At 42.9% G+C, this 257,017-nt stretch overlaps 2 protein-coding genes and 1 long non-coding RNA gene across 3 annotated transcripts; 2 read left to right on the top strand and 1 right to left on the bottom strand.

The window, feature by feature from the left end:
• Nucleotides 1-16,312: 16,312 nt before the first annotated feature.
• SELENOF (selenoprotein F) lies at nucleotides 16,313-61,797 on the bottom strand. The gene is made up of 5 exons (XM_084852027.1): nucleotides 61,719-61,797; nucleotides 59,933-60,100; nucleotides 35,083-35,146; nucleotides 21,164-21,213; nucleotides 16,313-20,356 (listed from the first exon to the last, which is right to left on the bottom strand). Exons 1-5 carry the CDS (start codon nucleotides 61,785-61,787, stop codon nucleotides 20,225-20,227), a joined length of 483 nt encoding a protein of 160 aa, XP_084708153.1. The 5' UTR covers nucleotides 61,788-61,797; the 3' UTR covers nucleotides 16,313-20,224.
• A 618-nt stretch (nucleotides 61,798-62,415) lies between these two features.
• On the top strand, nucleotides 62,416-191,934 carry HS2ST1 (heparan sulfate 2-O-sulfotransferase 1). The gene is made up of 7 exons (XM_084852025.1): nucleotides 62,416-62,848; nucleotides 161,581-161,819; nucleotides 169,440-169,525; nucleotides 179,487-179,625; nucleotides 181,853-181,950; nucleotides 183,293-183,450; nucleotides 185,628-191,934. Exons 1-7 carry the CDS (start codon nucleotides 62,725-62,727, stop codon nucleotides 185,852-185,854), a joined length of 1,071 nt encoding a protein of 356 aa, XP_084708151.1. The 5' UTR covers nucleotides 62,416-62,724; the 3' UTR covers nucleotides 185,855-191,934.
• Nucleotides 63,009-114,445, top strand: LOC146347966 (uncharacterized). The gene is made up of 3 exons (XR_014790486.1): nucleotides 63,009-63,115; nucleotides 111,558-111,690; nucleotides 113,836-114,445. It is a non-coding gene; the product is annotated as an uncharacterized LOC146347966 (long non-coding RNA).
• Nucleotides 191,935-257,017: the final 65,083 nt, after the last annotated feature.

Below are 257,017 nucleotides of genomic sequence, written 5' to 3'. Positions count from 1 at the left end.
GGCAACCATGTACGGTAGTGAAATTCGAGGACTGCCCCTCATGCTCCCTATGTGTTGACTCCAGTCCCTTGTGCTATGCCCTGCATGCCTGGCTCCACATGCAAACTGAAAATCCACTCAGAATCCTCTGCAGTATTGTATGCCGTTCTAGGCCACAAGTCATATGGGATGTCCTTGGCCTATGCTGCCTAAGGCATCCAAAAACATTGGCCTGACTCCCTATTTTATACTGTCTACATTGATTTTATCTGTATGCTGCCCTGAGATCCTAACGATATAGGGTGGGATAAAAATATTTTAAATACAATAAATTAATAAATTAATATCCTGCAAATTGGTACCATAGAGAAGAAATATGCTAGATTCAGAACACCTTCCAGCAAGAATATATTCCTTCTTTAGGAGTGTCGCATGGTGCTCTTTAAAAATAAAATCATACATTAAGGCTGCAATCCGATACCTGGGAGTAACTTGCACTGAATTCAATCAGACTTATTTCTGAGTAGACATGTATAGGATTACAGTGCAAATTTCTTATTTTGTGGTAAAAGATACCAGAAAACAGTTTTAGAATTGAGTCCAAGCCATCTTGACACCTGACCACTGGTCGTTCTCTAGCTGTATTGTTGTGCAGCATCCATCACATGCATGTTGTGACTGACATAGAACTGTGAGGGCCATAACAGAGTTTCAAGTGAAATGGTGGCTTAAAATTCCAAAATAAATGGAAATGTTGACTGTGGGTCCAATGGCAGGACCAATCGTTTGCCCAAGAGGGGCCAAGAAATACACACACCAACTGGAGAACAGCTTTGCTTCTTGGCACCAGCTTGCCTGTTCAAATGCCGCTAACAGCTGCTGTTCTTCTCTTCAGGAAATCCTACCACTTTGTGCTGAAGGAAGGATTAAGAGGCAAAAGTCCTGCCTTGATTTACAGTTTCTTTGAGCTTTTAACACACCGTGTCTAAAGCGATTGTTTTATGTTGGCAGCCTGGACTCAGTACCAAAAACCTTTACAAATTTACCTCAGAACACGAGAGTCGAGCTGAAAACAAGAAGGTCCATTAGCAACCCTTTCCTGTCACCTCCAGTAAAAGAGGCCTGCAACTGGCTACAGTCAGCATTCTAATATGATTTCTGAGGGGTATCATCTTAAACCTTGAGAGATTTTAAAGGCTTTGCTCTCTGTAAGAACAAAGGTGGCTCCCTAGCATTTACAGTATTTTCTAATACTGCAGCTGTGCAGCTGAGATCCGCACACACCATTAAGGTAATTCCTCTGTGTAAAAACGTAAAGCATTAACAGCATGTGGAATATTAGGGGGCTACACCAACCTGTGCGCACACACTGAGGCCATAGGTTTTGGGAATGAAGAGTCATAAAACCAGATGCTCTGTGACTAATGCAGTTCATGTAATGAGAGCATTAGTGAGATTGTGTGTGTTAGTTAGAAACATTTAGTCACTCAGGAAGACAGCACAAGTGAGTGTGCAGATACTTTAGTGTGGGGCCTAGACATCTGGTTAATAATGGTGGGCATAAATTTCTCTTTTGTTGTTTCATGTTTTCAAGGATTTTTAACATTATTGGCAAATTCAACTTCAGCATAACCACAACCACAAATGTGACCTCTCTTTACTAGGAACAGAGAATGAAACAGCAAATATTTTAAGCCTCATCACTAGAAAAGTTAAGCAAGTTTCCTGAATTTAAAAAAAAAAATTATCACCCAAGCCACCTCATAATAATAAATAGTGTCATGAGCCTAGGTAGCTCTTTGAATCATGACATATCTTAGAAACAAGTCCCAAGCAACAAAGATTTTTGTGGCATCTTATAGACTAATAAACAGATTTATTGTTGCATTGATTTATGACACATTAAGGCAGCAGTCTGAAAAACACTTACCTGGGAGTAAGTCTCATTGAACTTACTGGGGCTTACTTCTGAGTAGACATGCATAGGATTGTATTGTAAACCTATTCATTTTTAAGCTGCCACAAGATCAGCTCATTGTTTTGTTGTGACAACCTAATATAGCATAACCCACTAGAAATGGTCAAAAGATTGTTTCCAAAGAAGAACAGTGTCATCCATTTTGAATTCTAAGTATTTTCTTTGCAGTGTCATCTATGCCCTCTTGAGGTATTCAGAATTGCCTGTCACGAATTTATAACTGTCTTCAGGAATCTCATGTGTAATTCTTCCTGTACTGAATGTTCAATGTGAATACGACTAAGAGGATGAGCAGCCATTCCCTCTCTTCCACAGGATTGTTTCCCACATGCAAGCCAGAAATTATTTTACGAGATGAAACAATTTGTTTGTGTGTGTGTATATTATACTAACATATAATATACTTATGCCCTCCCCCCACATATATATGCCCTCCCCCCTAATCCTGATGTACAATGAGTTAAATCCAAATTGGCCATTCCATGAATGGAACGGCTACTTTCAGTCATGGAAAACACCGGGATCTGGAGGAGGGGAGCAGGAAGGCGGTCTTCATGGATTTCCCCTCTCTCCCTGCAGCCCTTTCCATCACTTCTTATACTGCTCTGGAAGGTCCCCCAGGATTTAGAGGGCCCTTGGGCAAAACACCCTCAATGGGCCCCAGTCCTTCATTCCTTGATACAAGGGTAGTCTTGATACAAAAGAGTATGCTTTTATGTAATTTACACAACTATGGATATACTGTAACTCTGGGAACAGGGCCTTATATTTATTGTATCAATGGTAAAACGCTTAGTTCTCATTGGTGCTCAACCAAAGAAGCTACAAGAATGATCTGTGATGATTTCCAGATTTGCACAATGGGTGGAGGGTGGGAGAGGGAGAGTCCATGGCAGTGGAACACCCAAATCCCAAGCCCTGTACTGGCAGGGCAAAAGATAGGTGGGAGGGAGGGAGGAATGGAGGAAATATATCAGCTCCAAGACTGTACTTCCCCATCCTGTCCCAGAGCCATGTTGGGCAAACAGGAGGGTGTTGGATCTGTCCCTGGCATGCTCCCAGAACACCCACTTTTTCCTGGTGGCAAGGGCAATGGAGGTTTCTGCACCATCAAGCAGGAGACTTGCCAGGGTAGACCTCTCTCAGAGTGCAGAGAGGGTGATGTGCTTTTGTCAGGAGCTCCCTAGTGGCCTCTTTCAGTACACTCCAATAGCCAACTCAAGACACAGACGAAAGGATTCTTTTTAAGGCTTTAATCCTTTTACAACTTAATGACTCTTTCAGATGCTATCACCAGTGACTAAGCAATGAACAGCAGAGTGGCCTATGCTCCGGGTTGGTCCCCGTTTGAAGGAGAATCACTTGAAGACCCTGAACTTATGGGCTAGGGAGAGATCCTCCCTCTTTCCCTTGGGTCCACGGGACATGGCCGTTGCTTGCGCGCCAAACAGGCGCTACGCCTCCTTTCCGTGCCCTCCATCGCTTGTCGCTCCCTGCGTCTGCGTCGAGTGTCTAGCAAGCCCCCCTCTTGCACTCTCTCACTGCCCGGGTCAATATCTATCTCAGGAATGCTGGCAGGAGGAATCTCTGCAAGCTGCTGTGCCTGTGAGGGATGAGCTGGCTCCTCTGCCACAGACTGCTGATCCTCCTCAGAATCAGAACTGCTCTGGGGTTCTATCGGCTCAGTTTCCACCCTGACAGCTCTGTCCTTTGAGTTCAGTGGGGCTTACTCCCAGGTCAGTTATAGTATGAACCAATACAAATATATCTGTATCCTTTTTATCAGGGCTGTGGCAGAAAGGAAAGTTTAGCACTCTTCTCCCATGCTGCAGTCCACACAAAAATTGCCCCCTCTCCCCACAAAACCACTTTTAGTCTCAGAAAGGAAGCTCCCATTCATGCCAATGGGAGCTTTCTGTCTGCGGCGACAAGTAGTGTAGTAGCAAATTCAGAAGTGCAGGGTCCCTTCATGATAGTCACAGCCACACCCCCTCACAGCCACGCCCTGTTCTAAAATTATACAACCTTGTAAGATCATATAATACAAATGAGCTTTGTTTGGAGTATCTAGTCACCCTAATTCAGAATTATTAAAAGGTCCATTTGAAAAGAAAACACACAGACATACAAAGTCATGTCCAGCAACTTGCTAGAAAATATTATTTGGTTAATCATAGAAGCATAGAATAGCAGGGTTGGAAGGGGCCTTTAAGACCTTCGAGTCCAACCCCCTGCTCAATGCAGGAATCCAAGTCAGAGCATTGTTGACAGATGGCTGCCCAGCTTCATCTTGAATGCCTCCAGTGTGAACTAAAAAGGTTAGTCCTTTTTAATTCAAGAAACATCATCATCATAGTACATGATTTATTATTATTATTATGAAGAACCATTGCAAGCAGGTGTAAAGCGATGCCTCATTAAAATAAATGGAACTTAGTCTGTGGTGACTCACAGCTCCTTTAAGGCTGCAATACTATACACACTTATTTGGGAGTAAATTCCATTGAACATAATGGTACTTACTTCTTAATAGACAAGTAGGATAGCCCTACAAGGCTACAAGCATAAGTACACTCACTAGGTGAGTAAACTGAAGTCCGAATCAGCCCCCCATCAGTAGCCACGGATGTAGACAAAACACACTCGAGTGGTGGGTTAGGAACAGACTTTTACTGGAGATATAACAAACTTACATCTCAAGGTAAGCTGGCTAAGGTCAGCATCGCTTGCAGGAGGGAGAAGGAAGAAGATAGGAAAGTAGAGGGAGGAGACAAGGAAAAGGCAGAAAAGGGCCTTCATTCCCTCCCACCTTACTCATATCAAGTTCAGGTTAAGTGACTCACGGCCCTAGTCCCCCCAACACAAACTCCACTGAACATATTGGGACTTACTTCTGAGTAAACAAACCTAGGATCCTACTGTCAACCAGTGGGGTTGGATGCAACCCCAGGCCACCTCCTGTGCCTTGAAGGACAAACTTGATGTGCAAACAAACAGCGGGTGAAAACGTTTCACTGCACGGTGCTAAAACATGATCCCCAGCTAACCTCTCCACATCAAGCCCACTAGAATCCCTCTCCCACTCACAGCAAACCCCACGCATAAGCATGAGCAACAGACAATGGCGGTGGCAGTGCCCCCCCCCCACCTGCTCCTGCCGTGGCCAGCAGCAGCAGCCCTGAATAGGTGGCCGGTGCTGCAGGATGATGAGGGCAGTGCTGGGCACGCAGGCACAGAGCAGGGATGGGCAGCTGGGTGGAAACAAGGGCAGGAAGTTGAGGGGCTAGCTGGGGATGGTCGAGTTGCATGGCGGCTGCTCAGGGAGTGGAAGGCAGAGAAGCTGAGAGCTGAGGAGGAGAAAAGGGGGTGCCAAGAGGAGGCTGCAGAGCTCCCGCAGGCTTCCTCTCTCGCCCCCTTCGTCTGGCCAGCTCTGCAAGGTAAGCAGCCAGTGGCTCGCACTCCCTTCCTCTGCCCCCTCCTAGGCGAGAGGCAGCCGCCAGTCGCTTGCACTCCCTTCCTCTGCTCCCTCCTCCTCCCGCTGCATCTGCCCCACAGCAGCAGCAGCAGCAGGCTGCGACCCGGCTGGGAGCTGGCTCCAATAAAAGTGCAGGAGCGAAGTGCTGGTGCGACCCCAGAGCACTACACCCCTGGCCAGGCTACTAACAGCTGGGCGGGGTGGGGGATTTTGTCAGGATTGTGGCAAGGGAGAAAAGGATTAAAATTCCTCTCTCCATGCATTACATTATGGACATTCCCCTCCCTGTGTCCACTGTTATTTTTTAAAAAACAAACAACCCCTGACGTGGTTATAGGAACATATAGGAACATAGGAAGCCGCCTTATCCTGAGTCAGACCCTGGGTCCACTAGCCCAGTACTGTTGACGCTGACTGGCAGCCGCTCTCCGGGGTTTCAGGTGGGCGTCTTTCCTAGCCCTTCCTGGAGAAGCCGGGGCCTGGGCCTGGGACGTTCTGTCTGCAAAGCAGGTGCCCTGCCACTGAGCGGCAGGTGTAGTATCATGTGTGCTTTGGCCCTCACTCTGCCTAATGGTAGGACCAGACCTGATTGGCAACAAGTTACCTTCATTCTCTCAGCATATTGCCCTTTGTGGATGTTCTTTGGTGTGTTTTTGTTTTCACACACCCCAGCATATCCTTCCTACACCCTGCCAAAGAAGCACTTCAGTTTCCAGGGACAGAAACTCTGACTGCCTGTGAGGTGGCCAAATTTATATTTCAAAGCTTCTCGCAGCTTTCTGAGGCCGGGGTGGGGTGGGGGTGCTGAGCCTGTTGAGTTCCAGCGAGAGCAGAAAAGCAAGGATTTTGTTTGGCCTTTAAGATACAACAGTGCTCACATTGGGTTGGGGTGAAGGAAGTGCAAAAAGAACCGGACAGGAGAGCAGATCCTAACCCTGCTGCACTTAAGAAGGCAGCTCGCTCTGCCATGGTCCACCCTTGCCTATTTTGGCGCAATATGGCCTACGGGGGGTGGCCATAGTGTACATGTGCACACATATGTACAAAGCAGCATGAGAAAAGGTAAGCTAGGGCTGAACTGGGCATCCTTACACACATGTCTGGATTACGCAGTTCACAGATACGCACTAACTGAAAATGCTGCTGTGGCTGTTTACACAAAAATTGCCCACAGGACAAAAACCTGGTTAGGCAACGGGGGTGGCTATCCCACCTCCAGAAAGAGCTATATTTAAGCAGCAGCAGCTGTTAAGAGTGAGAAGCTGCCAAGCTGGAACTCAACAAATTTGGTAATCCATCTCAAAGTTTAAACTATTGCAGGTGGTTCTCTTAGTTCAACACTGTTATAGAGGTTGTACATTTATACACCTGCCAATTATTATTAGGTTTCCATTACACATTTCATTCATATTTCACACTGCATCTGTCAGGATGCATTCTGTGCATTTCCAAGATCTTTAGGTCTCACAACCATGTTACCATGGAGTCACCTCTGATGAAGTAGGCATTGGACTTATTTAAATACAGCCATACTGCAATAACTATGTCTGTGACACCACAGACTGTGCTCAGCCAATGGCTAAAAGGGGATTGCTCATATAGGTTACTGCAGGCTTCAGAGGACAGCACAGAGCAACAGAAGGAGGCAACTCACCGTGGAGAGGGTATCTACCTGCAGAGAAAATATGAGCAGTAGGAAGATCATAGAATCATAGAATAGTAGGGTTGGAAGGGGCCTACAAGGCCATTGAGTCCAACCCCCTGCTCAATGCAGGAATCCAAGTCAGAGCATCCCTGACAGGTGGCTGTCCAGCCTTGTCTTGAATGCCTCCAGTGTGGGAGAGCCCACCATCTCCCTAGGTAATTGGTTCCATTGTCATATTGCTCTAACAGTCGGGAAGTTTTTCCTGATGTTCAGTCTGAATCTGGCTTCCTGTAACTTGAGCCCATTATTCCATGTCCTGCACTCTGGGATGATCGAGAAGAGATCCTGTGAAAGATGAAGTTGAAGAACAGAATGTGCAAAGAGAAAAGATGCTCAGGTGAAGCATAACCCCTAGGCAAGGCATTGAAGAATAGCAACTCCTGGCCACCATGCTTCAATCCAAGAAAAAGCCCTTGCCTGCCACAAGGCCAGCAGGCAAGCTACCTGGCCTTCTTTTGTGGGGTAGAGTGGCCAAGAGCAGTGACCAAGCAGCCAGCAGCCAGGTGTGTAGGAGAAAATGGTGGCCAGACAAGGGATGTTGATCTGCTGTTGCTCCACATCTGCTGCCTCAGACAAGAGCTTCACATTGCCTCATGGAACGGCTGGACCTGCAAGGAAGGAAGATAAGCATGGGAACTGTGAAGGCTCAGGGGCTATCCTAGGAATACCAGGCTGAGATTGTATCAAAATGTGCTATGGGAATCTCTGGAACACTGGGTATGAAACCAGAAAGTGTTCTAGAGCATGACAGGACTTAAGCAAAGTGGGAAAAAGTTCCCTGTTTCCTTCCCCTTCCTGTGCCTGCGTTGCTGTTCCACAACAGAACAGAACAGAACTTTGCATGGAACAGCTGGGACATCCAATATCACTGTTTGGCTTCTGAGAAGTCATGGGTTTCTAAGTACCTGTTTGTTCCAACAAGGGGACTGAGATGGAACTGCCCCTGAGTTCTGTAACAAGGCCACCTTCAGCCATATGGAAGTACACATTCAGCAGAAAGATCCCAGCTATGGATGTAAGAACTCACCCTAGTTCGGTTCTCCATGCACTCACTGAAGCAGTGTCCCTGCTCACCCCCACCCCCCCGGGCCTGTGCTCGAGCCACCCACGAGTTCGGTGAATTCCCCAGCACTCACCACGAACCTGTTCGGTGAGTGCCGCCATTTTCACACCTTTGTTTTCTAGGAAAAACAGGAAGTTAAAAAAAATGTGCATACTCAAATATGCGCAGTTTGGAGCTGGGAAAGCTAAATAAGCGCAATATTAGAGGGATTATACCTCTAATATTGCGCTTATTTAGCTTTCCCAGCTCCAAACTGTGCATATTTGAATATGCACATTTTTAATCTTCCTGTTTTTCCTAGAAAGCAAAGGCGTGAAAATGGTGGCACTTGGAGCGCGAGCAGGTACAAGCGGGGGGCGAACAAGGACAGCGTCTCAGCGGGCGCAGTTTGGGGGTTGCTCGACAAATTCCCGAACTGCACTCATGACATCCCTAATCCCAGCACACTTAGAGATACTAAGTAATCAGTAATCTACACGCAAGCTCTTCAGAAGATGCCCATTATTCTCTTTCATTTACATCATTAAAGATTATTTTCAATGTCGCCTCATTAGAGGACAGATGTGTGGCGATTCCACATGCACAATAAGTAAATAGTAAAGGTTTGTATATATGTATGGTGGCTGGTATGTGTCTGGAATGATTGACAGGTGAGTGTGAGGCGGGGTATGGCACAGCGTGGGCAAGAATGACAGTTTGGCAAGTGGAGGAAAGGGGGAGTGGCTGAGTGAGAATGGAATGCAGTGTGATTGGATGAGAGCTTGTGCAGAAAAAGGGTGGGCTGATTGTTCTGGGGAGTCAGATCAGTCTGGGAGGAAGGCAGACTGGGTACAGCTAGAGAAGTTGGAGCTGAGACTGGGAGATAAGCCAGTGAGAACATCCAGTGAGATAGACTGTGGGATACAGAGTGTGTCCAGTAGTGTGAGAGAGAGTGTGAGAGGTTTTTGAACATAGAGCTAAAAGCAAGAGTTATATTGTGTAGTTTATAGTGTTGACTTATTTTATCATCCCTGGTATCCTTTCCTCATCCCAACCCAGTTCCTATTTCTAATCCTGTTGTACCAAATAAACCTTCTTTGTTTTCAATTTTAAAAGACAGTTTCCTTTTTTGTGATTAGGAAGGGTTTCGTGGAATAGCCCCCATGTGCTGGCTGCTTGGTCTGTGCTACCAAAAAGAAAGAAAGCTCTAAAAGGGTTATTGGTGGCAGTAATTGTGAGAGTGGTGAAGCATCACAGTACACAAACAGAGGGTTGTGGGTGGGAGCCTAAAAGTGGCAGTGTGAGGGGAGACACTGACCAAAGCACCTGACCTGGTGACTCGGAGTGGGATCGTGAGGTGGTCAAAAAGGCCTCAGGTCCTCACAGGATGCTATCTGGCAACAAGGGACAGAGCTTTCTCTGTGGTGCCCCCCCCCCCTTTTGTGGGATAATCTCATATCAGCAGGCCAAACCTTTCTTTTATTTGCCCAAGCATTTTAACTGTGGTTATATGCTGACTAGCCTGCTGCATTACAACTGTTTATTACAAAGTTCTTATTTATGGGTTTATTGTATTCTTTTGAAATCTTGGTGTGATTAGGTTTAGTCATGTCTATTGTCCACTGCCCTGGTATCTGTGAGGATGAAAGACAGCCCCCCCCCCCCAATATTTAATGGATAAGAATAAATGAATCCATATACAGCCCTGCAAATGACATGGCCTAAACTCAATATAGGCACACAGATCAGGAGGACCTAGCAAGCCCCATTTCTCCTCTTTTCCCCACTCTGTTCTAGGCTGTTGGAGCTGTGGAGCTTTTTTCGCCACAAGCGGAAAGCAAAGGTGAACCTGGGAGAAGAAGGAAGCAGCAACCAAGGTGAGCTGCTGTGGCTGTTTCAAGGGCTAGTTGCACTTGGTGCTTCAGGCCGTGCTGTAAGGAGATAGAAGGGTTCATCACACCGAGCTTTTATCTTGCTATTGTGGTGGCTCTGTCATGGAAATCTGTGGGCTCTTTAGATGATGCCGTTATCCCCCAGGGTGTCTCCCACCATTTGCCCCAGCCTATCCCATGTTTTCCCAAATGCAAAAAATGTAGTATTTTCCCCAGCCCATGAAAAAGGAGTGCCATGACCTCCCCATTAATTTCTCCCATAGTGGAAGAAACTGGAAGAAACCGCTCTGTCTGCCTGCTGTGAGCATTTGTTTTCAGTTGCTGGGGGCACGGTCAGGATGGGAAGGAGACCAGAGCAGATTTGACAGGTGTGAGGACAAGAATCACCTGCTGATTGCGTCTTCTGCTTCTGCATTTCTCAGTCAGAGGGGGAAGAGGGTAAAATGCCTCCCCGCAATGAAAGGAGATACATCTGATCCCCCACCCCACCAAGCTCAGAGGCAACATCATCTGTTATTTCAGAGCACCCTATTAAGTTCAGTGGGGCTTACTCCGAAGTACGTGTGCTGAGGGTTGCAGACTTACAGGGTGATCTTATGTCTACTCAGAAGTAAGTCCCATTGAGCGCAATGCAGCTTATTTTATTTGTTTATTTATTGCATTTATACCCCGCCTTTTTTCCTCTTGCAAGGAACCCAAGGCGGCCTACATTATCCTCCTCCTCTCCATTTTATCCTCACAACAACAACCCTGTGAGGTGGGCTGAGCTGAGAGTGTGTGACTGGCCCAAAGTCACCCAGTGAGCTTCCATGGCCAAGTGGGGACTAGAACCCGGATCTCCCAGCTCCTAGTCCAACACTCTTGCCACTACACCACACTGGCTCATCCAGCTTACTCCCAAGTAAGCGTGCCCAGGATTGCAGAGTTATACTGTGGTATTATCTCTACTCAGAAGTAAGTCAGAGGTTTCCTGGGGGCTGTGAGAAAACAGTACAGCGGAAGTTAAGCTACAAAAACAAGACTCCCCCCTCCCTTCTTTGCACACATGCCAGGGAGGGAGGGAGGCACTCCCTCAGTTCAAACCACTTGGCTGCTGTGCGAAGAAGCCCTTCCTAATTCTGCAAAGAAACGGAAAGCAAGAAGCTCCGGAAAGCATGTGGGCTTTTGTGGGTTTTTTGCTTAACACAGAAACACCCCAAGATATGGGTCATGCCTGATGAGGAGTGACAGGATGCACCAGCACTGCTTCCCAAGGGGAAATGGTTTTCCCTCTGTAGAAGGGAAAATGCCATCATGGTGGATACAGGGCCAAAAGTGAAACCCCTCTTGGAGCCCTCAAACATGGGCCATTCCAGGTGAGGAGATGCCCAGGAGGGGAATGATAGGGGAGGGAGAACGGTCGAAACTCAGTCTAGGCACACAAATCAGGAGGATCCAGCAGGCCCCATCTCTCATCTTCTCGCTTTGTTCTTGTCTGTCAAAGCTGTGGAGCTTTTTTCAGGGCAATAGGAGGAACAGGGTGAACCCAGCGGCAGAAGGAAGCAGCAACCAAGGCGGAGCTGCTCTGGCTGCTTCAAAGGCTGGTTGCAGGTGTTGGTGCTTCATGCCGTGGTGGAAGGAGACCAAGCCTAACGAGGAAGGGCAGGATGCACCATCCTCACCTCCCAAAAGGAAATGGTTTTCCCTCTGTAGAAGGGAAAATGCCATCGTGGTGGATACAGGGCCAAAAGTGAAACACCTCTTGGAGCCCCCAAACATGGGCCATTCCAGGTGAGGAGATGCCCAGGAGGGGATTGATAGGGGAGGGAAAATCATCATCATGTGATTGTAGTCTTTGTGGGGAGAGTGCCATTGCCTATATAGCCAAAATGGCATTACACACGCCCCTGAGGGAGGTATCAACAGGCTTTGGGGTACCTGAATGGTTACAGAGGTAAAAATGCATTTAGGGAAAGCAGGAGCAAGGGTGAAATGGAAAAGTAGGGAGAGGTAGTAAAGAGTTTTTTAACCTGTTACTAGAGTTTCAACTTCATTGGCTTCCAATTCGTTTTACGCCCAATCCAAAGTACTGGTCTTGAACTATAGAGCGCTGCATGGCCTGGGATCTTGGTATTGAAAGGAACGCCTTTTTCCATATGTCCTTACCCATGCCCTAAGGTTATCAATGGACACCTATCTCTGCGGGATATTATTGTGGTACTTTGTATCCCATTTACAACCTGTTGAGAATCTCATGTATAGTTTGCTAGCCAAAGTGAGTGAACTTATGTATGGAAGTGGGCGGTGAGTTCACAACCTGAAATTGGTATATATTGATGGCTGGAAGTTGACTAATGTTTACCAATATAGATGGCAAAAGTAGGCAGATGGTAGTGAATAGAAGCTGGCAGATAGCGGGCGGTGGAACCAGAGATAATAAGGAAGAGCCAGGGTAATCAATAAATAACTTCACCAAAACTTCCTGCTTACAGGAGAGATGGAGTCTGAGCATCACAACAAACCTACTCCTCTGAGCACTCTTGTGCTCCAACAAAAACCCATTTCAAAAACGGAGGTCGTCATTCATAGACACACCCTCACACATACACACAGCCTTACTCTCCACTCTCCCACACAGAAACACACGCGCACACACACACCTGCTTTGGTGGCAACTTTCTCCATCTCTATGTCTCCCTCTGTGTTTTCTTCATCCCCACTTCTCTTTCTCTCTGCTTTCCCCCCTCCTGTCCCTGCTTTCCCCTCTCCCTCTCCCTCTCTGCTTCCTCCACCATCCCTCTACATTCTCCCCCTCCCTCTTTCTGCTTTCTCCCATATCCCTCTTCTCTCTCCCTGCCCTCTGCTCTCCCTTATTTCTCACCTCTTGTCTCCCCCTGCCTTTCCTTTCTCTCTCTTCTCACTCTCTCTTCTAACCACCTCTCTTCTCTCACCCCTTCTTCTCTGGTCTCCCCTCTCTCTTCTCCCCCTTCTCTCCCCTCTGTTCTTTTCCCCCACCTCTTCTGTCATCTCCTCTTTTGCCTCTCTCTTCTCACTCTTCTGTCTCCCCCCCACCTTACCTATTCACATCTTCACGTCTCTCTCTCTCTCACATATTTCTCTCATATCTCTCTGACCTTCTCTCCCCATCTATTTTCTACTCCCTTATCTCTCCCCATCCATTCTCTCTCTCTCCCTTATCTCCTCTCCTTCCACTCTTCTCTCTCCATTCCCTCCTCCTCTCTTCCCCTCCTTTCTCCTCTTCCCCTCCCCATCTTCTCTTCTCTCTCTTCCTGTCCTCTCTCTCCCCCTCCCAATCTTCTCCCCTATCTCCTTCCCCTCTTCTTCACCACTTTCTTTCTCCCCCTTATCTGTTCTCTCCCCATTTCTCTTTTCTACCTATCTCATCTGCTCACCCCATTTTCTCTTTTCCACCCTTCTTTCTTCCTTTCCTTTCTTCTCCCTCCCTCCCTCCCTCCCTCCCTCCTTTCCCCTCTCCTCTCCTCTCCCCTCCCCCTCTCCTCTTTGACCTCCCCAAACCTCTCCCTCTCTCCTGTTTCTCTTCCCCTCTTTCCTACCCCTCCTTTCCCCTCCTATCTCCTTTCTCTTCCTTTCCCTCCTGCTCTTCCTTCCCTTTTATCTGCCTTCCTGTTCCTTCCCCTCTCTTCCTTCTCTCCTCTTCACCACTTGTCTCCCCTCCCCTCCCCTCCCTCCCTCCCTCCCTCCTTTCCCAACCCTTCCCTCCTCCTTCCTCTCCTCTTTCTCCCATTTTCTTCCCCTGCTTTCCTTGGTTTCTCCCTCTCACCTTTATCTTCCCTCTCTCCCCCTCCTTTCCCCCCTCCCATCCTCTCCCCTCTACTTCCATTCTCCTCCTCTCAGCTCTCCCTTCTCTGTCCTCTCTCATCACTCTGTTCCTTCTGTTCCCCTTCCTCTCCCTTTCTTTCTTACCTACTTCTTTATCCCTTTCCCCTCTCTGCTTTTTCTCATATTTACAGAACCACATACACAAGCACCAACTCTCCCCTTTCAAACTCAGAAAAAGGAAAAAACCTATCTTCCCTCCAGTTTCTCTTGAGGGCTTAGCAGGCACAGAAAGCCCCCCCCCCCCACACACACACACATTGCAAGGGTGCTACTTGGTTATGGGCAGCCTGAAGGGCAATTTTAAAACGGCCAAATGTGCTCAGTGGCCCAACCCCAGGGCCTGATTGACTCTGGGGAGTGGATCATGCCTACATTTGGAAATGTGGCAGAACATCCAAGAGGACTGCTCTGCTTCTCTGCTGCCTCTTCATTCATTAGTAATTGTGAATGCCTTAGAAAGAAGGAAGGAGGTTGGGGATGCTTGCCTTAAGATGACACAGGATCCTGGGTATAGAATCATAGAATAGTAGGGTTGGAAGGGGCCTACAAGGCCATCGAGTCCAACGCTGGGTAGTATCCAGACTTAACCATACTTTGAGTAGACTGATTGAAATCAGTGGGTTATGACCAACTTAAGTCCCATTGATTTCAAGTACTCTATATCTGGATCCAACCCACTGCCATTTTTGCTACTGTCACAAGAGTTTCCAAGGGAAAGCCTATTTGGTTTTTAACCAAGAAATGGCGTTCACTGCCATTGTTGTTGTTTATCTGTAAGGTACAAAGAATCCCCACCTCCACAGAGAGAGAAACTTCTAAATGTAACAATAAGGATGGGTGAAGGCTGTCTCTAATGGGACAGAATTTCTAGATGTGTGTCAGACCATAACTCAGACACTGCATAGGAATTAAGTCTGCTAGAAATGTCCTTACCATCTTGCTGGAATAGGATTTGAATGATCAGCACCTGGTCTGGAGAGTGCTGAAAGATAAGGCTGTGCACCGCCTTGTCACAAAGCCCAAATAATGAGGTGAAGTGGGCTTATTCAGATCAAAATCCTCGTAATACAAAGCGGGTCAGAGCACTACCAAGGCGCCCTGGGGCAAATTGCCCCCCCCGCCCTGAAGCGCCTCTTCCACCTCTTATATTTGGGGCTCTACTTAATGCCTGAGCAGTCCAGACAGGCTGTCTCCAAAATGTATCAACTTCTGAAAGCTCACACGGAGGGGTAGAAGGAGGAGGGAGGGGGAAGGCAAGAGGATGCAGGAAGGCGGGGGGAGGCAAGCAGGTGAGCGCAGGAGGAGGAGGGAGTGTGCTTTGGTGAATAGGCTGAACTGATGCCAGCAGTCTCCAATCAGAGAGAGTGGTGGAGGAAAGGGGGTATATATACTTTGGTGAAAGGCTGCATTCGGTTATTGCTCTAGCTGTGTCTTTGGGAGAGGGCTAGTGTATGGGTATATGATGGCGTGTGTGTGTGTGCATTCCTTGGAGTTGTTTCTTCTATTTCTTTTTTTATTGCCATTAGGCTTTCCTCAGTATTTAAATTAGAAGGGAACAGCTTGGTTGTAGTGGGATCGCTCCCTTGCTTCTTGCTCGACCGTCCTCTTTGGGGTGGTGTCTTTGCAGCACCCCTTCCAGCTGCCTTCTCCTATTTCTTTCTACCTCCAACTTGTTTGTTATTTGTATTAGATTCATCTCTCCTTTCCATATTTTTTCAAACTAACATAGCTTTTCCTCGCTCATTGCTGCTACACTCCCCCCTCCCCTGCCATTCCTGTGTTCGTTTGTTTATGTCACTTCGGGACTCCAGAAAAGGCTGTGTTTGTTATTTGAGGTTGACCCTCACTTCTGCTTTCTCCATTCTATTTCTTTTGTCATTTTTGTCTGTCAACTGTCTCTTTCAGATTTTTAAAAACACGTCTTTTTTCAATTTTTAAAAGCAAACATTGAATTCTGGGCATGTTCCCCCCCCCACCTCTTTAATGTCATATTCAAGCATTTAGTTTTTTCTTGCTTTCTAAATTCTTGAAGGCATATTATAGCAGCCTAAGTGTGTAGTGTTTGGTTCCCCCCCCCACTGCCATGAACTGTCTGCGTCTTCTCTGTGTTGATCCTCCCCAAACAGAAATTAGTTTTTTTTTTTTTTTAATTATTGTTTGCTTGCTCTTGGCTCTTATTGCCTGTGCTGTCGTCTGTATTTCTTGAAGTTAACCTGCCTTCCATAAAAGAACATGAAATATAAAACAATAAAGACACGCATTATTTGCTTAGGTAGTTCTGCTTTTCTTTAGCTCTTGTGTGTCTGTGTCCATGTGTGTGTGGGTGCTAGGTGGTTGTTCTACCAACACTATATGTCCAAATTTCAAGACAATGTTGAAAAAGCACAAGACACACAGTATTAATATTAATTACCTTTTTATTCCAATAACACTCCACAGTGTGGCAAAGCAATCCAGCACAATATGAGACATCTTTGGGGTGTTGGCAGGGGCAGAGGTGGGCGAGGTGCTGCGGTCATTAGCAGCACCGCTAGGCAAGTTGTCTGTCTCCTAGTCCAGATAGTGCATCCTGGTGGAGTAGGGCAGCAGAGTGCAGAGGCCAGTTGCAGTGCTCAGAGGTCACTGTTTGAGGAGGCTGGCATGGGCAGGTGCAGTTATTGCACTGTTGCCTAAGGCGGAGCAGCAACTCCTTCTGTAGTGGAAGAGGGGAGCTGATGGTCAGAGGTGTCTGACGTCCTCAGCATGGTGGTGGGTGAAGAGGAGAGCCTCCAGGGTATGTTGGAGGAGGAGGAACAGCAGGCAGAGACTCCAGCACCTGACCCCTCTTCCATGGTTCCCCCCACTCATGTGTGCGCCCCCAGACTGAAGGCAGGCAGTCTGCGTCTCCTCCTCCCCGAAACATCAGGGCAGCATTGTGTGGAACCACTTTGAGTTGGGAGCGGATCCCAGGACTGCCGTGTGCCGCTGCTGCAAGGCGTCTCTGAGCAGGGGGAAACAGCCAGGGCACTACACCACCAGCAGCCTGCTCCTGCACTTAAGGAGGCAGCACCAATCGGCCTTGCTCAGGGAAAGAGGCTCCCACATCACAGCAGCAGGGGCAAGCATAAGGCTGGTAGTGCTGCTGGAACTCCTGCAAGCTCTCCATCTCTCACCCCCAAGAGGCTTAGGCAGGCTACCAGGGAGGAGGTGGGTTGGGGGAAGTATGGGTCCACAAGGTGGAGGTTTCCAGTGTTCAAAAATCAGTGGTCCTTCTGGGCTAGGCACTGACCGGGCTCGTGCAAGATACATTAAACATACTCATTTAGTGTGTGCTAGAAATAAACAAAAGCAGATTAAAAAAAAACCTCTTCCAGCCTGCCTGCCAGGTAATGTGTGTATTCAGCCATGGAGAGGTTGAGCCGGTGATTCTTCTGAATAAGGGTTGTTTTGCACTTCAAAGAACATCAGACTTCAACTCCGCCTAGCACAAAAACCACTGGGCCAAACTGTCTGGGATTTTGCAGGTGGCCTCTTCTCCAGGGGAGTGGAGAGGTCCTCAAATTTCATGCATGTACCATAAAAGCTAAAAAAAGTTACGACCATTTGTGTTTTCCCATGCAAGTCAATGGGAAAACGCCCCAAACAGGCGATCTGGATATCCAAATGTCGCTTTGGATCAGAGTTGAAACGGAGGGGGTCCAAACCGATCCGAGCCAGATAGAGGTAACATCAGAGGATCCGAAGTGGCATTCAAAGTGGATGGGGTGTGTGTCTGTGCACAGCCCTACTGAAAGACACTTATTTTTTTTCTGATTCAGTTGGGCCTGGTAGACAAAGTTATACTTTTGTTCCTTCTGCTTGCTTAAAAACAGCAATGCTGTCTGAAATTCATGTTAGAAACCCACCCTTTATGCTTCTCATGGAGCCCTGAGAGAAAGAAACCTTCAGGATATTTAGTTCCATACCTTGTGTGCCTTTGAGCTGCGCAATACTTTCAGAGGTTTAATTATTTACTGCACAGACACTTGAACCTTATTGTCACAGCCATCTGTATTGTGTATTTTGCTCCTCTTATGTTATATCCAGCCCCCTTTTAAAATAGAAACACGTTTTCACTTTTAAAGGTAGATTTTCAACCTTTGTATTGCTTATACTTTGAAAATGTATTTAATTGTTTTGAAACCTTAAAATATATAAAAATTAAGAACTTTGAATTCCACCGAGTTCAATAAAAGAATTAAGCATGGGTTTAAATATTGCCTATTGCAATCAACCTGACTTCAATGCACTAACTATGGCTGTATTAGGCTATTCCTTGTATTTTGGAAACAACTGAATCCTTTCTCTTTAGTTTATTACTGTTCTGCTCATTTCACTTCTGTTCTCCCTGTCCCTTGTGTATATTGCGGCCAAGTGAAATGCAAGCATAACCCTTCCCCCACCAGCCTTCCTTCCTTCTCTTGCATCTATGCACAGCCCCCAAATATCATTGCTAGCCCACAGAATCCCTCAACTGTGCTAGGTTTGGCTTTACACCCTGACACAGGATGCCCCCTCCTTTACTGAATGACTTCAGGATTGCCACTCTCAACAGGGATTCACTCTACTTATCTCTCCTATACCCATTTTGGCACACAGCACATCTTAATAGGATACTTACTTTACTAATAAGAGAAGTGCACAAATATCAAGATACTGCATTTGGAAGTGAAAAAACACAGGTTCTCTAGCAGCCAGACAGAATAGAACAAATGTTTCTATACATATCTCCTCTATTGGGAATACAATTACCTAGGATAGAGTTAGGGTTGTTTTACACTTTTCGTAGCAACAAGCCCAGATCTGTCACCGCATGTTGGCACACGACAGAACAACCTTGACATATGAAGTACAGTTCAATTTGTTTCTTGCATTCACACTTTTAAGCATTACATAAAAAACACAGCCACCTTATCACATCAGCTATCATGTGTGAAACAGCTTACAGTTTGAGTGAAAACACTGAAAAGTGATGTTTTAGAAGCAGTAGAATCTTTTTGGACTACTGTGGAGTCTGGATTTGTTTACTGTTCATTAGTTCATATGCAATCCCCACCCCTGGAGGACTCCCTGTTGTTATCTCTGATCTGTGATGGGGATTCTCATGTGTGAATGCCACACAGGGGAATCACCAGTTATCTCTGATCACATTTCAGAGATAATAGTGGGGAATGCGGGTAGGGGAACTTGCCTGCAGTGCCTTCCCCAATAGCTTGGGGAAGGCCTGCTTACAGTGAAGCTACTTCCCGGCAGATACATTCGGAGGGTCATCCTGCTGATGTACTCCCAGGAGCCAAATACTGACAGGGGTGTGGGCATGGCCCCTGATGTTATCCTGCCCAAGGGCTGGATTGGGGGGGGCATTAATTTGTCCCCCCCACAATTTGGGTTCCCTTCCCCTATGCTATATAACCTGATTGGATTAACTGGTATATATATATCTTCTGAGCAAGCTTTGTCCAAGGCTAATTTGCAAAACATTTTGCTGTGATGTACCGAACAAACAAGACATTTGATACACATTTTGCGAAGCAGTTTATTGCCCTTTCCATCTTTTTTCCCTCCAATGAACTCATGTCTGAAGCATGAAAGCTAAAACTTTTAATGAAAGTACACCTGACATCAGACCTACATATGCCTTTTGTTAAAGGCTTTCTATGTAATCATCATTAAAGTGCATTTTCCTAAAGTTCTCTAGCCACTCCAGATCATGAGTACGTCCATCAGAACAAAACTACAAATGTTTTTTTCTTTGAGAGCAAGCATTAATTATGAATATTGTAAATAACAGTTCTATAAAAAGGACAGCTGGAAAATACAAAATGCAGAGGATATTAGCAGAGATCTCTTTGGGAGGCAGAGTATGTCTTATTTGGTTTCAACTTCCCATCACTGTACAAAGAGTGGCAGTATATAAAAAAAGCACAGCAATCATCTCAATTATTGGGAATTGGCAAAGAGGCTTGCTGGCAAAAAGATGGCCAAATTATAACAAATTTCAGTATTTGCATCACATTTGTCTCAAAGCATTTCATTAATGATCTCCATACACTAATATGAGCTGAAATATACCAGGACAGGCCATTTGTTCAGCTGCCAATTTGTCAAATGTGCTGTGCTTGAAGCTTCTGCTTCTAATTAAAAGATGCTGAAGTACCACACAATACCAGATAGTTTAAAAATTAATGCAGAAGCTGGAATGATTTCCGGGGTTTATCACACTTTGAGACGATTATCATGATGAAAAATGATGCAAGAAATAAAGACTTTATAAAAAAAAAAAGATTTTTTTTTTTTAGAGGCGCTCTAGTTTTTCACTTAAGAATTCTTCTACGCTGTCGGTATTCCATTTGAGGATGCTCAGCTCTTCAGCAATGTTCCCACTGTCATCCAAGAGCTTCAGTATAGGGTCAGACCCACGTACATACTACACAGAAAAAGAAAACCAAGATTACGGTTTGCCTGAATTCAAAACAGCCAACATATCTGGCATCCTCAACCTGCTTCTTATTGCATATCACAGTAGTTCAATTATCAGTTCCAAGCTGAATTAATTGCTGGGGCCTGGTATGAAAATATACCTCTATACTTTCAGAATGAAAAAACCAAAGCCTGGTAGTATTGCTTTAACTGAGTGTGGCTAAAGTTTGATTAGCTACTCTATAAAACTGAAGTCTATGTCTGTCTGCAGAAAACACAATAACCAAAAGTGAAAATTCAGAGTTATTTGGAAGGTTGCTATTAAATAACAAGAATCTGTTCTTTCAAAATGTTTTAATTGTTTTAATTATGGAGTTTTATTCTTTTATCTTGTTATCTTGTTATTTATTATTTGATGTGGAGTGGTATATAAATATTGTAAATAAATAAAATCAGGGTTGCACCTTGAGTAGGAGAGACCAATAGCCATGTTAATGAAAACCTGCTAGATTTAAAGGAAGGGGACAATATTCCACTTCCTGCGATCCACTTTTTGCTTCCAATAGTTGAATTATAGTACTATGCTATAGTTCTAACAGTTAATTCAAGACTTCTATACATTGCTACCAGCAAAGCCATTATTTTAATAGGCAAAATGCATTCAAAACTCAACATTGCTACCCTCCCTATAATAAGCTAAATCAATTATAGATGACCCAGGCTACCCTCCACTAATCCCCACCCCTGAATCTGTCAGATACACTATTTCCATGTTTACCCCATACGAAGACAACTAAACAAAACCAGTACATACCTTAATCTGCAGTCCCCTAAATAGTTTGGGCTTGTCACTCCTGACAAAAGCTAGAGTTCAGAGAAAAGAGAAAATTATTATAAACATATATAAGGCTCCCAGAGTGAATACTACTTTTCATGCATTAGGGCAGAAGTGGTTTTATACAGAGGTTTAAAAGGCAAGCTGGGAGGAAAAATATGATCAGTATTTTAAAATACACCTCGAAAGCCAGTTTTGGTGCTTATGTCCTCTACTCTTGGTCGATAAGAACTCATGGCAATGCATACCGTGAGAAGAGGGAGACTGTTGCATAGACAGCTTTTGCAAGAAGAGGAATGGCGTTGTGTGTAACAGCATTCCCCAACTTGGTGCCCTCCAGATGTGTTGCACTACAACACCCATCACCCTGAGCCAGCCCACCTGCTGGACGACTCTCCTGTTGGGTTAATTTTGTGGCAGCCTAGATATGCTGTTTGACTTTGACACACACACTCTAGCCAAGCTAAACTGTAATGAGTGACCTAAGTCTATTTTATCAAAGAGCAAATGTTGTCAGATGTCATATAGACATTTTATCCCCCCCACCGTATATTTTCTTCAGAGATGCTTTACTTAGATGAAGATCCCTCATATCAAAGACAACTAAATAGAAATAATCACTACTTCATTCATTCATTATATTTCTATATCTATATCACCCAATAGCCAAAGTTTTCTGAGAGGCGATACAAATATTAAAATCCTAAAAATGCTATACAATAACATAATACAAAACCATTAACATATGAACATATAAAACAATTTTAAACAATAAATAATAAAACCCCAGGACCCATTAAAAATGCCTTATCATATGCTGTCAAATGTCTGGGAGTAGAGGAAAGTCTTAACCTGGCACCGAAAAGATAAAAATGTCTGCAGCATGCCGACCTCACTGGGGAGAGACAGTCGGGGGGCTACCTCTGAGAAGGCCCTCGTCGGAGGTGGCACTTGGAGGAGGGCCTCAGACGATGATCATAGTGTATGGGTACATCAAGAAAACAGGAGACCACTAGATTATGATTAGGACCAATGGCTAAAGGTTTTATATGAAAAAATGGGTGGGGAAAAACCCAGTAAAACTGGGTCCCACATTAACCAATAGGTTTTAAACGGGTGGCTGCCTATCCCTGTTCAATTTTCCTGCTCCTATCTGTCACTAAAAGTGTGTTAATACTCTTCATCTTTCTCCTTTATGACAGCAGGTCACACACAGCAGCCACAGTGTTCTGCTTTGTTGCCCTGACCAGGGAATGCAGCACTATGGTGGGTGCCAGCCTTGGGACAGGAGTAGGGATGTACGAAAGTCACTTACCTTTTTGCAGATTCTGTTCGTGGGGGGGGGGAGGCGCTCCGGTCCTCCCCCCCGGAATCCTCAATGGCCAGCTCCACTCCACAGCCAGGCCATGGAGCAGCCGGCCAGGGCCGTCCGCAGCCGGATTTCTGGCTGCGGAAGGGCTGCTGCGGACGCAAATGGCGGCTGCCATAGTGGCCGCCATTTGCATCCAGCCAGGCAGCCGTGATTGGCTACATAAGAATTTACATAGCCTATCACAGCTAACCCCTCCCCCCAAACCCCAGCGTACGCAAATGGCGGCGGCTACGGCAGCTGCCATTTGCGTTCCCTATTTTTCGCTGATTTATCTTATGTAAATATTTACGTAAGATAAAACGGCAAAAAAAAGGGGAACACAAATAGCGTAGTGGGCGCTATTTGCGTTCCTTTATTTTTCACCGTTCCAGCCTATGTAAATATTTACATAGGATAGAATGGCGAAAAATAAAGGAACGCAAATAGCACCCACTACGCTATTTGCGTTCCCCCTTTTTTCACCGTTTTATCTTACGTAAATATGTATGTAAGATAAATCGGTGAAAAGTAGGGAACGCAAATGGCGGCCACCGTAGCTGCCGCCATTTGTGTACGCTGGTTTTTTTTTGGGGGGGGGTTAGCTGTGATAAGCTACACAAATTCTTATTTAGCCTATCATGGCTGCAAGGATGGCAATGGCGGAGGCGGCAGCCTGGCTGTGGCCAGCCAGGAGACCAGCCGCCGGAGCCACCGCCACATCTGCCCCAGGTAAGTGCCGTCCCAGAGGGATTCTGTGGGGGGGTGGAGGGCAGGAGGCCGTTCCACCACAGATTCCAGGGGGCCGGATTCTAAAGAATCCGGCCTCACTGGAATCCGTGGCGGAACTCTCTGCCATCCCTAGACAGGAGTGGTAAAAGCAAACAGGGAACAAGAGGAAACCTGGGCTGGCAAAAGTATGTATCACTCAGTTGCCTGCCTGGGGACCATTGTTAAGTTGTCCAGGTGAGTAACAAATTGCTTGGTTGACTGACAGGATAAAAGCCTGTCGTGTTTATAAGAGTTGTGCTGAGGATTTGCTCAACTGAAAGACACTCCTTTATAGGCACATTTCTGTCTTGCAGCTGCAATGACATTAGACAGAACTATGCTAAGAACAAAATGAAGCTGGAGGGTAGAAAGCAGCCTTACATCAGTTCTGCTACGTGAGATGTCAGCTTAAACTATAAGACATATTGTACTACTGGCAGCTTTCTAAATCTAGTGGAAATGAATTGAGACATCTTCTGGATTTCCACACCCCCCCCCCCCCCCCGGTAGGCAACCTGCTACAATTTCATTTTCTGTCAAGACACTCAATATGTGAAGTTATTTGAGGATGAGTGAGCTTCAAAAGATTTTAACTTAAACGATGCAAGATGAAAACACCATATCCGCTACAGTGAGGTAAAGTATTATTTTTTTAGGCCTTGAGAGAATGAGAGGGAGCACACACATGTCAAAAATGAGCAAGGAGCCCATGACATAACAGCATATATTTAAAATGAAAAAACAAAACAAGATTTCTTACAGAAATAATATTTCTACTGAGCTACTGTATAAGTTAAAGCTCCAGGCAACTTGTCTATGGATTCATATGGGAGGTTAGAGCAAGCTGCAGCTGCCAGTTCTCAGGCAAACCACAAACATGTACCAAAGCATACGAAGGTGTAGGGATTGTCACAACACCCATGGAAGGAGGGTTCAGTGAAATGGAGAATATCTTGAACTGCCCTGAGAAATGTACAGGCAGCCAGTGCAAGTGGGCCAGAATCAGGGTTATATGCTCAGCAAAAAAATTCTGCAGAATCCCTTCGATTATAGACAGACTCTCCGGGCACACGTCACACAAACCGCAGGATGAAGAAAAGGAAAGGTCCTGGCACAAGAGTGAAAGAGAGGAAAGCTCAGAAGGAGCACTTGAACAGTTTATGGAGTCCTACGTAGGTTCTTCTGGAGTCATTGTTGTCACTTGAGGCTTAAATGGCCTCTGTGGCCTTCTACCAGCTTCTGCTGGAGGCCAGTTATGTTCCTACCTGGACAGGGATAAAGAGGCTTCAGACATCTATGCTCTGCTAATCTCCTGGTTGGATTATTGCAATGCACTCTGCCTTTGGGATTGCTTTTGAAGACAGCTTGCAAAATGCAGCAGCCAGACTGATAGTGGGTACCAGAAGGTCTGAGCATATAAGACTGATTCTGACCCATTTGCACTGCCTGCCTGTATGTTTCTGAGCACAATTCAAGATGCAGGTTCTGACCTATAAATCCAGGATGTGGGAAAACACGACTGAGGGTGTGTACAAGCACACTAGAAAATATAAAAGACGACTTAGTTTACAGTGACATCTGTATTCACCCATGTTCCCCACTGCTTTTATTACTGGGTTCTAATTTATTCAATCCCCTTCATGGATCACTGCCTTGTTGTGGCGAAGGGGCTTGCGTAACTCAGTGAAACTATAAGCTATGCTGTGTAGGGCCAACCAAGACGGACAGGTCATGGCAGAGAGTTCTGACAAAATGTGGTCCACTGGAGAAGGAAATGGCAACCCACTCCAGTATTCTTGCCAAGAAAACCCATTGGAACGTATCACAAGGCTAAAAGAGATGACGCCGGGAAAATGAGCCCCTCAGGTCGGAAGGTGTCCAATATACTACTGGGGAAGAGCAGAGGGTATTTCCAAGTAGCGCCAGAAAGAGGGAAGCGGCTGGGCCAAAGCCGAAAGGACACTCAGCTGTGGATGTGTCTGGTGGTGAAAAGAAAGTCCGATGCTGTAAAGAACAATATTGTTTAGGAACCTGGAATGTAAGATCAATGAATCAAGGTAAGCTGGAGGTGGTCAAACATGAGATGGCAAGATTGAACATCGACATCTTGGGAATCAGCGAACTCAAATGGACAAGCGTGGGCGAATTTAATTCAGGTGACCATTATATCTACTACTGTGGGCAAGAATCCCTTAGAAGAAATGGAGTAGCACTCATAGTCAATAAAAGGGTGGGAAAAGCAGTACTGGCATACAATCTCAAAATGATAGAATGATCTCAGTACGAATCCAAGGCAAACCATTTAACATCTCAGTAATTCAAGTCTATGCCCCAACCACTGATGCTGACGAAGCTGAGGTTGATCGGTTCTATGAAGACCTATAACACCTTCTAGAACTGACACCAAAAAAAGATGTCCTCTTCATCATAGGGGATTGGAATGTCAAAGTAGGAAGTCAAGAAATCCCCGGGATAACAGGCAAGCATGGCCTTGGTGTACAAAATGAAGCAGGACAAAGGCTAATAGAGTTTGGCCAAGAGAACACGCTGATCATAGCAAACACTCTTTTCCAACAGCACAACAGGCGACTCTACACACGGACATCACCAGATGGTCAATATCGAAATAAGATTAATTATGTCCTTTGCAGCCAAAGATGGGGAAGCTCTATACAGTCAGTAGAAACAAGACCTGGACCTGACTGTGGCTCAGATCATGAGCTTCTTGTTGCAAAATTTCGGCTTAAATTGAAGAACGTATGGAAAACCACTAAACCATTCAGGTATGACCTAAATCATATCCCTTATGAATATAGAGTGGAGGTGTGGAATAGATTTAAGCGATTAGACCTGATAGACAGAGTGCCTGAGGAACTATGGACGGAGGTCCGTAACACTGTTCAGGAGGCAGCACCTCAATCCATCCCAAAGAAAAAGAAATGCAAGAAAGCCAAGTGGCTGTCTGATGAGGCTTTACAAGTAGCTGAGGAAAGAAGGGAAGCGAAAGGCAAGGGAGAAAGGGGAAGATATATCCAACTGAATGCAGAGTTCCAGAGAATAGCAAGGAGAGACAAGAAGGCCTTCTTAAATGAACAATGCAAAGAAATCGAGGAAAACAACAGAATGGGAAAGACTAGAGATCTTTTCAAGAAAATCAGAGATATCAAGGGAACATTTAGTGCAAAGACGGGCATGATAAAGGACAAAGAAGGCAGGGACCTAACAGAAGCAGATGAGATTAAGAAGAGGTGGAAAGAATACACAGAAGAACTATACAGGAAAGACTTTAACATCCCTGATAGCCATGATAGTGCGGTCACTGCCGGACATCCTAGACAGTGAAGTCAAGTGGGCCTTAGGAAGCATGACTAACAACAAAGCTAGCGGAGATGACAGTCTTCCAGCTGAGCTATTTAAAACCCTAAAAGATGATGCTGTTAAAGTGCTGCACTCAATATGCCAACAAATTTGGAACACTCAACAGTGGCCACAAGACTGGAAAAGGTCAGTTTACATTCCAGTTCCAAAGAAGGGCAATGCCAAAGAGTGTTCAAACTACCGTACAATTGCACTCATTTCACATGCCATCAAGATTATGCTCAAAATCCTACAAGCTAGGCTTCAGCAGTATGTGAACCGAGAACTACCGGAAGTACAAGCGGGGTTTCGAAGAGGCAGAGGAACTAGAGATCAAATCGCCAACATTCGCTGGATCATGGAGAAAGCAAGAGAATTCCAGAAAAACGTCTATTTCTGCTTCATTGACTATGATAAAGCCTTTGATTGTGTGGATCACAACAAACTGTGGCAAATTCTTCAAGAGATGGGAGTACCAGACCACCTTACCCGTCTCATGAGAAACCTGTACGAGGGTCAAGAAGCAACAGTAAGAACCAGACATGGAACAACCGAGTGGTTCAAAATTGGGAAAGGAGTACGACAAGGCTGCATATTGTTGCCCTGCTTATTTAACTTATATGCAGAGTACATCATGAGAAACGCTGGGTTGGATGAATCACAGGTCGGAATTGAGATTGCCGGGAGAATTATCAACAACCTCAGATACGCAGACGATACCACCCTAATGGCAGAAAGCGAAGAGGATCTAAAGAGCCTCTTGTTGAGGGTGAAAGTGGAGAATGCAAAAGCTGGTTTGAAACTCCACATAAAAAAAATGAAGATCATGGCATCTGGCCCCATCACTTCCTGGCATATAGAAGGGGAAGAAATGGAAGCAGTGACAGATTTTATTTTCTTGGGCTCCAAGATCACCACAGATGGTGACTGTAGCCATGGAATTAAAAGACGCTTGCTCCTGGGGAGGAAAGCTATGGCAAACCTAGACAGCGTAGTCAGAAGCAGAGACATCACCTTGCCGACAAAGGTCCATATAATCAAAGCTATGGTTTTCCCAGTAGCAACGTATGGCTGTGAGAGCTGGACTATAAGGAAGGCTGAGCGCTGAAGAATTGATGCTTTCGAACTGAGGTGCTGGAGAAGACTCTTACGAGTCCCCTGGACTGCAAGGAGGTCAAATCAGTCCATCCTAAAGGAAATCAACCCTGAGTGCTCATTGGAAGGACAGATCCTGAAGCTGAAGCTCAAATATTTTGGCCACCTAATGCGAAGAGAAAACTCCCTGGAAAAGACCCTGATGCTGGGAAAGATTGAAGGCAAAAGGAGAAGGGGACGGTAGAGGATGAGATGGCTAGATAGCATTACCGATGCAATGAATATGAACTTGAGCACACTCCGGGAGAGAGCGGAGGACAGGAAGGCCTGGCGTGCTATGGTCCATGGGGTCACGAAGAGTCGGACACGACTTAATGACTGAACAACAATTTATTCCAGAGCAGAACTGACTTTGTGGCCAGTGCATGTACTGCAAATTTACTGGCAAGATGACTACTTTTGTCAATACTGTTGCTTGAAATTAATACAGGTAAGAGCACCAGCAGCATCTATGTGATTAATGCCATTACATGCTCGTGACAGAAAGTATGTTTTTAAACCTCAGTCACTCTGTCAGTTTGTTTTTATAAAACATGGAATATAGCTGCACTCAAGATAGGTGCACTACACGTGTCTCAACAGTGCAGATCAAAATGAACTGAGCAATGTTTACGTCCTCTTAAGTAAAAAGGCAAATCCTTTCATGACCCTAGAGAGCTTTGTCAAACTCTAAATAACTAACAAAAAGCCTAGCCTGGACCCAGAGTATCTTAACAATTATAGGCCAGTGGCCAACATCCCCTTCCTAGGCAAGGTGCTTGAGTGGGTGGTTGCAGGACAGCTCCAGGCAGTATTGAATGAAATGGATTATCTAGATCCATTTCAATCAGGCTTCAGGCCTGGTTTTGGAACGGAAACTGCCTTGGTCGCCCTGTGGGATGACCTCTGTCGGGAGAGGGACAGGGGGAGTGCGACCCTGCTGATTCTCCTGGACCTCTCAGCGGCTTTCAATACCTTCTGGATAGGTTGTCTGGGTTGGGAGTTGGAGGCAGTGGTTCCGCCCCTACTTGGATGGCTGGCTCCAGAAGGTGGTGCTGGGGGATGACTGCTCTGCGCCATGGCAATTATGCCATGGGGTTCCACAGGGCTCTATTTTATCCCCCATGCTGTTTAACATCTACATGAAACCGTTGGGGGAGGTTATCCGGAGGTGTGGGCTGAGGTGCCATCAATATGCGGATGACACCCAGCTCTACCTCTCTTTCTCATCAAACCCAGGTGAGGCAGTGGCTGTTCTGAATCAGTGTCTGGGCACACTAATGGACTGGATGAGCGCCAATAAACTGAAACTCACTCCAGACAAGATGGAGGTACTGTTAGTGGATGGTTTGTCTGCCGGCTAGGTGATATTTAGCCAGTTCTGGAGGGGGTTGCACTACCCCGAAAGGATCACGTTCGTAGTTTGGGGGTGCTGTTGGATCCAAAACTGTCACTTGAGGCACAGGTGAACTCAGTGGCACGGAGCACTTTTTATCAGCTTAGGCTGGTATATCAACTATGCCCTTATCTGGACAGAGATAGCCTAGCTACAGTTATCCATGCTCTGATAACTTCTTGTCTGGATTACTGCAATGCATTATACGTGGGGCTGCCTTTGAAAATGGTCCGGAAATTTCAGCTGGTCCAAAATAGGGCAGCAAGATTGTTAACAGGGACTTGCCAACGAGCTCATATTACGCCAGTACTTTTCCAGCTGCACTGGCTGCCAGTCCATTTCCGGGCCTGATTCAAAGTGCTGGTATTAACATTCAAAGCCTTAATGGCTTGGGGCCAGGTTACCTGAAGGATCGCCTCCTCCCATATGTGCCTGCCCGGACCTTAAGATCATCGTCAGCGGCCCTTCTCCGTGAGCCCCTGCCAAAGGAAGTGAGGCCGGTGGCTACTAGGAGGAGGGCTTTTTCTGCTATGGAATGGAGCTCCCTAGTGAGGTTCACCTGGCACCTACATTGTATAATCTTTCCGGCGCCCGGCAAAACCCTTTTTATTTTCCTAGCCATTTGAGCTCTTTAGACTTTTGGCTTTGCTGTTTTAAATCTGTATTTTAAATCCCTGGACTGCTGCTAGGTTTTATTCTGGTTGTATTGTTTACTGTGGTTTTAATGTTTTATATATTTTGTATTGTTTTATTCTGTGCTCTTTGGTTTTAATTTTTGTGAACCGCCCAGAGAGCTTTGGCTATTGCACAGTATAGAAATAAATAAATAAATAAATAAGCAAGCATGAATGCTTGTTTGTGCTAGGGCAAAGCCTTTAAAAATGAGCAAGCTTTCTGCAGGGGAAGAGCTACAGCCTCAAGTTACAGCTTTACATCAAGTGAAATGGGAAAAAAAGAAAAAAAAAGATTTGAGATTTGCCCAGTAGCCTTGATGACAAAAAAATGAGAGAGAACTTGCTTACAAATCAGACAAAATGTCAGGGGACATTTTATCAAGCAATACTCTTGAATAAAAACCCCTGAAGACACCTTAATTATTAAGGAACAGAGAAGGCAAGTTGTCTTCAAAATATTTCTGTGCAACTAGCTGGAGGAACAGATTTTTTAACATCATGACATAACATCTCTTTCATTAGGAAATCTTACAAAATTGGACATTTGATGCCCAGTGAGGAAGGGAAATAAACACATTTCCTAAAGTATCACATCCTTTATTTCTTCCAAAGATTTAATATAGAACTGCCTCAAAAGCCCCATAAGGACTGATTTAATCATATTATGATGAAATCAAATAAATTAAGTTCACAGCTAGATTTTTATTAGAGCTAATGTCATTTACTTCTCAGGAACTCAATTTTGTGTAGGGAAAATATATTTTTAAAAAAAATTAAAAATAGTATGAACCAAAATTATGAAAACAAATCTATAAAACAATTAAAATAACATTTATTTGATTTGTAGGTTGGCTCCAAGATTTGTTTATTTCAAGTAGGAAAAAGGGCCAAAAAGGCATAAGAAGGGATTCTACTAAGAATGGAACTTTAACACTACTTATCTGAATGAAGCTTTATTAAGTACTTAAATCTCTATTTATTTCCATAGCAATTCAGAGAATCCAGCTGCGAGACATTAGTCCTATGTCTGTCATTTAGTTCTCATAAATCAGCATCTCTGGTTCAAGTGTTATTGGACATCTATCCCCCCAAAACAACAACAACAACAACAACAACACTGGAGTAGAATGCTATCCAGCTGTATATTTCAGTACTCTCTATTATAAAAGTTACACTCATGATCAGCCACAGAATGAACACACAATAATTGATGTGATTGCAACACATACACAACCCAGTAAACAAATGTTGCAATTTTGTGATATTCGATGAGGAAAAATATATTGTATTGGGACCTATCAGACAAAAATCAACTGAAAAGTGAATGCTGGCAGTGAGAGCTTTGACAATAACAGGTTACAGTCCAATATAACCTAAAAATACTTCATCTTCTGAAGCAGCAATATGACCTTCATTTAGCCTGACATTCTATAACAGCCAATCAGGTGACACATAGGAAACAAATTAAGCCCTTAGAGCCAAAGCAGTACTTTTCACTAGGAAACTGCTGGGGGCTAGTTTGGATTTAGGAGATGCTGAACAGCACAAGTGTAAAAAAAAAAAAGGTATGTTAAGCAAGAAACATTTCTTAAACCGTAGCTCAACGATGTTTATAATACAAGCGTCCTCTCCCTCCTCCTGCCCTTTCCTTCCTCCCTTACACACAAGCACCATCTCGCCACCATTTCCTTCCCATCCCCTTGTTCCTACCTCCAAACTCAATCTGGCCCTCCCTCTCTCATCAAATGGTTGCTAAGGCAGCCAATACTCAGTATCATTGGCAGAACAGTTCAGCATGTAGGGATCTTTTAAAATTGCCTGGGAACTCTTGGCAATAGTGGCAGGGAGGAGTGGCTGCAAGGTGTAAAGCCATTAACACAGATGCAACCCACTCCCCAAGCAAAAAGAAAAGCCACTGCAAGATACACACACGCACCATGGAACTTACAAATCCCCCCCCCCCCATTAAGACTTTCTTTCAAAGCAGAACTATGAACAAGAAGAAATTCTAAAGCGTATGAATCATGCACACATATATAATGGAAGTTCATGATTAAGGGAAAATTCCAGTGACCCTGGAATTTTCCCCTCAGTCCTTCATCTGTTTTGTTTCTACCCACAAAGCGATGAGCAAGATCTTGCCCCAGCTCCCATCCTGTTAGGAAAAAAGAAGTCTGCCAATCACAAAAATTGTACAGTGGCTGGCTTCATTCAATCCAAAAGGTTTTTAAAGGTTCTCCTGTCTAGGAAGCAAAGACCTCCAAGAAAGGGAGCCAGATGTAGACTGGACAGGAAACATTGTTTGAAGAATAGTGAATCTGACTTGTTGTAGTCAGATGACTTGCCTATGATAAAATTTATTAGTGGAGAATCACTAGGACTATACAATGGGAAAGCAAGCTTAGAATTCACTGTGCTCTGAAAACTATTGTGTGTGTGTTTTTTTTAAATGAGCAGCTCAATGCTAACTTCACCAGAGAAAAAAGTACCTCTACGCCCCACCCCCCGCCAGTTTAAAAATATCTACAGCTCAGCTAATGTGTGTTCCAGGAGATGATAATACTGCATAGTTTTTTGGGGGGAATTCTAAAAAAAAGTTGAACTGATGTGAATGTTACACTGTTTATCATGAAGGTTTATGACATTTTGAAGAAATTTAGGGTATTTTGTTAGCAGTAATTCTGAACCTCCATGCACTGGGCTTTGAATGGCAAGACAGATATTCCATTCCTCCAAAACATGATTTTTTATCAATGAATCAGGAATGTGGTGCAATTTTGAATGGCTCTTTTATTTTTTCTCTCTCTTTCTGTATGTATATGTATATGTGCGTGTGTGAGTGTGAGTGTGTGTGTGTGTGTGTGTGTAATATACATGCCCCACCCAGCCAACCCTTTGTCTGTCAATGCATGCTTTCCATTTCCCTTTTCTATTAGTAGGAGTTGATGTTTTATATTACTGTAGAGTCGGGAAAACCACTAAACCGTTCAGGTATGACCTAAATCATATCCCTGATGAATATACAGTGGAGGTGAGGAATAGATTTCAGGGATTAGACCTGATAGACAGAGTGCCTGAGGAACTATGGACGGAGGTTCGTAACATTGTTCAGGAGGCAGCAACGAAATCCATCCCAAAGAAAAAGAAATGCAAGAAAGCCAAGTGGCTGTCTGATGAGGCTTTACAAGTAGCTCACGAAAGAAGGGAAGCGAAAAGCAAGGGAGAAAGGGGAAGATATACCCAACTGAATGCAGAGTTCCAGAGAATAGCAAGGAGAGACAAGAAGGCCTTCTTAAATGAACAATGCAAAGAAATCGAGGAAAACAGAATGGGAAAGACTAGAGATCTCTTCAAGAAAATTGGAGATCTCAAGGGAACGTTTTGTGCAAAGACGGGCATGATAAAGGACAAAGAAGGCAGGGACCTAACAGAAGCAGATGAGATTAAGAAGAGGTGGCAAGAATACACAGAAGAACTATACAGGAAAGATCTGAATGTCCCTGATAGCCATGATAGTGCGGTCACTGAACTTGAGCCGGACATCCTAGAGAGTGAAGTCAAGTGGGCCTTAGGAAGCATTAGTAACAACAAAGCTAGCGGAGATGACAGTATTCCAGCAGAGCTATTTAAAATCCTAAAAGATGATGCTGTTAAAGTGCTGCATTCAATATGCCAACAAATCTGGAACACTCAACAGTGGCCACAAGACTGGAAAAGGTCAGTTTACATTCCAATTCCAAAGAAGGGCAACGCCAAAGAGTGTTCAAACTACCGCACAATTGCGCTCATTTCACATGCCAGCAAGGTGATGCTCAAAATCCTACAAGCTAGGCTTCAGCAGTATGCGAACTGAGAACTACCGGAAGTACAAGCTGGGTTTCGAAGAGGCAGAGGAACTAGAGATCAAATCACCAACATTCGCTGGATCATGGAGAAAGCAAGAGAATTCCAGAAAAACGTCTATTTCTGCTTCATTGACTACGCTAAAGCCTTTGATTGTGTGGATCACAACAAAGTGTGGCAAATTCTGAAAGAGATGGGAGTACCAGACCACCTTACCTGTCTCCTGAGAAACCTGTACGAGGGTCAAGAAGCAACAGTAAGAACCAGACATGGAACAACCGATTGGTTCAAAATTGGGAAAGGAGTACGACAAGGCTGCATATTGTCACCCTGCTTATTTAACTTATATGCAGAGTACATCATGAGAAATGCCGGGTTGGATGAATCAGAGGTCGGAATTAAGATTGCTGGGAGAATTATCAACAACCTCCGATATGCAGACGATACCACCCTAATGGCAGAAAGCGAAGAGGATCTAAAGAGCATCTTGTTGAGGGTGAAAGAGGAGAGTTTAAAAGCTGGTTTGAAACTCAACATTAAAAAAACGAAGATCATGGTATCTGGCCCCATCACTTCCTGGCATATAGAAGGGGAAGAAATGGAAGCAGTGACAGATTTTACTTTCTTGGGCTCCAAGATCACCGCAGACGGTGACTGTAGCCATGAAATTAAAAGACGCTTGCTCCTTGGGAGGAAAGCTATGGCCAACCTAGACAGCATAGTAAGAAGCAGAGACATCACCTTGCCGACAAAGGTCCGTCTAATCAAAGCTATGGTTTTCCCAGTAGTAATGTATGGCTGTGAGAGCTGGACTATAAGGAAGGCTGAGCGCCGAAGAATTGATGCTTTCGAACTGTGGTGCTGGAGAAGACTCTTACGAGTCCCCTGGACTGCAAGGAGGTCAAATCAGTCAATCCTAAAGGAAATCAACCCTGAGTGCTCATTGGAAGGACAGATAATGAAGCTGAAGCTCAAATATTTTGGCCACCTAATGCGAAGAGAAAACTCCCTGGAAAAGACCCTGATGCTGGGAAAGACTGAAGGCAAAAGGAGAAGGGGACGGCAGAGGATGAGATGGCTAGATAGCATCACGGATGCAATGAATATGAACTTGAGCACGTTCCGGGAGGGAGCGCAGGACAGGAAGGCCTGGCGTGCTATGGTCCATGGGGTCACGAAGAGTCGGACACGACTGAACGACTGAACAACAACAAAGAGTAGCTGGATTTATGCATACCCACATTAGCATAGGATTTGGCTTCAGAATCTATACAAACAATTTAGGGACCAAGAAGTTACCTTTATGTAATCAATTCTGAATCAATAATTCTTATTCACTGAAAAACATAAACCCATCAATTACAATTACACTTACCCTGGACCTGAGGGAACCTCCCTAATTTTCATCCACACACTTCAAGAATTGCCCCCGAATAGAGCTGCAAAAAAAAGTATATTTTAAAAAATCATTTAGAGAAGTATTAAGCAACATATATTAACAATCTATGGGTTGGGTCCAGAGTTAGTTATGACTAACTCAAGACCCATTGATTTCAATGGGTCTGTTCCAAGTATGACCAACTTTGGATCCAACCCTTTGGCATTGTGATTACTGTGTTTTAAAAAACCCACCAAAACTAAGACAACTTATTTTTATATAAGAATTTTGTTATACGTCACATCAGGAACCCTTTAATCCCAATTACATCTAACATTTAACAGCTAGATTTTCAAAAGTGAGAGTCTAATTAAATAAAGATGATTAGACTCATCAACCAAGCAGCATTACTGGATGCAATCCCTATTTATTTCAGTGAGATTTGCAAGAGAAACAAGCTTAGTGGATTTAGGAATACCATTCGATTTCAAACAACTGCAGGTCTTCTAACCTAACTAATCAGATGTTGAGGCATGTCCAAAGCAACAGTAGTTTAAAATATGAATTCATTATTAAAAATGAATTAGTTTATCCAGGCTTCATTGTTGGTCACCTGAAAGTTCCAAGAGAAAAGGAGATAACTGGAAGGTTATTAATTAAATTACAGTTTGCAGGGCAGGATCACATTGTGCACGTTACCATCACAATACTGCCTGCATATCATCTTTCCATTTCACACACCATGAGAACCACAACAATGTTTGACAGATCAAACAAAGTTATCTATAAAACGAGAAGATGAGACTTCACGGAGCCAGTTCAGCTACATGGTTTTTCCCAGTAGTAATGTATGGCTGTGAAAGCTGGACTATAAGGAAGGCTGAGCGCTGAAGAATTGATGCTTTCGAACCGTGGTGCTGGAGAAGACTCTTACGAGTCCCCTGGACTGCAAGGAGGTCAAATCAGTCAATCCTAAAGGAAATCAACCCTGAGTGCTCATTGGAAGGACAGATACTGAAGCTGAAGCTCAAATATTTTGGCCACCTAATGCGAAGAGAAAACTCTCTGGAAAAGACCCTGATGCTGGGAAAGACTGAAGGCAAAAGGAGAAGGGGACGGCAGAGGATGAGATGGCTAGATAGCATCACCGATGCAATGAATATGAACCTGAGCACACTCCAGGAGAGTGCTCAGGACAGGAAGGCCTGGCGTGCTATGGTCCACGGGGTCACGAAGAGTCGGACACGACTGAACGACTGAACAACAACAACAAGGCAAACATGATGGCATATATGCAGAGTTAGTGCGGCCCCACACCTCTGGAATAAGTAGCCATCAGGGGTCTGCCAGGTTTCATCATTGCAGGCTTTAGGAAGGCCCTGAAAACTTACTACTTTACTTTACTTCGGCCTTCCGCCCATTATGCTTTATTGGACTGGATTTAGCTGCAGTTGTATGTGGTAGGTTTTGATTTTATGCTGGTGTTTGTTATTTTTTTTAGCATGGTTGCTGCTGTTGCTGGTTTTTTTAACTTGTTTTTATTTCCGTAACAATTTTTATTATGTGAGTTTTATTGTTGTACGCTGCCTAGGGAAGGCTCCTGCCCGAAAGGCGGCCAAGAAATATTTTAAATAAAATAAACTGAAATGTGTCTATTTTAGCAGTGACTAACCTGTCCCATTGATTTCAAAAGGACTTAAGCATGTTGTTTTCTGGACTGAAGCTAATGTTCAATAGCAACCATGGCTGTAAACAAAACTTGTCCAAAGCAGTATTTTAATACTGTGATAGCAGAGCTACTCCATCTATTACTTTTGTGTATGTTTGACTCTGAAGTAGCAGTGACTGTACACAAAAACACGCAATATATTTGATGGCTCTCAAGAGCTCTATTCCTTTATTTATTTTGGGTGATAAGACCTAACCAAATCAAAGTACCACTAAATCCATTAAAAGCAGGTTTCAAGTCAAATCTGAAATTTATCTTTTATCTTACCTTTGACACTTGCTATTTTTAAGTGAATCAATAACCGTGTGAAAGATAAGACTAGTTGACTGGGATAAAGAAGTAGTTGTGTGTGATCTACAACAGTCAATTCTTTCCAGATGAAGTAGAATGAAAAGCAGTAGAATAATAGTACTATAACTTTAGCATAATATTCTGGCACACAAATGGTTTGACTACATCCACATTTTATTGTAATTTTTTAAAAAAAGGAAATGAGGTTTTAAATGAGGAAGTAAGCAGGTGGGATCCAGCCAGAGTTGAGCCTTTTTAAAGCCCATTATTTTAATGGAAGAGTTAAACACCTGCTTAGATATCTCTCATTGATATTTTGTAAAAGTACACAAAAACCATTAGCTACTTCAAGCCAACCGTTTGATCACCTACTAATGGTGGAAAATTTCCATTTTGCTATTCAGATTTTGTATGTGAAATTTTAAACATGAAATTTTGTTAATTGAATGTGTAACTTTATTAAGCATTCAGGTGATTTAGACTTATTGCCCTCTCAGCCTGTATTCCTTTCTGGCAAGCATCAAGTAAGGAAAACATTATCACTGGGAATAACAATTGTAGAAGAAACTTGCATCATATATGCTGATCCAGAAGGTTGAAATGTATGTTAAAATAAGGCCTTTGTTTAGTTTCCAAGTACAGGATAGTCATCTAGGTCTAAAAGCAGTAAGACACTCAAGACTTTTTGCCTAAAAGTAGGAACAGAAACCTGCAATCAGCATTTTGGCCTGGTTGATGTTTTAAATGAAGACGGAACTGCCCTATTTGATCCGATTCTACATTACAAATACTTATTCTTCCCAAATCTAAAAACAGTAAGTAATGGCAGCATTTGAATAGAGGTAGGAGCACAATGAAGGTGCTTCTCCCTTCAACCTCTATATCAAGTCAGAGCCATCTTGAGCATAATTTTTGGTGGAAAGGTGTGACATCAAATAAATAATCATATGGATATGGTGGTACCATCTCCAACCCTCATATCCAATATATCCACCATCTATACTCTGCATCTCCACATCAGAATCCCTTGTTCAGATGGCTGTATTGCAAAAGTTTTCACATATTGTTCTGAACAGTTGTAGCGTTCCACTCTTAAAGGTGGTTTAAATAGATAAAGGCTAAGAGTGCAGGCTATGAGACAGAAATTCCACAGATCAAGCTTGTCTCAGCAAACTATGGTATTAAGTGATCAATTTCCCATTAATTAGTCTGTTTTTGTTTCCCACTGGGGGAGAGGCATTTTAATTACTGGTGACCTCCCTTTATCTTTTTTATTGTGAGGAAAGTTAAGGGGAGGAAGATAATGCATTCCTGAGGCTGGTTCCTAATTTGAGGCCTGAGAATGCAGTTAAGGTGCTTCGCCAAGTCCAATCGACCACTTGTGTGCTTGACCCTTGCACTTCATGGCTTATTAAATCAAATAAGGAGGGGATGTTCGGCTGGGTCCAGGAGGTTGTAAATTCCTCCTTGAGAGAGGGAGTGGTGCCGGCCTCTTTAAAAGAGGCGGTAATCAGACCACTCCTGAAAAAGCCTAACCTGGACCCAGAGGATGTTAACAATTATAGGCCAGTGGCCAACATCCCCTTCCTGGGCAAGGTGCTTGAGCGGGTGGTTGCAGGACAGCTCCAAGCACTCTTGAATGAAACGGATTATCTAGATCCATTTCAATCAGTCTTCAAGCCTGGCTTTGGAACAGAAACTGCCTTGGTCGCCCTGTGGGATGACCTCTGCCGGGAGAGGGACAGGGGGAGTGCGACCCTGTTGATTCTCCTGGACCTCTCAGCGGCTTTCTATACCATCGACCATGGCATCCTTCTGGGTAGGTTGTCTGGGTTGGGAGTTGGAGGCACTGCACAGCAGTGGTTCTGCTCCTACATGGATCGCTGATTCCAGAAGGTGGTGCTGGGGGATTATTGCTCTATGCTGTGACAATTATGCCATGGGGTTCCACAGGGCTCTATTTTATCCCCCATGCTGTTTAACATCTACATGAAACCGTTGGGGGAGGTTATCCGGAGGTGTGGGCTGAGGTGCCATCAATATGCGGATGACACCCAGCTCTACCTCTCTTTCTCATCAAACCCAGGTGAGGCAGTGGCTGTTCTGAATCAGTGTCTGGGCACGGTAATGGACTGGATGAGCGCCAATAAACTGAAACTCAATCCAGACAAGACGGAGGTACTGCTAGTGGGTGGTTTGTCTGCCCGGCTAGGTGATATTTAACCTGTTCTGGAGGGGGTTGCACTCCCCCTAACGGCTCAGGTTCATAGTTTGGGGGTGTTCTTGAACCCACAACTGTCACTTGAGACACAGGTGAATTCAGTGGCATGGAGCACTTTTTATCAGCTTAGGCTGGTATACCAACTACGCCCTTATCTGGACAGAGATAGCCTAGCTACAGTTATCCATGCTCTGATAACTTCTCGTCTGGATTACTGCAATGAGTTATACATGGGGCTGCCTTTGAAAACGGTCTGGAAACTTCAGCTGGTCCAAAACAGGGCAGCAAGATTGTTAACAGGGACTTGCTAACGAGCTCATATTATGCCAGTACTTTTCCAGCTGCACTGGCTGCCAGTCCATTTCTGAGCCTGATTCAAAGTGCTGGTGTTAACATTCAAAGCCCTAAATGGCTTGGGGTCGGGTTATCTGAAGGATCACCTCCTCCCATATGTGCCTGCCCGGACCTTAAGGTCATCCTCTGTGGCCCTCCTCCGCGAGCCCCTGCCAAAGGAAGTGAGGCCGGTGATTACTAGGAGGAGTACCTTTTCTGCAGTGGTACCCCAGCTGTGGAATGAGCTCCCAGTGAGGTTCACCTGGCACCTACATTGTATTCCTTCTGGCGCCAGATAAAGACCTTTTTATTTTCCTAGGCATTTTAGCCTTTTAGCTTTCTAGATTTTTAGCTTTGCTGTTTTAAATCTGTATTTTGAATCTCTGCATTGCTGCTAGGTTTTACTCTGGTTTTATTCTGGTTGTATTGTTATATTGTGGTTTTAACATTTTTATATTTTATATTGTTTTACTGTGTGCTCTTTGGTTTTAATTTTTGTGAACCGCCCAGAGAGCTTCGGCTATTGGGCAGCATAGAAATAAATAAATAAATAAATTTGGTGGTTGCAGTTAAGAGGAAACCAATGTTAGGTCTGCACAGACAGAAAAGAAACACATGTACAGCACTGGGTTGGTTGCTTAGAGGAGACCCATCAAGAACAATGGGACTAAAATTCACCATTATATCTCACTGATTTCAGTAAGTCTACTCTAAGCATGTCTACGTCTGGATCCAACCAATTTTAAAAAAGTAACAGTGGTTGTTACTTTGCAGGCCGGAGTTCAAGGTTAAGGCTGAAGATTACATGAAAAGGAGCAAAATATTGCAGTCCTGCAGATTGTTCGTGATTAAGAAATAAACTCTGGGAAACATCACATGTATGTAAGTAAGTGCGGTCCTCTGTAACAAGGGAAAAGAAATATATAAGGGAAGTTCTTATCTCCAGGTTTTTCTTTAAGCCATTTCAGCTTTAACAGTCTAGTTAAGAATTAATTTAGTAAGCTGAATTTAATTCCCCTCTGCATGTGATTAACCAATGTCATACTTAAGGTTCTTTACGTTTATTTCAGATTTTGCATACTCTGATATTCCTAAGCATTCCGTAGTATACAAGCAACAATTAACCTTGGGTGGGGGAGTGGGGTTATATTTAATCACATGGATTTACAAGCAAACTGTCAAATTTGACCCAGAATGATTCTAAATGCTTTCTATGGTCTTTACCTAAAAAGTATTATCTGCAAATACTAGTGTGAGACTTCTCTATCTGGCTTTTCTCAGATAGGATGACTGGCAACAAATTTGCTCCTAACATTTTTCCTCTGCAAATGTTCATGTCAAAAATTCTCCAGATAGTCTCTGAATAGTGGAATGTTCACCAAATATTTGATAACTATATTATTCAGTTTCAACATTTGACAGTTATTTTTCACTATCTGTGAGATGAAATGCAATGATATATCATACTGACAGACTGAAATTTTATATTTGATGCTTGCCAGAAAGGAATACAGGCTGAGAGGGCAATAAGTCTAAATCACCTGAATGCTTAATAAAGTTACACATCCAATTAACAAAATTTCATGTTTAAAATTTCACATACAAAATCTGAATAGCAAAATGGAAAATGCTGGCAAATTTCAAGTATATGTAAATGTTCTTTTCAGTTCTGTGGCCAAGGAATATTTATCAAAGAAACCACCCTGAAAAACACAAGCTGAAAAACACAAACTTGTTTTGACTTTAAATTTCAACTGGATGAATGTTTACAAAAAAGAAAAAGAAAAATGAACCTGCCAAGTGAATTAAACAACAAAATAAATGTACAAGGAAATAAATATTTTTAAATCCATATAGCATTACATAAAAACACCAACAAGGAAGTCCGGAAAGCAGCAATTCATAGCAGATATAATCAAACAGAATATGGAAAATTACAGCTTGTCAAGAGATCTGGTAAATAGTGGAGTTTTGACTAGACATCTAAGAGGTATCAATGAAGATATCTTGCATTCTCCAAGTGGAAGGCAATGAATATTTTTTTTTCCGATTATGGGGTGTTTAGAAGTGATTACTTTTTAAAGACAGATATTTTGTATCTCCATCTGTGTAACTGTAAACCATCTAAGGCATAAAACATCCAACACTGGGTACAATTCTATGCATGTTTAGTCAGAAAAAAGGCCTTCAACTCCCAGCATGCCCCAGCCAGCCATGCTGGCTGGGGCATACTGGGAGTTGTAGGTCCTTTTTTCTGTCTAAACATGCAAAGGACTGCACTCTTAAGAGTCCCACTGATTTCAAAGGGAGAGTTAAGGACCAGCTTACCAGCATAATCCTATACATGTTTACTTGAGAAGTAAGCCCTGTTGAGTTCAATGGGCTTACTTCTAGGTAAGCAGGTAAAGGTTTGTAGCCTAATTATCCCAATGATTTTAGTGGGTGTTGGAAGTGCTCAACTCTGGCTGAATCATGCCTCATCAATCTCTCTCTGCTTACTAAGTGGCCCAATCATTGGACTAAACCAGAGATTGATTGCAGCCCTGCACTGTCCCATTAGAAAAAGGAAGCATGCAAAAATCTTTAAGCATACTGTCCTCTTGCATTTTTCATCATAATTTAGTTCTCCAAGTTATTTTTTATATTTATTTCAATATTGCATTATGTTTCCCCACTGAAATCCTGACAAATTGCTGAGTAATATATAAAATAAAAAGCAAGCCATTACCAAGGGAGCCACCATTCCTGTTCTTGGCCAAAGAGGCAAGCAGAGCATTAACAGTGTCACAACAGGACCTGGTAGACCCATGTTCAAATCCCCATCTAGAAATGAAGCTGACTGGGTGACCTTGGACCGTTCACTATCTCTCAGCCTAGTCTACCCCACAGGGTTGTTGTGAAGATTAAATTGTGATTGGGGGGGGGGGGAAGGACTATGTACACTGCCCTGAGCTCCTTGGAGGAAGAACAGGGATAAAAATGCAATAGAAAATGAATCTAGGAGGTGGTGGGAGGGGGAAATTCTCTCACCTTTCCTCACTCTGGTTCAGCTGCACAATTCATAATATCTGCCAATGACAGGATGACCAGCCTCCCCCCACCCCGCCATCTTACCCACAAAGAACTCAATTACAAGCTATATGAATGTTCAATACTGAGGCCAGCCTGGGACCCTCCAGATGTTTTGGACTTCAACTCCCATCAGCCCCAGCCAGCATGGCCATTGGTCAGGGATGCTGGGAGCTGTAGTCTAAAACATCTGGAGGACACCAGGTTGGGGAAGCCTGCTTCATACCCTCCTCTAATGGTTACACTACCAAAAAACTATCAAAGCCAGGAAAATGTCTATGTTTCATATGCAGTGAAGATATACCAACTGGGGAAAAAACTGGGAAAGGATCTGTCTCACCAACACTGTCATGACTAAGATGAGAATCAAGCCCAATGAACAATTGTTACTACTTTGATGGAGCCTCTTGTGGAAGCCCACAGACATTAAGGCTATATGGAACTAAAAATAACAGTCAGATTCCTTAAAGCCGACAGCTGCATTTTAATTAGTGTAACAGAATGAAACAGACTTTAAAATGAAGTGAAATAAGGTCACTCAAAGTAAAATTAGCCCAAAGCACTAAATGCATTCTATTATCAATTCTTCTGAACTCAAGACTCTGCACGGCAACCCAGATAAAGTTATTCTCAAAGATTCATGCTGTTCAAATATTTCTACCTCCCTTATCTACTTGCTACAAAAAATAGCAAATCAAAAATTTCATTTTTGAAAATGAAGTTACTGGAAAAGTAGATTTATGAAGTTATTGTAAAAATGATTTTCTTACAGTGGCGTATTAGCACTGGTAGACTAGTTGGATGGGTGGCAATATTCCTACTTAAATGTCTTGATTAGGTTAGCCTCCCAGCACACTCACACCACTATTCTTTTCAGATTCTCTCATATTACATAGCCTATTCCCGTGCTCTCTTTTCATAGCAGCTGCAACTTGCCTGGTCATTGGCAGAACGTAGAAATTGTTTGCGGGACTATCCACTATTTCGAGGCAAAGAAACATGCATAAAGCTACCTTAGTGCTGCCAATACCTCTGTTCTAAGAAGGGGAAAGAGCAAGAAAACGGCATGCTCCATCTCCATTGCACTGCTTTGGATATGGAAGCCAGCTTGTTCTTTTTCTTTCTCCCTCCCAGATTTAACACTTGTAGATCCAAGGCTGGAAAATAGACAGAAAATAGTTTCCATTAGAAAAGCATCATGGAAACATTGCAGAACACTCACTGCAGCTGCCCATTCTGGCTCCCTCTTGGGACTTCTGAAAGGTGCATGCATGTAAGAAGACCTCACAGAAGAGGCTCAAACAAGTGGGCAATTGATCACCCTCTCCCACTTCTTTATATTTAAAAGAATGAAAAAAGCAAAGAGATCTGATGCATGAAATCCTTGTTTCTTCTCTTGAGTAAATGGCAGTGTCCCCTGGCGGCAGAAGCGTGTCTTGCATTTGAGTACTGCTTGTCCTCAGTGTATAGGAATTGTAATGATCTGATAACGTACACACTCTTACCTAAAATCTTCGAATTGTGCAAGTTTTAGAAATCATTTTGGGGGAGTAGAGGCCAGGTAGCAAGACATGAACATCTTATCTTAAACTCTTTATTAATAATTCTAAAAGAAAGTATTTAGTAATCCAAATTTTCTTGATGGGGGGGGGAGTATAAATAAACAATCCTTGGTAAAAAATGGGGAAGACACATTTCCCCCTGAATTTTTCCGTTTTCCACCTGGACTTTGACATACCATCAGAAAAATTGTGCAATATGTTAGAATAGTGATAAAACCAACATGTGCGTGGGATCCAGAGAAGAAGGGAGAGTGTGCACACCTGCACATATACAAACAGGTGTAACTCAGCTTTGTTTCAGTATAGCAGTTCCCACTACCAATGACAGAGGCTGTCATTTAGCTTTAAAAGCCAGCTGCCTTGCCAGTGAAAACTCTAGTCACCAAAACAGAAAAGATCTGGATGTGCACACTTGCTCCGTCTTCAGATCCCAGCCAATATGAAAATAGACTGCAAGGATCAGAATGTATTCTTTATGCTGCTTTTGAAAAATACTTTCTATGTGGCTTATCACTGGTTTTATTGTTTTTGTTTATTATTATGTACATGCCCCTTAAAGCTTCAGCTATAGAGTGACTCATAAATTGAATTTAAAAATTATTATTAGACTATAAGGCACAAGCTTGGTGTCATTAACTCAAAAATGAACGTACTGAATCAAGCTAGTATTCCTTACAGTGTGGTTATGTTTTATTTTCTATGTCAAGCTGTTAGCAAGCTTTAATGTACAACATAAATCTGAACTTGATAAACTTGTACATAACTGTGCTAAAAAAGGTCACCCTCAATTCATCATCACAATACAACGAAATTTTAAAGGAAACACGAGCCTAAATATTTTCTAATGAATATTCTCAATCACAGATGGCTGGCTGAGTTCGCACTTGAGTTTATCCAACACCACATGCTGCTTAGAGAAACACCAACCTAGGGCAAAAAGCTGGTGAGATCTCTGCCCACAGGAAGCAGCACCATAAGGATCAAGAATGGTGAAGTTCAGTCATGGCTGTATTTGTAAAGACAACACAATATGGTTATACCATCTCTTTTGCTCAGAGAGGCCCATGCATTTGAAAGACCTATCTAAGTAAAATAAAAGGTATTCCTCATGATATCAGTGTGTGCACATCAAATCCAAAGAAAGTCAAGATTTATAGATTCCTTCAATAAATACTACAGGAGGGAAGAGTTACCGGTGCTGTGAAACCAAAGCAAGAGCAATACAGGAAAGATGTCCTGAAGCAGGGCCAAGGGGAATGCTAGTAACTCACTTTTCAACTAGTTGCGCAGCCTTAGTGTGGATGTTTGCGAGCTAATCACTACGAAGAGAAACGATTTGCAAATGAGAATTTTCTTGCTATATTTTCTTTCCTTATTTTACAAAAGATTTTACTTACATTTTATCTGCGTATCGGTTGGGCCGGAAGCTCTGGCCCCGTGAAGATGTAACATTTCCCAATCTGCACCCTGTGGCCCTCCTATTCCCTTCCCCCCACATCAATTCCTTTCCTTGTTCAGCACCAACACAGCGGAGAGTTACAGGTGCACAGAGGTTATCTTTAATCAGGGTCTGCAAACCAGCCTCTAAACCTAGTTCAAACTGTGCTTTTAAAAATATAACTATAGTTACTCTTTGTGTCAGTGCAGACATAACACTATAGCACTGTTATGCTAAGAAAGAAGCAAGGAATGAACCTGTATGGGAGAAAGGAAGAGCAAGAAGCATGCAGAGTGCTCCTGATATCTCAACCCCAGTTAAGAGATTGGGAAACATTATCGGCCTTTTATGTTTTCGTTGCTTCCAGTGTATCCAGTGAAAAAAAGTAAGAAATTGAAGGCCCTTTCAAAATGTCACTAAGATTGACGTGTTTCCTTTTCAATTGTGTTCTAGTTTCCTTAAGCTTTTCTGCAATTACCTAGAGAGCCTTGGTCCACAGAGCTAAATGAACTACCAAATGTCAGTTCCAAATGCTGCAACCGATCTGGCTTCAGGCATACTCATATCCTTACACTGGAAAGCAGGCCAAAGGAGGACATCAAACTGACTCAACTGTTGACTATTGCATAAAAGGAAACTATTTAAAACCACCAATGCTTTAAAAAGAATTGTTAGGCTAACATTACAAGTATTTGCTGGAACCAAAAGTCATTAAGACAACAAAAAGAAATCTTATTCTTCACACATGAAGAATAATACATACAGATAGCCAAAACAAATGAATCCAAAGCAGTTATAGACAAAATAAGAGAGCAGAAGTGCCAGAACCAAGCAATTTTCATTGTATACACTGAGATGCATCAAACAGTAGGAGATGAAAAGGTGAGACTTTCCTTTTTCATATTCCCAATGAAAGTTGGCTGAGTACATCATTAAACAAAATTTCCTGACAGATATATCGCTATGCTACAGACAACTGTATCTGAATGAACTAAGTAACAGAGGGAGAACTAAGGCAACTTAAAATCCAGATGTGGCAGACATAGGATATAAGGCGTTCAAGATACTGGCTGGCGTCCAACTCCCTTCTCCATCCCTACTATGTGCATGAGCAAAGTGTGCTTATGTATGCACAAAAGAAAGCAGCAGTGAGAATTTCCTTGTGGTGGTAGGCCCTCATGCTTCATAGAGTTTCCAATCTTAAGGGAGAAAGACTTTCACTGGAAGAAGTAACTGGAAAGCCTCTATGCAGGATCAGAACACTGCCTGAATATCTCTGGGTTCCAGACATTAATTTTAGCATTTAATATGGCTGAAGAGCAGATAAATTGTCTGTACCCAAAACAATATTTGAATAGAAAACTACCAAGGTCACAAGCTCAGACCTGTCCATCTTTAGCTCTCTTTGTATTAATATACATTCTAAATTTATACCAAGTCTACTGTAGATTGGACAACCTCCTGAAAAAGCTTTATCGGAGTGTTGAACACCACTTATAAGCATTAAAGTCTCACCTTTTCTCCAAGCTGAAATGTAATCAAAATACTTTCAGTTAGTTCAAAACTACTAAACAAATGTCAGGATCTGTAACTGAGAAAGGAGCTTTTCCTTCTATAAAAATGGTGTCTTTTCTTTCATTATTTAGTGAGCCTCTTGCTAACAGATTGTGATTCCCTAAACAGAATCCTTGTTACTAAGAATCTTGCTGTAACTTTACCAGCACCAGCTAAGCCAGAGTGCTAGTTTAGTAGTTATTTCTGTTTATGCCTGAATGTACGTATATTTATTCCATTTTCCAAAAACGAGCTTCTCTTTAAGAGTACTTGTTTTGCTCTGAGTTTTAAGAGTACTTGTTTCTTTCTGGGTTACTGAAAGCACTCATGCCTGCCAATAAACCTTATTACTGCTTGCTATGATGATGCTTAGATACAATTCTTTAGGAGGATGAAGTGTGTGGGTGGAAAACTCACTTTGTTAAAATAGAATGAGGTGCACACCTTTTATAACAGTTTCTCTTTTATGTGTGTGTTCACAAGTATTAATAGTATACCACCTACCTGGATATAAATGCAAAACAGAATAATGGCAGCTACTCTGAACAGTCCATCAAATGTTAAGTCACATCCCAGGGCTGGGCCCTTATAAGAAGCACGTTGGCTCAACTCAGTCAACTCAAGGGTTCCTTAAATCAGATAATTCTAAGGGCCCACTGATACATGAATGTAAATCATTTGATGCTCTCAACACATGATGACCCTCTGCCGAATATCTGAACTCTCTCTATTGGCAAGTCCTGTGTTTGAGGTCATAGGCCATAGGTCATAAGAGTTGGAAGGGCCTACAAAACCATCGAGTCCAACCCCCTGCTCAATGCAGAAAGCTTGATTCCCAGGCAGTCTCCCGTCCAAGTACTAAGCAGGGCTGACCCGGCTTAGCTTCTGAGATCAGGCACATCCAGCCCTGTGATGTGAAGCCACATGGAAGTTCTGTTTGTAGCATTTGATCACCCAAGCATGCTCATCGCTTCATTGCTGTATTATCCATTGGTGACTTGCATGTTCTTCCTTCCTTCCCTACCTTTCTTCCATCATGGAACTCAATGTGGCTACATGTGGTTCCCAGGTGATGTCCCCTCCAAGCACTGGCCAACCTGCTTAGCAAGGTAGCTGCCTCATGTGCCTTCAGACTATGCCCTGGGACCAATAAGTTGTATGAGCCAACTTTAATAATACTATTATTTTATCTGAGCTATAGTCTACAGGAATGTGAATACCACTCAGCTGGCCTCCCATATGTGAATGAAAACTTTAACCAGCAGGCCAACACTGTAAACTTATAATTGGGGAGGGGGAAGTGGCTCTATTTTATGTATTTATAGATTTTATACTGCCCTTCAGCAAGTTTCCAGGATGGTTTACAAGATATTCAAAAACTTAACAAAACGCTTAGCTCAGAAATAGCAACCAGAAGCAGCATCAAAACGTATAAATCAGTCTGCCTGGCACAAAATGTCTTTGCCTGATATGAGAAAGGAAACAGCGTGTGCACCAGGGGAGCCTCTCTGGGGAGAGAGTTCCACAAAAGGGATGTTACAACTGAAAAAGCCCTCTCCCCAGTTGTCACCCACAGATGGTGGGAGCATAAGGAGATCAGATGATTATTATGGCATAAGCTTTCACGGACTAGATGCATTTCTTTAAAAGGATGACCGGCAGCAGCTTTCCACAGGTTTTGTCCTAAGGGAGTCCTGCGTTTCTGGGCTTGTTCTCATTAGATGCTGCAACAGGCAATGAATGTGGCTCTAAAACCATGTGTGAAACACTGAAGGTTATGCCGTCACTGCCACCACATGCGATGGAATATGGGAGTTATCTCACCTATGTTTCTTTTAAAAAAACATTTTAATTTTTGTCACAGTTTTTAATTAAGTTCCCAATTAGACCTCACCTTTAGGGAATGCTACCTCAGCTATAAAATTTTAATCTCTACCACCAACATAAACCCTCTATACATTAAAAAAAAAACCCTCAGTCGCCTGGTTCCTATGGCATAGGTATGGGACTGACATCACCACTAGGAGCAACCTTTCAAAATGAACAAAAATTATTAAGACGAATTATTTACAAGAGGGAATAAAATGTCACTCTTAAATAATGAGATTGCTTAAAATCAAAATTAAATATGTTTGATTACCTGTCCTCATAGGCAGGATAGTCTTCCCCAGCTAAACAAACCCTCAATAGCTGTTCCTTCATACCAGATTTCCCCAAACTCCATCACAACCACTTCCTTACAAACAGGAACAGATGTTATACACCAGTCTTCCTCCGCCTCCAGCGCTTTCTGCTTCTTCAGGCTTCAAGGATGATTCAAATGTTTCAGAGACTACTTAGTGATGTTCTCTCTGGTCAGACATTAAATAGGAATGTAAAATATATGATGCATAACTTAGTTTACTTATAAAATTATCATGTTTGGTATATGCATTTAAAAATATTGTTTATTCAAACAATAGTTACAAATTCACAAAGTTATTTCTAAGTATTTTTAATTTTAATAATTTTATGGGCAAACCAAGTTATACATAATACAGTTTAACCTGCTATGCATATAGCACTAACCCATGATTTATTTAACTGATGGTTTATTGAATTCTGGGTTGTTGTGATGTGTGAAAGTGGTTGCACTAACAAACCAAGAACTGTGAGTTATTTAACAAACCATGGACCTGGTTTGCATGACAAAATATGGCTCACTGTAAGTTATTTAACCCGAGGTGAACCGTGGCACCTGCAAATGCCATTTTGCATATACAACCACTGATTGGGGGTTGTCATGTCATCTGAACCAGGCCATCGGAGGTTATCTGAGGTTAAACAACCTTCACATAACCCTCGGCTTGTTGTAAGGTTATTCAAGTGTTGTTTAACCCTCTCATAACCCCCAATGGCCAGGCTTGGATGACATGACAACCTCCTGATTCGGGGCTGCATATGCAAAATAGTGGTTGGCATGTACCACATCTCCTCAAAGGCTAATTAACCCAAAATGGGCTGTCATGTCCTGTCAACTGGCCCATACACTCTGGGTTGTTTAAATCTTGGGTTATGTGCAAAGTTGGAAATGTGGGTTGTTCATGGTTTATTTCACCAGGGTACGGAGGTAGCAGGCAAAAGCAGTAAAAAAAACCCAGCCACTCTACATGCCAGTGCTACAGCACCAAAAAAGCATTTGGAAAACATGGAGAGAGCGGACAAAGGAGGAGGGAACAAACAAGCCAGGAACTAAGAAAACAAATAATGGTTTATGTGATCGTCTGCCAGAAAAAAGTGAAAAAAATTAGTGAAAATTTAGTGAAAAAAAGGTATAACTGTCAGTAGTATGTAATAGTCCAAAATTGTTTCAGTGGGCTGTACAGATCTAGAAGCACTATGAATTCTTATATGCAACTGCGATATAACTTATAACCAAAACGTAAGAGCATCCAGCTCCGCCCAACCATCATATTTACCTATAATTAAGGGCACACACTTCTTTGATACGATCAGATGATAGAGAGAAACAGACACTTGTAAGTGCAGCTATTTTCAGTAACTGCAAAGTGTTAGCAATTTCTTCTCCTACTACAATTTCATGCACGGTTACCTTCGCCTCCATTTCATCCTTCCGTATTTCAGAAACCAGCATCATTCTGTGCTGGTGAGACTGAGGCTTACAATGTGCAGCTGTCTAAAGTAATGCTGCTAAAGTGAGCTGCTGCATTAGTCTGAAATTGGATACAGAATTTCTGGATACTGAAAGTAGTCAAATACATTGTTTGGTGCAAACTTCCCAGTGTTAGGGCAATTCCTTGTAACTATTTATTGTGACTAAAATACTTCCTTCTTTACAAGGAGCAATTGCACAAGAAGAAGCTTTACCGTCTGCTTTTCAAGGACATTGATAAAGTAGGGTAAAATCTTGTCTTCACTAACATTAATAGAAAGCTCTTAGTACTTAACAGGAATTGCAAAACTTGATTTAATTCATCATGTGCAAAAATGGTATGTATGTGATTAGCTGCAGAAATGTTCATCTGATTTGTTGCAAGAATTAATGTGTGTGAAAGCCTGCTTCCATGTGCAGATCTCTGGACTGGAGCATATATGGTCAATATACACATAATTACTCAATGATCAGGTTTGGACAACATGTCACAGCTTATCATGAGTTATTTAACCTCTGACGCTTCCAAAGACAACCCCCACTTGGGGGTTGTCACTTTGTGTGAATCTGATGAACGTAGGTTGCGGGGGTTAAACATCCCTTGTATAACCCTAAAATATGGCTAGGGGTTATGCGAAAGTTGTTTAACCCTCGCATAACTCATGCTTGCCAGGTTCACACGGCACGACAACCTCCAAGCGGGGACTGCATATTCACAGTGGTGGCTGCACACACCCCAGCCTCACCCATGGTGCTCTGTCGTGTTGTGCAAACAGCTCCAATGATACAGTGATTAATGAATTAGAGTATGGATGGCCCTGGATCTTGTGAACATCCCTCATGACTGTCACCAGAATAATTTATCATCCACAGTTGCAAGCACGGAACGACCCACATCTTGTTTTAGTTTTAAAAGAATATTATTTGTTCTTCTTCACCACATAGATTAAATAAGGGCACAGTGCTATGTACAGTGCCCTGCCTGCTTGGAAGCCCCTGAACTCGGAGGCTTCTGATGTTCCCATACCCTGCCAGGCTGAAGCTGGCAGAATGTGAGGAGCAGCTGAAGCGATCTTTGCCTCCTTGTCTTTCGTTGTACACTTTTTCCCACTAGATGAGCTTTTCAGCTGAGGGCACTTTGGAGGGGGAGGGAAGAAGGCTGGAGGCTCAGGTTCAATCGTATCCTGGCCTCTTGGGTATCCTGGCCTCCCCACCCACTGAAACATCTCCCCTGAGATCGACTTTCTGACTTTGGAGAGCAGCTAGTGCAGATTTCTCCATGCTGGCTGTGAGGAATCAGGGGTCCGATCTCCAACTCCCCCGTCTGAGGTTGGAGCGCTGTCTCCAACCTCGGAAAGGGTTTTTTGAGCCATCCCATGCTCCCTGGTATGCTTGCTCAGGGATCATGGGATTGGTCTAAGTTAATTTTAGGATGCTGGACCTATTTTTGAGGAATTCCTATTCCTGCGGTATAATGTTTGCATTTTAAAATCTTAATTTCTATCATGGACAATATTGCATTCAAAATATAGTATTTTCAATTATTCCCAAACATTCCTGGAGGATTTCTTTTTCTGATTCACTGGAATCTGATTTAATCATAAAGGAAAGCATGTAAAAGTAAAATGCGTTTTACAGTAAGAGCACAGAAAATGACAGTTAAGGTGCAGCTTAATGGCACTTAGGCAAAGATGGAGAACAAAAAAATTCTCCAAAGAACTACCAAGTCTTGCTAGCATGAGTGTTTAAGATTCCAGAAGGCTAAGTAATAATTCCAGAAGGGTTCAATGAGTCCAAAGTTTTCATTAAAGCCCAAAGCCCCTAACATTTGTCTCCTTTCGATCATGAACTTGCCACAAAGACCTGTGTCTCCGTCTTTTTTAAAATCATTGTGAAGTGCTTAGGTTTTCTTTCCTAAAACTATATAAATAAGATTAGCATTATTTATTTCTAACTGTTATGACAGCAGACAGAAATTCTTAACTTGAGGATTAAGTTAAGAATTTAACCCCTGCCCCCCTTCTGACTTTCAGTATTGGAAAAGGTGCTCAACCCTAACTAACTTCTCTCAAATAACTAATTTCCAGGCAAGTGGTGTAGTGCGATCAACTAACAAAAGAGCATATTGACAGCATCCTAAGAATCACATCAGAATCAGCACAAATAGCACCAAGGAAGTAAAACCACCTACTATCTCCTAGTGCATTCCATGTTCCCACCACTAACATGTTGTCTGCGTAAATAAAACATGCAAGTTCAGCATAGCTCAGGATCACACATAGTGCTTGCTTATCCCAGCCCAAAGAGACCCGACAATTGCACCACTAATTAAGATTTCATGAAAATCATCAAGATGAAAGTTTCCACTACCTGGCAGATTACTTCCAAAAGATGATTCGCACAGGGTTGTGTGTGTATCTTGCGCTGCACCCTGACATGCTGTGGGGTTCTGCAGAGCTCGGTATTGTCTCTTAATCCTGTGGAAGTCCTGAACAGGTGCCTGGAGTCAGTAATGGGCTGCGTGCGGGATAACAAACTGAAGCTCAATTCAGTGGTTCTGAGGGTAGGTGGTTTTGCTGACCAGGGAGGTGGTGGTCAACCTTTTCTGGACAAGATTGTGCTCCCCCATAAATATCAGGTTCACAGCTTGGGAGTGCTGTTAGATCCAATGTTAATCACTGGATGTACAAGTATAATCTGTGGCACAAAATGCCCTCCACCAGCTAAGGGTAATGTGGCAATTGCAGCTCCTCCTCAATAGAGATGGCCTGGCCACAATTGTCCATGACTTGGTAACATCCAGCTTAGACTACTGCAACGCATTGTACATGAGATTACCTTTGAAGACTTCTCAGAAACTTCAACTGGTTTCAACTTAATTCTGCTGCTTTTAAGAGTAGCTTTTATCCTCTGTAGTTTATATATTCTAGGTGCTTTATTTTTTAAAGAATTTGTTGTTAAATTCTTGGCTTGTTATTGCTATCCACTTCAGGATTTTGTTTATGCATAGAAAACTACGTAAACTAAAAATGTTTTTAAAAAACACAATCCAGGCATTTTAAGGAAGCTGAAGCTCTGCTTTGTACGATTCCCCCATGTATCCCATCCATGAACTGTGATGCTGTTTCCAGGTGTGGCTGCAGGAAGAGAAGATGGTTACTTGAAGTCAAGACTGACGTACTCCTAGACGAGAATGTCACAACAAGACTGCTTGATGGGGATAGTACCAGGGCCAGAAGTGGTGAATATGATTGAAGGGCAGTATAAAAATACTTAGAATATATAAATGTGGGGTCCCCAAAAGGATGATTGGTGACTCACTCCTGGGGCTAAGAACAAGTCTCCAAATGGCTTGTGTTTGGAATTGCTTCCTGAAACCAAGTCAGTAACAGATCAGCTCAGCCACTGTAGGGCAATTGCAGCTATTGAGCAGCATTTAAGCAGTATCTCTTCACATACCTTTGGGTGCTAACACCCAGTTGGGCACAGTAGAGTTTTCTGCTTGAGTTTTTAAGAACTTACTGTAACCTTGCATAAGGAACCAAAAACAGGGATGAAATTATATAACACAGTATAAAACCTCTGGTTATCTAAATGGGACTTAAACACGGACACGTGTATGAATGCCTACTAATCACTACACATATATGCAGCAACTGCCATATTAGTGTTAGCCACCAAAATGAAAAAACGCACTATTTAACAAGTATTACACTTCTCCAATTTGTAAAAGTAGTAATTATGCATGCCATTCAATTGATACTTGCCCTGACCATTCTGACCTCATATCATCAACTTACTGAATTAGCACTTAACAAGGCCTTGTCCATGTCAAGCATGATTTGTTTTAAAACATTCTTCAACACAGCCCACAGAGCTGGGATGGAAGACCAATCAAGAAGGGCACAGGAGTAGGCGAGTGTGAAGAGTCACCAGAAATGCACTCGTATCCTCCCTGCCATGTGTTTTGATTAACCTTGCAGTCTTGACGATTACAGAAATAGTCAGGTTGTAAAGCATGCTGCTCTCTCCAACAAAGTTTCATTGCCAACTTTGACATATTCATTCTCTTAAAGTTTGCTAAGGTGTTCCTCTATTTAGTCAGAGCAGAAGTAGACATTTGGCAGCAATTTCCAATCCCATGTTTGCTTCTGATGTGCAACATGGGAACAGTTATTTGCAGGAGAGATTTGGTTGGGAGGGGGGAGTGTGTACATGCATAACCCACCCCCTTTCCACTGCTTTTCTTCTAGAACCACTTGTCCCCCAGCTTGGTTCCTTAACAGATTTCCTGGTCAAATGGGGAAAAGCAGCTTGGTTGAAAATTTACCCAGGAAAAGTGGCAGGCAAGAGAAAGGTTAAAGTCCAACCCCCCCTCCTGCCTGCTATTTCTCTCCTGGAAGTCTGCCCTACCATGCTTTGCACATTTGAATCAAGCACAGGATTGAGAATCTTGTGTTTTCCACTGAATGCCTAGTTAGACCTATAGTTTACTGAGTTCTGTCTCTTCCCTCCTCCCCCCACCCCCTTGGGCATATCGTCACAGCTTATACACAAGCCTATTATGAGCGTCACCATGTTGAAGGCAAATACCAATGTTCTGGTAGAACAAGGGCTCATTGTTTCCATATTAATTTTGTGTCAGTTACCGCAGGAAATGCCTGTGGTTTTATACCAGCATCCAGATTCAGAGACGGTGTGTGTGCAGGACGCTTCTGAAATGTGTGTAGTGCTTCCCAATGGGATGGGCTTCTCTAGTGTAAGTAATACTCAGGAGGAGAAGGGCGAGGGTAAGCTCTTGCTTTGCTGCACTGAACTTTGGAGGTGATCACCGGAGGGGAAAGGGATGTATGCCACGATGAGTGTGGCAAATTAATTTGCGCACCCCTGGTAACAACTGATAATGAGCGAGTAAATACAATTAGCTACTTCACCTTGATCCTTATTTCTAATAAAAAAAAAGTCCAAGCCAAAGGCTTTGTTGAAAACTTGGGTTACATACATTTTAACTGCATGAGCTGAAGTTGCAGCTAACAATGCACTGATTTGGGATTTTACATTCTAGCCACGACTTCCATGTTTGAAATCACTACACTCACAGAATTCTGGGATGGGTTTCGTGGCACTAGGAAGAAAAGGTTGAGGCATAATTAATGCTTAAACACTGATAAAAACTTATTTCCAAAAGTTATAACAGTAAATATTCACCTTGAATAATTATTGTCCTGCCCATGACCACAATGTGGTAACACCCAGAATATCTTAATTATCTTAATTAAGATATTAATTAATATAATATAATTTATATTATATAATATTATTATATAATTTAATTAAGATATTAATTAAATGCACAGGCATTTGAATAAAAGCAACAATGGGCTGGATCAGATGTCATAAATAAGCCATGGCTTACGATGATATACTAAGCAGCTCAGTAAATCTTTTGCCGACCTTTTTATTGTCGTTTGTCTGAACCCGACAAATTCTGGTTAATCTGAACTACGGCATCTTCCAAACAAACCATAGTTAAAATTAACCAGTTTGGTCAGGTCTGACTGAAACAAGAAGCTGAATTTATTAAAGAAAATGGAGGCAAAAGCTTCCAACTGCCTCCTTGCAGCTGCTCCAGAAAAGGTAGGGAGAGTGTGAGCCTAAGACTCGCTGCAGCTCACTGCTGTCACAATAAGCCATGGTTTATCATGCATCCAGACCTGCTCGATAGATCACCTGCAGAGCCAAGTGCTTCTTTTTGTTGCCCACAGGACATTTGTCTGATAAAAACTGTCAGGATTCAGTTGCAAAAAATAATGAAGATTGTAGGCAGTCCTAGCTCATGTCTCTTTTAAAGATAAAATATTCAAAGAAGCTTTCATTTGTAGGTAATGTAACCCTGAAGTCTCTATAAATAAGTTGGAGATAAAAAATTCTGCTCCCCGAAACAGAGAATTTCCGAAACACTGAGCATACAATTCAAGGGAACTTGATTGAAGACCTTCTCCAAATCAACAGGAATACCCACAGGGCACTTTCAACATAATGAATATTGAGAACTCATCTACTAAAAATAGTAGGTTAGTCTTGTTCAAAGCTATGTTGATTCTCAGTGGGAATAAACTGTGGTGGGGGGAGAATCAAACCCATCCAGCTACATTACTGCTGCTTAAACTACACAAAATGTACACAGTGTAGGGACACATGAAAATTCATGGGGATGCAATTAAAAAATGGAAAAATTCCCTCTCCACAAATCAACCCAATGCCCAATTTGTTTGCCCCTCCGCTTGCATTTTGTTCTTGTTGGCAGAGGAAGAGAAGCAGCCCTGATTCACTACCTGAGTGATGACACAGAGGGGAATTGAGCTCAGAGTGCATACACCTTCTTGTCACTTGCTATCCTTTTGGTTCACAGAGGGGCAGCTCCGGTTTGCTGCTGGAGTGATTTGGGTGCTGGTGAGGGAAGTCGCGATCAGAGGGCATGCACACTCTGAGCCAATCCCTCCTCCACCCATCTGTTTCCAGCAATCTGAATGCTAACATCTGTGTTTTGCCTCACACTACCAGAGATTGTTTTTTTTCAAGGGTGGTGACCAGACCACCTCCTACCCTAACCTAGTCTATACATGGACATCCAATTTTATGAATAAAGACATTGCAGACAACTGATCTTATCTGGGTCAGTCCCCTTTAACTTAATGGGACTTACTTTTGAATAAGCATGCATAGGATCGCACTGTTAAAAGACACCCAAGGCAAAAAATACACAGTCACAGAAGCTAGTGGTATTGGGTTTGTTGACAAAGTCCCTCACCAAAGACTCCTGAACAAACTCTGCAGTCATGGAATAAGAGGAGAGGTCCTTCTTATGGATCAGTAAGTGGTTAAAAAACAGAAAGCAGAGAGCAGGAATACATGGTAAAATCTCCTAGACGGGTCCCACAGGGATCTGTATTGGGACCAACGCTTTTCACCTTGTTCATAAATGATCTGGAATTAGGAGTGAGCAGTGAAGTAGTCAAGTTTGCTGATGACACCAAATTATTTAGGGTGGTAAAAACAAAAAGGGATTGTGAGGAGCTCCAAAAGGATCTCTCCAAACTGTGAGAATGGGCATCAAAACGGAAAATGTGGTTCAATGTAAGCAAGTATAAAGTGTTGGGGCAAAAAATCCCAACTACAAGCTGACGGGATCTGAGCTAGGGGTGACCAACCAAGAAAGAGATCTTGGGGTTGTGGTGGACAGCTCAATGAAAATGTCAATCTCGTGTGCAGCTGCTGTAAAAAAGGCAAACTCCCTGTTAGGCATAACTAGGAAAGGAATTGAAAATAAAACTGCCAATATCATACTGCTCTTCCACAAAGCTATGGTGCAACCATACTTGGAATACTGTGTACATTATCCACCTAAAAAAGGATATTGTAGAGTTGGAAAAAGTGCAGAAAAGGGCAACTAAAATGATCAGGCGGCTGGAGCAACTCCCCTGTGAGGGAGGGTTACAACAGCTGGGATTGTTTTCGTTGTTGTTGTTTATTCAGTCAGTTGCTTCCGACTCTTCGTGACTTCATGGACCAGCCCACGCCAGAGCTTCCTGTCAGCCATCGCCACTCCCAGCTCCCCCAAGGTCGAGTCCGTCACCTCCAGAATATCATCCCTCCACCTTGCCCTTGGTTGGCCCCTCTTCCTTTTGCCTTCCACTTTCCCTAGCATCAGCATCTTCTCCAGGGTATCCTGTCTTCTCATTATGTGGCCAAAGTACTTCAGTTTTGCCTTTAATATCATTCCCTATCATTAGCTTGGAGAAAAGGCGAGTTAGGGGAGACATGATAGAGCAAAGCTTTATAGAAGCTTTCTAGCACAGCAAACTATTTCAGATTCCATATTTAGATGCTAATCATTCATAACTTCCCAAATCTCTTTTGGAAAAACTTCTCCAAATTTGTGTAACTGTCAAATTAGCATCTCCTTCCCTCTTACTTATTTTCCCTCCCGCCTTAATGGGTAGCATTACCAACTGTTACACTGAATCGTCTGTTGTATTGCTGAAAGCAACTATATCTGGATCAGAGCCAGCAAGTGCAATACTCAAAGTATTTTAGTATGAGCCTCCTTCTCACCCGATCTACAGCTTTTTTTTTTACATGAACAGGCACAAAGATAGCACTACAGATAATCACAGTTCATTCATCTCCTGCACTAAAGAATTAAAGTGTAAGACTTTTACTATTTTAAAGCAGGCAAGGGCAGATTTCAAGCTTGTGAGATCTACTTTGTGTTTTACTAGAACCCTGGGATCAACAAATGGGAGCCAGGTAGGTGCAAAAGACATGCACTTCAATTTAAAGAACGTGACGCCTCTGCGCAGCTGCTAAACACACCAATGTAGACTTTTTTTTTGTACTACCAGAACTGAGATCCATTCCAGACTACCCCAAGGTTTCTTCAGTATAATTTGGTGTGCGCGTGCGTGTGTGTGTATTTTGTTGTTGCTATTGCTGAAGAATTGGAATTCAAAAATTCTTGCTGTTCTATCGCAAATTACCCTGAGATCTACCAGTAGATCCTGAACTACCTTCTGCCCACCCCTACTTTAAAAGGAACTACTATTAATTGGTTAAAAATTAGCAAGCCCTTTTACTAAGACAGGAATATGCCTTCAAAATATCCTGCATTTGGTTTAATGTTGTGAAGCTGTCCAGCTTTCACCCACTCAGAGCTCTATCTCTTTTCCTCAAACCTCTGAAAACCCAATGTCTCAACACAGAGAAAGTAAATAGAATAGAAAGAGAGAGGGCCTTGATATTCAAGGATCAGAGGAATCACCACCAGCAAAAATAACGTTACAAAAAGAACTCGGTCAACAGCCTGCATGAGCTTGGCTGCTAAATGTTACATTAATGCAATTTTAATTGAAGAAACGTAGGTCTAGTAATCTTAGATATCAGCAAGCTTTAAGTAATGGGCTAGCTCAGTTACTTGATGCATAATTATCAAGCCTACCTTTCTAGTTTCGGACTGAGCTTCTTCTTGGCAGCACTTTCTGCAGAAGGGATCCAGCTGATTCAAGCCAAACTGGCCAAGAAGGTCACAAGAACTGCACAACAAATTACTGGAAAAGCCAAGCTCTCTGCATGCCTCTGATGATAATTCTGCTCCATATATAGATACCTGAAAGCAAACAAGACTCACGCAACTAGCCACTTTAAATTGAGAATATGCAGCCATACAGTGCCCAAATATAACAAATCAGCCACCATTTTCTAAAACACAGCTCTTTAAGGAGTTCCAGTTCCCACATCACAGAACAATCTACACAATGGAATTTGACTTGAAGATACATACAAAGCACGACTACAATTTCATTACATAAAACCACACAAGGCGTATTAATAATTTATGGAAGATAACCAAATACTAGTTATAAACACATATAGAAATGTAATATATTAAGCTGGCAATCCTGAACATTGTTACTAGAACAGGGGTCCCTAGCGTTTCCAGGTCTGAGAGCCTGAACAGCCGGAATTTTGAGATTATGTCATGGGTGCCAAACAAAATGGCACAGGGTGTGGCCAACCACAACATGATTTCCAAGGGTTCTACATCAGGGGCGGGTATAAGGTAGATCACTAGACATTTTGGATTTCATCTCCCAGAAGCTCGTGCCAGCATTGCCAAAGGTCAGGAATGCTGGGAGTTGAAGTCCAAATCATCTGGAGATCTACTTTCTGCCCATCCCTGTTCTACATCATGCAGGAAGCCTCCATAGATATAAAAGGTTTCCTGCTGCAGATGGGAACAGCCCTCAACTGTTCAAAAGACACATACAAGACCAATGGCATCTTGGGCATACCAAACTAGTTTATATGTTATGTTTTTATCCCACACTTCCTCCAAGGAACTCAGGGCAGCATATATGGTGGTCCTTCCCATTCTACCTTTAATTCTCAGAACATCCTTCCACAGTAGCCTAGGCAGTGACTAGCCCAAAGTCACTTAGGGCGCAATCCTATGCATGTTTAGACAGAGAAATGGCCTACAACTCCAAGCATTCCCCAGCCAGCTGTTTTTCTGTCTAAGCATGCATAGCATTGTGCCCTTTAATCCCACAGGTCTCGGAATCTCAGCCATTATGTAAACGTAACTCCTACTGATTTTAATGGAATTTACTTCTGTGGAGCAGGTTTGAAGGATTAGACGTAGTCAACATTTGCATATTAGCAAACCAACAGTCTTTCCAATACGTGTCCTGCAGCCAGATTAAAAAGCGTGGGGGGAGGAGATGCTCAATTAAACCAGACGAAATTATTGGGTTGGATCCCCGCTTGGTGAAAACCCACTTGGTGAAAACCCACTTAAATCTATGAGACTTAAAGTAGCTTAAGTCCCATTGATTTCAATGGGCCTAACTGTAACGCAACAGAGGGTGCAATCCTATGCATGTGTAGACTGGCTGGGACATACTGGGAACTGTAGGGCTATTTCTGTCTAAACATGCATGGCATTGCGCCCTAAACCGAGATTCGGCCAGATCTTTATTGTTATTTGTTTCACTCAAGCGAGGCATTTTTACACATCGTAGCGAAGTTGGGCAACGCCGCGGCCAGCGAAAAGTCCGACCTCACGCCCGCTTACTCAGAACCGCCTCCCGCCGGTTTTAACGGGACTTATTCCCAAGCACAACGGCCGCGGAAGAACCCAATCTAGAGACAGAAGCGGCGGTTCTGGCTTTTTCTTCACACGAGTTCATCGTGCCCATTTCCCCTGACCCCGCGGCGCCCCTTACCGCCTGCAACGCCGCCAGCAGCCACACCCAATATCGCCCCAGCTCCATCGCCCCTTTCTCCATCGCCATGTTGGCGCACGAACGGTTGCCGGCACCATAGGAAATCCATTGAAAGGCCCCCAAACGGCCAGGGTGCCCTACGCGTTGCCAGCTTAGAGCCAAAGGGGAAAACACTGCTCAGCCTCTCCCATCCTTATGAGGCGGACTCTGAAGTTTAAAAATGGGAAAGTGTAGTTTATTTGTGGGAAAGGAGCCCCTATCTCTTCAAGACCCGCTCTTTGACTCGTTTTCCCCCCCAGGCACTTTCAAAAACACTATAGGAAGGGGCCTATCTTCTACGGGGGACGGGCGCATAAAGATTGGCAGGGATCTTGACCAATCAACCTTCAAGGAATGGCAACTCGCCGCAACTCTGTCACCCAATCCCCAAAGGAAAGGTGGACAGGCTGTCGGGACGAGCTGGTCGAATCAGCAGACAACGTGCTTGAAAGGGGCGTCCTCCGAGCTACGCGCGGAAGCGTCGGTGGGCGGGCGGACGGCGCCGCTAGCCAATGGAATGGGGCGATGAGGCGAGTCGTAGCCAATAGACGGCAAGCGCTTGGGCGGAGCCTGTGTTCTGGCTGGTCAATGGCAGGAGTAGTGGGCGTGATTGCGCCCGAGCGTTCGGTTGCTGAGCAGCGCACGCAGATTGGCGGTTGGGTGGAGGGGGCGCGTGCCTGCGACCGCGGAAGGAGCGGAGCGGGGCTGGCTGGCTGAGCCGCCGCTGAGGGGGGTTTGTCGGTTGGTGGGTGAAGGGGCGGTCGAGGCGCCGTCGCGCGGCGTCGTGAGGGATGTGAGAGCCGCGTCTTCCCCCGCTAGCTCGCCTCGTCTCCCTCGCCCGCCCGCCCGCCCGCTCGCTGTGTCCCCCGCAGAGGCTCCCCCGGCCTCCCCGCCCGGGCCCCGCGTGATGTCGTGATCCCCAGGCGGACGTGCGACCAGGCGGGCGGCGCTCAGGCGGCGGCTGCCGATGGGGCTGCTTCGGATTATGCTGCCGCCTAAGTTGCAGCTCTTGGCGGTGCTGGCGTTCGGGGTGTCCGTCCTTTTCCTGGAGAACCAGATCCAGAAGCTGGAGGAATCCCGCGGGAAGCTGGGTGAGTAAGGGGCGGCCCTGGGAAGGGGACGGTGGCTGGCGCTTGGGGCCACATGGAAGGAACGCCGGGAGGCGAGCGTCACGAAGGGGGCGGCTGGGCATGGGGCTCCCCCAGTTCTTCTGCGGGGAGGGGGAGAAGAAGCCCTCTCATTTTACTGCAGAACTGGAAGGAGAGGCGGCAAAGATGGGGCCATCGCGGAGAGGCGGGGGGGGCGGACACCGGGGACGACGGCGACGACGTGCTGATCTGGAGCAGCTTTGTGGACTGGTAGGAAAAATCTCAGAAAACCCATCCGTCTCTGCATGGCCCTTGCCCGTGTCTTCTTTCTGCAAATGAGGCAAATCGATCTTGTCGATATGATTTGGCGGGATGCTCTGCAGATAAGGCTGTGAACTGTGCAGACACTGGCACCGGCTCTGGAGTGGATCTAGACGTAGATTTCTTTCTTTCCGGGTTATGAAATCAGCTGAAAGACGGTGGAGGGAGGGGAGAGGTGTGTGGTGGTAGAATATATGTGTGCAAACGATGTAAATACTCCTTTTGCTGAGACCAAAGGAAATGGCAAAAGCAGTGTTGTAAGGGGTTAGTTCGCACTGGTCCTTGTTCTGTGCAGCTGGAGAGGTAGTGGTGATGTCTGGAGTCAGTCTAAAAGCTTTTCTCATTCTGTTGCAATCTTTAGAATGACCATTTTCTATTTAAGGTTCAAGCTTTGTAATGGGGTTTTAAACATAAGAGAAGCAATCCTAGTAGGGAATGCATGCTACAAGGAGCCTGAAAGCTCAGCTATGTGTGTGTCTAAATGTTGGGCTATTTACTTTAAAATCTTTGCTCCCATTGCTACAGTAGTTGTGTAAATATCTGGGAGAATTGTAGTTGAGAGGCCCTTTGTTCCGTATATTTTAAGTAGTGGATTGTTATTTTATTCTTTTAAATATTTGTACTGTATTTTATTTAGCAGTTTGTATGCCTCTTAGCCTTAATTGTAACCTGTCTAGAGGGCATTGGTTATCAGGTGGGTTGAAAATATAATTGAATAGAATATAATAAAAATGGGTTTAACTGTGCCTTTTTAACGTATCTTGTACAATTGTACCTTTACTTTTGTCAGCAAGTGATTCCAAAGGTGGGCAGTGTATATACACTGGCAGTTTGATAACTACTCACCTTTCTAAGACCCAATATTTTACTTCGCACGTAGTATTCTACTTGTTGTAGTCTCTGTGCTGTACAGCGTAACGAAAGGCTTAATTAGGAGTCTGGCTCCAATAGACGTTATTTCTTTAGTGCTGCTAGGGTGCGATCTTATGCAAGTTTAGACGGAAAAAAGTCCTAAGACTTTTTTCTGTCTAAACATGCATAGGGTTGTGCCCTTAGCTAGGTTATTTATTTCTCATGTTTATGTCTTGCCTTTCTTCCAAGGAGCCCAAGGCGGCGTGCATGATTCTTCTTTCCATTTCATCCTCACAACAACCATGTGAGATACGTTAGGCTGAGAGTCAGTGACCCACTTCACAAGACCACAGGGTGGTTAATAAGCCACCATGGCTGTTGTAGGGTTCTGCAGTGGCTTGTTAACCATGCCAAAAAACCACTCTGGCTGGGTTCACACAATGTGGAAAGCTGTGCTGCTGAGAGTAATTATCCCCCACTAGCATGCAACTGGCTTATTTCCACTGTGGCTTATTTCCCCTGCCATGGTTGCGACCACAGCCAGTAAGTTGCCCAAAGACACCCAGTGTCTTTGCATGACCAGTCCATGGGCACCCAACTTGCTGTGGGTTGTCGTGTTGTGCAAACTCAGGCAGCAAGGGGAGTTTGAGAGTTAGACAACCCTCAAATAAACTGTGGTTTGTTTTAGGGTTATTTGAGGGTTGTCTAACCCTTAAAGAACCCCTGCTGCCTGACTTTGAGAACCCATGGTGAGTTGTGTGAACCATCCCCATAGGTCCATGTGTAGCTTGGGCCATATTCATGAAAAGTTAATTAATTCTAATAAATGCATTTTTTCTTCAAAGTTCCTGAATTCCTCTAGAACTCTTACTGAGACACGTGTTAGTAAAAAAGAAACAAGGGTGTATGCAATCGCCTATTTTAGGAAAACTATCTTGACACCTATGTTTCTTTGTATGAACTTTTCCAAGAGTAGAACCTGCTCTTCTATTTCCCAGGGTGTATCTGGCTGTACCCATACAGAACCAGGAAAATGATGGGGTATTCCTATGTGACTTTTATTGGGTGTGAGCTTCCTGGGTAGAGTAAAATCCTCTTTATGTACTTTTGTTCTTAAAATACGTGAAAAAGGAAGGAAAGGCCTAGTAACCCGAAGTAACTAACATTGAAATTGCTCTGTTAGATGCAGAGTAATGTTGTCTTGTAAGCATGATATGAGGTTTTAGTTCTGTGGTATATCTGATAAAGGGTGATGAGGAAAAAAATCAATTTGCTTGAGTTGCTATACTTGTCTAGTGAAGTTGGTACCAATGTTTTTAAGATCACCTTTTATGTTTAGTGAATGCTATGTCTGTTAAGGGACTCTAAATCCAAGCATGAGTAAGCTAACACAATGAAATGCGAGAACAAAGAGTTTGGAACTACAAAACTGATTTTTCTCTTCCTATAGGTATATTTTGCATATATCAATATAAAGGATCAGAATAATACATGTTGCCTTGCTTTTGATGGATGGGTTTAAATCATGGTTTAGGCCACTACGAAAACACTGATTTAAAATTGTTTTTTATTTTTAATTCACACCTTTCCTGAACAAATATGCATATTAATTGGTTTCTCTGACAGTTAAGTATACTCATAGGCAACATTTCAAAACCTTAGGTCATACTGCCTACATGTATCTTGAGGTATAGAATTATACATAGAGTCAGAGGTGGGATTATAAAATTATCGTATTTTTATTTGGTGCTCTTTGTACACATGCAGGGACTCCTAAGCTAGATCACATACCGACACGGCAATCCTATACATGTCTATGTAATAGTAAGTCCATTGAGTTCAGTGGAGCTTGCTCCCAGGTAAGTGGGTATAGGATTGTAGCCTTAAAAACATAAGTGCTCAGACTTTTCAGAACAGGTCTGGAACATATTGGGTAGAATATATTCACTATGAAATGGGAAATGTTAATGCTGTCTGTTAAAATAATAAATCATTCTGAGACATAAACACGTCACAGAGCTTGGATAGCCTGGAGGCATATAATAAAAAATACATACAAATTAAAGAAGAAATCAATGTATACCCAGATTGGGAAGAGTGGATGATCCTGTTGAGATGGAAAGCTTCTCCTGGATCCTAGCACATGTGGTGGCTTCCAGTCCTGGGGTCCATTAGGAAGCTGCAGTAATAAATGCACGTAGATAGGATAAATAAATAATGATCCAAACCTTGCCACCTTTGAATGGAAGGACTCTTTCTGTCTGCAGGAGGCTTTGATTCAGCAGAGCATTTCTGCTAGTGGAATGTGAGAGGTGGTAATTTTCATTTATTCCCCCTTCCCCTTGCAGTCCTGTTATGTCCCCTGCAAATCTGCTCAGCAAGGTTGGAGTGCCTTCTGGAACAGCAGAGGTGACGCTGTGGGCTGCAGTGGGAGGGGGAATTGGCAAAAATTGTATCCTTTCCCCTTCCTAGTGGTCTGAGTGTCCTAAATGGATTCCAGTTGTGGACTGCTGCTGATGGTGGGAGTAAACTTACATATGTTTCCCCATAATTCTTCTGCGTAAAAATGTAGTCTTAAGTGTGTGCGTGCGTGGGTGTGTGTGTGTGTGAAAGAGCCATGGGTTAAGTTGAAGAGAACCATACCTTTCAACATGAAATTAGATTTATAGACAGTTACTAGGGTTAAAATGTAAATCACAAAGAACAGGTTCTCAGAATGCAAAAAAAAAAAAAATTGTAGGAAGCCCAACATGGTTTGGCCTTTTTCTTCTTTTTGGGCTTTCTTCATGGGGTACAGAAAAAAGTCTGCAGAGTTTTTTTTGCAAAAGATCGTCTCCTATGTCAATTTACTGTCAAGATGAATTTAAATTCACGGAACGGTTACTAGGGTTAATGTGTGAAAGAAACACCTTTCAAATAAAATCATTTTTGATTATTTAAAAAAAATCCCCAAATCCTCCAAACTGATTTCACCCATCCTGTTTTGGGACGCAAGTTTTAGTTTTGTTGCCTATTGCAGACATAATAGAGAGTTTTGTCTAGTAAAGAATGTAATTTTTAATGTGCAGAAGTAGCATCCAGAAGTCAGTCACAGAAATCTTGATTATCAGTAAGAAATTAGCAACGTAACTCCAACTGTGAACTGCCATCTAATAAAAATTAGGCCCTCTTGTGTTATATTATGTTGTGTTAATGCCAGTAAACTCTTTTAAGCAATCCAATAACTTCTGGTTCTGTAACTTTGGATTATATGTTTTTTTGTTGTTTAAAAATGTTCTCTACAAGCTAATACTAAAGTCTATGGTTTGACTAAAACAACTGTTGTTTAATTGAAAGAACTAAGAAAATTGTTCATGCTGTTACATGTAAAGTTTGACATGATGAATCAGACTGTATTTTTTATTTTGGCTACAGTTTCAACTTAAGTTGGAAAAATGACTGTCCGCTTAACTTGTGCTGTGTGACACACAAAACAGTATGACTTCAGCTATCACTGTAGAAAACAGTTCTTAGAGGCTTGAGAAGAAAATGCTGGTAGAACAGATTTTCCAGATACTTTATGATGGAACAACATTCTGTGATTTTGACAAGCAAGCAAGAATGTTTTTATACTTAGATCAAAGTTTTCATTCTAAATTAAATAATCTGACATAACTGGCCTGTAGTAAGAACTGAAAAAGCCACACCGTATTACAAATTGAGGTGACAGTCTCTTACACATAATTCAGTCCACCTTAAATCCAATTTCTGTGTTTGCATAAATGGGAATTGTCGCTTTAGATTTTCGCAAGGTAGCTTCTCCCACACTGTCGTTTTAATTTGTTCCTTTAGACAGTTTTTTTTAAGAGCATTTACAGAAAAAGCACTTTGTTTCATACCTTTACAAACAGTAGTGTTGAGAAGTTTGGTTAAATGATTGAGACTGCAAGACTTGTTCAGTTTGGAAGAGAATAATCTGTTTTGCATGTAATGGCTAACTATAGGTTGAACAATCCATAATTAGACGTAGGCATGCTGGAGTGGGCAAGTATGCTGCCTCCCACACACTTACCTGCTTCCACTTTGTCATGATGTGTGAACTTGGCATTCTGATTTTTTAAGGATTAAACCACCCAGAGTTTTAACCCAACAACAAACCATGGGTTAAAATTCTCTGTTTAATCCTAAACCCAGAGTTTTGTTAACTGTGGGTTGTTTTATCATGCAAACCAGGTCAGTATATGTGTTTAACTTAGTACGTACTAGTTTGTATGTGAAAATGACATGTTACCTGCAGGTACATGTTACTTATAACATGGGTGGTGGTGCGTAGTTTTTTCAGTTATATCCGCAATTGTAACTGCTCATTATGGAACGCTGTCTGACTTTTGAAGGCGGAGTGGGGGACTGTAGTATGTTCTGGCTTTTCTTGCAGCTCCCTTGTCTTCATGTTGAAGATTGGTATAAATATTGGTACGTTAGGTGATACTTTAGTAACGAGCATGCCATTTGAAGCTGAACTATAGATAATAGTACTTGAGCTGATATGCAACAAAAAGATTATATGTGTGTCATTAGATGAGATTAACATTCTAAATGATCCCTATCAATTGGGCAACTATTGGGAGACCTTATTTGAAACATCTCATTTGACAGAGTGAACAGAAATATTAAAGCACTGCTGAAGAGTGGAAGATAATTGATTAAGGGTGCAATCCTATGCATGTTCAGACAGCCAAAATTCCTACAACTCCCAGCATTCTCCAGCCAGCATGGCTGGCTGGGGCATGCTGAGAACCGTAGGACTTTTTCCTGTCTAAACATGCATAGGATTGTGCCCTAAGTGTTGTGAAGAGATACAGTTGGTGACTTTCTTAGTAATTACATGATCATGAACTACTGCGTAGTGCTGCTTATACTGAACATCTTTAATCTGCATCACTAATATTTAGAAACGATGTGGTAGTCCCAACCCAGAGCAAAAAGATCAACTTCTTCCATAATACAGCCACAAACACTTTCTATATTGTACTAAGAGGTGCATTATCTCTGTTTCTTGAAGCGGTAGTGCCACTATGATCTGCACTAGTGCTCACAGAAGAGTAGTGCTGAACTGCATCACTCCATACTTGCGACACTAGTGTGTCAAGGGCTTTACAGATTAAACCATCTCACCTTGATGATGTGCTACAGCAACAGTGACTCCACATTTACCCCATTCAGAGATTGATTTAGGTCTACTTCATACATTACGCAGTGGCAAACTTGGGAGTTTTCTCCTGAATAGTGAGTTGCCACCAGGCTCCCAGTATCTCATCTGTATAATATTTGCATTTTCAAACATGTGTCAGCTGTGTTTTTCAGATGTACTTACAAAGTGTTGTATATGTGCACCTTAATGTATGAGGCAGCCATTACTTTAACATTTTTCACCGATCAAGAAGATAAACAAGTCCCAAGTTATTAGGGAAGGTAGAGCTCTCCTGTGACCCCGAATACTGTAACATTCTACCTTGGGAGGAAGCCAGTCCACTGAAATTACCTAACAAATGTTCAAAGCTCTTCAGTGCTTTTGCATTTCCGTTTGCCATTTTATGTCCAGGTGTCTGTGTCTGCCTAGGGTGAGTCGTAGTTTGTGGATAAACTGAAGAATGTTCAGATGAGAGAAATTCATGGTAGATGTGACGATATGTTCAAAACAGATTCCAGAAGATGTGGGACACCATTCCTCCTGGCTGACAAGTTCAGGAAGCCGTAATAATGACAATTTTAGGCTAAATATGAAGAAAATGTTGTAGTTTCCCATAAACAATGACTGAGGAAAAATAGCATAAGTTAGAGAGAGGTTTTTTTCACATTAGAAAATGGAAGGAGGAGGTTCTAATGTTTCATAGTGAATTAGCAATGGAAATAATATTTTTAAATGTTGGTTCTCCATTTTTAAAATATGCAAATAGTCATGTAATCTTTAGAACTTGAATATTCACATGGCATAATGGAAATTGGCAGTGTGTGGTAGCTAAAGAACAGTCATAGTTAGGAAATATTTGGCATATTGATGAAACAAGAGTGGAGAATTTAAGTTGGATTTTTAAGGTTTTCCAAGATAAATGCCACTATGTATGCATATAGAGCAAATAAATATTTGTTTATCAAAGCATACAAATATATTCCTGAATCTTAGTAGAAACAGAGGTGTTCTACAAAGTAATACATTTGCAATTATAAGATGTCAATTTATTTTAGAATATAATGTATGGATTTATTAACTTGTGGAACCCTTTTTCAAAATAATTTTGGAAGTACCTGCAAGTATTCAGTAAGATTGATTCAGGCTTCCTCTTTCTTCAATTTGGCTAGTAGTGTTTTTCTTCAATTTGGCTAGTAGTAGTAGTTCAATACTTCTTTGAAGTATTAAATAGTCTATTGCAGAGAACTCCTAAACTCCATGTCCTAAATCTTGACTAATAATGATGAGAAACACGAAAGTACTCTGTATTTTCTCTTCGCCGTCCCCCTTTCAGTAGGAGCATGATATATTGCATAGATTATTTTTTCTGATTTAGAACCACTTCACAGAATTTGTCATTAACCACAAGTGCCTAATTATATTTAAAAGAATTTGGATACTGATATTTTTGTTCCAACGAGCAAAGCCCATAACTCAGTGGAAGAGCAAATGGCTTTGTGTGCAAAAGGACCCAAGTCTCCTGACATGCCCAGTGAAAGGGGGTTGGGTAGCAGAGCTGGCAAAGACTTATGTGACTCAGGCCCTGGAGAGCTGTTGCTAGTCAGAATACACAGTACTAGGGTGGATGACCCAATGGCCTGACTCTTAGAGCTGAGTCAAACTGTATCTTTGCAGCCTTGATTTTCGGGCTGTGGTTGCACTTTCCATTTCAGCTCAGCTTTGGGGACACACACAAAATTTGCTGCTTCTACTTTCTGACACTGCCCCCTCCCATTTTGATGATCCAACATTGTGGTGTACAGCACTGGAAAATAGAAAGAAGTTGCCCTGCTGTCTTGGCAGTGCAGAGAGATGGGTAAGTAGGTCTGTGTTGCCTGGACAACCAGGTGACCTTTTCCTGTGTTCTGGTGCTGTGTTGCATACCACAGTGCCAGAAACAAAAAACGGCTGTTGTGGCTGTGAACAGCCACAGAAGATATACAACTGGAGGTCAATTGGTTTGAAGGTGTACAAATCTACCTCCAAATCTTCTAGTCAATACCTTGGCTCGGCCTTAGACTTTGAATAAGGCAGCTTCATGTGTTCACATATGTTCATTCACTCCATTTATTTTGATGTGGGGCAATGAGAGGCTATATGCTGTCCAAAAATAGTCTCTGAAGATCTATGTATAGGAAATCCTGTGATATCTCCAGTTTGGTTTCGTCTTCATGCTTCCAGCTGAATCATCTCATCTTGAATTAGGTGCCTTGCTTAATTGATAGCGAATAGTTATACAAGAATCAGGTTAGGCTTTTCATCTGAATGAAACCTTAGTGAAATTTATAACACCTTCTCTTACCTTCCACCTGTCCTTCTTTCTTAAACAAATATCTCTTTTTAGGAAGAACTGAGAGTTACTACATACACGGAAAATTTCCCAGACAGAAAACCCTTCAGTTTTAAAAAATGGGCAAGCCACCTGTGGGCTGTCAAGATATGGTTGTGTGAATCACTGAGAATGCATGCGGTATGTGTCCACTGTTAAACCATGGCCGGTTGCGGGTTTCCTGTGTGAATGCACACCCAAATCGCCAAAGGTGAAAGGAAGGAGAAAAATCCCAAAGGTGTTGTAGGTTCTAATGTTTATTTGGTGATTTCCGATATCCTGAAAGGATATTTTTGCTTTTACATCATCATAAATTAGAAATAACAGGCTGATTGTTTTTCTTCAAATATATTGAAGAAACTTGTCTCCATTATTGAAATCTAGCCAGCGGGGGTTAATGTAGTGCATTTATATTCATTTCAGGTACATTCTTGCACAACTTTGATTAGCCTCCAATCAGATTCACAGAAAAAACAGCCTCCTCCTATAAATACTAAGTTTATTGAAAGCCTGTAGCTGATAACTGTGTATCCAATATATTAGGAGTGGGGAACTTCCAGCTCACAGGCTTGATATGGCTTACTGAGGTTCCCCATCTGGCCCAGTAGCTTCTTCTCCTGGCCCTGCCCCCTTTGCCATGTAGCTGATCGGAGATAATGCCCCCCCACTCTTAGCACTGAAAAAGGCTTTCTTTTCTCAGTACTTAGTGCTTCTCTCCAATCACCTGTCAGAGATAAGAGCTTTTACCTGTGGAGCAGAGGGGGCCAGGGCCAGGGGAAGAAAGTGCTGAGTGATTCAGTCCTGTTTCCTTCTGGGCTTTGTCCTGCAGAGGCCTTCCGTCCTTATGTCTGAGTAGACATGCAGAGGCTTGCCCTGCTTACTTGTGAGTAGACACGTGGAAGCCTTATCCTGCTTACTTCTCAGTAGGCTTAAAATCTGTAAGATTCACATTTTTCTGCACCCCCTTTTGTCTTTGGCTAGGCCCATATTGATTGGAATTTGGCCCTCGTGCTGAAAAATGCTCCCCACCCCTGCAATATATAAAAGCATGTCTCCTTGTAATTGAACTGTGAGATATGCCATAGTATTTTTGTAGAGTTGCACAGTCTATACTATAGGGATCTTCCAAGTTAAATTTGATTTTTAAGTGTTCTTGTTAGGTTCAAAATGCTGGCTTGAAGCTGCAGATTTAACCTGTAATCTAGAAGTAATGCAGTGTATTCTATAATTAAAAGTCTTAGTCTTTCTCTCTTCATTTAAAGAAACTGCCATTTTGAAGATGGGTGGCATTTTACTACAGATTCTTTTTGTTTCTGGCTGTTGAAACAGATCACACAACCGAGCTCTGGAACAACTATGCCATGTGGTTTGTTCTGCCTATGTTGAGCATTTTATTTGTGTGTGACAATTCATTACACGTTCCTGCATGCTTCCCGTTAGCGGTTATTCCATACACTGTTGCTTAATTAGTTCAGGACCAAAACCAATCTGTTTCAAAATCCTAAACTCATGTTTGGCTCTTGTATTCTTGTGAATAAATATCTCACCACAAATTAGATTTAAAATGTCACATTGGGTTTTAATTGTGCCCAGCTTGGCAGAAGAAACGCTTTTAACAATGAGCTCTTAGGTATGGGATGCTCTAGCTTTTCTGTCTTAAACAGTCTATTATTCTTATTGACATTAATATGCAGTGGTATAAACTAAAAGACTATGGTTTGTATCCAGTTGTGTCTGTCCACAAGTGGAACAGACACCATTGGCAAAACAACTCCTTTTTCTTCTGCTGGTCTCCAGTGTGTTCCCAAATGTGTTTCAGGGAATTGGAGGACACTATAGAGCAGATGTGCAGTTGCGGGGTGGGGAGAGGAAGGGGTTGCACGAGTGGAAATCCATTTGTGTGACATTGGTCTCACCTGAAACATTGTAAATATGGATGGACATAGGTTGCAAAGGTGTTTGAAAACATGATGCCACCACTTAAGAACTTTGACATGGTTCTATCATTGCATTGCACAAGGTTGGTACCTTCAGGTTCGATGCAGGCTCTTACGTATTGATACTTATATGCAGACCTTTGAACATTTTTTGTGCACTACAATGAGAATGTAACCATATTTAAAATAAATAAGATTGGTCCGGTTGCCAACATGTATCATTGAAAGCGCAATTTCTAGCTTCCTGACACATCTCTTCCTTCATCCCTGGTGCTGAAAGTCTAATCAAGGTCCTGCCTTTGATTTTCATAGCATAATAGAGTTGAACCTTAGCTCAAATTTTTGAGGAGTGTTCTTCCTTATAATTTTTTATTATTTCTGATTTTTTTAAAAGCAGCAGTGCTTTTGACTGTATAGAGGGATAAATTTGCAAGATATTTCTCTTGTCTTGAAATAGCAAGTGATTCTGAAATTGAAGCTGTAAAATATTGGCTGAGGTCTACTTACAAGTACCCATCTTCTAGAATAAATTTGTGCATCCATTCAGCTGCTCCTTGGCAATGAGAGTAGGTCTGAAGGCTGAGTACAAAAATCTTACAGTGGGATCCTGTACATGTCTACGAAGAAGCAAGTTTTATGAAGTTCAATGAGGCTTACTCCCAGATAAGTGCTTATAGGATTGCAGCCTCCCTTGGTTTAATCTGCTATCATGCCAAGTCTGCATATCAAAAGGGTAATGTAGGCATGGCATTTTTTACTGATTAAACTATTTACATAATAATTGCAAGGTATACTCTTCCTAATGATGTTACAGAACAGTTTTATTCCAGAAAGAGAAGGTGCTGGTGGGAAAACAATGACAAAACATCATGACTTATCAGCCAGAGGGATTGGGGGGGTGGGGTTGAAGTGTATTAGAATTAGTTCAGTTATAGCATCCTAGCATGAACAGAAGAAGAATCCTTCTGTCCAATACTGTCTTTCATAGTCTGCACCATCTGCACTGTACGGGCATGAGATTTGTAGTTTTTCTTTCATAAAAGCTTGTACTGATTTAGTAGCAGAGTCGGCGGCTATTGTCCTTGATGAATGTGGGAACCTTGGGATGAAATTGTTGTGGCTGTAGTGCAACAGTTCAGTCTGGTTTATAATGTCTCATATCAGCTGCTTAGCTGGTATTTACGTCGGCAGAGTGGAGTAAACATCAAAGTTATGTACCATTTAACACATTCAGGTGGTGTGGTATTTTCAAGTTGCTTTCATATGTATGAAATTAATAATCTTCTAGTATTTTAGCATCAAAGTCATTGGCTTTGAATATGTGTAAAACCACCTAAGTTTGTACCTGCATAAATGACTTCACCAACTGCTCTTTTCTAAAAATGTGGGCTACTGTTTTATTGCAAACTAAATTCTGTTTTATAAGAGGAAAGAAAGGATGAGTTCTGAGTAGCAAGCATAGCATAATTTTCAAGTTTTGCACACTGTCCTAAGTTTTGGGTCATGTAGTAATGCCTTTTATCCATAGCGTGTGGTTTTTATATATAGAATTAAGCTGTGTCCACTTAAGGGCTTGTGTAGGTGGTGTTTTTGACAAGTTCACAATTGGACAATCAGCCTTTGGTTCAGATAACAGCCTTAAAATATCTCATTTTTTTCTCACAAACTAAATCTTGGAAAAGCCACTGGGTGGGAACCTGGTGGCCCCTGGCCTGGGAACATTTAGTTGCTTGGGGTCAAGTCTATCAAGTATTTTCAGAGTGTGATATAACAGGATTACTGATAGGAAGTGTCCAATGAGAAGTGGCTGGCCATGTAATGACTACTCATGGGCTGTTTAAACCATGGGTAGTTGGGACTGTGGGTAAGCATGCTGTCTCCCCTCTGCTGTTTCCACTTTGGTAAACCATCCAGGAATGCCCCATCCCTGGGTGTTCTCTATGATGTCTGAACCCGGTGCTCTGGGTTGTTGAGGGAGAAACAACCCATAGTTTTAACCCAACAGCAGATTGAGCTACTTAAACAACCCATGGGTAGTCGTTACATGCTATGTTGCTGTGTTTATGTGGGTCATGGGCTATAAAGAACATTCCTCATTTTCTTCTGTGTTACACCCTGAACATAGCTGCTTGGGATTCCTTGTTACAACCTCTCCTGGATAAGATCCAAGAATACCCTGTTGAGCAGATCATGAGTTAACTGCTGGGAGATAATTCTAAACTTATTACCATTCTTATTTGTACGTTGCCTTGAGAGCTATTTGCTGTAGGGCTACTAATAAATTTAATAAATAAATAACGCTGTAGCCCTATTCAGGCATTCACAAAGGCATTAAAGTCAATGCATGAGGAGAAAGCTCTCCAGCCCTGCCCCTCTCTCTTGCATTTTTTGCCCACAACTCGTGGAGGGCAATAGTCTTGAGGAGGAGAGCCTCCTATATCCATGGAAGAGCCACCTGGCACTTGGGCCTGGAAGCAAATGACATCAGGTGGGCATGGCAATGACCACCTGATGTCATATGGCCCACGGAAGAATGCGTGGAGGGGGTCACCCGGCCCACTACCCAAAACTAGTTCTGCACCCCTGGCTCAGTGGCTCTGAGTTGGAGATGACATCATGAATATCCATGATATGTTTCTTCAGGTTCATTTAAGCCAGTGGTGATTGCCTCATTTAGAGAGAGTGGCTAAGAATGTGATGATATTGTGATCAACTTTTAAGATGCAGTAGATTTTACATTTATTCATTATCAGAAAAAATAGTTTTTAGAAGACAGCATTTAATTTAATGCTGCTTCCTATTCTTTCTTTTTAAAAAACCTTGTTGGAAAAGTTGAGCACTGTATGAGGATGGGTGAATGATTGATGTGCGAGATTACTAGGATTTTCTGAACATCATCTCATTGCTCATCTCAAATGTGATTGTTGGCATTTGCAATTGCTCTGTGTGAACGGGGAAACTGTGCAAATCAATCAGCTATTGAATGTGAAATTTGTGCAACATTCCTCCATAGATTAAAGTGGGGCTTTCAGTCTTAAGGGGAAACTTGTGCAAATTAGGAAAGTTGCATAAGATTGAACTGGGGAAAGTTGTTGAAATCAAACGTGAGCAAGTGCGAACAAATCTGCGAACAGTTTTGGCAGAGATGTGCTCACGTTTGGGACTTCAAGCAGGGCATGGTTGCATGCTTTGCAAACAAAAAGGAAATTCTCATACATCCCTAGCACTGTACTACACAAGCAGTATTTACTACACCTGTATGTCTGGCAGATAGAACTAACATAATACTGCTTTCTGAATAATAAGTACTATGTATTAATACCAACTTTAGATATTGCTTCTGATATAAAAAGGTAAAGGTGTCCCCAACCAGTCGTGTCTGACTCTAGGGTGTGGTGCTCATCTCCATTTCTAAGCCAAAGAGCCAGCTGTCCAAAGACGCTTCCATGGTCATGTGGCCAGCATGACTGAACACCGAGGTGCACGGAATGCTGTTACCTTTCCCGCCGAAGCGGTACCTATTTATCTACTTGCAATTTCTTGCTTTCAAACTGCTAGGTTGGCAGGAGCTGGGACTGAAGATGGGAGCTCTCTCCGTCACGCAGCACTCGGGTCTCGAACTGCTGTCCTGCTGACCTTCCGGTCTGCAATTCAGCGTCTTAACCACTAAGCCACCGCGGCCCCTTTGCTTCTGATATACCCATCCCAAAATATAGCTCCTACCATTTGTCATGAAAATGTTGATTCAAGCAAGAATTGTTTATGGAAGCAGGATCTCTGGCAAACAGAATTGTTAAGCTTGTAGCTCTCAAACAGGCCAACTCTTTCATCAGTAGTTAATACTCTGACAAATACAAAATCAATGCTTTTTACCTTCTAAGTGATGAATAGGATTCATTTGGTCTTTACTTCACAAAACACATTGGAATAGCTTGCCATTGATTGTCCCATCTTCTTCATTATTGATTAGGATGTGTTATGGCAGGTGTAAAGGGTTTTAAGTGATTCTGCCAATAAAGAATTTTCAGAAGGAAAAGTAAATTAGAATGGCAGCCAAAACAAACTTAATTTTTTTACTTTTCACCCCTGGACAGTCTAAACCACTCAGTTTGAATTGAGAGTTTCTGGCCTCTAACAATGAAAATGGGGTATATTTCAAAGTCTTGATTTGATTTCCTATTTAAATACAACCCACAGTTCACAACCCATCAACAAACCATTGGTTTCTCTTTGTGGGTTGTTTGTGGTTAACAAACCATGGTTTGTTAGTGTGGCTGGGTTCACATAACACAACCCACATTTCAACAACAACCCATGGTTCAATGACAATGCACACTCAACCCAGCCTATGAGTTGTTTGTCCCAACCAGAGTATTGAGTTGGAACATCATGTCCTGGGTTGTTTATCGCAGTGGGAGCGAGCGGGTGCCCAGGAACCAGAATGCAAGCATGCCCCTGCTTCATTTCCAACAACTCACAGTTTGTTATCTATGGGTTGCTGGAGACATGCGAATTGGTTAAGTGATTACTGTAACACTTGCCCATTTGGTGCTTTTTGTGCATAAGAGAAATCGTTGACTTGACATTGGTACAGTGTAAAAAAGAGAAAAAAAATACCAATGCTTGCTTTCACTGTTTTAGTTATCAACCTATTTTTCAGATGTGATTCAGACTTGGTATATTGTTGATGGGTCCTTGCTATCAATACAATTTAATACAGAACCATAAGGTCTTAACAAAAAAATTGACAAAGGAATAGTTAAGTTTTACAGATAGCACTGGACAGTGGAGATGAGGTGGTAGTCTATTTTTTTCTTAGCATAACCATTTATAGCCTCTGACAGATCATTATTTCTGTGCTGAGCTGCAGCTTTAAGGAAGAAAAATTAAATATAACAAATTTTACAACCAAGAATACATCAACATGTCGTTGGACATGTGATGGGTCATGAAACAGTTCTATCTTGACCTAATTGACCTAGGCAGATCTTGTAGGCCACCATGTAATACCCTGGAAAGTATTTCCTTCCACATGTTTATAGATACTTGGACTAAATTAAAAGCATTGTTGGGGTAATAATACTTAATCACAGAGTGTATACAAGTGGTCTGATCTGGGTGTTGTGAGTCCAGAGCTTCAAAGGATTATAATTTTTTTAAAAAAACGTTGTTTGTATAAATATACAAACAACATGTAGTGTGAATTACTGCTCTTGTTTCTAGATCTGGGCAAGCGTGCATCTGATTTCTGTAGCCTAGGGGTGGACAGCTTGTGGCCTTCCAGATGTTTTGGCCTAAACTCCCATTAGTCCTAGCCAGCATTGCCAAGGATGAAGGATCATGGGAGTTGTAGGCCAAACATCTGGAGGGCCAGTAGTTTCCCATACCTGTGGTAGCCTAACTTAAAAGAATACCTTAACAAACTAATAGAGTATACTGATCAATAACTAATTCTGAATGCTTTCATGGGAACATTGGATATAAATATTTCAAATAGTACTGGTGTAGGATTCAGGTACCAACTGAAACATTTGACTTGGAATGTCAAGCATTCCAGTCAACAAACTTTTATTGTGCAGTTGCTTGCCTTGAGCTCTTGTGATGGGGCTTATAAGAAGAAAAATACAAGTTTGATTCTAAACACATTTACTCAAGTTCCTTTCAATGCAGTGGGACTGAAAATGTGCTTAATCTTGCACCCAGAATGATAGTGAATTCTCTATTTAGTTAAAGGTTTTTTTTAACCTAAACTCAGCTATTTTCATACTAAGCTGTGGAAATATATATAGTGTTTATTAGTGGACAATTCTGTGCGAGTTTAGGCAGAAAAAAGTCCATGGCTGGCTGTGGCATGCTGCAAGTTGCTGGACTTTTTTCTGTCTAAACAATCATAGGATTGAGCCCTTAGTTGTTATTTAAATAGAATCACTGTTTCTCTTCCCTGAGTTTGAAATGGAAAAAATTTTTTTAGACTGCTCTGGGCACCTGGGGGTAGGGCAGACTTTTCATTCAATTAGGTCTAATAAAATATATTTCTGGAAAATAAATATAACAACAATTAAGACAATCATTAAAATGGCGTGGATTGTAACACTAGAATACTCATTCTCTCTCCTCCCACAATCATACTCTCTTAGTGAATATCTGATCTTAAATGTAACACTGGCTGCATTCAGCTGATACTTCTCAGGATTGTCAGACTCATACACTCCTCCCTTGTCTCTTTCCTTACACACCAGCTTCAGCATATTATTCCTGGGTTGCATTAAACCAGAGTTCAGACAAAATGAGAAACTGTCCTAATGTGAGGCCAAGAATAAAGCTCTGAAGCTAGTGTGCTGTGGCTGGGGGTAGCATGGGGGGAATGCATAATCTGAATGTAGGCAGTATGTAGTGTTTAGACCATATATGGTGTTAGGCTGCAAATTATGAAGCTACTTATATGTTGCATTTTTTAAAAAGTAGGTGATGATGACAGTGTTACAATATGTTTCTGTTCGCAAGTGTTAGAAGAGACGGTGACACCCAAGGCCATTTATTAACTTCTATCTAGATATGAGATTTTCTCCATTACACTTAGGGAAAGTTTTTTGTGACAGTATTCATGCACCTGAAAGAAGCTACAGTGATTATGTGTTAAAAAATTTATGTGTGTAAAATGGTGTGTAAATAGTTGTTTAGTAAAAATGTACACATATTGGGTTGGATTTGGGATATGTGTTTCACGAGAGGAAGAGACCTTCTGTGAGAGGAAGGGCTCAGCTCGTGGAAAGTCCCTCTGTCTGATTTTGGAGAATCCCTTTTCCCCACACTACAGCTTACCCCATTCAACAGGGTATCCCGATTCTGTGTAATATTTTCAGGGCACAAGAGGAATGCCGTGGGAAGGAGGAGCGGGGAAATCAATTTTTGCCACCACACTTGATCCAGCATAAATCTGGATCCAACCCATTAAATTTTTCACACGTGTCTTTTTTTTGAAGATTGTGATTATTCTCATAGCCTTTCCATTAAACCTTAAACTGTCTAAATTGAGCCTAGGAGATTGAAAGCTTTCTTCTGGGACAGAGACAGTTACTTACTGTACAAATATCTAGTGGGCTGTCACCAAAATTTCGAAATCTTTGTCTGTTTTCCAGGAAAGGTGTTTGGAGGATGGGTGTAATGAAGGCATTTGTATGGGGGTGTATACTGATCTAGCTGTGTCTCCGTGTGCATTCATGATATGTGCATGATTTAACACATATGGAAACAGTACAACTATGAAGCTCTTATACATGTTTCGGTGTTCCCAAATGCTTTGTTTTTACTTCTTATTAGGACATGTTTTTAAAACAATCTGCTTTTTCCGCCTTAGCTGCTACTGATTGAGAAGACAACAGATGCCAGGGATTTGGTCTAGTAAGCCTATAGTGTCCAATATCGCTTAGCTGCCTAAAGGGAGAAGTCTGAGCCAGTTCAGTGAACATCAACAAGTGGATATTGATGGAATATCTGTTAGGTGATAACTTCATATGCTATGGCTTGTGCATTTAACAATTAATACATTATTCATTATTTCCTATTGCCTTTAAAATTGGTCACTGAACAACCTGCTGATCTTTGTTCTGTAGTGTCCTACTGCATTTCCTTACATCATAGCTTCACCACATTTCACCCCACAACCTTGCTTAGTGTTGGGAGCTGTGCTTTCTTTTGGTTATGCATGCATTAGCTCCTTCATAAACATGAAGTATGTTGGTATATCTCTGAGAAGGTATAACTGGGTGTGTCAAGAAGTCAGCTTACTTTGACACTGATTGACTTCTTCATTTTGAGCAGTCAGGATACAATATTCAGTAGCATTGTGGCAAGATCTGCACAGGTTTAGGGTGAAAGAATCTAACATTATCAGCAGTTGGTAAAAGGAAAGGAATGTAACATTGCTTGTAAAATGGTAACATGTCATATCATTCTAGAAAAAGCCTCTATTGATCTACTTTTTTTGTCTTCAGTTTTTTTTCCCTGCAGAGTTGAATGCATTGACCCTGTTCGCACAATCTCAGTGGCTTGTTAAAGCTGTGGTGTGTGTTGGGTACTATTTGCATAATTACCTGCCCAGGCGTGGCTTGTCATGTTGCCCAACCTAGGCAGCTTGGCTTGTTGGAGGGGGGAACAATCTTCAAATAACCCATGGTCTGTTTGGATATTTGAGGGTTGTTTTCCCCTCAAACAAGTAATGCCACCTGGGTTTGGACAATGCGACAAGCTGTGCCCAGGTGGGTAGCTAAGGAAATGGTGCCCTCTAATTGCCATGGCTTAAACAAGCCTTTTACAGTCTTTTACAATGTATTCTCTCCATTTTGGAAAGCGTAGCCCTGTAGTTCTCACACTCTTTTGACTGATGAACCACTTGAAATTGGCTGGGGCTCTTGGTAGACAATTTAGACATTTTTTTGTTAAATAAATTAAAGCATATAAGTCATATTTTTATGTTTTCTTCAGTGCTAGCATCATTGTCAAAACTAGCATGATATTATGAAAATCATGGGCACTAGGCCTCTTTGATAAATCTGGCCCCGATATAAACGGCCTCAATCTCTGTCATCAGGAAAAATAAATCAAATGCCAGGGCCAAGGACAGCTATTTTTGACTGTTCGTCAACCTTTCTACGGATCGCCTGAATGGAGCTCATAGGCAACAGTTGCAGAAACTCTGGGCCCTGGCCAATCTCTCATGTTTCTTTGTCTGATATGATTGTAAATGAACTATTTTATGTTTACATGCCAAATGAACACTTAGCATCTCCAATTCTGTTACAGCTGAGATTGCAGGATACCTACATTGATGAAATTAGTGGGAGTTCTGCAAGATTCTACTTTTTGATCAGAGAGATTGTCTCTGTTAAGTGAATATATAACTAGGTGTATGCTAGGCTCCATTTAGGGTTTTCTTATTGGATACAGATTTTTAGATACAATGGGATTTGAAAAGGTACCAAACATACAAGCATGCAATTTACAGTGTAAATTACAACTGCATCCAAGAATCTTACTCCAGTTTGCTATGAAAATACATTTAGAAAGCATTTGGCATGCTATCTATCCAGATGGCATTTAGAAGTATGTACACTAATTAGGGATGATGGAATATAAAGAGAAAGAAATGAATTCACTATTTTCTGAAAATTACTTGAATTTACTAGTTTTGTGAAGAGGAGAATAGCTGTGGCCAGCTTGAAGCTTATGGACGCACTTCTAAATAATTAGGCTGGTAGTTTGAAGTGCCATCAAATTATTGTTCATTCTAGGTTGTTTTAGCATGCTAGTTCATTTGCTTCCCATTGTCTAGTGCTAGTCATCACACTGAACTTACTTTAAAAAAAATCACACCAAAGTTATTGAACAGAAATGTGCTGTTCAGAAATTAATGATAACCAATATGAAACATCATGATATTTTTAGGAATGTGCCCCCATACCCGATCAGATAATATTCTTGACACTTGCAGTTACAACACCTGGACTGCTGACTGATATTTTTACCTGTGCTTTATCTTGTTAAGATTTGCTTATCCAGGCACAGAAAACAAAGATAAAAATTGAATAGTTTTAATGTGGACACTGTACTTTCAGCTGTGAAAGAGAAAGAGTAGTAACATAGTCTTGAGTAAGTAATATTGTTATCTGCAAATAATGTAAACTAAATGGGATGTGATTTTTGTCCAGACAATTTGAGCACAAACTTTTGCTGATATTTAAATGTTAGAATACTTTATGGTTTGCTTTACCCAGCTTTTCTCCAGAATAGAACTTAACATTTTTCAGGTCCCTTTCATTACCCGTTAATCTTTCTGATGTCTTTTCATTTTTATTGTGGTGTTGAAGAAAACCTGTGAAGCCTACTGTATGAGGGCTTTGGAAGGGAGCTCTACTGTTTTACATTTAGAATTCTAGCTTATTTGCTCACACCTGCTGCAAGAATGATTTATGTTGAAATTCAGTGGTTACTCAGCCATGCTAGATTCTTAGTTCTGAAAATCTGGGAATCACTTCTAAGATAACTGGATTAGCTAGCTCTGATAGAACAAGATCGGTACTGACTCTCAGAACTAGAATTCTTTCAAAGACGAATATGTTGAAAGCTCACTCTGAAAGCTCACCATTTTAAAAAAACTTGGTTTTTTAAAAACAGGACATTTGTCCTGTTTAAAAACAAAATAAAAAGCGGTATTCTAGCAGATGAAAGCCAATGTACTGGCAAAAACATTGGCAACTCATTTTCAAATTCCTGCTTAATGAAGCTTGTTGGTATCCTTGGTGAAGCCACTTTCTCTCTCCTTAACTTACATCACAGGAGGATTATGAGGGTAGAATGTGAACTTCATGTCTGTTGCTCTGAGCTCCTTTAGAGGGGCAAGGTGCAAATGTGATAACTAGTAAATAAGATGTTTGTCCTGTTCTCACTTCTGCAAATGGATATTTTCCAAAATGAAAATAGATGTTGAAATTGAATGCCATTTGTCTCAAACCCTTGCTAAAGTAGGTTTTAATATTTTAACAATATTCCTTGAAAGGCCAAGATAAGTTTTCAGTAGTGACTTAAAGCAGGATTCTTAATGAGCTTTATGGTTCTCTGATTATTTTCTGTTAAAAGTGCCTGTGTGTTTGGGGAGGCATTGACTTTTAAAATACAAGGTCACATTGCCTTATGAGTAGTTAATGTCAAGATAACTGCAGTTCACACTACTTAGGTTGCTGTTATGATCCTTCTTCAGGGATCTTGGGAATGGAGCTTCCAGGATAAATTGGGCATTGTTACCTTCATAACTGTGTTCCCTTGTACATAGTGGGTTGGATCCAGTGTTCGGTTTCGCCAGCAGTAGCAGCCCCTGATTGGAGTTCAGTTCAAAATGTTCCTGCCAGTGGAAGGGATGAGGGAGGCAGTTTATGCTGATTTCCCCCCCTCCTGCAGCCCCCCAGTGCCACCTTCTACACTGTTCAAGAGGATCCCCAAACTCTTTGCAGCAGGGGGAATGGGAGGGCTGCAGGCAGGGAGGAGAATCTGACGAAAATCGCCTACTCTCCTGTTCCATCAGCAGGATTCCTTCACTGGATCAGAAATTTTCCATGAATGGAACTAACCCTTCCATTTGTGGGAGGGGAAGCCTGCATCCAACTTGATGTGTTTAAAATAAGTTAGTTCTTTGTGGTCTCTGTGCATCACACATATGGGCTCTGTGCCTACACTGAGTCTCATTTGGGAAACTTCTATAGCTGAGGAACATTTTTGGCGGGAACCCTCCCCCACTGTCCACTGCACATGTCCCAGGGAGTTCCCACCCATTCCCTCAGTTCTCTTTTGACTGACATAGTGAATAGTCCGTTCGGAGCTTCCTCTCTCTTAGAAAGAGAATGGCAGTGTTTCTTCTGCTGTTGCTGAGGACTTGTTTTTCTGTTATTCTTGTTTGTTCTCCCCTGTCTTTGTCATCGTTCTACCAATTTAAATCTTCCTTGGTCGTCCATCCGTCTGCCGACCATGGCTGCTGTGTCGCTTATGGCTGCAAAAGCACCTTTTCGTAAGTGTATCAAGTGTGGGAGTAAGTTGCCCCCCACTGACCCTCACTCCCTCTGCCTTTTTTGTTTGGGTGAAAGTCACCTACCTGATTCTTGCTCCCTGTGCCAATTGTTTACTAAACAGGCATGAAAGAACAGATCGGACAGGCTTAAGGCAGAGCTGTGGAAAAGAGCGTTACTGGCTGCAAATCCAAAGAATGCTGCAGGGCCTTCTGTAAGGGACAAAGCAGAGGCGACTATGTCTTCGTCCAAGTCAGTGTCCACTCGCCTGACAACTTCTGTCGAAAGGGCTGATCCTCCAACTCCAGGGCGCTCCTCAGCAGTCTCGGTTGCAAGAAAGATGACAAAAAAGGCAAAGATTTCAAAGTCGGGATCGAATGGCCTTGAAAAAAACAGAAGAAAAGAAGGTTACCGAAAAATCTTCCAAACTGATGATTCCAGCACCTCCTCCTTTGCTGTATTCGCCAATTTGTTTATTGTCACTGGTACCCACTGTGCCACTGGTGCCCACGCGAGCTGGTGTCGACAGTGTCTGAGGGTGAAATCTTGGATTTTTCTCCTCTGCTCCCAGTCTTTCGGGATCAAGAGATTTCTCCACCTGGAGATCGTCAGTCACCAATGAGGCAGAAAGCCTTACGTTGCTGTCTCTCCGGATCAAGAGTATCGGTTTAATCCTGGGCTGTGACATTCTCCCTATGGGAATTGCCATTTCAACTACCATTATAGTGAGAGGTCAAGGTCTCCTCATGGTGGCTGGTACAGGAGTTCAGAATGGTCTTATCCTCCACAGCAGCTTTATCATTCTGAGGACTGGCATACTCTTCAGGACCGAGAGTACTTCTCTGCTCCAGATACATGGGAGCAGGCTCACTTTGATGTCTGCTGCGGGCATCAGAAACTGTTTCTTATCATCCTGCAAGTTTCCTCATACCTCCACCCATGCAACCTCGTTCCTCTTCGTTGCTGTGGAGCCAATCAGAGGCCTCTGAACCGGCTCACTCGATTCAGCCGTCAGACCACAGCTGATCCTGCCTGTGGGCCCCGTGCCATGAACGGCCTTGTATCATGACTCACCTGATGATTACCAGTCGGCTTCATCTTCATACTCGCCTGTCCTACCTTCCATCCCATCTCCGGATGATGTAGTGGGATCCCAGGAGGGAGCCTCCCCTTCAGAGGACATGTTCAACTTCGCTGAGGAAATCAGCAGGATGGCCCATTCTTTGGGCTTTGAAGTACAGCAGCCAGAGGAGCATATTCAGGACCCTGTCTTTGACGCAGTCCATACTGAATTGTTGAAACCAGTTGCAGTAGCCTTCCTCTTGATCCTTCTTCGGACTGTTCAACAGTCTTGGAAGGCTCCGTCTTCCATGGCTAAGTGCCCTGAGTCCTTGTATAGGGTGCAGGAGAAGAATGCGACATTCTTATGTTTACACCCATGACCCAATTCCATCATCGTGGAAGTGGCTCAGGGACGGTCGCAGAAACCTCATGCCTCGCCTGTTGAGAATGTATTCCTCAGCTGCCCTGGGACTCTGTGTGGCCAATTATCAGGCCATGATGGCCAGATACCAGTTATTCCTGTGGGAAAAGATGGACTCCCTTTGTGCCAACCTCCTAGAGGACTAAAAGGACCTCACCAGGGTCTTCCATGCTGAGGCTGTCAAGCTGTTGAGACAGCAAATTAATAGCTCTCGGCATGAGGCAGTCTGTAGCACTAAGTCGATGGTTGGCATCATCGCTGTCAGAAGGCATACTTGGCTAAGGTCCACGAGCTTGACTCATGTAAGATCGGCCTGGGCCCTCAACCCATGCAACACCAGTATATGAGTCACAAGTGGTTTCTGAACCTTCTGGGTGTACTGGGTCTTTATGCCAACAGAGAAAAATCAACTCTGGAACCTACTTAACCTCTCCAGTTTATAGGAGCACTATTAAATTTGACCCTTGCGCTTGCTTACTTTCCTCAAAACTGGCAGGATCAGCTAGTCATGCTCACGGAGACAGTCTTCCTTCATCGCCCGGTCACCACCCGCACCATTCAAATTCTACTGGGTCATATGGCAGCTACGGTTGCAGTTGTCCAATGGGGGAGACTTCAGATGTGGGTACTGCTGAACTGGTTGCTCTGAAGCTTCGATCCCACTTTGGATGCTCAGCGTTGTCAACTCGCGATCCCAGATGAAGTGTTGACATCCTTCATCTGGTGGATGCAGCTGCGCAACTTGGACTGAGGCTTGCCTTTCATCCAACTGTCTCACTACATGAATCTTGACAACAGATGCATCTCTTTCCAGATGGGAAGCCCACTGCTGTCCATTGCAGACTCAGGGCATCTGGTCTGTAAAAGAAAAGACGTGCCACATAAACTTTCTAGAGTTTCTTGTGGCTTGGAAAGCAATGCGAGCTTTTGAACCTTACCTTCAAGGTTGACATGTACGAATCCTGACCAACAATACAACGGTCTTATGGCACATCCGGAAGCAAGGCAGGATGCACTGTTCCAGACTTGTAAACTTCACGGTGGACATTTTCCAATGGGCAATTCAACGGGGCATGTTTTTGAGTGCTCTTCACACTGCTGGATAAGACAGTGTTTTGGCAGACATCCTAAGTTGAGCATACCAGTCACCTCATGAGTGGCAGACGTTGGCTTGTATTTTGGATCGTCTCTTCCTAGACTGGGGCTGTCCCACAATAGATCTGTTCACAACCCTAGCGAATGCTGTGTACCCCCACTTCTGCATGAGAGCGGGGATCGTCTTTGGGCGACAGTGGTGGGAAGAACTTTTTTATCTGTTCCCGCCGTTTCCCCTTCTCTCCAAGGTGCTCCAGAAGGTATCATATGACAAGTCAGATTGCATTCTAATTGCTCCTTGGTGGCCAAGGCAGCCATGGTTTTGAACCCTGCTACATCTGTCAAGACAGTTTTTGCACCTTCCTCAAGTTCCAGACCTGATCTTTTGGGACGGGGGCAGGATTAATCACCTGGATCTCGACACTCTGAAGCTAACGGCTTGGAGGATTCGACAATGAATGCTCTTCCTTGAGTTCGACTCAGAGTTCAGGCAATCCTGGATGCAGGTAGCAAACTGGCTACCCATAGGTACTATGCTGCAAAGTAGTCGTCTTTTCTGACTTTTGCTAATTTTCATGCTCTCAATCCTCTTCAGGCATCGGTTGAGAATGTTCTTTTCTGTCTGCATAGTTTGCTTCAAAAAGGTTTAAAGCTTTCATCCATAAGAGTTTATTTGGAGGCTCTTTCTAGTTACAGAGGGCCAGTTCAAGGTTTTTCCCTTTTCACTCACCCTACTGCTCGTCAGTTCCTGCAAGGTCTAAATAACTTGATTCCTCCGGTTCGAACTCTGGTTCCTCAATGGAGTCTCTCGGTTGTCTTACATGCCCTTCTGTTGAAGCCCTTTGAACCTCTGGCCACGACAGACTTTCACCTCCTTTCGTGGAAAGTTGCTTTCTTAGTTCTTATCACATTCTTGATGTGTAAGTGAAATCTGTGCCTTACGAGTGGATCGTCCCTACATGATTTTCCAAAAGAACAAGGTTGACCTAAGACTTTCTGCCGAAAGTGGTCTCTGATTTCCATGTCAGCCAAACCATATTGTTACCAGCTTTCTTCCAGGACATGTCTTCTGACCTGGAGAGAAAAGTGCATGTTCTCGATGTCAAGAGGGCATTGGCTTTTTACAAATCTGGGACAGCGCTGTTCCGTAACATGCAGCACCTTTTCGTTTGTTATGGTGGTTCCAAGAAGGGCTCTCCTGTCTTCTTCCAAAGACTGGCTTTGTGGATCATGCAAACCATTGGCCTGGCCTGTGATTTGTCTGGCTTGGAGCGCCCCTCTCACATTGGAGCGCATTCTACTCGAGGAGTAGCTACGTCCTCAGCTTTTACCAAAGGCTTGCCACTGTCGGACTTATGCAGGGCAGCAACGTGGCCAAAACCGTCGACGTTTGTGTAGCGCTACAAACTCGATGTCAAGGCACGTTCAGACTGTGCATTTGGACAAGCTGTTCTGTCATCAGTCTTGGCGTAAGACACCTACCCACCACCAGTAAGGGAGCTTGTTAATTGCCCATATGTGTGATGCACAGAGACCGCAAAGGAGAAATTAAGGTTGCTTACCTGTAACTGTAGTTCTTCAAGTGGTCATCTGTGCATTCACGCAACCCTCCCGCTGTCCCGGCTTCAGTGTCAATGTCGGATTCGATGTTGGTTTTCCCCACATTAGGTGGTCTCAAGGAACTGAGGGAACAGGCGGGAACCCCCTGGGACATGTGCAGTGGACGGTGGGGGAGGGTTCCCACCAAAAACATTCCTCAGCTATAGAAGCTTCCCGAATGAGACTCAGCGCAGGCATAGAGCCCATATTTCTGAATGCACAGATGACCACTTGAACTACAGTTAGAGGTAAGCAACCTGCATTTATGTGCCTGGTTAGATAGTACTGTATTTGTAAGAGGTAGCTCCTGGGTTGTGTGTTATTATGCATCAAGACAGTTTTGATCCAAGTACACTGGTTTTACTGGATTGTGGATCATAGCCATAGTTATTTTGTTCTTGGCAGACTTAGAAAACTAATTTTCTACAAGAGTATTTTGACTTGATCATTTCTTGGCGAAACACATCTTTAGCAATGCTTCTGAAGCTGATTTCTGTGCAGTAGGTGATTGAGTCACATTCCAAGTTGGAAATCCTCATGGTAATGGTTTTAGATTGAGTATGTGTCAATCATTGAAGCAGCTGCTTTGCTCTGCATTTATATTTAAATGAGAGAAAGTGATCTGTGTTGAATTTTAAAAGTTGTTATCATGGTAAGACAATTCGCTATCTTGTCTCTTTATCATCCTCAGTGAGGCAATATATTGGACATTTTAGTCCCAACCATGGGAAGCATGAGCATTGAGATTTGGGATGCTTTCTCTTAGGAGAATGCTTAATGGCATCCAAGTTCAAATTCCCTCCCCGACATTCATGCAGATTTAATTAGTGGCATTTCTTAATGAGACTTTACAGGAACCCAATTCAGAAGTGTGTAAAACCTAATTCTGGCCGTGTGTATTCAGTGTGAACTATAGTACAGTCTTCATATAAAGGGTGAGGCATGTAAACCTCACTTGCTTTATTATATTTTATTTAGGCTTAAATTCACAGGGAGGAGGGAGCCATCTTAACCTAAATTAAGATTTAAGACTGGGTGGCTCCTTCCTGTACTCCAGATGTCAGAAGCCATAGGTCACATGGGAGGAGTGAATACTCAATTTGGCTGTTTCCATGCTAATGTTGCCCCAGGGGCTAATCTGGCTAAAAATATAGTACAAATGGGATATGAAAGGTAATTAACATTTGGAATAATATACATGGCTGTTTATTACTATTTACTTAAAGTATTTTTACCCTGCTCTTCAGCCAAGTTCCCAGAATGTCTGCATATGATTAATACAATCCAAACAGTCCCGTTCTGAGGCTTTCAGTCTAAGCGACACAACACAAAAGGAAAAAAGGATGGATAATAAAGAGGAAAAAAGCAAGCTTGGGCACCAATTCTTAAATAGCAGTTTTTATAATGACTAGCTGGAATGAAAACAGTTCAGTGAGAGGAGGAACCAGCTGGTCTCTCAGCAGAGTCAATTGAATGGCCCTGCTCCCCCCCCCCACTAGTTACACCTTTGGAGGGACTAGATTCAGTGGAGCCCTGGTACAAGTGAACGGTGATCCCCCCCACTTCTTGATCACTTTTTTTGGAGGACCCTTGGACCATTCTAGGTATCATTTGATGGACTGCAGCAGGGAAGGTTTGGAAAGCCCCCTTTTTGTAAGTGGAACTCTGCTCATGTTTTTTAGGATCCAATCCAGCAGTTGCCATCTTTAAATCAAGATTGGAAGTTTAACACAACTTTAAGCTCATGCAGCAGAAGATTCTGGGTGAAACTATTTCTTCCCAGTTGACTATGATGGAATGTGTTCACGCTAATGGCTTTAAATAGGTACATCTGTTAGTGGAAACATGTTGAGATTCTGAAGATACCTTGATATTTCATATTTTAAGTAGTTGTGCCATTTCACCAAAAGCATAAGTATGTTATCAGGTGACAAGTTAATGGGTGTCTCCTGTAGTAGCGTTCTTCCAGCAGAGCAGACAGTGCTGGTGGATTGCATTTTCCTGCTCTGCTGCAGACTCTTCGACAGATGGGGGGGGAGCTGCAGGGAGTAGAAAGGCGAACGGACTTCCTTTTGCATGAATGGAAGTCTGCTTGTGTAATGTTGGATTTAGCATCTTGTATCTCTTCTACATGATTTTATGTTTAGACACATTTGTACGTGTTTATATCAAAACTTCTGTCTGTTCTTTATCATATCTCCCAAGGCAATGAAGGTTATATCCCTATATTGGCAGCTTCAATTGTGTGGAAAACTAGGTACAACTGCACTTTCTAGCATCAGGGAAATTAGAGACAAACTGCATTCTTGTAAGAATAACTTAGTCTGTTTCTTGCCCTTTTGAGTGACTTGAAATATTTCAGCTGTTTTCCCCCTTTCCTCTAACATCCCTGAAGTCTAGAACTGCAGTAATACAAATTATTTTAAAGTTCAATCTTTGCATATGTGTATAATATCCTTCAATCTGGGGTATGTATCATGCCAGGTTTATCAGATAACAACAGAAATTGAGCCTACACATATGAGAATATAGCACATTGAATTCTTCACAGTACTTCCTTTGGAGTATAATGGAACACAGTGGCAGTGTAAAGAGATGTGCTATAACTTTTAGGTATCCTATCTGTCAAGGCTGGCCCTCTGTTGCCCTCTGTTAAGACAAACAATATTCTCAGATTGCCAAATCAGCCCAGCTAGGCACATAACCTTTCTCTAGGGCTTAGATCTCATTCTTGTAGTACAAACATAATATTAGGCCAGACATTTTCAAGTTCTTGAACTACTAAAACTTAAAAAATATATTTCAGTGTTTCAGAATTTGAAACAGATTTTCCAGTTTTATTTTTTTTAATTAGTGGTACAAAACCTGGAGGAACTTGCAGCGAGTTACCATTTGCTTTTTCTCAGAAGTGTTACTTACAGCAGTGAAGGTGTTTGAAGTTAGTATTGAAGATACAAGGTGGTTACTAGTTAGTACTTTCTTGGTAGCTGCTTAGTCAATACACATATATGACTGTTTCCTCTTGTAGTAAGTTTACATCTTGTATAAATTGCCCATGGGAAGGGATTGCCATAACCACAGTAAAATAATGACCTCTCAGGAGTATGCTAGCCATTGCTAATATCACAGGTCAATGCTCAGAGGGCATTTTTTAAAAAAAGTTTTATAACTATATACAATTCACTACATATAGATATATGGCCATTCATTTAGAGATGCTACTATTGTAAATAATTTAACATGGAAGTTTTTAAAAAAATTCCGGTCGTCCTCTTCAAGCTTGAGGGAGAATCTTTGCAATGATTGGACCGTATGATGGTCACACCTCAGTTAAGCAAAAAGGGTGCTTATCCTGTGACTTTGCACCTTTATAAAATGTCTTTATCAGAGTGTGTGTGTGTGTGTGACTTACATCAACTGTACACATTACAGGACAGTAACCTAAGCTGCATGTAGACGCTTTCAGTCTAGGTGTGCTAGAAGAGTAAGGGACCTCTGTATCCTTTTGACTTTTTCCCAGCTAAAAATTGACTTTTGAAAAATACATTATTACTTAGGGGAAGTGACATACTATTTGCCCCCAAAAGCCAGTTTAAGGGCAGACTTGGAGGAGATGGCAGAGGGCATTTGGAAAAGTTACAACTATGGCTATACCTGTTGAAAACCTACCACTTGTTGAATAAAGCAGTGATCAATCTGTCCTGCTGGAATCCATTCACTCTGTTCTAGCTTCTCTTCCAAAATAGGGCAGTCTTTCTGTCTCCTCTCCCACGTACATGATTTTAGCCTTTGTATTGGTACAAATGCTAGATCAGTAATACATCATTGCAAATTTAGGGTGATAGTTGCACACCCTAGCTCAGCTCACTGGTGCCGCTAGTATGCCCACAACTTTTCTGTGTATTTGTGTCCCTGTAGTATTAAGGACAGTAGCTTTTAATGCTACAAGAAGATTGAGAGAACCTGAACTGCATGTAGCTGGCTAAGTGCTATTTTCAGTTTCTTTCAGAGCTAAGTTTATTTATTGGGTTATGACTCTGGCTTGTCAGGGGAGAGCCAAGCCAGAGTTTCTATTCACAAGTAACACTAAACAAACTATGGGTGAAAGTTATGTGGTCTGTTTAGCTGCTCCTGCTTGTAGTGGGAATGATCGATGCTGCCTCGTTCACGATAATTGTGGCATGTGAACAGGGCCAATGAATATTTTAATGCTGTAGTCCTTGTTCAGTCGTTAAGTCGTGTCCGACTCTTCGTGACCCCATGGACCATAGCATGCCAGGCCTTCCTGTCCTCTGCTCTCTCCCGGAGTGTGCTCAAGTTCATAGTCCTTGTATATAGTTCTTACATTAACATTAAGGTCTTTATAAAGGCCCTAATCAAGCTGTAATTAGTCCTAGTCCCACTGAAAGGAATGGGATTTAAGTTGGTCATGGCTAATTACCATTAATTGCCCTGGGACTTAGTCATGGCTAACATTAAGTGGATTGGGGCTTCTTTCTGTCATTCCCTTATATTTAAGAGCTAATCAATTTCCTGTTCTTTCCACTAGCTTTTTTCCCATTAGGACATTCCTTAGTTGAAAAATGAACGTCCCAGCAACTTAAAATGTTTATGAAAACTAGCTCGCTTGAGTGAAGAAATAATACTTTCACTGTTCCAGTTAAAGAATTGTTTTTCACTGTGTACTTAAAATATAACTGAACTTCTGGCAACCCCAGTACTGGAACATTCAGTTGAAGAGTTGAAAACTTGTTTCAAGGGCAATATCAGTTGCTGTTTTTTCCTAGGGATGAACTGGAGGGGAGTGTGGGAAGTTATTTCCCCTTGAAAATGGCTCCCTTTTAGATATTTTGGGTGTGAAAGTATTTGCGGTATGATAGTGCAGCCACAGCCTCTCACCCCTCCTTTGATGCACATTTAGTAGTGTTCTTCCCCATACCTGGCATTCAGGCAACCCTGCTGTAGAGTGTGCCTTTTCAGTTTTACCCCACTCTGAATTAGTTTGCTTGACTTATGTGACATTACCGATGTGACTCATGAGATGTTACTTAGAGAGATTTTTTTTTTAAGCTGTCAAAGCATCGGTACCTGTCAGGACTGTGAACAGGGTTGGGGGACCATTATTGAACATTTCAGCTTTCACCCCCACTGCATATCAAGAGTTTGACAGTGAATGTTGGATGTAGTCCTGGCTTTTCCTTGTCTTGTCTTTCACCAGGCAAGTTCTGTTCTTCACTGCTCCTCATGTATGGTCTGATTGCTTTCATGTAGTGCGAGTAGAGCAATTTATAGACAGTGATTATTCAGTGGACAAATAACAATTTTGCATCATAAAAGCTGTTATGAAGTTAAATAAATAAATGGTAATACTTATCGATCTAGATAAGTTAGTCAGGAAAATAAAGTAGTTTGTAATTTAAAAAAAAACACTCTTCAAGTATGTAACACTCTATAGAACCAGATGGCTATGTCTCTGTAGGCATGAGATTAATTTCTTGCCAATGCTGGTTCCACAGATGAGCAAGCAAATGTAATTTCTCTAGAAAAATGTCTCTGCCTACTGACTAACTCCCATTCAGACTAAAACACAAGAAAAGTGTGTTCTCAACCCCTTCCTCCCCGCATGAATACACTTTGGCTATTGTATATATTGTAGCACAAGGAGTTGGATTCTATTTCTGGTATCTTGAGTTCAGACAAAAGTGGGTGAAGTATGGGATCAGGGACCATGCTTGAGATAGGGCGGGAAGGTTTGTGGGATGGATTTGGCCCCAGGCATTTGGCTGTCTATTCCTAGTGTGGTAGTACTATACATAGCCTGAGCTTTCTTTTGATGTTCTTGCTAGGAGATCCCACTTTGCAAAAGTGCTGTTAACTTTTGTGTGTCTGGAATACAACTGTTGTAATTACTAGTCATCATTTGTGGTCACATAATTGGCAAAGTCTGCTCCCCTCCCCATCTGCATAAAATAATGTAAAAAAGCCATTTGAATCTTTCTAATAGTTGATTATTTGTGTTTGTTCCTCCTTTGGTCTTTATTGGAATTGAAAACATTGAAAATGCAATCTGTGCTGTCCATGTTCTAGAAAAAGAAGTTCTAAAGAATTCCAACTGTCTCTGCATGTTCCCTGTTTGGCCTATACTGAGTAGATGTGTTGGGAAATTCTGGTGGTGTTGAAAAACTCATTTGCTTATCTGTAAACTAGAGCTGAGCTGAAACTTCTCAAAAGAGATTTTTCTGATTTGTTTTCTCTAAACCTCCTTAAAAAAAGCTGCTACCTAGAATTTTCTCTGAATATTCTGTACCAGGTTTTTTTGTGATAGCTGCCATTCCCCCCTTCCCCCTCCACAAAATGGTGCTACAGCCAGAGCATTGTGGAATGCTGTGCCACTGGTAATGGTGAGCCAATCTCTGAGAAACATTTCCTCTTGGAGCAATTGCTCTGCTCACAAACAGGGAGGAGAATTCCAAGAAGTCATTTGCACACACCTTGAGTGTAAATTGTATTTCTGTTGAACATGTGCAGGTATAAAACATAAGCAGCTGTCAATATATTAGGTCCATTTTATTTACAGAAGGAGACTTTAAATCTTGAAACTATATAAAGTATTAAAGTATTTCACATTGGACAGCAATTAATCTTTGATGGTCACGTTAGGTTAGATCCCACAAGCTCACCTTGCACCAGTGAAAAGTGGTTCTGCTCATGCACAGTGGGAAGAGCAAGAATTTCTTCTGGCAGCAGCTCCTTGTCCCACTCTGGAAGGCTCCCAAGTGTGACAAAGTTTTTCAGGTGGAGTAGGGGCTGCTGCTGCAAGCAGGGGATTTAAACATTTCTGTGAGTGAGCAGAGTGTCCTTACGCACTAATTTCGATCCTAGCCTTTGTTAAAGAAGGGTTACTTCAGTACAGGCACATTAATTTAACCCCTTAGCTAGTTATATGAACTCAACCCTCATGTCTATATTGGGGAAGAAACAGAATTTCATATAGTAAAACTGCTTATCTCTGACTTCGTTTGTCAGTTTTTAGTATATTGATTTCCTATACTAAGTCTTAAGTTTCTTTTTGGAGGGAAAATTGGGGAGTGTTGCTGAGTTCCATCACAACTTAGTTGCCAGCTTTAGGTTTCATAAAAGGTGTTTGTAGAGTTCAGCTGGATCCCTTTGTATTCAGAAGTATGAACTTGGGGTCCCACTTGATTTGGCATGGAGGATCTCATTGTGTTGTGAGCTCTGTCCAGAACATCTGAAACACTACATTTTACCCCCATGGTGATAATTCTATCTGATTCCTGAAACTGCTGGTCATAGTTCATCGAAAACCTTTAAAACCGTTCATAGACTTGAAACTATTCATTCACCAGGGTTAGGTGTAGTAGGGCAGCTGGATTTTATAACCAAGGGTATCGTGCTCTGTTAATGGTAGAAACAGGAACTATTCTACACATTTAGTATAGTTTTCAGGTTGAGAGGTGATGGGGAGGTGTCATTTTGAATGCTGTCCCATATGAATGAATGAATCCTTCATTTACGGTCAACTGACCACCAGAAAAATATACATAACAATGTAAATAACAATGTACATAACAATAAAATATATTGATCTACATCATAAAATTGTAGTCACAGTGCCATAGAGGATCTAGTTAAAATAGCGACAAGCGACGTTCAGAAATGTAGCAACTTGCTCAGTGATTAATCTGTTGGATCCTTCGAGAAAGATACACATAAGAGATTCTAAAGACTGACTTAGAAAAGTCTGAGTAGTTGGAAGTATCAGGGCATCTCTGATCCTCCGGTAGTAACGGCAGTTGTACAAAACATGTATTACAGATTCCACTTCAACATCGTTACAAGGGTAACATCTCTCATTTACTGGTGTTTTGGAATATCTTCCAGCTAAGAGTTTAGAGGGTAAAACATTAAGCTGGGCCAAAGAGAGTGCACTCCTATATTTAGGAACTGATCACCAGTTTAAATAAGCTATTCCGTCTTTGGAGAAGGAGCCTGGCGAACCCCCAAATCTGGGGAATGGGGGCCCAAGTGCTGCACAATAGAATTCTTGGAAGTCAATATCTCGCAACCTATGTTTGGAAATTTTGCACTATCCACGTCTAAAGATAGTAAATAGGAAGGGGGGGAGCCCTATTGAATTAACTTTCTGTACCATTTGCTTTGTCCAAAGTGATGTATAGGAATCAGTTACTGCCAAAGATGCAAAGGAGGTGGAGGGGACTACAAGGCAGCAATGGGGCCAGAAATGAATGGAATATGTCCATGCCAGACACTTCAAAGGATTAAGGCCAGCCTCCAAATTAAGAACAGCGTCTGCAACACACATGGGCAAGAGTGCTGTCCTATATGAAAATCTTCCTCCATATAATAGCACTGGTGCACCAGGGAGATAAGGTAGCATTCTAAAATCTACCTGGAGGCAGGGCACAAATATTGGTATCCTCACCACCAACTCTATTCCCCCCCTCCCAGTCTTCTAGCTTATGGATAGGGCCATAGCTGAGTTATATTATGGAGTAAGTAAGAAACAGTAAGTAAGAAACAGCAGGAGTCTGTGTTTTACCTTTCTTAGAGCTCAACATTGGGGAGACAAAACTCCACTGGCTAGAAGACTTGTGGTGGGGGAGAGATTTGGCTTACTTATGCTGGGGTTTGAATCATGGAAGATGCATCAGGTGTGTCTCCTGCTGGCTGTTACATTCAGATCTCTGAAAATGAGATCAGATCCTGCCCCCTCCATCAGGTTGTCTGAAATAGCGTGCTCAAGTTTGAAGCAAACTGTTGTAGTTTGGAAGTGTTAAGAACAGTGGGGAAGACCCCTGCTGTTAACTTCTCCAAATCTCAGTACAAGTGAGTGGCTGTGTGAAGCTGCTGGGTGGCATTTCCAGAGGGCTGTAACATTTGCCCCAGCTAGCTGATTAGGGGATTTCTGGATAACTGCCCCTGCTGCAGTCTGGAATGGTACAGTCCAGGATTCCTTGACTTCTGTCTACCACCTCTGTGTAATGTGTAAAATGGCTCTCTCTACTCAGCAGTTTATTCTAAATGGCTTTTCATCTTTCGAGAAAATCAAAAGTCTAAACAGGAAACTGAAATGTTTTAGTGTACCTGTCGCGTAGATAGTGGTATTTCTGTAATAGTCATTGCTTACCTCTTTAGAGATGTGTAGAGAGTAGGCAGAGTAAGTTCCAGCTGCTCGGATTACTTTGCCTGCCAGTATATATCTTGATTGAACCCAATCCTCTGCTATGTTGGCTCATCAGTGCAACAAAATAAGCTGGGTGGGCTCTTGTGTCATGCGAACAACAACTATTATATGTTACAGCTGATACTGAAAGCACTGGCTTTGTGTCCCGTCCCCCCCCGTAATGTATTGTAATGTACTGTACAGTAATGTACTGTAAAGCACATGATGTGGCAACAAACCAAGGGTTATTTAACCCTTGAATAACTCACGGTGGCTGGGGTTGAACAACATGCTGCAACCCCATTGGGAGTTGCGTATTCACAATGGCTGAGACTCATCCTGGGTTAAATATCCCCTGGTAAGTTCGCAAATCAAGTTATTGACTCCTGTTTGCCTGTTGGTGTGTGTGTTTGAGTAAGATGCTCAGCTATTCAGAAACTGTGGGAGCAATTAAACTTCTAGTCTGGGGGGAGATTAACTAATATATTGGGCAGCACTATTGTTTATAGTGTATATGTTACATTAACCCAACCTGATGACCGAATCCATTAAACTATGTATGCTTACCCAACCTTTTGATGTCTCACTACAAAATAAAGAAAACCTCTGTTGATTTTGTATTAGCATTCAACAAAACCTGTGTAAGCTCACTTTGAACACACATCCTCCAAAAGAGAGAGAGAAGAAAGGAAAAGAATCCCCAGACCAAAAATCATACAGGGGCATGAAGAATCATATAAGGACTAGCTCCACTCTAGTTAGGAAGCTGAAACACAGCCCAAGACCACAGATTGCTAGAAAACCCTGAAATGCATAACCACACATTGTAGGAAGAATCTTAAAGTCCTACTACAAAAACTTTCACCAAAGGTTCACTCATAAATAGGAAAGTAGAATTTAAATAACCTGGCAAATTGGTCATTTAAAGTATTTTAGTATCCCGTACTGAACAAACAACTGTCAATCTGCAGCGTGTTGAAGATGCTTCAGTTCATGGAATTTGTTATTGACTGCTAGAGATGGGATATTTCCATACTGAACCTAAATTCTGTTTACTATGGGGAATATCCTCCAGGAGAAAGTAGATGTGACCACACTTACACATACCTTAGTCACCACCAGATTGGATTACTGCAGTGCACTCTACATTGGGTCCTTGAAAAGTCTTTGGGAACTGTAGCTACCCCAAAATGTGACAGCCAGAATGCTTTCAGGTGTTGTTTTTCTGATTACATTGATAATGTTTTATCTCCACTACTTTCCTATTTGTTTCTGGGCCCAATTCAAGGTGCTTCTTTTTACCTATAAAGCCATAAAGGGCTTGGGACTAAGTTATCTGAAGGACTGCCTTCTTCTACATCAACCTGCCCGTCATTTATGGTCCTCGAAGGCCCTCATGTGTGTTTTTCCCAAGGAAGGTGCAACTGGCAGAAGCATGACATAGAGCCTTCTCAGCAACCTGGTTGTGGAACATTCTCCCAAGAGTGGTTTGATTAACCCCTTCTCTGGTGGTTTTAGGCAGACAGTCAAGATATTTTCATTTCATCAGGTGGTGAATGGGTTTTAACTGTGTTAACTTTTTATTTTGTTTTTTAGAGTGGCTCGCTCTGTTTTTTCTGTTGTATTAGGATTGTGTGTTGTGAAGCACTTTGAGGCTCTTTGGTATATAGATGTTCATATAAATAAAAATAAATATTATGCCACTTGAGAGCTGTTCAGATGTCAGATTGCCTCCAATCCAAAATGTGCAATGAGATTGTGGGTAGGCCAGTATTGTGAGTACAGTTACTTATGGGTATGTATCCCCCTATATCTCCCTTCAGTTATGTAGATTTCTCATGTGATGGACACCACCCCTTTTCATACAATTGTCATGGATCTCCTAGCTCTAGGAAACTTGTGTGGTGTGGATCCAAGTAGTTTGTCTCCCTACCTTAAGGTAGGACTGAATGCTAACGGATAAAACTTTGAAAAGCCTCCAGTTTTTCTTCTTGCCTACTAAGATGCACCATCAGAATCTTATGTGGTATGCATTGTACTATCTTCAGTGTGCACTGTTGCCTTCCTTTCATTTTACCATGCTGTTTTTAGCAATACCGAACACGTCCATGTTTTACTTCTGAAAAGCCAGTTAATTCAAGGTAGGAACATTAGTTTTGAAGAGCTTTTCCTTTGGCATCTTGTTTTTTAGCTTACAAATTATACTGCTTTTGCATTACAACATTAAAAGTGTACTGTTTCTTTGTGTGCTTTCTTCTAAAGGGAAAGAAAATTAAGTGTAAATTACATTACCTGTAGAACATCACTTTACATTTACATAAAGTCACATTTACAAAATTACACCAAGAGGGAAAATGCAACATAATCATTTCTTAATTTATAATCAATTCACTGTGATTATATTTTGTCTCTTGATGTAATTTAGTAAACTGGTTTTGTGTAAATGTGATGTTCCTCACTTAATGTAATTTATGCAATTTTCAGAGATTTCAAAAGAATGGGAATGAAAAGTCTCTCTCTTACATTTTGGCTTAATGGCTGTTTTGTTGAGAAGAGGTCTCCATTTGTCATTGCTTAAAACTGAGACACCCGGAAATCACTTTGAAACTGGAAATAATGTGGGATTGATTTCCATTATATAAAGCATCTCCATTACTTCAATTCCATTATTCAGCATTTTTAATGTAAATTTACTGTAATAGTTGGCTTTGTTGCAGGTCTGTTGCGGGAAGAACAAAAGCATAGAAAAAATAAGGTTCTTGTGTAATGGTCAATGTATCTGAATGGTTGGAAATAGATTTAGTGTTTGTAAGTCTATCAATTTAAAGCCATTTATGCAAGCTTACACCAGTTTTTGCTCTGCTAATGTAACTCAAGGAAGATGATTAATGCATTCAATGTTGTGGAAAAGAAGCTATGACACAATGAGATTGTGGTGGTTTTAGTGTGATATTATCCATGGCTGCAAATGGTTTCTCTTTTTTTTCTCTGTGCCATCACCAAAGCTGCTCTGGGCTCTCTAGTGAGTGGAAGTATCTGAAGGGTGGGTGGACCTCATGCAAAGTGGCAGCAAAACTGTGGCTGTCTTACCTCAAACATTGCATGTGGCCTCCCACTAGTAAGCACACAAGTATAACATCTCAAACCTTTAATTGTGTTTTGTATGCTTTGATCACAACTCTTGAATACATATTCTCAAATGATTGTCATGCAAGATAAACTGAAGGTAGTCATGAACATATTTTCAGGATTTCACAAGCTTTGGCTTGTCTTACTAGCCAGGACTGTGTCTTCCTGTTGGGAAAGCAGTAAGGTCATGTCCCTGACCTTGTGGTATGCCTCCTACACAAGGCCAAGACTCTGCTCCAAATTTGGAGCAGGGGAAGGTGAAAATGGAGGAACAATCTCCTCTCCAGACTGAAGCTGGAGAAGAGTGCAAGAATTATTCCTGCAGTTGTTTTGGGCTTCAGACGTACTTGGAAGGCCTCCAAAGATCAGCTCGATTGTGGAAAACAGCTCCACCCCTAACCCAGCTCCAGGGTTTGAAAGAAAGCTGGTAATCATCATGATGAACCGAATTATGGACCTCTGACCATTAAGATGGTCAAGTGATTTCATTTCGTAATTTCCCACTTACAGTTAAATCTGAAGTAGTTCACTCTTATGGGCTCCCTCGTGAACTTCAAGTTTATTATTGACACTTCACAGTTGTTGGTTGGGTGACTGTGACCACCTAACTAGTGACTAGCTGAAGTCCCTAGTTACACTGTGTGGCTACAGCTCCCTTTGTTTACTCCCCAGGTTACCTTTTGCCTGAACCTTCAGGTCTCTAGATTGAGAGGCATGTAGCCTTCCTCAAGCTTTGGAAGGTCTCTTAAGCTTTTACTTCAGGAGTGGGAAAACGTTTTTAGTCCAAGCACTGAATTCCATCTGTGAGCAGGACAAAAGCAAAGTGGGCAGGGACAAAATGTGATCCTTATTTTAAGCCTACTCAGAAGTAAGCAGAACTGAAAACCCAGCAGGACTTCCAAAGACCATCCCAAATACCAAGCATCTGCATGTTGTATACTCAGAAATAAGCGTGAGCAGCATATCCACTCAGAACTAAGCAGGGCAAGCCTCCGATGTAAGCAGGACTGACTCAGCCAGAAGCGTTTCTCCCTGCCGCCCCCCACCGGCCATGTCCCCTTTCCCTGCCAGGGAAAAGCTCCTATCTGATCAGCAGCTGATCAGAGAGGAAAACTTTCTCCTGCTGAGTGCTGAGAAAAGGAACCTTTTTCAGTGTTCCAACAGGGAAAAACTCTTCTCTCCAGTCAGCTGCTCATCAGAGATGAAAGCTTTTCTCTTGCAGGAGAGGGGGTGTGGCCTGGGGAAGAAAGTGGCAGGCCATTTGGGGAACTCCTGCAGGCTGTATGTGGTCCATGGGGTGGAGGTTCCCCATGCCTACCTGGTTCTAGCTTGGATAGGTAGGGCCTCCAGAAGTTTTGGGGCTACAATTCCCATCATCCCTGACCATTGACTCTGCTGGCTGGGGCTGAAGGGAGTTGTAGTCCAACAATATATGGAAGGCTGTGAGTTCCCCAGCCCTGATCTAGGAGGACTTACTAGCATTATGTAATTCAATAGTGACCACCCACTCTTTAGTTGTAATTAATAGCACCGTTGTCTTAAAAATCTGGGGGAAATTTGTTTTTGACAATCTCTTTTATCTCCTTCTCCACCTCTGGCCAATTAGCTAAGCAGGATGGTGTAATTAATTGTGCGCTTACCTACTCAACAAGCCAGGAAGAGAAGTGTGTTTGGAGTTCATATAGAACACATCTTGCCAGTCTTGAAACAGCTACACTGCTTCCAGTCCATTTCCGAGCTCAATTTAAGGTGCTACTTTTAATCTTTAAAGCCTTCAAGCCCTTGGGGATAGGATGCCTCAAGAGCCACCACTTTCCACATGAACCCATCTGGGTATTAAGGTTCTTATCCGAGGCTCTTCTGCAGAGCCCCCAGTTATTTGAACAGAGACTGGTAGTGCCCTGAAATAGGGTGTTTCTGTTTTGGGCTTTGGAATGCTTTCCCTAGGGAGGTTCACCTGACAACTCTGTTGAAGTTTTGATTAAAAGTTTTTTATTTGCCTGGTTTTTAAAGTATGTTTTAGTCTTGATTGATGACGTCATTTGGCAGCTAATTTTTTTATTTCTTTGTCTTTACTCTTCTGTTGTGTAAATTCTTATTGATGCTTATTGACCCACTATTTTAATGGAAACTGCTTTCAGTTCATATGTCCAAAAAGTAGTATATAAATGTTTTAAAATAAATAAAATCAGGAGGTAATGAGCTTTAAGAATCCTCAATAAGGAAATTAGACAGCTGCTTTATTCTCAGTCAGACCCTTGGTCTATCTAGAGCAGTATTCTCGACACTGGGAGCAACTCTGCAGGATTTCGGGCAGGACTTTTTTCAGCCCTACTTGGAAATGTGAGGCATGCAAAGTATGTGCTCTGTCATTGCACCTTGGCCCTTTCCCTGGACTTGAGTCTAACTCATTCTGTTGGTTTGCTTGCCACACCTACTTATTTTTCTTTTAAAGTATTTATGGACTCACTGTTACATTCGATTTCAGAACAGTTTATAACAGCATAAACATTCAGTTATACAATTCAACAGAAGAAACAACAAAATAACAGCAGTTAAAAGATTAGGATATGCTAATAGCACACCAGCCAACAAGAGTTTAAAATGCCTGGGTGAATAAAAAGAGGTTTGCCTGGTTGCCTAAAATGCAACAGCATTGGTGTGGGCTAGGCCTCCTTGGAAAGTTTCCCTTGCCTTTTAAGTTTGTAAGGATGAGCACTAGTGTCTTGAATTGGTATAGAAGCTAACCTAGGCAGCCAGTTATGCTCTTAAGAGTGGTGTGAGGAAAATGAGCAGCGCAAGTCATAATTCTGGCAGCTGCATTCTATTCTGATTGAAACTTCTGAAACATGTTGAAAGGCATCCCCATATATAACACATTGTATTAATCTGGCTGGTAAAAGGAACTCTGGGTGTTTAGCAAAGCTGAGTCAAAGACAAACCCCAAGCTATGGGCCTGCTCTTTCAGGGGGAGTACAACTCCGTTCAGAAGAGACTGAACACCATCTCCCCAGACATGAGAACCATCTTCCCACAGAACCTCTGTCTTGTCAGAATTCTGTTTATTGGCGCTCATCCAATCCATTACTGAACCCAGGAACTGATTCAGCACTTTCACTAACTTGGATAACAAGCAGAACTAGAGCTGTGTTACCAGCATACCCACGGCACCTATCTCCAAAACTCCAGATGACCTCACCTAGTGTGGGAAACAAGATGAAAACCTGCAGGACAAGTGCCAAAGGCTCGAACAGAAATTAGAAACAAAGCCTGAAGCCAGATTGAAATAAGTCTAGATGGTGCATCTTGTCTTATTCTTTTGGAATTCTTGGGGCCAAGCTATATGGTACTGCTCAAGACACAGTGTGTGTTCCTTTCCCACCCTGCCTATGGCTGCAGTGCAAAACAACGATGAATATAAGAACTTCATTCACAGCCAAAATTGCCTTAGATACTTTGTTAGAAGCATGCATACCCAAAGAAGAAAGCTAATACTCAGCTTAAAAAGTAGCTTACCCCTCTACAGGGCAATACACGGTCCTTTGGATATTCTAATGCAGGTATAATGTAGATGTAGACAATCTAATTCAGGAGCAGACATTCCCTTAATTGCCTTTTTAAAAATATTAATGGGTTCTGCGCAGATAAAAATCAATTTATAAATATATCTGGGGTTGTAGGCAAGAGCTGTGGAAGCTGTATTGCATACAATCAGTACACTTACATTGGACAGCTGAGGTGTGTGGGGTAGAGAGTGGAGGGAGGGTATGTGGGAAGCCTGGTCCTCTGTGTACCAGATTCTTTCCCCTGTCTGGTGTTTAGGATAACGGAGCAGTCCAATGCTGTGTGAGATGATCCCTTCCCCTCAAAGGGGTACTGGATATATTAGGAGCCAGAAAACTCATCCACATTGCAATTGTAAACTTGTTTACCTTATCATAGCTTCCATGTGGAAGCTTGGAAAGCTGTAATTTTGTTTGGTAGAGATTAAGTTTTAAGGTGCAGTAGTGAGTGAGTACTGTAATACCATAAGAGAAAATCCATTGTACTGTTGAGCATAAGAGTTTTGAGGGGCACGAGACAAAATCCATTTTGGAGTGGAGGACATTTGGTTTGTGTGTTAATGGAACTTCATTGTGGTATTCCGATTTCAGATTATTATCTTTTAAAAAAACATTCTTCCATTTTCATAGAAGGTCCATGAGAAGAACTGAAAGTATGTACAGTACCTGGGAAAATAAATAGCTTGCCTAAAAGTCTGCTTTATTTTATCGCCCGACAGCATATTTTTGCAAGGAACATATTGACTTAGACAGGCATACTTGACAAAGTAGTTCTTAGCTATCACTCTGTACAAAACCCATTGACCTGTAAAAGTGTGCTGCTGAGTGCTGTATATTTTTGGATGGCAAATGTATTCAGTCATCTCTTAATAGTAATAGTAATCCTGAAGATGTTCTAATGTGTGCATTGCTTTAAAAGAAAATTGGTTTTCTCCAGCACTTAGAATCATTACATTATTCCAAATGCAAACAAATTGAGTAACTAGCAAAGAACTGAGCCTCAAGCTCTTACTTAAATGTAACAAAGAATGTTTAAGAAACCAGCCGCAAATGGTACTGGTACTTTTAGGAAAGTATTCTTTTGTCCAGATTCTTTTTATGCTTATTGTTGAATTTTGCCCTGGCCTCAAAATACCTTGGTTTTGATGTGATGGCAAAGTAGCAGACACCAAAGGCTGTACTACTATGAGTTCTGTCAGCTTCAGTAACAGCTGTATGATTGTGGCCGAATAGAATCTAAATGCTTGTGTCTGCATAATGTCTTAGAGCTAAACTAGCCAACCTAGAGGGATATTTTAAAATGTATTTTAAAATGTAGTTTATACTCTGCCATACCAGCCTTTCCCCTAATTTGATCAGGGGAGCTGGTGTGTAGAGCCACTACTGCAAGATATGTAATTCACAGGACACCTTGACAAGAATATGGGCAGCAAAGGCTTTATTCTCTTGTTGCTGCGGTTTTATTTTGTTTTTAAGTTTTATGAGAGTTATAGACTTTCAATGAATGTTTTCAAGGTGGCTGGCTAACTGTGTGAAATGTAAAACAATAACATCTAAAAACCAGGTAAACTTGGAATTAAGTGAAACTTAATAACACAGAAGCAGTAGAATACACTTCAAAAATGCTTAACTCCCCAAAGGTTGACAGAAGAAAAACTTTTTGTTGTTGTTCAGTCGTTCAGTTGTGTCTGACTCTTCGTGACCCCATGGACCATAGCACGCCAGGCCTTCCTGTCCTGCACTCTCTCCCGGAGCGTGCTCAAGTTCATATTCATTGCATCGGTGATGTTGTCTAGCCATCTCATCCTCTGCCGTCCCCTTCTCCATTTGCCTTCAGTCTTTCCCAGCATCAGGGTCTTTTCCCGAGAGTTTTCTCTTCGCATTAGGTGGCCAAAATATTTGAGCTTCAGCTTCAGTATCTGTCCTTCCAATGAGCACTCAGGGTTGATTTCCTTTAGGATTGACTGATTTGACCTCCTTGCAGTCCAGGGGACTCGTAAGAGTCTTCTCCAGCACCACAGTTCGAAAGCATCAATTCTTCGGAGCTCAGCCTTCCTTATAGTCCAGCTCTCACAGCCATACATTACTACTGGGACAACCATAGCTTTGATTATATGGACCTTTGTCGGCAAGGTGATGTCTCTGCTTCTTACTATGCTGTCTAGGTTTGCCATAGCTTTCCTCCCAAGGAGCAAGCGTCTTTTAATTTCATGTCTACACTCACCGTCTGCGGTGATCTTGGAGCCCAAGAAAGTAAAATCTGTCACTGCTTCCATTTCTTCCCCTTCTATATGCCAGGAAGTGATAGGGCCAGATGCCATGATCTTAGTTTTTGTAATGTTGAGTTTCAAACCAGCATTTGCACTCTCCTCTTTCACCCTCAACATGAGGCTCTTTAGATCCTCTTCGCTTTCTGCCATTAGGGTGGTATCGTCTGCATATCGGAGGTTGTTGATAATTCTCCCAGCAATCTTAATTCCGACCTCTGATTCATCCAACCCGGCGTTTCTCATGATGTACTCTGCATATAAGTTAAATAAGCAGGGTGACAATATGCAGCCTTGTCGTACTCCTTTCCCAATTTTGAACCATGTCTGGTTCTTACTGTTGCTTCTTGACCCTCGTACAGGTTTCTCAGGAGACAGGTAAGGTGGTCTGGTACTCCCATCACTTTCAGAATTTGCCACAGTTTGTTGTGATCCACACAATCAAAGGCTTTAGCATAGTCAATGAAGCAGAAATAGACGTTTTTCTGGAATTCTCTTGCTTTCTCCATGATGCAGCGAATGTTGGCGATTTGATCTCTAGTTCCTCTGCCTCTTCGAAACCCAGCTTGTACTTCCGGTAGTTCACGGTTCGCATACTGCTGAAGCCTAGCTTGTAGGATTTTGAGCATCACCTTGCTGGCATGTGAAATGAGTGCAATTGTGCGGTAGTTTGAACACTCTTTGGCGTTGCCCTTCTTTGGAATTGGAATGTAAACTGACCTTTTCCAGTCTTGTGGCCATTGCTGAGTGTTCCAAATGTGTTGGCATATTGAGTGCAGCACTTTAACAGCATCATCTTTTAGGATTTTAAGTAGCTCAGCTGGAATACTGTCATCTCCGCTAGCTTTGTTGTTAGTCATGCTTCCTAAGGCCCACTTGACTTCACTCTCGAGGATGTCCGGCTCAAGTTCAGTGACCGCACTCTCATGGCTATCAGGGACATTAAGATCTTTCCTGTATAGTTCTTCTGTGTACTCTTTCCACCTCTTCTTAATCTCATCTGCTTCTGTTAGGTCCCTGCCTTCTTTGTCCTTTATCATGCCCGTCTGTGCACAAAACGTTCCCTTGAGATCTCCAATTTTCTTGAAGAGATCTCTAGTCTTTCCCATTCTGTTTTCCTTGATTTCTTTGCATTGTTCATTTAAGAAGGCCTTCTTGTCTCTCCTTGCTATTCTCTGGAACTCTGCATTCAGTTGGATATATCTTCCCCTTTCTCCCTTGCTTTTCGCTTCCCTTCTTTCCTCAGCTACTTGTAAAGCCTCATCAGACAGCCACTTTGCTTTCTTGCATTTCTTTTTCTTTGGGATGGATTGAGTTGCTGCCTCCTGAACAATGTTACAGACCTCCGTCCATAGTTCCTCAGGCACTTTGTCTATCAGGTCTAATCCCTTAAATCTATTCCTCACCTCCACTGTATATTCATAAGGGATATGATTGAGGTCATACCTGAATGGTTTAGTGGTTTTCCCTACGTTCTTCAATTTAAGCCGAAATTTTGCAACAAGAAGCTCATGATCTGAGCCACAGTCAGCTCCAGGTCTTGTTTTGACTGACTGTATAGAGCTTCTCCATCTTTGGCTGCAAAGGACATAATCAATCTGATTTCGATATTGACCATCTGGTGATGTCCATGTGTAGAGTCGCCTCTTGTGCTGTTGGAAAAGAGTGTTTGCTATGATCAGCGTGTTCTCTTGGCAAAACTCTATTAGCTTTTGTCCTGCTTCATTTTGTATACCAAGGCCATGCCTGCCTGTTATCCCAGTGATTTCTTGACTTCCTACTTTAGCATTCCAATCCCCTATGATGAAGAGGACATCTTTTTTTGGTGTTAGTTCTAGAAGGTGTTGTAGGTCTTCATAGAACCGATCAACCTCAGCTTCTTCGGCATCAGTGGTTGGGGCATAGACTTGAATTACTGTGATGTTGAATGGATTGCCTTGGATTTGTACTGAGATCATTCTATCATTTTTAAGATTGTACCCCAGTACTGCTTTTCCCACCCTTTTGTTGACTATGAGTGCTACTCCATTTCTTCTAAGGGATTCTTGCCCACAATAGTAGATATGATGGTCACCTGAATTAAATTTGCCCATGCCTGTCCATTTTAGTTCACTGATTCCCAAGATGTCGATGTTCCATCTTGCCATCTCATGTTTGACCACCTCCAGCTTACCTTGATTCATTGATCTGACATTCCAGGTTCCTAAACAATATTGTTCTTTACAGCATCGGATTTTCTTTTCACCACCAGACACATCCACAGCTGAGTGTCCTTTCGGCTTTGGCCCAGCCGCTTCACTCTTTCTGGCGCTACTTGGAAATACCCTCTGCTCTTCCCCAGTAGCATATTGGACACCTTCCGACCTGAGGGGCTCATCTTCCGGCGTCATATCTTTTAGCCTTGTGATACGTTCCATGGGGTTTTCTTGGCAAGAATACTGGAGTGGGTTGCCATTTCCTTCTCCAGTGGACCACATTTTGTCAGAACTCTCTGCCATGACCTGTCCGTCTTGGGTGGCCCTGCACGGCATAGTTTATGGCTTCACTGAGTTACGCAAGCCCCTTAGCCACAACAAGGCAGTGATCCATGAAGGGGAGAAAAGCTTTACCTGCCTCCAAAAAGATTTCAAGCAAGATGACAAGCAGACCTCCTTGAAATGGAGGTTACTTCAGGGTTATGAGGCTAGCACAGAAAAGGCAGGGGTTGTGTTGGTTTTCCTTCCTGCAGAAGTTCAAAACAGCCTGTCTGCCCATTGCTTTCTTTGTCTTCCCATCTGGTTTGCTCGTAATGCCAACCTATGGTTTATTTTATGTATGGGCTATTGAATTCTGTGTTGTTGTGATGTGCGAACCCACTTACACTAACAAGCCATGATCTGTTAACTGAGCAACCTAGAAAGAGATTGTTGGGTTGTAAACTCTGGTTTGTTTAAACCATGGGTTGTCATTATGTCTGAACCCAGAATTGTGGATTGTTCATGGGTTTGTTTACCTAGGCTACAGAGGTGGTGAGCAAGAATGGTAACCCCCCCCCCAAACAAACCATTCTAGCCGCTCTACGTGGCAGTACTGCAGGGCCACAAAGGCTTTTGGGATGGGGAAGGGGCTGTTCGTATGTAACAGCTCATCAGTTTAAAAACTGATGTGTTGGGGACGAGTAGGAGAGAGTAAGTGGCTGCCTGTAGTGTGTGCTACTCTTCCACTTTTTACTCAGCAACCCACTATCAGCTCCTGCTTACCATGATGTCCAAATCCAGACTGCTGGGTTGTTCAGGGACTAAATAACCCGGCAGTTAACCCAACAACAAACCATGGGTTAACCACTGGGGTGTTTAGCCCCTAAACAACCCAGCAGTCTGGGTTTGGACATCATGTTCAGCAGGAGCTGATCGTGGGTTCCTAAACTGATTGTGGGTTGCTGAGTGAAAGCGGAGAAGTGAGAGCACTGCAGGCAGGGAGCAGGCAAAGGTGGAGGGAAACAAACCAGGAATTGAGAAAACAACCCATGGTTAGTTTGATCGTCTGCTAGACAAACCCGAGGTGGGCCAACAACCATGGATTAACCATGGTTTAAATAAACCATGGGTTAGCATTGTGTGCAAACCAAGTGAGTGGATTTTAGCATCCCCATAAATGAGGGGCATGTCTCTACCCATTCTGAGTCTTCCACTCCTTGAGACTTTTTTACACTGTTGAGAATGGAGCCATGTAGATGAGTCTGGGACAGGGAGGAATGCAAGATGATGGGCTGCTGCCACCAGTGCTATGAGCTTGGAAGGCAGGTGTCCCTTTTGTGTGTATTGACTTAATAAATCTGCACATTTGGAAGGTCTAAGGCATTGTACAATAATACAGTTGTCAGAATCCTGATGGAGTTAATCAGTCTAGAAATTTGGATTGGATGGAACTTCACTCTTGAATGTGAGTAAGAACTGTGCCAAAAATGCTGTTGTCGCAGCCCTCTTTCATTTATGTCCTCTCATCTTAGTTTTTTAGCTGGGTATGTGAAGGTGTCCTATTTCAAAGGAGACAGAACATTTTAAAGGAGGTTCTGTGACTTTTGTTATGGGAAGAATGTTCCTTTTAATCGCTCTGTGTTTGAGTCACAATAAGGCACTGTGAAGATCATTTCTTGGAGCAATTACATTTTAATGTTTTTATTATGCAGGTTTTTGAAGTGCTAGGAGTTAGTGAAGAAATGGATTATGTACCAATATAATCGACCTTTGGTGTCTTGTGACCTAATTGTACTGGGAAGGAAAGTCTGATACGTTGCTATCTCACTGTCACCTGAAAGCCAGGTACTTCTTCCTTTGTAGATAGATCTTTATAAGCAGATGCAACTTAGTGTACTTAATTCAAAGTCACAAGTGTAAACATTTTCCACTGTACTTAAGTTGCTAACCAAGTTCCTGGGGGAGTCATTATGCACGCTTGCATCAATCAGTGTCTCAAGGGACTGTGTAAGTCATCCAATATTTAAAAAAGAAACTACAGCTTAGTTTAAATTGGGTTTCGACTGAAAAAAATCTGCCATTTGAGATTTTAATTTCATGACACTATTTTAATGGTTTCTAATTGTGCAAAGTGCTGGAAAGTAATTCATTTCTGTGACACAGGGTGGTGGCTAGAATAATAGGGGCAGAGAGTTCGCTGTCTGAAGCCATGTTGTGAGCTTTATGCTGAGCAGGAATTTCACAGTGGGGCCGTTAACGCAACCCAACAGCCCACCATGGGTCATAACCTATGGTTAGGCTGCAGTCTATGTGGCCGCCATTTTGAATATGCAACTCCTGCTTGGGAATTGTTGTGTCATGCAAATCCGTCGAGCATGGATTATGAGAGAGTTAAACAACCCTCCCATGCTCTCTTTTAGGGTTATGCGAGCGTTGTTTAACCCTCCCATATCTCTCACGCGTTGGGTTTGCCCTGCATAACAATCCCCCAAACAGGGGTTGGATATGCAGTTTGGTGACTTTGGGTTAAATACATACACGTGCGCACATACATGCTTTTAATATATTTGCCTTACAGCAAAATCTTGAGCATGTTTACTTAGAGGAAACACAGATGTACAGAAGACTTACTGTATTAAAAAGATATCCACAACCCCAACATGTCACGCTACCCAGACTCTCTTTTTTAATATACTTATTAAAATTATTACAGAAGCTAGGCTCATATGCATTGAAAAAATGCAATAGTAATAATCATCATCCTGTGCACAGTTGTAAAAATTCTGTCTTGTGAAGTGCTACATTAAAAATAGAGGGGAAGTACAATTAGACTTGCTCACTAGTCAGTGTTCGTTGGATTGAAGCTTTAGGCATATGTTTTTCTAACAAATGCATACATTATCCATGGTAAAGATCTTGCTGTTCATGAACTTAAAATATCTGCCAATCAGATATTCATGCTGCTATTAGCAGAATAACTTTGCAAGTATATTGGCCTGCAGGTGTATTTTATGTGTTAAGTTATACATACAATATTTTATGTTCTTAGTGAAGTAATACATATATTCCAGTTCTGCCCTAAATTTCTTTTTATTTCTAAACCCACTCACCACCCCACCCAGAACAGTTCCCCCTCCTCACTTGGTTTCAAGAAATGCCCATGTAACTACCTAAGTTTGTGAGGGATTGGACCAACCAAATTAAGAAAATACTGTCTTTTTAGCTTTTATTTTTTTAAAAAAATCTGCTTTCCCCACAACACTTGACAGCATACATTTCCAGGCAGCAATCAATAGTCTCAAAGTAGACTGATCAATGAGATCAAGAACTAAAATTCACCCCATTGAGAATTTCCATCTAAACGTGACTCTTCAAACCAACAAAAACTATTAATCATTTGACCATGGACGTAATTACTGATTTGTTGTCTTAAAAACACAACCTTGTGGTAATGGATATCATCAATCAGACGACAGCCCATCTCAGTCTGTGAAAATCAGCCCCTGCTGACTGTTAAATGCTTTGCCTGCATTATTTACTATAATGCCTTCACTAAGGATTCCCTGCATGTCTGTGGGTTTGCAATGTAGAATAGCAAGCAACTGATAATGCCTCCAAACATTGCTACAACTCTTACTTGAATATTTTTGGCAGCAGAATTCAGCTGAGCTGGTAATATCAATGCTAAAACCTAGCCTTTAATTCACTGTGGCTCCCAAGGGAAAACATTATTGTGACTAGTTCACAATATACTTTAAGGTAATGGAATCTCTTCCAAGGAAAATAGCAAGCATATTACCGCAGCTCTATTGATACACTAAAAAGCCTGTCATAATATTTCTATGATTGCATTAAGATTTATGGTAAAAGAGGCCTCCCGTATATCTTGGGAAGGTAAAAAAAATCTATTGCTACTTTAATGATAAACAAAGGTTTTTTTTAAATGTATAGAATGCATAATGGGAATATCATATTTCTGTATTTTATTAGGAACAAATGTACTACTTGGTATGAAGAAAAAGCAGCAGCCACCAAGACAAGTTCAGAGAAGACTGGCATAATGATTTATTAGCGAAGGATGAGGTGCTGGAAAGGGAATACTGGAGTAATGTCCTGCGTGCACAAGTATCAACCAATCTTCATGCTTTTTGCAGTGTTAGTGAAGAATAAGGGAGTACCCTGTCCCCCTTGCTTTGGTACTGTGACTTACTATATCCAACTTTCCTAGCAAATAATTCATGCTCCTCGCTGTGGAAAACAGAGGCTATACCCAAATTCCTTTCACCTTTGCATGCCAAGAAAACACATAAGCAGTCCCGTTAGCCTCAGTACTTCCATGAAGTCATGTACTTTTATTCAAGACTGGCTTGATCTCATGGGATCCCTTGTCAGATTTAAAGTGGACATATTAAGTATTGTGCTGAAGTCTCTGACTCCTACAAATCATCTCTCTCAAAGTCTGGTGCCATGTTCATGAAGCCGTCATGGTGAGAAATGGCACTGGTAGGGCTTGTCAAATCATTCCCAGGGTTGGGCTTGTCAAATCATTCCCATCTTTACTTCACGCTTTATCTGCGTTTTATTAAAAGCTTTTCTCTATAATGTGTAGTTGTTCACTTTGTTACACTACAAACAGTCTTGCAAGAATAAATCAGTGTAAGCTTGGAGGAGAGTCCAGGATTTTAACTGGCCTTACATAATTCCTCTTTCATCCTACTACCATTGGATACCATAGGCTATCCTCTATTGATTTGAAGAGACCAGTACTTTTCCCACCCTGTGTCTAGAGGATGCATTTTCAAATATTTTAATAAACAAATGATTTGCCAACTGTGGATAAAGGGTGAAAGAAGGAGGACCAACCTTTGGTTTCTAAATTTCAAATGCTTATCTCTGAGAAGCATGCTTCTCTTCCATTGTGATACAGACACATTAGAGGTAAGTGAGTAGTGATTAGGAGAGGAGACTTGAAGGGGGTGCTGAATTCCCATACCATACCTGGCTGGTAAGCAGTTATAGGCTTGTATGAGCATCTTAATATTCTAGCTTTGTTTATAAAAATGGTAGACACTGAAGAAGTTTAATTTTTCCAAAAACATGCACATTCAAAAGTCCAATTTTCTTTTCAGTATAATGGGTGGCTTTCCCATGGCCAGGTTTGTGGAGAACTATTGCAAACGTCCTTGGTACAAGCTTCAGTTCTGCATAGTATTGTAGACATTAATGTGTTTAGGCTTTATGTGAGGTATGGGCATTATGTGAGAACTAATTATGTACTTAAGGTTTCTTGCCCCAGAAGAGCATTCTTGTAGATTAAAATCAAGAATAACTACGTTTCCCCTATGAGGAAAGCTTACAATATCTGGGACTATTTATGTTAGAAAAAAGTGAGTAAGGTGTACACGATTATGGATGGTATGGAGAAGGTGGAGAGACTTTTCTCCTCTCATTATACTCGAACCTGGGGGCATCCCATCAAGCTGACTGGTGGGAGAGTCAGGACAGATAAAAGGAAGTACTTCTTCACACAGTGCATAGTTAAATCTATGGAATTTGCTACCACAAGATGTAGTGATGGCCACCAATTTGGATGACTTTAAAAGGGGATTGGACAAATTCATGGAGGATCAGGCTATCAACGGTTACTAGTCCTGATGGCTATATGCTACCTGCAGTATCAGAGGCAGTATGCTTATGTACACCAGTTGCTGTGAAATATGGGTGGGAGGGTGCTGTTGCACTCACGTTCTACTCGTTGATTTCCCAGAGGCAGCAGGTTAGCCACTGTGTGAACAGAATGTTGGACTAGATGGACGTTCGTCTGATCTACCATGGCTGCTCTTACGTTCTTCCACAGTGAAGATGAGTTCACACATTATTTATTTATTTATTAAATTTATCAATCGCCCATCTGGCTGGTCACCCAGCTACTCTGGGCGATGTACAACAAAAGAACAGTTCAAAACAATAAAATACTACATTAAAAACATATTTCTAAAAATACCCAAACCCACCCCAAATGCCTGCCTGAACAACCATGTTTTTAATGCGTGGCGGAAGCTTATTAAAGAGGAGGCATGGCAGAGTTCTCTAGGGAGGGGGTTCCACAGAGTGGGGGCCACCAGAGAGAAGGCCCTCTCCCTCATCCTCACCAGTCTAGCTGTCCTGGCTGATGGGACAGAGAGAAGGCCATCTGAGGCTAATCTTGTTGAGCGGCCTGTCTGGTGTTGCTGGAGGTGCTCCTTGAGGTAGGCGGGGCCGGAACCATATAGGGTTTTAAAGGTCAAAACCAACACCTTGAAATTGGCCCGGAAAACAACTGGTAACCAGTGCAACTCCTTCACCAGTGGAATGATGTGATCTTGCCGGCAGCTGTTTTTAATAAGGCGAGCCGCCGCGTTCTGTACCAGCTGCAGCTTCCGAACCGTCTTCAAGGGTAGAGTGCATTACAGTAGTTTAAACAAGGAGACCAGGGTATGTACTACCGATGGGAGCAGATGGTCGGGAAGGTAGGGGCGTAGCTGCCATATCAGATGGACTTGGTACAGCGCTGTCCGGCTCACAGCTGACACCTGAGCCTCCATGGACAGCTGGGAGTCTAAAATGACCCCCAGGCTGCGGATCCAGTCTTTCAAGGATAGCCATACCTCATTTAACACCAGGTCAACATCCCCCAACCTCCTCTTGTCTCCCACCAAAAGTACCTCGGTCTTGTCAGGGTTCAGCTTCAGCTTATTCCTCCCCATCCAGCCGCTCACTGTCTCCAGACATTTGGACAGGGATGCTATGGCCAACCTTGGTGAAGATTTGACCGAGAGGTACAGCTGCGTGTCATCCGCATATTGATGTCACCGCACCCCAAATCTCCTGATGATAACCCCCAGCAGCTTCACATAGATGTTAAATAGCATCGGGGAAAAGATTGGAACCCTGTGGCACCCTAAAAGTGAGCGGCCGCGGGTCCAAAACCTCGTCTCCCAGTGCTACCCTCTGGTACCTGCTGGAGAGGAAGGCCCGGAACCACCACAATATGGTGTCTCCAATGCCCAACCCCTCCAGGCGGTCCAGGAGGATACTGTGGTCAATGGTATCAAAAGCCGCTGAGAGGTCGAGGAGAACAAGGAAGGAGCATTCGCCCCTATCCAGAGCCCTTAACATTCAGGTTAAGTGGTAGTCTTCCAGACCAAAAGTCCTCCTCCGCACTTTTTCTAGTGCTAGCTATTCCTGTCACATAAGAGAAACAAGCAGACTCAGTGGTTGAGTGTGTGTTGTTTTGAATCGTGGGTTAGTGTATTGTCTGAAAGCAGCATGTTTTCCACAGAGTGGGTTATTGTGTTGTCTGAATACAGCTAGGGTGGCTTGTTAACCACCCTGAAAAACCCAACAACGAACCATGGGTTCTCAAGGCGGCTTGTTCGAGAAAAATAAACTGCACTGCATGGTTAACAAGCCACCCTGGATGTGTTTAGACAACATGTTAACCCACGGTTCAACAAACAACCCACAGTTCAAAACAACTCACACTCAACCATTGAGTGTGGGTTAGCATATTGTGAGAATTGCTAAGCTTTGCAGCCTTTGTCTGTGTGAAGTGAGGAGAAGACTCTAAAAATGGGAAGTGTGTGTTCTTAGGATTGGAAAGGTCTCACTTGGGGGCAGGGGGAGATGTTTCACAGATTTGGTTTCAATATGGCAGAAGAAAATGGAGGCAGGTGATAGTGCTCCTCAGCAGACCCAGATCAATAGGTGCTATTGACACCAATGCAACCACTTCTCTACAAGAAAGGACATGAACAAAGTCACTTGATGAGGTCAAGAATGTCTGTTAACCAGTTACCTGGTATAGAATTCTTGTAGATAGTGATCTTACCGCAAGAAGAGAGATTTCAGGCGTAGGACATTTGGCTAATTGATTCTCAGTTGCAACATTCCAGGATCCTCACATCATCAGGAAAAAGCCTTTGCTTCCCAGTTTAGTTTCTGTTGTTGCTTTAATTTAATATTACAAGAGACAACCGACCATGGTTGCTTACAATATTCGTCATTATCACCGTTATATGCATTCGAATTTGTTCTCTGTAACTGGAAAATCACAGGAATAACTAAGTTGTGACCTTGCTCTGAATGAACAGTTCCATCCTAATATTTAAACAAAGCAGTCTTTTCATATTATTTGAACCTCTCTTTAATGAATCCTGTGCAATTTAAATAGACACACATTCAAAACCCTCTTTATTTTTCTGTTATTCTGCTAATATTTTTAGTAGAAGAGTTCCTACTTAGAAGCACTTGTATTTATCATTGGCTCAGCATTTTTATGCTGCTTTGGAACTTCGAGTCCCTTTGAGAAACCTTCCTCTGACATTTGTTGTATTAAAGTTATAGGTAATGTACATCACTCAAATACTAATTATCTTTTTACCATTACAGCACTTTTGATAAGCACTGATTTAAAATGAACTTGTTACCATGTTAATTTGATTGCGTTACTATCATTACTGATTTATTAATGATTTTAATCTACTAGTAGCAAACCCATTATCCAAACGCTGATCCTTATGTGACCAAAATGGCATATTGTACATGCATAAGGAAAGTATTAGGCTTGGGAGGAACTCCAGAGTTTGTACATGCATGAAACATCTTTAGGAGAAAAGTCCGGGAGTAGAGAACTCAAAACAGTCGAGTGAAGATTGAGCATGCTCAGTGGCCGTGGAATACTAAGAGATTGGGGTAGCTGGAAAGGAAAAAAAGCGGGGGGGAACAAGGGGAGAATGGAATGGAGCATCATGGAAAAGGGCATAGCTGGCTGGAGCCCTGAACAGGAGTACTCCACACTGCACCGTTTTGTTCCAGGTTCCACTTGTTAACAATTCTATCTGCTATAATGGAATCCCCCTTCTCCCGAGACTCACGTTTTTTGTCAATTTCCAAGTTACAAAAGTGCCAAGTATTCAGCTACTTCATCAAATTTTATATCATACCGTTATTGTCATGCAGCCTTTATGTTGCAGTATGTTTATAGAGGTGATTTTTTAAACATTGCTCTTAATATTACCACTACCTGGCCGTAGTCATGTTATATCCAAATCCTAATGAGTAACTTACAGAGAAGTTAGGATACCTTGCTTACGTCTTAATTAACATTTTCTGCTTGGTCATGATCAATATGGGAATGCATTTACATAAAGTTAATCAAGCTCTTGTTCCTAACATTTGGAAAAGGTTACAGAGAATTCTTTTTTGATTTGCGAAGTGTTACTTCAGTAATATTACTGTGAAGTTCATACAAGTAATAGCTGGTTCATCACTTAAGATGCCTCTTCAAAAGGTAGAAAGGGTGTGTGACAGGTGCTCCTGAAGACCACAAGTCCATGTTTCTGGTAGTCAGCTGTGGCATTAGGGAATGTAAGCAGATATGCTAAATTTTGTTGTTAATTTTTTTTTGGCTTATCCCTATCATACAGTGTTGCATAATTTTGGTAACAGATCATCTTCATTCAATTTTTTTTAGCAGAATAGAGATTATTTTTAAAAGCATCTGACTTTCTCTTAAATGTTTTTTTTTTTTTAAATAAAACTTAAGTCTGCTTTTAGCAACATTTTAAGAACTGGATTATGACCCACCATCAAATACATTGGGCTGGTTCGCAGAGCACAGCAGCCCACTGTGGGTTAATTTACTTGTAAGGGTTGTTGCCATGGGTTATGTGAGGGTTGTCTAACCCTCAAACAGCCTCTACTGCCTGCATTTGCACAACCCAACAAGCTATGGCAAGCCCAGGCAGCATGCAAAAATGTTGCCCGCAGGCACCTGGCACAATGTGACAGCTCCTGCATGTAAATTAACCTGTGGTGGGCTGTGGTGTCATGCGAAACTGGTCATGATGAGTTAAAACCATCTGTATAAAAGGACCATGAGGACATTCTGACTTCGAAGTTCAACCAGCATAACAGTAGTCATTATGAATATGGCAGCCAACAAAATAGCATAAACATCTTAAGACACAATCGAAATAGAGGAAATCAATTTAAAGTCCTATTGATTTCAGAAGCAGAGGGTAAGCCTCTTTCCCTAGAATCAGTGTAAGTTAAGATGAGTTACTGTCCTGCCCAGTAATTAACAGCATCTGCCTCTGGAAAGTTCAGAGCATTTTAGTCCTTAAGTGATGCTGCTTAGTATTCTTGCATGTGTGCAGTGAGCCAAATAGGAATCCGTTAATTCCATTGTTTCTATCAACTGTAGAACAAAAGGCATGTGGACTACTGTTTGGATATGGAGGCCCTTGTGTGAGAAATGGGCTCTCTCCCCATTCCTCTCCCCATCCCAGCTTCACCCCCCCACACACATTTTGTACTCGATGGTCCTTTGACTTTCATGAGCAGCTTAAGGAGAAGAAGTGGTTACATCAGGAAAGAGAAGGTAGAGAAGCCCTGTTCTCTGAATTCAACCTTACATGTCCAAAGGTTTTGGGTTATACTTCTATGTTGCATACAGGTTCTTCTTAGTTCCAAACTAGTACATGTTAATTGTTATAGCAAGTAATTAGTATGCATGCTTGCTCAGAAAATTTATGAATTACGCAGTGGGAAAATTAAATGTTCTTTTTTCTTGATTTTAAATAGTATTTTAAATTATTTGGATTTCGGTCAGGCCACCCAGTTTTTTAAAAACAAAAACTGGAAATGGGGCAATGTATTGACAGACCTTAAAGGAGACTTCACTTTTAGGCCAGTGATATTAGAATCTTTAAGATTTATTTCAAGCATGTTTTTGTGGAGAGAAGCGTCGATAAAATATTTAGTTTTCTCTTTATTAAGTACTTGCTCTATAATAGAAGTCAAAAGCTAATGCATCATAATATTCCTGGTTTTTCTTTGTTTCCTGTATTCTTGAAGAACACACAACACAATAGTGGCCTGCTAAGTGTAACCAGTCCTCTAAAGAAGCAAAGTGACAACTTAAGCTATATTTAAACTTTGTGAAATTAACAAGCATGATTCGAGCCAGAGGAATGCTATATTAAAAACCACTTCTGAGGAAAAGGACCAATGATCTGTTGATGATTCATTCTGTTAAACTTACACGTTTGTAGGCTGATATGGCCCATCTATTTTACCACAACCGTTTCCTTCTCTAGTCAAATCTGTGTCTTCATCTGCCTTTGTATAACTTGCCAACTCTTTAGACTCAACAAGTCAAGTATGGAACCTGGTCTATCCTCAATTCTCCGTATGGTTCTTCTCATAGGCTTTCTTTCACTTTCACTGCAAATCTGGCCTTAAATTTCAAGATTGTCTCGTGTCTTTTGCCACAATGACCCAGTTCGTATAGGCAAATTGTGGGTTAATTAACACACAATTTGTAGTGCACAAGCGGAAGAGAGTGGACATACTGATTGTGATGTGCAAACCCAGAGTGCTGGGTTGTTTAGGGGCTAAACAAGCCAACAGTTAAGCTCTGGTTCATTTTTGAGTTAACTACTAGGTTGTTTAGCCCCTAAACAACCTTCACCCTAGGTTCGCATGTCACACCCACAACGTATGACATGGCCAAAATCGTAGGTTGTTGATTAAAAGTGGAAGTGAGCAGCTCGCTCGCTCCTGCTCGTGCACCGCCTGTTATGTGTGAACAGGGTCATTGCCTTTAAGCAGTTTTTCAGGTTTCTTATTGACCCAGTTCACATGTCACAGCAACAATTTTTGGGTTGTTTAACCCAGAAATTGCCAGGGACAAGCGGAGCATGCGAATTGCGGGCGAGCCATTTCTGCTTTTAATGAACAACCCTGGGTTGTTTTGTGAAATGCAAACCTGGAATCTCTGGGGGTTTTATGGGTTAAACAACCCAGAGTTAACCCAACAACAAACCTAGGGTCAATCAACCTGGCAATTGCCACTGTGACGTGCAAACCAGGTCATTGTTTTCCTTTTTGATTTCTTTTATCTCAGTTCTATCCTCTTTGCTTGCCTCAACTTTTACCTGCTAACTATTTTTTTTCAAGTCAGGAAGTCAATCAAGGACCTTATCATATTAACATGAATATTTGTGTCATTAGTTTGGACACTTACGACCTTTAAACATTAAGGAAGTGCTATATGATGACCCATGGAAAAGAGTCTCATGTCACCATTTTAATGTTTAAAGGACACCTGTATATCACATTGTTCTACTTTATGATAACTATCCTGTTTCTCCTTCACCACCACTATAGGAACCATTCCCTTTTTTAAAAAAGTTGAATTTGCATCATTACGCTGATGTACTCATTCACCTTTAACACTGTGGCTTGTAATTCTCAATTTGCCTTTTTGATAAAACGGATAAGTGAGGGAAGAGAGCTGTGAAAGCAGGCACTGTAGTTCTGCCCCTGTGTTTTCATAGGGTCGTGCCATTTAGTAAATGTACATCCTGCAAATACTAACAAAACAGATTAAGAGTGTAATCCTATGGGGATGGCTGTAAGCCCCTGAACTCAGAGGCTTACTACCATCCAATGCAGAGCAGGAGGAGTGGTAGAGGCGATCTTCGCCTCTGTGCTCCTCCCATTCTGCAATTCAGCTAGACGGGCTTTTTCACCCATCTAGCTGAGGTGTTGGGGAGGGGGAGGGAAGGAGGCTGGGGAGGCTGGAGGATTCCTCATAAGCCGGCCTCTCCAGTCCCCTCTTCACCTCCAGGAATGCCCCCTTTACCTTCCCTCTGAGGTTGCTTTTGCGACCTCAGAGAGGCATCTGGTGCAGTTCTCTCCACCCCAGCTGCAAGGGGGAGGGGAACTCAGACTCCTGGGTCTGAGGTCAGAGCGCTGGTTCCAACCTTGGATCCAGGGATCCAAACTGTCCTCTGGCACCCCAGACACTGTCTAGGGGCCATAGGATTGCTCTTGAAAACAATACAATTAATTAATTAAAATCAATAAAAGAAGATGGTAGTATGTAAACATCAAGGGTAGTGTCCAGTGTTAGCCCTACATAGAGCAGACCAATTGAAATGAATGAAACTCAAGTTAGTCAAGACTTACTTGTTCCATTCATTTCAATAGGTCTATATAGGACTAACATTGGATACTACCTCCAGTCAGTAATACAGGAGAGCTAAAAAGTCATAGTGGGTTAAAAACTCTAGAAGTCTCAACAACCTATAAAGATTACAAGATTGAAAAGGCCTAGGAGAATTTTGTTAAAAATAACATTTTTGCCTGATGCCAAATCAGTAACTGGGTGCCAGTTGAGCCTCCCTGAGAAGGAGCATTCCATAGATGCTACAAGTGAGAAGGCCCTTTCTGGTCACAACCCACTGAACCTCAGAAAACAGGGAAACCCAGAGCCTTAGATGAAGACCTTAATAGTCAGTTGGTATTATTGCACATAACCATAGGTTCTTCCAAATGATAATCAGGCAGACTGGTGCAGGAGAAGGCAGTCCAGAAAGTACCAGGGTCCTAGGTTGTGATAGGCTTTAAAGATAAGCAACAGCACATTGAATTGAACTTGGAAGCAGTGAGCCAGTGCAGTGGTTTTATCACTGGTGAGAGTCAGTGGGTTGTGACCAGAAAGGGCCTTCTCACTTGTAGCATCTATGGAATGCTCCTTCTCAGGGAGGCTCAACTGACACCTCAGTTAGTGTCAGGTTTCCCGATCCCCCCAGCACACATGCTCAGGCAATCTGACACCAGACACCCAAATCAGTGAGATTTCTTTATTGCAGGAAATTCCACAGCAAAAGCTTAATGGTTACACTCTTCAGAAATCATATAGCTGATGGTTAGTAGCTGTAGACTCTATGTAATTCCAGAACAGTTCCAAAGCTAAACACTACTACTGTGACTGAGATCCTCATCAACATGGTTTCCCTGTTGCCGTGTCCATGGTTCTGAACACAAGGGAAAGGACTCTGGATTTCTGGTGTATCTAAGAAAGGCAATCCTTGGCTAGGTACATGAGGTTCCAACCCCAGACAAGGAATGGGAATGATTCCTGGAATGACCCCATCAGGCAATCAAGGGATAAATTCTTGAAAGGCCTAAACAAAACCATAGCTATAGAGAGTCCAATTTTGAATGTTTTGTTGATAACTCTAGGCTACATGGTCGAGGCGTATCAAGATCAAGGGAAGGGTAAACCCAGACATGCAAGTGCCACTGCTTTTGCCTTGTTAACTCCACACTGCATGCGTCCAGGCAGAGGAAAGTCCAAAAGTCGTAGATCAAACCCAGCCTGCCAGTACACTGAGCTGACAACAAAGACACACAATCCGCTGCAAATGATAGTTGAAGTCTATGAAAAGCCTCACAGTACTTTTCATGGCAACTCTTTAGCAAACCAAAGTACCAGTTAAAGGAGAGTCCACGTGCAGAGTGCCTTCAAAATACCAGATGATGTTGGATCCAAACAGAGAACGCTTCAGGCAATGAAGATGAGATGTTCCTAGCAAAGGCTCTTCACCTTTGCATCAGCTTAAAAGGGAAGGCATGACTGTAAGACACCCCCTCTGGATCCCTTGACAGACAAGGGCCTTTAGCCTTTCAGCAAGGCCCCTGTTTAAACAGGGCATCACTGCTCAGACCTCCAGCCGTGATGCTTCAACCTGGGCAAGCCTTCTGCAAACCCCACCTCGCCTCTGTTAGGTTCTCAAGGACAGCTTCCAGCTTCCCTGCCTGCCAAGGCCAGAACAACAGGTGGACAGGGAGTTGGGTGACTCCTGGCTCTTCTCTGAGAATACTGACAGAGTTAAGCTCTCACAGATTTTGACATTCCAGAGTCTGAATAGGCCTAAGCCCTTCCAGGCTACTTCTAATCAAATCCTGGCTATAACCTACAAGGCCCACTGCAGTGCTGAAGCTGGGCTCTGACAGTGGGTTCACAACCGTATTCTGAACTAATTGCAGTATCCAGACCACCATCAAAGGTGACACTACATTATAGTGCATTGAATAACAGTGGCCAGGCTGTCTCTGCCAAGGAGAGGGCTGCAACTTTTAGAGAGCTATTGTCACAATATTAGAGAAGAAGCGAGCCCAATGTATAGCTCTTTAGGCTAACACTTAAGCTAGGCTGGTCAGTGCCTGGATGGGAGATTGCCTAGGAACTCTGTTAAAGAAAGGTGGAATATAAATGTAATAACTATATAATGCTGAAATTGAACTAAAAGTTGAATGCTGTAGCTCTCATCCAAGTAATTACCTGCTTGTTTTTCTTCTGGAATCCTTAGGTAAACTTGAATATGTTTAATCTTTTTCTTGATGCATCTTTTGTGAGATGAGTTTGCTTCAGGCAGACTTTTTCTTAGGCTAGTTTTTTTTTTTTTTGCTGGATTTATGAGCATCAGTTTTCATTTAGTGAAACAGCTATAGCTATTTTGATGGCTGAAGGGAAGAAAGCAGAATGTTCTGAGGAAACGGAGCCAGAATACACAATTTCCCCCCACCTCCAATTTAGTTTTTTAAAAGTTTGTAGGCTTTGAGCAACATCCGATATTCATAACCTTGGATTGAATGCTACTCATGGTTTCCCAAGGAAGCTGGAAGATTCAGTGACAATTCCTACCTTCTGGGCTACCTGTGGCAGCATATGCCCAAAGCACTGCCTCCTCCAAAATACTGAGGTTAGGATTTGGAGGAGTACTTAGTGCTGAAATGCTGTCCAATTATTTCCAGGCTTTCAGATTCCATGCTGTTGCTTTGGATACACGAATTGCAAACTATTAAAATGCAGTCCATTAAGGAGGAAACACGAACGTTCCCCTAAAGTACTCGGAACTGAAAGACCTTTCTAATCTAATTCTTTTGAACATGTAAAGCCAAGCCTGTCTGTCGGTTCCTCCAAAATTCCCTAGGCTTCTCAGTGAAAGCATTTGTGCTTGTTTCGTGACAGAATAGCTACAGGAAAAAGGCGGAGACAAGTGGTTGCATAATGCCAGTGGCTATGAGATGGCATTTTCAGGTCTCTGTCGTCTTACTGAGCTCATTCAACTCTAAAAACCTGTCCCAGACTCTGCTTTTAGATAGTGCACCGGTTTTGTCCATCCTTTTCAAAGGAATTCAGCTAGATTGACAAACTGCTTCATTTTTTTTTTTTTGGTGCAACCTCCTGAGTCACAAAAAGTGTTGTGATCATGTCAGATGGTTCTCTGCTTTGATGCAGTAAAGACCAAAGCAAAAATGGTCCTTAACCATATGTGTAGTTAACAAAATCCTGAGTTAAGGAACATGAATATACACGAAATGGTTTAATACTAAGAAGTGCAAATGTTAAACATTGTAACAAGTATTTTATGTTTAATGTTCTACTTTAATGTTCCTGTCTTGTCATAGGATACAACATGGCTGAATCTTGCAGGTGCCACCACACACCCTTCAGCATTGATACTGGAGGATGTTTGTAAATGGAAGTTCAGATTCAGTGACAGAATGTTGAAATTGGCACCGGAATATCTTTCAAAAACAAAAACTGGAAAATTGGTGCATTTCCCGATAGGGAAGCAGATAGTTGGTTTGGCTGGTGGGAAAAACTAGAGGAAAGGAACAGGAAATGTTGTGGCTTTGGGAACCAAGTTGATGGGTAGGTTGGAGATGGGGAGGAACCTCATATATGGCCTAGTTACTGGGGAAGGGGAGTATTTCCCTCTTGTGGAGCAGTGCAAAGGATGAAGAGGACTGAATTCATATATCGGTTCAAAAGAATTACACCAGCTTTTGGCTGTGTAAGATTGTTTTTCGCCCCTTCAAACTGAGTTGTAACAAAACAATTCCATTGTAGGCAGTTGTGCTCAATCTACCAGGTTCTTCGTGGTCTCTGTGCATGTGCGGAGCCTCGATTCAGGAAACTTCTATAGCTGAGGAATTTTGGCGGGAACCCCTTCCCCATCATCCCACTGCACATATTCCAGCGGGTTCCCACTCAATTCCTCAGTTCTTCATCGACTGCCATTGTAGTAGTACTCGACAGAAGGGACTTCTTAGTCTTGTGAATGTGCTGAGAGGATTTTGCATTTTTTTCACTCTTCTTCTAGTTTTTTCTGTCTTTATAGTTATTCATTTTGGTTTATTTTTATTTTGGTTATAAGCAATTGTTTGATCACATGCCGCCTTAGGGCGTATGGCCGTTAAGGCCCCTTTTCGAAAGTGCATTCGTTATGGGGATAAACTGCCTCCCACTGACTGTCACTCTCCGTGCCTGCTCTGCTTGGGTGAAGGACATATTGTGGAGGCTTGTCACCACTGCATATCATTTAGCAAGCAGGCAAGGAAAAACCCGTGCTGACAGATTCAAGGCGATTCTTTGGGAGAAGGCTTTGAAGGCAGCAGATGCACCTAAGAAATCTATGGTGTCTGGAACAGATCAGTCAATAAGCGTGGCTAAGGGTGTGGATAAGCCCTCTTGGGAGGAGATTGTGGAGAAATTAGTGGCTTCACCTTCTCAGTCAGCTCCGGCTCTAGCCATGGGCCGTTCTGACTCGCCAGCTATGGGGGTGATCTTTGGTGGTCTCTCTAGCAAAGAAAATATTGAAAAAGGCAAGGCCTTCCCATTCTTTGGAGGCACAAAAGAAAAGGAAAAAGAGGAAGGAGTCTTAAAAGATTGCTCCTCCTATTAAGTCGCCTGCTTGTTTGCTGACTCCTCCCTCAATGCTAGACTCACCGATTCCAGTGGTTTCTGCGTATCGACATCGGTACTGGTTCCAATGGTGTCTATTCCGGAAGGGGAGATAAGAGACTCGACACTGACTCAGGATTGAGGGCGTGTTGGGATGGCTCCAGTACGAGAGCATCACCATGAATTATCCCTGCAATTTGTCTGCTCAGCTTATTCTCGTAGGGGTGAAAGGGCGCCTGCCTCTAGGCAGACTTATTATTGGGAGAGGTCTCGATCTCTCCGTTCCAACTGGGACTGAGGATCAGATCGGTCTTTTCCACTGAGATGTCGCCATGACTGGGACGACTGGAATTACTATCGACCTGATCCCTATCCATTTGGTCATTATACATACCAGGGAGTTATGCGACATCACCAGGGGTTCTTTCCTATGGCTCGACCATTGGTTGCAGAAGTTTTTATGCCACCACTGCCTCCTCCGCCAGTTGCGAGGGCACCACCTCCTGTGTTGCCGCTGCCTGCGCCTCAGTTTTCTCCACATCCTCTTCTACCGTCGGTTCCCAAGTCTTCCGAGATGCAGAAGGTTGATGAGTGCAGAGTATCTTCTCTGCTTCCTCAAGCAGAATCTTCTAAACACGATGAGAGAGAGGTTCAGGGGGATTCCTCTTGTTCCCCAAGGGGGGATTACCAATCTGACTCTGCTTCAGTTTTGTCTGTTCTGTTATCACTTTCATCGCCTGATGGTGCAGTGGGCTCTCAAGATCCATCCTCATCTTTGGAGGATATGGGACATTTTTCTGAACAAGTCTCTAGAATGGCCCAGTCACTCGGCCTTGAGACTCAACAACCTGTGGGGAGAGTTAAAGATTTGGTATTTGATGTCCTTCATACTGACTCTGGTGGCTATTCCTTTTCTGCCGACCTTACTCCGGACTGTGCAGGTTTCCTGAAAGGCACCCTCCTCCATAACTCCAAATTCTAAAAGGCTGGAGACCATGTATAGGATTCAGGAGAAGGATGTGAGATTTGTATTTACTCATCCTCCCCCAACTCAGTTATTGTAGAATCATCGCAGGGAAGGTCTAATTGGATTCATTCTTCTCCAGTAGATGAGGAGGACAAGAGATTGGATTTAATGGGCAGGCGTATTTACTCTTCTGCTTCCCTTGGTTTGAGGGTCACAAATTACTATGGCTTGTTACCAATTTTTTTTTTTGTGGGAGAAGATTGGCTCTCTGTGTGACTACCTTCCAGATGATCAGCATGAGTTGGTGCATGCATTTCAGTCTGAAGTGAGTAAACTAGTGAGGCAACAAATTAATACTGATTGGCACCAAGCCAACTGTGATGCCAAGGCGATGGTGGAAGTTATTGCGCTCTGATGGCATGTGTGGCTGAGATCGGCAGGCCTCACACAGGAGGCATGCTCCCAAATTGAAGACCTTCTGTTTGATGGTGTGGGTTTATTTAACTCCAAAACTGATGAAGCCATGGATACTATACAGAAGGTGAAGACCACAGCACAGAAAATGGGGCTGTCACAGTCTTTCAACAACGCCACTGGTACCGTCAATCGTCTTTCCACCAGCCTCGACCTCAACTAGATTGGCAGGTGCACCAGCAACCAGTCTCTCAACAAAAACATCAATTTGCCTTGACATCACAGTTTCAGTCATCTGGTAGGAGACCAGACTATGTGAGGAAACAACATCTTTGACTGCCCACTTCCATTACCCCTTCTCTTGGACCACTCTCCTCTCTCTGGCTCCTGCCTTGCAGCCTTTTTTCCAGCATGGCAGCAAATAACAACAGACTCCTGGGTCCCCGCTATTATTCGTCGAGCTTACAATATCGAGTTTGATGCTTTTCCACCCTTTTCAGGAATCGCAGCCATGACTTCATCTCTAGTGCTTCTAGAGGAGGTGGACAAGCTTCTTTCAAAGGGCGCAATCAGACCGGTCCCTCCATTGGGATCCACGAAGGGCTTTATTCCTGTTATTTTGCGATGCCCCAAAAGGATGGTGGGCTTTGCCCAATTCTGGATCTCAGAAGCATCAATGTGTTCATTCCCCCAAGAATGACTACATTGACTTTGATCCTATCCCTGCTGCAGAGAGGAGATTGGCAACCATTGATCTGAAGGATGTGTATTTCTGTCTTGCAGTAGAGGAGTTCAGCCAACATTTTCTATGGTTTACAGTCAGTGGTCTTGCTTACCAGTTCAGGGGGCTGCCTTTTGCGCTCGCTACAGTTCCATGGGTCTTCACGAAATGCATGGCTGTGGTTTGTGCCCATCTCAGGCTTCAAGGAGTCTAGATCTATCCTGACATTGACAATTGGCTTCTAGTTGCTCAGTCAAAAGGCTGTTTGCAGAAGGCCATCCTGTTTACGTTGGATTTGTTGGAAAACCTCGGCTTGTGCGTGAACATGGACAAATCGTTTTTGGCGCCATCCCAAGTTGTCCAGTTCATCAGAGCTTCTATAGATTCCCTGGAGGGTCGGCATTCCTTCCTCGAGATCAAGCACAAGTATTAGTGCAGCTTGCAATGGACGTTCCAGCTTGTTGTACCATACGAGCTTACGTGATACAGAAGTTACTTGGGCTGATGGCAGCTACAACAGCAGTGGTCCTGTATGCACGCCTTTGCATGAGGACGTTGCAGAACTGGTTCATCAGGGCATTTGAGAGTCAGGCTACAGCTCCTTCTGTTGTCAAGGCTTCGCTTTGCTGGTGGACAGTGTCGTTGAACCTCTTACAAGGCTTGCCTTTCCATCTTCCTACCCCAACAATGATGGTCACAAAGGGTATCGCGCTGCTAGGTAGGGGCATGCACTAGGTAGGGGCATGCGAGCTCCTCAAGGTGCAGGGCCTATGGTTGAAGGCAGAGGTGAACAGCCACATCAGTGGTCTAGGGCTTCTTGCTGTCAACAAGGCCTTGAAGGCTTTCAAAATGGTCCTCTGTGGTCATCGCATCCAGATCGCTTCCGACAACATGACAGTTGTTTTCCATCTCAGCAAACAAAGGGGGACTCATTTGATAGCACTGATTTGGCTGAAGATACAGCTCTTGGAAGGGTGCCTCTCCCAGGCTATCGACTTTACTGCAGTTCATATTGCAGGCAAAGACAACTCCTTGGCTGATCCTCTGAGTCGCTCCTTTCTAGTCTCCCATGAATGGGAGTTCAATCCGAGTGTCTGCAACCTCTTGTTTCATTGGTGGGGTCGCCCCTCCTTGGACCTGTTTGCATTGGAGGAGAACGCAGTGGTCCTCAGTTTCTGCAGTTGAGTGGACAGAGGTGCGAGGTCTCTTGGAGACACCTTTTCCCAGAATTGGAGGGGATGTTTCCTCTCCATGTTTCCACCATTTCCCCTTCTCCCTTGAGTGATAGTAGGGGAGAAGTAGTAGTAGTTGGGAAGGATGACGTGGAGGGCATCCTGATTGCACCGTGGTGGCCCAGGCAGCCTTGGTTTGCCAAACTCCTGCATCAGTCCAGAGGGGACTATCTTCAGCTCCCGTCAACATCAGCCCTGTTATCCAGGGACAGAGGCAAGGTGAGACATCCAGACATACTTACCTTGTGACTCACGGCATGAAGGATCTGGCAATAGATCGAATAAACTTAGCTGCTTCACTTCAGTCTGTTCTTGAGGCAGCTAGAAAACCTGCTACCAGAAAATCTGGGCAAGTTTTACTTTTTTTGCTAGAGACAATGACTTTGACCCTGTCTGCTGTACTGTACAGGATATTTTGAAGTTTTTATTCTCACTCCATGAGCAAGGACTGAAAAGTTCTTCTCTGAGAGTTTACATAGCAGCCATTTCGGCTTCCCATCTTGCTGATAATGTCTCCTCAGTTTTCTCATATTCTCTGATCTGCCAGTTTTTGAGGGGAGTTAGAAATCTTGCTCCTCCTATGAAACCTCCAGTGTTGGCATGGAGCATGTCTGTAGTACCGCATGTGCTCACCAAGAAACCAGTCGAGCCACTTGCTACAAACAATTTTCGTATTCTCTTGCTGAAAGTGGTGTTCTTAGTGGCCATTAATTCGGCCCGATGCTCTGGAGAATTATATGCCCTTTGAGTGGACAATCCATACTTGCGTTTTCATAAGGACAAAGTAATACTTTGTCCTGACATTGCTTTCCTGCCTAAAGTTGTTTCAAGTTTTCATTTGGGTCAGGTTATAGTTCTTCCTGCTTTTTTTGCCTCGCCCTCGATTGGAAAGACAATTGGAAAGACGCTGCACACTTAGATGTTCGCAGGGCTTTGGCGTTCTATAAAGCTAGAACGGAGTTGTTTCGTCAATCCCAGCATTTGTTCATCTGTTATGGGGGATCTAAGAAGGGACTCCCCGTGTCCTCTCAGTGCCTGGCGTCTTAGGTAGTACAAGCTATTAAACTGTCTTATGAACTGCAGTGCTTGAAATTGTCTGGTTCAGTGACAGCGCACTCAACCAGAGCAGCAGCGACATTGGTGGCATTTGAAAGAGGGGTGTTGATACAAGATGTCTGTTGGGTTGCAACCTGGTCGACCACTTCCACCTTTGTCAAGCATTATCGTCTCAACGTTCAAGCCAGGAGAGAGACTGCTCATTTGGCCGGATGGTGTTGTCAGAGGTTATTCAGTGAGGACACTGACCCACCTCCTGCTACATAAGCTGGTTATTTGCCCATATGTGTGACACACAGAGACCACGAAGAAGAAAGTTAGTTTGCTTACCTGTAACTGGAGTTCTTCGAGTGGTCACCACACAATGCACCCACCACCCCCACTTTGGTGTCAATGTCATCTTTGGTGTTGGTACCGGGGTTGCTTGGTCTTAAGGGGGCCACAATTGGCGGTCTCCTTGGAACAGAGAGATTGAACAGGAACCTGCTGGAATATGTGCAGTGGGATAGTGGGGGAGGGGTTCCCGCCAAAATTCCTCAGCTATATCAGAGCTCCACACAGGCACAGAGCCCATATGTGTGAATGCACAGATGACCACTCAAGGAACTCCAGTCACAGATAAGCAACCTGACTTTTTCCTTGCAGAGCACCCACTGCCATTGCTTGTCCCTCCCTAAATCTACAATACAATTGTTTTTTATGATGACTTTACCAAAGAACACAGCCAAGCAAAGTGAGAGCTCTTCTCTAACATTAATTACTCAAGGCTGGCCTTCTGTTCCTAGTGACTGCCATACCTTGGATCATTCAGCCACTGCTACTTCTTTAATGTCCGGTGTGTTGGAAGCAGGAAAATAGAGGGGAAGAACAAGACCTGCTTTAAAATTTTTAATTAATTTTTATTGTTTATTGATTACATTTATATCCACTTTTTTTTCTCTTGCAAAGAACCCAAGGTGGCTTACATGGGCTTCTTCCTCTCCATTTAATCCTCAATATAGCCCTGTGAGGTAGGTTAAGCTGAGAATCAGTGACTCACCCAAAGTTAGCCAGTGGGCTTCATGGCTGAGTGGAGCCTAGAACTTGTGTCTGCTGAATTGTAGTCCAACACTAACCACTACACCAGCTCTCAAATTGTCAATTTGTTGACAATTCTTGCACTTCCCAGGAACCACAGGTAGCTTAAGGTTGCAAACCTATACCTATTACCTGCTGAGCTCAATGGGACTTGAATCTGAATAGAAATGTATAGAATTGCACTATTAGAGTCAAGGGTTGGGCAAACCCTGCTGTAAATCAGAATGCAATAATGTATCTGTCGCTTTTTTACCCTAGACTCTTTTATAACATAACTTTATATATTAACTATATATAATACAAACATTACCACTTTTAGTTACTGCTACAAGTGAAGTATGTACTGGGTATTGATGGAAAATATGTTGGGATGATTTGATTTTTGGAAAAGTTTTAAAGTTTTGTTTGATGGTTTGTTAGAGTTTTTAAATGTGAATAGATTTTTTGAAGTTTGTCTTAATTGTATATCAGACGGTGGCTGGGTCAAGAGACTCTGCTTGGGGCTGCCCCCGTGCTGTCTGCCCTCATCAGCCCAAAAATTGGGGGGAACACGCAAACCCATGCGTTGCTTGCCAAAACACACACTTCAAATACATCCCCTCTCCATCACCTGATGGGAGTCTCACAATCTGAAAGAATTATTTTACAGGAAAGTGTAAAGGATGTGCTGAGGACCATTTTTTTAAAACGTGTAAAACGTTTCCCAAAACCTGTTGTCAAAAACCTTACCGTGTCTTGTAATAAGGATGACCCTGTATACAGATCTTCACATTGAAACGTTTTTGAGGTGGATTTTAATGGTGTTCTAAAGTAAAGGAAGGTAGCTCAGGAATTGCCTGTTTTGAAATATCAGTCTATAGGTGACTTCTGTTAAACAACCGAAATGGTATGTTTCCCTTGTTCAACCTCAAAGAATCAAGGGGAAGCATGATCTTACACTCCCTCTAGTGGTAGACAGGTTACAGTAGCTTCTCTTTAAATGTATTTGGGCCGATAAATAGTAAACACCTAAGAACCTTTCTAAATCAGTTGCGTTATCCAGGGGTCAAAGAATATCAGGCCTAAACATAACAAAAAGGCAGGTATAATAGGACTGACTGCTGACTGCTGGTTAGCCTTTTATATTTGTAGACAAAGGACAATCCTAGAGAGAGCTCTAATGAGTAGATAGAAAATAAAGATTGTCAAATGCTTGTCTCTGTGACAGATGTTCAGAGACAGCTAGTCTGAGCTCAGTAGCTCTTCTAAAGTAGGGTACACAGTACCGTTAAATTTCAGACAGTTTACACTATTTCTCACCAAAGCTCTGATGCATGGTACATATACTTTTCTATAAGGATATGTTTTTCCTCTGAAGTGGATCCTTTTTTTCTTTTTTTTTCTTTTTAACACATCCTAGGAATATGTTCAATAAACTGTCCGGAACAATGTTTACAGCATGGTTTTCCCTCTCCTAAACAGAAGTATTACAGAATCATAAATGCTAACTTTATTTTGAGTCTAGTTTGGTTTGATAAAACCAAGTTTAATTAATGCAGTTGGAACTGCAATTCTGTTTTTTAAAAGTTATATTATGTTGCTGTGTTCGGTATGAATCCCATGTAGAGCTGATTTAAGTGACAACTGGGGTGGGTGGCTAATGGTAAGCCATGCTCTATTTCCAAACTTTTAATTGCACAGTTAAGCTTACCCTTTGGAGATATGACAAAAATAGCATTTTAGTTGCCAACACTGGAGAATTACAGTAATATTATGAGAGCAAATATCACCAAAGAAATTAATCTTAAAATTAAGGGATTATATCTATTCTGGCTGTGACACCAGGTTATCACATGAACTCTAGCAACCTGTTTAACTCTGGCTGCATTATTTCTCAGTCTGTAAAATGAAGATAAGCGCAAGAGTCTTGATAAATCAACCATCATGGTGTTTTTTAAATAAACGACTAGATACTAGTAAAAAGAAATCAGTAGCTATATCTTAAATAATTTGATCCAGTAGCTGCTTAACTAATAGATTAAGAACATTTTAACAGAATTTCCATTAACAAGCTGGTGAATGGAATTGTGGTGCCCTGGCACTTGGCCGTTATAGTATGCTAGCTCAGATTAGTGTGATAAAAGGTTGGAGCCTCCTATGTTTTAAAGTATTCACAATAGTTTGGATCAGGTTCTCTCAGATGATACTGGAAATCCCAAAGAGGGTGGCACTCCAAAAACAGCTCAGCAAAGATTGGATATGCTCAGTAGGCACTGAATGTTGGCTGATAAAAAAATAGACTGGAGAGAATAGAATGAACAGAAACACTCCACAGTGCAACATTTTGCACTCTTTTCCTCTCTCCCAAAGAAATCCACTCCAGGTTTTTCTTCCTTCCCTGCAGCAGGTGCCCTTGATAACTTGGCCTCTTTCTTTCATAATCAGCCTCGGGAGTTGGTGCAAAATGTCTAAGGTGTTTTTTTTCATTCTGGTGTGGAAAGTGGGAGAGAAGCCATTTGCAAGCAGGGCTGGGTAATGGAGAATGATAGACATGCAAAAGGGGGAAAGCAGACAATAAAAGCCTGAGGGAGGAAAAAGGAAATTCGAAATTGTCTCCAGCCAATTGGAATAAGTGACAGGAGCTTATGGACTGGGAGTAATTTGGAAGGAATATATTCTCAGGGTGAGAGTGGAAGCTAGGGCTGAAAAGGTGATTTAGGAGGAGGAGAACAGTGGCAGGGGAGGGAAGCAAGAGACTGTAAAGGAAGCAGCTCTGGACACTGAGGCAGAGAAACTAAAACAATACGGAGCAGCACCAGAGAGACTGAAAATGATGTGACCCCACCTACCAATCAGATCTGTAGTATTGCTAGCAAGGGAAGGGAGGGGTAAAGGAAGAAACCCTTGCGAATGTCATTCAGAACTAGAGATCAGACACTGTCAATCTACTCCAGATGTTTTGTGCGTGTGTATATTTTTGTGGCAGTCTAATTTAGCTGCTGTAATGCCACGTCCCTCCTTGGACATTCTTGCTTGCTAAGATCAAATATTTTCTCTGCTCTGCTCTGGCTTCCTGGTGAGTGCATTTCTTAAAGGCTATCCAAATTAGTCGTTTTAGAGGTTCAAATTGGATGTTTGAATTCTTTGTGATCCTTACTGAAGAGTAAGTAGTTGATTAAAATGGAATTTGTAAAGCTCAGTTTTAGGTTTTAGACAGTTGTATGTAATTTTCCTTTAAATTTTCCTTTAAAATAGTTTAAAACTTTGAAGCTCTTTAGGTTAAGTAACTTGTAACTGTTAGAGTACTATAGCAACAGGTCTCTTTTCAACACAGATATGGTAAAGCTCATTGAAATAAACAGTAAGTGCACTGGATTGTGTTCTTTATGGCAAGCTCTTCACCTTTCCAGGACGTGTATCAAGCACAAAAATGTCTTTTGTTCTAGAAATGGAGGAATCATTTGCATGCTTTGCTGTCCATAAGTGGAAATAGAGAGAAATGGTTTATTTATTTTATTTATGTATTACATTTATATCTCACCTTTCCTCCAGGGAGCTGAAGGGAGCGTACATCGTCTCCTCCCTCTTTTTGTCAGGAGCGCCCTGGCGGCCTCTTTCAGTAGACTCCAATAGCCAACTCAAGACACAGATGAAAGGATTCTTTTCAAGGCTTTAATCCTTTTACAACTTAATGACTCTTTCAGATGCTAATCACCAGCGACTAAGCAAGAAACAGCGGAGTGGCCTATGCTCGGAGTAGGCAGTTGATCCCCGTTTGAAGGAGAGTCACTTGAAGACCCTGAACTTATGGGCTAGGGAGAGATCCTCCCTCTTTCCCTTGGGTCCATGGAAGGCGGCCGTTGCTTGCGCGCCAAACGGGCGCTACGCCTCCTTTCCGCGCCCTCCAGCTGTCGTCGCTGTCTGCATCGAGTGTCTAGCAAGCCCCCCTCCCGCACTCTCTCACTGCCCCGGTTACTGTCTATCTCAGGAATGCTGGCAGGAGGAATCTCTGCCAGCTGCTGTGCCTGTGAGGGATGAGCTGGCTCCTCTCCCACGGATTGCTGATCCTCCTCAGAATCAGAACTGCTCTGGGGTTTTATCGGCTCAGTTTCCACCCTGACACTTTTTACCCTCAAACAACCCTGTGAGGTAGGTAAGGCTGAGGGTTGGTAACTGGTCCAAGTTGTCATTCTTACCCTCCCAGTATTTCCAATTTTGGATTGCCTCCCAGGGTCACCTTCATCATAACATTTTCCAAGACCAAAATATCTGTGATACCTGCTGTTGCTAGGGGAAAGCATTGCTGTTTTGCTATCCTGTGGAGAATCCCTTTGCAGGGAGAGCTTTGGTGAAGGAGAAGAGAATGCAGGGGAGGTATTTATCTACCAGAATTGGAGTGGTGAAAATAGTTAAGCAGAATGTTAATGTTTGGAAAAACAACAACAACCTGAAATTTTCAGCAAAACTGCATAAGTGTTTGAATAGCGAGACTGGGAAATGGGGCAGCAGTATGTTGGATGAGTTGGATGAACAGATGCTAAATGCAAAAGGCAGCTGGCTTTCAAATGTTCAGTCATAAGTGTGAAACCAACAGCAAAGTCAGACTTTTATGAGGCTGAAATTGAGGTGGACATTGTCAAGGAAGCAATAGTAATGGTGCATGCATTGGAATGGGGAAACAGGAAAACGAGGGCTGTTGTGTTAATTGTGTAGTATCAAAGCTCTGACTACTGCAAATTACATCCAAATCTCAAAATCAAAAGGTACCAAATTCTAATGGTTTGATGGTATCATAAGGTACCATCGAGCCATTGAGACTGTCTGATCCCCGTAGACTTGTTTTGTCTGTTGGATTCGTCATTCTTCCAGAATTCTCCCTGAGTGTGATCTATAATTTGCCCATGCAACTTAAAGCTCTTGGACTCCTTTGCTGTCTTGGGAACAGGCTAGTTAGTTCATTCACAGAAAAGTATAGAACATATATTTGTTAAATTATTTTTTTAAATTTTCAATTAATATGGGAACTATATTAATATATAGTTTAATATGGGAAATATAAATTAATATGGAAACTAAATTAATTTGGGACTAATATTAACTGGGGAAAATGTACTTGCACAGTGATAATTTCACTAATAGTATTCCCTAACTGGGCCTAATGTAATGTATATGATACTGTTCATAACTGGTAATGTGACGTCAGACCTCTGTGGGCATTTCCTGAGTAATTCTCTGTTCTGCAGAGTTTCAAGGTTCATCCTGTCTGTCTGACTGATCTTTACTTGCTGAATGAGATGGTATGTAAACTTGGCGCGAGGTGCCATCTGCACAATGGAGATATCCAGTTCTGTCTCCTTTTTTATCTGAACCAGCTTCTGAAGTTTTGGTTTTTCTGCCTCTGTTTGGCAGTGGTATGAGGTTAGATGTGCTACATTGATTGAAGCTTAATCATTTAGGCTCGTAGGCTTGGCTCCTTGCTGTGACACAGTGCCTGGAACCCCTAGCTGGCAATCTCATAATTTTGGCAGATAAGGCCCCATTCTCATTTAACAGAGAATAGGGGGTGCAGTTCATACTACACATCTTTGATATGCATGTTGCAGATACAAATCACTTTGCTTCAAAAAAAGGTGTCTGTGTTGATAACAAAAATAACATTTTAAAAACAATTTAACTATGAATAGACCATTGAATTTTGCTAGACCTTGGTTCCATTCCCATTCTGCTCAGTGTAGGTAACTTTGACAATACATTTATTCAACATTTTCTGTGAAATCAGATTATGAAAATGTATTCCTAAATGGCTCGGTATTATTTATATGAATCAGTTGTGTATAGGAATAGCAAAGAGATGATTTCCTCATAGGAGGTAGAGGATTCCCAGATGCATTAGAAATGGATTCATGCTAGTTTTCTTAGTATTGACTGATGTGGGAAGGAGAGTAACTGGATTGCCTAGAATAACATCTTACAATCTATAAATGCTTGAACAGGGTAATATGAATGATACATTTTTGCAGTGAGCACTCAGCTAGGTTGCTTACTTTTCACTCTTGTTTGAGGATAGCAAAGGCTCAAAATGTTGGCTCATAAATAGCATCTTGAGTATTTCCTCTCTGTTAAATGGGAGACCTGCATAAAATATTTTATTTACTATTTCATTTTTTTTACTGTGTGCAGTCCCTGATTCTTCTCATCCCGCTATAAATTAAATCAGCCTGTCAAGCTGCCTAGGCCTTTAGTAGTCTGATGTGCTTAAGGAACAACTGATGTATTTGACAGTGTGTACCCATTTGATTTGACTGACTCAGTTGATATTCATCATGTCCAAAGTGGGCTGGACTAGAATTGCATAAGGATTGTCTTGCTGGATCATGCCAATGGTCTGTCCAGTCAAGTGGTATTCAAACTGGTCATTATCTCTGGCCAGTTGTGCATACTGACTGCAGGTGTTAAGACATCAACTGAAAAAATGAATGCCTTGGTGGTGTGTCAGACACTTAGGCCCAAACTGTCTCCAGTAGTGGACAGATTCCCCTAGGATGGCCTCCCCAACCTGATGCCCTCCAGATATTTTTGACTGCACCTCCTAGCATTCCTGATCAATGGCCATGCTGGTTGGAGCTGATGGAAGCTGAAGTCCAAAACATCTAGAGGGTGCCAGGGTAGGGAAGCTCATAAACAGGGCATGATGGAAATGGCTGCTGCCTAATCTTCTGGAGTCTCTGGCAAACAAAGGTAAACTGCCTTGAAAAACTAATGTTCCATTCTTAGTTATAATCATACCTAATAGCCATTGATTTGCCTTCACAATTAAACAAAGAAAAGGATTAGACATCATGGTACTAGTGCATTGCAGTTTTCTTGGCAGTGAATTCTGTAGGTAGTGAGAGTGGTGCAGGAAAAACTGCCCAGATTGAATATCTAATATATGACTGCTTGGCTTGTACTTAGCTGCTCTTAGCTCCCTAAACCACTGTCCTACTACTCATGACTACCCATTTACTCATGACAATGGGACACACGTTCTTAATGTTGGCTCTGTCATGCCTTCTGTATTTGTAATTATAACATATGTCAACCAGTGGAAAATATATCTGTATATCTGATAGAGCGTGCTAACCAGTATTGTGCGTCTTCTTCAGTTCAATTGTGCCTCAGTTTGAAGTGCTTTGAAAGGCGGGCACAATCTTCACTTTTACCCTTTCAAGTCTGTTGGGCTGTGTAGAATAATATCTAGGTTTATGACCATTCTTGATTGCCGTTCTTCGATACCAAAAGGTTGTGTTTTTTTTTAAGAGAGTGATAACCTTGCTTGTAAGATGACAAGCATTCAGAATTACGTTGTGGTTTATCAGATGTCAACAACAGAGATATTAGGGACTAGACTTCTAGTATGCATCAGTATACTGCTATATTAATTATGCCAATAAGCTGTATCATACAAACAAATTCTGGTCTCTAATTAGGGAAGGGATCTGTAGCTCAGTGGTAGAATACGTGCGCTGAATGTAGAAGATCTCACGTTCAATCCCCATCATCTCTAGTTAAAAAGATTGGGTAACAGGTGATGAGCCAGACTTTTGGCTGAGATCCTAATGCTAATTATTGGACAATACTGGGCTAGTGAATAGATTGACCCGGTATAAGGCAGCTTCCTCTGTTCCTAACTATGTATTTAGAACATTATTTTTCTTTTTTTTAAAAGAGCTGAAGTTAAGATTGCTTAAGGTATGGAAATACTTCGGTATTAAAGCAAAACATTGAATTTGGATATGAAAACTATAATTAAAGGGAACAGTACATGCAGTGTGGCATTTACTAAAATTAACTATGTATTTACAGGTACATTCTTGATGAAAATGCTTATTCTGAAGTTTTCTTTTGTTGAGTTTAGAGGGACATGTGTCAAAGAGCAGTGTAGTAGCAAGAAAAAAAAAACAAGGAGTGAGAAAGTTCTGAAGGTCAAGAGGTGTATACCCTTCACCCTGTATACCAAAGCCATTGCCTATACGCTCTTAAATACAAATCTGCAACTATAATGGCTGTTAAAATGAAAGTCAACTTCTTTTATCCTCTACTAGTTGTCAGATTCTGTGTATTTATGTGTATGTCAACACACAACGCTACCAACCTGTATCAAAATGCAGTTGAGGCATTTAATAGTTATATTTTGGTCAAGCTGTATCTCTTTGTGTGTGTGTGTGAAGAGAACTGGTTTTCAGCCAAAAGTATTATCTTATGCAGTCAGGGAAGACTATTTTAATTAGAAGCTTAATCTGGCACGGAACTGGATTAACTCCCAGAAGCTCTTGTGAACATCCACTCAGTGGTACCAGCTGGAATACTTCCCTTTGTAAATGTATTTCATCTGCATACCAAAAGTATTGCTCTCTGTATCGTTCCCCTGTTTGGGCACTGTCCATTTGTCAAATAACAAAATCTCTCTTCCTGTTAGACTTTACAGCTTGTCAGTATTGGATACAGTAATGTCTTTTTGAGAGCTCTTTCCTTCCCACTAATGTATTCTTTGATCATGTTCATCTGATATTCTGGGTGTGATGGTATTTCTATTAGGAAAATATAGTATTGGCTTTATTCTGGCTGAGCTGAGAGAATCTGGCAGCTTCGTGGCAAAAAGCCACTGCGTTAACTTTGCGAACAGAAATAAAAGTGGTGATGGTGGGAGGAGAAGATAAGAACAACAACAGGTTCTAAAAGAATGTGGGATAGGCTGTTATTAGTTACTGTGTATCTAAACAATCCACATAGAAGAATGATACTACTTCATGTCTACAAAATTTTTCACTATAAAGTATGTGCCTAATGAGACCTTTCAGAGAAGATGTGCATTGACTAAGTTGAGCAAAGAAAAAATTATGTCTTGCAGTCGTAGATCAATAAGCAACAGTTGTGTAAATTGCTGGTAAAGAAAGAGGCTAATTTAGAAATCTTATAACTTTGTCCTTTATTTCCGTAACCAGGAAGAAGGACAAGCTGTTTGTGTATGGATAACTTCAGATACAATAGTACTAAGAATAAGCCCCCACCCGCCAACCCTGCCTCCAGCTCTTTTCAGAATTTAAAGTATTGCAGCTACTGGCTTCTGATTAAGCACTTGGCCCGTGAAGACTAGTAATTCCTACGTACGTTTTAGCTGCACAATGAATCCTGTGCCCATGACTGGCTAATTAACTCTTCCAGTTTAAGACCTAGTAACTCTAAAGCAGGGGTAGACAACTTGGTGCCCTTCAGAAGTTTTGGACTACAACTCCCATCAGCTCCAGCCAGCATGGGCAATGGGCAGGGATTTGGGGAATTGTAGTCTAAAACATCTGTAGGGCATCATGTTGTCTACCCTTGTTCTTAAGCTCTGTTTGCAATTTCAGCACAGGGCTTCAGTGCAAACACATGATGCGCTGCTCAAAGGAACATTGAATCAGCATATTCATGCACTGTGAGTCACACAGTTATCAGGAAACATTCATCAGGTGCCCATGTTCAGTGTAGCATTGGAGGCAGTCATCTAATGACTATGCTTAGTGATTTCAATTACCCTTCCCAAGAGTCATCATTCCTATTGTGAGGCATAGACATCAGCAAGAACGGGGAAGTAACTTCTTCCTGCAGTCATTAGCACACACACTCACATGGGCAAAAATCACTCACTACAGACCTATATGCTATTAAATGTTAATGTTCTTCTTCAAAATCTACAGCATAAGAAAATAAGTAGTGGTGTGTGTGTGTGTGTGTGTGTAAATATGTATTGCATAGCAATGGTTGCTATGCAGTATATGTAAATGAATCCATCAAACACTAAATTTGTTGTTATTTCTACCATAATATAACAAATCAGTTATTTGATTTCAGCTCTGTCAGGAACAGAACTGAGCAGGAAAACTCTGAAGGGAGGGAGCACCACCTACATCAGGTGTGGGCAGAAAGTAGATGTCCAGATGTTTTGGACTTCAGCTCCCAGTATTCTTGACCATTGGCCATGTTGGCAGGGGTTTCTGGGGGATGAAGTCCCAAATATCTGGAGATCTACCTTCTGCCCATCCTTGGCCTACATTGCCTAGAGCTCTAAAAGGTTCCAAGCTTCACCTGCACATATGCAATCCTGTGTGTGACTGGATGACCACTCAAAATGTCATTTACAGAAAAATTCAACACCTTTTTTTCTCTTGAATCTGCAATTGTCATAGAGAAGAGCATGCACAAACTAAGGTGCAATACTCTACTGGTCACAGCAGTTTTTAGTATTAGTTGATTTTCTCATTTAGTATTTTAAGTTGAACCATTTAACACCTTCCTATGGGTTGCATCCAATGGTGTCACTTGGAAGGTGCCTCCACTAGATTTTTGGAGAATCCACCCTCAACCCCCTGTGTCACAGCCCACCTCATTCGGGAGGGTCCCTGACCCTCAGGAGAGGCTTTGGAAGTGCTCTGGGGATTAGCGGGGTAGGAAGGGGGTGGGGAAGTCTACTGGCCCAACCTCCCTTCTGCTAGCTCAATTTCGGATACAACTCTTAGTACAATGTGTGTATTTCATAGTGTACAGTATACTTGTACAGTTGTACAAGTTGTACTGAAGTGATTTCTTGAATGGATTGTCTGATGTTAATGAAACATTAGCAGGTTTTCAGCATCACTAGCTGTAATTTTCAGGCAGCTGCTGCATTAGATTGTATTTAATGATATCAAAGCCCAGCTGGAGTTGTCTTAGCTGACTCTGCTTACCAGTAGCACAGAGCACCAGGTGTGTTTGTTGGAGTGTGAAAATAATTCTGTGTATAGGCTATCAGCATTTCTATTTGCGTTCTCTTCTAAAGATGTTTTTACTCCCTCCTGGAAAAAATAAACACTTTGGACACTGTTAGTAAATAGTAGGGCTTTTTTTAGTCTAATGCTATTTATTGTAAAGTGACTACAACAGTCATGAATGCTTTGTGTAAGGGGATGCTAGAATTAAATGTTAATGCTAGTTACTAGTGTGGTCGGGTCTTAATGCGGTCCAGGGCAATTTGTTTCTTGATGGTGTTTAATTTCATGGGGTTGAATTAAAAAAAAATGGAAGGAGAGTAGCTGCTAGTGCTGTTCCACGAACACTTGTGCAGGTGGTAACATAGGAGTTTGTACAGTGCTAAGAGGTTCCATAGCAGTTCACACACTGCTGCTTGTGGAAGAATTTGCACAATCTCTTGTACAAGTGGAAGCACATGTGCGGTGCTTGTTTTATGTGAGTAGAAGGCACTTTCCAAGCCATTATTTATGCCAGGCTTGCAAACAACTCTTCAAATAAGCCCGTCTTGCCACCACCCTTTCATCCTGTCTGAGTTATTGCCAGCCTAAGATTGGCCATGGGGATGGAGCAGTATATGCATCTGCCCATATTATTTTTCTGTTTCTAAAACACTAACACCCTCAAGCAGTTTCTGGCTCTTGGCAGAACTATCCCAGACTTGTATAAAGCAGGTGCCTGGAGTCTGAAGCTTGAGTGGCCTTCGCCATCGTGGTGCCCTTCAGATGTTTTGGACTTCAACTCCTGTCAGTCCCAGCCAGCATGGCCAATGGTCAGGGATCCTGGGAGTTGTAGTCCAAAAACTTCTGGAGGGCACCAGGTTGGGGGAGGCTTTGCTGGCATGTTGATGTGATTAATTAATTGGTAGAAACATGATTCATGGCCTCTGAATAGAAATTTAAGTGCAAATCTGCAGTAAATCGAAAACATTTGGGGAACTGCCAAATTGAAGAGCATTTGCTTGGCATGTGGAAGATTCCAGATTCAGTCTCCAGTTAAAAGGCTGTTGGGTAATAAGAGTGGGAAAGATCTCAGCGTGGACAGTACTTGGCCAGTGGTTTGACACTGTTGAAGAGGGATTCATTATCCTCTGCTGTGTAAACTTCGGTGACATCACTGTGTAACACTGTGTAATCTTTCTTTTCATAGTGCTCTCTTGGAAGAGGTTCCAGGTGGTTTTTGTTTTAATAACCTATATAGAGGCGCCTAATGATGGAGTTCATTTGCCAGCCTTTAGCTTGAGAATTGTGTAAGAGAGCCTCAGCATGCCCTCCAATGCAAGCATAGTTGTTGCAGTGCCCTGGAAGTACTTCATCAGTGTTCTCTAATTTCTGTTCATCGTATCTTAATATGGTAAAATTTACTAGATATTTTTCAGTACATACATTTGACACCTTACATTGAAGTATGGCCGATCCTTTGACATTTTAAAGTTGCCTTCATAACCTTGGTTTCATTTCTGTTTGGCTTTCATATAAGCAAATGAACTTTAAAAACAAGTGAATTTTGTTTCTTATTGGAGCAATAGCTTTTCCATAATGCTTTTCTGGAGATCTGAAAACCAATTAGCAAAATGTGTAAGTATGTTCAGCCACCTGTAAGTTCATAATAAAACTTGCAAAAATAAAGGAATTCCCAAATTATCATCAGGCATTGTGTCTTATTTATAAATCTTTAGAAAGCATGCAAGGTCCTGCCTTGGAAGTTCTTCAGCATGTGCTTGTCGAAAGGGCTCACCTCTGTGAAGCACATAGTGTGCACAATGGTTCTATAAATATTTATCAGCCAATTATTATTTTTTTAATCATGAAATTTTAGCTGAGTGGAAGCACCATGATGCTGTTGAGCAGTTATCCTTACTCAGTCAGACCAGACGTCTGTATTTCCATCAAATGTTCTGCTATCACTCCAGAAGGCCTGTCGTTCCAGGGGGGCTCTTACAGCATTGTAATCTTAGTGAGATATATCTGGTCAACATGCTTTACTCTGTCTACTCATGATGGTGTGGATATTTAAATATAGTTCTGCACTTTACACATAGAGCATAGTCACACAGATTAATAATACCTAACACAATATGGACTTCTATAATTGGGGAAGAGCTGTCCCTTAGAATTCCAGTTTTTAGAAAATAACAGCAAATCAAGGGTTCTCTAGTCCATATGCCTGCAAAGACTGTTGAAAACCACTAAGGCACTGAAGCCAGAGAGAAACTAAATGGGATTTCCAGTGTTTTATGGGTGCAGCTCAGCCCTCTGCTTAACTGTTCATCCTTCTCCCAAGAAGAAGAAATGATGGAAAATATACCAATGATCAAACATATTCAGGTTGGAGAATTTTCTTTTTCTGATGCAGAATGTCTTGACCCACAGGTCTGCATTACAAATAAAAGTATTAGGAAAATGAGCAACTGTTCAAGTCTGATTGTATATGCTTGTCAAGAAAGGTGACCTGAAGAGATGTCATAAGTTACTTTTAAGTACTGAAGAAAACCATGTATCGTCATCCCTATTTCTCTTCCCCCACCTCCCACTCTCCCTTGCCACCACTTTGTGTCCCCAGCCTTTGTTCTAGTTATTCAAACAGTTTCAGTGTTCAGCTTTTCTTAATATAGAGAATCAGGTGAGCAAGAATTAGAATTGTTGATGGTCCAGTTATAAGCACTGAGACTTTTTGTTCAGCATGAACACCACTTAAACTTTAATTCTTTTTGAAGCTGTGTAATACTAATAATGTCATGTTCTCCAATATACCCTGACAGCCTTATTTGAGATTATAACATTGCAAAAAAGAGAGAGCAGCTTCTATTTTAGCAGTCCTCTTCAAATTTAGCAGACCTCTTCAGTGCTCTTACAGCGTTCTAATCTCTGTGGGCTTGCTAGTGAATCTAAACTTAAATGTTCTAGCCCTCTCTGTAGTCTAGGGCCTGTTCGCAGTTGGCCCCACCCACCAGTGATACAGTGGTAAATATTGAAGTGCATCATCATGATAGTCCCTATAGCCACGTCCAGCAAGGAGAGTCCAAACTTGCAGGCAGCTCTGTTGATTTATCGCTGAAGAATTGATGCTTTCGAACTGTGGTGCTGGAGAAGACTCTTACGAGTCCCCTGGACTGCAAGGAGGTCAAATCAGTCAATCCTAGAGGAAATAAACCCTTACTGCTCATTGGAAGGACAGATACTGAAGCTGAAGCTCCAATATTTTGGCCACCTAATGCAAAGAGAAAACTCTCTAGAAAAGACCCTGATGCTGGGAAAGACTGAAGGCAAAAGGAGAAGGGGACGACAGAGGATGAGATGGCTAGATAGCATCACGGATGCAATGAATATGAACTTGAGCACACTCCGGGAGAGAGCGGAGGACAGGAAGGCCTGGCGTGCTATGGTCCATGGGGTCACGAAGAGTCGGACACGACTGAACGACTGAACAACAACACCAACTGTTGATTTATATCAACAAACCAGTTCTGGGGTTTTTCATGTGCTAGGAGCAGGTCTTCTATAAAGCTAATGGGTCTTAATTGCCCATTCAAGACCAAGCCACCCCAAAATACTGCACTTTACTACAAGGAACAATATATTGTTGCTGGGAAAATTCATTTCGCCCACACCTCCCCAGCTGTTGTGAGGATTGCAGCTACACTCAGAGGGAACAGTGAATTCTGAGAGGAAGGGCAAATGAGGTCAGCATCCCTGCTAATGAAGTGCCAGCACTGCATCCCTGTGAGCTCCACTACACCACTGCCACCCACCATTGGCATGCAGTCCCTTAGGGCTTTCCTAAAATGGAATGTGGCCCTCTGGCTGAAAGAGGTTCGACGCCGCTGCTTTTGAAGGCTGCTGTGTGAACAACTTCCATAAGTGGTAAAAGTTTTTTCAGAGTATAAATTGCATGACTTCTAACCTGGGCGATCAGTACACTCATAGACCTGGAAATAGCTGAAATCCCATCTTTATTTGTAATCCAATACTGTTCTGAGCTGCACATTATCTTTTTATAATTTCTTTAAGTGTTCTTTGAAAGGATCAAATGACACACAATGTCAGTGGTTTAAGGGTTCTGAGAAGTGAATCTCTATTTTACTTAAGTTGTGCCGCATGCTAACACACCCCGAATCTGCAACTGTATAATTAAAGATGTAGTAGTGAAGCATGGAGACTATGAAATGAGTACCTTACTCATTCTATCAGTTGTCCATCACCCACGGATTTATACATTTGATGCATTGACTGTCTCAGTGGACTCACTCCCAATTCATGCATAATGATGAAAGCACTTAAGTTTAATATGTACTTCCCTAGGCAAAACCATACTCTTACTGAATACATGTAGTAGACTTGGTTTACTTCTTTTACTTTATTTCAAGGTTATACTTGCATACCCACTACTATTATCAGTCAGTCCCTCTGTGATTTTTTTTTTTTAAAGGCTCCTGTGGGTGGGTCAGGCCAGTTCTTAGTTGCAGGTGCTTGGTTACCTTGCCTCACAGCTGCTTCCGATGTTTCTCCAGTATCATAGGAATGAAAGAACTGCTGGGGAGAAGTGGGATCAACTAGGAAGAGCATAAGAGGCCAGATGAGTGAATACTGCTTGTTATTCTTGTAATGTGGCTTTTCTGTCCCTAAGCCCCAATGTTAAGGGTTGTGAATCATGAATGAATGAATGCATAAATAAATAAAGCCTAGCTCTCTATTTAAAAATTATTCCTTTTGAACAGCTTTAGGGGGCAGTTGGGCTGACTGAAAGTCAAAATGATTGATGCCAGGAAGCATTGTGTGTGCTGTGTGGATGTATAAAGCGTTCTCTCTCCTTGCATTAGTAATGCTCTCACATTAGGAACATATCCTTGAGTTGACAATCGGCATAATTTTGATCATGAATTACCTTGAGCTGTTCAGTAAGTACCAACTTCACAATTGGATGTTTCTGGATAAGACAAATAAAGTATTCCAATATATTCTGGGGTTTTTTAAATTAATGCAGTGTCATAGAAGTAGTAAGCAAAAAATATCATTCACTTAGGGCACAATCCTATCTAGATAGGTGGCCACCTCCGAACTCGGAGGTGACCGCCTATCCAAAGCAAGGCAGGAGAAGCCCGGGGGATTGTTCCCTCCGCACCTCTCCTACCCGGCTATTTCTGTTAGACAGCTGATTTTGACTGTCTAGCTGCGGGGGGGCCGAGCGGGAGAGGAGGCTGCTGTACGACACATAGGATGTGTCGTACACGCGGATCCTCTCTCCCCACCCTGGAACGCCCCCAGCCATGCCCCTTTTCAGCCGCTCCACGCTCCTCTTCCGAGCGTGGAGCACAGGGCTTCTCCGCGCTGCCTTGGAGGCAGCGCGAACATGGCAGGAGGTTGGTTTTCCAGGAACCAACCTTGGAGCACAGGCTCCAAGGTTGGTTCCCGGAGAACAGCGTATCCTATGGCCATCTAGCAGCTGTCTAGCAGCCATAGGATTTCTCCCTTAGGGTTGTATCCATTGGTGTCATTCTGCTAGTGCAATACATCCTTCCTTGTGGAAACCCTGTTTTCATCCTTGTGCAAAAGTCAGATCCAGTGCTTTGATTCTGCTTGTGCAGCCATTGTACAAACCATTGCACAAGTGCTTCCACACCTCATTACAACGGAGGGAGCAATCCTATCTGGGTTGACGGTCGCCTCTGAGCCCGGGGGCGACCACCTATCCAGTGCAGGGTGGGAGGAGTGGTGAGGAGTGGATCTCCTCCTCGCTCCCCCCGCCTGACTTCCACAGCTAGACAGCCGATTTCAGCTGTCTAGCTGTGGGACCTTGGAGCATGGGAAGCGGCAGCCGGATGACACATAGGATGTGTCGTACTGGCATTTCCGACTTCCCCGCCCCAGCACGCCCCCAGGAATGCCCCATTTTTGCTGTTCCGTGCTTCTCTTCCGGGAATGGGGCTGTTCCGCGCTGCCTATGAGGTGGCACAGGAGGGGGAGGAGGTCGGTCCACGGAAACTGACCTATCCTATGGCCATCTAGCCGCTGACTAGCGGCTGTAGGATTGCACCCTTAATTACTCTAGATATTGTTTGTTTTGGTTGTGCTAGTTATATTGCTAGTGCTTATACAACTGGTAGTGGAGCACACAGTCACTAATGGAACAATACCATTTCTTGTACTCTTTATTGTAGCATTACATTAGATACAATCCATAGTAAATATGCGATTTGACATTTGGTACTTCTTAGTGTGCAAAAAAAATACTGAAACTGAAATTTCATCATTTCGCTGCATAAATTCTCTCTCTTCAATGCTCTCTTCAAATAGATTAATGGATCCAAGCACTATTTAGGCATTAAGTAACAGGAGTAAATGTAGCACACAGATGGGACTGGGGCCATGCTGAGTAGCACTTCCTTGATACAGGCATCAGTGTTCTGCTAACCTACGATTTAGAGTGTGTTGTACATGGGACTGACTTAGAAAATGGTCTGAAAACTTCAGCATGTCCAAATAGGGTGGGAAGGTTGTTGACAGGGACCGTCTGTTTGATCATATCGCATTAGTTGTTGTTGTTGTTTTATCCACAATGGCTGCTGGACCATTTCTGAGGCCAATTGAAAGTGCTGGTTTTAACCTAGAAAGCTCTAAATCGTTTGGGATCAGGGCCTCCTATTTTGTTTTCCATAACTGGTTGCCTCAGGACATCTTCAGAGGCCCTTCTCAGGGTTTCCCTGGCGAGTGTGGTTTCAGCAGGTGGCTGAGGCTCCCAGAGAAACCTGATTTATTTTCAACACTTATATATTGTTCACTCAACATAGCCCTCTGGGTGCTTTACAACATTTAAAATAAAACACTAAAACACAAAACGCCCAATTAGATTTTTTTAAAAATCCTCCACAGCACAAACTAAATAGATAAAGGGAAACGAGCAACAATAAAGCAGTACACACAGCAGAGAATTAAAAACTGGTGACTTTTTAAAGGTCTTGAAAATAATCTTAAAACAACCTTTAAAAGCTCTTAATACTCCTAGGCCAATAAAAAGATCACCTAGTGCTGAAAAGACAGTGTAGGCGTCAGGCGAGCCTCCCTGGGAATGGCATTGCTCATTTGGGGCACCACAGCTGAAAAAGGCCCTTTTTCCTATCCATTCAAGCCATTTGGTGGTCGGCTGATTTTCTCCTCCTTTGCAAGTTCTTACCTGAGTGACGACTGAAAGATTTGCTGTGTTGATGGTTCCAATTGACACTTGAAATTTAACTATGCTTTTGAGTCAATCATTTGATTTTTATCTGAAAGGGACTTTATGAAGAGATTTTATTTTCCCTTTCAAATTTAGAGCAATATTGACAGCAGAATTATGCCAGTTGTTTCTTTTCTAGATAGAGAAATGTATTGGTGAAACTGGTAAATTTTGACCTCCTCTGGCACGTCATCTTATTTTATGTGTCGACTTATCACTTGTTTTCTCTAGAGCTTAGTGCTTTTGGTAAAACATTCACTTTTTAAAAGGTATTTAATGCAGGAGATCCGAAGATTATTAAGGCAAGCAACAATAAGTGCTTGAATAAATAGTTTTCTTGATGGTTCCCTGCTTCTCGCTTAGTTCAATTATGAACTTGAATGTGTGTGCTCATTCTATTTTGCTCACAGTTTCAATTACATTCTCCTTCATTACTTCCTTCCTTGACTTCCACTCTCTTCTCTCATCCATTTTTAGCTGCTGTTGCTTACATTTAAATCTCTTCACCTTTAGCTCCTTGACTCTCTACACTAAACTTTGTTTAACTGGCAATCATTGTTTGGCACTGCCCACGTGTCTTGTATAAACTTCATATGATGCCTTCCCTAGTTTTGGGATTTTCCTTGACTTCCCCTTTTGGATGAACTTTTCCCATTCATCCTTGTATTGGCGTCTTTCCTCTCTTAGAAAAAAGTCTTACCACTCCTGGCATTCCCTAGCCAGCATGGCTGGCTGGGGAATGCTGGGACTTTTTTCTGCCTAGACATGTATAGGATCGCACCCTAAATGACCAAATAGGGCATGGGCAGACAACATGCAGCCAGTGTGCCTCATGCAACCTGTGCTGCGGTCCCCACTACTCCCAAATTCATTTTTTAAATAGTGGCTACAGAACACTAAAAGGGTCAAAATTAGCTTGTTTACATTATGGACGCCATTTTTAAAAAAAGGCACCTGTGTGTGGCGTGGTTGTAGCAGAGAGTGAAAATGACCCCCAGACCTCCCAAAGCTGCCCACTCCTGAAACAGAGATTTAAATCTGTAGGTTAGATTATTTACTTAGAGTCATATATTAGTGCTTAGTTTTTGACAGTGCCTTCGTAGGATCCAGAGCCTACTTGTATGCAGTGATGTATGGCGTGTGTGTGATATATAAAATATAGTGTGTGTGTGTGTATTCAATCTCTTTCTTTCTCTCCCTCCCCCCTCCCAGTTTTTGAAGGTCCTTAGGCAAGACACCCTCAGTTGGCCACCTCTCTTGCCACCGCTGTCACCAGCTGCTATTGCTCCTCACCCTCTTTCTCATCATTGCTACCACATGCTTGCTTGACAGGCAGAGAGACAGTGAGCAAGTGGATAATGGCATCTACTTCTTCTCACAATCACCACTGTCTAGGCCAGAGTAAGTGGCAGATGAAGAAATAGTTTGCAAAGGTGGAGAAGAGGAGGAACTCCAGCGGGATTTTGTCAGTGGGCCCCTGCTGGTGTGTGGGCCCTCGGCAGGTGCCTGACCATACCTACCCTTGACACTGGCCCTGTGTGTGTGAGTGTATGAGACACAAATATGTATGAATTAAATGTATGGTTTTCTTTCTATTATCTAGGCGTTATATTAAGACCTGCTTTTCTGCTCCATCACCTCTTGTTTTATGTGGCATTTTATGTTAGATTGTGATCCTTTGGCGGGGAATATTTGAGTGCGTAACAGCTGTAATTGCTATATTAGTATAATAATAATTTGAATCCATAGACAAAATGGAGTAGAAACAAACATTATCCTTAGAAGAGCTGATAATACCAACAGCTCTTCTCATTATCTCTCAGCTAGTCCATAAGCTTAACCAGCCTGCTCCAGCTGAAGTAGCCCTCCTCTCTCTCAGTCTCTCCCCCCCCCCCCCGTCTCTCTCTCACACACAGCCAACTGACAACAATTGCAGTGTGGAAAAGTTTCTGAGGATTTGTTAGGTTGTTGATCTTGTTGTATTAATTTATTAATACGTTTTGATTTGACTTGGAAGGAGTTGTGTTCTGAAAGGTAGTATATCAATCAAATAAATACTATTTACCTTGTATATAGCCTCCATAATGCTGTCCCTGAAACAGGAGTTTTCTGAAATCTGTGGGAGGGTTTTCTTCCCCAAGCCCTAGATTTAGGTCTGGAATCCATCCCATCACAAGGAGCTTTCAGAAGAAAGTGCGGAGAGCTGTTTGCTCCATGAACGTGGTGGATAAAGAGAGGAAGAATATGTCCTTTGCATCAACAGCTTTCAGAACTCAGTGTAGTTGAGTTTTGATCCTGAAAGCAGTATGTGGTGCTGTTCCCCCTCCCCCCAAAAAAGCCCTGAAAGGGAGTGGGAAGGGCTTTACACTGCCTTTTGAGCTTCTTTAAAATGGGAAGCTTATTTTCCCCTAGCTCCTGGAAATAGAAGAGACTGATCAGTGCACACTTTCCTGCATCACCTTCAATTTAACCTTAAAAGAGCCAGCAAGCTCTTTGGAATGATAAACGAAATTTGGACTTCATCTGGTTGCTTGAGGGCAGTTACCGTAGGTGACCAAGTGAATAGTGAGATTCATAACTTGATCTTTAACCTCCAACACCAAGGGTGCTTCCGGGTAGAGGCACCCTTTCACTAACAACCAGAAGGCATTGTACAGCTATTCCATCTTGTCTTCCGTAATGGATTTTCCATGGAAAGAAAAAAGATGGAAGAAGTGGTGGGAAACCACAGGAATGCAAGTAGATGACGACATCTGGTCCCCTTGTAAAGTTCTGTGAATAAGGCGGGGCAATTGCACATTAAAAGCCTCTTCTGGAAGCACCTCAGTTGCCCAGATATACCAATTTCATTAAATGCATAAAGACTTTCAGTAGTCAAATTCAAAAATGCACGAACAGTTTTTAAAAAGCAATTTCATGTCCATCTGGCTTGCCATAGGGAAATTTTCAAGCTGTGCTTAATTGTCAGCAATTTCAATATTACCAGCCTTATTCTTTTCTCCCCCTCCCTTTGTTTTTGCTGTATTCTTGTTCAACAGCATGACAGCTATACATAGTTGTGTGCGGTTAATAAAATACATTCACACCCAGGAGGATAGGTCTAGGTCTTTTTGCTAAACGTTTTAAAAGCCTGGAATATAATTGATGGCCACAAGTTTAGCTGGCTAAAGAACAGACAGATTAATGAACGCTAAGTCTGTCAGTGGCTATTTAGCCATGGTAGTTAAATTGAGCCTGTATATTCTGCTCTGATGACCAGATGCTATGTATAGGAGATGGCCATCACATCACCATCATTTCTTGCTTCCAGAGGCATCTGGCTGGCTACTTTTGGGAGACAGCATGCTAGACTTGATCAGAATAGAGTTCCGGTCTAATCCAGCAAGGCAATTCTTCAGTTCATCGACACGTTGCAGTGTGGCAACGCTACCCTGTGCATTTGCATTCTACAAAACTGTACAGGAATTTAAATGTTGTATTTACTGCTCTCACCTTGGAAAGAGCAGGGATTATGAAAAAAGAGGTCTCGAAGGCCAAGATAGAATCTGTTAACACAAATCTAGCAGATATGTAGGTCCCAACAGGCCTACTCACCTTGTATAATCTTGATGAAATATTGCATGCATGAGATCAGGAAGGGAGACAAATTGTTTATGTATGGGTCAGAATAGGCTAAAAATCATCAAGCCCAGGGTTTATCTCCAATTTACGCTGGGGCAGACCTATAAAAAGCGTGTTTTACTTTCTCCAGCGCTATATATCAGTTACACCTTTTTAGTTTAAGTGAAAGAGGCCTGTTCTGTTAATCTGAATATCTGATATTCTGATAAATCCTGTAATTCAGAGAAAATGCTAGCAGGTAATTAAAACTCTATCATAATGAGTATACCTGAAAGGAAAAGATATGAAGTTGTATAAAAAAAAAGGTAAAGGTGTCCCCAACCAGTCATGTCCTACTCTAGGGTGCGGTGCTCATCCCCGTTTCTAAGCCGAAGAGCCAGCACTGTCCGAAGATGCTTCCGTGGTCATGTGGCCGGCATGACTGTACACCGAGGTGCACGGAACGCTGTTACCTTTCCCGCCGAGGCGGTACCTATTTATCTACTTGCATTTTCTTGCTTTCGAACTGCTAGGTTGGCAGGAGCTGGGACTGAAGACGGGAGCTCACTCCGTCATGCAGCACTCGGGTCTCGAACTGCTGACCTGCCAACCTTCCAGTCTGCAGTTTAGCATCTTAACCACTAAGCCACCGCGGCCCCTTATGAAGTTGTATAGGTAACCATTAATTAGGATATCTCCCCTTCATGGATCACTGCCTTGTTGTGGTGAAGGAGCTTGTGTAACTCAGTGAAGCCATAAACTATGCCGTGCAGGGCCACCCAAGACGGACAGGTCATGGCAGAGTTCTGACAAAATGTGCTCCACAAAATGTGGAGAAGGAAATGGCAACCCACTCCAGTATTCTTGCCAAGAAAACCCCATGGAACGTATCACAAGGCTAAAAGATATGACGCCGGAAGATGAGCCCCTCAGGTCGGAAGGTGTCCAATATACTACTGGGGAAGAGCAGAGGGTATTTCCAAGTAGTTCCAGAAAGAGTGAAGCGGCTGGGCCAAAACCGAAAGGACACTCAGCTGTGGATGTGTCTGGTGGTGAAAAGAAAATCCGATGCTGTAAAGAACAATATTGTTTAGGAACCTGGAATGTCAGATCAATGAATCAAGGTAAGCTGTTGGTGGTCAAACATGGGATGGCAAGATTGAACATTGACATCTTGGGAATCAGCGAACTAAAATGGACAGGCATGGGCAAATTTAATTCAGGTGACCATCATATCTACTACTGTAGATACTGTGGGCAAGAATCCCTTAGAAGAAATGGAGTAGCACTCATAGTCAATAAAAGGGTGGGGAAAGCAGTACTGGGGTACAATCTCAAAAACGATAGAATGATCTCAGTACGAATCCAAGGCAAACCATTCAACATCACAGTAATTCAAATCTATGCCCCAACCACTGAGGCCGAAGAAGCTGAGGTTGATCGGTTCTATGAAGACCAACAACACCTTCTAGAACTAACACCAAAAAAAGATGTCCTTTTCATCATAGGGGATTGGAATGCCAAAGTAGGAAGTCAAGAAATCCCCGGGATAACAGGCAAGCATGGCCTTGGTGTACAAAATGAAGCAGGACAAAAGCTAATAGAGTTTTGCCAAGAGAACACGCTGATCATAGCAGACACTCTTTTCGAACAGCACATGATGTCCATGTGTAGGCGACTCTACACATGGACATCACCAGATGGTCAATATCGAAATCAGATTGATTATGTCCTTTGCAGCCAAAGATGGAGAAGCTCTATACAGTCAGTAAAAACAAGACCTGGAGCTGACTGTGGCTCAGATCATGAGCTTCTTGTGGCAAAATTTCAGCTTACATTGAAGAACGTAGGGAAAGCCACGAAACCATTCAGGTATGACCTAAATCATATCCTTTATGAATATACAGTGGAGGTGAGGAATAAATTTAAGGGATTAGACCTGATAGAGTGCCTGAGGAACTATGGCCGGAGGTCCGTAACATTGTTCAGGAGGCAGCAACTCAATCCATCCCAAAGAAAAAGAAATGCAAGAAAGCAAAGTGGCTGTCTGAGGCTTTACAAGCAGCTGAGGAAAGAAGGGAAGTGAAAAGCAAGGGAGAAAGGGGAAGATATATCCAACTGAATGCAGAGTTCAAGAGAATAGCAAGGAGAGACAAGAAGGCCTTCTTAAATGAACAATGCAAAGAAATTGAGGAAAACAATAGAATGGGAAAGACTAGAGATCTTTTCAAGAAAATCGGAGATCTCAAGGGAACGTTTTGTGCAAAGACGGGCATGATAAAGGACAAAGAAGGCAGGGACCTAACAGAAGCAGATGAGATTAAGAAGAGGTGGAAAGAATACACAGAAGAACTATACAGGAAAGATCTGAATGTCCCTGATAGCCATGATAGTGCAGTCACTGAACTTGAGCCGGACATCCTCGAGAGTGAAGTCAAGTGGGCCTTAGGAAGCATTACTAACAACAAAGCTAGTGGAGATGACAGTCTTCCAGCTGAGCTATTTAAAATCCTAAAAGATGATGCTGTTAAAGTGCTGCACTCAATATGCCAACAAATTTGGAATACTCAACAGTGGCCACAAGACTGGAAAAGGTCAGTTTACATTCCAATTCCAAAGAAGAGCAATGCCAAAGAGTGTTCAAACTGCCGTACAATTGTGCTCATTTCACATGCCAGCAAGGTGATGCTCAAAATCCTACAAGCTAGGCTTCAGCAGTATGTGAACCGAGAACTACCAGAAGTACAAGCTGGGTTTCGAAGAGGCAGAGGAACTAGAGATCAAATCGCCAGCATTCGCTGGATCATGGAGAAAGCAAGAGAATTCCAGAAAAACGTCTATTTCTGCTTCATTGACTACGCTAAAGCCTTTGATTGTGTGGATCACAACTAACTGTGGCAAATTCTGAAAGAGATGGGAGTACCAGGCCACCTTACCTGTCTCCTGAGAAACCTGTACGAGGGTCAAGAAGCAACAGTAAGAACCGGACATGGAACAACCGATTGGTTCAAAATTGGGAAAGGAGTACAACAAGGCTGCATATTGTCGCCCTGCTTATTTAACTTATATGCAGAGTACATCATGAGAAACGCCAGGTTGGATGAATCAGAGGTCGGAATTAAGATTGCTGGGAGAATTATCAACAACCTCCGATATGCAGACGATACCACCCTAATGGCAGAAAGCGAAGAGGATCTAAAGAGCCTCTTGTTGAGGGTGAAAGTGGAGAGTGCAAAATCTGGTTTGAAACTCAACATTAAAAAAACGAAGATCATGGCATCTGGCCCCATCACTTCCTGGCATATGGAAGGGGAAGAAATGGAAGCAGTGACAGATTTTATTTTCTTGGGCTTCAAGATCACCGCAGACGGTGACCGTAGCCATGAAATTAAAAGACGCTTGCTCCTGGGGAGGAAAGCTATGGCAAGCCTAGACAGCATAGTAAGAAGCGGCGACATCACCTTGCCGACAAAGGTCCGTATAATCAAAGCTATGGTTTTCCCAGTAGTAATGTGTGGCTGTGAGAGATGGACTATAAGGAAGGCTGAGTGCTGAACAATTGATGCTTTCGAACTGTGGTGCTGGAGAAGACTCTTACGAGTCCCCTGGACTGCAAGGAGGTCAAATCAGTCAATCCTAAAGGAAATCAACCCTGAGTGCTCATTGGAAGGACAGATACTGAAGCTGAAGCTCAAATATTTTGGCCACCTAATGCAAAGAGAAAACTCCCTGGAAAAGACCCTGATGCTGGGAAAGATTGAAGGCAAAAGGAGAAGGGGACGGCAGAGGATGAGATGGCTAGATAGCATCACCGATGCAATAAATATGAACTTGAGCACGCTCCAGGAGAGAGTGGAGGACAGGAAGGCCTGGCGTGCTATGGTCCATGGGGTCACAAAGTGTCAGACATGACTTAATGACTGAACAAGAATTAGGATATCTCAATTGCCTGATCTAGCAGTTTTCTCCTTTTTCATGTATGAGATTTGGCTAAAAAGAACATGTTAATGCTGGGAGGCCATATATTGAATAGAATCCAGGTGAGTATTGAGATAGTGCAGTTGGCAGTTGTTCTGGCTTCCTTATGTGTTTCTTCATGGGCTTTTAGATGCAAGGATTCCAAAGTCTGACATCATTCAGTAACACTGAATTAACAACAAGAATGAATCTCTGCATATTGTTGACAACTGTGCTAGTTAGCTAATTAAATAATTTGCATATAATGCGGCATAAGGAACTGAACAAACATGGGGCGGGCAGGATAAAGAAAGACAGCTGGTAATCTGAGCATCTGGTAGTCATAAAAAAAGGCCCAGTTCTCAGCCTTTAAAATTTAATTTTACTTTGTGGACCTCATCAGATTATAATGGTTGAAATCTCTGGGTCGGTGTACTTTGTGACTTCAACATTTTTAATCTTGAACATTTCATGTAACTGAGCATTTGGCTACATATGTTCAGAAGGCCTCTGTTGCCTGAGCCTGCCTTTTGGTTTGTGAATCCCAAGGCAAACAAGGCCACCTAAACCGAAAGTGAATACCGAAAGGAAATGCTTCTTATTCTTCATACTTGTGTGCTAGCCATGACCATGCACCTAATGCCTTTTTTCGGTCAAGGGTCACATCCCCTCTGGGGTAATCTGTCAGGGGCTGTATACCAGTGGTGGGCAGGGCTAAAGCCAAATGTGTGTGGGGCTGCCACCCCTTCTCTTTCTCTCTCTCTTTTTCCCCTCCCTGCCAGCAAGTTACCAAGGGAGGGACAGATGTTTCTTGCCAGAGGTCTGAGCCGATCACTTTTAGAGGTCTCCCTCAGCCTTCCGCTGCTCAGTCTATTTCAGATTCTTCTCTTGCCCTCATTTTCCCCCTCGTTGCCAAATGTCTGAACTGATGGCTTGTATACAACTCTGGAGATGTGAAGGCCCAGAAAAATCAGGAAAAAAGCAGCGTTTTTTCCCTGTTTTTTTCCAAGGACTTTGGTTTTTTCCGAAAAATTGAACAGCTCTGGCTTATGAAATATTTTCTTTTAGAATTTAAGACAAGGTGTTTATATATTGTTACCAAGCCTTTATTCCCTTCCCCCAAATGATTTCTAAAAACTATGTAATAAGACTTTTATAGAAAGACCAGAGAAGTAAAATGTCTGGAAATAATGAAGTCATGGGGAAAAATGTTTTTTAATCCTCTCCGTAAGATTCTCAACATTGTTATTTCTTCCATTTCTTATTAAAATTATTGATCCAATGTATCTTTTAGTGATAGACATTTTGGGATGCTCCAAGTCATGCTCAGTTTCCCAATATGTGAATAGTTACCGTATCATAATATGGAAGAAAATGTACATTCTTGATAATTCGCGTTTTATTCTACAGAGTCCTGTGTTTCTGGCTTCTTCTTCTGGCTTCTAGAATGATTCATATGTTTCAGGGACTACTTGCTGAAGTTCCCTCTGGTCAGACATAAACTAGGAATCTAAGATATGGTACGTATGTATAATTTGGTTTGCTCATAAAATTTATCATGTTTTGTATATTAAATTTTAAAAGTATAGTTTATTGAGACAATAATTACAAATTTACTATCTGAGTTCACTTTTTAAAGTTTTCAAACATAATGATAATTTTATGAGCAAACCATGTTATGCATAATATACCTTTAGGAACATAAAGTCTGCTTTACTTTCCTAAAGCAGCCTTTGTCAACCGGGTGCCCTACAGATGTTTTGAACTACAATGGCCAGCGTTCCTGACCATTGGCTATCATGCCTGAGGCTGATAGGAGCTGAAGTCCAAAATATCTGGAGGGTACCAGGTTGGAGAAGGCAGTCCTAAAGCAACAAAATGACTTCATATCTCTAACGACTACTTAAAAAAGAAGTATTGCTTATTTTTCCATTCCCCCCCCATTTCCGTTTTCCCTTGGGGGGGGGGACAGGGAAAGACCTGTTTTTCCCCCATGGCTTCAAAATTTCTGGAAAGTTTACATCTCTACAGCTCTTGCCCCTTTCTATTGTTTCATCTTTGTCCCCCTGCTTCTGCCTCCCCCCTTCCTTCTCTTCCTCTGGGCTTCTGCTAACTTCATGAAATTAGGCAGAGCTTGGCCAGTTCCCCACCCATGCCCTAATGTCTCAAGAATCCCTGCTTTTTAATTGCAGAGTAAAAACAAACACAAAAACACTGCTATCTACAAAAGGAGGATTGTCATGCACACTTTGTTTTCTAAATGAATGTGGAGTAGTTGGAAAAGTTGCTATGATGATAAACATGGTGGTCCTGAAAGGAAGGAAACTAGGAGAGGGCATCAGTTAGTGTTGACCATGTTTGGTTTGAGTTATATGGCCGAGGAGCAACAGGTAGTTAGACAAAGTAGTCTACTTTTAAGCCAGCTTGAGGTGATAGGCCCAACATGCAGGGGAAAAGTGCTTTTAAGTTGGATACTGCTGCTGGCTATGCTTGGAGGCACAGTCAGTTAGCAATTACTTGGAAAGACATTGTAGAACTTTAGAAGTGTAATGCCCCAGTTTCTCTGGTGTTCATTTCAAGGATCACAGTTGCCTCTTGGTCCTTTCCCTCCTGTTTGTTCCATTTTTGTATTCAAGACTGGTACTTTGTACCTTTAATGTCATAAGTTCCTTCCGCTTCTATCCTTATCAGATTTGCAATTAATATCTAATTGGATTTTGCAAAGCCATTTATTGTAATATCATACACAAGGGAGTGGGCTTAATTAAAATAAGCACAACATCCTTTTTATCTAAATTTCAGTTCCTCTTTGCAATTAATTGACAAAACCCTGATGGTCAGTAGCTAATGTTCTGTAAAATTCATATTATGTGCAGTATCAGTTCATTTATCTATCATTGCGAAACGCTGGATGTTTTATAGCAATTACTTTTAGATTGGCTGTGGAAAAATTGTTATATGGCAAAAGTCTTTTAGAAGACTAATTTTTTCTTATTCTTGTTAACGCTTAATGGAAGTTTCAATTTTAAGTTTTCAGGCATCATGTCTTAACAACACATTTAAGGAAGGTCTAAATTGAAAGTTGGTCAGATCAATATTTGAATTAAAAAATTGTTTCTTTTTACAGAGAGGGCTATTGCGAAACACGAAGTCCGAGAAATTGAACAGCGTCATACCATAGATGGCTCTCGGTCAGATGTGGTTCCGGATGAAGAAGACGATGTGGTGATCATTTATAATCGAGTACCTAAAACTGCAAGCACATCCTTTACCAACATTGCCTATGACCTTTGTGCACGGAATAAGTATCATGTTCTTCATATCAACACAACCAAAAATAATCCTGTTATGTCTCTGCAAGATCAGGTAGGTTGCATTGGTTAAGATGTAATCTTTCACCTCCATAATAGCTTTACTTTTGTATAGTGTGTGTTTGTTATGTCAAAAGAAAAGTATTATGCGTGAGGAGACACCTGAGTCCCAGCAGAGAGCAGCAAAATATTGCTTCTGGTAAAAATGTTTGCTTACAACCTGGCAGAGCAGAAAGCTTTTATACCACACTTACCTTAAATGCATTTCTTAACTGAGCTTTAACTTAAATATGTATGAAGGTAAATACATATGTATAATATTGGCTTACAGTTTGTAGTATTCATTGCTCAGTGTATTAAGGCAGACCTTTTGACATTTCCTCCAGAGCTTTCATATCCTAGCAGTGCTTCCATACGGATTGATAATGCTTCTCTGCACTGTGCTGATCAGACGAAAGCCTTGGCTTTCTTTAATTCCTTCCTCTTCTTCGCTCCTCATGTTCAAGTCCATCACCAAGTCATGTCGCTCCTTCCCATACAACATTGTAAAAATATAGCCTTTTATCTTGGCAGAATCTCTGGTTCATGCTCATGTTATTTCCTATGTTGAGTATTGTAATCTGCTCCTCTCTGTCCGTCTGTTGTCACCCTTCAGCCCACTTGCTTCTTTCTAAAACTCTGCCACCGGAAACATTCACCTAATAACTCAGATCATGCGACTTAATAACTCAGACCATTATAAACTATCTCCTTGCCTTTTCCATTTTTTCTGTCAGTATCCTCTAAAGCACAGTGCTGAATCATTAAAATGATTAATTAAAATGGTCCGCCCCCTATTAAAATGGTCCGCCCCTGGAGGCTAGTGGATTCCGATGGATTCCAGAGGGCTCTGGGGGATTTTCCTGCTGGTATGGCTGGTGCTCCTGTCGAAGCCCAGGTCGTTCTGTGGAATGCAGAGATGACTCAGGCGGTTGACACGATCGCGCCCAAGTGCCCTCTCCCTCTGAGCAGAGCCCAGCCAGCTCCTTGGTATGCAATGAGCTGAGGGCAATGAAGCAAGAGGGGAGACAGCTAGAACGCAGGTGGAGGAAAACTCGTGCTGAGTCTGACCGAACACAGGTAAGAGCCTACTCTGTGGCGGCGAGGGTGGCAAAGAGACAATTCTTCTCCACCAGCATTGCATCTTCTCAGTGTTGTCCAGCGGAGATTTTCCGAGTGGTTCATGGCCTGTTACATTCTGGGCCAGGGAGAGAGACGGAACCCTCAGTGGCACGCTGTGACGAGTTTGCACGGCACTTTGAAGATAAAGTTGCTCAGATTCGTCATTAATTGGACACGACGATTAATGCAGTTCTATTGGTAGAGGCGTTCAGAGCACCGTCTGGTCCAGTTTTATTGGATGAGTTTCAGTTACTGAGGCCTGAGAATGCGGACAAGGTGCTTGGCCAAGTCCGATCGACCACTTGTGTGCTTGAGCCTTGCCCTTCATGGCTTATTAAATCAAACAAGGAGGGGATGTCCAGCTGGGTCCAGGAGGTTGTAAATTCCTCCTTGAGAGAGGGAGTGGTGCCTGCTGCTTTAAAAGAGGCAGTAATTAGACCACTCCTGAAAAAGCCTGACCTGGACCCAGAGGATGTTAACAATTATAGGCCAGTGGTCAACATCCCCTTCCTGGGCAAGGTGCTTGAACAGGTAGTTGTAGGACAGCTCCAGGCACTCTTGAATGAAACGGATTATCTAGATCCATTTCAGTCGGGCTTCAGGCCTGGTTTTGGAATGGAAACTGCCTTGGTCGCCCTGTGGGATGACCTCTGCCGGGAGAGGGACGGGGAGCACGACCCTGTTGATTCTCCTGGACCTTTCAGTGGCTTTCGATACCATCAACCATGGTATCCTTTTGGATAGGTTGTCTGGGTTGGGAGTTGGAGGCACTGCACTGCAGTGGTTCTGCTCCTACTTAGATGGCCGATTCCAGAAGGTGGTTCTGGGGGATTATTGCTCTGTGCCATGGCAATTGTGCCATGGGGTTCCACAGGGCTCTATTTTATCCCCTATGCTGTTTAACATCTACATGAAACCGCTGGGGGAAGTTATCTGGAGGTGTGGGCTGAGGTGCCATCAATATGCGGATGACACCCAGCTCTACCTCTCTTTCTCATCAAACCCAGGTGAGGCAGTGGCTGTTCTGAATCAGTGTCTGGGCACAGTAATGGACTGGATGAGAGCCAATAAACTGAAACTCACTCCAGACAAGACGGAGGTACTGTTAGTGGGTGGTTCATCTGCCCGGTTAGGTGATATTTAGCCTGTTCTGGAGGGGGTTGCACTCCCCCTAAAGGATCACGTTCGTAGTTTGGGGGTGCTGTTGGATCCAGAACTGTCACTTGAGGCACAGGTGAACTCAGTGGCATGGAGCACTTTTTATCAGCTTAGGCTGGTATACCAACTACACCCTTAACTGGACAGAGATAGCCTAGCTACAGTTATCCATGCTCTGATAACTTCTTGTCTGGATTACTGCAATGCGTTATACGTGGGGCTGCCTTTGAAAACGGTCCGGAAACTTCAGCTGGTCCAAAATAGGGCAACAAGATTGTTAACACTGGCCTGTGAGCTCATATTACACCAGTACTTTTTCAGCCGCACTGGCTGCCAGTCCATTTCTGGGCCTGATTCAAAGTGCTGGTATTAGCATTTAAAGCCCTTAATGGCTTGGGGCCAGGTTTCCTGAAGGATCGCCTCCTCCCTGCCCGGACCTTAAGATCATCATCAGCGGCCCTTCTCCATGAGCCCCTGCCAAAGGAAGTGAGGTGGGTGGCTACTAGAATGAGCTCTCTAGAGAGGTTCGCTTGGCACCTACGTTGTATTCCTTTCGGCGTCAGGGGAAGACCTTTTTATTTTCCCAGGCATTTTAGCCTTTTAGCTTTCTAGATTTTTAGCTTTGCTGTTTTAAATCTGTATTTTAAACTCCTGCACTGCTGCTAGGTTTTATTGTGGTTGCATTGTTATATTGTGGTTTTAATGTTCTATATGTTTTATATTGTTTTATTGTGTGCTGTTTGGTTTTAATTTTTGTGAACCGCCCAGAGAGCTTCGGCTATTGGGTGGTATAGAATTGAAATAAATAAATAAATAAATAAATAAATAGATAAATAAATAAATAAATAAATTGACAGCGGGGGCCAAATTGGCAGGTGGTGTCAGTGGGCGTGGCCACAGCCACTGATGTCATTGCCCCACCTCCGCCCATTTTGCCTTTCTCTGTGCTGAGAGAGGCACAGAGTTCTGCGTCCCTCAGCATGGGAAAAGGGACTCAGCTGGCAGAACCGCTGCCTTCACATGACGCATATCATCCCCATGGATGAAAGGATGAGCCACATAAAAAGACTCATCTGGCTCTGGGAAAAGTGGCTGTTCCTTCCAGCAGTGGCTGAGTCCCTGGCTTCATGTGGCACACAAGGCTTGGTTGCTGCTGGGAAGAGCAGCCAATCCTCCCAGCACTGGCCACTTGCTGCCCCATATCCTAATCAGAGATTGGTGATAACAGTGAAGATTCCTCCAGCCGGCCAAGCTCTGTCCCCTAGAGAAAACCAACAAGGCCCCATAGGCAAGATTCAGAAGCTCCATGGCCTGGAGATTCCGCAACCCTGATTGAAATGTAAGTTTCTAGGCAGGGGCCATGCTGGTTCTCTATTTTGTACAGCACCTGGCACAGTGTTAGTACCAAACAAATACTTACTAGTAGTAAAGAAGCTTTTGTATCTCTTGCAGAACCATTACTGATCAAGAGGGACTTTACTGAAGTGCTGTGTCCAGGGGAAAACTTTCTGCATTAGCTTTTTAAAATAAATTTATATCCTACAACTTCAACACCCCAAGAGTTCCCAGGGTGGCCATGTTGGTATCCAACAATTATTTGAAGCATAGTTTGCCTGTAAACCAAGGTCCAGAGTTGTAAAGAAATCAAAATGCATTAAATACAAAGCTGAACTGTGTTCTGTACCTTATCTACTAAGATTTCTGTCATTGGTAACTCATCCTATAACTATAAAACATTTTTCTCAGGTTTTGCTGAGGCCTTAATGCCCTGTTTGGTATTTTTTCTTTAATCCTTAGAGAACTGTTGAAGCTCCCATCTACTAAGAAAACAGAAATCTTTATACCATTTATTCTCGACACTTCCTTGCAGGATTTCTTGTTCTCCATCAGAATACATTTGATCTCTCTTTCAATTCTGCAAAGCTCATCTGAGCTTAAAACATAAAACAGCTTAAACATACCAGAAGTTCAAAAATAGCTTTTCAGTTATTTTTCTAGAAAAGTCAGGGAAATACACTTTTGTAGAAACATGTTCACATTTTTTGGCCTTGCTAAATTAAATTCCAGAGATTATCTTCAATTTGAAAGGCTAAATAACTGTCTTACTCTTCTGTGTTATATGTAAAATAGATGGTAAGTAATGGCAAAAATATTCTCAGGGTCTTGAATAGTTCAGCATACTGATGACTAATGGATATTCTCTGTTAGCTTACTTCGGACCTCTTTCATGAAAAGCCTTGCCCATCAAATGCAGAAATATCAACAGAGATGAAGTGTTACTTACTTTATAAGTGCTGTTGTGACATAACAGACAAAAATGTTGATACGAAAGAGAAAGTAGATGGCTCCACAATGAAGGCCTTTGGGACTAATCATTTGCTGTGATGGCCACAGGAAATGTGAAAACAGTTTCCCCTACAATGGATGACAGGAAACTCTAGAGTAGGATATAGGCAGTTTCACACCTTCTGTCCAGGTTCACTTTCCTGGGACCCATATGAAGTTGCTGGGTGAGTGAACGTGGTGATTTGGGAGTTAAGGGAGCACAGACCTTTAAAAATAATGATAAATAGGCACTAGTGTTGCTGTCTCTTTGTCTGGCTTCACTTAGGAACATACAAAGCTGCCTTATACGGAGTCAGACCATTATTGATCTAAGCCAGTATTGTAGACACTGACTGGCAGTGGCTTTCCAGGATTTCAGGCAGGATTCTTCCTTAGCCCTACCTGGAGATGCCAGGGATTGACCTTGGGAACTTCTAAATACAAAAGAGATGCTCTACTACTGAGCTATGGCCCCTCCTGCAGAATCCCCTCCAAAAAGGGATTGGTGATATGCGAACTCATTGAAATGGAATCGCAACAGAGAAGAAACAATGATTCATGGGATCTGTGACCTTTGGGAGCTTGGAACTTGATCACTATAGTTACATTTTCCCTAGTCATCTGGGTTGTTATCCTTGGGGTGCTTTTGAGTCCTTAATGTGTCTAGATCTTCCATATTTCATCAGTAGAACTGCTTTTCGCCAACTCCCATTCCATAAGAATGTTGTAAATCTCTCAATATAAGTCAGATTTAAGACATCATTCAAGAAACACTACTAAGTGTTAAGGTGTGCTGATGAGTTTGAGACACATCTAGATGAATTTTAGAGTTACTGACCTGGTTCATGCGATCACTTTTGCAGACGCCGGTGGGTTGCAGAGCATGTCGGCATGTGCCGGGTGGCTTTTGAATATTCAAGGTGCAAGTGCAGCTTGTTGTGCCATCTGAACCTGGCGGGAATGGGTTGTGCGAGGGTTAAACAACCTCACATAACCCTAAAACAAGCCATATGTTATGTGAGGGTTGTTTAACCCTCACACTACCCGCCCCTCCTGGGTTTGGAGGAAACAACAAGGTGTGGTTGCGCCTGCACACGCTGGAGCCCACTATGGCTTAAATAGGCCAGAGTGGGATGTTTGATCATGCGCACTGGCCCATTGAGTGGAATGTGAGCATTCTTTGGAATGAACTCCTGATGCACTGTGGTGACCTCTTGCCTGCTGTGAGAAGCAGCAGCAGTACGTCACTACCACCCTTTAATGTCAGACTACATCTACAGTAGACTCTCTCCTCTTTTACTTATATGTGTCTTATATATAATGTAGCCTGGGAAGCTTAATTAGATTTATATGTATACTCCATGGTAAAGTGTTTTATGATAACTTAAGAGGTGTAGGGGGGGGGTGCATGTGTGTGTGTGAGAACTCTCCCTCCCCACTAATATATAATATAGTATATATTAGTATAATATATACTATACTGTATAGTATATATAATATGTATAGTATACTATATAGTATACTATATAGTACATATTAGTGTAGTGTATACTATACTATTATTGATATCTATCATTTTGAATATAGGGCCCCTTGATCATTTAGGAGAGCAGTGCAGTCAGACATTTCTGCTTTTACTGTAAAGGCAATATGTCTTTTATAGTGTTGAGATACTTTCTTGTGTTCTATTTGTGTGTGTGCTTTGGTGTATCAGTTTCTGAAATTGCAGTAGTAGGGTCTTACAGATGGAGGTATTCAGATTTATTCACCCATCAAATAAAGTCAAGCAACATTTTTGGCTGCCTCACTTGGTGAAGTGGTTAAAGCTCAGCGGTGGCTTCTTGGTTAGGCCTTCTGTTTGTTTTGAGACACAATGATATATTTTGAATATCATATATGCTAATATGAGATTTAATTCTCTGAATGCTGGGCCTTATGTATCCAAAATGGTATCATATATGCTATGCAGAAGAGGGAGGCATCAGTAGCTTTGCAGGGAACATGGACATTTGCAGAAATACCTCCCCTCAAAAAACATTTAGGGGGGGAAAATCCCTAAGGGGGGTATCCCCAAAAGAGCCCAGTGAGGACTGAGCATGCACAGTGGCCACAGAATGCTGGCTAACTAAAGTGGGGGGGGGGGACAGCCAGGGGAAGGGGGGAATGGAGCGTCTGGAAACCTGAACAGGAGCTCTCCACACTTCAACGGTTTGTTGCCAGTGGGGAGCTGAGAAAATAGCGGCTTGCCTAAGGCCACCAGGGAGCTCACAGGTGAGAGCTGAAGAAATGACATTAGGAGAAGGAGTTTTTAACACACCATTTATAAACAAATCGCTCCATGGAAAGCAAATGTTGGGATGACTCACATTTTAAATGTTGGGTTCTGCTGTACTAATTAGTATTGATTGATTGATTGCATTTATATCCCGCCTTTTTTCCTCTTGCAAGGAACTCAAGGCGGCTTACATTATCCTCCTCCTCCTCTCCATTTTATCCTCACAACAACAACCCTGTGAGGTAGATTGGTAGTCACCCAGTGAGGTAGTCACCCAGTGAGCTTCCATGGCTGAGTGGGGACTAGAACCCGGATCTCCTGGCTCCAGCCCAACACTCGAACCACTACACCACACTGGCTCTCCGTACACTTTATTGTTAGAGGTAGTTCAAAATATATGGTGAGAAGCCCCTGGTTCAGAACTCAGCTCACCCATGAGCTCTCTGGTGGTCTTAGGCAAGTCACTAGTTTCTGAACCCCCACCCCCACCACTCTAATAAAGGGATGATGCTGGCCCACCTTACTGTCTGTTCATAAGGATTACTTAGAGAATACACGAGAAGCATTTTGAGCAGTTGGGGTAACACTGTATCAGTGTGAATGAACATAGATATATGTCGAGAACTCTTCAAAATGAAGCTTGTATTGTTATCAGACGCTGTACTAGCTGAGTTGCATCAGGTAGTAATAGCTTATTTCATTTGATTGCAAACTGTAGTTTTGTCTTAAACACCGCAGAAACTTTTTTTCCTCCAGGTACGATTTGTGAAGAATGTGACTTCCTGGAAAGAGATGAAACCAGGGTTTTATCATGGACATATATCATTCTTGGATTTTGCAAAGTAAGCTACTCAACAAACAATTCATTTCGCAGCAATTTGAATGTAAAATGTTTCCTTGTCAGTTGCATTTTAGGTCTAGTTTTAGTTTACACTGATTCTCTTTAGATTTTACTGCCCTCTAATGGTCAAGTTCAGAAATTGCACTGTGTGAAATTCTCAACACCTATTTTTTCCCAACTTACTTTTAGTACAGCTTTATCTTTCCTCCGTTCACGTTATTGACTTCTAATTCACGTAATCCTGTTCTTCCTGGACATGCACCTTCCTTTCCCGCTAACATCTTTTGGTGATCACAAAGTCTAGGAAATCATACCGCTTATATCCTTCAGGAGAACAAGAAAATAATTGCTACATATCCCAACACCCCTCTTTACTCAAGAGGAGTCTTGCTGGGAAGCAAATCAGAGAAATTAGTCAGTGCCACCCCCATGGTTTTAGTCCTTTAAGTAATTAAGATTCTTTGAATGTCATTGTTTTCCAAGTACTGCTAATCCATTGATGCCACTCCTTCCCCAAACCTTGGTAGTGACCACCTGTCCTCCACAGAGGCATTCTTAGTAGAAGTTGTCTTCCCCAAAATCTTAAATCCCATGGACTGGCTGTACCATACCATACAAGAGAACACCAATCGTTCTGAAATGCCAATGGACAATCGTTCTGGACACTTCACCCCACCTTACTAGTCTGCCCTACTTGACTTGAAGCACTAGCAAGATGGACATATCCACCCAACACACAATGACCTGGCAATTTGGAAGGTCATGAAAATAAGGAAACAAAGTGTTCTTTTTAATGTGTGATCAAGCAATTCATCGTGATCAAGCAATTCATCAGCTGTATTGTGTAAATGCCTGTAATTGTAATTTATTTGCTTTAAATCTACTAGTAAACTGTTGTGGTTAAACCTTGTGTCTAGAGTGTCAGTCACTCCATGTCTACAGCCCAACCCCCATGTTATTGGGAAGGGGAAGTTTAAAAGAAAGAAGGTGGGACTTTTAAGGAGGCAAGAGATCCTTAAGGAATTGCTCAGGGGGTCCAGGTCATAAGTGCAACCTTGACAACCCTCCACCTTGAAAACCAAAAGTACTGTTTCAAACCTGAAGAAATGAAACTACTCCTCTCAGAGATACCGCCTGCCAACAAAAAACCCCAGGCCTCTAGGCCTGATCTTTTTACCTCTCCTTGCCTCTGTAGGCCTCAAACCTTAACAGTGAGCATTTGCTTTTTCCCAGTTGGGCCATAATTGAACAAAAGGTTCCTGAATGCCTGATTTGATGCAGTGCACTAAACAGTTGTGCCAGAAGTCCCTCCCTTACCGCAAAAGCAGGTGCACTGGATTGCAGGGGGTTAATCACTATAGTCACTATAATCACTGTCCGTAAACTGCCTTCAGTCTGTGATTCTGCCCATCTGCAGTAGATTAGCATGGAATATGCATAGACATCTTCAGGACCATCATACTCTACCTCAGGGTTAGGCAATCTTATACCCACCAGTTGATTTGGACTATAACTCTCATAATCCCTTGCCATTGGCCATTCTGGCAGGAATTTATGGGAGTTGTAGTCCAAAACATCTAGAAGGTGCCAGGTTGCCTACCCCTGTTCTAGGGTATAGAGAGTGGAAATGTCCATCCAATGGAAACTTGTTACAAGAATGGCATGAGTGGGGTTTGAAAATTTTCCATATTTCATCCAAACTCCTTCAGCTTGTATGCCTCTCCCTCTTGGATGATTCTCTACTACTTAAATGTGATGAATCTGAAAGCACAGTTGCTTACAGAGTGAGTATAAGAAAACTCTGGAATCCTCCTTATTGCATTTGTTGTGACAAACATGGGGAAAATGGGGACATCAGAAGTTGCATATTGTGTATAAAGTACCTCTGTATTCGTGCAATGTATTACCGGGTAAAGAGTGCTGAAGGCTACAACAGCAGGTGAAATGTTTCCACATTGAAATATTGCACACAAAGAAATCATTGCCAAACTTCAGTCTCAAAACAGAAACTTGAGCATAAAATTGCCTTGCTTCTTCCAAATTCAGAAGTGAAAAATGCTATATTAATAAACCTCTTGTGCTGAATACATAATGAAATAATAACCTTGTGAACTGCTAGGTAAGTGTTACTCTGTTCTATACATTATTCATAGAATAAAGCTTAAAACATTTTGTAGGCACTGTAACTTTTCAGTCTAAAATCATTTTACCACAAGAAAGGCAGCTAAGCAATTTTACAAATTTCATTCATATGCATATTTTCCTCCAGGGCTGCATTATCCTTGTGTTTCTGTTTGTTACCCTTTCACCTAAATGATTTATTCTCTCTCCCCTCTCCCCCACAACAGCTCGCTTTCTTATATTCGTGGTTTTCATTATTATAATAATATATTGAGTGCTGTGCTTGCTCTTGGCGATAGACAAGAGTAACTTGTGCTGTTGCTTTTTTGGAATTGAGAACTGTACAGTCTTTCAGTAAAGATTCATCCCCCTTAATAAACTCTAACATAATCCTTTGATTCAGTATACGCTCTCATAAAATGACAACTGTGGTGCTAGAATATTCTAGAAGTTTGACCAAAGAGGATAGACACCAAAGCCTCATATTGCTCCTTTGTCATTTTGTCCCTTTTAATTCACCCATTCATTACCTTACTCTGGCTGTCTAGCGCCATCATCTGTCGGTTGGGCAGCAGAATGCCTGCAGCAGGGGTGGGCAACTTGTGGCCCTCCAGATGTTGCAGAACTGCAACTCCCATGATCCCTCACCATTGACTGTGCTGGCTAGGGCAACGTCTTGGAGGGCCACCAGCTGCCCACCCCTGGCCCACAGATTTCTGTTACTCATTGTTTCCCCTGGAGAAATGCCAAGGGAGCCCTGGCTGGGCTTTTGTCCGCTTTATGCTAAACGGATGTGCAGAAAGTGTGAAGAAGCAACTTGCTGTACACTCCGTAGGGACTAACTGTCTATATATGCTGTGAGGGAGGGAGGGGAGGCATATGTTGAACTACTCCTGACCTAATGGAGCACAAGAGATGTGATAGATGCTGGTGGAACTGGGCTTCACTTCACGTCCTCTCTCTACGATGGCGGCAACTTTGCCTTCCTGGATGTGTAACTGTCACCTCTGCTTCAGGGAAGGAGAGGAATAGGCTCAGCCCAGGCCTTGCCTCATCTCTTTCCCTTCCTGATCATAATGGAAACGTTTACGCCTAGTGAGTGCCTGTCGCATTTATACCCCACCTCTTCAAAGCTTGAGACAGTTTCAGATAAATACAATAGAATCGAGAGCAGCAGCAACGCAGGTCCATAACTGGTTTGGAAGACTGGAGCAGTAGCCAATACTGCTGCTGCGCTTCTGCTCGTTCCTTTGCGCCAGCGGAACCAACCACTAGTGCAACAAGAAGCCACCCTGGAAACAAGCACAAGCATTTGTTTCTGCATTTGGACAGGTCAGTGGGACTCCCTTCTGTGAGCTCCGCTGCCCTGCCCTCCCCTGCTCTAGAAACAAGTCTTTCCACTTGCTTTACAAGCTGCTACCTTCCCATTGTGTTTGCAGCGGGTCCTGCAGACACGAAGGCACCATTGGATATTGGCCCTGATTAGAAATGGGTTGAGAAAAGATGCATCGTCCAGCTTCGCCTTCTGCTACCATGTGTTCAGTTCCCTTCCACAAAAGAGGGAGATTTGACGCTTCTCTAGAGCATTCTAAAACATCCCTGTCTAAAGGCTGTTTCTTCAGACGTAGTGGGGCCTGCTATCAACAAAAGACAAATCCTCGCCTCCCAGAGTGAGACATGGGCCTCTAAGCGCTTACTTAAGTGGCCTTAACCAGCCAGATTGGGCAGGGATCTAAACAAAATACGACCTCCACAACCCCAAGCACTCTGTCAACAACCTCAAGGCAAACACGGCTGAAAGGATCCAAGCTGTTGTGATAGGTGTCCATTCCTGGACACCTTTGGCTTGTTCAGCTGCCCTGCCAACTTTGCAGCAACATCAGTAATCCATGGGGAAGAATTTAAAAACATTTACCTGCTTTTGTCAGTCAAGTGATAAAGCTTTGAAACTGTATTTCAGAGCCCTGTTTTTGAAAGTCCAGGGTTACAGGCTAGTTTTGATGGATATTCTTTGCATGTAATTGATTGTCATATTTCTTTAAACAACAGAAATCTGTTTTTGCACTTCAGGAAAACTGGAACATTCAATAAAAAGCGTGGGGAGAACTTAGTCTTATGTACATCATCAAAAACTTCTAAAAACATCTTTGTAGTTCTTGCCATACAGTACATTAATCATGTTCTGCTAAATCAGCAGTATTCTGTATGAGGTGCAGGGCATACCCAGCCAGCAGGCCATGCTTACTTTGCCTGTGAACTGTCTTGGTAATTAGTCTGCAAAGGCTAACCAGCCTAGCATAGAGACGTGCTCTGTGTCAGAACACAACTGGAGCTACAGATAAAAACATGTCTCCCTCTTTGGTTTCCTTCTAAAGTTAATGGTGCTATGTAGAAGATGATAAAGATGTCATTAAGACGTGATGTTGTTACCTGCCATGGGATTTTTTATGAAGAGTAGGATATAAGTGGAAATAAGTAAATAACGTTGTTGAGAATTGTACTTAAGTCTTCATAGTGTCATTGTGCAAAATGTTTGAAGTACAACATAGGTAATTAAAACCAAAGTGCTAAACTCTTCTTCTGAGCCTCACAGAGGGCATTTCTCACCTCAGGATGGTGCCTTTTCCTGGAGCAAGTAGGCTCCAGTAGGGTCCAGTAGGCAAGTAGGGTCATCTAACAAGCCCTTCCTCTCCAGGGGAAGGAGCTGTCCTGATCCCCCAGACTGGTCCTGCCTAGCGAGCAGAGTGGTTGGGTCAGGTTGGAGCTCCTAAGGGACTAACCTCTAGTGTGGTGTTTTTGTTTTTCTTTCTCTTTAAATTCTTTTTTCTTCTGTCTTTCCTCTCTATTCTTTGTTCTCCCCTTTGGGAGAGGTGGTCTCAAGTGTGGTGTTGAAGGAATCTAGAATGGTGGTTCTGGGTGACTTTAATTTCCATGCTGATGCTGTCTCTGGAGCTCCAGCTCAGGAGTTCATGGTCTCTTCTGTGCTGTTGAGGACTAGTGGATTGCTGCTGAAGGGAGGGAGGAGTTCTTTCTCTTTGGCCTTGCGGCCTTGGCATCTCCTGCCCTTTCCAGCAGGCAGGGAGTGCCTGAACAGCTGGAGTGTGGCTATGAAGGAAATTGGTGGCAATTCCGGCTGCAACGACCACTGCCTGAGTGACATGGGGGCTGCAGCCTTTTGCAGCATCACAGGCTCCCAGAGGCCAAAAGGAACCTCAAGCAGTCACCCAGGAGACGCCAACATCCCAGAGTGCAGGACACGGAATAATGGGCTGAAGTTACAGGAAGCCAGATTCCGGCTGAACATCAGGAAAAACTTCCTGACTGTTAGAGCAATACGACAGTGGAACCAATTACCTAGGGAGGTGGTGGGCTCTCCCACACTGGAGGCATTCAAGACGAGGCTGGACAGCCATCTGTCAGGGATGCTGTGACTTGGATTCCTGCATTGAGCAGGGGGTTGGACTCGATGGCCTTGTAGGCCCCTTCCAACCCTACTATTCTATGATTCTATGACAAAGGTCTTCCTGACTTCTGCCCCCGCCACAAGGTAGGGAGGGGAAGTGAGAGCAGTGCAGATCAACAGAGTAGAGCAACGGAGAGCTCGGATTCTAGTGTGGCTTAAACAACAGGCTAAGGAAGGCTTGTAAATCACACAGTGGTTTGGCACCCAGCCAGAGCAAGGCAGGGGTGAGTAGGCCAGTCCTCCCTTCCCAAAACCAGCGACTGCCTGGTCAGGAATGCCTCCCACAGTTCCTGGACTGACTGGATCAAAGAATTGGTGTCTAAGGAAATCCAGGAAGCCCTAGCAAAAGGGGTGGGGGCTATCCAAAAAACGGAATAAGAAAGAAATCGTAAACAGACTACCAGATCCCCTTCCAGGGACTCCTCATCAGATTGTCAGTTATCCACTCCCTGCTGTTCATCTGATTCGTCCCCAGCCCATGAGTCACCCTGTTGTTCTTCCAAAAAACTTGAACGTCTGGATTAGGACAAAGCAAGGGGAGAAGGGAAGCGTGGCAAAGGGGACCAACACAGAGCCACAAATAGCCTTCGTGGGGGATTCCATGGACTCTGGAGACTTGGAGTCAGGGGAATTGTTGGAGGAGGAGAAGGAACCCTGCCCAAACAAGTTTCACCAGGAAACCACTCCACCTTGAAGCAGGTCTTGGCGGGTTGCACCTGGTGTGGGGCCATAGGGACAGACTGGGGATGCTGCTGGTGTAGTGGCCTCCCTGGCCAAGCTGGCAGAGGTGGTCTCAAGGGTGGTGTTGGAGGAATCCAGAATGGTGGTTCTGGGTGACTTTAATTTCCATGCAGGGGCTGTCTCAGGAGTGCCAGCTCAGGATTTCATGGTCTCCATGACGACCATGGGGCTGTCTCAGTTTGTCATCAGCCCAACACATGAAGCAGGGCATACCCTTGATTTCAGCTTCGCTCCAAGCTGTGAGATGAGTAGGCTGAAGATGGGGGGAAAGTAACCCCATCGTTATGGTCAGACCCTTTCCTGGTAAGATTTGAACTCATGGTGTTACTTCCCTCCTGCAGAAGTGGGGGACCCATTTGGATGGTCCACTTCAGGGGATTGATGGAATCCAATGGATTTCTGAATGCACCTCTCTTACTAGCCTGCCCAGTCACTGAGGTAATCAGATGAGATGCTCCTGGTGGTTCCACATGGACATACAGCCCGGTTGGAGTCCACCCGGAGTAGAGCCTTCAGTGTGGTGGCTCCCTTCCTGTAGAACTCCCTGCCTCTGGAGATCAGGCAGGCACCAACACTGTGTTGTTTTGGGTGTCTGCTGAAGACATCTTTATTTCGACAAACCTTCCTTGATTGACCAGCCATGGTTTTTATTGGTATTCTGTTTTTAAAAAAACTTTTAATAAGGTGTTTTATTCCTTCTATCTTTTATTGTTCACCGCTCTGGAATCTGCTTAGATGTGGAATGGTATATAAATGCTGTAAATAAATAAACAAACCAGTGCACCGTTTCCCCTACCCTGTTAGCTAAGGCTTGCAGGGTGCTGAATATTAATGACAATTAGGTGAAACCCGGGGAACCCTCTTCCTCCGATTCTAATCTGGCTGACATGGTTTTTCCTTCAAGTCCTCTGAATCCTCTCCCTGTTCCTTTCCCAGATTCCTCCCACCAGATATGCAAAGCTGAATTGACCAACCCAGGCAAGATCAAATCCATACACAAATTGCTAAAAAGGAGTTTTATTCCCTCCCCTTGGTAGTCATGGATTTGCTCCAGGTGCCCACTGTAAATGCCCCAGTGCCAGCCCTTTAATCCTCTGCAGTGATTCTGACAGAGGAGGAAGAGGGGCCAAAGGAGCTCTGTGATAAGAGGGTGGAAGTGGCCTTGCACAGGGAATTTGAAGCTCCAGCAGCAGCTCTTCACAGCCTCAGCAGCCAACTCTGTCTTTGCTCCTGCCACTTATCTGTGGGCAGCAAAAGAGCTGGCAGGTTTGTATTCCGTTCCTAAACAAGTCAAGGGCACTTTAAAGAAAATATCTCCTTCTGCCGCATCCCTAGCTGACTCTTCCCTAGATGCAATCCTATTGGGGGCTAAATGCATGGAAGCTAACGCAGTGGCCAGAATGTGTGGTTATGCAACTGGGATGTGGATACCAGTTCCCAAGCACAGTTGGTCATTAAGCCTTTTGCCAGGAACAAGCTCTTTGGAGATACCCTGGATACTTACCTTGTGGAAACCAAGGAGGAGAAGAAGGCATTGCTGACAATGAAGAAAGATGCTCCAGACTGGCCCAGCCCTTCACTACAATAAGCAAACATCAAAGCCATTTCATTCTGGGGGGTCCTGATCCAAATGGAATAGAACATTCAAGTCCATGGACAGCTACACAGCAGTCTTCCAGCCATTTCAAGGAGACGAAAAGATCTCCATAGCATGATGCCAGGGCTCAGGGCCCAATTGAGGGACTATTGGACTTGCCAAGGAATGGTTCCCGATCACTTTGGATCATTGGGTCAGGGACACCGTCTCTCAGAGCTATTGCCTGGAGTTTTCCTGGATGCCCCGGGACATGTTTATCTCAGTGCCAAAACAAAGAAGCCAGAAAAACATTTGAAATTCCTCAAAGCTATTCGCCATCTCGTCGACATCAGGGCCATAGAACTGGTCCCATGATCCCAAGACAGTTGAGGTGTATACTCAATTTTCTTCTCGGTCCCAAAGAAAAATGGAGCAACAAGAACTACTATGGACTTTCAGTGGTTGAACAGGCACCTCCTTAATAAAGCATTTCAGGATGGAAACACTCAGATCCCTTGCGGCAGCACTCCACCAACAGGTCTTCTTGGCTTCAATCGGCCTTTCAGAAACATTTCTTCATATACCCATCAGGCACAAACACCGCAAGCACCTTGCCTCTGCTACAACAGATGGCACTGCGAGCATAGAGTGCTCCCCTTTGGCCTCACCTCGACTCTACGGGTGTTCACTAAGATCTTGGTGGCCCTACTTGGGTGCCCCAGGATCCAAGGCATGTTCCCTCACCTGTATCTCAACGACATCCTTATACTGGTGACTTCCGAGCAGAGGTGTCCCGCCAGTATCCAAAACACACTGACTGGTCTGAGGGATCATGGCTTTGTCATGAATGTTTCCTTCTGCATCGGTGGCCTCCAAGCCATAAAGTCCTGCAGAGGGTGATGGTGTGGGCACTGATCTTTGGAAGCCCACCCTATGTGGCTAGTGGCTCTGCTATATCCGGAGGTGAGGAACACCCTCCGTGAGGCTCAAGAGAAAACAAATTAACTGTGAATTTCTGTTCTCTGAGCATCGGGGGGGGGGGGGTATTCTGCCTACCTCTTTCTCTTCCAGTTTTTTCAGGAAATTAGAAGCTTCTGCCAGCACCCAGCATGGGGGGCGGGGGCAAGGTGTCCTGGGGACATTCTGTGGTGCCAAGTTCCTGTTTGTTCCCTGTTCTGTGTGTTTCTCTTTGTTTTTTTTAGCACAGGTTGTTCACTGTTTGTTTTCCAAAATACAGTTGCAGTTTAGCTTTTCCAGCAGTGCTTGCTGGTTGCTGCCACCATTTTTCAACAAGGGATTGAGGGGTAGTTCTTGCTCTTCCAGTCCAGTCTGGGGGATCAGGATGGCTCCTTCCCCTGGAGAGGAAAGACTTATTAGATGACCCTGCCTACTCATTCCAGGAGGAGGTGCCATCCCAAGGTGAGGAATGTCCTCTGTGACGCTCAGAAAACAGAAATTCATGGCAAGAAAATTTGAATTTTTCCCATTTTACAAGATTTTTGCTGTTGAATTGAGCTAATAGTCAATCACTTTTCTGGCTACCAGTTGGCACCAAGCATAATCATCATTTCTGTGCAGCAACAAGACTTTAGAAAAGCAAAAGCAATTTCTGAGCACCTCCCTCACCCTCATACCTTTTCCCCATCTGGACATTGTGGTTGCATCAGCTGCACAATCTTCCTTGTTACAAAGCATAGTTTTAAAAGGCTGCATCTGTTGGAAGCCGAAGTCCCAGACAGTATTTCTGCTTCCCAGATAGGACTTCTGCTGATAATAGTTGTTAGACAAAAGAAACTGAATGAATATATGTAAATATTAAATATACAGGTTTAAAATTCATCAAAATGGAACGTTTTGGGGTAAGACTTGGTGACTTTGAAAAATATCTAAAGCTTGTATAGTTTTTAAGCTCTTTGAAATAGAAAACATTGTCTACCTCTCATTGTTTCTCCTGACTGCCTTAATGAGGCAAAATGAAATAATTGTTTGAAACAAACATCACCCTTTACATCATACAATAAATGCTTTGATTTCTTAATTGATTATTTTTTTCTGTTTCAGATTTGGCATTAAAAAGAAACCGATATACATCAATGTCATAAGAGATCCTATAGAACGGCTGGTTTCTTATTATTACTTCCTGCGCTTTGGTGATGATTACAGGCCTGGACTCCGAAGGCGAAAGCAAGGGGATAAAAAAGTAAAAGTACATCTTGGTAGCTTTGTTCATGGCATAGTGTTAACTATGCAGATCATAACTATAATGAAAACATAGACAGCAAAAGGAAAATTTCAGAAGGAAATTTTGTCCAAAATAATGGGTTAAATCAAAAGTTGACATTTCATTCACAATAGGAGTCTTCCATTAATGGAAGAATCTTTGATCCAGCAGAAGCATCTGCTCATCTGGACATGTGGGTTGGGGGATGGAGGTGATTTTCACCAATCATCTCTACATCCCCCCCCATCCAGAGGACCCCTAAAGATTTTCCCCTTCTGTTAACAGGCACAAGGAGCTCTCATTCCATGAGAAGAGCTCTGTTCACAGGGGGTTGCATTCAACTCAGTGTAAATTCTGCATTACGATGAATTGCTGCGCATTAACTTGGGAGTGTGGGAGTGATAGAAACTTGGTTCAGTGTTGAACAAGGAACTCTTGCTGTGTACTTGAGTGCATCATAGTCTGGCATTGTCCAACATTTATCATACTGGTAGTCATACAAATAGGCTTACACAGTCAGTCATTTCTTAGTACAATTATCTAGAGATTGCCAGTTAAACAATATGGGAAGCTATCAGCGTCACGCCCAAATTGCATCAAACAGAATAATGCAAGCATATCTGACTTGAATATTTGAGCTAATGCTTGCTTATCCAGCTATGACTTTACCCCGTGTAATGATGTCTGCAAATGTACAACATTTGTAATGTATTTCAAATACATTTGAAATATATTTTGAGATCCTAAGTGGAGTTTTGCTTGTATAAATTCATTATAGCATAGGTAGATGGCATGAATGAAAGGGGGGGTCAAATGCACTGGGGGGGGTGTCTGCTTTTTTGCGTACATGCACAGCTGTACTAATACATGCACACATACAAAGCCCAACATAATAGATAACCCACAAATATGCAAACTATCCAGAAAGTAACTGAATTTCTTCGTCTCCCATCTTGGTACAGTTTCACTGCATTGAGCTTTCCTCTTATGTTTCCGCATAGAAACTATATGAATCAACTATTACACACTGCCTTAGAGATTCATAGAGCATGCAGATACATGCAGTTCTCCATCATTCTAGTTCTACAAAGCCAAAATGAGGACACAGAACAGACCAAGTTCTTTTTGTAGATCGGTTCCTACCCACACGTTGCTCCTCATTTAAAGCCACATCTGCACTAAAACAATCTACAGTTCAGTTGTACCAGTTTTAATATCACTCCAGTAGCATTCAGCAGATACCTTCCTCTGTAGACAGATATATTCTGCTATGAAACTGTACTATGCACCGCTACACAGTTGTACTGGAACAACACAATACAGTTTTAAAGGCTCTAGTGTTAGTAATAATGTCTGTACAGTTTGCTGGCAGGAAGCACGTAGTCTCTGCTCTGACCTAGTTGATCATTCAGCACTTTTAATGCTGGCCTAAGATCACTGTCTACAAACAAATTCACTTGATCTACACTCGCATCATCATGATAGAACTGACACAAAACTTCCTACGCAACTCAAGCCTTTCATTGGGAATTGGCTCTTGTTGCTGTGCAATTTCTGCTGGGGTTCTCCTCCAACAATACCAGAAAGTTGGCCAGCAAGTGGACTAATTTTTGCATATAAGTCTTCAGAATTAGTTTTCAGTTTTAACTGTGGTAGTAGCAATATGACTAGCTTTGTGACAGACTTGTTCTTGGGGAAGAATGTAAGCAATATTTAAATTATTTACTCCTCACAAAATATAATCCAAGTGCTTTTAAAATGGGCACATTTTTTCAGCGTTCATAGCACATAGTAGGCCATTTTGACTCACGCTGTTCATTTCTAGCCAGAGGTACCATGTGCTGAGGCAATTGTGAATGCTAATGGCTCCCACAGAGGTAAATGTGGCTCACCTTTCTGCATGCTACTGCAGTGGTCGCTCTTTGAGCTTGAACAATTGCATACAACAGCCACACTGCACTGCGTTCTGTGCTTGCCCTCTGCCTTCACATGACCATCTCATTGTGTGGCTACCACAATGGAGAATCAACACCGGTTGACTCACAAGCATGGTTGACACATGCAGGCACAGTTATGGGAATGGGCCTCTTAGGAAGTTATCGTGAAGTAAGGCACTCAGAGTCCACGTTCATTTAGCCGCATTAAGAAGTCTGATATGCAAGATGGAAATTTAAAGCTCACCCTTGAATGTGTGTCTTTGTTCCAGACCTTTGACGAATGTGTAGCAGCTGGAGGCTCAGATTGTGCCCCGGAGAAACTCTGGCTTCAAATTCCGTTCTTTTGTGGTCACAGTTCTGAGTGCTGGTAAGAATATGAAGCTGGCTTAAGTTGCAGATCAAATACATTATTAATGTGTATTTTATTTAGCAAATCAAAATGTGTTGCAGAAGTTTAGAACATATCTGCACCTTAATTAACAAGAGTACTTGGGTACTCTTCTTCTTCTTGAGTACCGCTTCTTCAGGGGTGCTACAGAACTGTACCGCACAGGTATTTAAATAGCCATGTACTAAGTCATCCTCTTTTTAAAAAAAAAAAAGAAGAAAAAGTTTACTCTTTCACATGGCTCTTTAGGATATGAATGAATCTTCCAAAGTACCAAACAGCAAAGTGGTTTTGCAAACTGCAGAGGACTGTCAACCGTTTTCAAACTAAGCTGTATGTTTCCTTTCTAAACCCCCATGTTAATGTCTGATTAAAAGCTCTTTTCAGCAGGAGATTTTTTTCCTATCAAGATTGTTAAAAATGTATATATAGAGAAAACATATTCAGCATGCAAGAGCTAAATCCACCCTCATTTTTAGCTAAGGGAGTAGACTTTATGACAACTATAATGTAAATACGGATGAACATGTGTGTGCATCACAATTGAACCATTTCCTTGATGAAAGTGTTCAGGAAATTGAAGTTTAGAAGCTGACTTGTCACATACAGTATTTTGGTTCAACTTATCAGTAGGAGATGGAGATGAGAGAGGCTTTTTTAAAATCAAGATAATGCTGTCTCTTAACACGCTATGTCTGAAGGCCATTTCAGGTATGGCGAATTTCCTCCACTGTATTTCTGTGTAGGGAAGAAATGTGTATATGGCCATGTTTTCTGTTTATTTGATACAAGGCATGAGCGAGTGCTTGCAAAGTATGAGGTGCTATATGAATGTTTAACCATTCCAGAAACCTGAAATTTTCCTCCGTGTTTGTCCTCGTATAAAGCATTCTTGCTAAAATGCAAATATTCTGCAGTCTGTTGTGGATGGCTGGTGCAAAGCTGAAATGTGCCTTTCAATTTCTATTTTTATGCCATGTCAAAAGTGATACTCTTGAAAACTTCAGCACAACAGCAAAACTTTCCACATCGAATAGTGCACAGCACACTTGAAAAAGGAATTAGTATTATCAAGAAGTTAGAAATCAGAGCCATAAATCTTTTGACATCTAACCTAGGCAATGAAGAGAGCAAAAAGTGGGGAGCAGGGAAAAAAGCAGAGGAAATTAAAAATGTGTGTGGCTGAAACTTTGTTTTCTTGCCTGTGCAAAGATAACAGCTAAGCCATTCTTTTAGCCTGGTGTGAGAATATCTAAATGAAGGGAACCAAAATTCTTGGCAGACATCAAAACCTTCCTGTAATTACTTTTTATCGTTTTAGGAATGTGGGAAGCAGATGGGCTTTGGAACAAGCCAAATACAACTTGATTAATGAATATTTCCTAGTGGGAGTTACAGAAGAACTTGAAGACTTTATTATGTTGCTGGAGGCAGCTTTGCCCCGCTTCTTCAGGGGTGCTACAGAACTGTACCGCACAGGTATTTAAATAGCCATGTACTAAGTCATCCTCTTTTTTAAAAAAAGAAGAAGAAAAAGTTTACTCTTTCACATGGCCCTTTAGGATATGAATGAGCAGTTTTCCTGAGATAGTGGTCAGATTGGTTATTCCCGAGAGACTGACTACCCATGTAGGTACATGTGATTCCAGGGGCTACTTCCAGTTCCCTCTTGGGCATACTCGGCATCATGTGTATGCATGCGTTGTCCACTAGGTTCCAATAGCAGAAAGCCAGATGAAGCATGAACAGCACTGCTGGGTGGGCTCCAGATACCAACTGATTTCACTGTGGCGCGAGAAGGGTCGGTAGTCATTCAGTGACAGAATAGTTGTGTTTGTTGGAAAGCTTCCTGCCTGGTATCAGGAAGCTGATCAGTAGTCCAACTCCATCTTTTTAGAAGGGTTTGGGGTCAGACTGGATTTATACACACACACACACACACACACACATCCTTAACATCAAATACACATTTGAATGATCGGTGATGGGTGCTATCCCTGGCCACATTGCAGAATCTGCTGACCTGCCTGCTTCAGTAAGCTCACTGCCATTTAAGGACTCCGGTGACCACTGAGAATCAAACCTGCTCTGAAAGTGACGAGAAAAAGTTTGTGAACCCCTTAGGAATGTCACATATTTCCAACCTAAAACGTTATTAGATCTTACTCTAACCCCATAATCCTAGATAAAGAACAATAGATAACCTGATTAAACAGATGACACACAAACATGATGCTGTTTCAACATTTATTTATCCACAACTGATTCAACATTAAGTACCCATTTGTGAAAAAGTCTGTGAACCTTTAGATTCAGTACCTGGTGGCACCCCCTTGAGCAGCAATTACTTCAGGTAAGCATTTCCTGTAACTGCTGGTCACTTTCGATTCAGCTTCAGCTCACGGTTGGATGGCCTAGCATTCTCCTCTAGAATCTCCTGATAAACTTCAGAATGCATGGTTGTGTCAATGATGGCAAGCCATCCAGGTCCTGAGGCAGCAAAGCAGGCCCAAATCCTCACATTCCCACCACCATGCTTGACGGCTGGGATGAGGTTCTTCTGTTCAAACTCAGTGCTTGTTTTTTGCAAAACATAACATTCCTCGTTGAGGCCCAAAAGTTTTATCTTTGACTCCCCTGTCCAGAGGACATTGTTCCAGAAGTCTTGGGGATCATCTACATGATTTTTAGCAAATGTCAGATGGGCAGAAATGTTCTTTTTAGAGAGCTGTGGTTTCCTCCTGGCTGTTCTCCCATGAACACCAGTCTTGTTCAGTTTGTTTTCTGACCATTGTGTCATGAACACTCACAGTAGCCAAGGCGAGAGTGGCCTGCAGATCCTTGGAAGGACTGGCTGTGATTCATGAAGTCTGTCATGGTAAAATTATGGAATTTCCCTAATTAGCGTTAGGGGTCACAAACTTTTTCTCACCACTGTATATACCTGTCTTCATTCTGGGTTCTGTGTCTTAGTTATGCTAGAGTGTGATGGAACCTTGGAAAGAGCAGATATTTACAACACTGTGTGTGTTTATATTCTAAGCATGTATCGTGTTGTTAATGGCATATACCTACAATATATGGCCAGGATGTCTTGCTTGTCCCCTTGCTTTTAAGAGAAAAAAAAGTTCAGATAAAACACTGATGTCATGAGATAACTTGCTGTGAATTCTGTAAATCAAACTGTGTGCCTGATAGGTATGTAGCCTGTGTTTTTGTTAACTTTATTATCAATGGTTCTGAATTTCCAAATAGGCATTAATCATGATTGAAACAGATATCTTAAATAGATGTGATGTGAGGAAGTGCAGTTCCCTATGCAAACCCTTCCTCTTTATGGTTTCAGTAATTAAGCCCTTTAAACAGTGGGAGGAATGTGCACTCTGAGAGTACACTAATGCAAATGCATTTATGTTTAATGTCAGGGCTTCCAGTCTCCCAGTCCCAGAAGTTTAATAAATCTTGCCCCAAGTTCTGTCAGTTTATGTACCCATTTAGCAACCTGCTGACTAAAGAATACTGTGTGTGTGCGTGCGTGCGCATATGCATGCGGGCACACACATACTCACACAGACTTTCTGGTCTCTGTTGTGTACTTCTGGGAGTATTCAGGCTATAAGTCAAAGTGAAATTATGACTTTATATTTTGCTTTCAGGCAAGAAGTCTCATCTTAGGAAGACAACGGAGAAAAAGCTCCCCACAAAAGAAACCATTGCAAAGCTACAGCAGTCTGAAATATGGAAAATGGAGAATGAGTTCTATGAATTTGCACTGGAGCAATTTCAGTTTGTCAGAGCACACGCAGTTCGGGAAAAAGATGGAGAACTATATATTCTGGCACAAAACTTTTTCTATGAAAAGATCTACCCTAAATCGAACTAAGAACAATGCATATTTTTAGGTTAAGGAACTAAACCTTGTGGCCACATCCATATTCTCAGCCCCAGTGTGTAGATTGCTGATAAACAAACTGAGGCACTTCTGTCTTGAGCTCGACAGAATGAACTGTGGTTGCTCAAAGAAGATGGCTGCTGACTAGATATGTTGGTAATCCAAAAGTATACACTTCAGTTTCTTTAATATTCTCAAAAGAGGTTACTATCCTACACCTGAAGAAGCCTACACATATATTTACAGAAACTAACCACACACCAAGTCTAGCTGAACCTATAAAGATGAAAGGCTGCCCCGTTTGCTCTTTTTGCTTCATAGGACAGCTTATTTTACTTAGCCTCCTGGGAAGAGGAAGCTGTTGGTTCCCTAGCCTCAACGTGGAGATTTGGGTTGTATACACTTATGAATAATGTTAATAACTGGCTGACATTTGTGTTTTGTACTTGTGAATTCATATCACATGACATTCATTGGAATGTTCAATCATGTTCTGCTAAGAAAATGCTGCAGCTGGACTTGCCCATATTTGTAAATGTGGGTTTTCATTTTAAGAAGCTAGAACTGATCATCAGTGTGTTTAAAAATTCAAATTCCATAGAGGCAGTGTTTCTTTAATATCCCCTGAACTTCCCATTAATGTTGGGAAAGCTCTCTGAAGAAGCTGGCTTTTGCCTGCACGTCAGTATAAAACAAATAGTGAATTCTGTATCATTGTTCCATGGATTCTTTGTATTTTAAAGAACTACTGGTGAATCCATATTATGACTCAACTAGTGAGCTGTGGTATGGTTAGAGTTTTCCTACTTAGATACTTTTACCTGTAGAATATTTTTACTAAGGTGCTTTATAATGTGTTTTAAAGCATTGCATTTGCAAAAGGAGTAAAATGCTGTAAATAATGCATATTTTATGTATTTGGACCAAAAGGTTACAAGTAACTAGTTTAATGTGTTTTGGCCCCAGGTTTGTTGTATGTGAAGTAAAAGCATCCCATCTGTTGTTCAAATTCCAGTTTTGAGTTAACCCTTGGACATCACCAAAATGCACTTCAGTGACCTCAACAACTTTAAATATACAGTGTGTCTGTCCAGGAGCCCCCTTTACAGAAAACTACTTAATCTGCATCCTTTTATCATGCTTAAAAGGAAAAGGAAAACGGAAGCATGTGGCCTGGCCAAGAGAGATACAAAGAAATTGACGTCAATGTGTTCATGGAACTGCCTTATGTTACTTCAGTAAACTTGCATTTGCCATGATTAGCACCTTATAGTACTTATATACAAGAGGTTTCGTTAGCAGTTGGCTAGATACTGGGACACTACATTTTTAACAAAATCCTAGAAAATGTGCAGTTCTTTATATTTGCTATCTGCACATGTGTTTGCCAGTTTGTTTTTGTTTTTAAATTAGTACAGTTTGAAGATTTTTTTTAGTTCACTTAAATCAGCCTTTGAACTCCACATTCTATAAGGTATTAGAAGTGCAGTGTAGATGTATTGATAAGGAACTTTACCAAAATCTTGTATCTGCTGTACAACCACAAAGAGGTTAACTGTCTATAAACTGAATGTTTTCATGCCAAAAACATGATCCTATTATAAAAGGGTAAAGAGACTGTTAAGTAAAACTTTTAATTTGCTGTATTCTTTATTTTGCCTTCGTCTTAGCGATTTAATAATAGCACTGCCTTTCTACACAGTTTCTTCTATTCAGTTAGCAATCATTGATTATATTATTTTTTTCCTTCACTGTATTACCATGAGCCAGAGTGTTTTGTAGCTATGTTGGTCCAACTGAATGAGGCATAAGAAAAAGAAATACACTTCGATTGGACCAACTGGTTACCTCAGATATAGCAAACTTGTGAACCAATGTGTTCAACCTCAGGTGTTGATGCTCAGAGCACAACTAAAAAGTTCATTGTTCAGACTAAAGGTGATGTAGTGGGACTCTTGATTCCATTCTTATGTGTTCAGAAGAGAGTTTGAGGATGTGCCTCAAAAACAAGGGACATCGTAGCATGGAGTGAGCTAGTGTTACCATGTAGACTCAAGTATGACTGTGGAAATGATTTCTGAAGTCGCAGTATAGATCCTCTGAGTTAGAGCCACGGTACAGACTTCATGAGGTGGGTTGACTACCATTCTGGCAAAATCTCCACTGTGTGGACATGTCCTCAAAACGAGGTGTGTGTGTGTATATTAATTAGATACTCTGCCTATAAAAATAGCTTTGGCAGTTCAGGTGTATTTTAGATTATCAGGCTGCAATCATGTGCACAGTTACCTGGGATTAAACCCTATTGAACTCAGCTAGGCTTACTTCTCAGTAAACCTGCGTAGGATTGCGCTGGCAATGCAGTGAACAAAGTGGACAGTAAGTGGGTAATATAAGTAGAAAGGCACTTTTATGTTTCCCAAGTGCTCATCTTGAGCACATGTTCTAGCAGCTGTGTATGTTTTAGCCTAGCTATCGTAAGTCATGAATGGTATATTTCTTGGGTATATTCAACCTAATGAGACAACATCACCAGGTACCGCTCCAGTTGGGGAAAATGTTCCTCATGATGGTTTAGTACTTCTGATTAACTGTATTAAGTGTACAGTTGTAGAAAGAGGCTGCTGCAATATTAAAAGATAGTGGAAGAAATTAGAAAAGTTTATAATTGCACGTATAAAGAAAAAAATAATATTATGGGGCATACCATACCCTCTCTTCTTTAATAATCTATGCTTTATTCTCTCGAGTTCTTTGCATGAAGAGGTTGTAAACCACTTTTAAAGAGAGCACTGAATAAAGGTGTTATTGTTTACAAAACGAAATACAGGCATCTGAACACTTAAACCACACTTGTAAGTTTACGAAAGTAACTGGTAATGTGACATGTATAGTCTGCTCATTTTGAAAGTATTTAAAGGTGTAGAAAGGAATGATTTACCAAGGGCTGTTTTGTACTCTGTACGTGATTTTGTTTTGCAAGTGCAAAAACGGTTTAAAACCCCATTTCTAGTCTTTAACAACTGTAGAGAGGACCTTTGGAGACACATTTTCTGAATCTCAGCAGTCAGGGTTTAGGTCCCTAGAATAATTGCACCATTTCTTGTTCCCTCGTGGCTAAAATTCTCTGGTCTTCACTACAATCGTTTATTGCCTGTTGTTCCCTAAATCCTTTTCTTTCGACACCCAGTTTTCTAGAATATTCCAGTTAGAGCTGGGCTGAGCCTTTTGGCTGAGCTGGGGGGGGGGGATTCGGGGGGGAGGGTAGGAAGGATGTCCCTGAAGATGAGGGTGGGTAGGAGAATTTTGGAGACATTTTCAGGGGGTGGGGGAGGTTTGCCATTTCGTGCTTTTAAATTTTATGAAGTGGGCAAGAGGTGTTTCTTGCTTTTTAAACTTTAAAAAAAGTCTTGCACCTGCTCATAGCAGTGAGAAGGTCTCTGCAGTCTCCTGGCCTGGCAGCACTTCCTGAAATGCCTATGGGACTATGTTACATTTTGATGTAATGTAGTCGCAGGGGTGTTCCAGGAGGGATGCAAGGCTCTTTTAAAGTTTAAAAGCAAGAAAAATACCTCCACTATCTCATAAAGTTTAGTAAGGTAAACAGCAGCATGCCCTGAATTTCATTGATGTTTCCCACTCCTTCCCCGGAAAGCAGCAGAATGGACCTGTGAAAGCGTGGGGCAATTTTGACTCTAAATACTTTAATTAAACCTTGTTTCCTGAGAACTAGAAATTGCAAGCAAGAATTTCAGATTTTATTTTTCGCTTGCAACACCCAGGAGATTGGCTAACATCCAAACTATAAGTCTGAGCAGCTCCTCTGTTTGTACACTGGTTGGTTCTGACATAACACCAAACCATGAACTGTGTTTCAGGTAAGCCATGGTTGGTGTGGCTTCTCTCTTCTCCCAGGCATTCCCTGGATGCTATCCCAAATAGTGGCTTCGAGGGTTGAGCACCATCCCAACTCACACTGTGGTTTTATGTTATCTCTGAACTGAAGCTGTGGGTTATTGGAACATTTTTTTTGTTAAGTGGTTTGCCCTTCTGAAAATAAGCTGTTGAAAAATGTCTGAATTTGAAAATGCTGGAAAGGAGTGGAGGGGAGAGCCAAAGCTGAGACAGTGTCCAAAGGCTACCAAATGGGTTCGTAGCTGAGCAGAGATCTCTCTACTTATCTTCTAAGCCCATGTTGGACTGTTGTGGCCCAATTTTCCCCTTAGGTTACAGCAAGAGAGGAAATTTGTTTCACCAGTAATTCACTGTAAATCTGAATTACGTTTTGAACTGGGTACTGAACAAGATGCATTCTTTAAAAACGCAGCCCACAATCCCGATGATAATTCATCTATAGGAGTAACCTCATTAATATATTGTAATGCATGCTTTAAAAAGTACAGTTAGTAGAAGCCCTTGAATATGGCTTAAGGAATTCCTTACAACCCCCTAGCTTTGGAGGGAGCGCAGTGGGGCAGGGAAGGGAAGAATACTATTGTCTGATACCTTATATTTTGTAAATCCAAGCATCCAAGATGGTTTATATACGTCATAACATTCCTGGTGTAAACTTGTTTCCCTGGTCAGAACCCCCACCCCACTTGCAATGGCAGCCCCATTCATGTGAATGGAGGACACAGATGGTTGTGCACACAGATTGCTGCCTTCATTGAACTGAATGGTAAGCTTATACCTGCATTGTGTGTGGCCACAAAACTGGGACACTAGTATGGAGACCTTGCATCGCTGCACTGGTCTACATGCAAACGTTGAACCTCTTAAGTTGCTGAGCAGTTCTGGCACCCTTTGTATATACCCAAAACTTTATCATACTTCTGCCTTTTCAAAGGAGTTCATTTTAGAATGCTCAAATGCTACAGATTCACTGGCTTTAGATCTTTTATTCTGTAAGTCATATTCTGGAAATTCAGTTCTAAAAAGATGCACATTTGAAAATTTAGCAACATTTGTTACAGGTTATGATCACTGGTACATTTTTGAAAACATTTAACATGCAGAGCTTTAGCCACATAATCTAAGCAATGCTGTATAGATAAAGTGTATATTCATACAGACATGAGTTTCTCTTAAATGATGTGAAATGGGAGCTAAAATGTGTGGTCACATCTGAAATGTAACAAAGTCTCTTTAGGAATCTGGCTTGCCTCTTAGTTTTTGCATTTCTAAATATGAGCAGCTGCCATTTCATTGCCTAAACATTTGCCTCTTAAAATCCTAGAATAAAGGTGCACTGATCTCGATGGGTTATGCTTCCAAATAAGCATAATAGGGTTTTAGCCTAAATAGGTCAGTTTGTAGCCTCTTCTTTTTTTAACACATCATGTATTGGAAATGTTTCGTATGAACAAAAATATATGGATGGTGTCTAAGCTATGCTGCAGGGAGCATGCTGAAAAGCCTCTTACCATGTGCACTGCCAATTTAGCTCTTAAAAGGAGCATTTTGTGACTACTGGAGATCAAATTAGAGGGAGCGTAATCAATTATCAGTTGCCAGGCTATATCCTATTTTAAGCCCATGTAGCTATGTAACCTTTGGCGGCACCTATTTATAAACTGAAGCCCTTGTTGTAAAGATTTTTATAGCAGGTTTGCATAAAAAAAAAATCTGTTTAGACGCTTGTATTTCTCTGGTACTGAAATTTTGGAAAACAAAGCTGTGGCTTCTGTGTTAGAGCATTTCAGAAGCAGTATCGAATGTAATTTTGAGAACATGGATTGTGCCTCTCTCTCATATATATATACACATACATACATACACACATATACACACACACACGCGCGCACACACACACACACAGAGCTAAATAGTGCCTTTTTTCCTCACAATCCATGTTAGAAGATGCTCACTCCTCTCTGTTTTCCTTTCTCTTCACCTGTTGATTCAGTTGTGCAATACTCTCCCAAATTTAAAACCATTTTGTCGCAGCTGTTTTGAGACAATTGCTTCATTTTTTCCTCTTACTTTGCAAGAGCTTTCTGTTGTTGAAGTGCTTCAGTTGATTATCTGATGCAAATGATACATAAAATAAAATACCCAATGGGAATGGGGAGGATAGTCTGGCGTCTTTATTTTTAATCTCTCCTGTAGACATTCAGATGTCTATTTGTGTTTTTGGTAATCAAAATGAAAATGCAGACAGTTAAGTTCAAAATTATAAATACTGCAGGGGTGGTATCTTTTTTTATCAGAGTTTGATAACCTTCATTTGTGCAGTCAAACATGCCGCAACTAGGATATGACCTTACAGTCTGTAGTGAGAACCTTGAATAGAAATGCAGAAAGAGGTGGGAGTGTGTTACATAAGGAAAGCCTCAGGTTAATTATAAAGATGGGTGAGGGAGTAAATCATGTCAGGACAAGCTATGGAGTGAGCATCCATACTTCAGGAGGTTCAAATGGAAACAATTATGTATTTGGCTGAAGTATCAAAGCAATGAGAGCAGCAGTGTTGGAAATCAAGCCATTAGGTATCACTGCTAGGGACTCATTCCATACGCGGAGGAGAGGGCGGGGCCAAAGCACAGGCACACCAAGGTTGGCACCATCCTGGCCAGCATTATATATCCTTGGCCCATCCCAATCCTGGCTTCCTTCACTGGGGGTCTACTTGAAATGGCAATGTACCTCTAACCAGTTATCAGTACAGACTTGAAGGAGGGCTTCCAGGTGGTGGCAGTTAACTGCAGTGCCGAGTCCTGATTGGCTCTTTAGGATCGTTTCCTGTTTTGAAGAGCACCGAGGCTCTTTTTGAGGCCCACACCCCCTCCATGTTATTGGCTTCTTGAAATGTTCTGTTTCCTGTAAAAAGTTACATCTCTCTTTAGAGCAAACATTCCGTATGTGACTGAGCCAAAGTAACGTCTCCATTTGTTACCCAGAAGCTGTAATGCATAAACACAACCTTTTATAAACGTTCCGAGATCTAAACGTTCTCTGCTGCAGCTGTCTTTTAGCTGTGGGACAGTCAGCTGACTTCACTCCAAGTGCTTGCTTTGATCTCTTAATGGGATAGTTCCTAAATATTTAGTCATCAGCATTACTTGCCGAGGCAACTGTCGTATGGAGTTTCAGTTCTTTTTAGGATGACCTGTATGTTCAGCCAAGGAGACTCCTGAAGGTTAAATCTACTGCTAGCTGGGAGGAGGGAGATGAAAGGAGGGTGGTCTATCATATTCCTAAGATGTACAGTCCATCCTAAAAATTAGTCTGTGCTACCCTCACAGGTGTAGTCCTTTCATTTAAGCCTATATATCTTTCATGCTTTAAAACTGGGCAATTGCATGGCTTATAAAACTGGTACAAGCACTTCCTCCAGGAGCACCTTTTGTCTGAATTCAAATATGGAACCACTCAAATAATTACTGTCAAGGAACATGATAGTACCTCAGTATGGACTACATTAGCATCCTGTAAAAGAAAACATGCAAATTTTATCAGGCTGGCACATTTGTTACCAAAGAAAACTTCTAACATAGGTTCTGAATATCCCCAAATTCATTGAAGGGAGGGCATATTTGTTCAAAGCTAGGTCTGTCTGTATCTTTTTTTTCTGGGTGCTACAATTGAGCATAGCATAGCTTTCTTGACTTCTTAATAAAATATAAGAAGCTGCAAGTGAATCTCAAAGCGATATCCAGATGTTTACTTCATGCTGTATTTCCCCCACCCCCTCCTGCTGTGACCTCCCCCTGGGTTTCATTACCACATAGCACAGATGTGGTAACTCACAATATGAGCTAATTTAAAAAAAACACAAATAATTCTCTTTATTAAGGAATAGCTCCTACAAAGAACACCTGTGGGTTCAAAACGAAAGCTTCAAGACCTTTCAACTTCTGATAATAACACACACTGTAACCCCATCAAAATGAAAGGGGCCAGGCAAGAATTTCTGCCAATTTTTATAAACACAAGTTGTTTTAGATGGTGCCCTTTCAAGTTGTCTTCACATCTGAGCACTAAGCTATATAAATGAACGTGACTGTAGGATTCTTCACATACTTTTAATTGGAATCTCAAAGAGTGATATTTGGATTTTCTACTTAAAGGCAGAGATGCCATGCATGAAATCTGCTACTTCAATTTGTATGAACCACAAAACATCAACTGCTGTATGTAGGTGAGCTTGTAAAATGCTCCAACACCTTGGTCCCTTTTCCATCCTGGTGCCCTCCAGATGTTATGGAATACAACTCCCATCATCCTGGATAATTAGACATGTTGGCTGGAGCTGATGGGATGTCTGGTCTAAAATATCTGGAAGGCACTAGGCTGGAGTCTAACATTACAGAGGTGCTCTCCGCAGGACTTCAGTCATGCGAGTACAAGGGAACCTAATTTGGGTGGGTGGGTGGGTGGGTGGGTGGGGCAGTGGACATTGCTCAGGGCAGTGGGCTGAGCTCTGAGGGGCAGCTGCATGGGCAGGGGCCACACCCTTCAGAGGAAGTCCCAGATACAAATAGTATTGCTGGCCTGAGAAAATCATGTTGGCCAGGAGATCTCTTATACACAAAGATGAGCTATACCAGCGGTCCACAATCTATTTCAAATGTGGCCCTTGTCATACACAAAACAGTTATAGCAGTCTTGATGCAGAACTTGTTGACATCTCTTTGATAATGCTGGTTACTGATCATAGTTTTTCTGGCAGCTTAGATAAACATACCAAAGTACAAAATGAATGGATGAGTGCTATTTTCCTTATTCAAATAAAAGTAAGAAATGAAAGCAGCATAATGTGCTTCTCATATGAAAGGGTATGTTTTATGTTGCCAAAATAATTATGTAGCATGTTTTCAAGTGTATGCAAAATATTTTGAATGTCACCTTGCTGAAATCTTTACAAGAACCCTATAAAGTTGGCCAGTATTATCCCCATCTGAGAAATGGAAGCCAAATGATAGTGGAGATGCAAGTGAGTTTGTGACAGAGGTGAAATTAAGTTTATTGTTTATTCTTGCCTGCGATGTTTTGCATGAAGGGGGCTTGCATTACAATGTTTCCTTGACAGTTAACACCTATTCTTGGTCATATGCAATGTATATCTAACTGTATAAATGATTATTTAGGGTAGGGTGAGGAAACTTTTTTTTTCTTAAGGTAGGGTGAGTTGCATTCCCTCATGGGTAATCTGTCGGAAGCCATGTGCTAGCGGTGAGCTTTCTCACCCCCCCCTCTCTCTGCTACCCCCTTTTCTCTCTTGTGCGCTCTCCTTTCCTTTTTCTCTCACCCCCTTTCCTTTCTCACTTATGCTTGTGCTCTCTCTCCCACCCCTCTTCCTTCTTTCCTTCCTTCCCCACCCCCTCCTCACGCACACTTGCTCTTTTTCTTCCTGACACCCTCTTTCCATTCTCATTCATGCTTGTGCTCTCATTTTTTCTGTCTGCCACCCCCTTTCCTTTTACTCATGCTGTCTCTCTCTCTCTCTCTCTCTCTCTCTCTCTCTCTCTCTCTCTCTCTCTCTCTTTCTCTCTCTCTCTGCCACCCTCTTTCTCATTCACACTTTTTCTCTCTGCCAGTAGTCCCTTTCCTCCCCCTCTCTCTCTCCCCCCCTCCCCCCTCTCAGATAGGTCTTGCTAAAGGCCTGAACTGATTACTTTCAGAGGGCTTTTGAAGTTAGGTTGAGAGCTGCAGATTGCCCACCCCTGATTTAATAGGTATTTCTTTTCTTTTTAAGCATCATAGGTTTTAATATGTTCAGTATGAAGTTAGGTAACTAGAAGTGTGTATGTGTAATATAAATTTACAGATAATATAACATCAAATAATTCTTCCTCTATACTTTGAACCTGTTCTCTTTTTCTCTGGATCCCACTTTCTTCATTGCAACTGCAGGATCTATGTGACTGAGAAGCATTAATAATTTTGAACTTCCTGGCTACACTCTTTCTAAAGTCAAAATGGTGCTTCTTTCCATTCCAGACAGATTTTTCCTTGACACTATATTGATTTTATGCACGTATCAAGAAACTATACAAATGATTAAATAAAGAAAAGCCTCAAGATTCAGAACCTGTTTCCTGTATGACATCGCAGCCCATTTATTTTCACTCATGCGCACACGCACACGCACACACACTCTTTTCTAGAGTATCAGAATTTTAGGCACGGCTTTCAACTGAATATTGATTATCTGTATGTGTGTGGTTTTTAATAAATTGTAATGTGTATAACAACATTTGGAACAAACACATCAGCATATTTATTGTTCACAAACCTTTAAGTGAAGCCTAACACCCACAACTCCATTTTGAGGATATATTTCTTGGAAACTGCATTAAAATGTGCATGATAGAATAAGAAGCAGGCATTCAGGGCATTCCTAGGAAAGATTAACATAATTCAGCATCCAGAAAATAGCTGGCTACTATAAAAACAATAATACAGGGCCCATAACACAGGCCCATGTGTTGTAACTGAGAACAGTGATGGAAGTCAAGCCTTGATTGAGGAATAAGCCAAAGCTGAACCCTGACAAGACCGAGGTACTTTTGGTGGGAGATGAGGAGGCTGGGGGATGTTGACCTGGTGTTGAATGGGGTACGGCTACCCTTGAAAGACCAGGTCTGCAGCCTGGGGGTCATTTTGGACTCCCAGCTGTCCATGGAGGCTCAGGTGTCAGCTGTGAGCCAGACAGCGCTGTATCAACTCCATCTGATACGGTGGCTACGCCCCTTCCTTCCCGACCATCTGCTCCCATCGGTAGTACATGCCCTGGTCTCCTCTCATTTAGACTACTGTGGGGTTACCCTTGAAGATGGTTCGGAAGCTGCAGCTGGTACAGAACGTGGTGGCTCGCCTGATTAAAGGCAGCCGCCGGCAAGATCACATCACTCCACTGCTGAAGGAGTTGCACTGGTTACCAATTGTTTTCCGGGCCAAATTCAAGGTGTTGGTCTTGACCTTTAAAACCCTATATGGTTCTGGCCCAGCCTATCTTAAGGAGCGCCTCCAGCAACATCAGACAGGCTGCTTAACCAGATCAGCCTCAGATGGCCTTCTCTCTGTCCCATCAACCAGGACAGCTAGACTGGTTGGGATGAGGGAGAGGGCCTTTTCTGTGGTGGCCCCCACTCTGTGGAACTCCCTCCCTAAGGAACTCCGTCATGCCCCCTCTTTAATGAGCTTCTGCCGTGCATTAAAAATGTGGTTGTTCAGGAAGGCATTTGGGGTGGGTTAGGGTATTTTAGAAAATGTTTTTGTAGAATTTTATTGTTTTAAACTGTTTTATTATATGTTGTACATCGCCCAGAGTGGCTGGGTGACCAGCCAGATAGGCTATTAATAAATTTAATAAATAAATAAATAAAATTGATTAGTAGGTAAAAAAACACAGACTATTTATGACTGTCCCTACTGATCTTAATCCCAAAGGTGTTTTTAAACACACACAATAAATATTTGTGTTTGAGAAAACTCTCCCTTGAGCTTTAATTTCATTGAGTCCACATCTTCACTCCAAGGCTGCACAGCCACTGGTTTACATGTGTAAAAATGCCTTGATTCAATGGGTTGGATGCAAATGTGGTCAGGCTTAAGAGTAGGGCCACTGAAATCAATGGGACCAGTTAGTCATGACTAAGTTAAATCCCACTGATTTCAGTAGGTCTGCTTTATGCATGACTAAATTGGTGTCCAACCTAGGCACACAATCAAAATAAGCCACGATGGCTTAGTTAAATCATGGTGTGTGTGCCAGATGTAATTTCCATAATCACTGCCTGGGTGTGGCTTGTTGTGCCATCCGAACATGGGCAGCATGGCTCGTTGGAGGGGGAAACAATTCTCCAATAACCCATGGGCTGTTGTTGGGTAACTAGGTGTGTGGCATGCACTGCAATTTCAATAAGCCACCGTGGATTATTTTGATCGTGTGAACCAGGTCCTAAAACTTCCAGCATTCCCCAGCCAGGTTGATGCCCTCCTCAAAAGGAGAGTGGCATTTTAATTTCCCTCCAGTCCTGTGATATAGGCTAGGGTGAAAGGTAGTGACTTGCTCCAGGCCAGTAGGTAAACTTGAAGGCTAACCAAGCATTTGAAGCTAGGCCTCGGATCCCCAAAGCAAGGCCTAACACTCTGGCCACTGGATCTGTTGCATGTAAGAGCATACATGCTAAACAGGCCCCAAGCCAAGCAAAATCCATGTTTGGCATTCTATTTATCAGCAAGCATTCATGTGTCTCCTCGGCAGTTCCAGGTCTTGCTGTACTGTAATATTGAGGTGGCAGCATGACAGATGTCTGGATTCTGGCCACAGCACTGAAGGGAACACTGGCATGTGAAATGTTCTGTACGTCTTAGAATTGTGAGCTGTAGTGGATTTCAATCAGCAGATGAGTAAACAAAAATTTTAGTCACAGATTAAAACTTATCCATTCCCAAATAATTGGTTGGGTTGAGGGCAAGGAAAGACTTGGGCTCTACAATGGTGATGCTATGCTGATGGTACAGACGTGTTAGCATTTTCTTCCTTGTCCCTAGCTTAATGAAAAAGTAGTGTACAGATTTCCTTTCATTGTATATCCAAAACTAGCAGATGTTTTGCCTTGCAGGGTGAAATGTATGTGTCTTCTAGTAATAAAAGTGACGGGCAACTGAAGCTGATAGTACAGAAATCTGGTCTGTTCAGCCTTCTCAAAAGGCCACCTCCAGGTCTGTTCAGCCTTCTTGAAAGGCCACTTCCAGAGGTTAGGGGACCCTTCAGAACAGCATTCTAGAAGGTAAAATAGGCTGCTGTAGGAAGGTGAAAAACACCTGTATTGCATGCCATACTGTCTAGAATGCTATATAGTAAAGAGACCCTCAAAAGTCCTGCGAGCTTATCTGAAGTGCAGGCCCTAATACTACAAAGGTTACAAACAGCCGTGTGGTGTTCGCTGATGGATAATCCCTTAGGTTTCAGTAGATTTTTATAGCATAGTAGAAATCTAGCTGGCTAGGATACTGCTCCTCTGGGTTTCAGGCTTAATTATCAAAAACCTCCAATTAGACCAGGAATGAAAATGCCACAAGCAGCAACTTTTGTAAACACCAGAGCCAGCACTTTTGACCCTCCCTTTGGACAGGGCTTAGAACAGATGTGCAAAACTACTAAATCTAGCAAAGAAATATTAATGTGGAGGCTTCCCCAGCCTGCCTATTCTACTGTGGAATAAAGAATTGCACTAATTACAGATCATGTTTACACACATCTACTTTTAATACCCTTGTTCATAAATAAAAACCTGTGAAGAGCGCAATCCTATGCATGTTTAGACAGAAAAAAAGTCCAAAACTCCCAGCATTCCCCAGCCACCCATGTGGATCACAAACGTGCAATAATTGGATGTTAGAAATGTAACTGGTTTCTCAGATGGGATGGGTGCAAGCGCGTCAACAGCGCTAATCGCATCAGCAGGTCTAGCAGATCACAATAGCGTAGCCAGAACAAAACTCGCCCCTACTTTAATTCAACATTGGACCATTTTGCAAATCCTCTCAATTTGTCTATGCTGACAGAAAGAACTGTTCAATGGAAGACCTTAAAAGACCTTTCTAGTCTCTCTCTCTCCCCGCCCCAATTATAATTTGAAATGGTGGGCCTTACTCTTAGTACATTCTATAGGGATGACTTTTGCTGGAAGGTCTAAATATAGGATATTCACACTGTAGTTTTCTCCATGCTGGTCTTTTCTTTTTCTTTCATTTTGTAGAGTAAGGGTACTCCTCTGATGGTCCCATGAACAGCTATCCAATCACCTGTTGGCAATGTTAACTATCTCATAAAATCTACAATGTATCCTTATAGTATACTTTTAGGAGATGACCCTGTATCAGGCTACAGCTTGTTGTCATTTTTAGGGTTTTACAAGCTGTGTGCACTTTAACTGTCCTCATAAAACTTTGTTTGAACCCTGGTGTCTTGGTGTCTCCCTTCTTTCTCTCTCCCCACTAACCCCCTCTAAGAAGTTTTTTCTTTCTTTTATGTATGGAGCAGAGTGACCTTCCTGTGCATGGTGTATTCCATCCGAACCACTTGGGAGTAATGAATAACTGTCATGGCAGCGTTTCTCTGTTTGCAGGGACAGTGACAATCTGTGGTTTTCTGTGTCTTTAGCTTTACAGAAACCGTCTTTCTTATTTTAGTTATCTAACTGTTTAATCTCTCTGTCAAAAGATCTATGCTAACATAGTGAAGTGGTACCTTTTGGAGAAGTGGTAAATCACTCGGCTTGTGACTATTGTTCTCCTGATCTCACATGAAACATGCACTAAACGTGCTTCGTCTAGCTCCTTGCTGGAGTTTGAGTTTATTATTATTTCTGTCTGAGTACTTAATGAACTAAGTCAATAAACTGAGTGTCTTTGGATACATATCACAAATGACTCAAGTGTAAAGGAATAAAGCAAACTTTTCCTTTTAAAATCCTTTACTGATACTTTACCTTTTAGACAATAGGTAAACAGAACTTTTATAACCTATCATGCTATTTTTTATTTTTTTTAATTAAAAATGATAGGCCTAAGGAATGTAAGTAAGCAAGCAGCAAATGCAGGCCTTTCTGCAACCCAGGTTTACTCAAAAGTAAGCCGCACTGAATGCTATGGGAATTCTTAGGAAGTACATTTAGCATTACAGCCTAAACCTGAAAAAGGCTGGAACTCAGACCTGTAAATGTAAAGCCCCAATCCTATGTATGTTTTCTGAGAAATCAATCCTATTTAGTTGAATGGGACTTATTTCCAAGTAAATGTGCATACCAATAAAATTACAACCCTATTCTTAAAGCTGAAAACAGATCAAACCACTTTATATACAGCAAATATAACAAATCCACTCAAGGTGACTCAACAGGGTATCCATAGATGGGTCTTACTTTTTTACTTATTTTTTTATTGTAAAATTTCAACAAAAGAAAAAAAGAACACAATGAAAAAATGTGAGTATATAGATTTGACTCTATGTCAATGCATACATATAAATACAGCTTTCTAAGAACTATATGTAAACTTAAACAATAGCAGACCAAATATCCAAATAAGTATCCATTTGCAGGTGGCATCTATGCACCACCCATTCAATGTTGAAAGCACTGTAGGATCCTCAATCTATTGCATTATAGGAGGTGAGCATTTATCCTTCCAGTGTTGTCCTATCAGTCTTTTAGCTGTCAGAAGGGGGTGGAGAATCGATTTGCACTGACCATGCCTTAACTCCAGGAAGCAGGTAGATAATTCAAAGGAGCATGTACGTCAGTAAATTAAGGAGTGTTTCAATACAAAACTTACCTGCATAATGACCAAAACAAAACCAACTGCTTTCTATATAGCAAATGTAACATATCCACTCAAGGCAACCCTACAAGGTATCTATCCACGGATAGGTCTCCCTGATTTGAAATGTGGTCTTGGAAACTCACACCATGACCTAAGATGGGTTGCAGCAGTACTACTGGTATGATACTGGGTGATCCTAAGCATGTTTACCTGGAAGCAAATCCCGCTGAGTTCAATGAAACTTACTCCATACTAGGTATCTTTAGGATTGCTGCCTAAATCTGTCAGCAGTTAGGTTGGCTGATGAGCTAAACGAGGGGCAAGGCTTGGGCGGTGCAAGGAAAAAGATGCTATTTCATTCACAATCATTATGATTAATTTTCCATTTTAACCAGGACTTGTCTGGCTCACTTCTTGGCTCTCATCGTTTCCCTTAAGCTTATCAAGTCCTACTGCTCTTTCGACAGTAGAAGCTGCAACTACCAAAAGCTCCCCTCTATGCACCTTTTGAAACTTGATTTGTTTGCAGTATTTGTATACCGCTCCATATCTAGAACAGATTTCAGAGTGGTGAACACAAGAGATAAAACAGTAAAAGGATAAAAAGATTAAAACGCCAGTTTAAAATTATGCTATTTTAAAAAACAATACCAGTAGAAACCGTGCCTGGTCAATTAAGGAATGTCTCCTGGAACAGTGCTGTTTTCAGGATGTGCTGGAAACAGCACAGTGTCGGTGCCTGCCTGACCTCCAGGGTCAGGGAATTCCAAAGAAAGGGGGGCGCCACACTGAGGGCTCTTCTCCTGGTGGACTCCAATCGGGCCATAGGCCCATGTGGAACCACCAGGAACATGCCCTCCGATGACCTCAGCGACTGGACAGGTTGGTAAGGGAGAGTGCTCTCTCAGGTATCCTGGTTCCAAGTTGTCTAGGGCTTTGTACACTAGTACTAACACCTTAAACATGGCCCAGTAGCGAATAGGCAGCCAGTGCTGTTCCCTCAGCAAAGGAGTTGCATGCTGAAAAGAAGAAGCTCCTGACAACAGCCGAGCTGCTGCGTTCTGCACTAGCTCCAGCTTTCAGACCAGCCGCAAACTTTAATCTCAGTCAAACAAACAACCTTCCTTTCCTCCAGAGAAGCTGGGCTGCAAATATTCTGACAGCTTTTGTTACTTGAGCAGCTGGAACGTCGCTGAACGTCAGCCACCTTGAGTACCATTTTTGGAGTGAAATGGTGGGATATAAATCAAATAAATGGGAGAGCCAGTGTGGTTGGAGAGTTGGACTGGGACTCGGAAGATCCGGGTTCTAGTCCCCACTTGGCCATGAAGGTCACTGAGTGACTTTGGGCCAGTCGCCTACCTCACAAGGTTGTTACGAGGATAAAATGGAGAGGAGAAGGGTCATGTATGCTGCCTTGGGCTCTTTGGGGGAAAGGTGGGATATAAAGGTGGCAAATAAATAAATATATGAATAACAAACATCCCAACAGTTCAGCTGATTAGTTTCAGAGGCTTTATTGCTACCATTCTGAGCCAGTGTAAATAGTCCTATATAAATAGAATAATAAGATAGTATTATTATTTTATTTGACCTTGAGCACTTATAATGCAGAGGGATGATTCATAAATAAACAATCACAACTTGCCCTCTCCCACATTTGCAGAGGGAGCCCTTCTGGGTCAGAAGCACTGAGCAAGCTGCAATACTTGGCTGTGTTCAGCTGGGTGGATCACTGGGTATGCAGGCCTCTACGGCCAGTGACGACCTAACAGTTTCTGGCATGGCTCCTGCGCCTCTAACAGCTGCAGAAGTTAACAGGTGAAGCTTTTCCTGGCATGCTAATGGGAAATGCTTCACATGCTGAATTTCTGCATGTTCACACAGCTGTTAAAGCCCAAGGAATCCTGCTGGTCGATGTTGTTTTGTTTCTTTTTAGTGGTCGTGCCGCTGAACATGCTAATTGCTTGGTCCTCGAATCCACAGAGAAGGAAAATTCCAGGTCCAGGCACCGATGGAGGGCTGAGATCACTGAACAGAAATGAAGAAGGTTCAGGCTAGGGATGTACGAAAGTCACCTTTTCGCAGCTTGGATTCGCGGTGGGGGGAGGCGCTCTGTCCCTCCCCCCGGAATCCTCCCTGGGCCGGTTTCACTCCACGGTGGCTTCGCCGAGTTCCGGCCGCGGACGGGCTGCTGCGGCCGCCATTTGCATCCTGTGAAGCTGCCATGATAGCTTCATGGCAGCTTCACGCCGCCATTTGCGTACGCTGTTTTTTGTTTTTTGTTTGGCTTACTGTGATAGGCTACGTAAATACTTACGTAGCCTATCACAGTAAGCCAAACAAAAAACAAAAAACAGCGTACGCAAATGGCGGCGGCTACGGTGGCCGCCATTCGCATTCCCTATTTTTAGCCGTTTTAGCCTACGTAAATATTTACGTAGGCTATTATGGCGAAAAAAAGGGGAACGCAAATAGCGTAGTGGGAGCCATTTGTGTTCCTCTCCCCCCCCCCCCCCCGTTTTAGCCTACGTAAATATTTACGTAGGTTATTATGGAGAAAAAAAAAGTAATGCAAATGGTGCCCACGACGCTATTTGTGTTCCCCCTTTTTTTGGCCATAATAGCCTATGTAAATATTTACGTAAGCTAAAACGGCTAAAAATAGGGAACGCAAATGGCGGCCGCTGTAGCCGCCATTTGTGTACGCTGGGGTTTTTTTTTGGCTTGCCGTGATAGGCTACGTAAATACTTACGTAGCCTATCATGGCCTCCGCAGGGACGCAAAAGGCGTCCCTGCGTTAGCCGTGATAGGCTACGTATTTACATAGCCTATCATGGCTATGATGAAGCGAATGGCGGCTGCAAGGCGGCCGCCATTCGTAAGTCAGCACGGACGGCAGCAGGTAACTGCTCCGTTTCGCACACCTTTCGTGTGGTGGGGGGGCAGGGGCTTCATTCCGCCATGGATTTGGGGGGGCAGTGCATTCGGCCTCACCGAGATCCGTGGCGGAATTCTCTGACATCCCTAGCTCAGGCAGATTCCCGTGTTCTCAGGCTTGTAGAGGCAGGACTGCAGCTCAGGGGCAGTGCGCACGCTTTGCACGCGAGAGATTCCTGGTTCCGTCCCAAGCAGGGATGGACAAAGCTCCTGTCTGAACCCTCAGTCCGTCAGTCAGTGGAGAAACAACACCGAGCTAGACGGGCCCGTCTTTGCCTGACTCGCTTTAACGCCGCCTCCCGTGTTTCTGCTGCTGCCAGACTGCACAGAACCCAGCCTGCAAGGGCAAAAGCAACGGGCCTTCCCTGGACCGCGCCACTTCGGGAAATGACGCCGTCTGGCTGCTGGTCTCCTCTCTAATCAACCCCCTGGCCACCCCAGGCAAGCCTGCCAGAGGGAGGGCAAGGTGACGTTTCCCCGACATGCTGCTGTTCGCACGTGCGGGGGAGATCTGCTGCGCACGCAGGTATTGAAGCGAGGCCGCTCGCCCTCCGTTGCTCGGAGGGGCGCAGCCCGGGGGCAACCGCGCGCGCGCTTCTTGCAGGTTGGCTCCGCCGATCTGCGCGAGCCGAGCCGCGGCCCTTCGGCTCCCTTTCGTCGTCCCAGGGGCGCCGCAGCGACGATGCGAAGCGGGGACTAAGCGGCGGCCGGCGATTTGTGTCTGTTTACCACGGGCCCTCTTGCCCGCCCGTGGGCCTCGGCCTCCCCTTTAACCTTCTGCTTGGCGGATCTTGTGCTAAGGCCGATAAAACCAACCGCCTTACTTCGGCGCTTATCTAGCGCTGAGCAATGGCCGAGAGGCAATCATCTAGCTGCAAGCCCAGCGGCCGTGACAGATAAACAGCAGCAAACACACCGCGCGCTCACCATTTCTCCCCGCGCTCGCCATTTCTCCCCGCGCTCGCCTTTCCCTACGCCCCCCCGCCACGAGTCGTAAAAGCGAAACCTTGCAAAATCTCCCCCCCCCCCGCGCGCCGCCGCCGCCGCCGCCGCCTCCTCCTCTCTTTTGATACGTCTATGCAGCTGTCGAACTGGCTTCGCGCAGTTGGCACGAGAGCGGCTCTTTTCACGGCACGATCCGTCTCCTGCTTGGACACTCAGAAGACAAAACCCCAAAACATCCACGGAACCACGTTCCGAGAGAAAGGCGACGGGATCATCTCGTGTATCAGCCGCTAGGTGGCGCAAGAGGAGTTCGCGCTTCGCCCCGCGTGAAAGTCGCAACGACCCTTCGGAGACGGCCGCGGAGGCGCCGCGGTGCCTTCTCGCGAGTTGGGGGGGGGGGGTGTCTTCCAGGTTTTCTTAACTGTGCGGTTTGCCCTTTTACAGAGGCCAGATCTACACGACGGCCTCTGTTGCCGTACGTTGGATCATACGGAATCAAAAAGAGAGCGGTGAGAGTGTTGGACTGGGATCCTGGCGATCCGGGTTCTAGTCCCCACTCGGCCATGGAAGCTCGCTGGGTGACTTTGGGCCTGTCACAGATTCTCAGCCCAACCCACCTCACAGGGTTGTTGTGAGGATAAAATGGAGAGGAGGCGGAGGCGGCTAACGTAAGCTGCCTTGGGTTCCTTGCAAGAGGAAAGATGCCGGAATAGAAATGCAATAAATAACTAAATAGCCGGGAATGACGCTAGAAAAGCAGTGCATGGAGTATGTAATGCGCTCCCACAGTTATCGGTGCACTTCCATACTGATAAAAAGCACTAGTATAGATCCAGCCAGGGTTAAGAAGATTCTTGCTGCTAAGGTACGTTTGCAGGAAAGCAGCAAGCTGAATTTAGCCTTGCCACCTGGGCAGTTTTAACCAGTCTGCCTGTGTTAATTTAAACACACTGGGGTGTTTCAGACAGTGGGGTCCTATGGCTACCAAGCAAAAGGGACTGTACAGCTATGCAGGGGGCTTCCAGATGGGGTTTTCATCTTGCCATCCCCCTGTTTCATTCACATAAATTTATAGGAGGTCCAGAAAATGTTGTCTTCCACTCATAACCCTCCTGCGTGTCCCCCGCCCCGCTGCTTCTGTCTTTTTTAAAATAAAAATATGCAGAAAATCCTTTAAGGAAGAAAAGGACAGAAGAACATCCCAATGCCTTCTGACTGTTAGTGCGGAGAGCCTTTTCTCTTGAAGTGCTGAGAAGTTTTTCTTCCTTAACATATTTTTCTCTGGGAGAACACAGCAGGGCTACAAATGGAAGAAGATGTCATCTGGACACCTGTAAAATCCCGCAAATGAGGCAGTACAATTGCACAATAAAATATTCATCTGGAAGCACCTTCCATCTGTGTTGAAAAGTGAGATGACCGTGGCTGGTATGTGACCAGAGTTGAATGTGACTGGTAGCCTTTGGAAGACCATGGGTGCTTCCAGCAGGAGGGGCTCCTGTCACTAACGCGCAAAAAGCATTGTGCGGCTCCTCTGTCTTTTCTTCCTTCGTGGATTTTTTTCTGGTAAGAGAAAAGATGGGAGAAATGGTGGGAAAGCATGGGAGGGCTACGCATTGGCTGTGATATTGTCTGGACACCCCCCCACACACACAATTCTGTGAATGAGGTAGTGTGGTTGCACAATAAAAGCCTCGCCTAGAAGCACCCTATGAGGTTGTTGCACTTTGCCCCCATTGAAATCAATGTGAAAAATTTGTCATGGATTGCAGTCCAATTGATTTCAATGAGATTTAAGGGTATTGACCTTAATCTACACTTAATCTGTGTATTTCATATTCATAGAATGTGAAACATTCTATGTTTCCAACATTCATCTTGGTCAATTACACTGCACTGCACCCAGTTTGTGCCTCATACTGATGTATATCTTCCAAATCTTTGTATTGGGCTCTGGAAATTGACAGCTATTTACTTTGGTGCCAGATCTGACAAGGTAATTAACACATGTCCAAGCACGTGAGAATCAGTATGTATATGAACTTCTGAACATTTCAGTATTTGGGAATAATTGTTTTTCTCTCACTCTTTCCCAAAGGGTTCGTGGCAGGTAACCGCCTAAAATAAAGCACACATGCACATCTTAAAACAGTTTAAATAAAATCCACCCCCCCAAAATTATGTTAAAGTTACCACACATTTGCTTAATCTTTTCTGTTGAATGCCAGCCCAAAGTGGAAAGTTTTTCAGCTCTTCTAGAAGGTATACGGCCTGGGTTTTTATGGACGCTAAGAGCAAAGAGAGTTTTACAATTGTGGGGCAGCCATAGAGAACACCTCTCTAAGGTGCCCTTGCTGTTTGAATTTTGTGCATATATGGCACAAAGGCCCTCTTAAATGTTGTGATGGTCCAAAGGAGAGACCGTAATCTGTGAGATATTTAAAAAGGCAGCAATGCTATTCCCCACTTACTTGGGAGTAACCCCCATTGAATTCAATGGGATTTTCTTCTGGGTAGATACATATGGGATTGCACTGTTAAACTATAGTTCAAAGCCAGCATCTTGAATAGGCCCTTAACATGGTGCATCTAAGGTTTCTCTAACTATGCAATACTTTGTAAGATACATGCCTAATCACCAGGTAACTATGACCACAGCATGTTAATAATATTTGGGCTTTCTGTCCCACTTTGATTAGCGACTCCCACACTCAATGCACGTTTACTTGTGTCTACCAAATTCCAGAGGGTGCATTAATGTTGCAAGACACTATCATTTTGTTAGTGTCATAAACAGTGTTGAGTATCCTGTGAATTGTCCCAAAGAAAGTTTTCCATTATCAAAGGCCACATGGTAGTTGAATTAGACTTGCGGGTTTTAAAAAAATGGTCTAGATTCTAAAAAGACTCTGGCACAGACTCAGCACCAGAAGAATAACCCTTGAAGGGCTGCCCTTCCCTTACAAAATAAATAGCCCAGTAGGTGCTTTATATTGATTTGTTGGGCATTTAAAGTGCTGTGTTTTATCTCACTGAACACTTAGCAAATTTGTCATGATAGTATTTAGCAGGGCAACCGCTCATTACTTATTTTCCCAAAGCTTTCTGGCACATCACTTGAAACCTTATTACACCTTGGGCGAGCTGCTCTTACAGTATGAAGGAATGATAATGCCCTTTCTGCTTAAATAAGCGTGACGAAATAACATCTCTATTCAGCAGAGGCGCCAGCAAAAGGAATGCCCTGGTGCCAAATGTAATACACTTTGTGGCTGATGGAGAGAAGTTGAATCTAATTTTTAAAAAGAAAGACTTGGACTATCCCATTGCTGTTTAAATGGGCATGGAGTTTCTGTTCTGTATTTCTGTTTTGCATCTTGCAAAATGGAATACAAAATCTCCTTTGGGTAAAAGATACGAAGTCTGGTCACACAAGGTAATTATAAGGTTCAATTGCTCTTATTAAAATCACTCATTGTGGCCTGTTCATGGCCTTCCTGCACATACTTTCATGAGCTGCTGCTAACAACAAGAGTCACTCAGCTGTATATAGATGACAAATATTTTTTTAAAATTGATCATGTCTGCTTATCCCTCTCTTTGGCTCTCATTCCCTCTGTGCTGAGTCACTTCCTGGTAGTTGTGCCCTCAATCTGCATCTTTCCTCTGTGCCACTGAGTTGTTCTTCCTATCTGCTTCCTTATCTCTCTTACTTAGTTCCACCCACGTGGATACACATACTGTCCTCCTCTCAAGTAGGGTTGGCGGAGAATTTCTCCCTGAAACTTCGGGCGGCCGAGCGCCAATGTGTTCGGCCCCCCGAACAAGTTTCGGGGAGAAATTCTCCGCCCCCCGCACCCCCCCGGGACGGGACTTACCTTTGGCGAATGTCCCTCCCGGCGGCGGGTCCGGCCGGCGGTTCGGCGGGTGTTCGCCCGGGACGGGAGCGGCAGCCGGTCTTTTGACCGGCTGCCGCCGCCGCCATTCCAATCAAAGAAAAAAAAACAAAAACGCCCCCGTGATAGGCTACGTGACGATTAACGTAGCCTATCTCGGCTAGATTTGCAAAGTCAGCCGTGATAGGCTACGTAAATCGTCACGTAGCCTATCACGGGTGACTTAAAAAAAAAAAAAAGCGCGTACGGATAATGGCGGCCCCCATAGGGAGCCGCCATTCCCGTTCCTTATTTGGTCGCTGTAGTCTACGTAAAGATTTACGTAGATTACAGCAAAAATAAGGGCAACGCTATTTGCGTTGCCCTTATTTTCGCCGTAGTCTACGTAAATCTTTACGTAGACTACAGCGACCAAATAAGGAACGCGAATGGCGGCTCCCTATGGGGGCCACCATTAGCGTCCTCGCTTTTTTTTTTTTAAAGTCACCCGTGATAGGCTACGTGACGATTAACGTAGCCTATCACGGCTGACTTTGCAGATCTAGCCATGATAGGCTACGTTAATCGTCATGTAGCCTATCACGGGGGCGTTTTTTTTTTTAAAAAAAACTTTTTCGTTCGTGGCCGGGCGAGGCGAGGCGCCTCCTCCCCGGCCTGAATTTCGGCCGGGTGAGGCGGGAAGCCTCCCCCCCCAGCCTGAATTTCGGCCGGGCGAGGCGGGAAGCCTCCCCCCCCAGCCTGAACTTCGCGGGGGGAGCAGCGAAGCGCCTCCCCCCCACAGCGAACAAGCTTCGAGGACAGGTAAGTGACTTTTGTCCATCCCTACTCTCAAGGAGAGGAATAAGAATCCTCAGCAGGAGCTCGAAATACAAGGGGACACACAGGGCACTTCTAGAACAACTTCAGCTGTCTTAGCAGTGGCCCTCCTGACTGGAAAAGGAGTGACCAGCATGTCGGGGCATGCACGTGCTGTGTGCTCCCCATTTCAGAATGTGAACAAAGATGTAAGTGGGCGCTGCTGCCTAGACCCATCCTGTCTGGGCATGCTCCCCCTTCTCCCCTAAAGGAGGGAAGGCAGGGACAGGAGGAAGGGATTGCGACTGTTTTTCCTAAGATAAGCCTTCTTTGCTGCCCACACTGCCACGCAATAGACACGATTATGCACTCTAGAGCGTGCTCAGTCATCTTTGCTCCGAGACTTGCGCCATGTGCGCCCTAGCCAACGTACAGCCTGTTTCATTGACCGCAGCTCCCCAGCATACCAAGGAGCGGAGTGGGCTCTGCAGTGCTGGAGAGGGCACTCAGATGCAATCAATTCGATGGCCCTCCAAGGAGGACCAGCCGTGGTTTGTGAAATTCAAAATGTGTTTCTTTTTAAATGTTTGTTTTAAAAGCAGTTTTTAATGTTTTCTCAAGCTTTCTGAATCTCATTTGTGAACGTCTCTCACCCATATATTTTTAAAGAGTTGTTTTAAGTGTGTGTGTGTGTGTGTGTGTATATATATATATACACACACACACACATATACATATACGTATACAGTATGTATATATATGACAGCAAACCTTATTAATAGTAGAGATATTATGAAAACCTCAGACATTAAGCAGGGGGTTGGACTCGATGGCCTTGTAGGCCCCTTCCAACCCTACTATTCTAAGATTCTATGACAGCGAAATCAAACTCGTATTAAAAATCATAAGGAGGAGGACAAAATAAAATCGTCCTCATCACCTGCCGAAAACTCAACAAAGATAGGAAAGGAATTCCTACGGGAGGGAACTCCACAATTGTGTCCAACACATCCCAGAAGAGGGAAGATAGCATGGAATAAAGTGGGGAGGGGAGAGCAAGAACTTCCAAGGAGGAAGTGTGTGAGGTGATCATTGTTGGTGTGCCTGTGTGGTAATTCTACAGATGCATTATCCCCTGTTGACCTGGGGAGAAGAAAGCCCTGAGAGAACAGCCAGTCAACTGAACTGGGGGTTGGACCAGGGCCAGGGGAGAGACTCATGGGCTCCCTCACCAACACTTCGGGTGCTTCCAGACAAGGCTTTTATGGTGCCATTGTAATCCTGCCTCATTCACACAAGTTTATGGGGGTTCCAGATGTCATCTTCAACCTGTAACCCTCCAGTGCTTTCCCACCACTTCTTCCACCTTTTCTCTTACTGGAGATAATCCATTAAGAAAGATTGAGATGGGGCGGGGGGGGGGGTCTCTTCCCTGGTTTTCACTTAAGAAGATGCAGTTTGCCAATTAGGGACGGAGGATTTAATTTTCTCGATCTTGGTCTATATCATAAGGCTTATCTGTTATCTTATCCTAATGAACAGAAGACATCTTTTTTTATTTAATACTCCTCTATGGGTTGTTCTGGAGTCAAAGTACCTGACACCTCCTTTTGCTGGATGGTACTAGGATCTAGGCACATTCTAAAGGAAGGAATGGCTCCACCTGCAGTTTGACCCTCATCCTCATGCTAAATTAACTTTATGGGGGAATCCCGACTTGAAACTGGGAAGGTAGCTTTTTTGTGGATGAATTGGGTTGATAGTGGAATTTATATTTTAGATCAGCTAATAGGATTGGATGATACGTTCTTACCATTTTCAATACTGTGGAGTAGATATAATTTATCAACTAGTACTGGGTGGCAATATATTCAATTACAATACCTTTTGGTGTCTGTATATGGGCACCTCCTTTATTGTTGGAGGAAATATTTGGCTCTTTACAGAAAGCTAAGCATACAATCATTGTTTGTAAATGTCTTTCGGAATGTAATAAAGTGGATGTTCAGTATGTTGGAGAGGAATGGAGTAAGGAATTAGAATGCTATATATAGCCTACTCAATGGAAAGTTGCCTTAGCTTCCATACATACTATTTCTGCAGATTTAAAACTGAGGCTGATTCAACAAAAGCTGATGTTTTGTATAGATTGGACACCACAGAGGCTGGTCAAGAAAAAGCTGGCTAGCTCTGCTAGATGCTGGCGATGTAATGCGGATAATGCGCCACTGAGGCATATGATGTGGGCCTGCCCTGTGGTCGGAGGTTGCTGCCTGCATACATTTTGTTCTTGAAAAACCTGTGATGATTGCGGATGCTCATGCACTTTTAAATTATGTTCCTGTGATGTAGGGATTAACAGATGGACAGAAAAAGTGGATGCTCGAGAGCCGTAACAATTGTAAAGAAACTTATACTCCAAGGCTGGAAGGATAAACACCCGCCCACCTATTATGCAGTGGACTGAAGATCTTGCTGCTGTAGCTGCATTTGCAATGCATCTTACAGCCCTCAGTTTCATCTGGGTGGTTATTTAGACATATGGTCTGCTTATATTAATTTGTATATTTGAAACAGAAGTGTCAACGCTTTTTTTTTTAATCAATGGTGTGAACAGTTATTGCAATTGGATATCCTTTTATTCTTGTTTTTCTTATGTTCTTGTGATTGGTGTTATTGTTTGAAGGTTTCCCCCCCTTTTGTTTTGTTATAATTGCAAATAAAATTGAAAAAGAAAGAAAGAAAGAAAGAAAGAAGAAGGAATAGCTGCAAAATGACCTCACTGATCGTTCTAGGAGCCCTTTGTCTGGAAACACCCTTCATGTTAAAGACATACCATCCGCTCAGAGAACCTTAGTTAGTGGGAGGATTACAAATGTACTAAATAAATACAATAAATAAGGGCGCAATCCTATTGCGATGATCATAAGCTTCCGAACTTGGAGGCTTCCTATGTAGGGCAGGAGGATCGGCGGAGGCTTTTTTGCCCATCTAGCGAAAGCATCTTGGAGGGGGAAAGAAGGAAGCTGGAGAGACCTCAGGATAGCTCATATCCTGGCCTCTCCAGACTCCTCCTCTACCCACCCACCCACCAAAATGCCCCCTTTTCACCCTCTCCCAGGCTGCATTCCCAACCACAGGGAGGCCCCTGGCACGGTTCTTTCTACACCAGCCGTGAGGGGAAGGGGGGATCAGTGCCCTGATTCCGAGCTCTGAGGTCGCAGCACTGTCTCTGACCTCGGGATCCAAACTACCCAATGGTCCCTCAGACACCAAGTGTCATAGGATCGATCCCTCCATAAATAATACCATGGATTTATGACGTGTAGTTCTACCCTGAAGCAGCATTAAAGGTTGTTTCTGTTTGATCTTTAAGGATGTATGGGACAGGGCTCCTGAGTTCATTCTGACTTATACTCCACAATGTGTCCTCCGTCTTGAGAAAGCTAGTTATGCTTAAGGCTGAAATCCACGCATGCTTACTTTGGTGTAAGGCTTATTAAATTCATTATTGCTTGCATCTGAGTAAAGGTAGGATCCCATGCATTTCCCATTGAAACCAATGGGAGATCCTAGTCATGAATATCTTAAACCCTGTCAATATCAATGGGATTTAAATGCAACTAATGTTGTTTAAACTGGGGCAATTATTTGTAATTCATATTGAAAGTCTATTACGTCTTAACTTAAAATGTACACTTTTGTTCCCCCTTCCCTTTCTCTTTCTCTCTTTTCAGACTGTGATTTAAGATAACAAAAACATTGTGGTGGGTAGAGTATTGTTAGGTTATTTGCATTTCTACCACCAATAATAATGTTAATAACACCCAATACACACTAGGAATCAATACATATAGTAATAAAAAAGGGGGACAGAGAAAATCCTAGGACATTTTTTTTGTTCATTTTGTCAAACCTCCCATGTCAATTGTATAACTTTTATTCCCAGTTCAATTTGTTTTTCTTATTCTTTCTTTGACAAAAATTGTCATACATTTTATAAAGAAATAAGTAGAGTAGAACCATGAAATCCACAGCATAATAACAGAAAAATAACATATCCAATTAGCTATTAAACCAATTAAGCAAATAAACTTTACACATATTGTCATTCTTATTATGTTCCCAACAGCAAGATTGTGCTGCATCGTGAATTCTGTTGTTGCAGTATGTAATGAATAAGCTCCACTTTTCAATAAATTGGTTGTCTCCCTTCTCCTACACTATGTTGGTAAGTTTAATCATAAACCATATACTATACTCTTAAAAAGAATTCATACAAAGCAGGAGGATTATTCCCCTCCCCCCATACATAACGTACAGGATTTACTTCCGCGATTGCTATCCTTCATCATAGTATTGTAAATACTATCATTTTCGATGCTTTAGGAACAGCCTTTCTGTTTGAAAAGGTACAACTCTTCTGAGGAATGGTTTAGTTTTAACTGGTAGGTTTTAATCTTTCTTGTTGCAGATATGGTTTGGAAATTTCCAATGCAGTGTGTGTCTGGGGAAAAAAACAATCTCAATGTTGAAAAAATATGGGCTTTGGTCCAGAGATACAGGCACACAGGAAGGGCTGTAATCTGCACGCATGCTACTGTGGATGCACATCTCTGTGTGCCTACCTGCCCAACACTTAGTTCACCTTCTCAAAGGGAGAAGGAATGGTGAAGGGTAACCCAGCACTTTCTACTACTGTGGGCAAGAATCCCTTAGAAGAAATGGAGTAGCACTCATAGTCAACAAAAGGGTGGGAAAAGCAGTACTGGGGTGCAATCTCTAAAATGATAGAATGATCTCAATACGAATCCAAGGCAAACCATTCAACATCACAGTAATTCAAGTCTATGCCCCAACCACTGATGCCGAAGTTGAGTTGATCAGTTCTGTGAAGACCTACAACACCTTCTAGAACTAACACCAAAAAAAGATGTCCTCTTCATCATAGGGGATTGGAATGCTAAAGTAAGAAGTCAAGAAATCACCGGGATAACAGGCAGGCATGGCCTTGATGTACAAAATGAAGCAGGACAAAGGCTAATAGAGTTTTGCCAAGAGAACACGCTGATCATCACAAACACTCTTTTCCAACAGCACAACAGGTGATTCTACACATGGACATCACCAGATGGTCAATATCGAAATCAGATTGATTATGTCCTTTGCAGCCAAAGATGGAGAAGCTCTATACAGTCAGTAAAAACAAGACCTGGAGCTGACTGTGGCTCAGATTATGAGCTTCTTGTTGCAAAATTTTGGCTTAAATTGAAGAAAGTAGGGAAAACCACTAAACCATTAAGGTATGACCTAAATCATATCCCTTATGAATATACAGTGGAGGTGAGGAATAGATTTAAGGGATTAGACCTGATAGACAGAGTGCCTGAGGAACTATGGACGGAGGTCCGTAACATTGTTCAGGAGACAGCAACTCAATCCATCCCAAAGAAAAAGAAATGCAAGAAAGCAAAGTGGCTGTCTGATGAGGCTTTACAAGTAGCTGAGGAAAGAAAGGAAGCGAAAAGCAAGGGAGAAAGGGGAAGATATATCCAACTGAATGCAGAGTTCCAGAGAATAGCAAGGAGAGACAAGAAGGCCTTCTTAAACGAACAATGCAAAGAAATCGAGGAAAACAATAGAATGGGAAAGACTAGAGATCTTTTCAAGAAAATCGGAGATATCAAGGGAACATTTAGTGCAAAGACGGGCATGATAAAGGACAAAGAAGGCAGGGACCTAACAGAAGCAGATGAGATTAAGAAGAGGTGGAAAGAATACACAGAAGAACTACACAGGAAAGATCTGAATGTCCCTGATAGCCACGATAGTGCGGTCACTGAACTTGAGCTGGACATCCTCGAGAGTGAAGTCAAGTGGGCCTTAGGAAGCATTACTAACAACAAAGCTAGCGGAGATGACAGTATTCCAGCTGAGCTATTTAAAATCCTAAAAGATGATGCTGTTAAAGTGCTGCAGTCAATATGCCAACAAATTTGGAACACTCAACAGTGGCCACAAGGCTGGAAAAGGTCAGTTTACATTCCAATTCCAAAGAAGGGCAATGCCAAAGAGTGTTCAAACTACCGCACAATTGCGCTCATTTCACATGCCAGCAAGGTGATGCTCAAAATCCTACAAGCTAGGCTTCAGCAGTATGTGAACCGAGAACTACCGGAAGTACAAGCTGGGTTTCGAAGAGGCAGAGGAACTAGAGATCAAATCGCCAACATTCGCTGGATCATGGAGAAAGCAAGAGAATTCCAGAAAAACGTCTATTTCTGCTTCATTGACTATGCTAAAGCCTTTGATTGTGTGGATCTCAACTAACCGTGGCAAATTCTTAAAGAGATGGGAGTACCAGACCACCTTACCTGTCTCCTGAGAAACCTGTACGAGGGTCAAGAAGCAACAGTAAGAACCAGACATGGAACAACCGATTGGTTCAAAATTGGGAAAGGAGTACGACAAGGCTGCATATTGTCGCCCTGCTTATTTAACTTATATGCAGAGTACATCATGAGAAACGCCGGGTTGGATGAATCACAGGTCGGAATTACGATTGCCAGGAGAATTATCAACAACCTCAGATACGCAGACAATACCACCCTAATGGCAGAAAGCGAAGAAGATCTAAAGAGCCTCTTGTTGAGGGTGAAAGAGGAGAGTGGAAAAGCTGGTTTGAAACTCCACATTAAAAAAACTAAGATCATGGCATCTGGCCCCATCACTTCCTGGCATATAGAAGGGGAAGAAATGGAAGCAGTGACAGATTTTATTTTCCTGGGCTCCAAGATCACCGCACACAGTGACTATAGCCATGAAATTAAAAGATGCTTGGTCCTTGGGAGGAAAGCTATGGCAAACCTAGACAGCATAGTAAGAAGCAGAGACATCACCTTGCCGACAAAGGTCCGTATAATCAAAGCTATGGTTGTCCCAGTAGTAATGTATGGCTGTGAGAGCTGGACTATAAGGAAGGCTGAGCGCCGAAGAATTGATGCTTTCGAACTCTGGTGCTGGAGAAGACTCTTACGAGTCCCCTGGACTGCAAGGAGGTCAAATGAGTCCATCCTAAAGGAAATCAACCCTGAGTGCTCATTGGAAGGACAGATACTGAAGCTGAAGCTCAAATATTTTGGCCACCTAATGCGAAGAGAAAACTCCCTGGAAAAGACCCTGATGCTGGGAAAGATTGAAGGCAAAAGGAGAAGGGGATGGCAGAGGATGAGATGGCTAGATAGCATCACCGATGCAATGAAGATGAACATGAGCATGCTCCGGGAGAGAGCGCAGGACAGGAAGGCCTGGCGTGCCATGGTCCATGGGGTCACGAAGAGTCGGACACGACTTAACGACTGAACAACAACAAACCCAGCACTTGCCTGTTAGGCAATTGGTCATGTCAGTCCTTTCGTAATCTGTATCACTAATTAGAAGGAAAGGGAGAGAGTTGCTGGAAACGGGCAGCCAGTCCTGTCCCGTGATCCAAGCAAATCAAAGAGAAAGCAATGGTCAGGCCTCAACAGGCCTTCAGCATGTCTTGCAGTTTACAAGGGCTCTTCTTACTCTTTGGAACTGCACACAAAGCTTTATGAAGCAGCTGTTGTCTCACCTTCAACCATGTTAGCTTTTGCAGAGGAGGGGAGCGTGGGAAGAAAGCAAGGTGTGGGTCCAAAAGATTCCTCCACAGGGATACGGTGTGTGCTTTGTTATTGTTTGAGTAGAATGATGGTAAGGTTGTCAAATATCATTCAGTAGCAGTGCCTTATAGCATGACCTTGTTAATTTGACATATAACGGCAACACAAATAGGCCGTTCCATTTTAAAATAGAATGTATCTGTCATGCGGGAAGCGTGCGAAAGCATTTATTCAAATGGAGATGCCAAAGTGTTTGAACTAGCTAGGTATCTTTCTGAGTGGAGCAGTGAATGGAGGTAATAGATTTAATTATTAATTTTTCCATTGTTCCATTGTGTGCAGAGAAGGTTCAAGGCATTGCCATTCCCTGGCTTTCATAGATCTAATTTGTATAATTATTGCCTGCATAAAAGAATGGCTCCAGTTCTTAACTCTCTCCCTCCCACCCCTTCAAATATTTTTTCAAGCCCATGTTCCATAAGCAGGAACACCTGCCACTGTTGCTTCCAAGTCAGCTGATTGTGTTCCATGATGCAGCGTGAGCTGCCGATCCTGGCATTCCTTTTTAAGCCTTTTTTTTGGTCTAAATGAATTATCGTGCATCCCCTTAATTGTGCTGAACAAATTGCATTTGTCAAGGTCTATCTTTGTAAATAAATAACTAGAGACACACGGATGAGTATTTATGCTGCTCAAGGTCTCTTGTTCCATTTGTGGGAGCCAGATGAACATGAGACAAAAGAGAACTTTCCTCTAAAAGCAATTATCTCCCTGCATTCCCATCAGGATAATTATATTGCAGGGAATTCTAAGAAGCTGCAGAAGTAGAATTGAATGCTTAAAAGCCATGTTGCTGAATTGTTATGCAAAAGTTGAACAGGCAGTCCTGAATCACATTCATGGGGACAACCACCAGTGGGTCTGTATCTCCCTTTCGATGAAACTTTAAAATCATACGTTTCAATGTGATGCTGAAACAAAGGTAAGTAGCAGGCAGAACAGAAAAAAATATCCATTGGAGTTGGGCCTAATTCAGACATAATGCTAAACCATGATTTAACATGATGAAAGTGAGTCTGCACAAGTTTGGGCTTAAGCTCTCCCGCACTCCTCCTGCATGATTGAAAGCTTCCACTTTAGAACTTACCACAGTTCCTTGTGGCATATGAGCTCAATGAACTGTGGTTTATCCTAAGTAGGGTGAATCAAATCAAGCCAGGATATCAAACCACATTTCGATTCTGGCAATGGGGCCTCACTGTTTTTTGAAGATCTCACTCAGGCCGAGTTGGAATCTCCTGACCTGAGCCTCTGCTCGGAGTGCTAAGGAGAATAACATAAAAATAACAACACTGGGCTGGATCTAGACTTAGACACATGGTTACAGTAGCCCCATTGAAATAATTACTAACTTAAATCCTCTTGATTTCAATGGGTCTACTCCAAGCAGACTAAATTTGGATCCAACCCATCAATTACAGCATTTGTGCTTCTTACAGACTCTCTGAAATGGCACCCATACTTGTTCTAACAGATTCTCTGGCTTTCTCCTAGCTTCCTTGTTAAACCTTAAAAAAAATCCAGAGGGAGGGAGCAGGAGGACTAGAAGGAGTAAAGGTGATCTGGTTTCTCACTTCAAAAAACAATTAAATAAAATATATATTGCTTTTATTAGTGCACTTCCAAAACACTAAATGAGATTTAAAAGAAAGCAAGAGAAAGAAAGATAAACAAGTGCAGGGTAATACTCTGTAGTGCAGGGGTACTGAATCTCCACACCACCCAGGGTTCCAATCCAGCCCTTTGGTATTCCCCAGATGGCCACACCCCCTTCCCCTGGTCCCACCCCGGTTCCCCCCATTGCTGATTGTTTTGTGGTTTCCTGGCTTTTACATGTTTTTTTCTCATTCTAAAAAGTTGAAATGCCTCTCCTAAGGCATAGTTACTGGCAGTGAGAGCTTTAAGCTAAAATATGGGGGTATTCTTTTCCTGGACCCTTTTATCTTTGACCCCGTCCACCACTGGAATGTGCCCCTCCCCGAAAGCTCTCCAAAATTTAATTCAACCCTTGGGCTGAAAGAATTCAACACCCTTGGTGTAGGGGAAGGGACTGTGTTCCAGGCCATGAAACGACCATGCAACCAGGAAATAGTCAGGGCACCTTCAACTATGTCATCCAACTGCCTCATGGGCCACTCCTCCCACCAGCTGCCTCAAGTGCATATTTTGTTGTCCATGCTTGGAAAGATCGCACTACTGTTCCATTCCTTACAAAAAGAGTTGGATTTCCTGAGGTATCAAAAGAAATGGAAGAACCCTGAGGGAAACACAGGAGAACAATGATTTGAGTATTATGCCTCATAAAAAAATGAGCAAAGAGTGACAATTCCAGAGTAAATGTCAAGTGTGGAAATACCATTATATACAGTATGTATAGTTTTATACATAGAAATATCATTCTATATTGGTTATAACTAAGTAGAGAGAACTTAATGTTGCAGTAAACAGCTGTCTGCATCTAAATTTAACTTCCTGGCTATTGGTGTTCATTATTAAACAAAACAGTGGTTCCTGCATTCAAGCAGGGATCTGTTTTGCACTGTGCTTGGTAGGAGGGATAACTGCAGCATGCTGTTCCCAATTGGCCCATTCATCTTCAGGCTCAGAACCCCAGCAAGCGTCATGCTCACATCTCTTCAGGGATGGTAGTTTTGGAGATAGACAAGAGAATAAACTCCACTGCAGGCAGCCAATAGAGTTTGTGGGGGGAAGAGTTAAAGGCCTATATAAACATGCAGGAAGATATCACTGTCGATAGTCTTGAAAACTGCTGAGAAGTTCATGAGAGTCAACGTGGTGACACGTGTTCTGCCTATCTCCTGGCAAAGTCACTAACCAGTATTACCACAGTGGATTCTAGACCAAAATATAGTCAAAAGCCAGATTAAAATGGTTCCAGGTGATCAGTTTTGCCAAGAGAACCCAGAGCAGATTTGCCACAACCTGTTCTACAAATGTGCCTGCAAATGGAATATTGAATGCTAGCCTGACATTTCTTGGGTCTGATGAATCCATGGAGGGCTTCTTCAGCAAAGATCTCAAACTGTCCTCTTTCAGGGGCTCTAGGATAGGACCAAGCCTTGTTTAAGAGAGACACTTACTAAATATTTACACTTGCCTTTGTCTTTGCTGCACTTGTGGAACTCCATCCAAGAGAGGTTAGGTTGGTGGGCACATGAGGCAGGGCACCTCAGTCATGGGACTCCCTGCCAAGGGAAGTCAGGCTGGCTCCATCCCTATTGACCAGCAGTAAAAATTGCATTGTTTTGTTAGGACTTCCAGTTTTAAAATGGCTTTTTTAAAAAAGAAAATGTTCTATTTTTGTTTCTATGCAGTAGTGATTTTATTAGAATTTACATCGCTTTGAGAGCCCTGGTAGTAGGGATGGCGGAGAATTTCTCCACGAATCTCCAGGAGGCCGAATGCCAACACATTCGGCCTCCCGAAATTGGTGGTGAAATTCTCCGACACCCCCCCCCCGGGATGGGACTTACCTCCTTCGAATGTCCCTCTTGGCGGCGGGTCCCGGCAGCGTTTCGGCGGGGGCTGGTCTTTCGACTGGCTGCCGCCGCCATTTCCCCATAAAGTAAAAAAAAAAACACGTGATAGGCTATGTAACGATTTACGTAGCCTATCATGGCTAGATTTTCAAAGTCAGCCATGATAGGCTACGTAAATCTTTACGTCGCCTATCATGGCTGACTTTGGGGGGGGGAAAAAAAGCGTGTATGCAAATGGCGGCGCCCATGCGCGCCGCCATTTGCGTTCCTTATTTGGGCACGGGTAGTCTACGCAAAGATTTAATAATAAAGATTTAATAGCGAAAATAAGGGCAACGCTATTTGCCTATCACGGCTGACTTTGAAAATCTAGCCGTGATAGGCTACGTAAATCGTTACATAGCCTATCACGTGTTTTGTTTTTTAAATTTACTTTTTTATTTCGCGGCCGGGGAGATGGGGCGCTCCCCCCTGGCCTGAATTTCGGCCGGGAGGGATGGGGCGCCTTCCCCCTGGCCTGAATTTAGGCCGGGAGGGGCGGGGCGGGGCACCTCCCCTCCTGGCCTGAATTTCGGGGGGAGAAACGGAGCGCCTCCCCCCCCCACCGAACACAGCTGCGGGACCAGGTAAGGGACTTTCGTCCATCTGGTAGGCAGAAAATTAATATATAAATACATGCCATAAATAAGTAAATAATAATATAAATAATAAAATAATAATATTTCATCACTCCAGTGCTGAAGGAGTTGCACTGGTTACCAGTTGTTTTCCGGGCCAAATTCAAGGTGTTGGTTTTGACCTTTAAAACCCTATATGGTTCCAGCCCAGCCTATCTTAAGGAGCGCCTCCAGCAGCACCAGACAGGCCGCTTAACAAGATCAGCCTCGGATGGCCTTCTCTCTGTCCCATCAGCCAGGACAGCTAGACTGGTGGGGACGAGGGAGAGGGCCTTTTCTGTGGTGGCCCCCACTCTGTGGAATTCCCTCCCTAGGGAACTCCGCCATGCCCCCTCTTTAATGAGCTTCTGCCGTGCATTAAAACGTGGTTGTTCAGGCAGGCATTTGGGGTGGGTTAGGGTATTTTAGAAAATGTTTTTACTGTAGAATTTTATTGTTTTAAACTGTTTTATTGTATGTTGTACATCGCCCGGAGTGGCTGGGTGACCAGCCAGATGGGCGATTAATAAATTTAATAATAATAATAATAATAATAATAATAATTTCTTCCTTCCTAAGCACACTTAAATATGTCAAAGCTTAAGAACCAGTTAGGCCACATGGACTCTTCTTCATCTGACCACATATGGCTTTGAAGCTTCCTGCCTATACAGAAAGCAAATGGGGCCTTGGCTCGGTGGTAGAGCACCGGCTTTGCATACAGAAGACCCCGGTTTGATCCCCAGCATATCCAGGTAAGGCTAGGAAAGAATCCTGCCTGAAATCCTGGTGAGCTGCTGCCAATCAGTGTCAACAGTACTGGGCCAGATAGATCAAGGGTCTGGCTTGGTACATGGCAGCTTCCTAAGAAACCCAGAAATCAATGGGCTGGATCCTAAGAAAGTTAATGATGCTTATTCCCATTGAAATCAATTTGAAAATTTAGTCATGACTAACTGAAGTCCTATTGATTATTCATTGGGGCCCAAGTATGACCAACTTCCTCTGGATTGAGTCTGAATTTTAAAAAATGATTATGGTAAAGGACCCACTTCATATTTTCCAAGGACTAAAAGAACATAGCAAGTCTCATCTGGCTGAAGGGATAACGGGAACCAACTGACTAATGTGCATCTGGAGAAATATCACGAGTCAGCCAGGAACTAAGTGAAAAGGTGACTCAACAGCAACTAATGGTCTGTACTAGGCAGACTGCTGAATAGATACATGTGGTTAGTGGTGCATTGTTGAGTCACTCTGCCGACTTGAGCACAGTTTTTCCTTAAGAAAGAATGTGGTGATCATTTGTGGTTTATGCCTGGATCTCATGTTCTCATTATGGATACTATGATACAGAAAGGCACCTTCAAAATGCATGTCAATTTTACATAGATTTTTTCCCCTTGTTTGGAAGACTGTGAGCGTGTAGAATTCCTTTAAAAGAAGCTTTGGCAATAAGCGCTTACGAGTGGCTCGAAGAACATTTGAAAGGAGAGAGGGTTTTTCTAAAAGTTAATTAACGTGGCTGATGAGCCTAAAAATCATGACACTTCAGCTCCAGGCTATTAAGGCACATGCCCTGCAGTTTTCCTTAATCAAGTTGATCAGAGATACTTAACTGGAGAGGGACAAATAATGTTCTTCTTAAAACTGTGTCCTTTGGAAGAAATAGTCTACCAGACTGGAGTCATTTATTGTTCTTAAGACATATAGCGGTTGTCCAGCTGCTGGTGCTGGTGGGAGCTGTGCTGGGGTGGAGGAAAAGATAGACTGCTCATCACCTTTGTACGTGACGTAGATTAGGGGCTTCTCCACACAGAGCTTTTATCCTGCTATTGAGATTGGTTACTCATGGAAGTTTGCAGGTCCTTTAGATGATGTCACCAACCTCCAGGGCGTCTCCTGCACTAAATGACCTTTATTTCATTTTTTTAAATTTCGGAGGTAGTGAGCTATCAAATTACTGTGGAGTTCCACTTGAGTTCCTTCATGAAAAGAGGAAAAAAAAAACACATTAAGAGGCGATAGACCACAGCACCATCTAGCGGCTGTATAATGATACATACTGAAGGCGCAGATAAGGGGGGAAAGGAGGGGTGTAAAGGGAGTACATCATGATCCTGCATTTAAAATGGAAGCAGAAAGTCCCATTTTAAATGCGGGATTTTAGGCTGGTGTAGAAATGCTCTTTGACTTGCACCATCAACAGTATCAAATGAGGTAAAGTCCAATTTTTAAAAACTTACTTTTGGCTCCTCTTTTTTAAAACTCTCACCTGGGAACCATTCCTCTTTGAACTGTGCCACTCCCATTTATCCAAGGGTTTCCTGTCCACTCTTCATGGGAGGCTCCAGAAGGTGGCATAGTCAGGCATTTGCCAAGGCCCAGTGACCAGCAGAAGGGCACTACGATTCCCACCTTGCGCAGAGTCCCAGCGATAATCAGGTGCAGCCTAAGAACATAGGAAGCTGCCCTACGCTGAGTCAGGCCATTGGTCCATCTAGTTCAGTACTGTCGATGCTGATTGGCAGTCGTTCTCTAGGGTTTCATGCAGGAATTTTTCCAGCCCTACCTCGAGAAGCCAGGGATCGGACCTAAGACTTTCAGCATGCAAAGCAGGTGCTCTACCACTGAGCTATGGCCTAGCTCCATGTATGTTATTATTATTGCTATCATTGTTCTTGTTTTAAAACTTGTAAAGCACCTTCAAATGTCTACGTACTGTATAGATTTTAAAAGGCAAGACTGTCCCTCGCTGCAGGGTCACAATCATCAACATGGTGCACCAGAAAAAAGGAATGGGGAGGGAAAAGGAAAGCAACCACCAGAGCATCTCCATCACTGGCTAATAGAAAGGGCCAGGTGTTCTTCCTGGGAGGCAGGGGGTGGAGCCTTCTGGTGGCCATAGGAAGTCCCATCTCTTGCAGGTGCAGGAGTCCCATTGAGGGTGCCAACCTTAAGGGCTCCCAAGACCCTGCAGCCAGCATTGCCACTCCCAATTCTACTGTAATATAAACCATGGTGACTGCTGACGATCTTTAGCTGTCTCTTCTATCATGTCGGCAGACAATTCCATCAGTGAACTTTCCACTAAATCTAGCTGGGGAATGTCACTGCTGGCACCATGAATGTCCTCACCGTCCCTTGTAACTGTGGACTCAGTTCCCAAAACCAATGGGATATGCTGAATGTGCTGTAGCCTATGGGCTTGTAGCAACTGGTGTCCCACCTGGTCCCTGATGTTGCAAACCTAGAAGTGAAAGAAGAGCATGAATGAGTGGGGGTGGAGGGAGAAAATGGCTGCTCTGCTAACCGGTCTTGCCAGTGGGCCACTTTGCGGTTGAGTCCTTGGCCCACCAACCCCCATTTCTTTCTCTAAGTGGTACTTTGGCTGGACTTACTGCTGATGCTGGCTGGGACTGCAGTCACAAAGGGACCCGGCCTCCAATCCAGCTAGCTTTAGCATGCACTCTGACAGCCCAGCTAGAACTCTGTTGAATAAAGAATCCCGTACTGGTCACCAGCTATAATCTTGCAGGAAAGGGAAGCTGGGACTTTGCTACAACAGTACATTTTCTTTATCATGAATCTCTTTCCACCACCGGCTTCTCAGTCCGGGTTTTCTCTCCCTCTGTTCTTCTTGGCCTTCCCAGCTCGGCTACAGTACATTAACTCTTCTTGAAGTATAAATTGGAGGACAGCAAGTGCCAGACCATTTTTTTTAAATGGTTTCCAAAAGCTGCGGAATTTCCTGCCTGGCTAGCTCAGATCGGCCAACAACTTTGTAATTGTCTAAAAACAGTTGGTTGACTTTTCTTCCCTCCCATGTTTTTAAAGTTGGCCTGGCTGAGTTGCTGCTTCTTTCGTCCCTTAAAAAAAGAAGAAAAATTGTATCTTGAGATTATTATGTTTTCTCAGGGTGCACCACAGTTTATTATTTATGATCAACATGTCCTACAAGAGACAATTTTATGTTTGTGGTGAGAGAGAGATTGTATTCCTTTTAACGGTTTGAGAACAGGAGTAGGAAGCCAGTAATTCTGATGCAAAATTAGAAATCGACTTAAAATGAAGGCCACATGATTCCTAAACTGAATAGCATTTCATCTTTTTTTCCTTCTTTCTGTGCAGGAGCAAAAAAAAGGAAAAGAAAGAAAAGAAAAGATTCACGCTTTGTGAAGATTCAGTTCCTGGCTTTGTTTACCTCAGCTTGAAGCTGAGGTGCTTCCAGATGGAGAGCTCGTATCATTAACAATCAAAAGGCACAGTGGAGCTATTCCATTTTTTCTTCCTTAACATACTTTTTTGAAAGAAAGATGGAAGAAGTGGTGAGAAAACATGGGAGGGCTACAAATTCAAGATGTCATCTGGACCCCTCATAAAATTCCATGAATGAGCCAGGGTGATTGTACAAGAAAAATTCAACTGGAAGCAACCCCAGGCTCCCAGATGACAACTGGAACATAGGAAGCTGCTTAAAGTGAATCAGATCATTAGTCCATCCAGATGTTTTTTCTCTACTGACTGGCAGTGGCCCTCCAAGGTTTCAAACTGGGACGTATGAAAATGTTGTTTCTCCTCACAAAACATATGAGCGTGCCCTGTTCACAAACCAGACCGCAAGCATGAGCAGGAGAATGCCTCTGCTGAAAATGTTCGCGAACTCTCAAACATGTGCTCGCATTTGATTTGCGCAAATTTTCCCATTCGATTTTGTGCAAATTTCAAAAATGTGCAAATTTCAAAATCACCCGCACTTTACTGGGAAAATTTGCACAAATTTGCAAATTAATAGCTGTTCCTGTTTGCACAAAACGAACAGCAAGCACAAATGTGAACACAAATCGCGGAGAGATGAGAAGCAAGTTCACCAAGATTCGGAGAAACTTGGTGAGCTCGAACATTGCTCATTCTCCCATCCCTGTTTTAGACAGGGGTCTTTTCCAGCCCTAGGTTGAGATGTCAGGTATTGAAAACTTTGTGCATATAAAAACAAAGTGTTCTACCACTAAGCCTGTAAAGCTGGTGGGACTGTTGTGCATGACCAACATAGTGTCATTGCCATCATCATTTATTTGTTTATTTATTTATTCATTCACAGGAAAATGTACAACCAGTGCCCATTCAACAAATGGTAGATGTGTGAGTGATCCACGTGTGCAAAATTCAGGACAAGGTTAAATTGCGCATGAAAATTGTGCCTAGAAGTCACAAAATGGGCTACATATGCAATAAGAAAATGGCACTGAAAAGTTGAACAGAAGAGGGTGCCAAAGAGGCTCTTTGCTTGAGGCACCACTGGGTCTACAGGAGAGGAGGGCCAAATTCAGTTTCAGAGAAGCTCTTGGGGTGGGGTGTGTGGTGGCCAAAAGTAAATGGAGTGGGGCTAAAATACAAAAAATACCAGCCTACTGTAGCTTCAAGCCCTTACTGCCAGGAACTAAGCCTTAGGAGAGGTATTTCAACCTTTTAGAGTGGGGGGGTAGCTTCAAAACCACCCAATGATCAATGCTTGGGAGAATTGTGAGGCCATGAGAAGGGGGCATGGCCATCTAGGGAACCCCAGAGGGCCACATTTGGCCCCCAAGCCTGAGGTTCCCCGCCTGGCGTACGGCCAGCCATGGGGGAGGGAACTTCTCTGAGGGCAGTTTCTGAGGAAACTTTAGTAAAAGTAGAGTTCTGAGGAAACTTTAGTAAAAGTATTTATAAATGGGGTGGAGGGAGTGTGCCATGTTTATCACATGGTTGGGAGATGCTACATTAGGGACTTCTGTTTTGTTTTGTTTTTCATCTTGATAAGTATTTATAGCAAAGTCAATGGAAATAATAAATTAGCTGCATTAAACTTTTGCTGCTGATGGGAAGTCCTCCTTCCTCCTGTAAAAACATTTCAATTTTATTCTTTATTGTCAGCTAAGCCTGCCCAAGCTCATTAAATGGAAAAGTGTGGGTTACTTACTCTTGGTGAAATTATCAAAGGCATTCCCCGCCCCCCAGCCCCCAAGCCAGGGCTGCAGGAAAGCATATGTTACGATGCCAAGGAAAACAATAACACGGAAATGTTATGCTCAGATTTGACCAAATGACCCTTTCCCATTTTAGATTAGTTCTTAATCCTAGCACAAGGGTCGTCCTGTAAGAATACTTCTGTGACAAGTCAGTGTTCACCACTCACGTGGGAGTAGGTTGGGGGTGGGGGAGGTGGGGAAGTGACTTATTATAAAACTCACTGTACTCATTGCAGTTAATGAGATGTGGAAAGCTTTGTAATTTGATTTGCTGGACCATATGCTGTAAAAGGATACTGCTGATTTCATTCCTCTGCATTTAATTTAAGCAGTATGCAACAGCTTCTTCTTCTGGCTACTTGTATAATAAAAATTAACTTTGAGTATTTAAAAAAGAAAGAAAGAAAGAAAGCACACACCATTGTTGGCTTTATTACTTAGTGTGGTTGGATTGCAAGGGTTTTTTTCCCCTCGTTTAAAACATCTGTAAGTAATGTGTGGGTCTAATTTTAAATCTTGGCAAATATTTTCCACTTAACATTAGTTTTTTACTGACAAGGTTGGAGTGGCGGTTTTTTGGGAGCCTGTCGGTAACGGATATGCATTCGCAAGGACAAAAACATTTCTTAATTGGAGCTAACTGTAATCCAAACCTTAGCGTTCTCCTGACCTCCCTCCCACACTTAATTTAGGCACTGCAACACAAACAGCAGTGCAATGAAATTAGGCTTCTGTCTTTTTAAATACCAGCTGCAATGGAGTACATTGTTTCTCTCCAAATAATAGTCATCCTCATTTTTGGCTTTTCTTTCCGCCACCTGCTTAGAGCAAACAAAGACTCCCAAACCCAGCTATTAAAAACTGTTGGGCAGATTTTGCATGGGACTCAAGAGACTACATGAGACTCCATAAAACCTGACCACATGAGACTCAGCTGAGGTCAGGGTTTGACCCAAACTGTATTTGCTCCATTTATTCAGCCATGAGCATCTATGAGTCACGGGTCCCACTCAGGCTTTGGATCCAGGGATGTCTTTCAGAACCAGGGCTGGCCCTACCATTAGGCAGAGTGAGGCAGATGTCTCAGGTGGCAGCAAGGTGTTGGAGGAAAGAGCTGTGGGCCACACAGCCTGCCCTGTGTGGCCTAAGCTAGCCTGCTGCCTTCATGTTTGGTGAAGGATGTTGTCCTATTGCCTGTGTTGAAGAAACATTCAACAGTTTAGTCATGGAATAGGAGGGGGCGCCATCTTGCCCTTTGCTTCAAGAAGCAAAATGTCTTGGGCTGGCCCTGTTCAGGTCTATACTTGGAAGAGTGAATGTACTTGGTAGATGGTAGGCTTGCTTGTCCTAGGTCTGAAAAATAAGAGCAATAGAGTTCTGTGCCACTATAATGTCTAGCAAATGTATTATGGCATGACTTTTCCTATACAACAGGCATTAGCCTGCCCACGTGTTGAGGTCAGTTGTGGAAGTTCTCCAAGTGCCCCCACCATCGAAGGTGATGTGGCTAGAGCTTGGGGACACACAGCCTTTTTCAGTGGTGGCGCTCTGCCTGTGCAACTCCTTCCTAGGAAGGCTCGCCTGATGCCTATTCTGTTATCTTTTCAATGCCAGGCAAAGCCTTGTTTGTTCTCCCAGGCTTTTAAAGTTCTGTGGTTTAAGCTGTTTTAACAGCTCCGTTATTACTGCTTTTCTTTACATATCGATCTGCTTTCTTGTACTGATTTTATTACATGGATTGTACTGAATTGTTATTGTGAAGAGGCAATCATTTGGCTGTGAAGAGGTATATGAATACATTAACTAAGTAACGAATGAACTATATAAGAGCGTCCGATGCAGGCATTTTGGAGAGAAATGGACTGTTGGGGGTAATGTTCAGCATCTCTTGCTTGTGTGCTCCTTTGACCCTTAAGATCACACCCACACCCACATTTTGCTGGGGAAAACCCACTTTTATTTGCACTTCTGTCACCACCACAGTAATCCAGGTCATTCAGATTTTAATTTTTAAAATCTTAAAACTGAAACTGCAGGAATTGCTTTCCACAATGTTCTTACTCAGCTACATCTCCCCCACCACATTCACTTAAATAGCCAGGTTGATGAAGAGCTCTGTGCAACTTGAAAGTTTGCATATGGTTTTGTGAACACGTTAGAGTAAAGATATTATGCTAATGTCCCCCAGATTTTAATATGATGTGGTAGAGAGAGTAGAGAAAAGCAATGTGCCTTGTGTTCAAGTTTTTCCTGTAAGAAAATTATTACTAATAAGGGACATGTTTGTGAATCAATGGGCTCCTTCACACCAGGCTTTTATCCTGCGATTGAGATTGCTCCTTCACGGAAGTTTGCGGGCTCTTTACATGACGCAGTGACCCTGCCATGACCCTCCTGAACTAAATGCCCTCTGTTCCATTTTTAAATAGATTGCAGATTATGAGCTATCAAATTACCCCATTGTGTTCTGCTTCAGTTTCCTCTGTGAAAAGAGTTAAAGCAGCAAGAAGAGGAGCGAGATCAATGAAGGATAATGGAAGACTCAGATACGTGGAGAAGGAGGGGCAAGGGGGAGGGGGAAAAGGAAGCAGGTGAAAAAGGGAGTCAGTTGTGATCCTGCATTTAAAACGGAAGCAGAAAGCCCCATTTTAAATGCAGGATTTTAGACTGGTGTAGAGATGCCCAATGTGTTGAATGCATACTGGTATATTTTAGGTCAGGGCTGGACAGTCTTTAGGCTTGTGAGATTTACTTTGTTTTTTGCTAGAAAGCTGAGGTCCTCCAACCGGAGCCAAGTGCAACATAGTGGCTCTGGAAGGTGGACATACAACTGAGGAATAAGGTGCGTTTGAGCGCATGCTCAGCCCAGAAACTTGTTTGCAACACCAGAACCGGAGCTCACACACAAATCCTTTCACACAGAAATCTACACACACAAGCTTTCTTGGTTTCAGCAACCTAATTTAGGATGGAAATGAAAGACTTTTTGTTGTCGCTATCATTAAACCATTAATGGGGGTTGGACTCGGTGGTCTTATAGGCCCCTTCCAACCCCACTATTCTATGATTCTATGATTAGGAGCTGAAAACCCTTCCTGAACTACTCCTAATCAACCAGAGATATGCCAGTAGACTCTTATCTACCTTCTGCCCGCCACTGTTTTATGTGCACTTTGCTGAACATCCATTGCCTGCACGTTGCACAGTATGACTTCTCCCCACTGGATCCTTGCCAGTCTGCACTGCAGAGAGCTGTGCTAATAGTCCCATCACTTCAGGTAGAGTCCCTATGCTGACACCCCATTCTGGCTTCAAACAGCATTCTTTCTCATGGTCCTGCTTAGATTGATGGAGGTTGGTCTGTCATTGCTTTGGGAGTCATACTGCCTGCATCAGGTGCGCTTGCTTCTGGAAGATCCAGGTTCTAGTCCCCACTCGGCCATGGAAGCTCACTGGGTGACTCTGGGCCAGTCACAGACTCTCAGCCCAACCCACCTCACAGGGTTGTTGTTGTGAGGATAAAATGGAGAGGAGGAGGATAATGTAAGCCGCCTTGGGTTCCTTGCAAGAGGGAAAAAGGCGGGGTAGAAATGCAATAAATAAATAAAATAAATGGCTGCTCAGCCTGCACATCTGTTGTTGTTTTAAAAGACAATTATGAAGGTACCTTAACGGTGGAACCAGAAGCATGGCTTCCGTGGGGTTCACTCCCCAGTAAGTGTGTATTGGATTGCAGCCTATGTATCTGGCAATTTGCTCTAACAAAAAATTATCCTGTAAAACTTCTATGAAATTTCCACTGCCCAGAGAAAAAGGACTGTGAAATACCTCCCCCCACCACATAAACCCAGTCAGTTTCCCAGCAATTATTTACAGACCCCGAGTGGCAACGGATAGCCCACGCACCAGATGTGGCACTCCTACCCTGTTTGTTTTGCTTTGTGTAGCAAGGTAACAGCATCGTTGTAGTAGCAGGACATGTCTTATGCAGATGTCCATCTGCAGATGTGCCCGCTTTGGTCATAAAGACTTGTACTAGTCTTTTTAGTTGTACTCCTCTTCCTCTTTCGCATCCTTGCTACCACCTGCTTGCTTGACAGGCAGTGAGCAAGGAAGCAGTGGCATCTATTGCTCCTTCTCCTCACCACCACCACCACCACCACCACCAGAGTGAGAGGCAGGTGAAAGGCAGGTTGCAATGGTGAAGAAGAGGAACAAGTCTATGGGGCTGTTAGCTGTGGGCCTCTGGAGGGATGTGGTCCCTCAACAGGTGCCCGAACATGCCTACCCTTAATGCCGGCCTTGAACCCTTCGTTGCATGACATTATTTTACCCTGCAGCAGCGGTAGGCTTTGCCTACAGCTATATGTCCTCTGCATTTATTTCTTTGCACACCAAAGCCAACATTCTGTGACCTGTATAATCATGTACATCAGCCTGTGGACCCAGCAGTGCTCACTTTTAGGCAGGCGGTGAAGCCAGCATTATTTCAGTGGGTGTTTCCCCCCGCTGCTTCCTTTTAAAAATATTACTATCAAATCTGTGCTGCTACTTCAGAGGGTTTTTAAAAAGCTTTATTTATTTATTTAGCCTTTTTGAGTACTCTCCCCCTGCCCCCCCCCCCGCTATTTTTCTCCTAGTTGGGCTTATTTCTAATCTCAGATGGGAGAACTGCAGCTGCAGGGAGGAGTTGTAGGAAAAAAGAAGTGGCTGAGTGCTTTCTCAGCACCCTCTCCCTGCCCACCTTATTTTGTGAAATCCCCCCCCCCATGCCTTGCTTTATGGCTGCTTGTTGCCTTGGAAGACACAGGTCTGCCCTTGTCCCCGTCTAGCTCCTGTGTGGGTTTGCAGGGCATTTCTGAGATACGTTTTGTAGTTCTCTTGGACAAATTCTTTTCTACCAATCCAATCACTCGTTTCCAGTGGTGGCCATTTGAGGAAGGAAAGAACTGCAAATCTTAGGGAGGAATCCCCCCCCAGTTGCCTGACTCTAGTGGCCCACTACCATAATACCATATTAAAAGAACATCTGTCGACCCCACTTAAGGGGGGAGGATGGGGGGGGGAGTTGCTTCAACGACAGCCATTGATTCCCTCCCACAAGCCCAAGTGCCTTGGCTTGCACTGTAGGTCAAACCTGTTTGGCAGAGGTTTATTTCAGGCTGTTTGATTTTTGGTTACAGACAAAATGAAACAGCTTTAGCGGGGAGGCTGAACAGCAGAGCCCATAAAAATTAAAACCAACTTGGCTGGTTGGAGCGCACACTGCATTCATCTGTTGAAGCGCACACAGAGTTCTATTTATGGGGCTTCGTACTGGAGTTGGGGAACCAATCTGGAGGGGGTGTTAGAAACAGTCAGTAAAGTAATTAAAGGTCAGTTTGGAAATGTAATAGGAATGTGTTAAAAGAAATCTTCAAAGAGTTGAGTTTATTGGCTTCACCTTAATTTTTTAAAAAAGGTATTGGTTTTCCTTTAAAAAAATGTTAGAAATGTTTGTTCTGCATCTTAATATATATGCCTGTCTTGGTTTTAACATCAGTAAAAATGTAGTTTGGAACTGACCTAATAGTTTGAAGTGTACTTTGCTGGGAATTACCAACAACAGGACTGATGCCAAAATGTGTAGGGAAAACATCCACAAAGCTCTTTCTTTGTGCTTCTTCAGACATTTCCTAAAAGCGTTCCTGGATGCCAAGAGTCACTTTACACACAACAAAATTCCTACACAGGCAGCAATAACTTCTGTATAGGAATATGACTTCCATTTGGGGGCAATCTTACATACTTCATGTAATGCATCATGTAATGCCCAAGATACTGGGCAGCTATGTTCAATGCCTGCTTCCCAGTCTGGTAAACAGAGTGAATTTGGTGCATGTGGGCTTCCCGAAATCTATTAGGCTTGTCATTCATTCAAAAAAATCTCAGTTGAACATTTATATGTTGTTTTAAGAAAACAGTTTAATCAAATTTGCATATATTTGCCGATGAGTGAAAACGATATTTTTTCAAGCAGAATGCATACTTTTGGTTCATAGATGATGCAAGCATGTGTGTGAGAGAAGAGGTGCCATTCTGAAATGGTGCTGTAGTGTTAAGTATTATTTATATCGTTATCAGAATTTGTATTAATAAAGCTTGTATTAATATCCCAAGATATGGGCTGAAGAGTCACCAATATGCTGATGCCACACAGTTCTACCTGTCTTTCCCATCTTCTTCTTTTTTGTCTACTCTCAGGCAGGCAGTAGACTAGGTTCTCAACCTGTGTTTGGTGTCTGTTCAGGGGTGGATGGGATGACCAAGCTGAAACTCGAGACCAAACCACATGCTACAATAATATGCACTCCATTTTAAAAGCTTGCTTAGCACCGGCCACTTTCCTTATTTCAGAAAAAGAAGCCATGGTGGGTCCCAATCCAGATGTGTGTGCGTATGTGGGTTTCCACCATATATTGCAATTTCCCAAATTGCTATTTCCACCATTGGAGGCAAATAGCAGCTGGAGGGGAAAGAGATTTTCAGTGGGGCAACAGTGCAGGGAAGAAAGGGTTAAAGCCAGTGGAGGATGGTTGTTCCTATTTTGCTGTGAATCCATTCTGGGTTTCAGTCTGAGCCAGAGTTGTAAAGGAGCTATCCGAGGTGCTGAACCCTATCTCCCAAATAGGATTTTCAGCCCCACCAAAATTAGAGCCACCAGCTTCCACTGGTTAAACCCCTTTTCCGCCTATCATGGCTTAAATCCAATGTTAGTCTAACTTAAGTCCCATTCATTTCAATGGATCTACTCTAAGTAAGATTAACATTGGTTACAACCTTATGGTCCCACTCTGGATCAGGGCCCCATACAGCTACTGCTTCTGAAAAACCTAAGTGGCCAGCACTAAGCATATTTTTTTTAAAATGCCTGTTTAACATAATGTGTCCCTGAATCCAGTTAAGATAGAGGTATGGGGGTGATATGGGAGAGGTAGTAAACCTATTTTACATGGAGTTGCACTACCCCTAAAGGAGTAGCTTCAGAGTTTGTGGGTGCTCCAGGACCCAGCACTTTCCTTGCAGTTGCTGGTGGCAGTGGAAGCCAAGAACACTTTCATTTTTAACAGCCTCAGTTGGGTCATCAGCTGCAGAAGACAGACCCTCCATCAGCTGTTCATGCCTTAGGGAGCAATCCTATCAAGATAGGCGGCTGCCTCCGAACTCGGAGGCGACTGCCTATCCAAAGCAAGGCAGGAAAGGCATGGGGAGATTGTTCCCTCCGCACCTCTCCTACCCTGCTATTTTCTGCTAGACATACATTTTTGGCTGTCTAGCTGTGGGGGTGGGGGAACTGGAAGAGGAGGCTGCTGTATGACACATTGGATGTGTCGTACATGCAGCTCCGCTCTCCCCACCCCAGAATGCCCCTTTTCAGTCACTCCATGCTCCTCTTCCAAGTGTGGAGGATGGGGATTGGGGAAAGGTTGGTTTTCTGGGAACTGAGCTCAGACCGTGGGCTCCGAGGTCGGTTCCTGGAAAACAGCATATCCTGTGGCCGTCTAGACAGTGTCTAGTGGCCATAGGATTGCTTCCCCCGTCACTTCCATTGTGGATGCCTGCAGTGTGGTGCTGCCTTTAAAATGGTTCAGAAGTAGCAGTTGGTCCAAAATGCAGCTTCCAGACTGTTGCCTGGTGCCAATGATCAGATAATAATACTTATACTGGATCCTATTAGGTAGCAATTGTCAATAGTAGTACCAGCTTAAGGGCCTTTGGTCATGGAAACCAACTCCCATCCTCTACAGCAAGGAGTGCTGGTGCTAGTAACTGCTTGGTCATCTGTGTTTTGAACATCTGCACTGATGAAAAAACACAAATCCTGCTCCCAGAATTATACAGCTATATAATAGGAGAAGTGTGTGTGTGTGTGTGGGGGGGGGAATAAGCTAAATGCATATTGTTACAAATGCCACATCTTGCCAATCAGTGAGAAGTTTCAGGGACAGCTCTACAGAATTTAGATGTCTTGGGATGAGAGAACACTGGAGTCGTATTGTGTTTGCTATATTTATTGAATTTACAAATATACTATTGGAAGTCCTATACCAGGCAACAAATTCACTAAACCTGAATCACATCACCAGTGAAAGTCCTTTTGCCCTGAAAGTCCACCTTCAGCCAAGTTGCAGCTCCCTGTCCCCCTCTCTTGGTGTCTAATATTCCAAATTCAAACTGCCAAACTGTCTCCCTCTTGCTTCCACCTCTGCGTCCCTCCCGCTAAACTCTGAAGGGTGTTGCATTCCAAAGTCTAGCACTGGGATGCAGATGCTGTGAGGATAAGAAGGCAAAATATTGGGAGCATTGGGAATAAAAGGGAGCTCCATTATTAAGCCATATACTCCATCTCTTTCTGATTTCTAAGCCTTTAACAGATTCTGCTGATACATCTCAGGATCCCCCTCCCCTCCTCTGTGTAATTAGGATGACTAGAAATCAATGTTCTTCTTTTGAACCAGGCTATTCCTGGAGTCTAAAGGTGCCTCACTACTGCCTCAGAGTCTGAACTGACAGACTCTGAATTATCTGAAGACTGAAACTCCTACCCAAGATAGCTCCAGAGCCTGTGGATCATGTGATTCTCTGCCACACACAGCACTCCTCTTTCTGCTCAGGCTGGACCTTGGGGCCAAAATCCAGAGCCCCTCAGCTCAGAAGTGCCCCAAATAACCACTCTGAATGGGTGGTGATAGGGGCAGTGGCAAACAGACCCAGCATAATCTCCTGAGCTGGCGGGGGGGGGGGAGCAGCTGGCTGGGCATGCATGTGATTACAGATGCTCCTTTTATTACTGTAATGTAAGATATATATTATCCTTTTCTACATCAAAGTGGTCCTTATTCCCAAATGAATGTGGCAACAGAAGCAAGCTCCTTTTTATTCCTGTAGTCATGATGGTGCTTTGGATTAAGTGAGTTTAAAATGGAATATGCTCAAAGTGTGTGTGTATTTTTATATGTATGTGTGTGTGTGTGTGTGTGTGTGTGGGCATGTGTGTGATGTGCTCAAAGTGTGTGTGTATATATATGTGTGTGTATATACATGGATCACTGCCTTGTTGTGGCGAAGGGGCTTGCGTAACTCAGTGAAGCCATAAGATATGCCGTGCAGGGCCACCCAAGATGGACAGGTCATGGCGGAGAGTTCTGACAAACTGTGGTCCACTGGAGAAGGAAATGGCAACCCACTCCAGTATTCTTGCCAAGAAAACCCCATGGAACGTATCACAAGGCTAAAAGATATGACGCCGGAAGATGAGTCCCTCAGGTCGGAAGGTGTCCAATATACTACTGGGGAAGAGCAGAGGGTATTTCCAAGTAGCGCCAGAAAGAGTGAAGCGGCTGGGCCAAAGCCAAAAGGACACTCAGCTGTGGATGTGTCTGGTGGTGAAAAGAAAATCCGATGCTGTAAAGAACAATATTGTTTAGGAACCTGGAATGTCAGATCAATGAATCAAGGTAAGCTGGAGGTGGTCAAACATGAGATGGCAAGATTGAACATCGACATCTTGGGAATCAGCTGAACTAAAGTGGACAAGCATGGGCAAATTTAATTCAGGTGACCATTATATCTACTACTGTGGGCAAGAATCCTTTAGAAGAAATGGAGTAGCACTCATAGTCAATAAAAGGGTGGGAAAAGCAGTACTGGGGTACAATCTCAAAAACGATAGAATGATCTCAATACGAATCCAAGGCAAACCATTCAACATCACAGTAATTCAAGTCTATGCCCCAACCACTGATGCTGAAGAAGCTGAGGTTGATCGGTTCTATGAAGACCTACAACACCTTCTAGAAGTAACACCAAAAAAAGATGTCCTTTTCATCATAGGGGATTGGAATGCTAAAGTAGGAAGTCAAGAAATCACCAGGATAACAGGCAAGCATGGTCTTGGTGTACAAAATGAACCAGGTCAAAGGCTAATAGAGTTTTGTCAAGAGAACACGCTGATCATAGCAAACACTCTTTTCCAACAGCACAAGAGGCGACTCTACACATGGACATCACCAGATGGTCAATATCGAAATCAGATTGATTATGTCCTTTGCAGCCAAAGATGGAGAAGCTCTATACAGTCAGTAAAAACAAGACCTGGAGCTGACTGTGGCTCAGATCATGAGCTGCTTCTTGCAAAATTTCAGCTTAAATTGAAGAACGTAGGGAAAACCACGAAACCATTCAGGTATGACCTAAATCATATCCCTTATGAATATACAGTGGAGGTGAGGAATAGATTTCAGGGATTAGACCAGATAGACAGAGTGTCTGAGGAACTATGGACAGAGGTCTGTAACATTGCTCAGCAGACAGCAACTAAATCCATCCCAAAGAAAAAGAAATGCAAGAAAGCAAAGTGGCTGTCTGATGAGGCTTTACAAGTAGCTGAGGAAAGAAAGGAAGCAAAAAGCAAGGGAGAAAGGGGAAGATATATCCAACTGAATGCAGATTTCCAGAGAATAGCAAGGAGAGACAAGAAGGCCTTCTTAAATGAACAATGCAAAGAAATCGAGGAAAACAACAGAATGGGAAAGACTAGAGATCTTTTCAAGAAAATTGGAGATCTCAAGGGAACGTTTTGTGCAAAGACGGGCATGATAAAGGACAAAGAAGGCAGGGACCTAACAGAAGCAGATGAGATTAAGAAGAGGTGGAAAGAATACACAGAAGAGCTATACAGGAAAGATCTTAATGTCCCTGATAGCCATGATAGTGCGGTCACTGAACTTGAGCCGGACATCCTCGAGAGTGAAGTCAAGTGGGCCTTAGGAAGCATTACTAACACCAAAGCTAGCGGAGATGACAGTATTCCAGCTGAGCTATTTAAAATCCTAAAAGATGATGCTGTTAAAGTGCTGCAGTCAATATGCCAACAAATTTGGAACACTCAACAGTGGCCACAAGACTGGAAAAGGTCAGTTTACATTCCAATTCCAAAGAAGGGCAATGCCAAAGAGTGTTCAAACTACTGTACAATTGTGCTCATTTCACACGCCAGCAAGGTTATGCTCAAAATCCTACAAGCTAGGCTTCAGCAGTATGTGAACCGAGAACTACCAGAAGTACAAGCTGGGTTCCGAAGAAGCAGAGGAACTAGAGATCAAATTGCCAACATTTGCTGGATCATGGAGAAAGCAAGAGAATTCCAGAAAAACGTCTATTTCTGCTTAATTGACTACGCTAAAGCCTTTGATTGTGTGGATCACAACAAACTCTGGCAAATTCTTAAAGAGATGGTAGTACGAGGCCACCTTACCTGTCTCCTGAGAAACCTGTACGAGGGTCAAGAAGCAACAGTAAGAACCAGAAATGGAACAACTGATTGGTTCAAAATTGGGAAAGGAGTACGACAAGGCTGCATATTGTCGTCCTGCTTATTTAACTGATATGCAGAGTACATCATGAGAAATGCTGGGTTGGATGAATCGCAGGTCGGAATTAAGATTGCCAGGAGAATTATCAACAACCTCAGATACGCAGACGATACCACCCTAATGGCAGAAAGCGAAGAGGATCTAAAGAGCCTCTTCTTGAGGGTGAAAGTGGAGAGTGCAAAAGCTGGTTTGAAACTCCACATTAAAAAAAACTAAGATCATGGCATCTGGCCCCATCACTTCCTGGCATATAGAAGGGGAAGAAATGGAAGCAGTGACAGATTTTATTTTCTTGGGCTCCAAGATCATGGCAGACGGTGACTGTAGCCATGAAATTAAAAGACACTTGCTCCTTGGGAGGAAAGCTATGGCAAAGCTAGACAGCATAGTCAGAAGCAGAGACATCACCTTGCCGACAAAGGTCCGTCTAATCAAAGCTATGGTTTTCCCAGTAGTAATGTATGGCTGTGAGAGCTGGACTATAAGGAAGGCTGAGCGCCGAAGAACTGATGCTTTTGAACTGTGGTGCTGGAGAAGACTCTTACGAGTCCCCTGGACTGCAAGGAGGTCAAATCAGTCCATCCTAAAGGAAATCATTGGAAGGACAGATACTGAAGCTGAAATATTTTGGCCACCTAATGCGAAGGGAAAACTCCCTGGAAAAGACCCTGATGCTGGGAAAGACTGAAGGCAAAAGGAGAAGGGGACGGCAGAGGATGAGATGGCTAGATAGCATCACCGATGCAATGAAGATGAACTTGTGCACACTCCGGGAGAGAGCGGAGGACAGGATGGCCTGGCGTGCTATGGTCCATGGGGTCACGAAGTGTCGGACACGACTTAATGACTGAACAACAACAACAATATATATATGTGTGCGTGGGAGGGTGCATGCACGCACGCACACACACACACACACACACGTGTATGTGTGTGTGTTAGCAAACTTGTTTTTCCCCCTCTAATGTATCAAGAATGTAGAAGAAGTTGTAAAGCATGGAATGGCAATGTGGTGCATGTGGAGAAGATAGTTCAGGGTTTAACATTTTCTAGCTGCACCGCTGGTTGCCGCCTTGACTCCTGCACACTGCACATATTCCTTTAAACCTCTTGATGCAGCAGGGGAGAAGGCAGAGGCAAGTACCCTCTTTGGTTCTGTCTTCTCCAGTTTCCCCAGTCAAGTGCTGTGGTGGGCAGGATTCCAGCTGTGCTGCACAGTAAGCGAGGGAGGGAGCCAGAGGCAGGGCAAGGGAAAAAATGGTCAGGTAGAGCCATGGCTGCCTTCTCTGTCACTGCATTGGGAGACTGAAAAGAAATGTGCGTTTGGTTCTGGGTTTTGAGGGAGCAGTTCTACTTTCAGCACACACTGAGAAGCCAAAGAAAAACAAAACAGAACACATTACTTCCCACTGTGTACAAGCTGGGACCCCCCACTTTCCATGTCTTTCTTGTGGCTATCATGTGACCAGACAGTTGTAAGACTCGGCTTCATAGATTACATGGCAAGGGGAAATAATTAATTTCATGTTTGGGCTCCACTTTGTTTGCATTTGCCGTGTGTGCGCAATAACAACAAATATTTATTATTAATAATAATAATTTGATTATTAATGATATAATGATATTATTATATCATTATTAAATTATTTTATAATTACATATTATTATTAAATTACTAGTAATAATTTTAAAATGCATCATTTTAGTCAGAGAAGAAAGAATAGATTATTTTCACCTCAGTTCAAGATTGTCATCTTGTTGAAAACTTGACTTCAGCAGCAGAAAGAACAGCTTCTTTCTCTTCAGGGTTTAAGTAGAACGCTGGATTTTGGTGTGTAGAAATCAGTCAGGCTGTTGATCAATGAGTCCAAAGAGTCTGAAAAACACTTACGGGGTCCCAGATGTATGATAAGATTCTTAAAAACTGTCTGTCTCTGATAGTAGAAGTCTCCTCAAAAGTAAACCCTGTTGCAATCAAAGGAACTTGCCTTCAGGTAAGTGCGTATAGGATTGCAGCCTGAATCCCCCTATTTAACAGGTTTAGGCTGCAACCCTATACACATTTATCAGGGAGTAAGTCCCATTGAACTGAATATATGTTCTGAGTAGACACATTTAGGATCGTGCTGTCAAAGTTGCATTCTTCAAAACCATAAAGAGAATTGTGTGTGTGTTTTTAAATGTTGTTTCTATTTCTAATACAATTTTTTAATTTCAAGATGGTCCCTCAGGCTGAGAAACCTTGTTGAGTGGTCTCCTGTGTGTGCGATCATCTTTGGGAATAAAATTTAAGATTTTAATCTGAATGCATCCCTGTTTTCTACTGCCAAACATTTTCGAAACTGCTTCTGGAGAAAAGATTATTACTAATGGCAAACTTGGCTCTCTTTCTCTCTCTCCACCTCCCGCCCCCCCCTTTCTCTCTCTCTCTCTCTCTCTCTCTTTCTTTCTTTCGACATAGCAATTTGGCCCAATGATGACAGTTAGTTCTAGTCTATAGTGTATTACTTGTTTTTTAAACTGAACACAGTATAGAAGCACACAAAATTAAGTGAAAAGAAAATAGGAACTCTATTTACCAGAGTAACAAACCCAGAGTTTCCCCCTCATTTTTTTAACTGTGAAGAAAAATGGTTTTTCATGCCCAAAATGGCAGAGGCCAAAAGTTTAATCTTTGCTAGACAACTTATTTTATTGCATTCTTAATTTCCCCCTGCATTAATGCAACCCTTTTCTGTAGCTTTTTATGCTTGGTGCTTAATTACTTATCATTAGCAACATGCGTGGGGGTTGGGAGTTCTGCATATTTATAAATGTGATCATTAGTACATGGAAAGACAACGGTTTATTTAGGACCCTCATTAGTTATTTGGTTTTCATGGAAATGATCATTAGGAAAAGACGGCCCTCCTAGTTAAATGATTACAGTTCAGATTTGGAAATCTCTCTTGCATTTTTCACAGACTTTTTCAGCACTGAGTTTCCTGAGCATGAAACTGGGGAAGGCATGTGTGTTTTGTTTAGGATGGATTTGTTAGGCAAATATCTAGAGCCACGTCTGCGGTGAGAATTTATGAATGTACAACTTTGTGTTTTCCCTTTAAATAAGCAACAACAACCCAAGCCACCCATTACCTAGTAATTATCTCTGAATTCATTACAAACGCATAAGCAGTTAAATATTATATAAGGCAGTTACTGGTGTGCAGTATGTGAAGTTGAAATTAAAATTCTCCACCAAACTAAAAATCAGGTTTCATTCAGTTATGCATTTCTCTTCTGTTATCTGTATTACATAACAGAGGTCAGCTTCACACTGGTATTTCCTGCAGCAAACACGCTACACACAGACTCATTTCACACACGCACCATGTCATAGCAGAGTGGCCTGTTCACACAGTTGGGGCATGCGTGTGTGCGAATATGCTGTTTATGCTGCAGTCGTATACTCACTTACCTGGAAAGAAATCCTACTCAGCTCAATGGGGCTTACTTCTGAGTAGACACATATAGGATTGCACTGCTACTTTGTGGTACTGCATATGTGGTATTAATTTGATTTTATTGCTTGCCCTGATTTTTCCATTTTTTTAAAAAAAATGTGAGTGTATTTTATTAGACAGCTTTATTGTGGAGTGTAGCAAGCTAATAAGATAATGAATGAATAAATAAATACATGTTACAGCCAGGGGGAAGGGGAGGTCCTGGATCACATGGGCCTTTCCCACCTGATTGGCACAGAAGGTTGTAAAGTGTTAAAGACATGCCTGCATCTTAAGTAACAGGGGTCTCCAAACTTTTTGGGTCACTGGGCACATTTAGGATTTGGAGAGAGTGTTGTGGGTGTTCTCACAAAATGGCTGCCTGGGGGTGGTTGCCCATTCATAAAATGACTACCATTTGGCCAGCTAAAAAACACTCATTTCCTAGAAGGCAAGCTGGTGAGACTAAAAGAAGAGTAACCTACTCATGAGCCTAAGTACAAGGCAGAGGCAGGGTCTGAGCTCTCATACACAAAACCACTCTTTAGAACCCAAATAAAGATGATACTGGAGGACCATAGGACTGCTCTCTTCATGTTGTATTTTACTTTGCATTTTCTTGTTGGCCACCTTGAATACTATTTTGTAGTGCAAACGCAGGATGAGGATGATAATGATAATAATGTGCGGTACTAGCACTGAGGAGGCCAAAGTTCAAATCCCCACTCAGCTGTGAAACTTACTGATTAACCTTGCATTGGTTGCTACATCTTAGCCTAACCTACCTCACAGGATTCTTGTGAGGATAAAGTGGGGGTGAGCATTGGAGAGAGAACTATGTATGCCACTTTGAGCTCTTTGGAGGAAAAGTAGAATGGAATGATTTAAAGCAGGGATGGGGAACCCAGAAGTCCTCCTCATCTGACCCGCCGAGGCCCAGTTGATGCCCTGCCCTGGGCCTGAAGACCCACCTCTCAGCCTTGTGGCCGGGAGCTGCCGCTTCAAGGCATTCCCAGTGCCCTGATGTGGCAGTTCCACAAGGCTCTGCTTGGTCCTTCCCATATCCTACTGGGAACGGTATGGCCCAAGTGAAGCTGGCTCACTAGGGAGCCAACACACCAAGGCATTGGGAGTGCTTTGAAGGGCAGTTCCTTGGTGCAGCAGTTCCACTGAGTGAAGCAGCATGGCAGGAGAGAGATTGCAATGATGGGAGGCTTAAACTCCCCTCAGCATGATCTCACTACTACTCTGCCCAGTGTGTGTGTGTGTGTGTGTGTGTGTCAGAGAGAGAGAGGGAGAGAGAGAGAGGCGTAGCCCTGCTCATTTTGGGTTCTGGCCATACCCACTGCTGCCTCCAAGTGCTTTCTAAAGGGGCAATCCAGCCCTCAGGCCAGAAAAGGTTCATCGACCCTGACTTAAAAGAGCTTGTCTCTCCTTAGTAACAATTTCAGTATTTTTCAAATTTAAAGATACAAGCAATGGCAGAATTCTACACATACAAATAAGCCCTAATGGACAGATGCTTTTAATTAAGGACATGCCCTTTTTTGCTTATCCTGTGTGGAGCACCATGTACAATGAATATGCTGCATACATAGGAATAACAATCCAAAAGGTGGTCATTGCTGTGTGCTACAGGGCATGAATTTTGGAAATAAATGTATGGTGAAATAAGATTTCTCATTCATATGCCAACTGCAATTTGCCATTAGAGCTTTATTGGAGTAGAAGACGTCCTGATAGGATAATTTCTTCCCTAGTGAAAAACCACAACTATGAGAAAAAAAACCTTGTCAGAGGCCCACATCTCGTCCGTAAACAATTATGCAGCCATAGCTCCTTCAGCGTGGCTTGAAAAAGCTCTGAAAATCTGTAATCAGTTATATCTCCAATTACCATAAAAATATATTATCCATCTATTCATTTATTAATGATTCATCAGTTAACCACACATAATGAGCAAATAATTAGTAAAGCTGTAGGGCTGCCAAAAATGGAAGAAGTGTTGGCATTTTAAAGATGAAAGGTTGCATTTATGCGGAAGCCTGGCAATGATAAAGTTAATATCAAAGATAATTACGAAAGTGCCTACCCTGTGTTAGAGGCTCAGGGCCCACAAAATGTGCCTAATTGAACTGATATTAATATTCTTCAAAAGCTTGCATGTTATTGCATATTAGTGGCTGCATTTGCTTGAAGATCTCCCTTCAGTGGGGCTCCACACACAACATAATAATACAAAGTTAATAAAATGCCAGACAGCAAGACTGTGTTCTTTGTTTGCCTGGTTCAGGGCCTTTTGGAAAACAATAAATTGCATTCATGTCAGCTAAGGCCCATCCCTTTGCTAATGATCATTTGGTGCTGAAATGACTTCTGTGAAATTGGGAGCAGGAAGAAACATCCAGCCGTACAAGGGAGGCTTTTCAGGCTACAGCAGTAAACGTGAGATAGGCCTCAGGCACACAGATGTTAAAACAGTGAATTCCCCTACAGATTACGCTAATGGAAACCCTGTCAGAGTAAGTCAAATCCAGGGTCTGTGGTCAAAATCTAATTAATGTTTCTGTACTTAAAAAAGAATTGGAATGCCTGGAGGTGATGAGGACTGTATAAGAAACTCGCTTGTTTGTAAAATTGTTAGCGTGAATAGTAACTAACACTGAGCTATTGCTTTGCAACGTAACACCTGTTAGGCTGAACAGCGCTGTTTACAGAATTTAATATAGCATGCTATCTGTGGGGCTGGCTGGCTCAACTCAGGCACTTTGAACTCTGGAGAAATTGCTGCAGTCCATTTTGGGGAGTCTGGGAAAAATGGCTATTATTCCTTTGCTGAGTCTCAAGCGAAAGAATGTCTAACAAACGTTAAACACTCCCTGATTATCTGGCATTGACTGAGCACTGTTGACAGCCTTTCTTTAGGAAATACTTTGAGACCAGGATTGAACCAAAAATGGGCCAAATTACTGGATTATACTGAACACACATGCACGCACGCACACACACACACACACTGGATTGTCCTTGAAAACTCAGCTTGAGAACACTTCTGGCACGGTCTTCTAGAGCTTTCACAGCTGCATCGTACATGTCCTGGGTAATAGAGTAAATGAATTTCTAATGCAGCCATCTTTCCATTTTCACAAGCACCAAAATTCCTCCTGCATATTTAACAAATAGCATTACAGGCAGGAAAGGCCTTACATTTCAAACAAATGAAACCCACATCCAACGTACAGTGTTCAAATAAGGCTGTTATTAAAGAAATAAATTTTGAAACGGTGAGCAGTTTGAGAATTTTAAAATTTCAATTATTTAAATCTGCTTTAAGATAACTCTCTAGTGCACTTTTGGTTTCCCTTTGAGAGTCTGCATTTCTGGGAAAGGTATCCCACCCAGAGCCTTGGGTCCATTAACTTCCATAGGCAAGTTACTGGTGATCCAAGCAGTAGAGACAAAAATATAATAAAAAACTAGAAAAGCATTAAAGAGCAACTTGAAAATATTTATGTCTCTGCAAGATCCTAGCATAAAAACGGCACAAAGTAATTTAGGATCTTAGGGGAGTTCATTTTGCTTTTTTGGCTGAGTATGAGGCACAAGGCTGTCACAAACACAGTCTGAGTGTAATCCTTCTGTAGCTCTTTACACACCTTCTCTAGCAGCTTGTTGCTGTGGTACAGAATGAAGGGAAATGGGACAGACCGAAAATGTCAATTGTTGTTGGTTTTATAAGAAGCAAGTTTTATGAAGTTTTAATATATAACTTATCTGATGATCATGTGGAACTTGAACATATTACCACCTTATAAATGCTGGATAATTTTACAATGTACATAGTTCATGTTAAAGTTGCTGGTCTTTACTAGCCATCAACTGGTTTTCACTTAGCTTGCGCTTCGGACACCTCTCTTCAAGCTAGGTTCAGAGGAGAGATACCTTCTGTCCCCTCCCTCTTCTCCAGCAACTGAGAGGGGGAATATAGTTAAGGAGTGTCCTCTTATTTGTGCTGTATACAAGCATAGTTGGTGTTGACAGTAATGAAAGACATCACATGCTCCAAGCCATGGAAAGCAGGGTGGGGCAGAGGGAAATTTCCTTGATGCAAAACAGTGAAATGGTCCTGCCAGTTTTCTGAAACTGGAGGGGATTTAAAATAATTTCACAAAACTGGGTAGGAAGTTCAAAAGACAATTAGCCAGTTTACATGATCAAGCAGCCCAGCATGGCTTATTTAAGCCACGGTGGGTTATGGCATGTGTGGGCAGCCATTTTGAATATTCACCACAACCGCAGCTTATTGTGTTGTCTGAACCCAGTGAGGGTGGATTGTTGGCGTGGTTAATAAATCATCCACAAACCCTAAAGCAGGCCATGGGTTTTGGGTGGTTTGTTAACCATGTCAAGACTCCACCCTCAATGGGTTCTGATGACATGATAAGGGACTCCCTTGCCTCTCCTGATTTTTTTTAAAAGATTTTTAAATTTAAAAAGTAGCTGGGAGGCTGGCATGCTGGATTCAAAAGAGTTGTTTTGTGCTTTGGAGCTCAGACCCTGCCTCTGCCTTATACTTAGGTTCATGGGCCCATTACTTTTCTTTTAGTTTCACCAGTCTGCCTTCAGGGAAATGAGTGTTTTGTGACCAGCCATATGGTAGCCATTTTATGAATAAGCAAGCCCCTCTCCCATTTGGGAGAGCTCACATAACACTCCCAAAGTTCCAAATGTGTTGACTGACCCAAAAAGGTCGGGGACCCCTGTTCAAAACACTGTTTATTATAGAACCCTCCTGTGGCATGGCATCCAACTAATGAGAGGAAGTAAGATGTGCTTCATTTTCCTTCCAACTGTTGCTTCCCACTTTGAAACTCCTGCTGATGAAGGGAGAGCCTCTCCAGGGATTTTCCTCCTGCTCACATTGCCAGGGTATGGATCCTGCCCCAAGACAGAGTGTGCATCTGACCTTTCCCTGAGGCACAACCAACAGGATTTCAGCAATGAGAATGAGTCAGGCTTGGCTTCCAGGTTGCTTACTGGGATGGCACAGCTCCACCCAGGTCCACACTTAAGCTTAAGCCAGAAACTCTTGATGCTGAGTGAAACCAATAAGCGGCTGTTGTCTTAACGTATTCAGCCAAGCGATAGCATCTTTGTGCCGATCCCATGATTCTCTTGCTCAGACGTGAGGATTATCAAAGGCCAGCACAGTGTGGCTTGTGATGAAGCTGATCAAAAACACACCCTGCACAGAGATGCTGTTGGTGACATCACCCACTTACACGTCGTCATATTTCAGAAGTCCTTATAATCTGCAGAGCAGATAAGGATGGTCTTTGGGCCTTTGGTGTTTTGCAGGCAGGACTGGTAATAGGTGTCAGTTATTCCATGGGTGGCTATTATTTTGGAAGTAGATGTGGTGAAAAGTTGCTCTGAGTCTGGAGAGCTGAAGGACAGCTTATTCTGGCCATATCCATCAGCCAGAGGACCAAGTGCCTCTCAGGAAGAACATCATGGCAAGGGGAGGCCAACACAGGCCCTTACATCAGCCCGGAGGAAGGAGCAGCTGCAGGAAGCTTGTTTTGCCCCTTATAAGAACGTAAGAAGAGCCATGCTGGATCAGAGCAAGGATCCATCTAACCCAGCATTCTGCTCACACAGTAGCCAACCAGCTGCCCACGGGAAACCCACAAGCAGTACATGAGTGCAACAGCACCCTTCCTGCCAGAGAGAACAGCTACTGGATCTGAGACCAGCCCGGTTCCCATACATCAGTCAAAGAAGGAGTTGCTGGCCCAGGGCATGCTCCCCTCTTCCTTTCCTTCCCCCCTTTTTCCTTTTGTATCATGATGGTGAGCCCGAGGCCCGGACTTGTCTTACCTTTCAGTATCTATACAGCACTTAGGAACTTTTAGGCACTTCATAAGTGTTAAATAAGAGCAGCAACAACAACTATCATACATACTTTCCCATATTTGTATCCGGAGTGTTAAGTGACTGAAATCATAGACGCTTCATGTTTAGCTCATCATGCCTGACAGCAGTAGAAGATCACCATGGCATTCGAAAGCAAGCTATGAACTGCTGAATGATATTGTGAATAGGAACTGGAGCGCAAATGGCATCACACTGCTGCAAACTAGCGTGCAAGCAGCTCTGGGTGTTTGCTGCTTTTCCTCTCCTATCTCCTATCCCCCATCTTTCTTTTTTCACCTACTTCCCTTAGGGCCAAACTAGACATGATGTTAACTGCATGAAGAGAAAGATTAAAGTTCACCTTCCCACCCTCTTATGATCCCTAAGCTGGTTAGACTTCCCTGCAGCTGCTTTTTACATAACAAAAAAAATGTGGCAGTTCATTGCAGTTCATGCAGTGAACCTCACTTCTTGTTTGGAACTCATTCCCTATGGAGAAATCTAAGCATACTGAATGTTGTCCAATGCTCTGGAGGCCTTGGTCGCTGAGCAGAGGGAAAGAGCAGAGCAGAGGGAAAGAAGGGAGGGGCTGTAGCCCAGTGGTAGAGCACATGCTTTGCATGCAAAAGGTCCCAGATTCAATCCCTGGTATTTCCTGGTGGGCTAAGAAAGAATCCTGTCTGAAACCCCGGAGAGCCACTGCCAGTCAGGGTCAACAATACTGGGCTAGATGGACCAACGGTCTGACTCAGGATAAGGCAGCTTCCAATGTCCCTATGAATGGAGCAGCCCTGTGCATTCTGCATGCTGTTTCCCAGGGGCTTTTGAAGTGGGCTTCATTTTCCTAGATCTGTTTTGAACGGAACCCCCTGACATGGGTCAACATTACATTTAGCAAAGTAAATTCAAAGTGCTGGGCTTATGGTACGACTCTTGACCTTTAAAGCCCTAAACAACATGGAACCAGATTCCCTGAGAAATTGCCTTCTCCTTCATGAACGTTTGAGATCCATTTCAGTAATGGCACAGTCTGGAAGCCATCTGGAGAAATGAAGATACTACAGGTGGTGGCTACAGTTTCCTCTGCAGTGCACCTGGTCTGTTCTAAAAGGCAAAACAAAAAGGGGGGTGGGTGGGGAGAAAGAGATGGTGCCACTGCCTGGGATGAAAGTGAGGGAGAGAGCAAGTGGACTGCCAATGGAGGGGGTGGGGTGGGGACAGGAAGGGGAATACTGGTAGGGAGAGTGAGTGGAGTGCGCGTGGGAATGGGGGAAAGACTGCTTTTGGGAGTCCTCTGGGTTGTAAGGCCCCAGTCCTCTGCCTGGTGGTTTGGCCCTACTGGCACCCCTGCTCTTCATGGGCATTGTTCTGAGTGCTCCTACCAAATGAAGTGTGGTGGGTGGCTACTAGGGAGAGAGCCTTCTTTGTGGTGGCACTTTGGTTGTGCAATAGCCACTCCAGGGAGGGTCACCTTGTGCCATCATTATGGTCTTTTCAGCACCATGTGAAGGCCTTTTTATTCACGCAAGTCTTTCAAATAGTTCTTATGCTGCTATTTATTAGTTTTGGTTTTGTATTTCCATGGTTTATTTTATTCTCTTATTTCTTGTGAGACGCCCAGAGAAATATGTTATTGCACGGCCTATATAAATATAGCAAATAAATTAATAAAATGAACCGTACTGTGCATTGCTTTGCTCTGTATGGAATAGCCTATGTTGGCCTTTATAATAGCCTGCATTGGCTATCTCCTGCATCCTGTCCCAGTGAAGAAGCAGCCACCGCTCCATGTTTAGCAGGTCAATGACCTGGAAAGCAGGAGTGTGTAAACAGTGAAGGGCAGAAAGATTCATGTGGAAACTTGAAAGTGACTGGACTTTCTGATGCATCAAGTTCATCTCTTGTACAACTAGTTTGAAGCCCTGGAGGGCTTCCTTGTCCAGGAATGTTTTCTTTATAACTGGGTGTTTTTTTTTAATAAGGCATTTTGCGATTAATTAGACTAACACTGAGGGTAATCCCACAACTAAGCTATTCAGTTACAGGCCTGAAGCAAATACCTCACACCAAAACTCCCTAGGCTTCTTTTATTTTGTGCTGTGCGTGCAGACTTTCATGTTTGTGCTTTCTTCACACCTAGAAATATTACTTCTTCCTGAGCGAACAGGGGTGTGTCTGTGTATATATAACATTTTTATTAGATATTTCGTTAATCGGTTAACTGCTGACAAATATATGGTGTAACCTTTAGAAGTATTGCAATTGTAATTAATTAAATTCTGGAGGAAAATCTCATTTAGGACCATTATGTTAATTAATCTATTATGGATAAGAGGCTCAGCAGGAGCGGTTCTTCTTCCACAGTTAAATCTGTAGCTGGTTTTCTTATAAAACACACATTTGCCTCCTCAGTCCATATATATCCAAGCTGCTCACCTCATACATACCTCAAATCCACCTCCAAGCTTGTTGAAACTGTTTCTGCTTTATCTCATTTTAGGGTCCTATTTTATTTTTTTAGGAAATAGAGGTTACCTTATCACTACATTTAGTAACTTTTTAGGGCTGTGTTGCTCTGCTGACTCAATTACTTTTAATTAAAGTCAATGGGTAAGATCAATATTTTAAAGCCAGGCTGAGAGGGCCAATCCTCGTGCTACATTTTACCATTTTATTTCTTGTGTTCACTGCTCCAAAATCTGTTCTAGATATGGAGCGGTATATAAATATTGCAAATACGTACATACGTACATTTGTGTACATACAGGTTGTGAGAGCTCCCTCAGCTCCGTCTGCCTCTGCTTTGAGACAGCTGACCTCACTGTCCCACAAGCTTCAGCCCCTAAATTCACCAGGTAAGAGACACCCAATATGCCCAATTGGTTCCCTTTACCCAACCAGGAGAAGTACCCAGGAAATATGAGCACTATTAGTAGCACAGAAAGATGAACAAGACGTGGGATTTTATAATTTAAAAACAAACAAGTTAAAGTTTCTTTAATACAAGATATGTTATATTTTATAATTAATCACTCAGTTCTTGGTCTTATCCTGCCTACAATACCCCTTCTAACTCCTATTCTCACAACCCCACTATCTAGATGTAGCTTCATCAAACCCTAAGGCCCTATCCAAGCAGCCTTTTATAAACTCAGTCTCCTCTCTCTCTCTCTCTCTCTCTCACACACACACACACACACACACACCTCCCACATTTCACTCACTCACTACCAAAAAGTTAACCCTAACTTACCTGGGTTCTCTTTAACACATCAAACAGATACAAACATTAATATAAACTCCACATGGCAAGCATTGGGATTTTGTCACACAGGTCCATTCTTGTCTATAAGAATACATATATTTGTTAATTGGAGGAATACCTGTGCCGAGGTGGGGAGTAAGAGATGGATGACGGATCAGTCTGTTTCCTTTCCAGTCCATGTCAGTTTCATAGATGTTCATTCATATGTCTGTTCCATCCTATTTCCACATTAATCTACATTAAAAAAATTAAAATTCAAAATTTTACTTTTAATTAAAATTAAAATTTAAAATCTTATTTTTTAAATTAAAATGTGTATTTAAATATTTAAATACATGACAGCTGTGAAAAAGGCAAATCCCATGCCCTGGATGACTAAGAAAGGGAGTGAAACAAAACTGACAGTATTGTAACGCCTTCATGTAAATCTATACTGTGGCCATGTTTGGAATACTGCATACAGTTCTGGGCATTCCATCTCAAAAAAGATATTGGAGACCTAGAAAAAGTGCAGAAAGGGGTACCCAAAATGATCTAAGGCTGGATCCTTGGACTGCAGGCATTTGAGTGGGCTTTCCACACATAGATAGGCTTAGCATCATAGTGCTGGACCCAGACTTGTGCATGATTACAGTAGATCCATTGAGATGAATGGGACTTACCTCAGTCATGTCTAACTTGTCCCACTGATTTCAGCGGGTCTACTAGAAGCATAAATAAGTCTGGGGAGGAGGCCAGTACCAGCCAAGTCCCAAGTCTCAGCATGGAGAAAGGCAAAATGGGTGGGATGATGACATCACAACATCCAGGTCATGGGAGGCCTGGTGGGGGCAACTCACCCCTACACCTAAATAAAACTGGTTCTCCACCCTTGCTCATGGCAATCGACTGACGCTAATTCAGGGGAGGGCAATCACTTTAGGTTTAGGGGCTGGATTATCCCCCGCTACTGGCCCAAGCCAATGGCTGGATGATGTCAATGAGGCAGGGCCATGCCCCAAAGCACCTCCCCTCCCATGATGTCATCTGCCCCACCCCTTTTTTGTTTTGTTTTTAAAGTCTTCTCTGTGCCTCTCTTTGCATGGAGAAAGGGAGTCAGCCAGGGCTTTCAGAACCCAGTTCCTGTCCCCGCTGAGTTAGGCTTCTCCTTCCCACTGTGCTCGCATCCCATTTGGGGCGTGAGCAGCACTGGAAGGGACATGGCTGGGGGTTGCAGGGCTGGCTCCTGCAAGTCTTGGCCGAGTGGTGCAGGGGAAGCGCTCTGAGTGGAGATAACAAAGGGGATTTGTTATTCCCTTTGTGCTGTTCGCTCCATGATTGGGAGGGTGAGTTAACCCTAATTGGAGATAGCATGGGGATTCGTCTCTTGGTCTTGGGAAGGGGGCAGGTTGCCCTTCCCTGCAGTAATTGTATCCTCTTGAGCGTCTAGGAATTGTAATCAGGTACTTGATCTGTGGCACATTAGCGAATGCTTGGTGACCTGGGGTCTATAGTACTGTTACTTTTGTCTGTAATGAGGCAATCTGGTGGGTTCTAATAGAGATGTGTACGGAATCAATTATCTTTAATGAGAGGTTCTGTTGTCACTCCTCTGAGGTGTAGTGCTAGAACCCCCTTACCTTAATTAATTGCTCTCTTGGCCCACAGCCACAAAAAAGCTTCCAATTGCTGTATCCTTCCTGGCTGGAAATATTGCCTGGCTTACGCTCTGCATGAATGGAGTGCACAGCCTGGAATGCACCCAACTCTATCCTCAGGTTGTGCATTGCCAAGGAAGACTGGTAACGGTAGATGGTTAATCAAGCGGTCTTGGGCAGTTTTTCTGCTATTGCCAATCTTCAAATCAAGAAATCCACTATAACTCCTGAGGAACTCCAGGTTTCCTAAGCTCACTGTTGGAAATAAAACGCACAACTCTAAGAAAGAAGAGGAGTAAAGGAGGGGTATTGGTATTCATATGAGAATAAGCATTTACCTCAGTAACATGGGCATGCACAAAAAGATGTTCTGATAATTTAGGTGACTGATACTTTACAGAAGCTTATTATACCTCTTTGGATGATCACCTTGGACTGGAGAAATGTTTTACAATTTGGGGGTGATGGTTAATCCTTTGACACAGCTCTCTTTTGGGCAAAGCCATGAGAAGGATGTTAAAGTTGTACTGAAAAAAGGGATGTTTTTGCTTGTTGATGATGCTGTTGCCATTGACAATATTCCCTTTCTGGGTGCCTTTCTCACCCTCAAGGTCAAGGTTATATTTTGCATGGAGTTGTCAGTACCACATGCTCATTACTTTCTTGTAGACCATTTGAAGGAGATGGAGTAGTTCCTGTCAAGATCTCTGCCAAGTGCAGATGCCAATAGCAGCAGGAGGAGCCATGGGATAATTGTCCATATCTGTTTATTCTCTTTCCTAAGACTTAGTAAAAATGCTCCAGAGTATAGCATGAATTGAAAGGGCTACACTTCAGCTTACTTTTTAGGTTCCAAATCAACAGTTGTAAAGTGCAGTCTTATACATAGCTACTCAGAAGTGGTATTGGGCTTGGAGCCTTAGAATCTGAACTAGGAACAAGGAGTGGAATGGTTCCATGTATGATACGGGAGCAAATGGCTTGCCAAACAAGGACACATTGCAGATTTCTTCTGCATATAGGATTACATATCCCACCCCCAGAGCTATTTATGAAACATCAACATCGTTCAACTGCTCTATTGTATAAAAATGGAAACCCAGCAATAAGACTTAGGAGGCAACCCTATGAATTGCACTCCTGATAAACAGAGGGTTCCGAGTCTGGAGCCCTCCACCTATCCTATGCCCAGCCAGCAAGAGCCAGGCAGGGCGAGAAGAGGATAGAGTCTATTTCAGCTCTGTTCTCCCATTTAAAATGCAAAAAGCAGCTAGATGGGCCTCTGAGCCTGTCTAGCTGACTTACCTTTGGTGGGTGGGGAGGGGACGGGAGAGAGTGCACAACCTGGCCTCCGCATTCCCCTCCCCACTGACCAGAATGCCCCCTTTTCTCCCTCCCCAACTTCTCTTACAGGTCGCACAATCAGATCTCTTCCTCCATGCTCGTAGCTTTGTCAATGAGCACAGAGGAGAAGATCTGCAACATCCTATGGTGCCCCAGAAACTGTCTAGGGGCCATAGGATTGCTCTCCAAAGCTGCTTCCTGATGGAGGGCTCCGAGCACTAGCAATGAGAAGACATGGTACAGTCTTTTCCTCCTTAACAGATTTTCTGCATTAAGGAAAAAAATGGAAGAAGTGGTAAGAAAATATAGGAAGGTCATGAGTAGAAGACAGTGACATTTGGACTACCCCCCCTAAACTTCCTTGAAAGAGGCAGGGTGATGCCGCCATAAAAATCTCAACTTGAAGTACCCATAGTACTGGGTGGGGGGGGGGAAATAGGCATACTGTAGGCCTTGCTAGGGGTCCATTTACACCATTGCCATCCCATTGCTCTGAAAATAATGAAAAACAATGTCTGAAAATAATGGGGAAAAGTAAAACAAGGCCCCAACACATGAACAAAATGGGCTTGATCCAGCTGTATTTGCAGGAAACTAGTCCTGTGTGACAAGGATCGTTCTGTGGCATAGCACATGCTTTGCATGCAGATGGTCCCAAGTTCAAGGCCAGCAAACACCCTGACAAGCCACAGTAGCAAGAGCAACAGATTGTGTGAACTGCAGCTGATAGGGCTGTGCACCCCTTCAGTCCGAGGACTGAACCCCGAGTCAAAGCAGGCTGCTTTGGGTCACTTGGAGCCCCTTCCAAGGTGAAACAGAGGGGGCACAAAGTGACACGGAGCAGGTTGGCGTTTCTCTGAAGCTCTCAGTGCGCTTTAGAGCTTCAGCACCCCTGGCCCAGCTGTGCCAGCGCCTCCAGGTCCTCACCTGAGCCACCCACCACTACTGTCAGGGTGGACACTGAGCCCATAGAATCCCAGAGTAGTTCTGATTCTGAGGAAGAGCAGTCGCTCCTGGGAGAGGAGCGCGCTCCTCTTTCCCAGGACCAACAGCTGACGGAGATTCCTCCCACCAGCATTCCTAGTTTAGTTAGCAGTCCAGGGAGTGACCGAGCACAGATAGCAGACTTGGTGGATGCGCGACGCAGACGCAGAGAGCGGCGCCAGATGGAGGGCGCGGAAAGGAGGCGAAGTGCCAAGTTGGCGCGCAAACAACGGCTGCGCCCAGAGGCTCCAAGGGAAAAGGGGAAGGACTCTCCCTAGTCCTTAAGTTCAGGGGTCTGCCAGTAATTCCCTTTCAAACGGGGACCAACTGTTCCAACTTAGGGCATAGGTACTGTGCTGCTCAGATCTAGTTGCAAACGGTATAGTTGTTAAGTTGTAAAAGAAGAATAAAGCTTTGAAAGGAATCCCTTTGTCTGTGTCTGGACTTGGCTACTGGATTAGACTGAGAGAGCCCTCCAAGGAGCCCTTGACAACTACCTCCGTCACCGCCAGATTCACCGCCACCACCTTCTCCTCCGTCACCATCGCTGTCTCCACCATCGCCACTGTCTCCGCCGCCATCATTGCCTCTGCCTTCTCTTCCTCCTCTGCCACCATCATCACTTCCATCGCCACCACTGCCAGGTCCTGAGACCTGGATGCGTGCCGACCCTTGTTGCAGGGAATCGCCATTTTAAAAATGGCAACTTCCAGGACCTTCCAGGAGGTTGCCATTTTAAAAACAGCGACTCTCTGCAATAAGAGTTGGTGCGCATCCAGGCCTCAGGATCTGGCAGCAGTGGCGGCGGAGACGGCAGCAGCGAGGCGGCGGCAAAGGCGGCAGTGGAGAAGGCGGTGGCGAAGACAAGGCAGCAGCGCAGGTGGCAGTGGCGGCGGCGGAGAAGGCGGTGACAAGGTAAGGAGCTGGGGGGTTGCGCGGGGGCATCGGGGGGACCCAAAGCAGGTTTCGGCATCCGAATCCTGCTTCGGTTCAGGGCCGAGTCGGTTCGGGGGACCCTCGAATTAGCCCGAGCCAAAATGGGCCTGCTTCCAAAGCCGCAAAGTGTCTTCCGAGTCAGATCGGGGGGTCCCTGCACAGTCCTAGTACCTATATCTTCTAGAAATGCCTGGAAACTTAAAACAAAGAAACAAACGTTGCTTTGGAAGTTACATGTAGGGCCTGTCTGTATAATATGTGGCCCACCAAACCAAACACAGCTCCAATTATATCCGGGGTCCTTCCCATCAGGGCCAATACAAGACAGTTTGCTGCCTGAGGTGAAGGACAAGATGGCACTGTTCCTCATACAGAAGCCAGTTACATTTTACAGCACCGGCCCAAAAAAAGAAAGGGGAAAAAAAGCACTGGAAACAGGTCAGTGTCCTCTAC

This window comes from Heloderma suspectum, chromosome 4, assembly GCF_057233095.1.
Source record: "Heloderma suspectum isolate Gila_16-S chromosome 4, 16-S_ref, whole genome shotgun sequence".
NCBI lineage: Eukaryota > Metazoa > Chordata > Lepidosauria > Squamata > Helodermatidae > Heloderma > Heloderma suspectum.
This window is presented reverse-complemented; position numbering and strand designations above follow the sequence as displayed.

Bases quoted from the DNA above. Each gene is read 5' to 3' on its own strand.
- HS2ST1 (XM_084852025.1), top strand. From the start codon at position 62,725: ATGGGGCTGCTTCGGATTATGCTGCCGCCTAAGTTGCAGCTCTTGGCG. The intron at 62,849-161,580 runs GTGAGTAAGGGG...TTCTTTTTACAG, and splicing joins GGAATCCCGCGGGAAGCTGG to AGAGGGCTATTGCGAAACAC. The intron at 179,626-181,852 runs GTAAAAGTACAT...TCTTTGTTCCAG, and splicing joins GAAAGCAAGGGGATAAAAAA to ACCTTTGACGAATGTGTAGC.